The 288,358-nt window shown below is 45.2% G+C and overlaps 4 protein-coding genes and 2 long non-coding RNA genes across 29 annotated transcripts; 3 read left to right on the top strand and 3 right to left on the bottom strand.

The window, feature by feature from the left end:
• Positions 1 to 6,478: 6,478 nt before the first annotated feature.
• Positions 6,479 to 16,843, bottom strand: LOC118973237 (uncharacterized). The gene is made up of 4 exons (XR_005062470.2): positions 16,571 to 16,843; positions 15,156 to 15,284; positions 14,955 to 15,055; positions 6,479 to 7,775 (listed from the first exon to the last, which is right to left on the bottom strand). It is a non-coding gene; the product is annotated as an uncharacterized lncRNA (long non-coding RNA).
• A 14,408-nt stretch (positions 16,844 to 31,251) lies between these two features.
• LOC140845835 (uncharacterized) lies at positions 31,252 to 40,003 on the top strand. 2 transcript variants are annotated; one of them, XR_012124739.1, is made up of 4 exons: positions 31,252 to 31,370; positions 33,286 to 33,440; positions 36,616 to 36,762; positions 39,768 to 40,003. It is a non-coding gene; the product is annotated as an uncharacterized lncRNA (long non-coding RNA). The 2 variants fall into 2 exon arrangements; XR_012124738.1 differs by lacking the exon at positions 31,252 to 31,370 and having other exon boundaries at positions 33,120 to 33,440.
• Positions 40,004 to 68,987: 28,984 nt separating this feature from the next.
• EZR (ezrin) lies at positions 68,988 to 117,699 on the top strand. The gene is made up of 14 exons (XM_037023657.2): positions 68,988 to 69,120; positions 69,983 to 70,065; positions 93,084 to 93,167; positions 98,017 to 98,112; positions 99,006 to 99,280; positions 99,908 to 99,991; positions 100,886 to 101,032; positions 108,077 to 108,173; positions 112,899 to 113,062; positions 113,483 to 113,613; positions 114,203 to 114,363; positions 114,756 to 114,848; positions 116,299 to 116,550; positions 116,720 to 117,699. Exons 2-14 carry the CDS (start codon positions 70,054 to 70,056, stop codon positions 116,882 to 116,884), a joined length of 1,761 nt encoding a protein of 586 aa, XP_036879552.1. The 5' UTR covers positions 68,988 to 69,120; positions 69,983 to 70,053; the 3' UTR covers positions 116,885 to 117,699.
• Positions 117,700 to 118,363: 664 nt separating this feature from the next.
• On the bottom strand, positions 118,364 to 194,753 carry SYTL3 (synaptotagmin like 3). 18 transcript variants are annotated; one of them, XM_073219845.1, is made up of 19 exons: positions 194,525 to 194,753; positions 193,028 to 193,174; positions 187,411 to 187,502; positions 186,596 to 186,649; positions 178,470 to 180,671; positions 176,491 to 176,742; positions 160,215 to 160,279; positions 148,061 to 148,112; positions 146,981 to 147,053; positions 145,556 to 145,634; positions 142,578 to 142,702; positions 137,796 to 137,930; positions 127,632 to 127,810; positions 125,796 to 125,898; positions 124,117 to 124,287; positions 121,883 to 121,988; positions 120,780 to 120,885; positions 119,651 to 119,871; positions 118,364 to 118,733 (listed from the first exon to the last, which is right to left on the bottom strand). In XM_073219845.1, the coding sequence occupies exons 5-19, from the start codon at positions 178,577 to 178,579 to the stop codon at positions 118,624 to 118,626; spliced, it is 1,887 nt and encodes a 628-aa protein (XP_073075946.1). In that variant the 5' UTR covers positions 178,580 to 180,671; positions 186,596 to 186,649; positions 187,411 to 187,502; positions 193,028 to 193,174; positions 194,525 to 194,753; the 3' UTR covers positions 118,364 to 118,623. The 18 variants fall into 18 exon arrangements, with proteins under 18 accessions (XP_073075946.1, XP_073075948.1, XP_073075945.1 ...); XM_073219847.1 differs by having other exon boundaries at positions 186,596 to 186,646; XM_073219844.1 differs by lacking the exons at positions 193,028 to 193,174; positions 194,525 to 194,753 and adding an exon at positions 188,522 to 188,692 and having other exon boundaries at positions 178,470 to 178,881; positions 180,407 to 180,671.
• Positions 194,754 to 194,919: 166 nt separating this feature from the next.
• On the top strand, positions 194,920 to 201,603 carry DYNLT1 (dynein light chain Tctex-type 1). Its single transcript, XM_017652959.3, has 5 exons — positions 194,920 to 195,025; positions 197,689 to 197,730; positions 200,324 to 200,447; positions 200,840 to 200,917; positions 201,192 to 201,603. The coding sequence occupies exons 1-5, from the start codon at positions 194,999 to 195,001 to the stop codon at positions 201,260 to 201,262; spliced, it is 342 nt and encodes a 113-aa protein (XP_017508448.1). The 5' UTR covers positions 194,920 to 194,998; the 3' UTR covers positions 201,263 to 201,603.
• A 692-nt stretch (positions 201,604 to 202,295) lies between these two features.
• TMEM181 (transmembrane protein 181) lies at positions 202,296 to 274,510 on the bottom strand. Of its 6 annotated transcripts, XM_037023691.2 has the most exons (18): positions 259,643 to 259,787; positions 255,820 to 255,908; positions 248,648 to 248,751; positions 239,872 to 239,927; positions 238,038 to 238,128; positions 236,826 to 236,947; positions 234,121 to 234,231; positions 217,496 to 217,576; positions 215,717 to 215,816; positions 215,012 to 215,142; positions 214,699 to 214,790; positions 213,640 to 213,697; positions 210,882 to 210,984; positions 210,215 to 210,266; positions 208,079 to 208,161; positions 206,862 to 206,951; positions 205,902 to 205,968; positions 202,296 to 205,490 (listed from the first exon to the last, which is right to left on the bottom strand). In XM_037023691.2, the coding sequence occupies exons 3-18, from the start codon at positions 248,739 to 248,741 to the stop codon at positions 205,412 to 205,414; spliced, it is 1,410 nt and encodes a 469-aa protein (XP_036879586.1). In that variant the 5' UTR covers positions 248,742 to 248,751; positions 255,820 to 255,908; positions 259,643 to 259,787; the 3' UTR covers positions 202,296 to 205,411. The 6 variants fall into 6 exon arrangements, with proteins under 6 accessions (XP_036879586.1, XP_036879561.1, XP_036879565.1 ...); XM_037023666.2 differs by lacking the exons at positions 255,820 to 255,908; positions 259,643 to 259,787 and adding an exon at positions 274,350 to 274,510 and having other exon boundaries at positions 248,648 to 248,814; XM_037023670.2 differs by lacking the exons at positions 255,820 to 255,908; positions 259,643 to 259,787 and adding an exon at positions 274,350 to 274,509.
• Positions 274,511 to 288,358: the final 13,848 nt, after the last annotated feature.

Genomic DNA, 288,358 nt, shown 5'->3' with positions numbered 1-288,358 from the left:
AAAAACATATTTTCAAATATACTAATCATATGGGTGTGAAGAAAGCAATACCAACAATAGAATGGAGAGGGAGAGAAGTGGTAAAACATTAATAGCAAAATTAGGTAAAGGGCTTATTTTCTGTTATTCTTTCAGCTTTCCTACAGACCTGAAATTGTTCAACATAAAAGCTTTAAAGTAAGCTAACTGAATCAAAACTATTTAGTGAAAACCAAATATAACTTAAATACCCATGGATCAAAGAATAAACCACAATGGAACTTTAAAAATATCTTGAACTAAACTAAACTGAAAACAACATATCAAAGTGTGTACACTCTACCTACCACTTATAGGAACATTTGTGGCTTTAAACTCTTATAATAGAAAAAGATCTAAAACCAATTATTTAAGCTTATACCTTAAAAAATTAGAAAAAGAGCAAATTAAACTCAAAGTAAAAGGATAAAATAAGATCAGAGTCAAAATTAATGAGAGAGAAAACGAACAACGAAAGACAAAGTTGGTGCTCTGAAGAGAAAAAAATAAAAATAATCTTTAGACTGGTCAAGAAAAAAGAAGGGAAGAAGGGACATCACTAAAAAGATAATCAAGAATATTAATGAACTTAAAATTATAAAAAGGAAAAGTTATGAAAAGTTTTTCAACAAGTTTAGTAAGTTAGATGGAATGAAGAAATTCCTTGAAAGGCACAACTTAACAAAATTCAAGAAGAAATTTAAAAATCTGAACAGACGTTTTTCAAGTGAAGAATTTGACATTCCAGGAATAATAAGGTCAATGAGACTGAAATGAAGTGAGAAGAGTAAAAGAAAGGAGGTCAAAGTGGTAATGGGACCAAATCATGTTCAGTCTTGCGGGTTATTTGAAGGACTCCACTGGTTTTCCTTTGGTGAAATGCAGAGAAATATTGCAAGATTTTGAGAATAATAATAATCTAATATCAGTTTATTTCAATGGCATGTCAGTATTACCAACTCCTTAATAAAGATTATTCATAGGACAAAATTCCCACCAGGTGTCAAGGCTGAAAAGAGCAAGAACATTTTGTAGAAGTTGAGAGTTTCCATCAATGTGCCCTTTTCCTGCCATATAAGCCTACTTGGGGGCTTAAACAGGAAACAGAGACCAGGCATCTTCAACAACTGTGTTACTGCTGTATGATCCCAGGTGCCCTACCCCCTACCACTGCTGCCTATCCATTAGAAAACAATGACCCAGGGTTGTCACTCCTCACACAAGTTGAAATTTTGAAGAAAGAGATAGAAATGGAGACTAGCAATTGCTAGTATAAGTCACTTTAAAGGCAGTGCACTGAAGAGAGGGACCCTGGTTTTCTGGGTATCTAGAGCCTTGCTTGGCCCTGCCTTTCCAAAGTATAGTTGTTCAGATTCCCTGAAATCCCCTGGCCTCCTTCCAACAAATTCTCTTTTCATTCAAAAAATTAGAGAGTTGGTTTCTGATACTTGAAACCCAGACTACTTTAGCAATTCCAAGCAGATTACTCCAAGACTTAAAAACATGAAATGCAATGAATGCAGAAATTACTGGGGGAGAGTGACGTCTTGGTTGGTTGTAATAATGGTTTAAACAGTCATTTAATGATCCTGTACCTCCTGCCATTATCTTCTCAAACAAAAATAGTTTTCTAATCCCCTTTGGAGAATTGAACGAGTACTCTAGACCTGGTTCAAATGTGTTCTCCCATACTGGTCATACTTTCATTGTTTGTGTGTTAACACAATCTGGTTATATTTGTAAAGGAAGTGTTTCTTAGTAACAATAGTCTGGCTTCTATGGTTTCACATAAATAAGAACAAAAAGATATAGCCCTTGTTATGTTGTTTAGCTGGTCACAAAACCTTAATGCTATGTGCCTCTCTCCACTTCTGGTAAAAGGAAGCGTTTACACACTATTAAAATGCTTGGCTATATTTCCTGGATAAGACACATGAATTAGAACACTCCATCCAAAATATATTAATTTCAGCACATTGAATTTTTGTAAAATATGGCTAAATGATCACTTTATGTATACCCACCTACTAAATAAAGTTGTACTACTAGATCAATCCTTCTGCCTAATTCAGCCACCTCAAGTTCTGAAATATTTTTTAAAATAAAGCAAATATCATTTGTTTTAACAGGATATTTTAAGATTTGACACATTGAGAAAAATACAACCGCTCTTATTTTCCAAGATAACCATGGTGGGCCACTCCTCAGTAAAGGGATTTCTAGAACTTTCCAAACTTCCCCATATTGAGCATTATCTGGTTGCTTGTTAGTCACACAGCTCCCCAAGTGATTCTGACTTAGTGGGTCTGGGGTGGAGCCCAGAGACTTTAACAACTACCTGAGTAGTTGTTAGCAGAAAAACTCGAATTGATCATAGTTGTTTTATTTCTCTGTTGCTGCTGAAGCTACTGAGGTTGACAATTGTGATTCTCTAGCAATTGGATATTGTATCCTTTAAGTATCAGTCACGTTGGTTGATAGGGTTGGTCAAATCTTCTGTAACATGTTGCTTACCTATTTTATCAGTTACCAAGGAAGGAGTGTTAGAAATCTCCAATTATAACTGTGGATTGTTCTAGCTCTCTCTTTAGTCTGTCAGGTTTTGCTTCATGCATTTTGAAAGTTTATCATTAGGTATATATACATTTACGATTGTTAGATCTCTTTTGATTAATTGATGCTTTATTATCATAAAATTTCTGACTTTTTATTTGGTAATACTTTTTGCCTTGAAGTCATCTTCGTGTGATATTAATAAAATACCAGATTTCTTACACTTACTGATAGCATAGTATAACTTTTCCATCCTTTTTCTTTCAACCTGTCTCTGTGTTTAAAGTATGTCTCAAGTACAGCATATAGCTGAGTCTTCCTTTTATCCAATCTATCTGTAGGTTTTAATCCTTTTATATTTAATGTAGTTTATTGTGTTGATGAGTGTACATCTATGTATTTATTGATGTGACTGGATTTAAGCCTAATCATCTTCCTAGTTGTTTCTGGTTGTGCCGTCTAGTTTTTTTGTACCTTGGTTCTTCCTTTCCAGCCTTCTTTTGGGTTAATAAAGTATCTTTTTAATATTCCATTTTAATTTCTTTCTTACCTTTTAAGTATACCTCTTAGTGGTTATTCTGAGATTACAATATGTATACTTATTACAATCCACTTAGAGTTAATATTGCCAACTCACATAAATCTAGAAACTTATAAAAGTAAAATTCCATTCCCTATGTCTGTTCTTGAGCTATTATTTTCATATATATATTTGACATCTGTGTATGTAAACCCCACCATACAATGTTACTACTTTTGCTTTACCAGAGGTTACCAGAGCATAGCCCATGAACCAGCACTCACTTTTGTAAATAAAGTTTATATATTATCTATGGCTGCTTTATTGCTACAATAGCAGAGTTGAAACTATGTGACCTACAAGCCTAAAATATTTATTATATGGCCCTTGAAGGAAAAGTTTGCTAACCACTGCGATCAAAAGTCTGTTGTTTCTCAATGATTAAAGGAAGAAAAAAAGTGTTTTATCCTGACCTACATATTTGCTATTTCCAGAGCTTTTTGTTCCAGTAGATCTGAGTTTCCTTCTGATATCTTTCCCTTCAGCCTGATGAACATGCTGTAGGATTTCTCAAAGTGTAGATCTGCTGGTGATAAATCCTCTCATCTTTTACTTATCTGAATAAATGCCTTTTTTTCCCGACTTTCATTTTTCAAGAATGTTTTTACTGGAGATGGGATTCTGAGTTAACAAATTTTTTCTTTCATTTAAGTCCCTTATCTTTTGGCCTCTGTTGTTTCTCACAAATCAACACATATTTGCATTATTTCCCTATGTGTAATACTTCTTTTTTCTCTGGCTGATTTAAAGTTTTCTCTTTATCTCTGGTTTTCAACAGTTTGATTATGATAGGCCTCATGGTTCAATTTCATTCCTGTTTCAGGTTCCCTGAGCTTCCTGGATCTATAGAAATTTTTATCGTCAAATTAGGAACATTGGGGCCATTTCTTTTAATAATTTTCCTGCTATTTTCACTCCTCTTCCACTGGCATTCTAATTACTTGTATTTTAGACTGCTTGAAACTGCCCTACAGGTCACTAAGTGTCTGCTTGATTTTCTTAAATCTTTTCTCTCTTTATTTTTTAGATTTGATCATTTCTATTGATCTACTTTCAGATTTACTAATCCCCTCTTCTGTATTCTCCATCAAGTAGTTAAATTCTCACTTTACATATTGTAACTTTTAGTTCTAAGATTTTCACTTGGCTCTTTTTTTATAGTCCCATTTCTCTGCTGAGATTCCTTTTATGACCACTCATTTGGACCATATCTTCCTTTAAGTCTTTGGATATTTTATATTAGTTGCTCAAAAGCTTTGTCTGAAACACCTAATGTCAACATTCAAGTCAACATCTATATCAATTTGTTTTTATTGACTATTTTTTTCTTAATCATGGATCACATTTTTCTGTTTCTTCACATGTCTATAAATTTTTTATTGTATGGGGAACATTGTAAATGATACGTTATAGGGAGTCTGGATTATGTCATCTTCCTTTATAAGATGTTGAGTTTTTGTTTTGATAGGCATGTATCTTTTTGATCATGATAGGCTAATATTATTCCTTGTTAGGGAGGAATCTAATTTCATTTTGAACTTAGCACTGAAGTGTCACCCTTACTCTTTGGCATAGTCCTTATTCCCTACGCCTAGACTTTCTAGGTCTCACCTGAGTGGTCAAGGTATTTAGTGAATTTCAGACCAGAATTCAAACATCTCCCATAAGGCACAGCTCTAGTATTACTATTCTGCTCTCAGCTCCACAACAGACAATCTCTTAGGCCCTTTGAAATCTTAACATTGGACAAACACAGCCTAGTCCTTGATTAAGGATTCACACAGTGAATCCCCATACAAACTTCTGTCCCCAGTACCCTGCACAGCCTCCTTTTCTGTTTTCTTCTTCTGTAAACTTCAGCTGCTTCAGCAGCCGAGAACCCCAGTCTCTGTCTCCTCATCTCAATAAGGTCACTGCTCAGCTTGGGTTCCACCTGCTTGCACAGCAGCAGGCTGAAAGCAAGAGTCATCATTTGTCTTTGTCTGTTTCCCATATCTCAGATTGCACACAGTCCTACACAGCCTATTGGTCAATGACTCAAAACAGTTGACTCATATATTGTCCATTTTTATAGTTGTTCTCAGCAGAAGGACAAGTTTACTGCAAGCTTCTCTATAATGACCAGAATCAGAAGTCCGTCAGATGCAATGATTATTATGGTTCTAAAACAGTGGTCCTACCATGGCTGCACAGTAAAATACCCTACGGATTTTTTTTCAATACTGGCGCCCCAGAGGATATTGTACAAGTTCTCTAGTTTCCCTGAAGTGCAGCCAAGGCTGAGAAACAGCCTGAAGCACATCACAGTGTTTCTCCTCTGACTTTTCCCTTTCATAAATTTTAGGCTTCTTGTTCTTCCTTGATGCAAATTAATCCCCTCAGTTACTCTGGCTTTCTTGAATCAGCCTATGAAGAGGGTACTCATAGCTTTTTTTATGGCACAAGGACAGCTAGAGCACTATTTCCTGTAATGGTACTCGCTTGGTCAGCTGCTTCTGGGACCTGTGCTTCCCAGTCCACATAGACTTGATTAATAATTTACAGTCATCATGAGTGTTTCTCTGTTTTTGAAGGTCATTTGATTAAACTATACCATAACCACATGTTTTAACACAACATGAACATGTGATTACTGGTTGCTTTGGGGATTCTTTAGGTCTAAAACTGCTCCAACAGAACCAAGAAAGCACCTTGAAGTTACGTATTAGAAACCCTGTAACTATCCTTAGAACAAAACCGGGTTCGAGCAGTAAGCCAGGCCAGTTCCTATGAATACTAGTCATTAGCTGTGGGAGGAGAGTAGCACCCGGAGGATGACAAAAGTGTCAGGAATGAGAGCATCTTAGGAAACATCCCTAAAGTAGAGGTCACCACATTTTTTTTTAAATCTCACATCCCTGTTGGTGGGTTTTCTAAAATAATGTTTCATTTTACTTGCTAATGTTACCAAAAAATGGTTTAGCCTCACTAAAAATATTCATATAATATATAATACTGATACTTTAGAAAGACAATGTGATTTAAAGTTTTGCATAATTTTTTGAAATATTGATTTAATTCTTTATGATAGAGCAATTTGAAAGTCTGATTTTAGGTTCATTTTATTTCCTTACTGACATTTGATGGTGCCTTTAGCTGAAAAAGGTGTCTTACAAAGATGAGTAGAGCCAAATTGAAGAAAGATAGCATTAACTGTGTTGATTCAATACAGTACTCATTTATCAATCCCATTCACCAATTACACAAAAGTTTTTGGTGAAATTCAGGTAGTAAATTTAAATCCTCTCTGACACCCATCAGTCATTCTAACAAACTAATCAAAGGATATTCTGTTTTAATAATTTTAATAAATGGTTTGAAAGTCTAAAAATTTCATTTGGAACATTTTAAGCAGGTTAGAAATTTCTGTTTCTGTTAGAAGCAGGAAAATATGAAAATTTAAAAAAGTTACACACATCATTTTCAGAACAAAATCACATAATGATAGAAAAAGTTACAAACATCTGTTTTTAAAATGCTCTAAAGTTTCTTTTAAAAAGCAATTACTGACATACTCACTGTTAAAATATCTCCTTTAACCATGAAGAATCAGATTATGCATTTTTTGTTTTGTTTTCAAAAATAACCATAAAGAATTGTATCTCTGGAAACAATTTCCATGTCAGAAAACATTAGCAAATTTGGGTCACTGTCTTTTTACATAAGAAGATTGTGTAAACTCATCTTTAATTTCCAAAACCCTTTTTAATGGGTTTTCTAAGAGAACTAGTAAGCATCTATCTATATAGTACAAAAGATTTTCATAGACATTTCCTATCTCTTTAAAAAGTTTTGCAGATTACCCTCATGAAGATATTTTTCTGCTTTATTGAGGTGTAATTGACAACAATAAACAGCACGTAATTAAGGTGTACAATATGAGCTGAGACATATGTATATGCCCACGTGATCATCACCATAATCAAAATAATGAACACGTCTATCACCTTCCAAACTTTTCTCCTGCCCCTTTGTAATCCACGTGCACCAGCCCCAGGCAACCACTGGTCTGTTTTTTTGTTCACTGTAGATATATCTGCATTGTCTAAAATCTTACAGAAATTGAGCCACACAGTATATATTTTTTGTCTTACATTGGCTTCTTTTACCCAGTGTAATTATTTCAGGATTCATCCATGTTGTATGTGCCATAGCTGCTGTTTTCTGGGTGAGGTGGCCCCATTACATGGCTACCCCTCCATTCATTTATCCGGTCACCAGCTGATGAACCATGGCCTCCTGGTCCTGTCCTTAGCTGAGATGTGAGCTTCTGCTTCCTGATAAATAAATCCGCCAAGATGGGAATGATAACTTATTTCCTGTAACTCATGGGGACACCTGTATCCCGGACGCGGGGTGGGAGACGGCCGGTACTTTTAGCCGACATCAAGGTCGGCATGATATTCCACAGGGTCTCACTCCAGCGAGAACAGGACCGAGCAGCCTGGAGGTTCCCTCAGGAGAAGAGCGCTGCCCGGGAAGAGATGCGCCATCTGTGCTTGTCTCTGATCTCCAAGCTCAGGTGTAAATTTCTCTGTTCCTCTGTGAAGGTGAGCTATTATTTTTTCTAAAACGTCTTTATATGCTTAAGGGAAAAAGCGAGAGAGAGAGAGAGAGAGTGTGTGTGTCTCACAAAAATATAAGTTCTTGCTTTATGAGATTCTTACCAAGAAATGGCTGGCAAAGTTCACATGAAAACACCCTTCCTTGATTTTGTACGGCCCATCTTGCAGTAGCCACCAGGCCCCAAATAATAAGCCCAGGATCAGTTCATAATTCAAATGGGAAAGTTGATACAGCTGTTTAATGGTCTACCACAATAAAAGAGCAATTCTAACACTCTAGAGCTATTTTTAGCATTGATCCTTACCCAAGTAGTCATAGCCAGCCACTCCCGCAATATTAGAAGAGGAGTCTCTCCATTTGTTTTTACCTCTGATTTAAGATTAATCTACTTATGGGATGTCTGGCGGGCAGGCTGAGGGAAGCTCTCCTTTCCCTGGACAATAACAGAGCCTCTAAGTCAGGGGCACTCTCACTACCCAGACCTTCTTGCCATGCTCTGCCCTGGGGGAAGGGGAGAGAGAACAAAGGGGAAATGGGGAGGGGGAGGAGGAGCTTCAAATGATCTTCAGTGCACCCCTTATCATCTTCTACCCCTGTTCCTTTCTTTGGACTACAAATTTAATTGAAAAAGAATTTAAGGCCAAGTGTATGTTTCAGAGCTCCTACCATTTTCCTACATGAAAGTGATTGGAAACAGCTGGTCAGACATAACGGCGGAGCCCACCCATTGTCAACATCCATTTGGACAAGAGCAGCCTTCTCCCTGGGTAGACTGTACCTCTGAAACATCTCAGGAGAGGTTCTCAATCTCATACCATCTTCAAGTTTCTGTAAAACAGCCAGGGGGTGGACTGGATGACCTAGCAAATCCCCTTCCTGCTCTAACATTCTACAATGTGACAGGGAAGAGACTTGGAAAAATGAGAAACAATTCTGCAAGGACATTCTTTTTAATCATGTTTCTCAACAACTGTTCCATTTTTATCACCATTCGTCATTACACTTTCACCACTGCTTTGTACATGCATGGTGTGGCCATCTGATGTCCTACTGCCCGCTTTCTGAGGGTCATGGGCTCTCTTGCTTATCTGTCTCTGGAATGCAGTACAACACCTGGCAGCAAGCAGGAACTCAGTCAAAGGTTATTGAATGAGTGAGTGAAGAAATTCGCTGGATGGATAGATGGAAGGAAGGAAGGTAAGAAGGAAGGAAGGAAGGAGGGAGGGAAGGAAGGAAGGAAGGAAAGAAGAAAGAAAGAAAGAAGGAAGGAAGGGAGAGAGAGAGAGAGAGAGAAAGAACGAAAGAGAGAACGAAAGAGAACGAAAGGAAGGAAGGAAGGAAGGAAGGAAGGAAGGAAGGAAGGAAGGAAGGAAGGAAGGAAGGAAGGAAGGAAAGAAAGAAAGAGAGAGAAAGAGAGAGAGAAAGAACGAAAGAAAAAAAAAGAGAAAGAAAGAGAGAACGAAAGGAAGGAAGGAAGGAAGGAAAGAAGAAAAAAAGAAGGAAGGAAGGGAGAGAGAGAGAGAGAAAGAACGAAAGAAAGAACGAAAGAGAACGAAAGAGAACGAAAGGAAGGAAGGAAGGAAGGAAGGAAGGAAGGAAGGAAAGAAAGAAAGAAAGAGAGAGAGAGAGAGAGAAAGAACGAAAGAGAACGAAAGAGAGAACGAAAGGAAGGAAGGAAGGAAGGAAAGAAGGAAGGAAGGAAGGAAGGAAAGAAAGAAAGAAAGAAAAGAAGGAAAGAAAGAAAGAAAGAAAGAAAGAAAGAAAGAAAGAAAGAAAGAAAGAAAGAAAGAAGAAAGAAAGAAAGAAAGAAAGAAAGAAAGAAAGAAAGAAAGAAAGAAAGAAAGAAAGAAAGAAAGAAGAAAGAAAAAAAGAAAGAAAGAAAGAAAAAAAGAAAGAAAGAAAGAAAGAAAGAAAGAAAGAAAGAAGAAAGAAGAAAGAAAGAACGAGCAGGAGGTGGAATGAGTCAGGAAGAAACAGGAAACAAGGACTTGTAGAATCAAACAAAAATTACAGAGAGTTGGCAGAGGGACTGAAGTGCAAGTTCTCCATCGCAGTTACTCAGGGGACTGCCGGGTGGGGCCCCTCTAAGCCTCTTGGTTTCTTATGCAGCGGTCTACTACTGGCTGGTTTGAGGGATTCTCTATGCTTCCACCTTTCAGCTGTCAGATAAATTATTCTCCAGGACCTAAGCTCTACAAGGGCAGGTATCTTTGCTGTTTTGAGTAGTTTCTACATATTGTCCATATATTTAATATGAAAACAATGTATTTCAAGTGTCTAGAACTGCCTGACACATAACAGATACCCATTGACTATTTACTGAATAAATGAATCAATTCAGAATGAGAAGATTCTCTCTGAGTCTGAAGGAAGAACCATTACTACGTGAACAACCCAATCACTTTTGTGGTGCAAAGTGGATGCAAGTTTTTTAAAACACAAGGCTTTAGTGTTACTTAGGTGAATTAGTGACTGCAAAAGGGTGCACAAAGTAAAACAGTGGAGCGGTGAGACCAGCTGCCTGGGCAGCAGGCCCAGCTCTGCCCATTAGGAGCCGTGTGCTCACGGACCTCTGGGTGCATAATGTGAACTACAGCATAAAGTTAATAACAGCACCTTCCTCTGAGGGTTTTTATGAGGATTAAGTCAATAGGCAAAAAGCACTTAGAGAGGAGCCTGATACATCCTACTAAGTAACACACACACACGCTGTGTTTATTCCTGTTTTTCTGGATCCCTTGACTTTGCTGAAATTGTATGCAATTGTTAGTTAAGAGTGCAGAATTCCTTTAGCAATATGAACCAGGCAGGCTAACGCCCTGAGTAATCACCCAAATGGCTTTACTCCTGCAGAGCCCCAAAGGGTCAGAACCCCAATGACTTGCAAGTGTTTGCAGTTACTACCCTTTCTGCAGAAGTCGGCACTGTGGAGCTGAATGCATCCATCAAGTTATAATCTTGGCACTGTTTTAATTTAAGTTAAAATATGGCCAAGGATTCCCAAAGAAATTCTCACGGAACAGGTAAATGTGGGTCAAATATTTACTCTGCATGAGGTAAGATGTTCTCCCAGCCCCAATATACACCATCACTGCCCCAGGCAGCGGCTCCCGTATGTTCTGGGATTGAGTCCCTATTGCAGGAACCAAAATTGTGTGTGTGTTGTTAAATTCCATTGTTGTTTTCTGGCTGTTTCTCAGGTAATAATCCCATGCAGACAGGGACCATGTCCTCCAGAATGATCTGTTCTCCTCCTCGCCCTCTGCAGTCACTAAGTGGGGAGGTCCTTATCCCAGCCAGACTCGTCCCACCCAACATTCCTACACAGGAAACAGTGCTTATCATCAGGATTGCCCTAACGGAATCGGAGGGACAGAACACAGCATCGTAACAGGCCCCCAGGCAGTGAGTGGTGGGGTGGGGACGCCCAGGTACTAATTCCAGAGCAGGGGGCCTTGGTCTGGTTTAGCCCCAATGGCCATCAGCAGTCCCCAGACCTACGGTAGTCCACTTCTGCAAGAATACTCAGCTTATTCTAAAAGAAATCAGCTTTATATGCCTCTACTTTATAAAGCTTATATAAGGCCATAAAAACAAAAGATGTGCACCCCAGCATAAACTGGGAACTCTCTAAAAAACTTCATTGTTTAAATACCTTTTGACAGGCCCATAAAATGATGATATAGATTGATATTTATTGAAAAGAAAAAGTGTTCACTACATGGTAAATTTTGTTAAAATTGTGAAAATGTGGCTATTGTGCAATACTACTTTATAAAGATGAAATAAAACTCTTTCCCTCTCTCTCTCTCTCTATATATATATGTATATATATATATATATGTATGTATGTATGTATATATTTACCTTGGTTTAAATAGTAATTATATGTATGTAGTACTTTATTAATTATTTCAGTGGCGGCTTATTCACAGTACAGTTTTGCAATGAATATGTAACACTTCCAAATAAAGAAAAAAATTGTTAAAAATAATCAAAACCACAAAACTTCCAAAGATAGAAAGCTGGGATAAAGGAATCAGTTTCTGATAGAGGAATTTGAAGACAGAAAACCTGTGCTTTATGAGGGGATTGTCTTCTCGGACTCCCTGCTATCATATTGCACCTCCCTCCCTTCCCCATTCACACAGTCAGGGCCCAGGTGGCGTCGTGGTGAGACACATGGCTGCCATGTCCCGGCCTAGAGTCCTAGGGGTCGCCTTGGAGGTCACACTGGCCTCTGTGTGCAGCAGCCCCCTGATGCTCAGACTCCTAAGAGGTAACACCCTATAAAAAATACACATAAAAGAGAGAAAAGTGATTCATTGGGAGGACACTCAATACGGACACTGAGAAGGAAGGAACAGCCTGTGCCCAAAAGCAAGTGAGAATGCCTGGAAAAGCCATTGCACTTGGTGTGCGAGGCTGGCCTGGATGTGTTATAGGCGTTATGGAAGGAAGAACTCTGAGGGCATGTGCCAGCTTTAATTAATAGCCAACCGTTCCATATTGGAGATGGTTTTTCCTCCATTAGTGGAATTTTCCTTTAACTCGCTGACCATATTTTATGTCCAATAAGTTATAAATTGAGCTGAAAAAGCAAGACCGCAATGGGGTGATCAAGAAAGGAAGGCCAAATGGAAGGGCCGAGGGCACAGTTTAGTATACCATTACATCCCTGGTATGATCAATTACCAAAGTGCAGTAACAAACATAAGACACAGAGGTAACCTTTGACATTCAGAATTCAAGAAAAGTAGGGCCTTCTTGGCCCTTATTTAACTGCTTCATCTGAGGAGCACAAACCCGACCATTAGGAGGCAACACCCTTGACTTCCTTTCCAAAGAATCTTTCCAGGGCCCTAAATTCAAACAGCTGGAATTACCATCCAAGAACCGTCCACGCAGCCTTTGAAAATGCAAGATCTGCCTCCTGATGTGAAATGTGCATTTTGTCTCAAGATGGACACAGTGTTCCGGGCCTCATTTATTCTCCATATAAACAGCCTTTTTTGAGGATAAGGTGTTTAGCATTTTCTACTGACAGGTTACAGCAAATTCATTTCTGTCATGAAAGGTTCCAAGTGTGCAGAGGAGGCTGAGAAGCATAAAATCCTTATTTAAAAAACTTTGGCTTCCAAAGTTCTAAATTCCAAATAACAAGGTGGTGTGAAAACCTCTCTAAATTCCACTTTAAACATCCTAAGTTCATGAGAAAAGACTCAGTCATGGCTAAATGTTCAAACAGATAACTGTATGAAAATAAACTTAAGAATTTTTTAAAGTTAATTCTCAAAATAAGTCTCTAAATTAGAAGACAAAATATCTGAATAAAATAACATTAATCATTAAAAAAAAAAAGACTCAGTCAAGGGAAGAGGAAGAGTTAAGATAAATGACAGCAACAAAAACTCAGTGGCTCAATGAGCAGAGGGGAGAAAGCCAGCACGTGTTTGCACAGAGAACCAACGCGTGCACCATTTCCTAAATTCTGCTGCCACTGGAGAAAGTGACATGGAACCCAGTTCCTAGAATATATAACAACTACAGGTAGTTTAAGAGGAGAAAATCTGCATGGTGAAACCCTAACTCTCAGGCATCCATGTCTTCATAGCTCTCGAGATTCCAAACTGGGTCCCAAATAAAAGATATTAAGCACACACATGCTGGCATACAGAGATACCCAGCATATATCTCTATTTCCTAAACCAGTTAAATACGTCCTGGCTTTGAGCCACCAATCTGGCAGAAAATCTGGCCTGAGCTGGGCTTTAGGAATTCCACTCCCTGGGTTCTCGCAGGAACTCCCGGGCCTGAGTATCCAGAGAACCAGAGTAAGGGCCTGTGGCTGTGGGGATCCGGCCTGTGACCCACGGGGTCCTCAGCAAGGTGGGTTGCACACTCCTTCCTGGCATGAAGAGCCAAGCCAAGGCTTCTGGGTTGGGCTGGCTACTGCCCAGGAGCCCACAACTCAGGTGAGTCACGCAAGATATTGTGGATCTGCAGGGCACAGTTCTGCCCCCTGATGGAAAACCCCAAAGGCCTAAACTCAAGCTCTCCACCCCTGTCCAGGTTGTACCATTCCTCTCTGTCCCAGCCACAGCCTCCTTCCCTCCACTGCTGTCGGGGGAGTACAGGGGCAATTTCAGCCTCATAACCACCTTCCCCCAACTAGAGGGCTAACAAGACTCTAACCCAGATACTACAAACCAGATGCCTGAAGGTAAAACTCTGAGTTCTTTTGTCCCCACTCTGTTTGTATATTTTTGTGTCTAGCTAATACTTAAAACATCTAGAATTTTCATGTAAAAACCCAGCTTCTTACCTTCCACTAAATCAAGTGCTCTGGCAATAGCAGGCCCACATTCGCACATGTCAAAACTGGTTGGAGCTGACTAATGGCTTTTGATGGGACGTGTGTTTCCTGCCTTGCCACAGTCTCCACTACTCCCTATTGTTGCACAAAGGCCACTTCACAAACTTACATTCCCATTCTGTGAGAATCGGAGTGTGCAATCTTTGATCTAGGCCTTAGGACAGAAGTGTTTGGTTGCCTTTCTGGGACTAGGAAAAGGAACATTTACTTATTCCTATCTAGGAGCAGGAGAAGGAATTCTTTCAAATTTCCCAAAGAAGAAGGCAAAACATAATGTTTGAATAGCTTATCCTAACACTCACATACAAATATAAGTCCTTTGATGGCAAAGCACAGGAGAGGCTGAACATCAGCAACCACAACCTTTCCAGTCACACCTGACATGCAACTCATTCATCCACGTGTTAAAGAAAAAAATCACTTGATACTTGTTCAAATATTAAGGCAGGCTTTAGTCGGGACAATAGGTAGGGGAACCATGGCAGGAGGGGGTTGCAGTAGGGTGGAGACTGGGTTCCACTCCAGATACAATAAGGAAAAGGGAATTTATAGTCAAGGAGCAGAATGGGGGTAGGTCAGTCGGAAATTACTAAGAGGAAACATCAGGGGTGGGGGGCTGCCTGCTAAACGGACCTAACAGGAGTCTGGCTAAAGGCAGGCCCAGGAGACCAGCCACCAATCACCTGCTGGCTGGGAGAATGAGGAATTTGGTCAGATATCCAGGGTGATCAGATATACCCAAAGACCAGGCCTAGTTGAAAGAGTGCTCAGAGAAGCCTGACTACAGTGTGGTCAGGGTAAGAATCTTTGTCACACACTTACCCTCCACATAGACGGCTCTCTCCCCGGAAGGCCAGGACTGTCACTGACTGGCAACATCTATAAAATGCCAACCTTTTCTCCTGCAGTTCAAGGAGCTATGACTGAAAAGAAGGGAGAATGTGAAAATTCCCAAAACAGGAGGGAGCAGGCTTTGCAAAAGGCAACCCTGGGAGCAGAAGTGACCAGAAGGGTTCATCTCACCATGGGAAGGAGAGGGCCAGCCTCCAGCTGACAGGGGCAGGGGCCCAGCACTACCACTTCCACAGTGGGCACACAGCCCACACAGGTGTTACATCATAGCTGAAGGTAAGAGGTTGTATCACACATCACCTGAAAATATTAGAATGCATACAGTTAAAAGGTTTCAGGTAACCATCCAATATCCATCTCATTACTTTCACCAGAACAGCACAGTCCTAGGTTAGGGAGTGAGTTTTCCAATGTATCTGGATTTAAAGGAAGACTTGAAATGGAAACAGCCTCCCTCCCTGGGTACCCAGGCCACCAGATGTATACCCAGCAAGGGAGCTCCCCCAAGTGCCTACACACAGTGAGCACTGTGCCTGACCATACCCAGCGTTGTTCCTGTTATTGGGCAGTGTGGAAGAAGCGTGTCACTCACTGTAGTAACCGGCGCTCTGCGCTGCTTCTCAGACTTCATGTGTCCACTGAAGACCTTTTCTATAAATGCGCCATGTAAGCAGCATTTGTGCCTTTGAAACATCTTTCACATTTACAAATCTAATCTCCCAGAACCTCGAGCTGAAGTGTGTTAGTCTTTAGAAGGCAGACATCCTTGACAAAATGCACCCACATAGATTGACAGCCACCCACCTGCTAGAGCCCCACCGAGGCTAGCAGCTTCCTGGTACAACTGCCCCCCTTCTAAACTGCAGGCTGCAGTTTGGGCACAAGCATTCTACAGACCACGATGCATAACAAAGCCAGGGGAAGGAGAAACAGGACTTTTTTTTTTACCACCCCTCCGTACCCCACCGGGTCACCTGAATTTATTAGGGTAGAGGTATGCTCAGGTTTTTCCTGAGGGGTTAATTATGCAAGAAACGCCATAATCAGAAGTCCCAATAGTGCTAAATGACCAGAGAAGAACCTTTCTTTCTAAAGTCCTTGTAGCCCCTTCTCCACAGAGCTAGGAAGATTCAGGAGACAAAGAGGTAAAGAAAAACCTAAGGCAAAAACAAGAAGGTGGAAAACCTTATGGGAATGTTCTGGAATCTAAACTAAGTCCTGATTGACCAAATACTTTGAATGTAAATCCTAAAATCAATCTTTGCTTTTTTCATTGAAAAGTCTACAGCCAAAGATTTTACAGAACAAGAGTAAAAAAGAATTGAAAATGTAAATTCAAAATACTGCACACCTAACTGAAGCAATCAAAACCTGGGAGAAGGGAAGGTAACTCAAATAGGCTTTCCTCACTCTTTTCTTCAACGTTTGCTGATGTCTGCTTAAAACCTAGCCAGAGAAAGGATTAAGCACAAAGGAGGGAGCGTTGCTCTGGGATCAGCTGTCTTGAGAAGGGGCCGGGGGCGGGAGTGTGGGGCTCAGGCCAGGGGTACCGCTGCCCCGCCTGGTTACCACCTCTCAGGACCCACCCTTTTCTATCGGCGAAGCCGCTGCCCAGTCCAACGTCCTTAGGAAGGTCAATTATGGTGGGGTTGTTGCAAAAGCCCCCAGCTTTCCCGGGTTCTGTTGCTGCTGAGTCTTTTTAGATGTTAATTTATGATTCACTCAAAGGCTTTCAAAAGAAAGAGGCTTTTAGGTAATGAAAGAAATGGATTTTAAAGCCCTGGCAAGCTGATTCAGATCAGTCTCTGGAAAGGTACAAAAGCCAGCTATGCGGCAGAACTGGTTTGGCCTGGACCTGAAACCACGCACAAGAGAAATGTTTGCAATATCGGGAGGCGTCACTTCCAGGAGGACCTTGGTAAGGGGCCCATTTCCCAGCACGGCTCATTTATCGCGGGGGATTTCTTCCCTGTACACATATCAGTATCATAGGAGACTGGAAAGAATAGCCAAATGAAAACACCTACACTTAAACATTTAAGATGCCTATCAAAGCGGTGAAAGCTGCCTATGATTGAATTCAACATACTAAGTTTCAGTGAAGAACTTTTTCACCAGTCTTGCCCGAGACTCAGGATTTTGGGTGACTTATATTTTACTGTGGAATTTTCTTTCCATTTGCAAGATTTAAGTGTTCAACAAGTCTTTGCTGGTGGAAGGACTAACAGAAGCACTGATGAGTCACACTAGCATCTGCACACGAAACTGCTGGGCTGGAGCAGGAGAAAGAGGTCTGCCCCAGAGAGAGGGTGGGGGCACCACTATGTCTCCGCCGGTCACCCCACCCATCAGGTGCTACAAAGAGAGGGAGGGGCCTGAGTGGCTTTTCTTTCTTCCTTTTTTGTGTTTAATGAAATATTTCAAACATAAAGGCACACAAACTAATACTTTCAGTCATCGCGACCCAGTTTAACAAATAAAGCATTTCCAAAATGCTTCCCAGAATAACCCAATCCTAACCTAACTTCCTCTCTTCCTTTAAGAAGCAAATTCTATCTTGAATGGAGGGTCCTCACTTCCAGGGACTTCTTATGCTAAATCTGTACATATTACTAAACACTATGTAGGGATTATTTTGTGCATTTTAAAGCTTCCCATGAATGTGATATACTTCAGGGCTGTCCAAAGGTGTGGTGTCCTGGGCAAATATTTTTTGCAGAGTCTCTATCTAAACAATTTGAGTTGCTGAAAATAGTATGTCAGCACCACGCTGGCAGCCCAGTCTTACTCTCTACCACAGAGGAGAACCCGCACCAGCTGGCAGGAGCAATGCGCTGACAGATTGTTTCCTGCTGTCAAGGCCTGGCACATGAAGCTCTCAGGGCTTCTGGTCAAGCCAATCTGTCCTGCAGGAGACCCAGGGGTCAGGTCCATGGGGTTCTTTATCCAAGCTCAGAGCACCCTGTCCGGAGAGCAGCCGGCCCAGTTGGTCCCAGGCACCGAAGGAGGATGTAAGATGCTCCGAAGTGCGGGGACTCCCAGACAGGGAGACCTAGACAGGGGCACCCAGACAGGGGGCCTCCCAGACAGAGGACCCACACAGGGGCCCTGCCCGCCCACGTCCAGGACTGGTACTGGTGTACTGAGTGTGTACTTCTGTCATTCATGTTTTTGACTCAGCCTGGTGAGATCCATCCATGTTGACTACCGTTAACTCTAGCTTGTTATTTCCATTGCTATTTAGTATTCCATTATGTGAATAGACTATTCACCCATTCTCATGATGGACATTTCATTTGTTTCCAGTGTCTCACTATGAAAGGATGATACTTCAGATACTCATGTACATGTCTCCTTGTCACATGCAAGGGTTTGTCTAGGGTACATACCCAAAAGAATTACTGGATCTTATTATATGTGTATTTTCAATTTTGTTAGGTATTTTCAAATTATTCTACCAAGTAGCTACCAAATTACACTCTTAATGGTGTAAATTGCTTCTTTTCCACACCAATAGTTGGTATCATCAGATTTTGAATTTTCGCCAGTCCGAAGGGCATGAGATATGTCAGTGTGGTGTTCGTGTTCATTTTCCTGATTACTAAGAACTTTTCTGTTAATTTACATTTTGTTTTCTCCTTCAGTGAATCGCCTGTCTTTTCTAGTGGGTTGTCTTTTCTATTAAGATTAGTTCTTCATATAGTTTGTGTATTAACTTTCTCTAAGCTGCTATTAATATTTGTGGGTAAAATACATTTCTTGACCTTCTTCTGACCTGAAATAAGTATTTTAAAAGGCATTTGTTACATTTAACCCAGCATCTCTAGGTCTTTTGCACTGGGGTTGTTTTCACTCTGTTGTTTGTCTGTTCTGGTGCTGGAAGGAGATGCCCAGCCTGGGTATAGCATGATGTGTCTTCAGAGAAGGGCACAGGGCACTAGTTTTTGCTGGTGAAGCTCTAGCAGACCAAGCATGGCTCTAAGGGTCAACACTGTGGCAGCACTTGCCCAGTATCTAGAGTGAAGTTGATGGGAGCAAGAGTAGCCACTCTGAAGGCGCCGATGCTGTGATGCTGTTCTCAGCAGTCGTTCCTAGAAACCCAGCAGAGGTCCTGCTGTTCCGGGCCTTCCAGTGATTTTGCAAGAAGCTAATTTCCTTTGTCAAAGTTAATTTCTCCTTAAAATAGGAAGAGTAGTTTCTGTTAGCTACCGAACTCTCCAACACAGACATTAAGAGTCTAAGACAAACGTAGGAGAGTTTAACCATATGTGTAACTGAAGAAATGCAAATTAAAACAAGGTATGTTTTAAAAATTTTAATATAGTTTACCTATTACATAGGCAAATATTCAAAATATAATGCTTGGTAATAGTAAAGATTTGAGGAAGCAGAGATTCATGGCTGCTGCTAATATAAAATTAGTACAACCCTTCTGGATAACAAAGCGTTAAAAATGTGTGAGACCTTTGACCAGTGATTCTACTTCTGAGAGTTTATCCTAAAGGAATAACTGAGGATGTGCATAAAGATTTAATTGCAAGAATGTTCAATGAATTATTGTCTGTAATTTTTTAAAAAGGAAATTACCTCATGTTGAACAATTGAGGGCTGGTCAAATAAATTATAGCACATACATAATATAAAACACTAACCAGCCTTTTAATAATCTGCAGTAGAGGAGCGCTAATAACAAGGGAAACTGTTACCAACATATTAAATGACACTTACAAACAATGTGCACAGGAGGATTCCATTTTTGATAAAATTTAAAGTTGATTTAAAAATTTCAAAATATTAACAAACAATATGAATGAATCTTTTAGACATTATTTTGAGCAAAAGAAGCCAGATACACAAAACTGGATGCTGAAAGAAGCCAAAATGGTGCTTACCTTTTCGGGGGCAGGGTAGGGGGAAAGGGCAGATTCAGTGAGAATGGATATTGACTGCGAAGGAACATGGAAAAACTTCCAGGATCCAGGAAATGGTTTACATGTTGAGCTGGGATGCAGTCGTGTAGGTGCTCACAAGCGTAAAATTTATTTAGCTGTGCACTTAAGATGAGTGTTCTTCATATACTTTATTGTCTGTCTGTTAAACCTCAATAAAAAAGTAAAATCTTTCTGCCAGTGTATGCCCTCCCTTGCCCCTCAACACCACCACCATCACACTGGAGCAGACGGGCAGCCACGTGTTGTCTGGAAGCGGTGTAACAAAGCAGTGATCTGAGTGGCAGCAGAGCTAACACCAGGGGCTCCAGCTTCTTCCAGTCCACATTCCTTCCTGAGCTGGGTCCAGGGCTGTACCAGCCGCCCTGCCCTTAGAGTCCAGGGAGAGCTTTCCTTAGAACAGCAATGGCCATCTTCAAACTGGGGCTGGACTTGGTCTCTGTCCCTATGCATGTAGGTGACCCCATCTTAAATCATCCCAGAGCAATAAAAAGGCAGGGAGCACGATAGGAGAGGTGGGGGATGAGGGTGAGGGGTGGGGAGCCCTTGCACTGAGAGGATCTAGTTCAAGGAATTCCTCTGCAGGGACAGCAGTTAAGTACCTTCCACTGTAAAGGTGATAAAGGACGGAAGGAGCATAAAAGACTTACAAGAAGTAAATGAAACTATGACAAGGTTATGGATGATTTTTATTTTTTTCTTATCTGTATTTTCTAACTTTTTTACAACAAATGTGTATTGCAGTAAGGAAAAAGAGGGTGTTTTGTTTGTGCTTACAGTACTTCAACTACACACCATAATAGGAAGTGCACAATTCTCATCAGTTCCAACAGGCCCTGCTCAATTTTGTTCTTAGGTCAATCCACCCTGGCCTTAGGTGACCATGGGTCAACCACCTGGTCTATGATCATCTTGGATAATTTATCACCTTAAGGATTGTGCAAGAAACAGGATTTTGTTGTAAGTCTCTTTTCTGGATAAGACATAATCAAGAAAAAATGTGCCCCGGTGCACATGCGAGCACAGTGTGCTGGATTCTCTCTTCCAATACATACAAGGTGGGTCCTGGGCACGGAGCTGCAGAGGGGTGGGTCACCTGAGACCACCATGGCCTCAACTTCCCCTGCTCCTCCTCCCTTTCAGTACTTGCTCCCAGGAAAAGACTGTGGATTCTTTCCCTCTAAGTTGAAAAGCACTTAAGATCAGAGCCCTCAGGAGGCTCAGAGTCTAAGGAAATATTCTCTCATTGTAGATTTCCACAAAAACAACTGCTGCACAGGTGTTCTGATAGGATAGGAAGCCAGTGTAAACAGGTGTTCTAATGACAAGGTAGGAAGCCTGTGTAAGGCCTTCCTTTAACACCATTGGGCAAAGCTCCCACCTGCTCAGCCACTCTAGGATCCTGATTGAGCCCATTTCCCACCCCAGCCACTGCTCTCATTTCCCTCTTTCTGCTTGGAATGGCTCATGGTTATTGCCACAATTGAAAATCATGTCAACATTTATTCGAACCCATTATACACTGAGTTGGGTGACCAAGTGCTACTGAAAAGGAAGTTTGAGGTGGCCTGGGATGCTCAAGGGCCTCTCTGGGGGAGGTGGACTTACTAAATCCTGGAAAGATGCAAGTAGTCAGGACAGGCAGAGTCAGTTTGCAGGGGCTCAGAGGCAGGACAATGATGAAACCCATCTGGCTGGAGCAGAGAATCTAGGTGGAGCTCCTTCTCCCCAGAGGCTTGATAGAAGTTCAAGACACGTTTATTGATAGGATGGATGGGATGGTAGGATACAGAAGAATGAACTCATTAATTTGGATTTTATCTTATTAGTGATAATGAGCCAAATAAATGCTCTGAGCAGCACTGTGATAAGTTGAAAGTGTATTTGAGAATGCTGGATCTGTGCAGGACAGATAAGGAAGGAGAAGTGGTGACGAGGAAGAGGCTGTAGGCTACTCCCCAGGAGAGAAAGGACTAGGGAGGCAGCCACCGAATCAGACATTGCGAAATTATCAGTCATTGGAAGTTAGTGCCTGATTGAACATGAAAGGTTCAAAGGAGGAAAGAATCAAAGAAAGTGCCGAGTATAATCCTGGGAAGCTGGATTCACCCCCCTGCCCACTTCCCATTCTTTCATTCATTGCACTTCAACTGAGCCCTTACTAGGTGGCAGGCCCTGTGCAAAGAGCTGGAGATGAAGAAGATGGGCAAGAGAGAAGATATCTGCTCAAGAAGCTCATAGCCTGGTACAAGAGAAGATAGAATGAACAGCTATATAATGATGTGGACATGCAGGCACTTTGCTTAGAATATTGCAGAGCACGGAGAAGGGTGTTTAATCCCTTACCACCGTCAACATCTCCCCCACGCTGGCTCACTCTGTCATGGCTTTAAATGGAGACAAAGAAGAAAGTTCCCAGGGGCTGAGGGTGGACTCTCTGGGGGCTGTGGGAAGGAGAAGATTGTGCATGAGAAGGAACCCCAAGAAGCCTGTTTCCCTTTCCTGAGCCTAAGGTGTGGTGGGTGGATCCCAGCAGTACAGGGTCACTGCACATGTGGTTAGATCCCTGCTTAGCTTCTCACCACCCTTCCTCCCACTATTCTTCAGATAACACTGAGAATCCTGGATGTTAGAGTTGGAAAAGAAAATTTACTATATGCAACTTTATTTTGTAGATGAAGAAACTCCCCTGGCAATGTTCCTTGTTCTTCACGTTTCCACTTGCTCTTATCAGCAAAACCTAACTCTGTTGGGTCATTAGAAAGCTAAGTGAAAACATAATAATGTGTTAATGAAGTTACAGAATAGTGTTAAGAGCTGGTAATAACTTAATGTGCTTTTCCTTCTGGGGTCATTTACATTTTACAGTAGAAAGTTCTTAAACACCCTTAACAAGAATTCCGGGTGAAGGAATGCATGCCCCCAGGTGGATAGTACCAGATAAAAGCAGAAAGCAAGTGAGCCATCTTCAGAGGGGAGTGAGAGCTTCTCCAATTTCATCCTCCAAAGCCAGGCTGCTGCCTCCTGGGCTTTCTCTGAACCTGGCTGGCCCTAAACATTCAAATTCTTCTCACATGAACCACACTGATGGGTGTATGAAATAATTAGGAGAAAAGGACAGGGAAGGCAAGAGGACAACAAAGAAACACAAGATGGGGTGATGTCCTCCACTTCTCCTTCCTAATACTGGGCTGGCTTACAGTACTTCACAAATGACATATGGTACATAATGTCAGCTGTGTATCACAGGTTTAGATCCAAAACCCGAGGAAGGATGATTTGAGTTCAGAAACCCTAGGAAGTGTCAAAAGATGGGCCCCCTGTTCCCAGCGCTGACACAGATGAACTGCGACCCACCTCCCCAGGACAAGTTCACTGTGTTCTCCGGTCCTCTGACCTGACTTCGTCTCCAGACAGTGTACAGTGTGTGCACTGCACAGAGGCCCAGCCAAGAAGACAGCAAGGCTGAAATCAGCTCATGCTCAGCTCACCAAGTCCTGAGTCATGGCCAGGTCTACAACAACAAGAAAAAAAGCACCTTTTTTTAATGGTCTGACCAGAGAAGTGTCTGTTTCTAATTTGAACAGAGATATAGATAGGTAGATAGACAAACAGATAGATAGATTAGGGGCACCTATCCACCTCTTGTCTCCCTGGTAGATAAAAGACTGCTGGATGTTTTGGAAATAAATATGGTACCCTCATTCCTTTCAATTTTGTCAGACCATGAGAGACAAAACATAGTACTGAATTTAAAAGAACATAGTAGAGAGGAATCTTTCTCATCCTTCCAAATCCCTTGAAGAGTATCCACTATACCACTTATATTCAACATTGTATTGGAGGCATCAGATAATGCAATGTTAAGAAAAAGAAATAAAAGTATAAAGATTGGAGAGAAGTAAAACTGTATTTATTGGTAAATGACATGATTATAAATATAGAAAAAATAAGCTAACCAACCAAGTATTAGAGTAAATAAAAAGTCACTGGCTTTAAAGACAATATACAAAAATCAAATCATATTTCCCTATATTAAGGACAAAAATTTTGAAAATGAAAAAAATTCTAATATTATTTATGATAGCATCACAAATATAAACACCCAGCAATAAATCTAAAAACAAAAAGTGCCCAATCTCTATGCTAATAATTGCAAAACATTTCTGAGAGAAATTAAGAAGACATAAATAAATCATATGCCAACACAGAGAAGGAAGGGTAGAAAGATCTTTATGGTGGTAATATTTACACATTTCACTTTAAGTGATGAAATATTAGTTCTAATTAGACTGTAAAATGTTAAGTATATACATTATAATCTTTAGTGCAAGCATTAAAAACATATACAAAGAGATCTGATGAAAAACTCAACCAAAAATTAAAAAGGACTGCTAAAAAAATATTCAAATACAAAACAAGGCAGAAAAGGAGAAAATAGAGGAATGAAAAACAGAGGGAATGAATGGAAAAGAAATGTAAAATTTAAAAAAAATCACCTAAATCCAGATATATCAATGACTATATTGAATGTAAATGATCTACATGAGGGGGTCACCAAATGTTTTCTATAAAATGCCAGAGAAAAAAACACTTTGGGTTTCTCAGCCATATGGTCTCCATTGCAACTACTCAACTTGACTTTCATGGGAGAAAAGCAGCCATAGAAAAGATAGAAACAAATGAGCATGGCTGTGTATCAACAAGACTTTATTTATAAAAACAGGCAGCGAGCCAGATTTAGTCCTTGGGCATAATTTGCTGGCCTCTAGTCCAAACACACCAATGAAAAGATAAGAGATCTTTGGAGTAGATTTAAAAAAAAAATTCAAGACCAAACTATATGCTGTCTACCAAACACACACACACACACACACACACATCATCCTAAATATTACAATATAGGTAGGTTAAAAATAAAAGGATAAAAACCAGTGTACCATGCAAACACTAACCAAGAGAAGGCTGGAGCAGCTAGATTAATATCAAAGTAGACCTTAGAGCAAGAAAAATTACCAGGGATAAAGAAGACATTCATGTTGAAAGACAGTTCCCCAAAGGTTCTCACATTTCTGAACATCTTGTGAGTGGAGGCAATGACAGTCTTGGACGTGGAGTATCTTTTCAAGGACGTTTGTATAGTCCACAGCACTAGAAATAGAAACAGGGCTTCCCTTCCAAGCAAGGGGCTGGTTTGTTTCTTCTCTGGTATAATAATGAAAACATCTCTCTTTGGAGCAAAGGTCAAGAAAGCTTCCTGCCCACGATGAAAGATTCGGGTTCCCTAGCCTCACAGATCCTCTGCTATGATGCAACTCACTGCATGAACAGGTGCATCATCCAGGAGAAATGGGCTCAAGGAACCAGTGCAGATGCTGACAGTATGGCTACTGCTCTAATAAAGTCCTATGTGATTGGCCTATGAGGATCTGTCTCTTCTGCCAGCATCCATGACACTGTGGCAGCCTAACTTGTAACTTCCCAGTAGGGTAAAACCTGGGGCGCTTCACTGTCCTTGCAAATGATAAAAGGGTCATCAAGATTACACAGCCATTCTAGACGTGTATGCACCTGACAACAGAGCTTCAAAATACCGGCAGTAAACCCTGACAAAAAAATGGACAAATCCACAGTTACAGGTGGGGGGTTTAACACTCCTCTCTCATAATCAGCAATAATCAGCAAGGACATGGAACTACAAAACACCATCAACCAACTAAGCTGATAGATATTTGTAGAATATTTCACTTAATACATTCTTTCTGAGGAACATTCGCCAAAACAGACTATATCAAAACAAACCTTGATAAATTCAAAAGAACTGAAATCATACAAAATATGTTCTATGGCCACAGTGGATATCAGAAGTCAGTAAGAGAAAGAAAACTGGAAAATCTTCAAACTTAAAAATTAATCAACACAACTTCTGACTTCAACTCTCCTGGGAGGCCAGTCTTACAGGGGCTCCTCCCACACTTTCACGGGTTTTATCTCCAGGGGCCCCATCACGGTTTCAGGCAAGAGAAGAAGAAAAATAATCACTTTGAAAAACATCAGAGAGATCTCCATAACAAAGGCCTACCCTCTAAAGGAAACTACCAGAGTCTAATCTCATTTGGAGAAGTGGCAATTAGCCAACTCCAACCCCTTAAATTAAAAATTTACTAATTAAAAAATGACTAAGAACTCCTTCTGAAAGTCATAGCCCAAGGACTCAGGCCCAGGAAAAAACTGAAATTTAATTATATGAATAGAGACCATCTCCTTTCCCTCACAGCTTCAGCACCACATCAACAGGGCCCCAGCATGTACTAACAGATTGCAAATGAGAAAGCTAGCCGCAAAACACAGACCCTGTTTAAGGAGTTCCTAGGACAACCCAGAGATAGGAGAGAAGCATAACAAACAAGAAAATTAGAAGAAGCCACTGGCACCTACAGCTACTGCAAACATTAAACACTGGCTAACTCTAACAAAAACTTGACACTAACAGCCTAATCACCCCAGTTCCTATTACCTGATACATCATGTCTGGGTTTCAAAAAAATTACAAAGCATGTGAAAGGCAAGAAAAAACACAGTCTGAAGAGACAAAGCTGGCATCAGAACCTGACTCAGAGTTTGGAATGACCAGATAGGGAATTTAAAGTAACTATGATTAATAAGTTGGGGCTTCAAAGAAAAAGTAGACATGGTAAAAAACACATAATATAGCAAACTGATTTTTCACAAAGGTGCAAAGTCAATTCAATGGAAAAAAAGGCACTCTTTTTAACAAAGGACTTGTATCCAGAATACAGAAAGTACTCTCAAAACTCAACACTAAGAATACAACCTGATTTTTTTTTCAATGGGCATAAGGCTTGAACAGATCTTTAATCAGTGAGAAAAATGTATGGCAAATAAGCCCATAAAATGATACTCAACATCATTAGTCCTTAGGGAAAATGCACACTAAAACTACAAAGAGATACCACTATCGCCTATTAGAACCACTAAAATAAAAACAATGATAATAACTAGTGCTGGTAAGGATACAGAGAGCAACAGGAATTCTAGCACTCTGCTGACAGGAACACAAAATGGTCCTCTCTGGGAAACAGTTTTGAGATTTGTGTAAGGTTAAACATACCCTTACCCAGCAACCCTCTCCTAGGTATTTAGACTGGAGAATTCAAATGAATGTTCCCACACAAACCTGCACACAAATATTTATAGCAGTGCACTTGTAATTGTCAAAAAGTGGAGACCACCAAATTTCCTTCAAAAAGTAGATGAAGGTGGTACATCTATGCAATGGAATTCTAAGTGACAAAAAGGAATGGGCTATTGAAAGAAGCAACAACGTGGATGAATTGCACAGGCTTTCTTTCATTAAGCTGAGTGAAAGAAGCCAGACCCCAAAGGCTACCAGTGTATCATTCCATTTCTATAACACTCTGGAAAACAAAACTATGGCTACAAAGAATAGGTTAGTGGTTCCTAGAGGTTACAGGCGGGGAAAGGACTTGACCTAAAAGGCAGCGCAGGTAGATATGGAGGTGACAGAACTGTTTCAGTGGTGTCTACACTGTTTATAATGTGTCACATCTCATAGAACTATAAACTTTTGAACAACTCTGTTATCATATGTTCATTTTAAAAACAAAACAAAACACCATAATAAACTAATTAGGCAAGGCACAGACAGGGAGAATATATTCATGATACATACCCTAGCAAAAGACTCAGAGAAGATACAAAATGCTCCTAGAAATTGCAGGGAAAAGACAGGTGAGCCCCTTAAAAAACAGAAGACTTGGGACAATCAGTTCACAAAAAGTTACCCAATGACTAATAAGTTTTTTAAAGGGCTCAACATCATTGATTAGGAAAATACAAGTGAAAACCACAAGAAAATACTGCTACATACTTGCCAAAAATTAAAAAGTCTGTGTTTCCATCTGTAAGATACACATAACAAGACCTGCCAGCTTATGCCAACGGTTGGTGAGGATGTGAAGTAACTTTCATAAATTGATTCAACCTTTTTGGGAAACTGCTAGGCAGTGTCTATTAAACCTAAACATTCACCTAATCTATGACCCAAAAAAATCTAACATACCCAATAAAAGTGACTGCCTTTATTCAACAGAAGATCGTATGAATGTTTACAGCAGGTGCATTCGTAATAGCCAAAAACTGAAAACAACCAAAATGCCCATAAATGGTAGAATGGATAAATTAACTGTAGTATATTCATACAATAGAATACTAGTCAGCAATAAACAAACAACTGATGTATGCAATACCATGGATGAATCTTGCAGAACGAGATTGGGTGAAAGAAACCAGGCAGGAAAAACAAAACAAAGCAAAATAAACGAACAAGCACACTGCTTGACTGCAGTTACATGAAGTTCAAGAACAAGCAAAATTAATATACAGTGTTAAAAAACTAAATCCATCCCAGTAAATTTGAAGATCTGGTTGGCTTTATTAAGCGATTCATGAATCTGGCAGCATCCCTTCTAGCAAGTATAGACGCTCTGGAGGGCTACAGAAAAGGAGAGATTTTTAAAGGCAGGACAAGGAAGTTATAAAGAGAAAAAAGAATTATTGCAGGTGAGGTCACCTTCATCTTTGAACAAAAGGGTCTCATTAGGCGGATTCCTTTGGGGGATGGAGGACAGGACATTAGCTTATCAATGCCAAGAAAATTCCTGACTGACTACATTTCTGAGGAAGGTTGAAACTGCAATTAGGTTTAGGTAGTAAGCCCCAGTGTGGTGACTTGTGACATCCTGTTGGGCCTGTGTATTTCTTTTTAACAATTGTAATGGAAGTCACAATAGCGGTTATCTCTGCGGTGATTATTGACTGGGAAGGAGCAGGTGGAAACCTGAATAGAAATGTCCTCTATCTCCATTTGGCAGCTGATTACATGTGTATAAACATGCAGCATTTCACCCAGCTATTGTCTTAAAAGGAATATTGTGTCCTTTTATTGCGTGTTATACAGGAAAAAAGAAAATGGGAGGCAGCAAGGGAAGTGAGGGAGGGAAATGAAGAAATGAATACGATCACCCAGGGGGCGCTTCTCAAAATACATTAGGGGGCAGGTACTGATGTCCGCATCTTAAAGATGGAAGCACTTTGAGGTTTGCTCGCGTGCTCAGTGTCAGAGCGGGTGTGTGACCCAAGGCTAGAACCCCGATGTGCACGACGTCAAAGCCTTCGTGTTTCCACCTACTAGCTCAAGTCACCTCACCCTAGAAAGGTGACCAGGAGAAATGCCTCCCACCCTGAATTGACCTCTTCTCCCGGGAAAGGCCATCTTATCGCCGTTGGCCTCAGTGGCGCGTGGGCCCTCGTTTCCCACCCACGACTGCAAGCCTTCTCCCACAGGGTGAAGCGTTCACTTCGGACTTCCGCTGGGCCTGGCGGCGGGCACAGGAACACTTGCGGGAGCCGGCCGCCGAGTCGTCCGCCGCGGTCTGCGCTTTGAACAGCCCTGTGATTGCGCCAGCCGCAGGATGCGGTCGGCGCTTCCTTCCGAACAGGAAGCCAGTTGGACGCGTACACCGATGACTTCTTTTGAACTGAGCCTACCCGCGTCGCCCCAACTCACACTGAAACTCCAAGCCCAGCCAGAATTTGGGGGCGGTGGCGCGCGACCTGCCCGCCCACGTTAGCGGAAGCAGGTGCACGAGGGCCTGTCCCACCCCGCCCCGCTCACCTGCGCGCGCAACCGCGCCCGGCCGGCGGCTCTGCGCCGGCCCGAACACATTTATATGGCGCTATTTTGGTCGCGTTCCCTGATTGGCCGATCGCTAGTGACGACACGCCCTCACGCCGCAGGGCCGGAACGAGGTCGGCAGGATGGGCGCCGGGCGAGAGAGCGCGACCCCAGGCCTAGGCTATCGTGTTCTGCCGAGTCCCCATCCCCGACGCTTCCATGGATGCCCTGGGCGGCCTCCATTCCCGCTCAGCAATCTGTCGGTTGGGTTATATTTTAATGAAAGAGTCCGCGTGGCCCAAAGGGGCTGCAAGAACCGAAGTAACTCAGACTTATGAGGATTCGAGCCTGGCATTCACGGCGGACGCAGTGCGAACTTTACCATGCCAGCCCGACCCTGCTGAAGTGCCATTCCTGCCTAGAAACGCTTGTCAGCCCCACTCTGCAGACCTGCCTTTCTGCCATCCGTGCCTCGCATTTTGCTAAGCCTCCGTGCTTCTCCCCGCCGGCCTTTTTGCCTCTCTGCCCTCAGTGCTATCACCGACCCTTCTTTGAAGCCAAAGGCAAAAAATACCCTTTAGACATATTAATAGGATGTGGTTTTCACAGCATTCCCGTATCTGCATCCTGGGTGCCCAAAAAGGCGGCATTACTTCTCTGAGTTACAAGGTTCTTCAATTTCTTTTGGTGATAAGACTGTTTTTTAGTTTCTTTGGTGAAAGTTACCAACCAAATTACCAAGTGTGATTCACCAAACATCCTGATCATACATAAAAAGATAAGCAAGAAAGGCCTTTTGAGCTGTCACTGCGTGTGTGTGTGGGAACTTAGCTGTTATGAGTTTTGTTTCTTCACATTCACAAAAGTAACCTCTGGTTGCAAAGCCTGTAAATGCTTCTGAGATTTCCTGAGCTCAGTCTTGAAGATCATTTGCAGGTGGAATGTAGAAAGAACATAATTTGGTAACTATTAAATGTGAACATAAATAAAAACTGTTCTTTACTAAGTACTCTTAATGTGTCAGGCATCAAAGCTTAAGAGGGTTTTATTTAATCCTTTCAAAATCCACATGACTCAGATACCATCATTATACTCATTTGACAGAAAAAGAAACTAAGGTCCAGAGAGATGAAATAACTTGACTGAGAAGTCATGTGTTAGTATAATAGCAGTGCCAGGATTCATACCCAAGTTTGTGTGACTCTGACATTTCTGACCTTAACTATTAAGCTGTATAGTTTCTTGTCTCCTTGTCTTATCTAATTGGAAATTTAGTCTTAGGCTGGCACAAAAGGAGTTGAAATCAGTCAATAAGTGTTATAAATCTCCCAGGAAGATGTTTGTTCTGCTGTGGTTTAAGAAAAGGATTGCTACTAAAGGAAAATAATGTGCCAGGGGTCTTGGTTTCTACATCCCTTGGAAAACAGACTATATTAAACTGCAGTACAAAGTCTTTGGAAAGATTTTGGATTCTGCTCTGCTTGATATGGAGACTAGACTGTTTACAAAATAGCCTAACTTGGTAAAATTAGGAAATAGGAAGAAGCTTGGTCAAAAGAATGACTTTCAAACATTTTTCTACACTTTCCTCCACAGAGCTACCAGAACTGCCTGATTGATGGAAGTTCCAAATACAATAGGCACAGCAGTGGGGACTGTCTTGATCCAGGCAGGCCTGGGTGTAATCCCAAGCCTACCACTCTCTCTTTCCATTTAATGGTATGTGAGTTTCCAGACTTCTCTGAATCTTGTTTTCCATATCTTTAACCTATTTTGCTGTAACCAAGTAAAATATATGAAGTTCCTGCATTAGTTTATAGTGTATAAATATTCAAAAATGTTAGTTCTCTTTTTTGCCCCTTCCCCTTAATGTCTAAGAAGTAAAGCATTTGGTTGCAGTGATTTTATTTTTATTGTTCCCTTTACAGAGCTGCATTGACCATACTGAATTTCATAGTCAGGTAGTAATTTACATTAAGACCATTTATTATCATCTATAACTTTAAGCGTTCGTATTGAAACTTCAGCAATATCCTTTCCAAATATCAGCTTCAGTTTTAATTGTGTCTATCATTCATTTAACAGATATTGAAACTCTATTAGGTTCTTTAACAGAGCTTTCTGAAAACATTTCAGCAAAATAGTTTGGTTCATAAATAGGCACTAGGGAAACCGATTGTACTTTCATGGCAATAATAATTTGTTCTTTCTTACTGATCTAAAATAAAGTTCTAACTTTGACGGTAATTAATAAAAATGATTTGATCTGGCAAGAAAAAAAAAGGAAAACACACAAAACTAAGACCAGAACCAGGTGTTAACAAAAATTAAAGGCATTTCTTTTAAAATATAATTTAGAGGATGCTGTTACCTTTTAAAAGCATTCATTTTGTTAATTGATCTTGCATAATCAATTAAGAGATTGTTTTCATCGCTGCTACTCAAAGGGAGACTTTTAAGTCCTCTCCTCAAGTAGAAAGTTATAAAATGTGCTACCTGCTTGTGCGTGTTGCACATGTGAGGTATCACTGGATATTATTACAAAAATGCAAACTTTGCAAACCATTACACATCCAAATATGTTTTAAGTGAACTGAGTTTCCAGAAACTGGCAAAGTATTAAGTTTAACTAAATAGTTTGAATTTAAGTGGAGCTGTTTTTTCCTAACGCGAAAGCGCGTGACTTGGGCAACAGGTATTTGACACCCAAATACCTGCTTGGATTATTTGGTTGAGTCAAAAGAGCAGGCAATTCAATAGAAAAGAAATTAGACAAACCCACTTTTTTTAGACCATATAAAACTATACTTTCAGACTTAGCAGTCTTTAACAGAATTTGTATCAGGGATGAGAATTAACATACAATTATATGTAATATGATATGATAAATTAAAATATAACATATAATGTACCAGATCCATTACTGCAAATAACTGATAAGCTATTAGCTACAAAAATAGTAATATGAACTGAGGGCGTAATATAATAGATGCTGGATGAGAATGTGGTCCAATATAGTGGTTTCAATTCATTCTTTTAACTCCTTTCATTGCCAGCTAGAGTGATTTAGGGTGTGATGCACTCAGATTATTTTTGCTCCAATAAAGGGCTGCCTTTGAAAACTTGCCTGTCCCCTGACTCTTTACTATTGCCCCAATCTTCTTTTGACAAAACAGAGGAACCAAACAGTAGCAGACAATGAATGTGCTCTCTATCTCTACTCTTGCTAAAAAGTGAACACGGTCTCCAGGCTGGAACCTGAGCTGATGAGAATCTGTTTTAAATGGCCTCTTTGAAGCATGCACATGTTCATTCATTCATCCACTCATTCAACAAATCCCCATCACTTCCTGTGTCCCAAGCATACAAAAAAATACGAATAAGTGGTACCTGCTATGACTGGCTTGCAGTCTAGAGGGAGTGAGAGATGAGTACACAAATAATACATCTGAGAACTAATGACTCCAATGTAGGAAGTTAAGTTTGTGTGCAAGGATGCAGGAATGGAGAAGGCTATGGAGATTGTAGGCAACACTGAGCACAAGGGCTCAGGTTGTGGGATGCTGGCAGATGAAGACAGTCAGAACACAGCCGTCTGAGAGCCACACCAAAGCATTTGACCACCCTCCTGCAGGTCCTGTGGAGCCGAAAGGAAGTTAAACGGATGTCAGAAGCCTCTTCCTCTGGTCTGCAGACTGGCTTTCCCTGCTGTACTGAAAGAAGAAAAACGTAGAACTCAGATCTGTGACAGTCTCCTGAGTAGCGGTATCGACCTTAACACTTACCACGGTAAGGTATTTTACTGTCTCTGCTTTACCCAGGATTAGAACTTAGGTGAACTTGCGGAGTTTTTAGAGTAATTACTTTGCCAGATATCATCAGGCATTGTTCTCTGGTAATAAACAAATGGTTCCAGCAGCCTGGGGGATAATTACCACATTTAATACATAAAATCTTATAATACCTTTAGACTTGGCTCTTTGTCTAAAAACTGCAATTTTGAGGATTTTTTACTGACATTGCTCACATTACAGGAAAACCCATGACAAGGCTGTCTGCTGGCACCTACTTGGGATCTTGTAACAGCTCATTCAAGGCCCTGGCTAGCAAGCCTGCATTACAGAATGCGGCAGTCACTCAAAGGGCACATTCTAATGACACACTGTTTGTATGACAAAGACTGGGTATTTCTGCTAAAAGAATCTAAGTAGAGCACAAGAAATGCACACCATGGAATCAACACCTAAAGATCAGTTCAGAGGTACATCTGTGTTAGGGAAGGTGCTGGTTACTGATACTACAAGAATGGCTGTGTCCGAAGACCATGTTATTCAAAACCCGTCAGAATGGAACACAGACATGTTCCTAGCCATTCTCTGTGCCTTGCATTGGAGAATCTTGGTTATTCCCTTGATGATAAACTAAGGAATTATACGACATCAGGTAGATCTGGGCAGGATGGTTCATGACAGTAGTATTTTGCAGCAGGAATCCTAAAAATCACTGGAATGCAAGATAAACCCTTCTCTGGCTAAATTCAACAATCCTTAGATACATTCACATAATCCTTGGTCATATAGTCCTTATATCACTTCAGATTGCAGAGGTCAGTAGCTAAAACACTGTAGTGATTGCCCTGGGACTCTTGGCTAAAGGTAGATAGATGACAGATAGGGCAGCTTCACCAGGTACATGAAAAGCCTTTTAGGAAGGAGCTGGTTCACACCACTAGGAATAGGTTGTCCTGACTGGCCAACCTTGAAAAAACCTGATATCTGTCTATTTTCCAGAGGTAACGCAGGCATTCTCCAAAGGCGGGAACTTTCCAAGGGTGAGTTAGTGGTATTTGTTCTAGACCTGAGCACAACTCACTTGCCAGTAGAATAGTACTTTCAGAGTAATTACTCAATTAAGCTATTTTCAAACTAGGTGTTCAGGACTGAAATTTCTGGTAGTAAGTTGGACAATCTAATTTGAAAACACTTTCACTACAAAACAGCCAAAAATACTGGATAAAATACAACTAATTTCTCTTTAAATGCATGTTTTAACTAGCAATACCCAATAGTCTCAGTAACCCAAGGACTTGGGGATTTTAGGAAGACCTATATCATCCATACAAATAAAGTTTGTCAGTGAAAAGAGAAAGACCATGAAACCAGAACTTCTGAAGTCTCCTTAAACTGATCCATGTTTCTGATGTTACTGATCTACAAATATAAGGTATATACAATCCATCATATTCCCCTATTCTAAAAACCAAGGAAGGCCTTCCTTCTTTACTAATTCAGTTCCAAAGCCCTTGGGATCAGTGGCCCACACACAGGGGTGCTGAGGCAGGGCAGTGGCCTGTCAGAGTCAGGAGACTGGTTTCATACAAAGACATTGAGCAAATAAGTATGTTGAGGATAATGGGAGTCAGGTTTCTTACTGTTGAAACAAGGAGTTACAAATATGGAAAAGGGAGAAGCCAGAATGAGCCATGTAATATTGCATCAGAATTGGCAGGATGAATATGTACTCATGGTTTTCAGTGTACACATGAGTGTGTATGTATACATATATTTTCTACTTCTGATTATTGAGAGAGTCTAAAGCAGTGAGACCCCAATAGCAATGAGCACACCTAGCACCAAAATCTTGGTTTCTACAACCCATTCTTCATTAAAATCAACCAGGGCTCCCTGATTCCAGGGCTGAGTTAGGGAAAGTATAAGATGAACCTAGAACATCTTGTTGACCTAGAAAATAAGGATGCACTCAAAGTATGACGGAGATAAGTCAAAAGGACACAGAAGCTAACTTGAATGGGCTTCCACTAGCCAAATGTGGGACAATTCAAGTGTCAAAATATCTAATGGCAGTAAGAGATTACAAACTTGTTGAATAAAATAGGAACCCAAGAGTTCATACTGAAATAGACAGATGACAGATAGATAGATGATAGATAGAAGAGACAGTTTAATCTTATAGTAACATGCCAACCAATAAATGTAGATGGAATGATAGGATCAGAAAATCACCTTTTAGTGACCATCATAATAATAATCAATTTAAACAAGAGACTTCAATGGATGCTAAACTGAGTGAATGAAAGCTTGATGAGGAATGAGATGTTTGTGTCATCTCAAATAAGTCCTTATTAAAAACAAAGAGAAAAGAAGTAAGCTGATGGTGGAAAAACCTGACAGATACCACCTAAATCAAGAGATCAAAGTTAACATCACTGATAAGCAGACATGCCAAGTCCAAGAACCACACTATGCACAGCTAGTCCTGAAATTGGCATTAAGAAATGATGAAAATATGAATTTCTTAGTGGGGTGGACCCCAGATTCATGAGGAATATGTGCTTCACCAAGAAGCAAGAGAGGATGCAGGTCAGGGATGCCAAGGCCATGAGTGTGCACGTCCACCCATCAGAGTTCTTGTAAAGCCCAATGCCAAGCCCAAGATCCCCAAGTGCATCAGCTACAAGTTTAGTTGACTTGTCTACATTGCCTATCCCAAGGTTAGGAAGTGTGCTGGTGTGCTCAGCATCAAGGGTCTCAGGTTCTGCTGGCCAAAGGTCAAGGCCAAGGCTCAAACCAGGCTCCAGCTCCAGCTCCCGTTCTGGCTCGAGCTCAGGCCCCTGAAAGCCCCGAGGTAGCAGCCTCCATGTCCAACGTGAGGAAAGGGCTGGTGTTTCCCTGGCATGCTGTCTGCAGCAGGCCTGTGTCTGCCCATGCTGTTTGTACAACTAAACCTGAGGCAAGAGCTGTCAAAAAAAAAAAAATTAATATCATTGATAATGGGACAAATGAAGTCATGTGTCACCTGATAGGATGCAGTAAGAACATGAATCACTTCTGTGAAATTTCCATCAAAAATGCCTAACTTGAATCTAATTATGAGAAAACATTGAACACACCCAAATTGAGGAACATGCTACGTATCAACCTGACTGTAATCTTCAAAATGTCAGTGTTTTGCAAGACAGGAAAAGACTGAGCAGCTGTTCCAGACTGAAGGAGGTTGGAGAAGCTCGATGTCTAAATGAAATGCCTACACCTGGACTGGATCATGCAGCTGTAAAGAGCAGACACTTGGTGAACCTTGAGTGGGGTCGGTGGTAAGTTCCATGTTGTAGTGTTGCCATGTCGATTTTCTGTCTTGATGGTTCTATTGTGGTTATGCAGAAGACTGTCCTCGTTAGTAGGCCATATGCACTGAAGTCTTTAGGGGTAAGGGAAAAAAAAATCATGCTTGCAATTTACTCCCAAATTGTTCAAGAACTAAAAAGTTTTTTGACTTATTCTTGGAACATTTTTAAATTTTGAAATTATTAATAGAAAACAAAAACCTGAAGACTTCAAGCGTGGAGCTATTAAATTTTTAACCACAATTACTACCATTCGTTCATGAAACATGTAGTCGGCATCCACTAGGTCCAAGGCAATGTGTCCCGTCACCCTTACTGAAACAGTTTCTGCCCGACTGAAAAACAAGATTCTGAAAGGTTGGGCCTGACATCAAAACTTTACTTTTGAAATTAGTGTCTGTTGAAGTCAGTATCTGCAGCACAATGAACACAAACCACTTTCTTTCCCTTGAAACAGCCTTACAGTTAGGAGCCATGTTGAGTCATAAAATGCTTAAATATTGCCAAGGCCCAAATTGGTTACTGCTGTGTCATTTTCAGATTAGAAATTACCCAGGGCCAAATCCAGGTTGTATTTATGCCTTCCCCCATCCCCCGAGAAAAATAATAGAAAATTATGAATTAACTTGGAAGGGGGCCATGCAAGTGAAGGGCCCTGAAACTCAAGCCATTTCCCTCTCAGGAAATCCACATCGACTTTGCACAAATCAGACACATCTATTTGTTCTTGAGAGTTAGGAAGTCCAGTAACTCCCCTTATGGTGATGTGTTTTAAATCTGCCTGAATCAAGATTCTTCTAGGACTTTTTTCTGAAGACAAACCTAAGGCTGTGTTTGGGCTATCCCTTCAGGCACCTTCTTAGTCCGGGCAGAATGCTATACCCACTTTTGGAGGAGAATATGTTCAGTGAGATGCCAGCACGCTAATGGATTTGTTAACCCATTTATTTTGGGGTCATGCTTCCTGTACAGAGACCATATAATAAAGTCATAGAGAACAACTGTGGACTTTACAGTGCCCTGGTGTAGCTACTCTGGACAATGTTACAAGGTCGTGAGGCATAGTAACCACCTACTGCAAAACTTTGCTCACCTATACCAGGTAGGGAGTATCACCTAAACCACGAAATCCACGAAGTATCAGGATGTGTGTGGTACCACGCTATCTGCAACAGACCTTCCCCAACAGGGAACCCCTAGGCCTGCCTTCACCTGACCCTCCCCCATACCACCCCACCTCCTATCACATCTTAGGGCCCCACCACTAGAGCCACGTGGTCCTCAAAGGTCCCTGCTCCCATTCAGCTCCTCCTGCCCACAGGACAAGCTTCCGGCCCCCCAGGGTGCACAGACCCCTCCCAAGCTGCTGTACCTTTCCTGCCCTCCTAGCCCTGCCCACCTCCACCCAGCCAAACCGCTCCACTCCCCTCCCCTAAAGGGCCCTGCGCTGCCATGACCACCTTTGTCTTCATGTCCTTCTCTCACTGCCTGACACCTCCTTTCCCCACTTCTCATGGCAAACTTCTACCCGGCCCCAAAGAAACAGCCTGTCTTAGTCCATTCAGGCTGCTGTAACAAAATTTCATACACTGGGTGGCTTGTAAACAACAGGAATTTATTTCTCACTGCTCTGGAGGCCGGAGGACCAAGGTCAAGGTGCCAGCACTTCGAATTCTGGCCAGGGCTCTCTTCCTGCTTCACAGCAGGCGCCTGCTGCCTGTCCTCACATGGTGAAAGGAGCGAGGGAGCCGATCCCATTCGTTAGGTACTGATCCCATTCAGGAGGCACCGATCCAATTCAGGAGGCACTGACCCCATTCAGGAGGCGCTGATCCCATTCATGAGGCACTGATCCCATTTAGGAGGCGTCGCCCTGTAAGGCCTCATCTCCCAACACCTTTATCTTTGGGGGTTGGGATTTCTGCATATGAATTTGGGGTGACACATTGAGACCACAGCCCAGCCCAGAAGCCAGCTCCTCTGCGCAGTCTTCCTGACCTCTCAGAGGGAGGCTCAGCCGATCCCTCACGTGCTTCTGGGGCACGGAGCACTCCGTCCTTGCTTCTACCTGCTTCACCGGCTTCATCCTTAATGGCCTGGAAAAAGCCAGAGGCAGAGACCAAATCTCGCTGAACTCTGTCTGTAGACCCATATCTGTGCCTGGCATATGGTTGGCAGTCAATTGTTCCAATAAGCTTCAGCTGTTAATACTAGTATCAGTAAGTATGCTATTCACTGAATGCTGGTCCTCTGCTGGGTTATTTGCTAAATGAACCAATTAATGCAGCCTCTAAGATACATGTATGGCCCAAGGAGAAGGTGGGGTCTCTGGAAGGCCTCCTCCCTCTAGTAAATGAGAGTGTGGTGACTTAACTGTCATCTTGGACTGAGACCTTGGACTGAGCTCCACAGTGGGAGGGGCTCACACCTGGTAAACTTTGGTAGCCAGGGGCCACCATGGGAGCCCCCAGTGGTGGGGAGGGGTGCAGGTATGGGGCAGGGAGAGCCACCTATAGGTGATGGGGCTCCTCCAGCCAGTGCCAGGGAGGGGAGGAGAGGAGACATAGCTTAGTGAGGAGGGGTGGCCTTGTGTCCCTTTTCCTCTAAAACTGGGAAACATTGTTGCATGTTGGCTAACTGCTTGAACAAGCAGACAAAGAACTGAAGAACTGGCTTAGCATCAATTCACTAATACTGGCCGTGGGAAACACCTCATCACTGCACAGACAAATCCATGTGAGGAGAACACTAAGTGTGCCCAGTTGGCCCTAAGACTGCTTGCCCTGCCCTGTGAAAGGGAAGGGGAGGAGAGGAAAGCTAAGGATTAGAAAATGCCAGAGACTTTGGAAAATAAATCATTGCTCTTTAGATCCTGCCCATTTCATCAACATTCCCTGCTGCTCCTCCAGAGGTCAGGCCTAGTGGAGCATGGCATTGCCTGATACCTTCTGTTTATCTCCTGGTTTATCTTGCAGAGGGAAGTATTTGGGAAAAGTGAACTCCCCACCCTCTGCTGAAAGTGCCTCATGCCTACAGTCAACACGGCTCTCGCTGTCAGTGGGGGCGGGCCTGTGCGGCTTAGTGGGCCCTTAGCTACCAGCCCAGAAAACCCACCCTAGTGAATCTCCATCCTGACTCTGCTTGCACCTCAGCTAACAACACGTACTGGTGTACTGTGGCCGAAATAGAGACAGTCTGCAAAACAGTGACATTTCAGTGCAAAGACCAACTTGTTCAGAATATTTTGGAATAAATTTTTGCACCAACAAATTAGTCCTGAGCTCCCTGAATCCTTTCCTCTGTCTGGGCCCAGGAGCAGGAGAGTCTCCGTCCTCTTGTGAAGGCTGTCCAGTTCTCTCCCTCCCAGCAGCATGGGCCACCCTGCACCTGAAAGCCACAAATGGGGAGAAGGGAGTTCCTGCCTCAGCCAGGAGCCATCTGTTTTGGGATATTTTGGCCTAGGGCTGAGAGGTAAACAGGAGACACACTGCCGCTCCTATGCTTCAGCTATTAATAATACCCATCATCATAATATCAATACACCTGTTTACTGCCGGCTGATGCTGGGCCAGGCTCTAGACCAGGTATATCACCTCCTGGGGAGTCTTTACTGTCTTCCCCATCCAGTGTCACCAACAGGACCCATCTGAACCCCCCAAGCCCCAGGAAGAATCCTCCGACTCCCCCAGAGTTGCCTTCTCTGGTACGCCCACACGCAAAATGTAATGCCTGGGTCAGCAGCCTGGGCACTGACCGGGAGAATTTGGAATCTCAGACCCTACCCCAAATCCAAATCCACATTTTAACAAGAGCCCGGGTGACACAGGTGCATGCAGGTCCTCTGTAGTCTGTGGCTTCCTAATTTATCAATGGCTCTACCTGGCTCTAGAGCTGTTTGTTAGGTGGCCCCTTTGTCTTGTTGGAGAGATTAGAAGTGGGATGTTGGTTTGCCACAATGACTGGCTACCGTCCAAACTGCATACTGAGGTTAGAGCTGGTAATTGGGGATCCTTGTCCCCAGAGGGATTGCATGGTGAGCCTTGCCGAATGGCAGGCTGCCGGTCCGTGCATCATCCCAAGCAGTGCCATGGCCTCCAGACACAATGCTCCTGAGCCTTTGTTTGGGTCCTCAAGTTGCATAAACAAGTGCACATAAAGGTGCATAAAGAGGTTCAGGAGAGAAATGACCCTTTGTTTTTTTTTTGATGCTAAGAAAACCAGGCCCCATCCCTGGAATTCTCTCCTCAGGCTACCTCTCTGGCCCTACACGGCAGGTGTCCTCCACCAAACCCTCTGTGCTTCTTGGTGGCACAGCCACTGAGTCAAAGAGGGAGCTACCTCCTGCGGGCTCTGGAATTTCAGAGCCTGTTCATGAAAGAGTTGATAGGAATCCTGCGGTCTCTGCCAGGCCACTGCCAGGCCCCTGGCTCATTGTTCTTCTCCGGGGCTGTCACTAGCACTTAAACAGCTCTCACTTTTAAAATCATCTAGTAAACATGGGCACCAGCCCTTTGAAAAGAACTATATATTTACTCTTTCTCACTTCCTGTGGGCAGGGTGGGGCCCGCCTCTGACCTCTCTTCAGCAGTTGCTCTGATTCACTTAGGAAGTGAGGGCCTTTCAGCAGGCAGGGGAGTGATTTGTGTGGTCTTTGGAATGCAGGTATGGGTGTACCTTCAGAGTGTTTGCTGATAAAAGAAAGTTGTGGTAAGGCAAATATGTTACATAAAAGCACATCGTGTGTGTGTGTGTGTGTGTGTGTGTGTGACTGCCCCCACACCCATCCCCTTGAAGGAGAGGGCGGTGTGTGCCCTGGCAGCCTTTGCCAGGGCTGGCACACCAGAGTGCCCTCTCTGTAGTTGACAGTCAGCACCTCTCCAGGGGGAAAGCCCCAGGCTTGCCTTGTGGGGAATGTACCTCCTCTGGTGGAGGCAGTGGAGGAAGAGTACCTGGCCCAGCTCCCTGCAAGGGCCAGTCCCAGGCTTTTAGGGTGCAGGTCTAGAGGGGTGAGCCCCAAGTCACACCCAGAGAGGCTGAGCTCAGCTACAATGTAGGCGCAGCTCAAGGCCAAGGGAGCTCTGGGCAGAGCCAGCCCTTGCAGTCCCTCACATTTGCAAGACCCTTGAGCCTTGGTGCTAGTGAGCCCTCCGTCCCTGAGCAGCCCGGAACAAGGCCAGGGAGTGCGGGGTGGAAGGCACAGCTGGGTGTGCACACCTGGTGTGGTGGCACTTCAAGTCATGTGTTAGGACTGCTGCTTCTTTGTTTCAGAGGTAGTGTCATAAATGTGTTAGGAGAATGCCATTCAGAGCTAGCCGTCTGGGTTCTGAACTCAGCTCTGCCACGTAATAGATAACAGTGTCCCTACGCAAGTTCCTTAACATCTCTGTGCCTCAGATTTTTCCTCTATAAAATAGACAATAATAGTATCTACCTCATAGGATTGTTGTGAGGATTAAAGGAATTAATTTGTAGAAAGAGCTCAGATAGTAGCTAACACTCAATGAATATTAATCATTATTCTTCGGGAACAAAAATCAATGTCCCAGAGAGTGGCAGGGATGAGATAGGGAAAGCATTTTAATATTCTGAAACCCAACAAAATTCATCCAGAGATTTTTCTACACTATCACAAACGAAAGAAAGACCAGTGCACATCACTTCTCGTTCCTGGGGATGCATTTTCAGATTATGTTCAAGGGTGGTAGCAAAGCCCTATCTCTGCTTTAGAAGAAAACATTATCTTAGGGAAAAAATTTAAACCTATGGGCTGGTTCTCAAGCTTATGTACTTTCTATTTTTAGAATTAATTCCCAAAATTAAAAGATCAGCATTCTGAAACTATACCCAAGAGCTTTCTATTGCTATTTCTATGTAAAACATGTTTGTATGGGGGAAGGACAGGTCTCTAAATAAAGTGTATTTACATTTCTGTCTCTTTTTATAATACTTATTATACTAATCACTACTTAAGCATTTTCAGAGCCTGCCTTAAGTTTATTTAAAGTTAGTGTAATTGGAAAATGCACCACCGTTATTAACCTTTGGGTGTCCCTTCATTCAGCTATCCAGCAAGCATTTATTAAGCATCTGCTACATTTATATTACATGGTAGTAAGGCTGTAAGGATACAAGAGCTCTTGGGCTCTTCTTGGAGAGACTATGAGCAGTACATGCCTATACTGTATTAAGATAGAATGACTAGAAGAAGAAGAAATATAGAAGATACTATAATTAGGTAGCTAATCTGATTTATAAATTATAAAATCAAATCCAACAACATTTCAAAATGTAACCATGTTCTCTGTTGAGAAGCTCCAGGCATGTCCACTACTCAACCCAGGAGTTTAGAGGGTCAGTGAGAATGGTAGGCATACAAGCCACAGCCACACATACCCCGTGAGGGGGATCAGCTGAGAAAAAGAATGAACCATGTCTCCTTAGACAAATGATTTCTCAGGCAGCAGTGGAAAACAGGAAAAAGAATTCAAAAACAGAATTGCATTCCCTTTCATAAACACTGTTTACTGTAACATCACGAATTTGTGTAAACTCCATGTACTGCCTGTACCAAGAAAATGCACTGCTTTCATGAAGCAAAAAAAAGCAGTCTGGTTCTTTAGAGAAAAGGAATTGTCATAAACTGTTGACATAAAACCTATTGCCAAGCAACAAAACAGCGACTCATCACACTTTTCTCCCAGCCAAAGATATATACACAGCCTCACCCTCTCACCTGCTCATTTCTCCAGACTCAAAGTGCAGAGTTCTTTTAATAGGAGCTGTGGTTGGGATAACTGGGTTTGAACGTCCCAGTTTAAAACACCAGTAGTATGAAGTCCTACCAGTTGCTAAGAATGTAATCATATAGTCAGAGTCTGTGAAAAAGTCATGACATAATAAAACAAGAGGGCCTTTGGGTTGGGTTCCTTTTAGTTTCTTTTTTCCTATACCATGTCTCAGGAGTGTCATTTTCTTGCCCCTTAGCCAGGGGCACCAGGGCAGTCCTTCTCCTCTGATGTCATGCTTAGTGTGAAAATTGAATCATGCAACATAGCATTTCTTTTCAGACTCCGAATGCATTGGTGAAGCCCCAAGTCCGTTTCAGTGCCCGACTCATTTCACTGACTAATGCTAAGTCAAAATGAGCAACTCATCTCACTTCCAAATGTTGTGTATAACAGAACCATTGGATGCAATGTTTGAAAGAGGGTTGCTAACCAACCTTCTATAGAACAGAGTGTATTCAGTGATATGACTCATAGATAAAGTACCCTCATGGACCTCAAACTGGGTGTGCCATTTGCTGTAGATTGACTCAGTGCTTAACCCTTCCAGGTATGGAGAAATTCCACCCTTCCTCTTTCTCCTTCAAGTCTCAGACTCTTCTGAGTGGTGGCATGGGTGTCGTGGGAGCAGAAACTGCTGCTTGAAGAAGATGGCTGTACAAGGGGGCTACCTGGTCTCACAGGGTGATTAATTTCAGCTAATATAAGTCTCAGAGTGTAATACATGTTTCGGCTGTCAACAGGGGCATGAACTATGGGAAAATACAAATTTCAGCAGTTTGGCAATTAGATACAAAAACAAGAATAACAAGTATCTTTCATGCATAGTGGTGTAAGCAGTTTTATATTCAAGAAGAGTTCAATATTCCACAAGATTAAACATGTTATACCATTCCATTTATTACCTGTTTTGAAACAGACATTTAAAGTGTATTTTTCTTGTCAGCATTCCAACGTCTTGAACCTCTAGTGCTAACTGAAGGCCTAACAGGAAGGAGAAGTCTGAACACCCTACCTGTGTATGCCCCATCTAAATGTTTGTAACTGTTCTCTTGTGTAAATAAACAAGGATACCAATATGGCATCCATATGAATATATTTAGCTTCAGCCATTAAGAACATATTCTCCCGATTTCTTTGTGATTTGATAATTTATCATTTTCTTCCAATTTTCTTTTCACTTCTTAAGATCAGTTGTAATAGGAATCCAATGACTTGTGATAATGGCAAAGGTGAAATATTTAATCCAGGCTCTGAAACTGGTATAGTCTTTATAGTGCTAATGGAAGGCTGATGATTTCTGCAAGAATTAAGAATCTAGAAGTTGATCCAAAAGGCTGGGAAATGAGTTTAGTTTGTTTTTTTAAGACATAATTTTTGAGAGCAGTTTTAGCTCACAGAAAAATTGAGGCAAAGGTAGAGAGATTTCCTGTTTACTCCCCACCGTGACACATGCACAGCCTCCCCATTATAAACCTCCCCCACCAGAGATGGACATTTGTTATCATTGACGAATCTTCATGGACACATAATCACCACCCAAAGTCCACAGTTACATTAGGGTTCACTCTTGATTCTGTACATTCTATGGGTCTGGACAAATGTTCGAGGACGTGAATCCCCCATTACACTATCCTACAGAGTAGTTTCACTGCCCTAAAAGTCCTCTAGCTCTGCTTATTCATCGACTCTCCCCAGCCTGGCAACTGCTGATCTTTTTACTGCTTCCACAGTTTGCCTTTTCCAGAATGTCACATAGTTGGAATCATACAGTAGGAATCCTTTCCAGATCAGCTTCTTTCTCTTAGTAATATGCATTTACATTTCTTCCACATCTGTCCATTGTTTAATTGCTCCTTGCTTTTTGGTGCTGAATAATATTCCACTGTCTGGATGTACCATAGTTTATTTATTCATTCACCTACTGAAGGACATCTTGGTTGCTTCCAAGTTTTGGCAATTATGAATAAAGCTGCTATAAATGGTCATATATAGGGTTTTGTATTGACATGTTTTCAACTCATTTGGGTAAATGCCAAAGAGTGTGATTGCTGAATTATAAGGTAAGAATATATTTAGTTTTGTAGGAAACTGCCAAACTGTCTTCCAAACTGGTTGGACCCTTTTGCGTTTCAGCCTCTGCTGAGTGAGAGTTCTTGTTGCCCCTCACCCTTGCCAGCAATGGTGTATTGATGTTCTGGACTTTGGCTATTCTCATACGTATACAGTTGTATCTCATTACAGTATAATTTGCATTTTCCTGATGACTTACTATGTGGAGCATCTTTTTATATGCTTATTTGCTATATGTTTATGTTGTTTGGTGAGGTCTCTCTTAAAGTGTAAGCCAATATTTTAATCAGGCTGTTTGTTTTCTCATTGTTGAGGTAAAGTAGTTAGGAGATGTAAGTTAGTCTCTTCATCATCTAAACACCCAGATGTTTCAGCTATACCTCTAAACCTCATAGAATATACTCCCCCTTCCAGAATGGTCCTCGCCACCAGATAGGGGCCCAGAGGATAAGCATTAAGGAACCCCAACTTTGTACCATTCCTACTGGATGACCTCTGGCAAGTTACTGTACGTCTTATGGTCAGGTTTCTTTTCCATAAAAATTAAGTCCTAATAGTCCTTATGTCTGGAGGTTTGTACAAATTAACTAAGATAACATTGATAAAGCTCTAGTACAGTGCCTGATGCTAGGGTGCATGCTCAGAAACATTACTTGTTATAAATAAGAAATGAACCATTGTATGGTATTATCAAGTGAAACTGGGTTGTAAGAATAGGAATGTTGGATGATTTGGTTTGTAAATTAGTTTTCTAGGAATGCCTTAACAAAATACTAGAGACAAAGTGGCTTATATAACAGAAATTGATTTCCTCACAATTCTGGAAGCTAGAGGTCCAAGATCAAGGTGTCAGCAGAGTCGGGTCCTTTGGAAGCTTCTCTCCTTGGCCTGCAGACGGCCGCTCTCCCCGGGTCTTACGTGGTCTTCCTTCTCTGTGAATCTGTGTCCAAACTTCCCCTTCTTATAAGAATACCAGATTGTATTAGATCCCACCCTAGTGAGCCCATTTTAACTTAATTACCTCTTTAAAGGTCCTGTCTCCAAACACAGTCACATGCAGAAGAACTGGGGAGTTAGGACTTCAACATATGAATCTGGGGGGAGATGCAATTCATCCCATAACAGTCTGGAAAATCTGCTTTGGGCGGCTCTGTCGGGGAAGTGAGGTAAGCTCTAAAGAGGGCAGGGAAAGGAATTGCTCTGCTCTGCTCTCCCTGCTCTGTGCTCACTCTCCGGGCTGTGGCACATGAAGGCGCTGGCACCGTTGTTCAGTGGAACGAGCAGAAGCTGCCTTGCTAAGCGGAATTCTCTCACTGACCAGTTACCAAAATGCACAGCCCCATGTGCGATGGGTTGAATTGTGTTTCCCCAAAATTCGTATGTTGCAGTATCTCAGAAGGTGATCTTATTTGGAGATAGGGTCCTTATGGAGGCAATCAAGTTTAAAATGAGGTCCTTAGGGTGGGCTCTAATCCAGTATGACTGGTGTCATTAAAGGGGGAAATTCGGATCCAGGGACACACATAGGAAGACCATGTAAGGACAGGCCAAAAGTGAGGCCTGGAGCAGATCTTTCCCTCAGCCCTCAGAAGGAACCAGTCCTGCTGACACCTTGATATAGGACTTCTATCCTCAGAATTGTGAGAAAATAAACTGTTGTTTAAGCAGTCGTGGTACTTTGCTACAGCAGCTCTAGCAAACTGGTACACTTGCTGCACTTACTGGACAGTCATTTCGTCAGTTGTTGTGATGTGTGAGGCCTGAAGATACAGTGATGAGTCAGGTACATTTTCAACCCTTAAGAAGCTTGTAGGCTTTCAGGGGAAACAATGACATCAAAAAATAATTTGGGTTCAGTGTGGCTGGGGTTCCATTTCCTTGTTAGCCAGGAAATACGCTTTCAGCTTTTATTTTAATTTGGCATCAAAACCTTGCCTTTCACTGGGAAGGAGTCATTCTCTGCAGTGGAGCAGGGCCTCCTTCAAGTGTGCTGCCTGCTCTCCTAGCCACCTGACTCCCCATCCAGTCTAGGCACCCCCAATCCTTCCTCCACACAGGGCCAGGGTCTTTGGGAGCAGTTCAGTCCACCCCACCCCCCTCTGGCTCAAAAGAGTGACTTCCCATTTCCCAAAGACAGGTGTAACTCCCTAAGATGGCCTGTGCCCTAGCGTGATCTCCTGCTGCACCGCACTGGCCTGACTCCCCCGTAAGAAGCTTGGCCTGCCTTCTTTCTGCCTGAATCCCTCTTCCCTCCTCTCCTGACCTGGTCCATCTACCTCCCTTCAGATCCTGTTAGTTCATCTCTTTTACAGAGCTTTCTTTGAGCATCGAACTCAGGGAAAATCCCCCTAGCACCATGTACATCTATTTCCTTGCCATGAGATTTTGTATTTGTTTACATTTTTATTTGATTACTCTATGCTGTATGAAGGTGTGTCTTTATCTGTTCGCTGTAATATCCTTAGTGCTCAGGCACTTGGTTGGGGTTCAGTAAATACTGGTTGAATGAACCAATGAGTAAGTGAGTGACTGAGTCTATCCTGGTGCCTAGGATTTCCTTGGGAAGCCAGCTATAGTATTTGAAAAATAGTTAAGTATTAGGGAATATGGGCAAGGTCAGTACAAATTTGAGTATTATCATGGAAATTTTTTGCAAAGCTGTTTACTGTTAAGAAGCTTTTCTTATTTCTCAAAATTAATTTCTTCCCTTTACACTTAAAATAATTTCCTGAATATTTACTTAGTATTCCATTCACTAAAAAAATCTCTCATGCACATTTAGAGAATTTTTAAGTAATTCTAGTCCTCTCTATTTTAAAGTCAGACTCCAAGTCACTTGATTTCATTGCTGGGCCAAGGATTTCCGAGATTTTTCAGATTTAATTTAAATTAATTGAATGCTGCGTGAGTTTGAATGACGGTAGGGCAAAGGTGCATGTGCTCCATAATTGATCTACCAAATGTATTGGTTTGTGCTGGTGGAAAGATTATGAGACTAGAGGCTCAGCCGTGAGGAGTCAGGGATCTACCTCAGGACACATAAATGTAAATAAGCGTTACGGAGCAGCAAGGGGAGTTCTGCCGGAGGTGTGTACCAACTGCCATGGTCGGCACACAGCAGATGCAAATGGAAGGCTTACACAATTAGCCCACGCCCCACATTTTAATAAGTATCATGATCAGAGCAGATTTACTGAATAGGTCAAAACTTAATTACACTGTTTGACCATTAGGAGAACAAATAATTTGATATTCATTCTTTCTCACCTCTTAGAAAAAGTAAGTTAATGCATCCTGATTTTACCAGCTTTCTCGAGAAAATCACTTCCTCTCTGTACATTTCTTTGTTCTTATCCCCCTTCCTCTGCCTACCAGCACTTTCCTCTAGTGTATAGTTATTTTTCCACATTATAGTTTGCCCTTTGGCACTGAGTTCCCTAAGGGAGACAAAATAATATTCCTTAAATCACCTGACTTTTCAGTGTATCCTTGATTTTTGCCTTTCTTAAAAATACAAATAACCAGTTCCCTGTCTAGCTATTTAAGAATTTGGAGTGGATGGAGAAGTCAGAATCCTAAGATACAGGCTCAGTCTTTCAAGTAGGTTTGTAGTACATACAACAAAACTATCTAAACAACATGGAAATTGGGATAGGAAATTAAACTATTTTACCATCTGATAGTTCTTTTAGTTCTAAGCACAACATTACTAGCTGCTTCTCTTCTGATCCCATTGGGTAAAATTGTTCAGGTGAGTCAGAACATTTTCTGCTGATTTATTTTTTAATTTGCCAGGTCCAATTAAGTTCTAAGAATATTAGCAAATAAAACTGCTATAAAGTATCTGCATTCATAATTTCTTGCATTCATAAATTCAAGAAAGTAGAATTTCTTGTTAGGTAATTATTTAACAAAACATGTCCCTTCCTGAGAGCAGAGGGAGATATGAAAGCAACCTGCTGGCGGATGACGCTGCTTTTGCTTAGGAGGTCGCTGCTTCCTTGGACCCCAGCAATGACTCCCCAGCCAATTTTAGAGAGTTATATGATAAGCCAAATGGTCATTCAGCCACTATTTATTGAGTGCCCTCTGTATGCATGGCACTGTCCTAGGCCCTGGGGAAAGGGCAGGGAACACAGCAAACAAAGTATTTGTCTTCATGGCGTTTACATTCTAGCAAGTGAAGCAGACTGTGAACATAAATAACGGTACACTCTAAATGTCCAGTAGAATTAAGCATCATGAAGAATTGAAAGCAGAGAAGAGTGTCAGAGAGGGTGAGAGGTGATATCCTAAATAGGGCAAATGAGAAGGGCTCTCTGAGGAAGTGACGATTAAGTGACATTAAATACGGGAGGAAGAACATCCTTCCTGCACGGGGGATGGAGTGAGTCCAAGATCTGCGGTGCAGAAACTTCTCCTTTTTTAATCAAATCAGGAGCAACACATTCTAAGTTCATTTCAAATGACACCAAGCGTTTCTCAACTTTGGAGTTGCTCAGAGTTTCATTAATTATGAGAGGAGGGCAATATCGGTTTGTCAGTCTGGAAATGTCAAAAATGATTTACTTTCTAGTAATTTATACCTTCCAGCAGTTGGTATGTATGTGTGGAGGAGGGCAGGGAATTGGGAGAAATTCAGACCAAAGAGAGGAATTTTCTGGATGGAACTTCTGAGGAAACTCTTTTAAAAAAGGATAGATTCACCTGGCCTTTTTCATGTGCCTTTGGCCCTTCACCCTTCCCCACTTCCTGTCCCGAAAACAAAAATGATGCTGGAGGCAGAGCTTTTATCTTGCAGCCACCTGGCAATGATCAGGGGGACAAAAGCCACATGCAAAGGATTGCTAAACAGAAGGCTAGAAGCAGTTCAGGACCCTTATGGCCCTGCGGGCTGCCCTCACCACCGGAACAATCTATCCACGGACTTCTCCTGTGCCTGTGTGGAAAAGAAACCAAGAGAAACTCTGGCGGGGCTAAGCCAGGCTATCTGGTGTCTGTTACTCATGGCCACATGACATACCAATTGAAACACTATTACACAGGGATGTATGCTTCCAGATTTGAAGATGGGCTTCATTATTAATAGAAGGTGCAGGAGGATTACCAAAAAACAGCCTGAATCAAAACTCATTTGCTACACGGGCCAGCAAGGAAAAAGTCCTTGAAAGAGAATCCAGTTCTTTCTCTCATTTACACAATAGCTAGGGAATAGTCATTTGTGTTGGGAGCAGGGTGCCCTGGGGCCTGACAACCCTGACATGGACTCTAGAGTTTAGTTTCACCACCTGCAAATGAAAATGACTCAGGCCCAGCACTACCCTTATTTCTCAGGTATCCAAGTGTAGTTCAGTGGCTTAGTGATTCAAGTGTTAGAAAACTGAATGTACAGTTGTAGATACTCCTAGCACTTTCATCAGGTTTAATTCTTAAAGCTGCCTTTGTACAACTTTCCACATACAAAAGAGTTAGGAATTAAAGCCTGTTCTCACATGTGTGTGAGATGGAAGACTTGCTGTAAATGCCAGCATAGCACTTTGAGAAAATTCTGAATAATATTCTAGAAAATTTTTAGAAATTCTGGGTAACATGATTAAGACTCAATGAGTTGTATCCTTTTTAAAAATTTCCTCCTACTGCTCAGTCATTGTCTGCTCAGAGAATTCAAGATAATTGAAATCTGAGCCTGGTTGTAAATTAGGAAGCTTATTTGCTAAGAGAAAAAATAATAATCACAATGAAATCTGAAGTACATCACAGATAATCCTGAACTTTGTACTATTCACACATTTAAATAATATGTGTGAAGTATGTAAGAAAGTTCAAAGTACCATGCAGATTTAGGTTTATTTTTATTGTTGGTATGGCAAATTCAAGGCCTAGAATATTTTTGAAAGGATTGGTTTACCTTCATCCTTCAAATACCCTAACAATGGAAGGAGTGTTGGCAAAATAGGAGTCTATTAAAATTAATAATTTATTTGTCTAAGCTCTTTTCTGTCAACAAAAGCACTCGTAAGCACTCATATGTCCTTTTTTAAGAACCTATAAGCTAAATTATTTACTGTCACAGTTTAGAATTTTTAAAAAGGGTCACAAAAATGTTCACTCTGTCTTGATGTTTCAGTGGTTGTGTAAATAATCCCATTTACTTACAGGTTAAGATCAGTCATAATGATCTATAATTAGCTGAATTTTAAAGGCATTGTAGTATTCTGGATTCTTGGCTGTGAATGACATAAAACCCAACTCAAATAGGTGTAGGCAAGAAGAGGGAATTTCTTAGTTCACTTAACTGAAGGATTCAGGGGCTTGGCCAGACTGGACCCCGGAGCTCAAAGGCATCTGGTCCCCAGCCTCTCTTTCATCTCTTGGTTGTGCTTTCTTCTATTTTTCCCTGACTTTTCAACTAGGCCAAGCTGCATCCTAATAGGTGAAAGTCCATTTCTGAAATTCCCAAGAGTTAAAAAAAAATAAAATAAAACAATTCAGAATTGCGTCCCCCTGGAGAAGTCAAGGATCAGCACTGAAGCCAGTCACTCTGCACGGGGGCACTCCTCTCTCATTGGCCATGTCTGGGCTGCACGCCTAGGCTTAGAGCTAGGCCCCCTGTCAGTTCACCGTCCCACACGGACCGAGAATGAGGAGTGAACAGGTCTCCAGGGCAAGTACTGGTTCTGTTACGAGAAGAAGGGAGAAAGGACGTTGGGTAACTAAGCATTAAGGAATGTACGCGATTGGCTCAAACAGCACTTTGTGTATCCAGCTCCTCTAATTGTCCTGTTTTGTCCTTTTCTTTTTTCTGTTCCCTATTAGATTGTAAAGTTCTTGAAAGAAGGGGACATGATTATTTAATATGGCTACCTCTTTCCTCCTGCTTCTCTGCTTTGGACCATGCCTAGCATTTAGCTGGCCCTCACTGAATAATTTTTGAACAAGTGAATAGCAGTTGATACCAGCCAGAACTGTTAGGCTTATTCTTGCATGTAACCATGAGATGACCGCCTGCTTACTTTCCATTCATACCACTTCCTGGTTCTCTCTGAGACAGATCGGGTATCTTAAGTATGAAATTACCTAACATTTGTAAGTTACAGAATTTCTTTATAGGTTTGCGGACAGTTAACATTCCCCAAATACAGGACAGAATTAAATACACCTACTATGTATGCACTTAATGACAGACCAAAAATAGACAAGGACAAGAAGTCCAACCATAATTATTAGGGAATAACTTTACAAATTATTTAATTTTTTTGAGGTTTTAAAAATTGAGGTAGTAAAAAACACACAACATAAAATTTACCATTTTGACCATTTTTAAGAGTACAATACAGTAACATTAGCTAGCTGCACATGACTGTGCAACAGATCTCTAGAACATCTCACCTTGCAAAACTGAAACTCACACTCATTGGACAACTCCCCTTACCCTTTCTCCCCCCAGCCCCGGCAACGACTGTTCTACTTTCCGTTTCTAAGATTTTAACTACTTTAGATGCCACATATAAGTGGAATCACTAATATGTATTTGTCTTTTCATGGATGGCTTATTTCACTTAGCATATAATGTCCTCAAGTTTCATCCATGTTGTAGCATATGACAGAATTTCCTTCTCTGAATAATGCAATATTCAGGTTGAATGCTATTGCATTGGATGTATATACCATGTTTTCTTTATCCATTCATCCATTGAGATACATTTAGGTTGCTTCTGCCTCTTCGCTATGGTAAACAATGCTGCTGTGAACATCTGTGTACAAATATCTCTTTAAGATCCTGTTTTGAACTCTTTTAGTTGTATATAATGGAGTGGAATTAGAGTCATATAATAATTATGTTTTTAATTTTTTGAGGAACCTCTATGCTTTCTTCCATGTGGTCGCACCATTTTACATTCCCACCAAGAGCCCACAAGGGTTCCATTTTCTCTATATCCTCACCAACACTTGTAATTTTCTGTTTTTTGTTTTGTTTTGTTTTATGATGGGGACCATCCTAACAGGTATGAGGTGACATCCCATTGTAGTTTTGATTTCCATTTCCCTGAAGATTAATGATCTTGAGCATCTTTTCATGTTTGTTAGCCATTTGTATGTCTTCTTTGGATAAATGTCTATTCAAGTCTTATGCCTATTTTTTATTCAGGTTGTTTTTGTTGTTGAGTTATAGGAGTTCTTTATATATGCTGGGTATTTACCCCTTATCAAATATATGGTCTGCAAACATTTTCTTCCACTCCACAAATTGCCTTTTCACTATGTTGATTCTTTGCTGTGCAGAAATTTTTAAGTTTGATGTAGTCCACTTTGTCTATTTTTGCTTTTGTTGTGTATACTTTTGGTGTCATGTCTAAGAAATCATTGTCAAGACCAGTGTAATGAAGCATTTCCCTTATGTTTTCTTCTAAGAGTTTTATAGTTTCAGGTCTTACATTTGAGTGTTTAAGGAGTTAGCTTTTGAGTTAATTTTTGTATGTGGTATAAAGTAGGAGTTTGTTTTCATTCTTTGCGTCTGGATATCCAGTTTTCCCAACATCATTTGTAGGAGAGACTGTCCTTTTCCCATTGAGTAGCCTTGTCACTCTTATGGAAGATCATTTGACCCCATACAGAAGAGTTTATTTTTGGGCTTTCTATTATGTACCATTGGTCTATATGTTGTCTTTGTGTCAGTGCCATAATGCTTGGATTACTGTAGCTCAAAGCCTAAAACACTTACTTACATTATGCAGGTAATAAATTATTTAATCAGTCTAAGCTGTATTTTAGTTTATTTCACACCACGAAGTTATAAATAACAAACATAAAGGTTCCATGCTGAATTTATATTGAAATGGTTTTCCAAAAGGTGTTAGCATGTTCACCTAATATGTCACTGCGGTGTAATGAACTTCATGGGTACCAGGGCCTGCCAACAGTAGTTCCATTTCCTGGCTGCCATCCAAGCTACAGGTGAAGTTTTAGGTACTTTTTAGTGCAGATTAAATGCTCTCCACTCGTCTCTACCTTTGTCATATGGTTTATTGGTGAAATTATTGGGTAGCTTTTGCTAATAGTTATCTAGGCTTCTGAACTTAGAATTCAGCACATTTACAACATTCTGTTAAGATTGTCTGTTCACTAGACAAGGTAATTGCATGCCCTGTACTGCCTTACTTGGGCAAATGCAAATGCAATAAATAAATACAGAACTGGAATGGGAACCAAATGTGGCAGTCAGCATATGAATTAGGACCTAGGTCATGCTAATTAGAACTTGCTTTTCTACCTAAGATTACCTGCTTACTACGTTTTTCTCCCTTCTCTTTATCAAGCTTTAATCTCTCCCCCTGTTAGAAAAAGGACACCAGGTACTCTTCTTATGCCCCCCGAAAACATAAGCTCTTTATTTTGTGACCTCATCACATGTTTTACCTCTCAGCAGTCCCCTCTATCTGTGCTGTGTTCTGGTTATCTATGTGCATCTTATCCTTGCCCCCATTGGCTATGTTGGAAGACGTAAATTTAAGGATAAAACTGCCTGTGTTTTGCAGTATGTCTCTGTGTTGATCACCACACGTGTTGCCTGGTGCAATAATGTCTGACTCTTCAGAGTGTGGTTCCTGGGTGAAATTCCATCATTATCTGCTTTCATAAAAATCCCACTTTGGTATATTGCCTTGAAACAATTTCCCTATAAGCTTCAAGGAGTTGGTGTTTAGTTTCTACAGTGGAAGTCCTGTCTTGTTTAAAGTCTGAGACCATATACCAGGTCAGAGTTTGTTCTTAAGAAAAGAAAATCCCTTGAAACAGGAGCAAACAATTTTGGGTGTTAATAAAATATTAAGGATGAGGAATAAAATATAGAGGATGAGGAATGCCAAGTTCAACCTTGTGGCAGATGTGAACATTGAGCCTTAGACGTATGCTCTTATTTCTAATAGCAATGAATAGATTTTTCACTTCTTATAAAAATGAAAATTGAAACAAAGCAGAGCTGTGACAGTGCTCTGTACACTTTGATGTGCTCTGGAAACATATCTCCAAGGGTGGCAACAGCAGGACATAAATATTAAGAGCTGGCATTTGAATCCTGTTCTTATTTGATAGGGCAGATTTTATCAGCCCCACTTGTGGAACAGAAAATGGTGGTTGTTGAGGTCACCCCAGCTACCCCAAGGTAGAGTTCTAGTTCAGACCCAAGTCTCTGATTCCATCTCCTTGGCTGTGCCCACTGCCCGCCCTCTCCTGAAGGAGAATCTGGTCTTCACGGAAATCAGGAAGCTCCTTAGAACGGGAGGTCACGTTGTGATTACCGTCTTCCACTCCAATCTGAACAATTCTTTCAGAAAGATGCTTGGCTCCTCAGCCCCCATCTCCCAGGCCCTTCCTCATGCATGTGCGTGCACACAGACATGCACGCACACACGCACAGTCCAGAGAACCAGGAACAGGGTGTGGAATCCTTGCTGCTCTGCCTTCGCATTCCCAGCACAGCCAGTCAGGACTTGTGTGGTGGGCTGGGAGCCAGAATCCCCCTGCCATTCGAGCAGGAATGGCAGCTGCCACATGGTCACCTCAGCAATTCCCACGATGCCAGGGGATGGGACAGAGTCTGCAGGGCTTCTTGGCCATTGCTTCTCTCTTCCTCTGGAAAAGCTCATCGGTTCAGGTACTCTGCAGGCCTGCCAATTTAGTATTTATTAGAGGAAGTGGTGACTAACATTTATTTATTGATTATCTTCTCCCTTCAACACAATAATAATAATAAAAATTTCCTGGGCACTCACTGTGTGTGTGAACTGACTCTGATAAATATCACAGTTACTCTAGGTACTGTGGTTATTTTACAGATGAGGAAAGACAGCTGGCTTAAGGGTCTGGCTCAGGTTTAGACAAGAGGGTGAGTGACAAACCCTGTTCTGTTTCACTCCAAAACCGCCCAGCTGCAGGCAAGGAGCATAGGACACCGTGAAGGATATTGGCCTGCATATAGCTAACCTCACACCAGCTGTAACAGGTTGGTTGTGTCCCCAAAAAGATATATTGAAGTCCTAATCCCTCATACCTCAGAATGTGACTTTATCTGGAAATGGGGTTATAGCAGATGCAATCACATAAAGTAAGATGAGGTCAGATTGACGTAGAATGAGCCCTCTGTCTTGTGTGGAGAACAGAGACAGAGAAGGTAGCCAAATGATGACAAGGCAGAGCCTGCAGGAATGTGGCCACAAGCCAAGGAATGCCTGGGGCCACCAGGAGCTGGAAGAGGCCAGGAAGGTTCCCACCCTAAAGTCTCTGGGGGGCAGCTCTGCCGGGGCCTTGCTTTCAGCCTTCTGGCCTCCAGAGCCGTGGAACAGTATAATTCTATTGTTTCAAGCCACCAAGTCTGTGTTACTTTGTTAGAGCAGTGCCAGGAAAATAATAGACTAGGCGAAATGAAGAGTTTTAGTAGAGATAGACAGCAAGTATAATAGGAATGTGTCTGTCACTCAGGGAAACAGACTGGAGAGCCTGGAAAAGGAAAAAGACCACTTCTGCCTTAGCACGTAGTTATAAAGGATAAGTCAGTTTCAGGAAGTGACAGGCGGGTGCACAGGGAATGAGGGGCACGCAGGGCCGTGGGAGTTCAGGCATAGGGCTACGGCCGCCTGGCAGGTCTGGGAGGGAAGAGGCCTGTGTGCATGCAGCGGGGCTGCAGGGGAGATGAGTGGGGACTGGGGCTGGGGGCAGTTGTCAGGCTGTGTTGCTCCCTGTGTTTCCTCGTACCCCGTTACTGAAAGGCCCAAGTTGTCTCCTCTGAGCCCAGGATCCATCTTTCCATGAAGCAGATCTTCCTCTGCTGGACGGGACACTAAGCAGCTGAGATCTACCCACTTCTGCCTGTCTTTATGACAGAGCCACCCTGCTCCCCATTATACTGTCGGTCTAGTAGCCTAGCCAGGTCTCCCCAGCAGGGTCTCGAAGCCTGGGGCCGGACCCTCATTCATTTGCCAGTCCCCTCAGAGAGACCTGAGTCCTTCCTCTGACCTGGCATCTGGCCCTGGACCTTCCATGAGTCCAGTCAGCTCCTGCATGCACATGCGCGCTCCCACGTGGGATCCACCCAGCGGCCCAGCCTGTCTGGCCCCATGCATGGCCTGGTTCCAGATCCCAGGTTTTCCTGGCTGCGCCAGCAGGCCCCGCCCTTACAGCACTGAAGGTTTACAAGCAGGAGCATGACATGATCCAAGCAGTAGCTCTGGCTGCTTTATCCATACTAAGCTGAAAAGTGGATCACGGGGGAGCTGTGTCTGCCAGGACCAGGTGCTTAGTGAATATTCATTGGTTAAATGAACAGATAAAGGGGCAACAATGTGAAAATTATTGTGATTGTCCAGGACAGAGGTACTGAGCGCCTCGATGTGACCTTGTCCTGTTTCAGATACAGAGACAGCAGGACAGGGGAGGGAGATGGGGGCTGGGGCCGCAGCCTCTCTGTTGCAGAGTATAGAGTGAGAGCTTTGCCGTTCAACGGTCCGGCTTCAATCCTGGCTCTGGCACCTTCTGGCCTTAGGTTGTGGGTAAGTGACTCTGCCTTTGAGCCTCGGCCTCCTCCCCCATGGCAAATGGAATATCAACATTCACCCTCAGAGTGACTGGGAGGAATGGATGTGGAACAGGTGATTTCACGTTTGTGGCAATCTGCATCTGGGAAATGGATCCATGGGGGGGGTACGACCCTCACCCCCCAGATCCTAATTCCTTAGGGGAAGAATAAAAAGAATAAGGTATCACCCAGGTTCTTAAAGGTTGGGATGCCTGGAGAAGGTATTGCCTCGTAGGCATGCAGGCTCAGGAAATAAAATAAGTCTCCAATAATCAGGACCAGTTCAATGCATGGGACTGGTACTTACTAAGTGAAGATGTGAGGAAACAAAGACCAGTTACATGAATGACCAGATCTGGGTATAATGTGCAAACAGGAAGTAGAAGCCCAAAGCCAGCCTGACTCCCTCATGCATACTGTGGAGCCAAATCCCGAGTTGTTGAGTCCGCTCTGGCCCTTGGGACTGGCAGAGGGTGAGTGGGGGCCATGTGTCTCTAGCAGGGGGACAGGACTATGGAGGCTGGAAATTGGGCTGGGAAAATAGCACTGGGCGTCAGGCTGGAAAAGAAGATGTGGATACTAGTGGAGTTGTGAAGGATTAGACCAGAGGGCAAGGGGGGAAGAGGAAGGTAGCTGAGGATGATTCAGCCATTTACAATCCGCATGAGTGCCAGGCAGGCAGAGTGCCCTCAGAGGTAATCTGACCTGTGGCCTGCCTGGCAGAGGGCTTGGAATGGAAGCAAGGATTTTTGTACCACTCCCGGAGTGACTGGCTCTAGAGAAGGCTAGGCTGCTCTCCCAGAGATCCACGCGATGGCAAGCCAGGCACAGTCCGGGCTGTGTGCCCAGGTCCCTTAGCAGCCAAAGCACCTTTCCCAGATGACACAGCACACTGCATTCACTTTTTCAGAGGTTTATGTGAAAATGTTCTCAGCCATTAAAACTGAGTAGAAATGAGCCCTTAATCCAACATGAATTCTAATAACTAAATTTAAAATTTGTAAGGAACCTGTCACGTTTGGTGCTCAAACAACAAGCGTGATAGTAAGAGACAAAAGTTAAGGTAAAATATCTAAATGGAGTAGCTCAGCCTATTCTGGGCATGAGCAGCAGAGGCCTTTAGGAGATTAATTTATTTACAGTGGGATCTCATGAAGATCCATGTTGGAAAAGGAGGAATGAGAGGAAAAGTGCCCTATTGAATATTAAGATACGCTTACCGCAAAGCCACACTACAGTGAGACAGCAGAACACACAAGCCTGTGGAGGAGAACAGAATAGGCAGGCACACCGAGGGGCACACGGGGACGACATGGACAACGACGTGGACACCACAGATAATGGGAGAAGGATGGATCGTGAGACGAATGAGCTGGGAAACTGCTCTGCATGGAGGGAAAAAAAACAAACATATCCCTACTGGATTCCATGTTAAGGGTGGACAGCACTTCAGGACAATTAAAGATCTACACGTGGAAGGCAAAACAGAAAATGAAGAAGAATTTTTTGGAAATAGGCGAAGGAAAATACTTACAAAATTGAATGTCAAGAACTCAAAACTATAAGGCAAAAAAATTGATGAATTTGATTAGAAAGAACACCGAGGACAAAATTAATCTAGATGATGGAGAACATATTTGCAATATCTAAAGCTGGGGATTAATAACTAGAAAACACAGGAAAACTCTTGCAAACAGCAAGAAAACCCCAGCAAAAATAAGCAAAGGAAAGGAAACATCTCCAAATAAGGAAATCCGAAAGGCCAACAAGCATAGTAGAGACACTCAAACATGTTAGTGACCACAGGAACACAGATTAAATCATTAATGAGGTATGTCGTAGTTACTGCCATGGTACCAAATAAATGCAGAGGGGTGTGAAGCTGTGGGCCCATGCCCTGCTGGGGAGGTCACAGAACTCAGCCCCTCTGACCAGGGTGACCAGATGTCTCTGTGCCTGAGACAGTCTTGGTTTATGCCTATTATCCTTTTATTGTTAATATTTATAATTGATTATTATTAATAATTATTAATCATGCTCCTTTTCCTTCTCTAAAGTGCCCTTGTTTGCATGATCAATTATATGGCCACCTTCTTAGGACCCAACAATTTCTCTCATGGTTATATGTCCCAGTGAAATTCTCAGGTTCACAGGGTCCTGTGTGCAACATTAGTGGATTTATGAAGCTAAACTGAGTGTCCATCCTGGGAGGGAGGACAGGTGACAGGTGGCGGATACCCACAGAGGGGTTATGCAGGTGTGAAGAGGAAGGGATTAGATGAACCCACAGCAACATGGGTGAATAATAAAAGCAGTGTCAGGTAGAGAAAACAAATGAATCAGATGGAGATACACATATCATTTATAAAAATAAAAATTATGTGTACACAAAACTACACATTTTGCAGAAAACACATATAAACAGATATTCAATAAACACATTTGGATGATGAGAAAATAGAAAATGGGAATAAAAAGGAAAAACTGCAATATCAAGATCTGGACTCAATAATAATAGGTAGAATCTTCTGTAAGAGGTCTCTGACGATAAATGTTCAGTGAGCCACCCATTGCTACATCTTGGTTGCCACTGTTTGCTAAGAACTCTTAGAGCTTTGGGGAGTCACAAAGGTTCATTCCACTATGTTGATGGAATAAAAATGTCTATCGAGGCCTGCCCTGCGTCAGACTCGAGGTAGACATCGGGATATAAGGACAGTGTCTTCCGGGAGCCATAGCCAAGTTCCAGTCTGAAATTAAAACACTGTTACAAATGAAAAATTCTCTTTGATAGAACTAACTATAAACATAAGTATGTGGAGCACTTAAGTATTAAATGTTTTGAGAGTTGGTACAGCATCTATAGAGAATGGAGTCCAGTTCGCTTTTTAGGGGAAATCTTGATTCCTGAGTAGTGTTTTGAAACAGGGAAAGATGCAGTTGCTGAAGATAGGTGTTCCTGATGGGGACAGTGAGAGAAGACAGGAGAGAGTGGGGCTGTTTGGAGGGGCAGAGGGAGGAGAGAGAGGGCAAGGTACCACAGGCAGAACAAAGACCAGACCTCCTCAGACCCTGCAGGGATCAAAGGCAGAGAGGTAAGATTCACTGGCTGAAAGTACCTCAAAATCTTTAATAAAAAGTTTCACTTGTTCCTGAAGGCATTCAGAGAACATAAGCAGGAAATTTATGGCACTGAAATAACCCTTGAGTCATGATCATTCTTTGTCAACTTGCATGGAACAGCCTCGGGGAGGGAGCTGAGAGGCACTTGTAGTTTGAAGGAGCCTAAAACATAATGCTCCTCTCCTGGGCCTGCTGTGAAACCACTGAGAAAAACTTGAAAGCTTTATTGTAACCCCCCTCTATAGACTCCACTCTGGGGCTCAGATAGCTTTTTGATTGTGGGTGGGCTGCTTTGCTTTTTCTTTCGTAAAAATAATTTCAAAATGAAAGTAAGTCTCAGGAAATGTGTGCCAACACCCCAAGTGTGCGGCAGGTGGAGAACCGAGCTCAAGGATGACCAGGAGTCCTCGGAAGAAGGAAGCTGCCCGGAGCAGAGAGGGCTCTGTGCCCAGTACCCACATGGTGTTCTGGGGGGTCCCTGTGGACTCCCGGCACAGGCCCCACTGCAACAGTGATGAGCAGTCAGAGGAGTCGGCCCGTGGCAAGGTGGTGGGGCACTGCTGGTCTGCATGCAAAACACAGCTCTGCTGGCAAGGAAATGTGCAGAAAACCGGAAGGCCCGTGTCCTGTCACGTGAGTGTGCATGAGGAAGGATGCGCAGAGCAAGGGGTTGGGCGGATGGCTTGGGATGGCACCGGGCGGTCGGCACCAAGAGGACCTGCCAGGGAGGAGCAGCACACAGGTGCAGGGACCCCTTCCGAGAACATTCCTTAAGTGTAAGACCTTGATACCAACTGTGACAATTCCTAAAGTAGAAAGTGTGACCATCCAGGCACACGGAGATCAGCCCCTGTCACAGGGTCACCTGCAGTGCAAGGGCATGCCTGCAGTGATGGCACTTTAGAGCTGAGAGGGTATCACACGGCACCAGGTTTAACCCATGTGTATGACAGATAATAAAACCAGTCTGTAGAGAACAAGGCAGCAGATGTCTGTGCCCAGCTCACAGACATGTTTTGTCTGGCTTGCAGAGTGATCAGAAAAAGCTTTAAGGTCATTGCTAATGTTTAAGAATTGGGAAATTGCAGGTAAAATCAGGGTTTCAAGCTTTTCTTGAAAGTAAGGCATGTGGCAGAATAGGGCCCATGTTCTAGCATGGCAACAGCCATCAGCAGAAGCTGAGGGGTTGCTGGCCCTCGGGACCGCCCTTCCTCTCCTGGGACCCCACTCCTATAGTCTGGCTGCTTCCTTCCTGTAATCGAACCACCTGTTCTGCTCACACTTGTGACTGCTGCGTGGTCCGAGGGATGTGCTGACATTCCTGGTGATGGCAGAGCTGGACCCAGCTCCAGATTGTCCAGTTGGCTTTGGACTGTACCACCCGCCTGTCCACGTGTTCCTGAACCAATTTGGTGGGGGTCACTTGAGGACCCAGTCTGAGATGGTGGTTTGGAATTGTGGATTAGCCTAGTGACAATGAGAATTTCATAGAAACTCATGGGAAGTCAGATAAACCTGAAGCCGCCAAATGCCACATTTTATGAAGTGTAAACTTCATGGGGTTCATCTGTCTTGCTCCCTACTATAGTCCCTTGCATGATAAGGTGTAGGAGCTCAATAAATATTTGTCAAATGAAGTTTGTGGTTTCAGCCTAAAGCATTGCTCAAGAGGTTCTAAAGATGAGTTCATTCCAGAGTGAGTCCTTTAGAGACTCAGGAAGATCCAGCTGGTCAGGTAACATTCATCACCTGCTACAGGATTTGTTTGCCCTGTTAGCACACCGCTTTTCTTTCTTTCTTTTTATAAATTTTAAGTGGCAATTCTGCAGTTTTATTTGTCAGATCTCTAGGATCCAGACCTCCGAGTGCTCAATGAGGTCTTGTAGTCACTACAGAGAACATACAGGACTGTGTGTTGGATTCAGCCCAATAAATATTCACCGAGCTTGCATGTTGCACAAGTTCCCGTCTAGGAACTTGAGATCCTGGGACAGAAGACACTGTCCTTACCTTCAAGGAGTTCAGTTGGAGTGGATGGCAGTCCACACAGCTGCTAAGACAGGTGTGTCATGCTGGGCCTTTCTAGCATCTTAACTGCTTTATTCAGTTTGCTTTTGACAAGCAAGCAAGAAGAAAAAAATTCATAATGAATTTTAAATGTTTATTGTTTATATACCTCAACCAAACACCTAATTAATAACATCTAACTTACTTATTAGGAGTTGGTTGTTTCACATGAGTGGATTTTTTTTCATATAAAACATTAAGTCTTGTAGAGAGGAGACACAGAAACGGATGGTGTCCCCTGCGGAGGGCTGCGGTGGGGGGGGGGGGCTCGGCTCCCTCCCTGCCTGCCCTGTTCCCCACCACCCTTCCTGCCCCTGCCCCTCCCTTCCCCCAATCCTTTCTTCTCTTTTCTCTCTCCTTTCTTTCTTTTATTCTTTCTCTCTTCTTTCTTTTCTCTTGTCTCTCTCTCTCTCTCTCTCTTCTTCTCTCTTTCTTTCATCCGACAATAACATGAAAAAATACTACCATGTCAAATTTGGATACTGGGTACAGAGTTGTGTATTGAATTATTTTCTGAAGATTTAAAACACTTTATAATTGTTTTGAATTGAAAGAAAAAAAAGCTTTCTGACAGTATAGAGGAGTCATAAATAAACCCCTTTCCTGAGAAAGTGGTCAATATGAACAGCTGTCAATGCCCTGGGCTCTATTTTGTGCCCTCGGGGCTCCTGTGGAATTGCAGTCAGCTCTCCCCGGGCTGTGTGGACCCAGCCGGCTGGACTTTGAGTTCCTGTCTGTTCTGTTCTAATTCTTCTGCCTCTTTGCTGTCAAGCACTGCTTCTCACAGTTGTTACGGCGTCAGCTTGTACCTTGCACCCTCCCTCCGAATCTGCTGTATCCTGGTAAAAGAGCTAAGCAAACTTATTAAAATCCCAACTAAAATTGGAATTAAGGGAAACCTAGGAAGGCCCTAAGTAGACTTTTTTTACACATTTCTTTTTTTCTCTGTCATCTGGTTTTCAATGGTGTTGCGTACAGCTTGGATCTAGGTAAGTTAAGTGTCCCCATGGTTAGCAATCCGGAGGACAACAGTAAGGCGTATGGAAGGAAAACTAACATGAGTGCACTGGCTTGGGTACGAACTAGCAGTGTTGACTCACTTCATCTACTCAACAAGTATTCACAGAACATCTGCTAGGGACCAGGCACCGTCTCAGCTGCTGAGAGCCCAGCAGTGAACCAGATAGACAGGAGCTTCAGTTCTTGTGGAGGAGACAGAAAACACAGATGCAGACAAGCAAGACTACACAGAGGGCTGAGGGCTGTGAGAGCGACAAGTCAGGAGAAAGGCTGTGAGGGAGACGCGGCACGTCACGAGAGCAGGTAGTAGCGGGGCAAAGACCTAGAAGACAAGGAAAGGCCCGGCTGGCAGACTAGGGGGCGGTGCATTCCAGGCGGAGGGAACATCAAGTATGGGACCCCTGCAGCAGAAACAGGCTGATGCATTCACAGAACAAAAACTCAGGCAGCTGGAGCAGAGCTGGCCCAGGGACTGGTAGGAGGTGCCGCTGGAGAAGCAGGCGTGAGCCAGACTGCGCAGGGCCAAGGAGCGGGTGTGAATTTTATTCCAAACCTGCTGGCAGGGAGGAGACACGATCCAGCATCTTCTGAAATGGGGCTGTTAAATCTGCTGGCTTGCATGTACATGCATGGAGGATGAAGTGGGGTCTAGAGAAGGGGAACTCAGGTTTGGGGCCAAGAACCAGGGCAAATGGTGGTGCTGTTGGCTAAGAAGGAGAAGGCTGGGAGGGGAGCAGTTCTCAAAAATCAAGAATACTGGAGAAAGGAAATGAAGAATTGTAGCTTGGGGGAAAGGTCAGGGCTAGAGATGTTATTTAAGCCTTGGGATTGGACGAGATGACCTAGGAAAAGAGTGTACATAGATAAAGGCCCAGGAATGAGCTCTGAGCTAAGTCTTGGTGAGAGGGTTTGGGGGAGGAACCAGAGAAGAGGAGAGGGGACAACAGAGACAGTAAGAAGAGAATGTTCCCAGGCACTGTTACATTTGGTGGAGGCTGCTGCTTTAGAAAGATAAGATGAGGCAGAGAAGGTTGTCCCCTGGATACAGCAAGACAGAGGTCACTGCAATCTTGACGAGAGAAATGTGGGTGCAGGAGTGGGACAGTGAATTCCATCTCCTCTGTGAAATCTGGGCATCAGAATAGATGGTGACATTCAAGGTCCCATTGAGGTCGTCATACAATGTGCTTTTAAGTTAGAAGAAATTTTTTTTCAGAAAAACTCATAAATGATCAGAATTAAGAGAAATTATAATAGAAGCTATGCTATTTGGAGTTTCATCGGTCAAATTAGTTGTGTGATCATTAGTACTCTTTTACATAAAACCTAGTAAAGCTATTTATGCAAATTTTTTAATAAACCAAGGAAACAATTCAAATAGAACACCTAGTGGCCAGAATTCTCCTTAGTGAACCCATGGTATGTAAGTTATACCATCAAAATGGTGTCAAGAGGCTCCCTCTAGTTTAGTGCCCTGTGAAGACTCATCTAAATGATTTCTAGGCCCAGTGCAGAGTGGCTACCTCTCTAGCCGTCTGAGTTTTTATTCATTCTTTTGCCTTTTCACCCACTGTCCTGAGTTTTCACCAAGGTTATTGAGCCCTAAAAAATAACCCAAGTCCTTGCCTTGCCAAGGGTACCCTATGTTTCCCTATTGCCTATTCTTTTCAAGTGATGGAGACTAGAGATTGTCACACTACTTGTGACCTTTTTCTACAGGGTGAGACCAATCTGGCCCTAGTGTGGAGATGGGCTCCCAGGTGGTCTGATAGGTAGCCTGCAGTGAGGGGATGTGTGTGTTCTGTGTGAGAGTCCTGGTCCTTGTCACTGTGTCTAAAGCCACCGCAAGGGTGGCCCTGCCTCACTTTAGTGGAACCTTGTCTGACGAACTCCAGGCAGTCTACCAAGAGCATTTCAGCAGCTCATGGGTAGACATGATTTTCTAGTTTAGCTGAGAAACTGACAACCTGAAACGAGGAGCCAGGCACTGAAAGCCGATGGCGCCATCGCAGAGAGCAGGGAACGGCATCCGGGGCTCGGAGCTCCAGGCTTCCTCCCTTCCTTGGGCGGCATTGATTATCAAATGTGAACAAAACCATGTCTTACAAAACGGGATGACTTCACAAAAAGGGTGAAGGGAGAGGCAAGGTATGCAGTATTTGTTGGGGTCCTGCCACACACCAAGTCAGTGGTTCTCAAAATTTGGGGTACCACAGACTCACCCAGGAACTTGTTAAAGACATAGATCCCAGGGTTCACCTGACTCTTACTGCCCCGTGATTCCTAGAGGGGGCTGCATGAGTTATTCTCATGCACACCAAAGCTTCAGTTACCACTGTCCCACTAAGCAATCTGTATAGACTGCTTGGAGTTCAGTCTTCTACATGTGTTGGAGGGGAAGGGCTGGGGAGGGGGTAAGGTTTGGTCAGGTGAAAACAAATGATCCATGGAAAATCCTCTTAAGACACTTGTAAGATTTCAGTATAAATGTTTTTTCTGGAAGAGTGGAAATAACCCTGTAAAATAGTACAAAGCTTAAAGTATATAAGCATAGGATGAATGCAAATGCAAAGTATGACTCTATACTATTCTATCTTATGCAAAAAAAGTATAAGTCAAATTTGAGTAAATGCTCCTATTATATGACACATCTGTGACACAAGAACACCATGAAAAACACAATTAAATAAATATTATTATCTTCATTATATGGAAGAAGAGGTGAGAACTGGGTCAGGTTAGGAGACTTTGCCCAAAGTGCCCAAGCTTGTAAATGCTAGAACCAGAACTCAAGACAGCTCTGTTTGCTTCTGAAACCTGTTTGCTTCTGATCTTTTCATTTTTACCAATCTCCATAAGCCAGATCATTTTCCAGCATTCCCCTGAAGGTTAAATTTCAGAAATGCTCCAGAAGGTCTTGGGCCAGTGCTATTTCAACATCCAGTTTAGAAGACAGTAACTATGAACAGGGCCAGATACAAATTAGATTAAAGGCCTATCCTACCTGCAGAGTTGGGGACCACAAATGGCTAACAAGGTTTCAGGCAGTGATCAGGAGGGGACACAGAGCTAGGAGTGATCTGTCCAGTCTGAACCATTATCACTGCAGGTTACTCAAGTATCTCCCATAGTTTACTCCCTACTGCTGTTTCCATCTTCATTTCAATAAAACAGACAGTCTTTCAGAGGGAACATACTTGCCAGAGCACAGGACAAAATCTCAGAAAAGGCCTCCCTCCTTGCCTGGACCTCTGAAATGCCCTGGGCCTGCAGCTGGGAGACAGTTACAGGTCACAGGACAAGAGTATCGCAGAGACAGTCAGTCCTTAGGACAGGTTAGGCATTACCAGGGGGCAGGCACTGTGCTAAGCACTTTGCATATATTATCTCATTTAATCCCTACAAGCTCATGTAGGAGGTGCTACCAGTATCTCCATTCTGCAAAGTAGAAGACTGAATCTTTGCTCAAAGCAACTGGTTACTCTCTGTACCAGGACAGATTTGAGTGCTTACTTTGTGCCAGACATTGGTCTAGGCACTGGACCTGTATTAACTCTAATCCTGGTGACAACCCTATGCAATCAGTTGCCAGAATTATACCATTTTACAAATGGGAAAACTGAAGTACAAAGGGGTGAAATAACCCGCTCAGCTCACACAAGGAGTTAATGTTGAGCTCAGCAGAGGAATTCAGGACAAGCTGTGGTCTCAACCCTTAGCCTACATCACAATCACCTGGAGGGCTTGAAGATCTAGATTGCTGGGCCCCAGTCTGGAGTTTCTCATTCCTTAGGTGCTGGGGCTGTACCTGTGAATTTCCATTTCTGCAATTTCCCAGATGAAGCTGATGCTGCTAGCCTGGGAAGCTCGCTTGGAGAACCACTGCTCTAGCTTAGCTCTCTTTATCACGTGCAACAAATCTTACTTGCCACCAAAGTCCACGTGTTTTTGTGTGTTTTTAAAAATTCCTCTTGAGAACCATTTGCAAAAAATATTAAAAATAATTCCAGAAATTCCCCCTATGGAAATTTTACTGTAGCTTTGTGTTAGTCAAGTCAAACGAGATCACAAATGTATCCTTTAACCAGAGCCTTCGGCGATGGGGCGTCTTCTTTCTTGTCCTCCACCGAATCCGACCGGTTGGCTGGCAGCCACGTGCGCCGGGAGCAGCAACCCAGGCCCTAACTCTCACAACGCCACCTCGGTCTCGGCTACGCGGGCAGAGCCACCCCAAAATGGCCTAGCACCTGCCCTACGGCCTCTGGCTCCTCCAGGCTTATCCACATTTTCTTGATTTCCCTCGGTTCGCGATGGAGCAATCTCACACCTTCCATCTGCAATCAGGACCAGATTCGGCAAAGTTCTCCAAGGGCAAGGGGACAGGAGCGAAGAGGCAAAGGTTTTTTGGACATGGAGAGGCAGCAGCGCGTGGTGGGGGCGTCTGGTCTGGGCGAGCCGGGCCGGGGCGCGGCGTGGGGGGCGGGGAGCCAGGCTGGGGGCGCCCTCGGGTGCGGGCGGCGGTCGCAGCCATCTTACTCGCCGGGCGCACTTCGCAGGTCTGGCGGGCGGGACGGAGAGGGGCGCGGCCCCGGGACCCCGCCCCGCCGGGAAGTCTCGGCAGCGCGGGCCGCGAGCGCAGTGACGGACGCGCCGGCAGCCGGGAGCGCAACGGTCCTCTGCGGCGCGCGGGTGAGCCGGGCTCGCGGCCGGGGTCGGCGGGCGGAGGGGGTCTGCTCGGTCCGTGGCTTCGCGCTGCGCTCTCCGCGGAGGCGGCAGTGACCGGGACAGGACGACAGGTGTGGCGGCGCCGGCCCAGCCGAGGGGCGGTCCACACGCCACCCCCGGCCGGTGGTCCCCGAAGGGATCCGGGCCCGCCCCGCCGCCCGCCGGGCCGGGTCCTGGGGTCTCTGCGCACGCTTCTCGCGTTCTCAGCAAATACACTGCAGGCGAGGCTGAACCTGCCGGCGCGGGCGCCCCGGCTGCGGCGCGACCTTCCCCTGGGGTCCCCCTCCGGCAGTGCCCGCGGCCCCCGGGCTGCGTGGGCGCGCCCCCTGCTCGCGCCCCGCCGGCCTCGCGCGGCCCGTCTGCCCTCGGCCCCTCCCGGGCGGGTGCAGTTTTTAAAGTGTTTCTCAAAGGCTTGACGGTTGCGGTTTCAGCGCTGAGGCAAACGGTTGCTTCACAAAGTGAAACTCGCTGTCTGCTGGGCTGCCGGCTGGCTTCCTGGGAGCCCCGCGAGCTGCCTCGGTGGGGCCCCGCCTCGGCCCCCTCCCAGCCGGGCCTCCCGCCAGGCCCCTTCCCGCCGTCCCGGGCCCGCGCGCGCCTCCGCGCTCCCGGCCTCCAGCCCCAGAGCCCTCCCCGCCGGCCCCCCGACCCCCGCCGGCCCCCACGCCCCTCCCCGCGGGGCCCGCCCGGCCCGCGGTAATTGCAGGCTGGGCGGTGACTCATCCCGGCGCCCGCCCGGCCGGTTCTTAAGCAGCCGCGCGCGGTGCGGGCGCCGTGAGTCCGGGCGCGGCGGAGGCTGTTCGCTGTACGGGCTGTGCTCTGCCCACAGGTCGGGAGGAGTCTCAGCGGCTGGAGAGCTGTATTTCCGGAGGACTGAGGAAAACCGACCAGGAACCGAAAATGCCGAAACCAGTGAGTAGCCCAGTTTCTGGGCTGGGTCGGGTGCTTCCGGCTGCATTTTCCGGCGCAGTTACCTGGGCGCGGTGCTTGGGATTCTTTGTCAGGCGAACCTCAGGGCAGGGGTAGGGAATTGTTTCCCCCCTTTGTTATTTGTTGGTCCTTTTGTGGAACTCTTGAAGAAAGCACAGATCAGGATGCTTTTCGCTCTACCAGCAGCCTTTGGTGAGCCCCCTCCCCCTACCAGGAGTTTCGGTTTTATATAAATAAAAGTTAGAAAATCCTTTTACAGGGCTTCCGTCCGTTTAAAAAGTGTATTCTATTGCAACTTGGAAGTTTCGTAAAAAGAAAAGTTGTCTAAGTCGCAGGAGGGTCAGGTGGCTTCGGACGACATACACCAATTCCGAGTCCGGCCAAAAGAATCGGAACCAAATGCACCCCAAATATTCCTTGGGTGCTTTAAAGGCCACCTGGCAGAGGAACGCTGTCTTTCTGACGGGCAGCTTCGTTCCAGTCCATTTTACCCCAGGCCTGTGAAGCCGTGCTCTGTTAACCCGGGAATTTGCTGGTGGCAGCAGGATTCCTCTCCGAAAGAGGTTTAGTAATGGACTTGAATTGCAGACAAGGCAGCCCTGGGGTTTGATGGGAAGGCGCCTTGGGCTCCCTCTGATCGTGCACTCGGCACACATCACAAACACCAGCAGAATAAAGGGCTGCTGTGCCTGCACCTCTGTTGCCCCCCACCCCCGCCCCCCGAATCTGATTATGTTGCCTTCTTGGTTAGATTGCTTACTAGGCCTGGGGTGTTTCAGATTTGATTTAAATTGTGGGACCAAGGCAGATTTTCAGACTGGTTTTTCTTGAAAACTTCTTTATATTCTGTTTTAACACAGGTGCCCTGGTGACTAAATGTTGAGGAGAGGATTAAAAAAATTTTGAGTTCTGAATCCCAGTTGAGAAAATGTCTGGATTCATTAAAAATTGCAATGAAAGATACATACGGAATTCTAGGTTTTTGAACAAGCTTAGTCTATAGTCCATGCTTATGTGCTTTTTCTGCCGTTAAATTTTAGATTCTCTAAAAGGAGTTCTTTATTAAGGAACCCTTAATTTGTTAGGTTGAATAAGTTACTATGTTAATACACTACAAGATACAGAAGCCAATATAGTCTTTGCCTAAATTACATCATCCAAATGATTCATTCATGAGGCGGAAAATTCTTTTCCTACACAAAATTCTTGTTTTCATTTCAGACTTGGAAGCAGCACATGCCATCCAGGCTTTACAAGGCCTGTGATATAAAATGCTTGTGTGACCCATCTACAAGCCCTTCCTCAGGACAAAACCCCATGCAACCTTATGCAGAGCACTGGACCAGAGGTTACCATAGGGGTGGTTCTCGTTATTTCATTAAAACAAAAGATGCAGAGTTCAGCTATTAAGATACCACTCAGAAAAAAGTCCGTAAACGAGTTCCCAGTTGCTACTTTTCTTACTCATTTCTCTTAACAAACTGCAATTTTTAAAATAATTTTTATGGTGGGGTTTTGGGGGGTTTTTTGGTAATAAAATACACAGTTTTCTTCACCATTTTTAATTATACAGTTCAGCAGCATTAAGTATATTCAGATGGTGGTGACCATCCATCTACAGAACTTTTTCATCTTTCCAAACTGAAACTGTGTACCCATGAAACATTAATGCCCCAGTCCCCTCTCCCCAGCCCCTGGCAGCCACCCTTCTCCTTTCTGTCTTACGAATTTGAAGACACTGGGTCCGTCATGTGAGTGGAATCACACAGTATTTATCCTTTGGTGACTGGCTTATTTTACACAGTGAGATGTCCTCAGGGGTTCACCAATGTTAGAGGATGTGTCAGAATTCCCTTCCTTTATAAGGCTCTCTTTTTATTTCTTAGGGCAGGTATGTTTTAATTTCATTTTTCTTTAAAGGTTTCACTTTTTTAATGATGGATCAGAAAGTTAGAAAATATTCTTTGGACAAAGTGAAGATAATTGTTAAACTGTTAAGGAAGAATCATAGCCATCACTTCGTATGTTAGAATCCCCTTAACCAGAGTAACGTTGTGAGGCTATTTTATTTAATATCTATGGCTGTAATTTTCAAACAGTATTGAGAGGTCACCTTTTAGGTGAGCCACAGCTATTTGCTATAGGAAATTACTACCTGCCCCCTTTTTAGTGGGGGAGGGTCTTGGAGATTTTGCCTTGTAAAATAAATACATTTAAGCCTTTCTTCACATGAGTTGTATTAGGGCCACCCCACAAGTCACTGAGAAGAGCATAAGGGACTGCACACATTTTGATATGGTACCTCTAAGGCTGTTTTTGTTGTTACTGCTGCTTGCTGCCTCAGCAGGAGTTCAGCTGAAGCATCCACTAATAAAGCTCCATAGATGTATCTTTTAAGCAAAGGGTAATTGATTCTCATTACTCAAGGCCAAGCTAAGAATTGTGCTTCCTGTGATTTGAAGTTTAGTAACAGGACTGAGGGGCAAACATTTACTGATGAAGATAGATACATCTGAATAGTTGGTGATTGGGACATCCACCTGATTCCTTGAATTCTGCAGGGAAAAATATTTTGATTGGTATGGCTAAACTGAGTAAGTAGACACCTTTATTTCTAAAGCAGTGTAAATGAAATAATATTTATTTGCTGGTTTTTCTCTTCATGCTGCTTCCCAAATCACCATTTGATAAAAAAAAAAAAACTGAGTGTTCACTCATTCAGCAAGCGTCTGCCCTGCACACGCCAGGTACCAAGCCCAGGGAACTGGCACAGGTGGGTGAGACAGATCTTGTCCTCAGGATGCTTGCAGTCTGGGACCCAAGCGCAGACGTATGCAGATGCTGAAGTAGGGCCTGGAGAACCTTCTGAGAGCCAACAAAGAGGGAAGGAGGCTTATGTAAAGTGCAGCACATTGAAGGGGAAAACCGTCCCATGGGGAAATGGATGGGCTTATTGAGCAACAGTGCTTCCGCTGCTTGCGTTTGAGGCCTGTGGTAGGATTTGATCTGCCTAGGCGCTCCTGGGGAGGGACTGTTGCCTGGCTTTGCTTTCCCCACAGCTGCTTGCAGCCCTACGTTCATGTGTGACTGGTAGACTTCCAAGGAGGAGGATTTGAGGTCCAGAAGGCAGTACACCCTCTGCTTGGCTGGTCTGCTCTGCCTGTGGGTCCCTCTCCTCTGGGGAGAGGCATGGGGGTTTATGCTCAGGGAGCAGTCCTTGTGCTCAAAGGTGCAGCTGAGGGTGACCCTGTGTGTGGGCTCCCTTCCTCCTTTCTCCCTTCCCCATTTGCTTTCTTCATTGTGTTGGAAAGGAGGCCTGGGCCTTGGGAAGGAGGCAGGGGACGTGGGAAAGGAAAACCACTGCAGGCAAGCTTAGAAGCAGACAGGGTGTTCTGCGCACGGCCGTGCTCTCTCGGATCTGATTTCTGAGGTGTTTAGAGCTCAACTGCCTTTAAGGGGCACCAGTGTGTGCTTTAGACCTTCATCTCTAAGTGTTGAAATGGGAGTTTCTAATACAAAAGTAGATTGTCCCTTCAGTAGGAAAGCTCTGAAAGTATGTTCAAAATTCTGCCCTTTGTCAAAATGTTAAGGTAATTTCTGAGATTATGTTGCCTCTTTTTGGGAATATAGAGCCCTTTCCACTAATTTTTTTCCTCTTGGGTATATACCTAGGTGTGGAATAAATAAGTCCATGTTTCTTAACTTCTTGCTGTAGTTTTCTTGTCTATAAAGTGGGGCTGCTGGTGGCATGCAACTCATAAGGTTACACAAAATACCATCCACTAAATATTTTTTATTTTTATTTTTTATTTTTTTTAATTTTTTCTCTCTTCCCCAAAAGGCTTTTTTTTTTTTTTTTTTTGAGAGGGCATCTCTCATATTTATTGATCAAATGGTTGTTAACAACAATAAAATTCAGTATAGGGGGGTCAACGCTCAATGTACAATCATTAATCCATCTCAAGCCTAATTCTCGTCAGTCTCCAATCTTCATCCACTAAATATTTTAACAGGCACAGAATTTACCGAATATACAGATAGATTTTCCATGCCCTCACCAGTTGAGGAGGACACATGGATCTGTTTTCTGTACACCCCTCCTCCTTCACCATGGGCAGATGGTGACTTAGGTAGATAGGATTTTCCCACGTGGCAGAGAAAAGTGCTGGCTAGGATTAGTCATTTGTCATCATTGCACAGTAAGGCACAATAAGTCTATTGTGCATTCATCCACTAGTTGAGTAGACACAGAAATAGCTCCTGTCGTCATGGGTTTACAGTCTGATGAGGGGGACAGACAGTAATTCTAGAGTAACTCGGGTATATAATGATGTGTGTGTAGTGGTGATGGTGGTGGTGGTTGGAGGGAATGCTAATCAGGGAGGTCAGGAGGGCACCCTTGAGGTGTGACTGCTGAGCAATTAGAGAATGAAGTGGGGGGGTGTCACTAGGTGAAGGAGGGAGGCAGGGAACATAACAGACCAGGAGGGGGAAGAGCTTGTGCAGAGGCCCTGTAGTGGGAGGCTGTAGGATGAGTTTAGGGTTCCAGATGAAGACTGGTATAGCTAGAGAGAAGAACAGGCCAGCTTTGCAGGGTCTTGTAGACCATACCCGGGCATTTAGAGGCTTAACTCAGGGGGAGGCACTGAAGGGTTTTGACTGGAAAGAGCGGCCTGATCAGATTTGTCTTCGGAAAGGTCACTGCAATTGCAATGTGGAATCGATAGGAGGCAGAGATATGGTAGACTAGTAAGTAGAGCAGTGCAGTAAGAGGTGGCAGTAGCTTGGATTGTGGTGGTGCAAATGGAGGGCAGTGGATGGATGTGGGAGCTCCCTGGGAGGTGGACCTGCCAGGACTTGGCTGGTGATGGGCTGTATGTGCAGAGGCAGAGGGCGGGTCTGTGCTGATTTCTGGTGTCTGACTTGCATAACTGGGTGGACGGTGGTGCCACTCACAGAGATAAGGAACCTGGAAAAGGACCATGTGTGGGAGGGCAGGTTGCAAGTTTGATTTATATGTGCTGTAAATAAATTTGTGACTGTGACTGATGTCAGGAGTCCTTGCCTTCTTTTGTCCTTATGACCACCGCCTCCAAGATACATAAAAATACCACACTTCGTAAACTGTGGTATTTTTAAATCCACATAAACTAAAAGTAATCCAACAGCATCTGTTTCTGATAGTATACATATACTGTGTACACACTTGAAGTCAGAAGTTATGATTAATTTAGTACAGTGTTCTCAAACTGAACGAAATTGTCCGAAGACTTAAAGACTCCTGGGGCCCCTGCGGTGCTGCTGACTCCCTGCTTGCACTGTCAGGAAGGGCTGGGTACCTGTGCTTTCAGTAAGCTTCCCAGATGGCTCTAGTGCACCTCGGAGTTTGGGAACTGCTGATTTCACTGGAAAACAGCAGTTTTTATATATCCCTTTCCTTGGATTCCACAGTGCAGTGAGGCCCTCCTGATGGGGTCGATCCTGGTGGCTGTGTGTGAGCGCAGGCCGGAGCCTGCGGTGTATTCAGGAGCAGCGAAGGCCAGTACGGTTCCAGAGCACCCGTTCAGGCGGATGCTCTCCCAGGCTTGGGAGTAGGACACGGTCCCCTCCTTCTTAGAGTTCCGGCTGAAACACCATGGGTGCCACCGTCGGTGTTTGGAACTGGAGTGGGGAAAAGGAGACAGCTGGATGGGTATCAAACCCCAGCAAAACCAGACCAGCCAAGATGTCCCCTAGACTCTCTGATTTGCACTTCTCTCTGCAGGAGTCCAGTGGCAGAGCTTAACTTGGCAGGGCCAGTGGGCTCCCAAACTTTGGCTGGCTTTGTTTTTAAAGGGGAAAAGAAGCCAACATTTTCTACTAGACAGCAGGGAGGAAAGGAAAGCTCCTGTTCCTCTTGCCTCTTCTTTTCTCCCTTGTCCTTCTACACTAGTCTTGTTCACTACTCTCCTAAATAGTGATGCTGTGATTGCTAACAATATTTTGAATAATTTTAATATTACATATAGTCTGAGAAAGGAAAACAATATCAGTATTACTGAATTATCCTAATTCTTTCTGAATTTTTTTATCTTAAACTTTGACCATTTATATGAGGCCCAGGATGATTCAGTATGTCTGCTTTCTTACAATATATAGACATCTCAACTCTAATCTGAAGCAGTAAAATTCAGTCTGCTTTCAAAATCCATGAATACAGCTTGAGCTGTCCTTTATATTTTATGTCATTTCAGTAGTGACAAGGGATTCCTTAGCTCCTCCAATCAGCTTTAATTTAAGCACTAAATGTGTGTTTGTCGCTAGTAACAAACATGTAATAGTAATAGATGAGCCCAGAAGGTTGAATTATTTTCCTTCTAACCAACTTACCACCCATACCTATGGACAGAAAGAATAGAGATCTTATTTTAGACTTCTGTAAATAGCTTGTTTAAAGAAAGAAAACACAACATTGTTATAATGTGACTTAGAGACTTTTGACTAAAATGAAATACTCAATATTTTTCCAAATAAAAAAAGCAAAGAACCAAAAAAGAATAGTTTCACAAGTAGTTTACTACTTACCCTGTACTTTAGCAAACCATTTAGCTTCTGTGAATCTCAGTTTTGTCATCTGGGAGTACAGAATGGGAGTGAAGGTTTTAAATGAAAAGAATGTTACCTAAAAGACCCTGAGTTAAAGCTTTTATGTCTATGAAATCCAAACAGTTTGTCTTGAGGTGCTATAAGCTTTATGTATATTTCTTGTATGTATTTATAAGAAATATGTATTTTACAAATAAATTTTATGAATTTACAAATACTATGTATTTTTTCCCCTGTAAATTTGTTTTACAAACTTTTCAGTGTAACCTGTAGCTAAAACCTAGGATTTCAGTTCCCGCGTTGCCATAAACCAGGTAAAGTTTGTCAATGGGCCTTCTAAGGAAAAGAGCGGTGTGAAACATTTGGGTTATTCAGGAAAAGGGAACACTAGAACTTTTATCTTCTTTTCATTGTCTATATGTTTTAGTTATCAGAATTCCCTGGTAGGTCAGATGGGTTCCTTCCTTATTTGTTGAAGCCCCAGTATGTGCCATTATGTGCCAGGTGCTGGGACTATAAAAATAAGTATGATAGATTTTTGCCTTTAATGGACTCTCAGTCTAATAGGAGTCAGATATGGAAACAAAGAACTGTAGTGCAGTATAAGTGTGGCCTTAGAGGTACATAGGGAAGATGCAGTGTGCTGTCTTCCCTGGAGAGCCAGGGAAGGCCTCCCAGCTGGTGAGGTGCTTCAGAGGGTGTGGAGGGATGCATAGGAACTCACCAGTGTACAAGGGCAGAGGTCATTTAAGGCAGCCACAGTGGTCAGTTTTATTTTCCTCTGATTATAATTTGCATTCCATTCTCTAAGCCCCTTTTAACACCTGTAGGTAAATGGGAATAATGTTTCAAAATAAATGGAGAACTGCATTAACAGAATAATTCTCTTTTTTATCTTAGGTTTTGAGAAAACTATCCTTAAAAGCAAAATGAAATGTTTCTGACCGTAACCCAGCTTTTATTGATAAAAGAAACCTCGTTGTTTATTTAAAAATACTGCTTGAAAAATCAAAACTGTAATAGCCAATAGATCAGATTTTGATTACCTTTGTGTTAAGTTTGAAGTGGCTTTCAGTGTCCTAATGTTCTTTTCTATTTTTGGGCTTGAGAGAAGATCAGCTTAAACTGTCTGTATCCCAAAACTGTCATGTAATTGTTACTGTAAATAACTGTTTTTACTTTAGGATGTTCCAGATCTGTGGCCTGTGGCCTGTGACCTGTTTTTATATGGACTACCGCCTGGAATGGTTTTTATATTTTGAAAGGGTTGTTTACAACAACAAGCAGTGGTAGGCCACAGACATCAAATTTGGCCCACAAAGCCTAAAGTATTTATCTAGTCTTTTACAGAAAAAAATTTGCCAGCCTCTGCTTTAGGATAAAAATAATTATTGTTCGGCATGTGTTATACCTTGTATATATTTTATGACTATGCTAATATTATTTGGAAGCAGATCTACCTCAGTAGTTCGAATTTTTAAGAATTTTTCCTCAAAAAACAAAGAATCTGATTTGTTAGCCAGGATCGTGCATCACAGGCTCTTGAGGCTGGACCTGTCTTATGAAGGCTGTCACCGAGGAGCACAATAGGTGCTGAGGTAATAGTTAAAACAAGGCCGGGTTTCTGGCAGGTCTTTGTTTCTGTAGAGAAAGTGGTAGTATCTTGTGTCACACTTGTTAAGCCATTGTATAATGACAGATTTCTGGCATATGCTAAAAGAATGCAATTTGTACGTGATATTTGAGTTGGAAAGAGAGCATTATATAAACCGGTTGCTTTTTCATCACTGACAATTTAAAATTAACTTTGACCTACTATAGTCCGTACATGAATTTCTGAACTATATGGCTAATTCAGTCCCTAATTTAGACCACTCTGTCTAAAGTGCAGCCCCCTCACTGCTCACCGTCCCCCTCTTACCCTGCCTTATTTACTTCATGGAACTTCTTCCTAGGAAGTGTTCTTGTTTGCATTTTTTCCTGGCCACAAAGTGATAGGCAAAGGAGTTTGGGGGAAGTCTGCTTCTGGAACCAACTTAAATTCTTGCTTTATAGGCAGATAAATTGAGGGAAGAAGGGTGACTGAGCAGGTAAACATGCTGCCTGCTTGTGGGGGTGATCTCAGGCCTCCACACCACCCTGTCCCCTCGTCCTGCTCTGAAACAAGAACCAGACCCACCTCAGGGGTTCCGACAGCCCTGGCCAGACAGTGCTGGGAAGCTCCTGGCCCTGTGTCTGGCATTGTTCCCTTCCTTGTCACCACAGAGGACAGCGTACATGTAGAATTCTACTTGTAGGTACCAAATTCTAATCTGTTGAAAAGCTTTCATATCTCATGATGAGCATTCCTTTTACGCCGCCTGACTTAAGCAGTGCAATAATGCAATCTAGTCCACTGCGCTTTGTCCTTCTGCTCCTACGATGAACACTACCCACATCCCTCCATGAAATCAATTCCTTCACTCAACAGAGCACCTACTGTGTGCCAGGCCTCTAGGTCCTGGAGATACAGTGGTGAACAAAAAGGGGGAGATGTCGGGGAGGGCCTGGGGCCCACTCTCAGCGTTCACCTAGGCTTTGCCAAGAGGTAGAGGTACTCAGACTCTTCCCTTGACTTTGTTGGGTGAAGAGTTAAAATCAAGAGGCAGTGACTTAGGAATGGGCAGAGCGTGACACGCTTTTGTCTGCTTTTTGGTTGCGGTAAGTCACTCTTGCGTCTGACAATGAGCCAAGGTGATATTTCTCATAGAGTTTGTTTCCAGATAGGTTTGGTGATAAGTATATCATCGTTTGCTATATCCACTCGGATTTTCCCATCATTTAGGGCATTGAGGTCAAGGAAATATATATATATTTAACAATGTTGTGCCTACTGCACCATTACACATCTATAGGTTTCATGTAAAATATTTCTTAGAAGGATGGCTAACCTTGTTCCCTGTGATTTTGAAGAGAATTGAACCATAGATCACTTCGGAAAAGCTTAAAGCTTAGAACATGAATATTAGATTGGAGCGACCTGTTTACTTACGAAAATAGGCATATTAGTATAGTGTTCTTGTTAGGGTGTTTCACTGCCTTGGTTAAATAATGATGGATGTTGTTTCCTGTTGTTCAAGTATCTGCTTACATAATACATTGCTATTTGGGTGAGACTTTTTAAGTGAGACAGGTGGGGAGATAGCTTGGGGAAAACTTGATGTTTATTAAGAAACAGGCAAAGCAGTTTGGAAATAAGAGTGTGATGACGAGGCTGCAAAGTGCATTTAATGTGATTTGAACAAATCAAGTGTGAAAAGATATTTTTGAGGCAATGGGAAGTTGAATATTGACTGCATTTTAAATATTAAGGAAAAGTTTTTATGTTATATACGTATATTTTTAAGAGTTACGTATATACAATACATAAATTAGGCCTACATACTGAAGTTTTTACAAATGAGAGGATACTAACAGCCTTAAAATATACCAGCAAAAAAAATTTTTAAGTGGTGGAAAGAGCAGATGAATCAAAAATGTGAGAACAGGAATGGTGTCAGAAATGAATGAAACGTATATGGGGACTTACTGTACTCTTCTGTCTACTTTTGTGAATGTTTCAAATTTTCCTTAAGAAAAAGATATTTTTTTAAAAGCATGTATGGGAGTGGAAGGGAGAGATGCTGTCACTTTTCCAAGTCACCAGTGCTTGAGTCTAGTGAAGGGATGACTCCTTCCCCTGGGATCTGGAGTCCTGGGCTGGGAGCCACAGGCCTGTTGATGGCGCCTGCCCGCCCTGCCTGCTGCTGGGTCCAGGCACAGCTCCATGGATCTCTGGATCCCTGGAGTAGAGCCACCTTTTGTAGGGAGACCTTTTGTGTTCTGATGCATATCTGATTGATCCCACCCAGTCCATCTCCTCCTGCACGCACCTTTCAGTAAAGGACAGCTCTGGTCAGAATTGCACTTGAATTGGGAACATACAGAACAGTTTGTTCCCCAGCTGGTCCCACTCTTACTCCGTATTCCCACGATTTTGTGGGGTGGGGAGGGTGGAGAGTTCTGTGACCCGCCTGGAAATAGGTCATTGTCTCAATAGCAGCTTTCTCAGAGCTGAGAATTGGAAGTAGTCATCATCAAGTGGGGCGTGGCTGAGTGGAACTTCATGCAGCCATGTAAGAGATCATTGTGTAGCTTGTGTGCCAGGTGAGGAGGGGCCACCAGAGGTGGGACCCCAAGGAGCTGCAGCAGACCAGGAGCTTTGTAGGATTGTAAAGTGCACACCAGCTCAGCTTGCTCCATCAAGTAATTGTGTAGATAATTATAATCCCATCCCAGATGTAGTATATTTGATTGTGACAAAGTAGAAATTGGAGAGGTTTTTGGTTGTTGTTTTTTTAACCTAGTATAATTTCAGAAACACTGGGTGGTTTAAAAGCATAAGTTTTGTTGAAGTTTGCTTATTCAAGTAAATTTTATAAATTCACTGATTTCGTTTGGATTAAAACAAACTGCTGAGGTCTTACTCTTAAGATTATAAAGATGGCCAAAATATTTTCTTTAACCCTGCAAAATATTGTTGTACATGTGATCTTAACCAGGGGCAAAGATTTATATCAGAAATGGCACAAGACTTAAGTATGGTTTATTTTATGTGTCATCCCCTAAAACATCAGGCCACCTAAGAAATTACGTTGTTTTGACATTTTCGTTCTGTCGTAGGCTTTCCCCCAACTATGCTAGAAAGGAAAAACCTTGAGACTTCTATATTTACACAGAAAATAGTGCATTATAGGTGGGTAGTGAAGTTTAATGTACAGGCCTTTAATTTCCTGAGTTTTATGAGCCTAGAATTAAAAACCATTGTAGCATATAATGGCTGTCTTGGCCCTGTCCCTTACGTTTGTCTTTTATAGGATCCAAAGTTTGTGGGTATAATTAACCTCACTTTTCAGTGAACTGAATTGGTGCTGAAGTATGCATGACGCATCTAGTAAAACTGACATCATGTGGTACAGAATCAAGACTTCACAAGCTCCACAGATAAAGAGAAAGTGACCTTGAGTGAACATTTATTTTGTCTGCCTTGGGGTGTGGAAAGGAGAAGGAAGGACGTCGATCATTTGTGTTTCTGGGAAGGAAGTTTCTTTTGCAGAATGTAACATTCTGTGATTATTTCTTTCTCCTTTCCTGTGTTAAGTTGTATCTAAGCCTTCTAATTTAGTTCCATGTTAAGTTTCCTTGCACCATGTATGTCATTCCTGGTGTAAAAGCTTGTTCCTACTTGCAGACACAAAAAGACATCCTAAAAATGAGCAGCTGAAAGCTATCAGGAATATTAATTTCACACACCATTAGCAGATAAGAAAATGCCTGCTCGTATTTCTCTGCTTCCCCGACTTGGCGCTTGGCTCGGTGACTGAGGATCCTGTCATTGGTCAGACACCTGGAGAGCAGTTTCTTCCCGCCTCAGCTCGCTGCTTCTTGTAGTGCCTTAGCTCATGAGCCGTGATCAGGCCTCAGCACACACTGTTCCCAGCCCAGTTTTGAAAGAGGAAATGACCCTCTTTTTAATGGGGCTGCTTTGAAAGTAGCTTGAAGATCGTTATTTTCTCTGTTTGTACTGAGGACAAAGAGGACTGATTTGAAGGCCTTTTCTAGTGTTAAGCCGCCCTGGCCGGGAGGAAGTAGACCTGGGGACAGGAAGGGACTTACTTTCAGAGGCAAAAAAGCCGCTTAGAAAGACTTGGGATTTGATCATATGTTCTTAAAATTATGTGGTGGATATTAATTGATCTGGGCTGTCCTTCTTACATACATTCTTTTACATAATTATCACCCTTGAATTTGGAATTACACACTTTATAGTTCAGAAGTTTAAAATGATTGACTTACTGAAAGATATACATAGATACCTGAAACAGAGAAGTCACTTGGAAATTCCAAGACCCAGCTTTCACGTTAACACTCTGCCCTGCAGATTGAGAATTCGCTTTGACACTATAAACTCAGCCTACGGATGGTGGAGGAGGGCAGTTCAGAGAAGGAAGTGCGAGCGCAGTACATAGTTGACTTTCACAATTAACTTTGTTAACCTCAAAATTTTTTAAAGTGATCCTGGATCCTCTGTGAAATGAGGTCAGTGCCCACTCATGGTGCCGTGACCCTCAGGGTGAGGGGCAGGGGCCAGGCACACTCATCCCATTCTTCCAAGTTAAAAATTTATACTCCCCTTCCCAGAACTAAATAAATAAGGCCCATGTTTAACCTGAACTGAGAAGCTAGCAGCCACTTGGTGTATCTTAGAGTGAAGTTGGCTCGTTTGACCTTATGACCTTGCATGTCATTAGTAATTAGCACCTGTGCAAAGGCATGTGAGGGGAGGACAGAACTGTTTAATCCAGGAGGATAAAAACCTAGCCAGAGGGTCTCGGCTGTCAAACGTTAATTTAGTTTCTCCACAGATACTAGCTACAGGGCATTTAGAGCCTTCCATTAACAGTCAGCATCAGTCCATCCACATGTAGCCAAACTGGGGAAATGGTCACGGACCATTGCAGGGATGGCGTAGCTGGAACACGCGATGGGCACCGGAGGGCAGCTAGCCTGGCCTCAGTCCATCCTTCACAGTGACTGTCAGTGCTTCATATCCAGGAATAGTGTGTCTGTCTGCCCAGGATCCCTGGGAAAGTCGTGAGCACAGCTGAGAACCGTGGCCAGCACTTTGGCCTCTGCAGGAGTGCTACCAGAGCTGTCACAAGTGGACTCTCGCCAGCCCTAACGTTGATGGTTTTATTATTCCTATTACTAGGCCATAAAAGACTGGTCTCTTATCCTCGTTCTGTGTATTTGAAAACTTTATCAGAATATGGGTTTTATATCTATCCCACCCATCTGTCTCTGATGGTCTGTTGGGCTACAGACAAAATGAGGATGCGAGGCATTTTTACTGGTCTGCCTGACAGCTTTTGTTAAAATTAGTTCCACATACTGTGCACCACATCAGTGAAGTGAGATGACCAGTTTTCTTCAGTGTTTAAAAATTTCCGAAGCCAAATGATCAAGCCAGTTTGTTCACCATCACTCTCCACTGTTTCAGCCTTGAGAAAGAAGACCACACAAAATGGCATGATGGAGCATAACTAAAACGTGAGATGCAGAGGAGCTTGAAAAAGCGGAACGGCAATGTTATAAGTCATTCTCCATTGGTTTGCAGATTTGCCTTAGGCTTGTTTTATTTATACTGTTTGCTTTTACGCTGTTATCTCTACTGTTATTTCCACATTCTCTAAAGGTCCTCTACATCTCAAGAAGGCAGAGTGAAGAGTAGGAACTTCAACATGTATCCCTGGAATTTCTAACTTTGAGTCCAGCCCGCTTTGCACACATGGGACCACGTGACTACTGCTGGTGGCGGGAATGTTTAAGAGGACCACTGCCTCCCAGCTCGGGACTGACTGACAGGCAGGGTTGAGGTCTTTGCTGTGCAGTATTTCATTATTGGTAGTTTGACACTTTCCCATAGCAACATACTGGCTTTAATTTTGGTCTCTCTGTCCTTCAAAGAACGGTATACAACAGGAGAGTTTCTGAACTGCCTTTATTGAATATAAGTTGGGCACTTGTAATTAAATGCTTATTCAAAACCGTAACAATGTAAACAGTGGTCACTGGATTTTCAGTGGCAAGTACTTCTATATAATTTTGTTGTTTGCATACACAGTGTTACTGGGAACAGCATTGACACCTAACTAAGATAGACACTCAGTTTATATCATAGATAGAAAAAAAGTTATCTTTTAGGTAGGAGCCATTACTGTGACACCCTAAAAAGGATGGGTGAAATGGAGCAAGAAGAACTAAAAAAACGAAATCCACATGCCTTTCAGGCTTTCCAACGTTGCCTTCTTTGGCTGAATTCACACGTCTGCAATTCTGCTAAGCTGAGTAAGGTTTGCTAAGTTAATGGTAATGTTTTACAGAGTTGGTTATCTGTTAGCCAACTTTTGTGGAAAATGACCACTCATGTCCTGGCTAGTGATCTGATTTATTGAGTTGGAATATTGCTCATAAACTGATTTTTATCTTCCTCAAAGTTATGGTCAGGACCCAGAGAGACCACTGAAGTAGGGGTCCATCTGCGGGGATACGTGGTTTCACTAAGGAACTGTCTCTGCAGGCATCGGTGTGTAACTGTACTCAGGTCCTTGTGAATGAAAATTTGGTGAAGATATTTTCACATAATCAGTTGTAAATAGTAGCAGTAAATTCATTAATCTTGCCGGAAGGACTTGTGGATTTTTGCAGCCTCCTTCCCCGGGGGAGCAGTGGCTGTCCACAGGTTGCCTCTGAGCTGGTAGGGCTGTAGAGTAACTGGCCACATCCCAGCTACTGAGTCACAGTCTTGGCCTGGGACCCCAAAAATGGTGTCAAGTTCTCCAGATGATTCATTTGCCTATTCAGGTTTGAGAACCACTGGCTTAGAGGGAACACCAGGGTCCCCGCAAATAGCTTATAAGATGGTAAATGATTACTAAAGAACACCAGACATCACAAAACATGCCGGATAGCCATGTTTCCTTGTGCAGCTATGACCAGGCCCCTAGAGGGGTTTATGTTAATCCAAGAAAGTCTAAAATATATAAAGGTATGTTTGGTTAAAACATAAATATTTTGCGGTATTTAAGTTGCTTGCTTTTATAGTGTGCTCAGTACCACTGGAGTTAAATGTAGAACAGAAGACTCAGTCCCTGCTTAAAAATTAGGGAAAGAACATGATTTACTTGGGAGAACCCTGAACGTGAGCGGGGTTCTCACCTCTGCTCTGTGGCGGGGCAGCGCCAGCAATGCCTTTCCCTCCTTGTCCTTTGTAAGAGGAGTAGCTAGAATTCACCGTGGCTGCGATTACAGCCGGCTTCAGGCCAGAGCGATAGCTGAGAGTGTAGGATTCAGAGTGTTTTTCTACTATGTCTCTGTGTTTGGCAACTGGTACCTTCCCCCTGAGAACACAGAATATTTTTCATTTACAGCTTAAATGCCAACAGGAAACTTAAATTGAACTTTACTTTTTAAAAATTCATTTGTCTTTTCATCTTTGTTTCCCCCTAAAGATTTTTGATGCTTACCAATTTCAATATCAAACCGAAAACAGTCGTTTGAATGACATTGTTTTCCAGCTGTTTTATATTTACAGTCATTAAAGCAGAATGGATCTAATTATTAAGTTACTTAACCCAGATGTTTGTCAGCTGATGAATGGATAGACAGAAGTGATGTATCTGTACAGTGGGATATTATTTGACTATGAAAAAGGAATGAAGCACTGATACATGGTTAAACACAGATGAATCTCAAACAAATGATTTTAAGTGATGGAAGGCATTCACAAAAGGCCACATGCTGTATGACTTTATATGAAATATTGAGAATAGGGAAATCCGCTGAGACAGAAGTAGGTGGTGGATGCTGGGGTGGGAAGGAGTAATGGGGAGTGACCTCAATGGGCAGCTGGGGTTCTTTTGGGGTGAGGAAATCTTCTAAAGCTAGATGGTAGTGGTGTTTGCATGACTCTGAATATACTGGAAACCATTGAATTGCACATTTTAAATGGGTGAGTTCTATGTAATGTGAATTATATGTCAACAAAGCTGTTAAAAGAATATGCAGTGACTCAACATGAAAGTAAAAATACAGTAGTCTACAATTATTCAATTAAATGAGCCAAAATAACCCCTGAAAAAGCTTTTATAATTCATTTATTATCTGTTGTGGGAATTTTCCTTTGTCACACTCCAGTTTTCTTCCCCCGTTTGTGGGAGAAAGTTTACCATGTCCACTTCCTATCAGAGCATTTCTAAGTATTTGAAAGGTCTTATCCAAATATTTGAAAACTGTTAGAAGTTGCTGAAGTGGCACCTTCGGAAGAGGGCTGGAATGTTGGAAAACAGTGTTGACATTTTAAGTGATTACGAAAGGTCAGGCTCTCAATGTAATCTTGGTGGTGTGTGGATGGTTCTACTCAGGCTAATTTTTTGAGTAAATGCAGGTATGATAATACAGGGATTTATCGGTAACCGCTGAATCCACTGCCTGAAATTCAAACATTCCAATATTACCATTTGCATTTCCCTTTCTGTTTTAAATGGCGTTCCTAATTCTTGAGTACATAGAAAATCACTGCAAACTTTATTTCCCCTGCCCTGATCTGGCTACTAAAAATTAAACCTGGTTGCTTTGTCTAGGAAGACATAAACCATTGCCTGTCTGTAAACTTTGTGGAGGAATTGTTAATGAACTTTTCCCCCTTGTCTTGGTCTTTAGAACAATTTCAATTTACTCTGTAAAAAGTGTGATTAGAGAAGTAATCTTAGACCAAGTTTATAAGTATTTCAGGAGGAAGTGGTATCCAATACTTCCCAAAGGAAAAATTACATAACTAGATTTATTTACCAAAATGAGGGAAGAGCTGGGAGACAATCTGACAGCCCAAAATTCAGCAATCCTACGTGAGTTAGAAGTGAAATACAATATTTCACTGTCAACTCAATATGTTCTTTACATTTTTCAGACTCTTAGAAGGCATTTTAGATACAATTTTGATAAAGTGGGAGGACTCAGAAATCATGTTTTCCAAAGTGTATTCTGAAAAATATTGGTCTTTTGGGATATTTCATTTAAGAAACCTGTGGGCAGAACAATGTGGGAAGCTTAGACTGGCTGGCACAGCCTTGGGATTTCACATACTCATTAGCACAGCAAAGACACGCAAAAGCCTTTCAGTTGAAGAAAGAAAGAAAGAAAAAAGAAACAAGAGAACCTTCCCTATGTGACTCAAAACACCGGTCACCTTTCTGTCCCTCTCCCTTAATGGTCAGTTAACTTTCTAGAGAACTACACAGCCGCTGACTCGGATGGTGTCAGAAGCCACTGGGATAATTTTTAAGTTGTTCGAATGTTAGAGTTGAAGATCCTGCACAGATAAAATCATTTCCAATCGCTCCATTTTACAAAGTAGGAGAAAGTGACTTTCTTCAGTTGTGGGCCTGCCAGGGCAGGGATTGGCCCGGCGTCTGGTGGGGTGGATCCCGCCTGCCTGCTCTCCTGTCAGGCTTGCCTCTGTGTTCATGATTGCTGAGCTCCTGAGGGAATGAGCATAGGGGACAAGGCCTTATTTTGTTTTAATAAGGTGAATTGTTACTGAGTTTATTTTTATTTAGTTAGTTTGGAAAAAAGAGGTATCAGTTTCATTGGAGCAATAAAACCAGTGCTTCTGTGTGTCCAGGTGGAGAGTTGCATTCCCCCGCCTGGAAATGGGAAAGCGAATGTGAGCTCCCCTTTTGTCTGTGGGAACAACCTCCTGCTCAGCCTGAACAGTGTGGCTGCTGATTGTTTCCCTCCCGCATCTCCCTGCTCCGTCTGGCTCTCCCACCGATGCAGCCCCTCCCTCGGGGGTCCCAGCCTCAGTGGCACGCCGGGCCACTCACCTTGCGCCTTTGGACTTTAGACCTAGCGTTTCAGAGCTGGAAAATACCTCAGGCCATCTAGTGCAAACCCTCTTTTACAGATAAGGGGGCTGAGGCCCCAGGGGGACGTCTCAGTAAGGCCCTCAGCTTCCAACACCATGCATGTCTAGAACCCGGCCTCCCCATTCCATGGCGATTCCCAGGCCACTTGTTCCAGTGATTCCTGAATTCTGCCCCTTCTCAAAATACCCTGAGTGGCTTTAAAAAATTCGGATTCTTAGGCTGAGGCCCAGAAATGCAGGTGTTTTAAAAACTGCTCTTGGAATTCTAATAGAGTCCTGTCTGGAACAATTATGGCATATGTTAGCTGTTTGAGGTCCATCCCTGTTTGCCAAGTTGTAAGCAGTTCAGGGCAGGGAGGTCAAACTACCATCTGGGCGGGCAGTGCTCCCATGGGGGCCCGTGCACCCAGGAGGTATTTGATTGGTGTTTGTGGAATGAGTGAGCCCCAAAGGTGTGCAAGGTGTCACTAGCTGACTTGGGCTGGGAGTACTAGAATAGATGGTCGTTTTGAGCTGAGCTAACCCATAATAAGAACAGCAAAGAGAATTTTTTAAAGAGTAGATTATTAAGCAGACAGGATAAAGACAGTATTACAATTAGGTTTTCATTAACTTCCTTAACTAAAGCAAAGATAGGTTTATGTGTTAATCCTGATGTTAAATAACATCCATTATGTAGTCAAGACGTCTGGTGCAAATAAATACCTATGAAACAATAGTCATTATTCATGAAAAAAACATGTATATTTTGCTTAAATTTAAGAAGTTTCATGGGCCAGTTTTGTTTTTGTTTTAGAAATAAAACCGTGTTCATTCCTATTTCTGTTCTGAGGCACCTGTCTCTTTTAAAATGTAGACCAGTAGCATATACTGATAATCTAGTAATAGATCAGAAACTTACCAGTCCTACCGAAATGAAAACACAGTGCTCCTGCTAAGCCAGGCTGCCTGGGGCAGAAAAGAAGAAAGGTTTTTCTGCTAATATGGGCAGTGTGGAAAATATACACACTCATTAGAACCTCATTCTCCTTGAGGGTTTCAGGCATCTTCAGTACCAAGTTTTCTTGATTTGTGTTGAAGACAAGTCATCTTATTAAAAAATTCTGACATAGTATATCGCTATTGAAAACCTCATTACTTTTAATCCTTAGAGTTTAAAAATCTGTTGCTAACTTAACTCCCATATCTGAGCTTATTTAATGAATTCTCATAAATAGTGTGGTGTGATTACTTCCTGTCCTTTTCCTTATGTATTCTAACATTTTAGAACTCATACGTGGCTTTGTGCCTTAGCCTCACATGAAGCCACATGTGCAGGGGGCACATGAATTATTAAATTATCTACACCATCAGCCACATGGTTTCTTTGTGTGTTTGGGGTGCAGTGGAAGAGGAGATAACATAAGCAAAATTAAATGTTAATCACCATCACCACCCCCAAACAAAAGCAGAATGTTTAAAAGGTTTTTGGTATTTTGGTAAGCCTGAGATAAACACTGTCTTCAGGGGGTAGATTTTAGATGACCGACTGCATGCTCTGTATACTCACCTGTCCCACACGTTGCTATGAGATTTTGCCGCCTTCAGCAAACGCTGCCTTTGAGAAAAAGTGGGTGATCTGGGAGAATTACCAAAACAATAAAAACTGTAAACCATGCACTCTTTTCTCCAGTCTTTGCATGTGGTTGCGTGTGTGTGGTGGTGTGTTTTTGGCCTGTGGACCTCTGGTTTTCTGTGGGACCTCCCTCACATTAGTCATGGAGCACCATACAATCCCACGTTTTTCTCTGGCACCATTGAAGGCACAGGCACCAACTCCCACCTAGGTATGCCAAGTTCACGGAAAACAGTGGCTTGCCATGGAAACTTAACACGAAGATAATGAAAAGGAGAGCTGGGGTTGAGATATGTTTCCTGAATTGCTACAGTCCTTTATTTTAAAGCCTCTGGATAAATTGACAGTATATATACACAAATGGTCCCCTCACCTGAGTAAATACTTCCTTTTAAACTTTGATAAAAGGTTATATTTCACATCATTCAAGATCTATAAAACTGAAAATAACTTTAATCGGCTTTCTAAATATGGAACTGTTTCACATGCTCTTGATTAAGGCAGTACCATGCTGTGGTCCTTAATCTGGGTAGGAGCCTGCCTTTTTCCTCAGAGAGCATTTGAAAATGTGTGTATTGGGCATACTTTTAGATTCCCCCAATGACTGGTGGCACCATGATTGATAGGTGGGCTCAAGATAGGTGAACATTCTCGAATACTTGAGATAGTCTTGGAGAATGAATTCTGCACCCCAAGATTTGTCTTGGAGAATGAATTCTGTGCCTAGAATGCCAGTAGTACCCTTGGTGAGAAACATTAGGTGGGTAATGACTAGTCAGGTAATTACACACCCATTACGCAGAGCAGCTTGGCTACCATCATTAACACAGAGCTCATTTGTATATGGTTTAGATTCTCCCATCCAACGTCCATGTCAAGATTGAAGAGCATGCACTGTTTATGAATATACACATGCTGATTAAATTTAACTTCGTGATTCGGTGGGCAGGGTGGGGGGCAGTGGTGAAAATAAGAAAAACTCTGGTGCATCCCCACGTCAGAACTGGGAATTACTCCTTTTGGCAGGGCTGATGGACCGAACACTGGAGGGAGAACCTATGTGCATCCTCTTACTCGTTCTAGTTTAAACTGCAGCGACAGGAAAACGTATCCCGATCTTAGCCTTGCCGTCTTCGTTTGAAGTTAGACATTAGACTCCACGAGCACCCATGGGTGTTAGAACACAGGAAAGAATTCTGCGCAAAGACTGAAACAACTAAATCTTGGCAAAATGGCTTGTGTTGGAGCTGCTGATGCTCAAGATTAGGTCCTTTTGATGGGAGTAGTAGTGCGTAGAGGTCATGCAGACCATCTCAATGTGCTTGACTTTTAAAAAGTTGGCTTCTGTGTGCTACTCACTTGTCACATCCTTCCTCAATAAAACTCTATTCATTTTACTGATTATTTGCTTCTCAGAGTTGCAGCACCTTTGAGTCAGGTACAAACCTGATTCAGAACTTTAACATCATTTTTCTAAATTCCTGTTAATCAGCAAAATGGTTACTGTCACCTTTTTATATTAATTATTAGCTTTGGTTTCAAAAAGTGACACTTTCTTGCTGTCCTTAAATTGAGGTGATTGAGATTTAGAACTTGATTCTGAAATGTCCTATGCATGGACTCAGGGTTTCTTTATATTTGTCTTAACCAAGGTAGTGGCATTTAGTACAAATTAGCTTGTTCAGTTTCTGAATGGATAAAGAAAAGCATATCTAAGGCCCTGTATTTGTGATCCCTGCCCCTTTAGTTTTCAATGTGATACGTCATTGTGGGCTTATGAGTGTGTAATTTGGAGTTGCATCTATTACTGGAATGTCCAACTTTGGGGCTGCTTTTCCCACCTCTGATATATGTGCTTGGAACCATAATTGAGATACTTGCTTTATTTTATAAAAACAGCCTTTTTTATTTCATTACAGAGCCTTCTCTCTTTTTTTTCACTTGCTGCCTTGATTTAAATTTTCAAGGCCAATTTGTAAATTTTTTAATTGTTGCCAGCAGGAAAGAAAGAAACTTAGGCTTATATTTTCATATAATTGAAGAATTTAAAATATGTCTAATCTTACTTCTTGGTAAACTTCAGTTCTTTAATTTGTAGGCTTGAGATTAGAAGGGAATCTCAGAGAACTATTCAGATATACTGGATCTATATCAGAGTATCTCTCAATTATCACAGCCTTGAGGGTTAGGGGGAAAAATGACTCCTAAAGACTAATTTTGTTCCTCAAGTAAAAACTAACATGTGGTAAGTGCTGAATGTGTATCGTGTCCTGGCCAGATGAATACTTCGACCTCTGTCAGCTAAATATTAGTTAACCTGTGTCCTCGTTATATTTACATCTGTATTAGAATTGAGGATATATGTCTATCCAGCTATCTATATTTTCACTTGAAAAATGGTGAGAAGCAAGCATTTCTTAATATCAAGCATTTCAGTTGCTGCATGGCTATAGTATTTTCCTTTGGGATAGGGATACAGAAGTGAATTTGTGTTTTTCATATGCTAGTAAATCTGGGTTTTTCTCAAGTGATAAATTGAAAGCTACTCTGACATAATTTTTTCCTGGCAGACAACTCTATGGCAACGTTACCCTCCCATTGCCACCACCTCAACACCTTGTGATCTAACCAATCCAATGATACCTTCATTTTCACATTTTACTTTCATCTTTTGTCTAGGTCCCACATTGATAGGGTATGTGCCATTTTGCTTGTCCTGTTTTAAATTTTTGAAACAATTTTCTGTGTTTCTACTGTCTTCATATTATCATATATGATTACTACATAACATTCTATCCTCTTTGGTGTGTCTTAATCACTTGGCCACTTCTCTGTTCACTGTTTTGTATTGAAATAGTGCTGTAGATGGTTTTCAACATTGCAGGAAACATCGTGGTGTACAGGGCCTTCTCCCTCTTCCCTTCACTTGCTTCCATGGTTTGAATTCCCAAGGAGGTGCGCCATCCCACCAGGGGCCCCTATGGCTGTTGCAAGGGTCAGTACAAGATGATGTATGGGAAAATATGTTGATGTTGTAGAAAAACAGCTCAGGCCTCAGTGTTGCTTTATTAAAGCAAAGAGGGCACACATGCTGCTCCTCATCAGCTGTCTGAACATCAGCCTCAGTGTGTGCAAGGGTGCTCTGTGAGGGTGCTCTGTGACTAGCTTGAGAGTGGACGCAGGAGAGGAACATGTGCTCACTGTGTTGCTGAGTAGCTTTGAGTTTATGTGGAAGGCCCAGGAGATGATTAAGAGACAAGAACCCTTAAGTGTAATTTGTCTTGTTTTGTTTTCTAGATCAATGTCCGAGTCACCACCATGGATGCGGAGCTGGAGTTCGCCATCCAGCCAAATACGACAGGAAAACAGCTCTTCGATCAGGTCGGTCCCTGTGAACTTGATAGAAAGTCCCCTTAGAAAAGCTTTCTTTGCCAATCTGAATCATTTCATTTGCCAAGCATATTACCTTGGTTTGCCGCATGCTTCTCTTTGCAGAGACCGTTCTTCCCTCTAGCCAGGGGTTTATACCATGGTAAGCGCTCTGCAGGAACAGGCCCCTGAGAGGAAATAGGGGGTGCTGTGAGGTCTTCTTCAGCACAGTGCCTTATCCGAAAGCTCTGGCTGCTATCTGTCCCCAACTCCTGGGTCGTCACACTCCCCCTGGCTGGCTTTTGCCATGTGGTCGGTGGGCCAGGGTGCCAGGGAGCTCGGACTCTGCCTGAGGGCCAACTGGCACCGAGCAGCCCACAGGTCCCAGGGCCAGCCTCCCTGGGCTTCCTGCAGCCACAGCGTCGGCGAGCTCGCTTGGGTGTCGTCACACATTCTTCCCCGGAGCTGCACAATGCAGCACATCCCCGGACCCATGTGCTTCTCCCGAGACATGAAGGTGCACAGGGAGTTTCAGCAAGAACAGTCAGCCACGTGAAGGCTGTGATGACTCCTCATGGAACATGAAAGTAAAAAGGAAAAAGCTCCTTTTCTGGGCTAGTACACACTGTTCTGGGGCTGAGGATCCGTAGAGCAAAGGATGGGTGAGACTTTACAAGTCCCTTGAACCATAGCCTGCTTTCCTGAGAGGGCCACTAGTAGAAGTGATGTTCTGCACCCTAACACCAAACCCAGAAATTGGGGTGGGTGCTGGTTGAAAACCTAGGAGGTAGAATCATAGCAAACTTGAAGCTAGAGGTGACTCCCTACATGCGTGATCACATCTCCCTGTTAGCCGCCAAAGCGAGCACCCAGTGGGTGAATCCCGGGCACTGGGCCTGCCCTGCACACTGCCTGCCAGCCCGCCCAGAGAGCAGTGCCCGCCGCCAGGGCCTGTGCGATGCCCCCAGGGGGGTGCAGGGCTCTCCCTGTGCAGCACTCTGAGGCCACACCCCATTCTGCCTCACACGATTAGGACAAAGACATTCACTGTTCTGGGTGAGGCTAGACATGCTGTGAAAATCTAAAGGTTTCTCTGGAAGGTGATCTTGAAGTAAGTTGAATGGAGCCAGCAGAGTGCCGTGTGCACAGTAGGTAGAGCGCGGATGGGTGGGAGGCCAGGTGCTCTGCCTGCAGCCTGCACGTCCCTCAGTCACACCCGAGTCCTTGGCTGTAGATGAGCGGTGGGCTGTCTAAAGCAGCACCGACCTGGGAAACTAGTCCAGAGGTTTTGATGGATCAAACATTTAGCTCCCCTTGCCTCTTTTTCCCATATTCCTTCACACAGAGATTGTGGGAAGAGGCTAATAAAAAAGTCTGTAGTCCTTACGCTACAGAATACAAATGCTAGTACTTCTTACAGGAACCTGTGTCTCCTCCTTGGGAGCCCTTTGGAAGGCGGGGTGTGGAGAGGGTGAGAGGCTGGCCTCGTGCCGTGGATATGGCACTCATGTGGCTCAGCTTCTTTGCTCTCGCGTGCGGGGCATTGAGCCGAATAGTCCCAAGACTGTCTCAGCCTCTGGATCCAGGGTATCGTGTTGACGAAACTCCATGTGTTCCTAAATGCGAATAATTGTATCTAGTTTGGTGTTGCTTTCAAGCCAGGTAGGTTTCTAGTATTAGATTGTCTGCCTCCTGGTAGCGTGGAGCTATGGGTTAACGGTTGTACAAAAATGGTCCCTGAACTCAGTCAATAAATGTGGGTTATTTAAAAAATGCTGAGCACATAAGTCTAATCAACATGCCAAGTATTGACAAGCTCTGCATCCAAATTATTCCAAAACTGCTTAGTCTCCCAACAGCCAACCCATTGGAGCACTTTATTACTGGTCCCCACCCCAGAGAAGAGTCCCCTTAGTCAGTACGCTAAAGAGAAAAGCAAGGCTGCGTCTCACCTTAGCCAGCTTTCTCAAGTCTTCTTCCCTGACTAAACCTCAGCCAATCTCCAAGACCCTGAAATGAGATCCCAGTACCAGTCAGTTCAGATAAACACAAGTAAGCAAGCGTAGACACAGCATCCCCCCGCCAGGGATGGGACCTGGATCACAACGCCCTGATTGAGCTAACACGCAACTTCTCTTCAGTTCTGTGTATCCCTCATGAAAAATACCACATGATCTGAAGTCGAGGTTGAAGCAGACATAGAAGATGACTGAGTCTTTATGAGTGAGGAAATCAAGGCTCAGAGAGAAAGCGGAGGTTGCACGGCTGGCTGGCGACAAAGCAGAGGCTGAGCCACCGTGTCTTCCCCATAATCACACTTGGCCTTTGGAGATCCATTCGCTGACCATTCCAAGGAGGCCATGACACGGAGAAGGGGACTTTCTTCTGTGCAGGGGACGGGGCCTCGGCGGATGCCCTGGCACACATCTGGGCTCCTCCTGCACCGGCCACACTGGGCAGGTTTTCTCCTTAACAGACCCCGAAGGGCCTGCGGGCTGTGCAGGACTCCGCACCCTCTCTTTGTCGGGCCATCTGGTGCCCTTCTAGGGCTGGCAAGCTCCTTCCTGGCCAGCCCGCCAGTCAGGCTGGTGCCGCAGTGGAGGAGACTGATAGAGGCTTAGCGGGCGGGTTCATACGCTCCTCTCTGCCCACCTGCACCTACATCCCCTCCACAGTAACCGGCCTGCGGTCCCTGACTAGCTTCTGGGCCAGGGCTCTGACTCGGTGGAGGGCACCACAGGGTGAGGCCATCTCCCCATAAGCCCAGGGGCCTTTTCTGCTCCAGAAAGCCCAAGGTGGGAGGAAAGGCCTTCCTGCAGCACAGCTGTGGGCCTGTGGCTTCCATCAGCAACACCCGTTTTCTAACTGTTCCCCAACTTTCAGTAGACACTTCCCTGCCTTGTCCTTCCCCCAAAGCTGCCATTTAGAACACCGCTGAGGCAGAGACAAAAAGATGGAGCCCGCTGCATTCGGGTTCTACTCCAGGCTGTGCGTCCACGATGAGGCTAAGGGCGCTGGAGGGAATGGTGAGGGGTGTTTTTCTAGGCATGTTGGATTTACCCCTAGGGAGGACTCAAGGGTAGGTTTAGAATGGATGGAGAAAGGAAAGTTGTTTAATTCTACTGAGTTGTTTTGGGGAAGCCATCAGGAGAAAAGTAGGGCTTTGAGGCAGGCGGAGGACGTTGCCCTGGGAAAAGAGGAAGGCCATAGAGGCGTGGCCCATCAGGGCAGCAGGCTCCGGGGGAGGGAGGGTCCCGGGGTACGTCCACGCACGGTTCTGTAGTCTGTGATCTGTCTGTGGAGGAGCTGCCACGCCACTGCAGATGGAGAAGAGGAGGAGTCTGAGCTGCGAGGCCCCACAGGGACGTGGAGAGAAGTCAGGAAAACAGGAAGTCATTCCAAACTGGTTAAGGCCCAGGCTACAGCTGCGGGACAGGAAGTCATTCCAAACTGGTTAAGGACCAGGCTACCGCTGCGGGTGGGTGAAGTGGAAAGACGAGATTGGAGAGGCAGTAACCGCTTATGCATGTGGGACTTTTTTGTGCAACTTTGAAGCAACCCAAAGAGGAAGGAAGGCAGGTTTTATATCCAAATGTTAAAATGGAGGTTTGTGAGGATTAAGAAATTGGCAGGGTTGGGTATAGAGAACTGCCTTCAGATCTGCTGTCTCTACACTCAGCAACCATAAAAACAAGGCATAGGGTTTCATGGACGATGTGGGAGCAGAGCAGTGCGTACAAGTCCAGATGTCTTCCTCCCACCCCATGATGGAGCGTCTGAGGTCCAGTTCCTCCCCGTTGGTGGGTGAGAGGAGGGAGCTGATGAGCAGTCCAGTTCCTGGCATGTAATAAACAGAGACTCCTGGAGCTGTAGTGAGCATCTGAGCCCCAGTGGGTGAGGCAGCAGGCCCAGGGCAGGAGTTTGTTTGGAATTTCAGATTTGATTTTAAGCAAGGGTTAGCTGATTAGTCATTTCTCACGTGTTCAATCCTCTTTCCCGTTAGATATGGTGGAAGCCATGCATTTGAAGAACGGTAGCCTTTTTTAAAAGGCTTAACATTACGTGTCATAGAACTTAAAACTATACAACAAAGCCATAGGACTCAGTGTTGTCGATGTTCAACAAGTTGGTTTTCTGTTTCCAAGGCGAGAGGAACCAGCTTGGGGCTCTCTGATGGACTGTGGGAGATTTTTTTCTAGTACTATGGAGAATTTTTCAATGTGAAATGCTTGCCGTGACCTAGGGGTGAATTCTCCCTTCCTGTCTCAGAATTTCAAATTCCTGGAGATTGAAAGAATGCTGGTCACCCCTTGGTTTGAAGCTCAGCTTTCCCCTGGGGCCTGCCACCCTCTGGCTCCTGCCTTCCCAGGACGGCTGTTGCCCAGTTACTAGCTAAGCCGAGACGGCAGCCAGGGGAGGCCCAAGTGTTCCTTTGCTTCATGTTGGTAATTTCAACCCCTTTTCGAAGTGGGCACACCTGACAGGTGACATTCACACCTGTGACACACTTGGACTGCTGTGCCCTGGGTTATGCCCAATACTGTAACTCACCTGGCTGTCTTTACTCAGGGAAGCATAGTGGAGTACAGAGTAGGAGAGATTTTGTAAGATTCTAAAATTTTATAAGATTGAAAGCCAACCCTGAATCTGCTCAAATTTATATTAAAAAGAAGTCATTCGTGGCTTTGGGGTAATAGCCTGTCTGTTTGAGGCAGAGTAGGAGAGGCGAGGCCAGCATGCCTGCCGCCAGCGCCTTGCCCTCTTGGCGCGCTGTGGACACTGTGACAGTGGCTGCCCGGAGCTGCTGCCCGTGAAGTCTCTTGACGACTTCAGCCTCCCTCTCACCGTCTCTTCCGCACAGGTGGTTAAGACTATTGGCCTTCGGGAAGTGTGGTACTTTGGCCTCCAGTATGTGGATAATAAAGGATTTCCTACCTGGCTGAAACTTGATAAAAAGGTAAGTCAGAGTTGACTGTTTACAGGCTGTTAGAACTGGGTGTTGGTCAGCTCCACCGACATGGGAACTGGGGCTCCTTACTCTGCCTTTTGTTTTTTGTTCTTTTTATTTCTGTAAAAGTTTTTACAGACAAAAGGTTGTAGGTTTCCAGTAAATGAGGTTATTAGTTGGAAATTAGATGCTGCATTTCTCCTCTCTGCCCATTCATTGGAGCTGACGATGGTTAATTGCTTAGCTTTTAGGTGGCCTTAGTTTTTTTTCAGTGAGATCGTTAATCTTATGAACCATGAATCACCCACTGTTTTGTAAGAACTTGTTATTGCTTTGTTTGAACCTGTGATAGATTATCTTCCAACTCTAAAGAATGGATGATTCCATTAACAATTATAAAGAAAAGCAGTAAGCTTCAATGTGTATTCTCCAAACAATCTGAAAAATGTTCCTTTTCCCAAACCCCTAGTGTCTTCCATATTACTGTAATGTGTCAGGAGGGTGTCGGGGATGTGGGAGAGAGGATGGACGTGAGGAATTTTTGAAAGTCCTTGGTCCAGGGATAGGCTGGCCCTGCCCTGTGGTCAGACACCAGGTTCATAGGTCACTGAATTGTTTCTAAACTCAAGGTCTCTGGAATTGGTAGCATTGTGCCAAGGAAATGTGGGCTGGGGCCAGTAGCTTGGTGGGTCAGTAACTGGCTGTCTAGACTTCCAGCTATGTGTGGGAATGTAATAGAACTTTCACTGAACTCTTCTTGTCTTAATGTTAAAAAGAGGAGTTTCAGAATAAACATTGTCTTCTGAACACCGTCTGAAGGACCCTTTAGAGTCAGTAGTTGGACACCTGGGCTTGGCAGGCAGGCCTTCTGAACTTGTGAGAGTCTGGCTTCTGTTGTCCAGGTGTCCGCACAGGAGGTCAGAAAGGAGAATCCTCTCCAGTTCAAGTTCAGGGCCAAGTTCTACCCAGAAGATGTGTCTGAGGAGCTCATCCAGGACATCACACAGAAGCTCTTCTTCCTGCAAGTGAAGGAGGGGATTCTCAGCGATGAGATCTACTGCCCTCCGGAGACAGCAGTGCTCCTCGGCTCCTACGCTGTGCAAGCCAAGTTTGGAGACTACAACAAGGACTTGCACAAGTCTGGGTACCTCAGCTCTGAGCGGCTGATTCCCCAGAGGTGAGCGGGGTGGCCAGGCCTGGGCGAGGGCAGCGGTGGCACCCGTGACAGGCATGGGCTGTGTGTCGGAAGAAACGGTCAGCAAGTACAGGGACTTGGTCATGGCCAAGTGCTCCCTAAGGCTGGGACCCGGCCATGCCCCCACAAGCAGTCTGTGCCCTGGAGTCCCCTGAGGCCCTGGCAATCTGCCGGAATGGGGTCTGTGATCCAGAGACACGGCAGAGAAGGGGACCCTTCCTTCCGGAAGCTGAGGAGTGGCCGGGCAACTTGGGGACACCCTAACATAATCAAACTCCTTAGCTCCCCCTGGTTCATAGTAATTTGGCCCTATTAGATCAGTGTTTATTCATTAATGGTCACATAAATTACCCCTTTTGAAAGAGGAGGCCACTTAAAATAATTTTTACAAATTTTTTCCAGCAACACTTGGTTTGTCTCCATCTAGGTTCTAAACATTCCAGGTTGTTAATTGTCATAAATAGAAACACGGCACTTTGGGAAGTAGAAACAAATGCTCATTGTGGTGGTTTTATTTGAAAGAAAAGTCAGAGTGTGCAGGAGGGTGGGGTCGCTCGCCTCTCCCGGCCTGTGGAGTGATAGCCTATGGCCTCTTCCTTTGCAATGCAGGGTCATGGACCAGCACAAGCTCAGCCGGGACCAGTGGGAGGACCGCATCCAGGTGTGGCACGCCGAGCACCGCGGGATGCTCAAGTGAGTGCGGGCAGGTGCTGCGGCCTGCCCAGCTGGCTTGGCCAGTGGCGCTAGGAGGACCTCAGGGTGATTAGTTCCTCGAGCTTCGGGGCACCAGTCCCAGGGCCTTGGCAGAGCAGGGAAAGGTGACACGTTTTTGTTTTTAAAAAGCCACACGTTCTTGCCTGCAGTGAGAAACAGCCCATAGCCTTGCAGTCCCTGGAGCCCTCTCCTGCCCTGGCTCAGAGCACAGAGAGCTTTGTGCCTGAACCCCTTCCTTTTAGTCAGGCGGGCAGAAGCATTGTTCACAAGCCATCAGAGGTATTTCTTTTCTCTCTCAGAGGTTTCCTGTTCATTATCTATAAGGTAGTTGCCTCAAAAGTGTGTAAATGGATAAAAATTAATCCCAAGTGAGAGACTTGCTCTTAAAGGACAAGTGAGGCCTGAAGGAGGGACGGCCTGTGACATGGGGCTGCTGAGTGAAAGAAATGGCCAGACCCTGTTGTCCTGGGATCCTCGCTCCGGACCTTAGCAGCCACTGTGTGATTTCCCGCCTCAGACACCATGTCCTAGAGTCTCCTGGCTGGCCTGAGCGTTGTGTGTAGGGGGAGGGGCTCAGGCTGCTGGCGAGCAGGTAGTGGGGGCCCTGAGGCTGCATGTAGGCGAGAGAGGCAGGGATGATCCTGTGTGTCCAGGGAAGCCAGCCGGCATCAGCTCAGTTCTTGCAGAATGTGTGGACGGCATCAGGGGTCAGTGGCCAAGACGGCCTGGGCCACTCGGGGCGCAGGTATGGACACCGGCAGAGGGACAGCAACTGCATCACATGCTCTCAGCCCATTCTACGTGCTTGCCTTAGGTTTAAAACACTGTTCGTGCACACTAACAATTACACCAATGTTTGCTCTCCCCAACTAGAGATAATGCCATGCTGGAGTATCTGAAGATTGCCCAGGACCTGGAAATGTATGGAATCAACTACTTTGAGATAAAAAATAAGAAAGGAACAGATCTTTGGCTTGGAGTCGATGCCCTTGGACTAAATATTTATGAGAAAGATGATAAGTGAGTTGAACTTTATAATTATTCTTAGTTGGTGGGCATTGAGCCTGGAAACTGGAGCAAATGGTGGTTATGCCTGTGGGTTATTTTTGAAGTATTTATCTGACTGACCTGACCTACGTGTGAGTCTTCAGGGGTGCTCTGTGTTGGAGGTGTGCTCAGAGATGCCACTGTTCCCCCCCATCACTGTGGCCTGCTTATGAGCACGGGGGGCACGTGCCGCGAGGGTCCCCACCCCCCAGCCTCTGCAGAGCCCCTGAGCAGCCAGACGGGAGCTGCAGCGTGGCTCCCCTCTGCTTTCACGGAGGCCCCACTGCAGCTGCCCGTAGGCACCACACACCTGCCGCCACCCAGGCAGCCTGCAGTGCTGGGCGGCCTGAGGTTGGTGCTCACCCAACTGAGAGCCATTCCAGAGCTGTGGGAGACCGCAGGGGTCTGTAAACAGTGGCTTTTGTACAAACGTCTCGCTGAATCCGTGGACCCTGCGGGAGGTGGCTAATGGCCTCACGTTGCTTGAGACCGTAGAGTGAGGTCCGCGAGTGCAGAAAAGCACAAGGCGAGCCGGCCTCTCTGTTCACGCCTCTCCCCTCCCCTCCCTGTGGGTGCAGCTGCTGTGCAAGGGCCTGTTTCTGCTGCCAGGGATTAAATAGCCAGAACAGTGAAACACCCTTAGTCAGCGAGGGTGGGTTTCCACGGTGCTTCCCTGCTCCTTTGAGTGGTGCTCCGCCCCTCCCAGTCCCTAGGCTTGCTAATGCTCAGGTCCCCACAGACCACCCCCTCCTTTGGCGGTCATGGGATGAGCGCCACCGCTGGTGACAAATGACATCACATTAAGAATCCATCTAGCATCCCAGCCATGTGCCTTCTCGCCAGAAGCCCGAGTGTGTGCACATTCCATGTGGGCAGGGCATGGGCCTGTGTCAGACCTTCCAGACGCTCCCTAGCGCCTGAATGGACAGAGGCATGCCCAGGGCCCTGCGAGGAGACTCACTCTCCGCTAGAAGGCATGGAACCAGTTGGGTGACTCCTGGTACACGGTACAGCATGACAGGCTACTCAGAGACGCAGAGCAGCTCTCCCAAGAACCGAGGTGTCACTGGGGACCCCGGCTTTGCTCCTTCCCCAGTGTGCTAGATCGGGTGGGAAGAGAAATACTCACAGTCTGGGTAGGTAAGGGGACTCGGGAAAGCCATCTGCGGTCCTCCTGGAGGCCCCAAAGTTGGGGGACAGTGGCCAGTCAGCACAGTAAAGAACATGGCAGCCTCAGGGGAACGTGTGGGAAATTGCTTCTGTCTTTGAACTCGTTTCTTGAATGACCAGATTTTGTAACGTAGCCATGGCCAGCGCTGTCCAAACAGGTTTTTCAGGCTGTGGGAAGCCGCTGTGGGCAGGAACTTGCTGGGTCAGCTGTGACCTCCTGCAACCCCCCTGAATGTTCATTTTCTCCAAGTAAAACCTTGAGCTGCATGGCTCAGTCAGCCCTTTTCCTGCTCTCCTTCTCCCATGTCCCCAGTTTAGCAGCAACTGTCAGGCCTCTCAAAGGGGAATGTTGGGGTGAGCCTTACTTTTGCCCCTTCCTCCCGGCTCCTAAGGCAGCTCTCTTCTCAGTTAGGAAGAAACACTTGGCCAGATTGTCAGTCGATCAATAGGCCTGAGTTGTTCTCCTTTTAAACACAAATATTGACAGCTTGGTTCCCAAGATAAACGGGAGATGATGACTCAAGTCTGAGAAATGCTGTGACCACTCCTGGCTGTTGAGTGACTACTCTGAGCAGCAGGACCAGCAGTGGAGAATCGGGGTTCTCAGAGCACGATTCAAGTGAGCAATGGGACCTACTGAGTGTCAGCCGGGTGATGAGAGGCCCCTTGTGCCCTGCAAATCAACACATACATCTTCGTCTTACTAAAGCGCTTGTCCTTTTTAGTGTGAAATGTGCTCTGATGAGGAAATGTCCCTTGAGGTCCCTTTTCATAACACATGGAACCACTAAGTAGCAGAGTGCAGGACTGAGAGCACCTGCCTCCCCTTTCTGTAGACCCTTATGTCAAGAAACAGGGAGGAAAGGAGCAGACCCCTTCCCCGAAAGGCATCACCGGCTTGGGAGCAGAGAAAGCTGAGGTCTGCACCATCATATCCCATCTGGCGTCCCCAGACCAAAAGCAAAGCAACAGAAATGAAAACGGGAGTGGGGGGGGGCGGGACCTGCCCCCAGGTTTTTTCTGTCCCTGGTGCCATCCCGCTGGGCTCGCTCTCTCTGGAGGCCTGCGGGCTGCTGTTGGGGCCGTGTCGGAGTGCTCTGGCCTTGGGGCTCCGGCGCCCAGTCATGAGCCCTGTGAGGGAGGCTGCTGCACACCAGCCAGGCCCCCAAACCAGGGCCCATGTCTTCTCCCTTGGCTTCCTTACCTAGGGTTGTAAATCAGATATTCTGATTCACATTTCCATTTCATTAGCTTTAGAAATGATGTTTCAAGCATATTATAATCAACTAGCCATTAAAATGTAAATAAATTATTTCCAGTTTCTAAATTTATGCTCACAGGCAGAATAAGTTAATTTTGCCTTTTGTGGGGTGGGGGCAGGGGTTGGTGTAACACATCTGTGCTGTGTTGCTAGTGGCAGATCTACGTTAGGAGGGCAACAAGCAAATTCTGTTGATTTCTGTGAGTTTTGTTTTACCAAATATTCCAGGATCACGGGTGCCAGACCAGTCTCTCTCCTTTCTGGTCTTTGGAACCCAACTTGAAGAGGGAACAGACAGGATTTTCCAAATAACCTGGCCTCTCACAGAAGTGTGCTGTTGCAAGGACTCCAGTAAGACCACCTGGAGGACGAGGTTTAAAAGTTGAGCTCAGCTTGGCAGAGAAGAGAGCTTGGCCTGTGAGGTGTTTAGACCCCTGGGAAGGGGTGGCAGAGAAAGGAGCAGGGTGCCTTGAGAAGTCCAGATGCAGGCAGTGGAGAAGGGAAGGGTGGGGGCGGTTCCCTGAGAGGCCTGCCCTGCAGAGAGGTGGGAAACCCCCAGGACAAGGCCCTCTGGATGCGGAGAGGGCAAGACTAGACTAGCAGCTTTCTTTCCACTGTAAAAATGTAGGCCAAAGACTGCTGCCCGGGGCCATGCCTGGCTATTCTTCCCCGTGTGTGCACAGAGTGGTCTCCAGCCCATCCCACCACCCCAGACCTTCCCTAAACTTTTTTAATGAAATTTTTTTTTCAAACAAACTGCAAGATGGAAAGGGGTTTTCAGCACCCGTGCACCTACCACCTTGAGCCACCACTTGCTTCATCACACCTTCCCCTCCACATGACGCTGCCCCCACCCCCCGTGGCCCTCTCTCTCTCAGACTCATTTCAGAGTTAATTGCAGGCATCTGTATGCTTTCCCCAAAATGCGTATTATTTTCTAGAGCTCAGTATGTTGTGGTTTTCTTCTGCTGTGAAATTTAAATACAGTGAAATGCGCAATTCCTAAGTGTTCATTTACTGAGTTGAGACAAACACATGCCTGTAAAATCCATGCTTCTGTCAAAATGTAGAACATTATCATCATGCTCCACTGTGTATTTTGATTTTATATTTTTTAGCCGTTTTTTTCACTTGGGAAATCATTTCAGACTTTTAAGAAACTTGCAAATACCGAGAGAATTCCCATATACACTCACCCAGCTTCCCCAAATACTAACATCTTACATAAGCATAGTCCACATACCGAAATCAGGAAGTTAATGTTGATACGGTACTGTTAACAGTCCGTGGACCTGACTCCCATTTGAATCCGGTGTCCACTAATGTCCTTTTTCCCCCTAGGATCCCACCTGGAATCTCACCTACATTCAGCTGTCACACCTCCCAGTGTCCCACCATCTAGGACAACTCCACCATCTGTCATGACCTTAACACTTCTTCAAAGAGTACTGGCCGTTGACCTTTCCAAAGTCCCTCAGCTTAGATCTGTGTGATGCTTTCTCATGATGCAATTCGAGTTTTGCACTTCTGGCCCAGCCCCAACGGGCGTGCCGTCCTGCCCTCCCGGGCCTCTGGCAAGGTGGCACATGATGTCAGAATGTCTTATTACTGGTGGTGGTATGCTCACTGGTCAGGCTTCTCTGTGAAGTCACTACCCTTCATGGTTGTTAAGGGTATTTCAGGGAGATGCTCTGAAACTATGTAGTTCCCTGTTTCTTGCATATTTTCATCTATGAATTCCGTTGATGAGACTTATATGAAAATTAGTACTGTGGTATTTAAGAAATGGTTTTCTTTTAAAAATGCGTTCCTTTACATGTATTAATTGGAATTCTGTATGGAATCAATATCTATATTTGTTTCGTTATTTATAACAGTATATACCCATGGATATGTATTACTATTTTCTTGCTGCAATTGTTTGAGATTTGCCTTTCGGCTCTCCTTCAAGTTGGTTTCTATGCCATTTTGATGTGACCCTGTTAGTTTTAAAAGACTTCTTTACTTTCTTGCACCTCAAGATGTTCCAAAACTGTCTTGTACTTTCCCTGCTCTAGCCCTGCAAACAGCTATTTCTCTAAAGAACTGTGGTCCCTGTTACTGGAAATTACCCCCCCTTTTTTAAATGTGTGGTCAAACAAGAACAGACTTACAATATAAATCCTTTAGCACTCTTCTCTGTGGGTCCTTCTCTGTTCATGTCCTATATGTGAACTTCTAAAAAAGAGAAAAAGAAAGAGATCCTTGTAGACTTCAATTTTCCAACTTTAGGCAAGTATTAAAGGAGGTCCTTTAACTCAGAAGTGAGTCATAACTTGCATGTTTAGTCGTCTAACACTGCAGTCACGCTTATGAAGGGCTATAAATTGTTATATGAGGTTTCAAAGTCTTAAAAGACAAACTTCCCAGACACACCAGAAAGCAGAGGGCTGGAGGCCATGGAGACAGGATGTCCAAGCCATGAAAGATGCCATTCTAGCCTGAAGGTCCAAGTTTTCCGGAATCAGAAACTGTTTTGACAGACCTCTATACAGCTGGGGGCAGCGAGTAGATCCTTGCCTCTTTGGAGTTTGGGACTTGGAAGTCTGGCCCACAGTGTCAACTGCACGGTGAGAACTGGGCAGCAGCCACTTGGTTCTCTGCCCCTTGGTTGCCAGCACGGCTCCTGGGCTTTAGAGGAGAGTGCGCCCACGTAATGTCACCCTTACAGTTTGTACATGTAAGGACGTGGCTGCCGTCTGTGGCAGGACCAGCTGATATCCTGAGTTCCTTTCTAGTGCTCAGAGACCTGCAAACAAAATTTGCTGTTTAAAAATTTCATAGCCCATATATGAAGATAAATAACATAACGAACTCCCTGCATGTCTGAGTGTTGTGAAGCATGTTGGCCAGATGTGCTTCAATGGCATTAGTGACCCTATAGGACAGAGCTATTAAAACAGATGTATTCCAAAAAGGTTTGACAGTTAAAATCACAGCCTGGCCAGTGCCCTGTCATTCCTCCTCCAGGCGTACTGTGACCGTCGTGACCCAGAAGAGACATCCACTAGGCTGAGATGCCCTCTCCTCACCTTCAGAGGGGCTGTGGCCGAGCTTATGTTGTCATAGCAGGACCTACATTGCCCATCCATTTTTATTTTAAACGTGTTAGTAGGCAACATATTTCTCTCCACCCCTGCTATTTTCTAAATTGAAGGTTTTATGAAAGGCATGTGGGAAAGGACTGTTTTTGATGGCAGTATCTCTGAATGACGGTTTGAGGATCTGTTGTTACTTGCAGAATGGTGTCCATGGTAAAATGAGTTGAAAGAATAGGGTGGGAATCATGAGGTTAAGTAGAGCAGTATGCACTTGAACTTACCCGGGAATTTTAATGAAACAGTTGAGTTGCAGCCTATAATGGACTAGCAGTGATTAAGTACAACAGACAGTCCTGGGGCTTTCGCCAGGGTGTGTGGTTCTAAGTGCTGTCTTAGCTTCTGGGGATGGCGCAGGGTGGAGGCTGCAGCTGGGGGAGCATGCATCACTAAGGTGAGGCCCAGGAGAGCAGAATTCATCCCAAGCCCTCCACTCACCGAGAAGATACAACTGTTGTAAACATATGCACATCCATATCGCAGCAGCTAAATATATTAAGCAAATGTCCTAATGGGTCTGAAGGGAGGAATAGACAGCCACGCAGTAATCACAGGGGACTTCAATAATCCCACCTTCAGCAGTGGATACATCATCAAGACAGAAAATCAACAAGGCAGTGTTGGAGTTGAACCAAGCTCTTTCCCATTTCCACTGGTGAGCAGCTACTCTGCATATAGCATGTATAGGAAACATAAGACGTGATCTTTGCCATCAGAAAGCTTACCTGCCTGGTTTGCAAGGAGCAAAATAATGATGTAGTAATTTAAGTAATGTGAAGAGGTAGTTTGTAGCCTAAGAGACTGCAAGTTGAGAGGGAAGACTGTTGGAGGGAGAGTTGAGCTGGCCTGAGGGTGAGTGTCGGGGGTGTGCAGGGAGAAGGGAGGCCCTCTGGCAAGGCCCAGCCGGTGAGACTCTGCTCTGGCAGGATGGCTTTGAACCAGGAAGCTGGCGCTGGATTAGAAGGCTCTTGGGTGCCAAGTGAAGGACTATGGATTTTTCTCTTACAGAAACTGGGAGAGGGACATGGACATTTTTGAAGAAGGGAATGGAAATCAGACGAGCAGACTGGAAGTTAGGTTCTGGCAACAAGGGACCTGGTTAGGCTGCTGGCAGTGAGCGATCTTCCAAAGGATGAAAGAATGTGCCTGGTTAGGGATCAAAGTTGACCTCAAGGTTACCAGCCAGGTGACTGCACTCAGTGAGCTGCTCAAAGCTGAGAAAGACTAATATAAACGGGAACATGTTGAAGTTTTCTAGAGCTTGACCGTTACAGAGAGCCACCTGACTTAACCTATGCAGGTAGACACTCTGGTAATGGCACATATTTTGCTTCCAGAGCTAGTTTTCCACTCTTCAAAATTGCACTGAAATATTAAGAATAGATTTGCAAATCTCTCTTGACTAGTCAAGCACATCTAACCATGCTACTTTTTAAATTTTAATCTCAGGTTGACTCCAAAGATTGGCTTCCCGTGGAGTGAAATCAGGAACATCTCTTTCAATGACAAAAAGTTTGTCATTAAGCCTATCGACAAGAAGGCGCCTGTAAGTGCACGTGGGCCTTACACAGGGGTTACTGTTTTTCACTCTTACAGCCAAGTGTGTTTTCAGGATAACAGTCAGATTTCTCTATGTGATAAGGAGCTGGTGGTACTCAGAAGTTCCGTGTGGTGGTTGCGGGTGGGAGGGCACATTGCCAGCAGGTTCCATCAAGGGCAGGGGACTTGGTGGGACATCGGACTGACTATTGCTGTGGGAGGTTTTGGTGGAGCCCAGCTGTCCGTCAAAAGCTAGCTGGCCCTGCCACCTGAGTTGGTCACATAGGAATGGTCATCTTTACTTACGAAGAAAAGGGCCGTTCTGAGTCTTTGACCTCTGCCAGATGATAAGCATTTCACAAAGTGTGGCATTTCTGGGTTTGTGAAATGGTCACATTTGCGGGCGAAACCAGCCTGCATCCAGACGGTGTGCCTGGGATGTGGGGGCTTTCCTTGGCCATCTCCCCGGGCCCCACTGGGGCACAGATGACCGCCCCAGGCCTCAAGGACCTTGACTTTCAGAGTCGTCCTTGCAGCCTGCCCCTGTTAAGAAAAGTCAGGCTTCCATCCAGAGCATTATTAGTCCCCAGGGCCCACCTGTACCTCCCCTGCCTCTCAGGCACATGCTCACCTCTGCTTTTCTTTCACCACCCATAAAGTTGGCCTTTATGCAGGTACCTTGAGGTTGGTGCTGAACAAAGATGAGGCCATTGGGACAGGCATCCTGGGAGGACTTAGCTAGGAAAGGGATTTTACATCCTGGAATTTGAAGAATATTCATTGTTAGCTAATAGCAGCAAAGACCAGTATGCTAAATAGAAATTCATTTTATTTCTAAGCAAAAAGAAATTTATTGCTTATTCTAACATGGAAACTTTCAGCTGTTTGCTCAAAATTTAAGACATACATAGTGTCATGTAATGGAAAGGGTAAGGATTTTGTGTTCTAAAAAAAAATTATAAAAATCTGGTTCTTAAAAAATTGCCCCTTGAAGAATTCTCTTATCCTCCTTAAAGCCTGTCATGAATTTTACCAAAATTACAGATTGGGAAGGACTTTGTGCCTCATGTAGTGTTTGTTCCTTAGTTACAGTGTTAGGCTTGGAGAGGCAAACATGGGCTGGGGCCCAGGCCTGGCAGTCCGGAAGCCTTCCTGGGCTTGGGCACCGCTCGGCAGTGGCTGACCCACATGGGGCATTACTGTCCAGCCATGCCTCCCACATACGTGTTTGTCCCGAGTGAGTGAAAACCAGAGGTCTTGACACTGGTTTTCTTTTTTATTGAAAATGTTCCCTGCTGTTTACAGACTCTTGACTCCTACCCCATGGGGAGCTGCACAGTTATTTACAATTAAACTAGCATTTTATACAGACTCTTGTGCTCCATGGTAATGGCCACATGAGCATGCAGCACCGTGGGCCGAGGGTCATAGTGTCCCCGTGCTAACGTGGGCAGCGAGGTTGGTGCAGCTAGGAGAGCAAGAAGACTCAGAAGTCTCTGGGTAGGCTGCTCTCTACTCACCAAGATGCTGCTGATTATTTCAGAACTATTTGCTAAGAAATTTGGTTGACAGAAGCAGGAATTCTGGACTAGATTGTTTTAGAGTTAAGTTGTGGGGTTTAATTGGGAATAAGTTTTAGCTTTCAAGTATTTCCTACTCATAAAATCCCAAGCCAAGGCAATTATAATGCCTCTGGCTGCATACGCTGAGCATACTTTTACTATATACTAATTTTATGTGAAGCCAGTGGTTAAAGCAAAAACAAGAGAGAGAAACATTTGCTGGTTCTAAGTCAGACTCTATTCTAGGATTGTGTGCACAGCATGAACAGAATGACGTTCTCCAACCCTGTGAAGTCTCTTCTAATGGAAGAGATGGAAAAAACAAGTAACGTGTCTGCTGGTGTGAACTGCTCAGGCCCCCTGTTGGGGGAAGGGGTGCCAAGTGAGGAGCTGGTCTGGGGGAACCATCGCTGGTGCTGTGCACGCCTTACCAGGACTGTGCCACTTCTGCAGCACTGTCAGGCCTCAGTCTTTGTACTTAGGGCAGTAAAAAAATCAAAATTCCAAGTTTAAACTACCTAGAAGAAAGAAAAGGAAACCCCAAAGGTCAGTTGGTGGCTCCTTTTCTCACGCTGACTTGTGGAGGGCGCCCGCCCCCGGGCAGTTTCTGCAACAGACTCACAGATAGCCATTGTGTGTCCCCATGACCAGGCATTTCCCGTGTGACAGCCTGTCTCTCCTCCTGCCAGCTTGGATACTGCAGTTTGGGGCCATATTTTGACTCCTGTGATGGGACTAAAATTCGAGAATGTTCAAAAGCTGGCAGGTTGGCCCAGTGAGGGGCTGAGACAGGCTGTCTCCTCCTGCAGAAAAGGGCCTTTTGTCCTGGAGTCTCATGGAAGACACAAAGCTCTTGGGCAGCTAACTGTGTAACAGCCTGTGAACTGCTGAAGAAATGAAGACTTAGATTCCATGATGACCTGCTCTGTGCTGAGCTGCTTTCCCCATGACCTGGCTTGGCTCCCGCGGCCTGCCCAGCCCACCTCTGCTCCTGGGCTGAGGGCCTGGGGTTGCGCTGCAAGGGAGAGCCTCCTAGAAGCTCCTGTTATTCATTCCTTGACAGCTTTAAAGGTTGCTTCTCCACCTCCTGTCTCTCCTGCATTCTTAGGGACTTGGATCCATTCCCCTGAACTATTCTCATGCCTACAGTTTCTGTTTGGAGGATGCCCAGTGTCTGCCAGTTTAGAAGGCTGCTGCAGATCTCGTCAGTGTGTGGTTTCGCATTAGGAGGCATGGTCTGGGGACTTGGATTTAAAGATATTTAAATAAATATTAGCGTTTAGTTTTGTTTTCAACTTAAAGTCAGAAACTGGTCCCCCTCAAAGGTAGTGCAGGGAATTTCCTCCCTGCCCTGCAAAGACGCGGGCGCTGAGGATGCTATCACTGTCTCTCGCCCTTCGGAGGGCCTGTCTTGGTGACAGATGCCATGAGGAGTGTTACCTGCAGTTTCTGTCCCTTGATTTTTTTTTTCAAGCTGACTTTTTTCTAAAGAGGAGTTGGTGCTAATCAGTTTCTTTGCGAATGTTTGGGAGCCACAGTCCAGACCTAGTCATGTAGCATTCCTGTGCAGCCACAATAAGACGGTTTTCTCCTGTGCAGTAAGAGATAGGTGGGTAATGCAAATTCCTTCCTCTCCAAGCAGTGCAGACACCTCCCTGGGAAACCTGATGACTTCGTAAGTGTGTGAAACCCCAAGGAGAATTCCACCCAGGAAGTCTGTGGGCCTGACATTACTCTCCCCCCAGCATTTCTGGTACAGATGAAAAACGAGAAGCTAAAGGTCCTCTGGGGCGTGTCACTAAGCTCACCCAGCTCATCCCTTAGGGCCCAGCAGTTGCTTTGTAACATGTACACTGTTTCTCTGGCTCAGCCACCTTTCCCCTGTTCCCAGTGATTAGAACCTGGATGCTGAGGGCCCCGTGGCTCAGAAGAGAGAGGGAAAAAAAAGAAGTAGCCATTTTTAAATAATTTCTAAGAAGTTTCTAAACCACATTACCGCCCTTCTGTCACCTACGTTAATCACAGTGGTAGTAAGGCACTGGGAAGTAAGACCATTCCTCTGTGCTCCAGACTTTTGCTGTCACTGGTCCTCAAGTTCCCAGAGGCTACGACTGTGTTCCATTTGTAAGGCTTTCCCAGTAGCTTCATAAAGCAGTCAGCAGTTTGGGCGAGCATTCTGTGTACCAGCCTGCTGCAAGCATGCAGGTGCCATTCCAAATCCTCGTGTATGCGTGTGATTCAGTCACCACACAAAGCTCATCAGGTCAAGCTCATCAGGTAGCCAAAGAGGCTCAGTCTGAGGAAGTGACTTGCCCAAGGTCATCTGCTCAGATATGTCATTGCTGCATAAACTGTCAGTCAGTGGAGGTTTGTGGAGCACCAAGAAATAGTGGACACTCATTCGGTCCTGGGAACAAAGTGGCGAATGAACATGGTCCTGCTCTCCAGAGAGCTGATTGTCTAGTGGCAAAACCAGTACATGTCAGTGGAGTAAAGTGCCAGTGACACTGGCTGAATCTCCACCCAGCGCAGCAGAAATGCTGGTTAGCCTGGGAGAGGGCAGAGGTCACAAAATGACACAAGAAGGTGCTGAGACATCACTTGTGGAAGTGCCGGTGTCCTTGGGCACATGGGGTTGGACACTGTTCCAGGTAGGAGGGACTATGAGGACCTGTGAGCAGGGTAGTTGGGGCTCCGGCTCAGAAGGCCATCACGTGTGCCAGGCCACAGCATTCGCACCTGATCCTGGAGCTGGTGGGCTGGCGTTGGGAGTCTGGCGGCGACCTGATGGACCTGCTGGCAGCAGTGTGGGAGTCGGAAGGTTGAGGCGGGGAGACCAGAGGGTCAAATGACAGAAGCTGTGGCAGTCCGGGCAACATGGGGACAGTGGCCGAGGGGCTGGACAGGCACAGGATGTAACCAAAGATCAGGCCCCTACTGGGACTTGGAAGTAATGGGTTTAATACATGTCATATCCTACAGGGCCGAGAACCTTCCAGCATCTTGTCACTTGGGGGTTGGTGACTTTATCTTGAAGTCCCTTTCTGGCCCCCTGTTCTCTGCTACCTTTGTCCCTTTAGAAAAGGTGTCCAGAACTCTGGACATCAGGTTTGGAAGAGAGAGCCAAGTGAAGGTATTCCTGAGTCAGGGTTGCCTGTTCTGTTCTGCAGGACTTCGTGTTCTACGCCCCCCGCCTGCGCATTAACAAGCGGATCCTGCAGCTCTGCATGGGGAACCACGAGCTATACATGCGCCGCAGGAAGCCCGACACCATCGAGGTGCAGCAGATGAAGGCCCAGGCCCGAGAGGAGAAGCATCAGAAGCAGCTGGAGCGGTGAGCAGGGTGGCAGCAGGACTGCGGGCTGGGTGCTGCGGGTCCTTAGACAGCCTTGCTGCAGCGGGCCGGGCCGCCGTCGGGCCTGGGAGGGCCTGCACCATTCCCACCGGCAGAGCCGGGACAGCGCGACCTGGTGCTCAGTGGTCAGAGGCAGAGGGTCTTTGGAAGTTACCATGCAGGGCCCGAGCCTGGGCCCTCAGGGCAGCCTTGCTTGGTGGGCTGGGTGGTAGCAGAGCCTGGGGTGGGGCAGGAGGGGGACCTGGCATCTGTGCTGTCACCTCCTAAGTCCAGGCCATCCAGAGGCAGGCCTGGGGCCTGGACGAGACGCTAGGGACAGATGCAGGGGCTGCTGAGAGCGGTCGGGGTGACAGTGTGGGAATATGCTGGCCTTCCTGAGCCGCCCCTTACCCCTAACAGGCAGCAGCTGGAAACGGAGAAGAAGAGGAGAGAGACTGTGGAGAGAGAAAAGGAGCAGATGATGCGGGAGAAGGAGGAGCTGATGCTTAGGCTTCAGGATTTTGAACAGAAAACCAAGAAGGCAGAGAAAGGTGCGCCTGTGCACTATAGGCATTCACTCCAGGGTCTGTTTTCAGTAGATCTGGATATCCGTCTCCACCGGGAGGGACAGACAGATAGTCAGTACACTCACACACAGCCAGGAAGGAAATCTCCCAAGAACGTGTCTCAGTTCAGTGCAATACCCGAGATAGAGACGCGCAGAGGAGCGGACAGCAGGTACCTGACGAGGAGGCACTTCGGGGCCTTGGTGTAACACCTGTGCCGGCCCTGTGCTAAGTGGTTTGTGTGCGGCATCTGAGCCTTCCCTCAGGCCTGCCAGGTGAGTACTGAGGTCCCCCCATTTTCCTGATGATGATGTCATGGTGTAGCAGGTAGAATATTTGGCCTGAGGTCACACAGCTGGCGAGTGAGGAGCCATGCTACATTGCCCCCCCACCCTCCATAAACCAAAAGCAGGAGTTTGTGTTTCCAAGGAGAGCAGCGCAGCAAGCCCAGCCAGGCCGGAGGAGGGCTGCTTCCCATCTGTGCGGTGGTTCCTGACCACTGCGCCAGCGCCCTGGAAGCCCCACGGGCCGCGCCACGCAGCCTTTGAGCAGCTCTGCGTCTCTGCTCCCTTAGAGCTCTCGGACCAGATTCAGAGAGCCCTGCAGCTGGAGGAGGAGAGGAAGCGAGCCCAGGAGGAGGCCGAGCGCCTGGAGGCCGACCGCATGGCCGCGCTGCGTGCCAAGGAAGAGCTGGAGAGGCAAGCGGTGGATCAGATAAAGAGCCAGGAGCAGCTGGTAGGAGTCCCCTGAGTTTCATGATGCTGAATTATGGAGAGGCTGCCTCTGGAGATCGAAAAAGTGACACCTGCCTTACAATGATTTGTAGCTGGGGCTGTAAGACAATCTGCTCGAGGGTATAGAGTGGCTTGGAGAAGTGGGGCTGTGCTGGCAGTTGGCCAGGGCAGTCCCACCACGACAGTCGGGGTGGGTGGGCAGTCGGGCAACGTCCAGCCTCAGAGACGCGGCAGGCAGTGGAGGCAGGCAATGGTGGACACTGCTGGCTGTAGAGGGAGGGAGGGATGTGGCTGTGTCACCAAGGAGGCCAGGCACAAAATACGTGGCTGATTCCCAAGTGGCGTCAGCTGCTGGAACCTGGACGTGACTCACCCTCCACACCCCTTTACCAGGCTGCCGAGCTCGCAGAGTACACCGCCAAGATTGCCCTCTTGGAAGAGGCACGGCGGCGCAAGGAGGACGAGGTTGAGGAGTGGCAGCACCGGGTAAGTGCCGGGTGGAGCCTCGCAGTGGTGCGCCTGCCCCCCAGGGCCTCCCGGGCTGGAGGGTGGCCCAGGCCAGGCTGGCAGGTCGCATTGAAAGCCTCGGGGACCTTTCGCAATGCTCTGCCGGTGCCAGCTGTACCTCTCAGGCTGGAATCTCCATAGGAATGGGCCTGCCCTGTGCAGTAGCCAGTGCAGTGATGGATTAGCAGGGAGCAAAGAATCACTTGCTCATTTCCACCTACTTGGCTCTGGCCACCCCAAACTGCAGCCCCAGCGGGCAGCCCCCGTGGGGAGCTAGCTTTAAATGTGATCGTGTGGGGGCCCCCACTGGGCCACAGTGCCTGAAACAAGGTCTCCTGCCTCTCCTGACTGCTGGCATGTGCGGTAGAGCACTGTGGAAAGATCCAGACCTGGGAGATCCACAAATGGGCAAGGGTCCAGGCTCCACTCCCATTATCTTTGTGACCAGGGCAAGTGGCCTGACTTCTCTGAGCCTCTGTTTCTTTGCTGCAGACTGGAAGTAATACCCAACTTGTTGTAAGGTTGCTCGGAACACCCAGCAGAGGGGTATAATGAGTTGTAGCCATAATAGAACCATGCTCCAGCACACAGGGAGTCTGTCTCCATCTGTGAGCCCTCATGCCCACCAGGAAGGCACGGTTCCTGGGGAGCTTTGCATACAGCTCAGCGCGTAGACCTCCGCCAGCTTGTGGGGGACTCCCCTGCCCCTCACCTGTGGCCTTTGCCACGCTTCCCCACCTGCCGTCACCTTCTGGGGCACCTGATACCTCTGCTTTGCCATCTTCACGCTGCCTCCAGGTTGCACACAGAATACTTTGGTCCTTGGGTTTTTGGAGAAAGTGTTCATTATATAGTATTAAGTGAGAAAAGCTGGTTACAGAAGAGGCACAAACTGAGCCAATCTCCAGGGCTGGGTGTGGGTGGGATTGAGTGTGTGTACCCATGAGAAGTTGGCGGAAGGATTGGGCTGATGGGTAAGAAAGTGCTTGAGCAGCAGGCAACCAGGGGCCTGATAAATACAGGCCACAGATGGAGGGAGAGGAAAACCGCACACCAAAATATGAAAGTGGCTGGAGGATCTTCGTTTCTTCTTTAATAATTTTCTTTTTTTCAAAAATGTATATAATGAACATAGCTAGAATTAGAGACAGAAAAAAGAAGTTAAGGTTCTTAAAACCATGTGAAGCCCCTGGCATCAGTTTCCCTCCGTGTGGTGAGGGCCCCAGACCCTGCCCAGGTCCCTTCCAGGCAGCCGCAGCCCTCCACCTCCTGCTGTGTCCAGCCAGGCAGGAGAAGGGAGAGGAGGGCGGGGAGGGTGCAGACCCTTAGCCTCTAGCTGCAGAACCAGGGGATTGATTCTTCAGAAAATGGTCCAAACACGAGCGTGCGTGTGAGCATTTCTCACGTGCCTGTGGGTTTGCTTTCAAAGGCCAAAGAGGCCCAGGATGACTTGGTGAAGACCAAGGAGGAGCTGCACCTGGTGATGGCCGCCCCACCACCCCCGCCGCCCCCCGTGTATGAGCCGGTGAGCTACCACGTCCAGGAGAACCTGCAGGAGGAGGGCCCCGAGTACACGGGCTACAGCGCCGAGCTCTCCAGCGAGGGCATCCTGGACGACCGCAACGAGGAGAAGCGCATCACCGAGGCCGAGAAGAATGAGCGTGTGCAGCGGCAGCTGATGGTGAGCCGCCGAGCCGCCCCGAGCCCCGCCCAGGCCGCCGTGGCTTCCCCGCGTGCCCCTTCAGGCGGGCGCCGCTCTCCTGGGGGAGGGCTGGGCCGCGTCTTGCAGCCTCTGGCACTGTGACGTGGGCAGGGAGCTTGTGCCTGACTAATGCTTCTCCACGTTGTAGACCCTGAGCAGTGAGCTGTCCCAGGCCAGAGACGAGAACAAGAGGACCCACAACGACATCATCCACAATGAGAACATGCGGCAAGGCCGGGACAAGTACAAGACGCTGCGGCAGATCCGGCAGGGCAACACCAAGCAGCGCATCGATGAGTTCGAGGCCATGTGAGGGCCAGGCCGGGACCCTGGGTGGCGGGCCTCCTGCCGGGCTCGCGGAGGGGCGCCACCCCAGACTCGCGTGGTACCGGTAGTTCTCTAACCTAGGCACCCCCCCCCGCACCCCCACCATATTCCAGTTCCTTTAAAAAGACGGTAGTTATCTCAGTGGGAACATCCTGGGGTTGGGACCAGTGGAAACTTCCCTGGTTTATTTTTCCCAATTGTATCATAGTGCCAAACAGGCCTCATTTTTATTATTATTATTATTATTATTATTGAATCACTTCCTGTTTTCTACTTGGAGCAGGACTGATTGAATTAAGGAAAGATACCTTTAAGGTCTGAATAACAAACTCCATGCTGACATGTGCGATATAATCAAAACCACATTGTGGCTTATGTTCTGTGCCATACTTTTTTCTGTATTTGAAATTAGCTCAAATTGATTTGATCTTGATTTCTATGAAGGATCCATCTTTGTATATTTATGTTTTTTGAGCGGTGAAAATTTTATTGTGAAAACTGAGTCTAAAGCACTCTTACACACGTGCACACACAGTGATTCCTTTCTCTGGGCCTCCCGTTCAGGATACACGGTACAGGAGGATTCTCCACTCTTGGATAAACTGTTCTCATTTGGGTTTTTTTGCTTAACAGTGGCCTGCTTGGTGGGACTTACACACCTAATGAATGATCAGCTGTAGAGTGTAGTATTTATATATAAATGATAACATGGGTTTGTAACATTAGTTTAAAAAAGGGAAAGTTTCATTCTGTATATTTTGTTACCTTTTACAGAATAATAAACGAATTATGTGTTAAAAACCTGGTAAGCATGGCACTTGATCTGATGAGACATGGAGCAGTAGTGAAGCTGATTAACTGCTTTAATCACATCTGTAAAAATGGCTTGAGTTCTAGCGCTCTTTGTGCTCATGGCTGACTATGCACATTGCAGTTTTCCATCAGAGTTTCTTGTTCGAGGACACACTTGCCCTTCTGATGAATCAGACACCAGCCTTGGAGGGAGTCCTCCAACCTGGTTATCAGCTGTGTTTCCACAAGAACTGTTCTGATCTATTTTCACTGTACCACTTCCTTGAAAAGCCGGTAAAATGTCAGCTCTCACACATCACCAGTTCTGCTTAGCTGCCCTTCCCATGCTCTGTTTGTCTCCTCGGTTAAGACGTCATGTGCGGATGAACCCTGCACCTGCGACTTAGGAACTAAAGCTGAGATGCAGCAGTGGGTGCATGCATGCATGTGTGGGGTGCAGTGGGCGGCCTTCCCGGACTCGGCCACCTGTGTAGTCCTGGCAGTGAGGCATGGTGAGGCCGGGGCTCTCGGCACTTCCCCACCTGAGCAGGCAGCCCCACTGCACTCCGTGGGGTGGCTGGCTGTGGGCAGAATGGGAGCAGTTGAATACCCACCCGGCTCTTTACAGGCCAAGACTGTGGTTCTCACAATCTGATGAGCCCTGGGAGACAGGTAGCTGTTGAACATTTAATGAAACCCGGCCATTTTCCACATCTCAAAGCAGAAAACCAACCTGACATTTATATAACCGCTAATTCCTCTGTTTAGCAAATACACAATGGAGATGGAAGGATGCTGTAGCTACGTGACAGCCCCAGGCAGAGTGTTCACACTCCAGGGGGCCTTTTCCAGCCATGTGTCCACACCCAGCTCTTCAGCTAAACCTCAGGCACACAGCCCTTGAAACACCCACTGTAGACTGGAACCTTCACTTCATTGCAGGACGAGAGTCATGTCTGTCCATAAATTGGGGCTGGAAAGAACTTTCTGCCACTGAAGCTTTGACTGTGAGCACGAGTCGGCACCACCACCTGACTCTTCCTCTGTGATAAAAGCAGAACGATAAATCAGTGATAGGTGAGGGGACACCACCTTACCACCCGTTTTCTCAGCTTTATGAAAATGAGGACCAATTTTTAAGTATTTTTTAACCTCAAGACCATATTAAAATATAAACCACTGGTGACAAGAGGGACCCCACCCCCAAACACGTCCAGAGCAGGACGTACTCAGGTGTCCTCCCAGGTTCTGAGAGGCCTGAAAAGCCCAAGGCCGTGAATGGGGCGAGGACGGCTTCAGGGGGCCAATTCTCCCCCAACGGGAGTCGACAGTCTTAACACTTTCTGGTGTCTGTGGACAGGTGGGGGTGTCAGACTGCACTACATTTGTTCACTGGAAGGAGTTCCTTAGAGGAAGGGGGTGTGCTTTGCATGGTATTCCTTTTAAGACAGGTTGTAATTTATTACCAAAAGTTGCTTATCTTCAGCGGCCCTCGGCTGGGGCTGGAGTGAGCAAGTCCTCCCCAGCAAAGGGCACATCCCCTCCCACAGGACGCCGGCAGCACCCCTGTGGAGCAGCGCTGAAAGGGGTCCCACTCTTAATGAAATACTTTCTGAATTGTTGTTTGTTTGGGTTAAGAAGATATTTTCCTTTGAGAAAATAATCCTTTTATGATTGACACCAAAAACAAAAGCAAATACTGTACCCAGCCCATGAGGAGGCCTGTAATCTCTGTTGCTTTAGCAGATCTAAATCTGATTTAAATGGTTGAAATACTTTGCTGTATTATCTCTCAGTTGTAGACTAAGAACTAGATTTGGTAATCTCCATTTATGGCAGGGTTAGGCAGTTTCAAAGCCAGTTAAACCACCTGCCGTTGTGGAAGTATTATTTTCTTTAAATGGTATCCATGTGAGAGAGTCACTAAGGCTAAGCCATGCCACTTGGGCCCAGTAAATACCTGAAACAGACTTACTGGAACTGAGCCTGACTCCTCCCAGGAGGCGGTCATTCATACCAAAGACGGCCTGGTCCCACACGGTTAACTCGAGGCTTGACCGCCTCAGCTGGGACGGGGTCACCCCGTTGAACACAAAGGAGTGCTTCCACTGGGGACAAGCTTGCTTCTTCAGGACCGGGGACCTCAGCCACAGTTTTTGTCGGTCTGGCAGAGTGAGACAGCTGCAGGAGGGACAGAGATACAAATCCCGCAATGCCTGCCTGCACGTGGCCACCTTTCCCTGTTGATCCTTGCTTATCAGAGACTAAGTGCTAAGAAAGGGCTAAATCCTTCGCAGAATAAAAATTCTGAGCCAAGAATGCGTATGGAATCCCAGTATTGGCTGCATGACCTCTAGATGGGATCTTCTGAATTTAAGAGCTGAGCTCTGCACCAGGCATAAAGGGTGCTCTTTGGGGCTCCAAGCCACGGGGCTCTTAATGTGCCTCCTTGCATTCCCATCACCTAGGCAGCATCTGACTTATCAGCCCTGCCACCCGAGGATCAGGGCTGCACACACGTGACCTCATTTTAACCCTGTTCTTCCCAGGAAGATACATTGAGAAGGGCCGTGCAACTTGCCCAAGGCCATACAGAAAAGTGGCAGTGTTTGGACATAGTAAAGCCCTCATTTTTTCATTATGTCACTAACTGGGGATGTAGCGATTCTGTATAATTAACGGTGTTTGCTCTGCTTCGGAGATGCCAACACACGTGTGGTGAATAAGCGTGTGATACACAGCATCCTCCATCTTACTACTCACGAGAGACATAATGTTAAGGGCCTAGATTCTCAACACTGCTTTTTCCATGTCCTGTTTGAGTCAGAAAGTGCTGATTTGCTGATATAACACATAAGACTTGGGTTTCAGGTTAAAGTGTTCCAAATCTAGCCTCAGCATGTCCAAATCCCATGAATTCTTCGAAATCAGAGCCTTTTACACATGTGATGTTGAATTTTTATAGAAAAGCTAAAATACAGTGAGTTTAAAATGGCTTACACTGTCTGGTGTTTCCTACACTTCCTAGGACCATGCCATACATGTAATAGATTATCAGCTATTCATACTTGATTAAACCCCATACCTACCCCTTAACAAATGAGTTCAGGGCACCGTCCGACCGCACCGCCAAGTTCCTGGCTCCCAGCACTACCACACAGAGTTGGCCGTTAGGTGATGGCTGGTCTCCGGGCCCTGGAAGCAAAGCAGGCTTTTGCAGTCAGCCCTACTTCTGCACGTAGTGCACAATGCCAGCACCTGAAAACTGAGCTCAGCGAGAGGGTGTCAGAGCCCTCAGACCCCACGAGAGCAGACGGGAGGAGGAGCATGTCCACTGTCAGGAGGCTCTGAGGGCGCCGCTCCGGCGTGCCCCACTGAACAGGCAGCGTGGCGGAGCAGCCCTGGGACACCCGCAGCTGCAGAGTACAGGAGCCCAAGGACAGAGGGGGATACAAGTTTCAGTTCAGTGGTAGCCAGTGGCTTGGGGGCAGTGGGGGGCTCCCAGGACGCCTGTTCTAGGGGGATGGCGAGGCCTGTAGACGTGGGTGACCTGCAGCAGCAGAACGGCCTCTCCCGGTCAAACAGGAATCACCAAAGGACATTCCAGAACTGTGCACTCCCTCTGCATTCTCTGCCCTCACTTTTTCCATATGGCCATGGGATTTAAGCTCGTTCAGTGTCCTTTCTGCAAGGTCCCCAAGGACTTGTCCTTGATCGTTCTCCCGCTGGGCAGCAGCTGCTCATGTGACCCAGGGGCAGGGACCTTCACCTGGAGCCTCGCGGGCCCCAAGTGCCTGGAGTCGTACTCTTGGTTACTAAGGGCCAAACTCCCAGCCATAACAGGTGGTCGCGGGCCAGGTCCCTCTTCAGGAGGGGCCAGAGCAGAGCTGTTCCCAGCAGGGAGACCATCTGAGCCTGCCCCCTGGGAAGAAAGCCTGGGGCTGGGGTCCTGGGGGCCACGTAACAGGCATCGAAGGCTCAGCCTGTTGGTCATTTGTTTCCCTTCCAAGCCGTGGGGTCCAAGAACCCATTTCCCAGGCTGAGCGTCCAGGTCTTGGAAAGAGTCACTGGAGCCCGTGGGATCAGTGGATGGCAGAAAGAAAAGGCTAGAAAACATTGCCCCACCCCTCAGCCTACCTGCAGCTCCAGGCTTGGGGGCAGCAGCACATTGGCGGGGCTGGGGGCCACCTACCTTCCTGAGCCTCCTGGAGCCTCCTGGGCCCTGCGGGGAGGACCAGTTTGGCCCGGACTGCAAGTTCTCCATTATTTGGAGAAGCGCCATCTTCGTGTATCTCTGCCTAGGGCCCAGAGGAAGAAGTCAGAGGCAGGGTTCCTCACTTCTGACCTGGGTTCCTCTGGCGGCCTCCACTGTCCATCAGTGTCCCTGCCCACCACCCCCCGCCCACTCCCCCGCCGCAGAGCCTGGCAGGCCTGGGAGAGCCCAGGCATGAAGCGGCCGTGACCACGGCAGGATGGTCTTCCTTCCACATGTGGGGGCCCTCTGTACCCCCACCCACCCCAGCAGAGACAGATGGCCCAAGGAAGCACGTGGTGCAGCAGCCCTGGCACATTCCATAGGGTAGTCCTAAGAAAACCCAGACACACATGAATTTGAGAAATTAAATAGGGCCAACCCACCACACCCACTGAGTCCATCCAGGTCACTAAAGGACCCAGCCCAGCAATGTTCCCGGGCCCGCACAGGGTTGGCACTCCAGGCTGGGCGAGTTGCCCCCTCCTTGCCCCAGAATCCCCAAGGACACCTCCCTGCCACTCCAGTGGCTCCCCTGGTCATGAGGGATTTTGCCAGAAAGCAAGATCTTGGAGGGCAAAGCTGCGATCCAGCCGGCCCTTCTCCCTGGGGCGGGGCGGGGCATGGGGCAGGGAGTCACTCAGCCCTCACCAGCAGAGGAAGGGCCCCAGGCTGCTTGGCCAGGGCTGCAGGAGGCTGTGGGGGCCATCCGCCCATGCTGTGCCACATCTCCCAGCTGCCCCAGCACAAGGCTGGCCCTTGGATGACAAATGAGATCAGGCCGCCTGCACCGTGAGTTTCCAGAGCCCAGGTCGGCCCCGTGACCCCCTCCTGTCAGGGCCAAGGGGGCTCTGCGAGCAGGGTGATCCTGGTCCAGCACCAGGGTGCCTGCCTATCAGCTGGCATTAGCAGGATGCCTTTTAGCCTGGTGCTTTCTGCTCCTCGCCTTCTTGCCAAAGGACAACTAGCCTTGGTGATGACTTGTTTGTTGTAAGGGGACCTAAAGGAGAAGATGGACAGGGCGCCCTGAGTAGGAGATCCTTGGGGGAGCCTGCACCTGGCAGGGAGAATGGGCAAAGCCTTCCTGGAGGAGTGGCATTTAGGCGGTGTCTTGGGCACACCTTGGGCAGGAGAAGGCACTCTGGCTGGCCTTCCTGAACCAGGCTCTGCGGGGCACTAGGCCCGAGAGGGGTGAGCGCGGAGGCAGGATGGGCTCAAGGCAGCACGGGCAGCGCCGGTGGGACAGGGAGGACGCTCTGGCTGAGGGCCCCCACCTGCCCCAGGGCGGCAGAAAGTGAAAGGTGCTCTGGAGCAGAGGCACCGTGGACCGGCCTCCCTGGCTTCAGAGAGGACACGAGCCACGAGCCGGCACGCAGGCCAAGGCTGACCGTGGGCCCCGGGCTGGTGGGACGGGCACCCCATGGTCATGTCTTAGTGACAGACCCCATGACCTCATCCCCCAGCCTTGGGTCCTGGCGAGAAACGTGCAAAGCAGCCACCCCACTAAGGGTTTCTCCTCTCAGCGGCACAGCCCAGGAGCAGACCGCCCCCAGCCAGCGCCCCCGCCAGCCTCCGGCCCCACCCCAAGGTTGGCTCCATCCCCAGAGCAGGGACAGGGACCCTGCGGCCAGGGCGGCCTTGCCTTCCAAGGGCACCAACGCAGCCACCCGCACCTGAGTGTGTGGAGAGTGCCCGGGTCGGGGGTGTAGAAACAACACGTCCTAGCCTGTACAACAGGCAGAGTCCCACCTAGGGGACAGCCTGACTGACCATACGTCATGGACTTTGGCCTGCAGCAGCATGAGGAGGCCGAGGCCCCCACAGCCAACACCAAGTGACCCTGGATGTGGGGGAAGCACGCAGACCCACGTGGCTGTCTCAAGGGGCTGAGCCCCGAACCTGCCCCAGCCTGGTGTCTGGCTACCCTGAGGACAGGGCTATTCAGGGACCTGAACACACTGGAGCAGGTGACTCCCTCGGCCTCCCCCACCCGGCAGAGCCCGGCTCGAGCCCCTTCTCCCTTGGCTGTGCCCGTCTAAGCCACAGCCTGGCGTGCATGCGGTTGTCCTGGGTCTAGGACTGCCCAGGTAGGCGTGCTCTTCTTGGGTCCCTGTGAACAGTGACTTCAGTTCTCCTGGTGGGAGGGGGGTGTTCAGTCCCATACCAGACATCACCTTGGCCTGCAGTGGAAACCAGTGGAAAGACTGTGTTGCGCTATCTCTGAAGTCCCACGTGGCCAGAGGAATGATCACCTGTCCCAGGAACACCCTCCGGGTGAGTGTACCCAGGTGCCACACAGAGACCTGCAGCTGCCGGGTCACGAGCTGGGCAGGCTCCACCTGGTACTGCAGAGGCAGGACACAGACAGTCAGCCTGGGCTACCGGGCCTCAGCTCCCAGGCCACAGCTCCCAGACCCACAGCTCCCAGGCCTACAGCTGTCAGACCACAGATCCCAGTTCTCAGCTCCCAGGCCCACAGCTCCTAGGCCCCAGCTCCCAGACCCAAACCTCCCAGGCCCACAGGGGCCTCCTTCCCGCAGGTTGCAGCCAGGGTCCTGGGGTGGTCAGAGTGGGCCAGGCAGCTTGGAGCTGGGGGTCTCTGCCTTCTCAAGCATGGAACTGCCCCCTCAGCCCCGGGGCCTGGTACCCAGCCTGGGGAAAGGCTGCGCAGCCGCTGAGCCGTCCCTCAGGAAAATTTCTCTTGCGAGACAAGGATGAAAGTCCTTGTTCAGCCCAAGACTCTGGAAATCAGGCAGAGACCTGTTCCAACTCAGGACCTGAACTTGCATCTGGCCAGCACTGCCCCAGCCAGGGTTGTTCCAAAACACTGAAAATGAATTTTATTTTTTAAAAGTGCAAAGCATGAGCTTTTGGTGCTGGCGTTTGCCTGGATCAACAGCACCTGTGGCAGGCGTGCCAGCCTGTGTGGCGCTCCACAGCCCACACGCAGTTCCTTCAGCATCAGCCCTAAGTTCTAAGTACTCTGTGAGCCTCAGTTTCCCTGTTGGTAAGTGAGGATTCTCACACCTGGCTCACAGGGAGTATAAAGCGCTTGGCCAGAGCAGGGGCACAGCAAACAATGGCTATTATTATTTAACAAGTGGCACTTTTGTGCCAGCTGCTCAGATGGCCCTTGGCTGGGAGCTCACAAATGTCCCTCTTCTCCAAGGAAGGCAAACAAGGGCTTGACGCCTGGGATCCCTGTGCTCCCCGGCCTTGACCGGGCACATGTGCACATGTCCAGAGAGTTCTTCCAGCTCAGGGCCTCCCACACCTCACTGTCTTCATGTGCCAGCCTCACCTCCCACTCGCCACCCTGAATCCCAGCAGTCCCTCCTTATCTCTGCCCTAAATGACAAGTCCTAGTTCACCAAAGAAAGTGAAAACCCAAAGAATTCCTCTATAAAATTTTTTCATAAAATGACTTTTTTTCCCCATAAAATATGAAGATACCTGGGTTTGCCAGATATTACAATAAAGGAGCCCATGTACAAAGGTGGCAACACAGTAGTTGAACTTAGCTGGAGAATGCCTCTCTGATTGTCATAAAAATACAACAGGACAAAGCACATCAAAAACTGAGAGGCAGCGAGGTTCCCTTCCACCACTTCCTCAGAAATCATTAATCAAAAGCCACTCTCAAGTTCAGCAAATGCTGTACTTTTCCTGTACAAACGCTGACATTTTTTTTCTACCAGCTTGCCACTGATTGACAGAGTCCCAAGGAAATGTCTCGTTGTCTGCAACTTATTTAACTGACTCAAGAGTTTGGGAGAGCCGTGCGCTGGACCCTGGCCCGTGTGCCTGGCCTGGGCCGGGAGACTAAGCACAGGAGTGTGTGTCCAGCAAGTACCTTCAAGGTCTCCTGAAAGGTCGGGTCCAGGGTGTTCCTGTGGACTCTGGTCTTGCGTTTTCCCTGGGAGGATCTGTCCGGCAGCAGGTAGGTCTTCACGTACCTAGAGGCCAAAGGCAGACAGGACCAGCTGAAAGCCGGGGCACCCAAAGGGCACAGGAAGCACAGACCCACACATCAGCATTTTCTTTGCTCTGCTCCCTGCTGAATTTGGGATTGAGAGAAAGGGCTTAGTGGCCACCCTGACAGTGACAAGGACAGTGCTGGGCACACAGCTTTTGGTTTGCATAGTCTTTGGCTGTAATTCTCTGGAATGTTCCTGGGGGTGTGAAGCTCGCTGGCTTTCCTCGTGCCCTGTTCCTAGAATCTACGTCGCTCATCACCTGCCATTTGATGGTTTGGCAGCCTCTTGGGGCTCCCTGGGGGGCAGGTTCTCTAAGACCATGTGCCAGCTTGTCTCCATCCACCTATAACTTCACTCTACCCACCAAAATAAACAAATAAATAAAAGTGGAAATGGGAAGTGCATGCCTCACACTTTGCTCTCCCCTGCCTCACACTGTCTTGACCACTGAGGACCGGCATTCACGGCTGCTCTCCGCTGAGTCTGGGAGCGCAGCTGGCAGAGGCTCTCTCCATCCGCACCCTGCCCACCCCCCAGAATCCTGCTCTAGGCTGACCCCTCCCCTCAGGTCCCAACACGGTCCCTTTGGGCTCCTCAGGCAGCTTTACTGATGGCAGGAAATTTCTGTGTACAGTTTAAGGGAAGGACCACATCTTGCCTTTTTTCCTATATGGAAAACTTCTGGCCCACTGTTTTGATGACCAGCTGGGAAAAGGAATGGATTGTTGGTCTAACCAAACTCTCCTCTGCTCTGGAACCCGCAGGAGCTCCTCTGCGCCAGACAAACCAAGCGGGCTGCTGCAGCCCTTACGGTTCCCCTGTGCAGGGCCTCTCCCGTCCTTGCAGTCTGAGATTCTATCAGACCCTGACCTATACCTTAGGCTCCAGGGAAACTGCAAGAGTCATTGTTTTAAATATTCCCCTGACTTTCCCCACATGAGGCTTTTCTCATAGTTGTGTTGGAACTGCTTTCTCTACACGACTCCCGTAAGTAGAAGTCATAACCCTGTCCATTCTGCAGGTGCATCTTGAAGCCCATCAGATGCATTCATTCAGTCCTTGACCGCCTATGCATCTGGTCCTCTTCTGTAGCCCTCAACAGGACTCTAGCGATGTGGTTGAGAGCATGGCTGTGTGAAGTCTGACTCCACCGTTTATGTGCTTTGACCTTGGGTAAATTACTCGACTTCTCCATACCTCGGTTTCCCCACTGCAACACGGGGATAATAACGGTACCTGCTTCAGAGGACTGTTGTGGTGGTTCCCTGAATTAGCCTATATTATACCTTCATAACAGAATCTAGAACATAATAAACATTCAACAGACACTATTCTAAGCAAGTGAGGTGGGGGTGCACACAGAAGTAGGCCTTACAATCCACCTGGGGATTTTAAAATCCACGTGAGGTTATAGCCAAATCCTAAGCTACACATATGCAAGACAAGATTTCATGAGGTCTGTGTGAGGATAGCTACTGGGGGTGAGCTCCTGGGGGTGCTGAGCTGAACAAAAAATCTGGGCACTGAATTGTGCTGGGCAAAACTGGAGTTCAGGTGTCACTGGCTTAGAACTCTGGAATCTATTGAAGGCTTGCAACTTCCAGGGGAAGGCTGGGTGGTAAATTATACATTACTCTTGGACTTCTACTTTCCCACAAAAACTTTAGAATCAATATCTCTATCATCTCATGTCACGACTTAGAGGAACTTACGGGTTGCACTTTTTCTTCTTTTCTTCTCCGTAGGCAAGGTTCTTACAGGCCCTGATGCATACTTCTAAAGAATGGATTTTGAAGCTATAACGAATGGCAAATTCTATTTCTCCAGTGACATTAGTATTGTCAAAATTGCCCATCTCCGTACAAGTGCTGTTAATGCTAATTAAACTTCCCTGAAATCAAGAATGACAGATATAATAAATTACTTTACAGTTAATCAACTTTCTTACAGTTCTGGTTTTAAGACATCAAATATATTAAAATTTATACAGAGCATGCATCCTAACTAACATTCACTGAAAATGCATCATCTTATATTTTGCCATAATAACTTGCCACATATTCTGTCCAAGGGGATGGGGAAAATCCTCAGAAGAACCCATCTTACCCAGGTACAATCTTTGCCTAGCAGTAAAAGTTACACAACCTCATTCTTTAACACAAGTGAGTTGGATGACATGGATTATCTCTTGTGCAATTCTGCAAAGATAAGTCTCAGGACAGATGATGTCCATGGTGGGAACAGCCATGTGCAAAGCAGCGGGGGCCAAACACTCATGACTGAGAATCAGATGAGCTGGATTCAAATGCTGGTCCAGCTCCTCATTTGATTTGTCAAAGTCTACATGGAAAAACACAATGTCTCATCGGGTTATGGTGAGGAGTAAATGGAATAAAGTATCTAAGGTATGCAGTCAAAAACAACACGGAATTTGTTATTTACATCATTATGGGCACCTAAATGAAAAATAAAACTGCCATCACGTGAGGCAACTGGATCACATGATAAGTAGCAGGGAGTGTCTACCCCCCAAAAAACAAACAAACTGCCTTTTCACTATTAAATTTGCTAAATATTTGCTGTCACCTGCATACAACCAATCTGAGTGCTGACTCCACAGAAATCAGGAAGCCCAAGTGGTTTCCACTTCTCCTTCCCAACTAGGTCCTCCACATGGTCAAACATCCTGAGTAGGGACAAACAAAGAAGGAAGCCTGGGGCTTTCTTTCTCATGGGAGGGAGGTCAAAACCTAACAAACCAGCAGCTTGCCAGAGGGACCCGGGCCTGAGCTGACCAATGCCACGAACACCACCAACTCCACCCAGCCACCGGCTCTGGGCAATGTCATCTGCTCCAGCGGTTAGACCGGCAACAATTCTTCAGAGGGAGCGGTGGGACGGTGTGAATCAGTGAGTACAGACAAGTGCAGATAGAAGGTAATGGGGGGTGCTTGGTGGAAGGTGTGCGCTGCCAGAGAGGCAAAAGGGGGACCATCAGATGGCATTCCCCAGGGGGCTTCGCTTGAGGCTGTCAGCCTAAACTGTACTCCAACTTTCCTGCCAGGCGCAGGGAGAAAACTGAATTAAACTGTTTCAAGGCATCAGGGAGCTACCAGGACAGCCAGGACCAAGGGTCCAAACCTAAAGAGAAGAGAGCTCAGTGTGGTGATCTCTGCACGTGTGTCCCCTGGGCATCTATCTGCACACGGCAAGCAGCACGCGCTGGAGGTGTCAGAAGCCGAGCTGCACACCCCAGCCGCAAGGCTCGGGGGCCAGCTGGAGTCCCCAGCCATCTGACCGGGTGGGGAAACGACGCCAGTGGCAAGCCTGCGGGGGCCTGCCAAGTTCCCAGGGCTTGGGGACGCCCTGGGGGTAACACTCAAGGTAGCTGCTGACCCGGAAGGTGTCACCGAGAGGCGAGAAACTCGGACAAGCTTTCAGCAGTTTCATCCGACTAGACACAGAAACTTGGAGATCAGGCCCGCCCAGAAGAGGGGCTTGGCTACCTCCACACTTCCAGCTGGGGCCCCTCCGGGCTTTCCTGGGGCAGAGGAACGGACGTGTCCCCACGGCTTAGGATGCGCGGCCAGCAGACGGTCCAGCCAGGGAGGATGCAGTCACCTGTCCCGCTTGACCGGAGCCGCGGTGAGCAGGGCCTCTGCGGGTTTCTGTCCCCCGGCACCAGCCAAGGGCCTCATGTGAACCCCCAATAAATAGGCATGACAAGAATAAAGCGAGCCCTTGAAGTGCCTTGATTTAAAGAGTCCTGTGTAAACGCTATGGCGGAGGCTGAGCTGTGCCACCATGTGACCACAGGGGCAGCGCAGCTGGAGTGGGAGGCCTTGGGGGGGGCCCTGACCTGGGGTGAGGACGTCAGCCACATCACCTACCACAGATTCCAGAGCAAGAATATTTTAAAGTAAAACAACACGTAGGCACATCACAGTAAAGTTGCTGAAAATCAGACAAAGAGAGAAGTGTTAAAGGCAGAGGGAAAAATGATGACCTTCAACGGAGGAAATAGTAATTGCAGGAGAAGATGGGACCCAGTGGCCCTGGGTACAGGGCTTCTCCACCTGGGAGGGGAGAGGGGAGCAGGCTGGGTATAGGCCCGGGGTTAATTCTGACATCTGAGGGATTAGGGAATTCCAAGCAGATTCTATTTTATTTTTGTAAAGTAGGGAGGGAGATTTATTGAGAATGTGGGAGGGGGGCAGGGCATAGGGCCTGGAAAGAGGTTTGAAAAGGAGTGAAGTGGTGGTTTTGAGAGCAGGAAACTGAGTTAGCCGGCAACACGGCAGGCTCGGGACTGGCACTGCTGGGGCACGCTTGGGTGTTGGTGACGCAGCAGGCACACCTAATCCCCATCCCCTCACCCTGGCACCAGGCTGCCCTCTGTGTGCACAGCCGTCCAGGTGCAGGTACGGAGGAGGTTCTACCTGGCTCCTCCAGCTCGGTGCCCAGGAAGCACTGCAATTACTCACCCTTCATTTTATAGGGAGACAAGGCAGAGGGCAGGGCAGGTTGGGACCCAACCAGAAACTGCACAGTGAATCAGCAGCAGAGCTCCAGTGGACCTGGGCTCCTAACTCCTTGGGCCATCAGGTGATGGAAGTGTCTCTGAGTAATTCAGCTGCTATGCCTGCTTAGCGGGACCAAGCATAGCCTCAGATAATGAACAGATAGCAGAGCACGCCCTCTGCTCAACTGCATTCCTTCTGTTAATTTATGCCTCTACGGCCGGCCGTTGCCCAGGGAGGGCTTTCTGGTTCTATTTCCCTGTAACCGGAACAGAATCTTTGAGCCAGTTGAAACTTTGAGCAGCAAAGGGAGTCAGTCAAGAGGGCCTGGCCCACAAGAGCAGTAAGAACTCAGCCTAACTTTTCTTAGAACCATTGGTGCTATCTGGGTTTGAAAGAAAAGTAAATCCGAGCAGAAGCAAAAGAGGACTATGGAGGCAGGCAGGCAGCACCGGATGACCTTCTCTGAAGGTCATGAGTTATCTATTGTGGCTGCAAGACAGACCTGACGCCCTTTTATTTAACAAAAGGGAGGAGTCAACTGAAACAAGAGCTATACTCAAAAAACAAGTCAGTCCTGCTCTCCAGAGCCTGCCGAGCACATCACTGCGGAGCGGTCGGCAGCCAGGCAGCCTTCCCGCTTGGGGCTCCGACACTTGGTGGCTGTGTGATCTCGAGCAGTTTCCTTACTGTCTGTAGCTTCAGGTTCCTCATCTGTAGAATGGGGCCTATCTCATGGGATTAGTATAGACTCAGTCAGTTACTGCGTGAAAAAGGACTGAGAACTGTACCTATGTGTAGTCAGCACAAGTTTATTAACCTTTTGAAAATGCCACACAATGTGGCTGCCCTATGTAAGTTGAGCAAATCATTTCCTTTGCTTTGCTTTCTCCTTTGTAAAAAAAATTGTGACATATATATTAAAAAGTACATATAATAGATAGGTACAGTTCAATAATAATTTTAAAATGAATGTCCCTGTACCCACCACTTGGCTAAAGTAACATAATCAGGGCCTCAGAAGTACGTCTGGCTTCCTTATCCAACTCCCATTCCTGTCCCTAAGAAAATGCTGTTTCACGATTTTCTGTTAATTAGCCTTATTTTTCGTTATGATTGTATTGTGTATGTATATATCCCCCAAACATATATTGGTTAGTTTTGCCTGACTTGGGAATTTATGTAATTAGAAATAATACTGTGTACTCAACACCCAAAATGCAAATAACCCGATTAAAAAATAGGTGGGGGATCCGAACAGACACTTCTCCAAAAAAGAAATTCAGATGGTCAACAGGCATTTGAACCATTGAAAAGATGCTCCACATCACTACTCATCAGGGAAATGCAAATTAAAACCACAATGAGATATCACCTCATGCCAGTTAGGATGGCCAACACCCAAAAAGGAACAACAAATGCTGGTGAGGATGTGGAGAAAGGAGAACCCTCCTACACTGTGGGTGGGAATATAAACTAGTTCAAGCCATTGTGGAAAGCAGCATGGAGGTTCCTCAAACAACTAAATATAGACATACCATTTGACCCAGGAATCCCACTCCTAGGAATTAACCCAAAGAAAACAAGATCCCAGATTCAAAAATACATACGAACCCCTATGTTTATCGCAGCACTATTTACAGTAGCCAAGATATGGAAGCAACCTAAGTGTCCATCAGTAGATGAATGAATAAAGAAGATGTGGTACATATACACAATGGAATGTTATTCAGCCATAATAAAGAAACATATCCTACCATTTGTAACAACACGGATGGAGCTGGAGGGTATTATGCTCAGTGAAATAAGTCAGGTGGAGAAAGACAAGTACCAAATGATTCACTCATTTGTGGAGTACAACAATGAAGCAAAAGTGAAGGAACAAAACAGCAGCAGACTCACAGACTCCAAGGAGGGAATAGTGGCTACTGTGGAGGGCTGGTGGGGAGGAAGGGAGAAGGGGATTAAGGAACATTATGATTAGCACACGTAATGTGGGGGGGTCACGGGGAAGGCAGTACAGCACAGAGAAGACAAGTAGTGACTATAGCATCTTACTATGCTGATGGACAGTGACTACAATGGGGTGGAGGCGGGGCTTGATAATATGGGTGAATGTAGTAACCACAAAGTTACTCATGTGAAACCTTTGTAAGATTGTATATCAATGATACCTTAATGAAAAAAAAACAATACTGTGTACATTATCTCTAACTTTCACTCTATTGATACTGTGTTTTTAAATTCACCTCTGTGGTTGGAGTGGTTCATTCATTGTCACTCCCAGGCAGTATTTGAATCATTGAACAGGCCATAATATACTCACTCTTTTTCCACTGTTTTCAAATAAAAGGACACTAATATAAGGAGATAGCTAAATATAGTACACTTTAAAAAATCAGGGCAACTAGAAAAGAGCAGAAATAAAGACAAGGGAGGCTTCCCCAACCCCTGGTGAGCTCTGTGTGATGGGTGGGGCGAATGTTCTGAGCCAGCGCCTACTTAGAAGTGGCCCACATGACACAACAATGTCCCACGTCTCAAATTTATTTTTAAAGGAAACAACTGGGAAGTTGGGTTTTTACTTCTTCTATGATTGAAACTCTGCCCTCTCTCAAACTTAAGCCGACCTCCTGTCTACCCACCCTTAAGGGGTGCCACTGTGTATGTCACGCGGCCACTTCTGCCAATCACGGCTTCACTGAGAAAATGTAAACTGCATGAAAACATTGACATAAATACATTCCTTTTTAGATACTTTTTAAAACAGAAGTGCAAACAAAATTGAAAATCAGACAGGAACTCTTGATTTTTTTCCTACCAGGGAAATCCTAAAACGTTAACCATATATTTCTTCATCCCATCAAGTTCTAACTCCAATGATTAGCTTTTTCCTTTTCTTTCTTTTTTTTAACAAACTGGGTTTTTTCTTCTCCCAAAACATTATATGTTTATGGAGAAAATATATAAAACACAGATGAGCCAAAAAGAGAAATTTAAGAAAAAAAGCACAATCCTACCATTCTGGGATCAACATTTTCATATAATTATATGCAACTATGAAACTACTTTGTAACCCTATATTTTGTTTATTGGTACATATTTTCCATATTAATATTTTTCAGCCACATTATTTTTAATAGCTGCAAGGTATTCCTCTGAATAAATATACCATAATTTAACCACTGCCCTAGTTTGGACATTTAGGTTGTTTCCAATTTTTTGAAATGAAAACAATTATAAATAATGCTCCCTGGACATCTAAGAGCACATGGTTTTGGCAACATTCACCATAATTTTTTAAGACTATTTCCTGTAACTGAAACTGCTGGATTGGAGAGAACAAGCATTTTAAAGGCCTTCAATATGTACTGCTCACGGACCTCTGGGTCACCCAGTAGTTTATAAGAAGCCTACTTGCTCCACATTCTTGCCAACATCAAGCTGTATTTCATTGTAAAATTTGCTAACATGGCTCCCAAATAGGCTTTTAAGTTTGCACTGATTTAACTGCTTGGGAGGGGTGAGTGTTTCCCCTATTTACTGCCCACTTGTATTTCTCCTTTTGTAATAAGTCGAGGTTGAATAAGCTTTTTTCCGGCCCCAACTTCCTGCTTCTCAGAGAATGTCAAAGTCTCTCAGAAAAGCAGGCAACCTCTTGGGCAAGAAGCCATATCAGTGTTTGCTTTGCGGGAGCTTAGTTTCCTCAAACAAACACTGCTTCTATCTAAGGGGAACAGTAGGATTAAACGTGTACCTCAAAGGCATGATGATGAATTTTAAGGACACAAATCAGAGGAGACTTCAGAAGAGAGGGGAAATACAGACCCTTGGTCAGCGTGCACTGGGCTTTGGGGAGCTATCCTACGAAGCGCCTAAGATGCACACACTCCAGGCAATGTCACCAGCATCATTTCCCCAGCTCTTACAGGCTTTCTAGGTGTGGATCAGCCCCGGGGCAGTGAAGCTAAGCCAGGGACAGGAGTCGGGAAAACCACCAGGCTAAGAGTTTGGCAAATCCTGTGAGATGGAACAGAAGCCTGAGCTTGGACTCACGGGGCCCCTGGGGGTTGGATCAGAGTTCTGATGCTGCAATTACCACATGACCTTGGCCAGCTGCTTAGCCTCTGTGAGCCTCACTTTTCCTATGCGTGAAATGGGACAACAGCACCCTCCCGACAAGATGACCGTGAGAATGGCTGGGAGGTGAGGCGCCCGCTCAGGAGTCGGCACACAGTAGGCTCTGATGTAAGGATTCATCCAGTCGGTCCACAAGCATTTACTGAGAGCGCTTGGAGTGTCAGGAGCAGTTCTGGGCACTCAGGAATGACGAAAGACAACAAACAACAGATAAACCAGTTATATCGCTGCAGAAGGCGACAAGGACGTGGACAGCAGAGCTGGCCAGGGTGACACAGGGCAGACAGGGCAGGGCGGGCCTCCCCGGGAAGGTGACCATGGAGCAGACTGGAAGGAAGGGACTGAAGGGGCTTGGGGCCACCGGGAGAGGGGCAGCTGCAGAGACCCCACAGCAGGTGTGTTGTCCCATTTCAGAGACCCAGAGGGCCCTGTCACTGAGCCTGGGAAAGGTGGGGACAGGTTGTGTAGGGCCTTCTGGGCCACTGCAGGGCAGCCCTCAGCCTGTGTCCCTGCCCCTGTGCTGGTTTTGGGCAAAGACATCCCTCCAGCCCTTGATGGAACTTAAGAATCCAGTCTTGGGGACCCCTGGGCAGTTCTGGGAAAGTTGACCCTCGGTCTCCCTGGGAAGTTTAGCCTCTGCCTCCCAGATCAGCCTTAAAAAGGCTCAAGTTGACTAGAGCCCTGGTGTCCTTTGGTCACCTGGGGCAGGGGCAATCCTTCCAGTGAGTCTTGGAAAAGCCTCTGAGGCCACCCCTACGCTCTCCCTGTCATCACATCACAGGGTTCAGCCTGGGAGAGAATATTCTGGAGCCTCGCCTGCCTGCCTCTCCTCAGGGAAGTGTTTCCTCAGGTCTTTCACCTTCCAGAGCTGTTCTCAAGTACAAATAACACCTAGTCATGAAGAAAGGTGCTAAGCCACCCTCAAACCCAAGCTTTCTGAGACATCCTGGCAAGGCCATCAATGCTGTCATCCTTAGTGTTTTGATGGGAGGCGCACCCGTCCAGGAGAGGCCAAGCCTCAGCACTCGGAAATCTTACAAACCGCTGTGGGCCTCGGGGCAGGTGGCTGCATTTAGCAGGGACTTGAGAGGGGCCCAGAGGGGACTCATGTGAACCAATTTGTGTTTGAGAGATGAATCCTAGCCCTGACCAATGTGGGTGCACAGACCTGTTTGGGAACTGGATGAAAACATGAACCTTCTTCCCAGGAAAATGCACAGAGGCACGTGACTCCACAATCTGGATACTGTCCCGGAGAACTAACAGCCAGTGCCACTTACTGCCCAATTTAGTGTCCACAGCAGTGCTGTCCAGAGAAATATAATGGGAGCCAAATATGTAATTTGAAATTCTCCAGGAGCCACAGCTTTTAAAAAGGCAGAATTGATTTTAATAGTGTATTTTATTAATGTAATATATCCAAAATACTATCATTTCAACAAATGTCAAAATAAAAATTAAGATGATTTACATTTTTGTGTACCTAAGTCTTCAAATTCAGTGTGTATTTTAGTTTAGTTTATTTAGATAGAATTGCCATTACATTAGTTTTAGGTCAGTGTGCTTTTTATACTCAAAGGATATCTCAATTCTGATCAGTCATATTTCAAGCGCACAGTCACCACAGTGATGACTGGCTACCGTATTGGACAGCACAGACCCAGGCTGTTAGAGAACCCTTAACAAACGGCATACTTTCCTCAAGTCTGAAATTGTTAGGGTTCGACCCACAGTCCCTAAACTTCACTGTGCATACGAATCTCCTGGGGCCCTTGTTAAACTGCAGATGGTGACCCCGCAGGCCTGGGTGGGGCCGGAGACTCTGGTTTCTGACAAGCTCCCAGGTGACGCCAGTGTCACGGGGTCCAGATTTGAGTAGTGAGGGTGTGGAGGAGCGGTGTCTCTGAGGGAGGCAGGACCACCCACAGGAGCCACAGAAGGGATGGGTGGGCCACTGGCATCTAGTGGACGGAATCAGCGATGCTGGCTATTCCTCAGTGCACAGGCCTGGCCTGCTTCCGCCATGACGGTGTAATGTTCCAGGGCACACTGATGCAGATGGGGGAAAGTTCATCACTTCTGAAGTGAACACCGTTTTCCATAGAAATATGGCCACCCCAAGGCACAGAGAGGCTGAAGGACATGCTCTGTCTGGGTCATGGGTCACACCTTTTACTACAAGAGCTGGAAATGAACAAATTGGTTTCCAGAAACTGGGTTCTGGAACATCTAAGTACATGTGGGATTTGTGCGTTCTTTGATTCTCAAAGCAATCGAAATGCAAAGAGCTGTGATACCCATTTCCTGAAGTTTAAAGAGTTTTTATGATTGCCTAAGATGGTTTAATAAGGTAAAGAACTGTGGCTGCCACTGAGGCCTCATGCGCCCTCACTCAAGGCTCTGTTATACCATGCATCATAATTTAAGGCATAAAGTAGCATTCATTTAATGTTTTTGAATAAACAAATGGGTGAATTAAAGGCCTGCCTATAAACAAAGACTACATGTAAAACACATAAAGCAGTCCTGAAAAAGAACAAAGTTGGAGGGCTAAAACTACTCAACTTCAAGGCTTCCTAAAAGAGTACAGAGTGGTCCTGGCATTAGGGTAGACGGAGATCCGTGGAGCAGAATGGAGAACCCACAAACAGCTCAGATCAAATAATCACACTCACACAGTTACTTGATCTCCAACAAAGATACCAAAGTCAATGGGGAAACAAAAGTGTTGTTTTGACAGAGGACGCAGGAATAACCATGTTTCCGTGTAGAAGAAAACAAACCTCTACCTTACACCCTTCACAAAGACAAAGCACAGACCTACACATAAAAACTAAACTCTTATAAAGCTTCTAGAAGAAAACAGGAGAATATCTTCATGACTTGTGGCTAGACACCACACAGAGATAACCATAAATAAAATATCTGATAAACCAGACTTCATTAAAATGAAAACTTCTCATCCAAAACACCATTATTTTCATTATTAATTACTTTTTATATATGAAAATGTTCACAGTAAGATGTAAAAGAAAAAAACCACCATCAAAGTAGAGCCAGATGATTCCCCAGTTCCCAGCTAAAGTAAAATTTACCTCCAAGTTCTAGTGTCATGTTCCAGTTCATCCCACAAGACAACACCTTGCTCCCGCCCCTGCCTACAGTCCAGTATGACATCACACAACCACCACACATCAGGTATTAGATGGGACTCACGTGTCTCAAGCCTCCTGAGAATAAAGTGGTGGATGTTGGGCTGGATAAGGGATCCTCTCGCTTCGAAACAGGGTTAGTAGGGTGTTTGGGGCTCTCTCGATTGACAGGTTTCATAATATCTGGTGTGCTGGCCTTCTGGAAGAGGAAAGACACAGTAATATAGTCTGCATCCCAGTGTGATTTTTGTTTAAATGTGGTTGAGTTCAGTTAGCATGGCTTGCATCTCTTACCTGATGGCACTAACATGCATACTCCTGGGTGCTGAGTGAGTGTACAATCCTGATTGGATAAATGCATGCACACCCCACAACCCCCACAGAGCCCCAAGGCTCACGTCATCAAGCTTAGAGTATTCATGAACAGTGATGGGTGGGTTACTTATAGATTAGTAAGAGTCTTAAAGAAAGTTGACTCTTTCTCACATTGAAGAGCCTCACATTTTTGGTCTTAATAGTGATCCTGGCATTTAATCACATGAAATATAATATTTATCCTGTCAGTGTTCTGGCTCTATTATGTTCATAAAAAAGGAAATATCAAAATATGTCTCTAAACCTTATAACAGTATTTTGTTAATTATTGGTAGTTCTACAGTGTATAACAGCTTTGTTTTCCAATGTGATAGCCACTAGCCACATGTGGCTGCTTAAATTTAAATTACAACTAATTAAAATTAAATTAAATTAAAATTCAGCTCCTCAGTTGTACTAGACACATTTCAAGTGCACATGTGGCAATGGTTGGAAAACTCTACCAGACAGCACGGTACAGAGCCATAAACCAACATGCAAAGGGCGAAGACCTCCTCTTGGGTAAAAATAAGAGTGTCTCTAGATTTTCAGTTTTGATGCTGGGTTGGAAGCAGAGCTCAGAAATATAACTGTTGCCCCATAGTCACAATTCTCAGGGATATAAAACAGAACAAAGTAAAGAAATGATTCCCTCCAAGAGACGGTTTATGCTCTGACTCTCCAGAATGTCAGCTCCCTTCCATTAGACATTTGTTAGGCAACACTACACTTGATGGACCTCCCTGAGCCCAGGGGGCAGGAAGAGAAAGGGAAGTGGCAGACATCCAGTGCCCATCTTCCAAGGCTGACTAGCCAGGAGGAGTAGACGTGCCAGTGCAATGGAGGCTGGCGCTAAGCCCACGGCAAAGAGGGGAGGCAGACAGGCTCAGGACGCTGAAGGCTGGAGAGGGTAAGACCCAAAGGCAAGGCATTCAGGTGAGGGGCGGTCACGATGGTCAAGCACGGAACACGTTCCCAGGCCTGCTAGAGAGCGGTGCGACTGCAGAGGCTCGAGAGACCAGGCAGAGACCTGGACACAAGATCACACGCCTCTGGACCTGTGCCCAGAGGACAGGTAGCTTGAGACACTACCGGGTGTGCAAAGGGCGTCTGCAGGAGAGGAGACAGAGGGCTGGCAGAGCCAGAGACCCAAGGGGAAGACTTCAGAAATGAGGGGTGTTCAAAGGAGGAAAGAGTATGAGAAAAGCCTCACCTAAAACTAAAGAAATAACATTTTAATAAATTTCCTACAAAATTTGCAAAAGTAAGAAGTAGACAGTTTAGAGCTGGCAAGAGTTACTCCTGGAAAATGGGCTACTCCACGTCCAGTGGTTGTGTAAACTGAGTAAGCCTCGGAGGAGGGCGACATGGCAGCATGAATTAAAAGCCCTAAAAAGTAGCTGTTTAAAATGACAGTATGTATTTATTGACATGGGAGGAATTAAAACACACGTTAGAGTTCCTTTAGAAAGCAAACTACAGAAGTGGGTGTGTGGCACAGTGCCGTATTTGTGCACTGGGTGCACATGCACCCCATGGGTTAACAATATGTGTGTTTTCCATTAGTGGGTAGCCATAAATTTTATGACACAGAAAAGCACTAAAAAGTCACCTTCTAACTAAAGAAAAGAATGGAAGTCGGGTCCAGTGTCAGACGGGACAAAGTGAAGGAAGAGGCTGACAGTTGTGAACCAGCCACCACAGTCATGAGTCAGGGACCCCGGAACAGCGTCACACTGCTGAGGGGGGATTGCAGACTGTGAGGGAGTCAGGAACAGACAGGGGGCAGGGCAGAGGGGATGAGAACGGTGACAACAAGAGCCGAGGGTGTTTTCACGGATTTGGGCTGTGACCAAGAAACAGCAGAGCAGCTTGACAGAGACTTCCTCGAAAGAGGTTGTTTTTCATATTTGAAGGTGAGGAGAAGTGGTCACAGAGGGAAAAGCTGCAAGGTGACGGTACCAGGTCCGAGAGGAGAGCAGAGGAAGGAGCCCCGCAGGCTCCACGCTGTGAAGGAACATTCATTTTGTGGACAGGAGGGAAGTATGGCTGACAATCCAGAGGAAGGTAGCAAAGGGCCCTCCTACCTCAGGCCTCCAGAATATAAATGTTTTGAAATTACTAGGAAAGCCAATATTATTCGGCAGAACATGCCTATTTTGGTTGCCTAGGGAATCCAACCTGGAGTCTGTGTTCAGCTCTTCCCCAGTAAATTCTGAAGGGCTTGGATGACTGTCAAACTCAATTCCCTAACAGGGCATCGAGATCCAATTAGCAGCTTATAATTGTCATTGACAGGGGCATTTTTCTCCCAGTGCCTTTTAAGGTATTTCAACATTTTCAATAATTGGGCCAGGTCATGGAGAAAAAAATGATTGCCCTGAATGAGATCTACTCTGCAAAGAGTTATTGAGTTTAATATATGCTGAAAGAGCAATAAACATTAGGTTTGATTTGATTAAATTGTAGATTCTCTGGAACCACGCAATATGTGCATTTGGGATTTTTGCTGGTCTTAAAAGGAAGAGCAGCCATTGCCACCTCTGAGATTATATCTGAGATCTGCCTTTTAACATAAACACTCAGGTATCAGGAAAAAACCCAGGCCAGTGTGACACACTCTGAGCAATGTTAAATCCCAGTCAAAAAGTAGACCACCTTCCCTGGGACAGTCGGAAGGATCAACTGCCCATGCATCTGAAGACCAAGTGTTTTAAGAATTGAAACCCAAGGCAGCTGCTGCCCCAGCCTCCGCAGAGTGGACAGTGGGTAGGGAAACAGAAGGTATGCAGGGAGCCCCAGGCCCTGGGGTGAGCTGCTCCCTTAGGTTTCGGGTGTATGTGGGAAAATGTCACAGCAAAAAGGAGCATAGAATGAAATAAGGTTTTTTTTTCCATTTCTGACTTTGTCCCCTTCCTCAGAGAGAGACCCTCCTAACAGCTTTTTATGTTTTCTTCCAGGTTAACAGGTACATGTCTTTATGGGCAATATAGGTCAACCACACATCAATAAGATGTATGATATAATCTCATTCAACCACATACAAAATCTCAAAAGAGAGATAAGAAGTCACTTCTTGAAGAATCCTGGCCCAGATGCTTAAGTGAAGGTCTTTAGAGGAGCATTTTCAGAACACATAGCTCAAAACTAAATGGTCAGAGAAGTGATGTCAGCCATCCTGAGCTGGTGGTTTCCATGAACAACGCAGAGTCACCATGTAGCTTTAAGAAAGGTATCCACTACTTTTGTGCCTCATTGTAGCCACCTGCGAAGTGGGCACTGACATCCCCTACATCCAAAGGGCACCACATGGTGTGCTGGATGTTACACGATGCTCCGAAGGGCTCCAGTGCATAAGCAAGCATGATTTTTGTGCACTCACCAGCTAAGGCTTGTGTACCTGCAGTCTGACAAATGTCCTATTTAAAGATGTACTCTTTATATTTCAACCCAATAATTACTTAGCATTTATAGATCATACCATGACTGCTGAGGACTTTTGAAGCATTTGGCTAAGTTGCTCCTTAAAACAGCCATGCCCTCAAGTAAAGTGGAGAACGAGAGCACCTGTAAAAAGTTACAAGCATGTCCTGCCATGAGCATGGCAGTAAGAGGGCACAGTGACAAGATGCCTATACCATGGGGCTCTCCAGCCAAGAGCTGCCCTGCTCCTGGCTTCCACCCTTGAGCTCCCTTGTCCCACCAGACACCTTTAAACGCCAGCAGGCTTGTTCCATGTGCACACACAGCAGGGGACAGTGAATGGCACATTGGGTCAGCGTCGGTACACCAACAGCTGCAGAGAAGGGGCACCTGTCCCATCTAGCCGGCCAGAGCAGTCACACTGACCATGTGAACACCTAGGTGGTGGCCCCACCACAGCCAAGTCAGTTCAGCTGGACCAAACCCAGGTTTTCTGATTCTAAAGGCAGCTTTCTCTCATCCCCCATGCTCAGGCCTGTTAATCCTGGGGAAGCCAGCATGACTATTTCCTTAAAAGCCTTTATCAAGTGAGCTCTCCTGTGGCTGAGATGCCTGGAGAGAGTCTCCCTCGTGGCTGCGCATGATCACACAGCACTCATGTTGTCAGGAGTTCAATCAGAGAGCAGGACAGGTTTTGACCAGAGGGTGTTGGAAGTAGGAAGCAGGAAGGCCTCTGGACTCCAGCAGACCCCAGGAATACCTGGGTGCCTCTCAGTCCTGCAGGTCAGTCCTCTGCCTCTGGTGGGCCTTGAGGCTGGAGGGTGCTCCCGTGGACACATGGAAGCCCCAGGGGCTTGGAATGAGGCTGAGGCCTTGCCTTGCTCTGAACTGTTTTCCAAAGCAACCTTGAATTTTGACCTTTTGGTCAGGCCTCCCCATAAAAAGAGGCTTATAATTATGTTTCCAGACTGCTTTATGTTCTATTACATAAAAGGAAAAATAAAGCTATAGAGAAAATGGCCGAGAAACAGATTTCATGGCGGGGTGGCCTGGTGGCCTTGGGGAGTACCCTGGAGGTGACGTTGATGGCAGTGTCAGACTGGCTCCTCCATTCCGTCCGGCCAGCACACTGCCTGGGGCCCGTGGCCAGGAGCTGCTTGTCAGAGGTCATGTCATTCTGGGACTTGGAGAGCTCTAGAAAACAAACACCGGGGTGACGGGTGGGAGCGCACAGCTTTGCCCAGACTGCAGCCCTCCTCCGGGACTCCCTCAACCCCACCCCAGGAGCCTCCAGGTCCCGAAAGGCCAAGTTCAGAGAGGGCCAGGGGGCAGCCCATCCAGCGAGCTCTGGGCCCAGGGGCACAGCTGCACCGTTGTCCCCAGCCACCTGGCGCTGCGCTCAGGGCACACTGCGCCAAGCACCAAGCCAAAGAGCGGGGTTCCTAAAGTGACTGTGCCCACACTCCTCCAAGAGCCGAGAGCCACTGTCGGGGCGGGAGTTAAAGGGAGACCTTCCTCCCAGGGGGCTCTGCGGGCCACATGCTGTGAGCCTGCAGTTGTCCAAACACAAAGAAGGCAGCCGACCAAAGAGGCTGGCTTATTAGAGGCCCCTTACAACTAAAAATCACTTCTTGTGACTCTCTGAAGAGAGGTGGAAGCAACATTCAGGGTGTCCTTGTAGTATTTTAGTAAACAAACCCTGAAAAGGTGACTTGAAATTTTCTGGATTTTGCAATCGAATGGTGGCCTGGAATAAAGGACACCGCACACAGAAGGGAGAGAGCCGCCTCGGTGACGACTCTGCCCTCCAAAAGGTCCTCCTTTTTCCACGAGATCTTTGTCTCTCGCTAACATGGACCTTGAAGCTATCTTTAGACCTTCAATGGAGATAGTGTCCATTGACTCATTAGTGATCTAATGTGAAAGAGATATAATAGAGGTCACATATGTCATCTCCCATTTTCTAGTAGCCACATTAACAAAAGGAAAAAGGAAAAGAGAAAGTTTATTTTAATACTATATATTTCATTTAATGTAGTATTTCCAAAATATTGTTAAAATATATAATCATATTAAAAGTATTAATGGAATTCAAAAATTTCATTTTTTAAAATTCTAAGTGTCCAGAATCTGGTGTGTATTTCACTCTTACCTGAGGCCAGCTCTATTTCAGAGCCATCTGTGACTAGCATATGCGACAGCGCAGCCCCAGAGCCCCCTGAACCCCAGTCTTCTGATCCACCCTTTGAGACGTTATTGTGTGAATCCTTATTCTGTGCTATTTCTTAGGCGTCTCCCACGTGCATGTTGCGGGTAAGCCTGCAGAGCGTATCTTCTCTAGAGGAGCCCCCGCACATGCCCCCAAAGTCCCAGGGCATTTGCCTTTCCCATGAAGATGCCTAAAGCCTCTCCCCTCCAAGAGCAGCGCTGTCCACCCTGCTCTCAAGCCTACCATCGGGAAACCATGGGGCATCTTCCCCTCACCAGCAGCTAAAAAGGTCCTAGCCCACACCAGGCCCCCAAAGTTGATGATGCACATAACTCCTCATATAACCAAATCCCGCGAGGGGTGCAGGAGGGCCAGGAAAGGGAGCCCCCGGGAGGTGTTGTGCCCAAGCCACCTGTTAGCACTCACCCCAGAGCCTGCGCCTCCATCTGTTCATTTATGTTCACAGACCTGGGCATTGTCCATGGAAAGGGAAAGGAGCAGAAAGAAGCACAGAGAGGCCCTGAAGCAGGAATCGATGTTCTTATATCCCCCCCCTTCTAAGGGGGGCTACTGTGCTGGAATCTCCTAGAACAGCTGTGCTGATGAAAAGGGCTGGAGTAACTAGTTCCTTCCAGCTGGTTTGGCTTCATCGGGTAATGTCAGCTGCCAGAGGCTGTGACTCTGGGGCAGCTCCTGAAACTCTTTAGGCCAAGGCCCCCTCCCACCGTCCACACAGACCCCAGGCACCATGAGTGAGGCTCTGCACCCACTCCCGTGGAGAACAGGCAGTGGGCAGAGAGCTGACTGCTCGGGATGCAGGCAGCTGTGGGCGTTGGCAGCCACGACCCAGGCTGAGGTATGGAGGCTGAGTGCCATCAGAGGGCCTGGCAGAGCGACAGGGGATTTAAACCTCTGAGCTCGATTAGCAACAAGTGGCGTGATACTCAGCTGCACCCCATCTTCTGAAGCAGAGGGGTGCAGGCTCTCACATGAGGGTCACTTTTCTGCTTATCTGAAAAGCAGCGCCCTGATTTGGGCCGCCCTCCGGGGCAGCTTAGCACTGTGGAATGGAGACCACTAGTGAAAACCTGACGGTAAGACTCTCAGGGCCAAGGTACCACGAGGAGACCATCCACGTGCAGCTGCAGAACAAGGCGTGATGAGCAGAAACGAACCAAAGCCCAGTGAAAGAGAACGGATGCCCCAGGCCCCGGATCCACTGAGGACCTCTGAATGCTTGGCCTGCACAGGGCACCTCAGGAGGCCTGAGGTGGGGGCTATTCCCTAGGACTGGCATTTTAGAATCAACAGGAAAAAATATCTGAGCAGAAAGAACATTGAAAGAGACATAATTCTAAATAGTGGTAGTTCTGGGATTCTCATGTCTGCAAATTGCATGATTCCTGCTAACAGAAGAAGTAACTTGGCCGAGGAGGGAGGGCCAGTAATCCCATGCAAAGGACAGACATTGGCCCTGCCTGGCCTGAAGGGTTCCCGTTTTCAAGTCTTTGGAATCGCATCACTCCATTTCCCTTTGGTCGTTGGGAGGGGACAGATGGGCACCAGCCATGAGGTCTGCGTGAGCTTGCTGCCCCGAGGTGCTGAGCTGTGGCCGGTCTGGCAGGAGTTGGGGGAGACAGAGGCAGTCCAGCAGACCGATGGGCTCTCCTCTCCCCCATTAACCAGAGGCCTGCTCGGCAGGTGAAGAGGTGAAGGGCCGGGGCTGTGGCTGTGGCTTTTCCCAGAAGCCAGAGACAGAAGTCACCAGCTGGGCCTCTGCCAGGGGGCTTGGCTGGCCCAGGGGGAGGGGGAAGGACACAGGCGAGGCATCCACTTACTTTTCATATGGGTCGTAACAGACAGAAACAAATTTTCCACGGACTTATTAAATCCTTTAAACTGACCAAGTTCCTGTAACTAAAACAGACAGAAGGAGAGAGCATGAGAGTGGGCGTGATGGCCACCCCCAAACTCAGTGGGTGCGTGCGGGTGTGTGCACAGGCGTGCCTAGGAGGAGATGGTACTGTGCCCTCAAGCGGTAGAGGTCCTCTTCACTTCTCTCCCCTGAACTTTGAAACCAAAGTTAAAGCAAAGGGCATCATCAGACAGTTGTTAACAAAATGAGAAATACCAGAAATGATGTCTGGCATTAATTGGCTCAAAGAAGCACCCAAGTAAATTCCTGCTTCTTTCACCTCCTTCTCCTATGACCCCACCCCAAGTCCACACAGAAAGGATCCATGGGCAGAATTCATGTGACACAGGGGCTGCAGGGGTCCCAGGCCCAGGTGACTAGCCTGGAGCCAAGGAGTGAGTTCCACCTCTCAGAGCAGAAGAGTTTGGAAGGGAAATAACAGAAGAGAGATCACTTCCCTCTGCAAGTCCCGTCCACCCGCCCACCATCCATCCCGCAAACAGGACTTGAGCACATCTGTGCTGGAACAACTTTGGAGAATTTAAAATCTCCAGGAGAAAGTCAAGCAGGAGTCTGAAGGTCACACTGGGGTCTCAGATGAAATTGGGAGAAGAATGTAAATATGTTTTCTCTCTCCCAGCAGATGGTTATATCCTCCTAGGTACAGATAGAGTATGTCCCTTAATTTACAGAACAATAATGAAAAGGTCAAGACCAATTGTTCCCACGGCCCTTTATAAGTGCTAGCACAGACTTTATTTTGTTCGTTTCTCACACTAGCCCTGAGAGACAAGTATACTCATCTCCCCCTTCCAGGTGGGATCCCAGGCACCTGCCCCAAGATCACACAGCTGATTTCTTAGGACAGAAATGATCCTGGCCTTCTCTACGTCAATGCCAACGAACACTCAAAGGTACACATGCATGTTTCTGCACGCACTCCAACAGCAGTGAATCACATACCTGTGAACCCACCTGTACTCCCCTTTCCAGCCCCTGAGTCCCCCGACACAATGCAGCCTATGCAGACACCCCCCACTCAAGGGATTAGGGCCCAGTTAGGGAAGACAGCCAACAAAATGACAAGAGGAAAGAGATAGGGTGTGGGAGCCGGCAGAAGGCGAGTCTGTTGTTAATGCAGATGACCCTGTGGGAAGTCTGGGGGAAGCAGGCACGATCTAGGGCTCAGCACTTCCCAACCCCCTCTCTCGGCCTCCCTTCCTGGCCCACCAGCCACAGGTGGATGCCCTCCCTGTGGGCTCCTCGGCCCAGCCTCTTGGACGTCCTTTCTTCTTCTATTCCCGTCCCACCTCCCATCCACAGGGGGCACACAGGACAGCCACATTACCCGGCCAGGACTGCCACTGCACCGGCTTTCACTGAGAGGAGGTGGAGTCGGAGGAACCACAGAAATTTTGCTGCTGAGGAAAAATATAGGAATAAGAAACAGGTTGTGAACTGTGTAAGTATTAGTTTTATAAACATGAGACTTGTCATTATCCTATAATTCAAGTTCTCTCTCTCTTTTTTTTAACTTTTTCACTCCCAGCACTCTGGGATCTGCTCCTCCAGGCAGGGCATTGTTTGCTAGCATCCAAGCATGGGAACCAGCATCACACTGTCTGATGCCTGGTGTGGCACTCTGCCCACATGTTCTAGCATAACTGGGGCGCTCAGGACCCAGCCTTGCCACCTGGCTGCTCTGGAACCCAGACCCCACATGCATGTTCCATGTGGATTTGTGTGTCCTCCCAGTAGAAACCACACCATCAGCAGAAGTGCCAAAATGTCCTGGGTATAAAAATCCACCATGAGAGAAACTAGAAGTTTGTATTAAAGGAAAGAGGAAAAAAATGGGGGAATAAAAAAATGAAGAAGTCCTGAGATTGGAAAATCTCATCACAGGCCAAAAATTAGCTGCTTAGTGGGAGCTTTCAGTAATACTTCAATAAGATCAGTTTGCTCAGGTGTGTGAATTACAGCCAGCTTCAAGACTGCTAGATGTCTAGTTAACATCTCTCAGGCCGTCACTCAATCCCACTGACGTTCATTCCATTCATGTCCGCAAGATGTCAGGCTCTGGGCAGGATACTGGAGATGGGAATGGTCCGGTAGAGCAAATGGTTGGCTTGGAATTTCATTTGATATGCCATCAAAAATAATATTTTGTTTCTTTACAACATTTAAGGAGAAATTTAGAACCAAAGTGAAACACTGAGAAAAGCCTATGCTAGCTCCTAGAAAGCTTTTTCTAAGAATCTGGAAACATCTGTTTGAATCTTCCTCAGGCATATTATCATTAAAAAAAAAAAAGGTTACATTCCAAGGCAGTGACATGAAAGCCAAGAGATCTAAAAGTTCTTTCAGCATGTCCTTTGTGCCCTGCCCCCGGAGGGCCTGGGACAGCCTGTCCTTTCACAACACTCACCTCAGTTTCTGATAAGATTGCAAAAGCTTTGCTCCAACTGTCTCATGTTTTCCTGGAAGAGATATCAAGAAAGGTCATTTATTAGCAAGAATACAACTTAGATGATACAACTGTAGGAAGGAGTAAATTAAAGTTACTATTTTTCTGCTATCACTTCTGGCAATAAAAAAGTAAGACATCACTTAGTGGGTAATATAAACACACTAAATAAAATTAGATTGCAGTGATGGTTGCACAACTCTATAAATTTACTAAAAATCATCATGTTATCCACTTAAAACAGGTGAATTTTATGTTTCATAAATTATATTCCACTAAAGCTATTGTTAAAAACACACACATACATGTGAAATAAGAGACCAAAATTGCTGGGAATGATGGCTTCTATTGAAAGTCGTGGTTGGATTAGATCTTCTAAATCTGGAAAATCTGAAAAATAGTTCAAGCTTCCAAGCTTCCATTTGTCCTTTGGAAACATTTCATAACGGAATGACTATATTCCTTTAAATGTTCCTTGTTATGAAGATTAACTCAATCTCTTAAAAAAATGTAATCTACTTATTTCTAGTTATAGAGGATAATAGTTTCCTAAATAATACTGCATCTGATATAATACTCTTTTTGTTTCAAGGAAAGGGGATTTTATGGCATATTAAGACCCTAAAAATAGAAGTCTCCAAGTTCACAGTTCTGTGAACACAATGTTTCCTGGCCCAACACACAGGAAGAGGTCAGCCTGCCCAGCTGGGAGGCTGGGAGGCAAACCCTCCTGCCTAGGGCAGCTACCAGAGGCTCCACGCTGCCCAACCAGCTAGAACACCCGACCTGCTGCCCTAAGGGTCTGTGGCTCCAGTCCTGTGTGTTTCGAAGGGTTTCGCCCATTCCACAGAAGGAATTCAGATTATCTCCGTATTTAGATTATTCAGATTATCTCCCTAAAACACAGGAAGAGCGACGACAGAAACAAGCACAGGGAAGCCTCTGGGAGGGGCAAGCAGCTCTGGAGTCCAGGCCCAGGCCCTCAAGCCAGGAGGCAGCTGACCGCCCAGCTGGTCCTGCCTGCGCAGCCCGGGTTCAGGGGTCTTCACCTGGGGCTGGCCTCGGGGAGTACGTGAGCTCCGACATCGGGACTCGGACTTTGAGTCTACCAGCTAGTGTGCAAACATTTTTCAGGAATTTGTGATGGTGCCCACCAGATTCTAGGTGCCCTCCCCTGCCCCATGAAGAAATACCTCCCGAAGGCAGAACAAAAAGGCCTCCCAGCGCCACACCAGCAGAACTAGCTAGGGACGATCCTGCCGCTGCAGGAGACGGGGGGAACAAACAGCCAGAGGCAAAGAGAGAGCCGCCCTAACTGCACCCTGGCCGTGGCGAAAGCCGTGGAAAACAAAGGAAAGAAAAAGAAAAATTAGTGACACTGTTTGACCACCATGTCACGGGTGGAAACACACACCCGAGGCGCAGGGAGTTCCGCGCCCCCCGAGGGCTGGCTGCAGGCCCTCCCGCCACCCACCTCCCTCGGCCCGCATCGCAGCCACCCGCAGGTACCGTCCCGCAGGGCGATGCTATCGCTCAGCTGCCTGAAGCCCTCAGGGAGGCCCGCCTGCCTTCCCCTGGAGCCCACGCCCCACGTGTGCCCCTGCACCCACCTGCCCCGCGGGCCCCCTTCTCCCGCAGTTTTTCCACGCTCTGCAGGCCGGGCCCTTTCTGCTCCGCAACACCCAATAGCTTGTTGCCCTACTTAACCCTGAGCGTTGTCCACTCACTCACACTCACCCCAGCTCCCCTCCTGGGGCTAACTACCTGGCATTTGTACCCCGATCCGCAGCTCCATCCCAGCCTTCAGCGTAGACCCGTCACCTTTCTGAACACCTTACCTGCCCCTTTTGAGTGGAAGGCCTGGCCCACCAGCAGCTCTCGGCCGCCCCCTGCTGGCCGCCCTAGGGGAGCAAACGCTTTTTGCAAAGTCCAAATGGTCAGTATTCTAGGTTCTGGACCTTCTCTGTCCCGAGTGAACAGTAGAGTGGGTGGGTGTGTCTGCGCTCCGATAAAACTTGAAGGACATGGAAATATGAATTTCACATTTTTTAATGTGTCACAAATATTATTCTTTTGACTTTTTGGACCATCTGAAATTGTAAAATCCATTCTTAACTCACAGGACATATAAAAACAGGCAGAGGAACAGATTTGCCCCATGGGTCCCCGCTTGCCCCACGTCCTGGCTACCCCGAGTGTGGGCAGTGGCTCTGAACTGCAGCACCAGCCGAGCTTGTCAGCTGTGCAGTCTCAGGCCACCCAGTTCTGCCAAACAGCAAGCTGCTCCCTCAAGTTTGAGAAACACGGCCCTGTGGCTCTGTCCAGCCAGCTCTTTATGTCCATTTTCTTCTTCTCTTCTATTCCTCAGTTGTTTCTTACCAGAGGCTCCCTTAAAAAGCACTAAATATGTACTTTTTATTAACATTTTTAAAAATTTCATGCTCTGCTACCCCAACACTTCTTTCTGGGGTGACGTGGTTCTCGTGGAAGAAGACGCAGGGCAGACACCCAGGCCCAGCCCAGTGCAACTCGGCCAACCGGCCAGTCCTGTTGTCACAGGTGCTTGCGGGGCCTCCTGTCCAGACCCGTGGGATCTGTGCAGATTAGGTTCTTCCAAGATGTGATTGTTAACTGCCCCTCCTACACTGTACTGCCCGCAGCAGCCCTCTGTCAGAAAGTCACATACACCCACCCAGCCATGTGGGATGCAGCTGTGGAGCTAACAGACAGAGCCATCAAGAAGGGTGGCCTGGCCCACAGCCACCTATCTGCTCATGCCCAAGGCACAGGGGCAGTATCCTATCTAGGAAACCACACCCCAGAGTTTCTGGTGTGACCAAAAGCGAAGTACAGATAGTATCACCCACCCAGAGCCTCCCGGGAACTATGCAAATGTGCCCCTTCCTCATGACGTTTTTACCCATCTTTAGGAGTTAGACATAATATATAGATTTTGCTAGAACAATGCATTTTGCTGCATCTTCCAGAGAAATCATCACAATAAACACATAAGTCTAGGATATGAACTCTACCCACTTTGGTGTGGTTCCCTTGCACAGTGCCCAACCTGCACAGCTGTACGTGATGGTCTGAGGGTCGGCCCACACTGGAGCTTCAGGACCCTCCAAATGCTAACGAAAGGTGAATAAAACCACCTTTTTGGTAGAAGGGAGATGCTGGACAATGACAGAGTATTTTAGGATGTTTTTCTTCAACAGGAAAGAAAAGGTTCCTAGAACATAGATCTTTAAACCAATCTTTGGCTCACATACGCAAAATGGAAACTCACAAATTTTGACTTGAAAATCTCTCAGCATGTAAAGAAGCATGATATTCTATATAAATGGTTTTAGAGCAGCATTCCAGTGTTATTTTTAAGTCTATTTTAAGTCCTTAGAGAAGTTTTGGGCTTAGAGATGCACCAGGGCTAATCAACTATCCCAGGATGAAAGAAGATAAAGGACACAGTTATGAATCAGCAATTAATGTCTTCCAGGAGAACAAACATTAATAACAGTAGATTTATAATCCTGTTGGCAGAAAGTACCTCTTATCCAGGGCCTTTCTGCCACTAGGCATTACTCTTCTGCCGAGCTGCAACAGAAAAATAATTTGTCCCTTTAATTAAGCTCCCTATATTCTATCAGCAGAAAGTTCCACGTTAACATGGATGGGTTCCATGTTAATAAGCATCAAGAGTTAGGGGGTAACTCTGCCACAAAGATATACCTAAGGTTGATAGTAACTGGCCCAGGTTCACTGAGGACCTGGGAACAACAGAGTACAAATTACTTTTCATCATCCTTTGATCTTTCTCTAAAAGTTGAACATGGATTTTACAAGTTCTCTCCCCTATTTTGGGTATTAATCCCTTATTAGACATGTGATTTGCAAATATTTTTCCCCACTCCGTACATTGCCTTTTTACTCTGTTGATAGTACCCTTTGATGCACAAAAGGTTTTCATTTTGATGAAGTCCAATTTGTCTGTTTTTTTCTTTCACTGCCTGTGCCTTTGGTGTCATAGCTAAGAAATCATTGTCAAAGCCAATGTCATCTTTGCCCTATGTTTTCTTCTATGAGCTTTATAGTTTAAGGTCTTTTTAGGTCTGTGATCCATTTTGAGTTAATTTTGTATATGGTGTTTGGCAGGGGTCCAACTTTATTCTTTTACATGTAGATATCTAGTTTTCCTAGCACCATTTACTGAAAATACTTTCCTTTCCCCACTGATACAGGCACCCTTGCCAAAAATCATTTGACGATATATGCAGGAGTTTTTTCTGGGCTCTCAATTCTATTCCATTGGTCTATTCCAGTGCCATGCTGTTTGGATTACTGTAGCTTTGTAGTAAGTTTTTAAATCAGGAAGTATGAGTCCTCTCACTTTCTTGTTTTTCAAAAAACAAACAAAACCACCCAATTTAATAATGGGCAAAGGACTTGAACAGATGTTTCTCCAAAGAAAATAGGCAAATGGCCAATAAGCACATGAAAAGATGTTAGGGAAATGCAAATCAAAATCACAATGATGCAGCAACTATGGAAAACAGTATGGCAGTTCCCCTAAAATTAAAAGTAGAACTACTGTGTGATCCAGCAATCCCACTTCTAAGTATATATCCAAAAGAAATAAATTCATTATCCTGAAGAAACACCTGGACTCTCATGTTTATTGCAGAACTCACAGTAGCCAAGACATGGAAACAACCTAAGTGTCCACTGATGGATGAATGGCTAGAGAAAATGTGATGTATACACACACACACAAGCACACACACACTGGAGTATTATTTGGCCATAAAAAAGAAGGAAATCCTGCCATTTACAGCACCATGAATGAACCTGGAGGATCATAATGCTAAGTGAATAAATCAGACTGAGAAAGATAAATACTGTATGATCTCACTTACATGTGAAATATAAAAACAATGAACTCATAGAAACAGAGAGTAGAATGGTGGTTACCAGGGGCTGGGGGAAGGAGGAATGGAGCATTGTTGTTTAATGGGAACAGAACTTCAGTTTTGTAGGATGAAAAAGTACTGGAGATGGATGGTGGTGATGGCTGCACGATGTTGTGATTGTGTTATTGTTCCCAAACTGTACTCTTAGAAATGGCTAAAATGGTAAATTTTATATTATGCACATTTTATCACAATAAAAAATATGAACATGGAGTTCTAAAATTCAAAATGATCTCTTCTTTAAGTATATTTATGTCTGGTCTTTTAAAAATGTGCTCATATAAAGAGATAGGTTGACATCCAATTGTCAAATACTCCCTGAAAACTACCCTAATCAAAATTTGGTCTAAACATATGAACACCTGAGTTCTTAATTCAGAAATTCTGTTCAATTATTTCACCTTGGTTTCTCATTCTGTTCACATACATGGAACAAATAATAGTTATCAAAATGTTGCTGCATTTTTATCAGCTGATCATCTGTAGCAAAGGACAGCAAAGGGTCAGGTAAAAAAATTTCAGGCTTTGACAGCCATACATCACTGGGGCTCAGAAAGCAGCAGGAAACTCTAGCATCCTGGTGGGAAATTTGCAATACAACACACAAAAAATCTGGGTTGAACTGATGTAGTCAAAGCACCTTAGAATCTAAGCAATTTGATTTTTGAATTGCTACTATGAGCAAAGCCAAAGACGTCATGAAATCAAAGGCGACTAAACTCAAGAACCTGCTTCTGGAAGGTTATCACCTACAAACACTGGGACAAAATGTTTGAAGGTCAAATCTTACTTCACTGCTTTAATCATAAAAGCCTGACTCAGCAGTCTCTGTTCTAAACAGTTTAAATGGACCCGTCTAAAAATCTGTCAGGACGTGACAAGCAATCCAGCCAGCAGGGAAAATCACTTGTAGGGCACACGCTCTCCTGGGAGGGTCTGTGTTTGTTTTGTCTTTCCTTTCAAGGCGAATATGAGAAGCAAATATACATCAGAGTAAGATGCCACATTTTCTTTAAAATAAGACAAAAACACATGCAAAATTATATACCCAGGAAATAAACAGGAGTTCTTAAAGGCATGCACGCTTTCATGAAAGTCCCTTGGTTTTTAACTAACAAAAAGCTTTACTGAATCATCCTTGTAGCATCTGTCTGTTGAATTGCTCAGGTGGGAGGTCTTCACTGAGACAAGCAGAGAGGTGATAAAGTCACTACATATTTACTGGTCCTACGTCTTTCCATTCCTAAGCCTGAGTGTATCAAGCCCACACAGCCATATGGATGCTGTCCCGACAGCCCTGTGATCAATGGACCAAATCCAAGCTAACCAGTTAGAAGAAGTAAACTGAAAAGTCACATGAAGAACTAAATCGCATTTACTACTAGGAAGGGGGCGATAAAAGTTACTTTCCTGCGTAAATATTAGAAATGGTATCATCCTGGTTAGTATATATATATAGTGGATCATTGAGACCATTATTAGAAGCTATGTTAAAGTACAGCCTTCCTAAATTATTTAATTTCCCCCATTACTAACAATGGAATGAAAGTTACAGTAGATTGTTTATATATAACAGTTAACCAGCCTTAAACTTGAAAAAGTATTAGCGTTGTCATCTTTCTGCTTTTAAGCTCAAATGTCAAGCAATAAAACGTCACAGTTGCAAAAAAAAAAAAAAGGAAAAAAATCAAGTAAAGCAAGTGCATTTTCAGCCCGAAGAGGGCGCTATCCTTATATACTTCCTAGATGCCAAAAGAGAAAGGAAAGAGCAGTTTCCGGTTCCAGTATTCTAAGCTGTTAGTGATCTAGAAGTTCCATCTTAATTGCTTATTAAATTTGCTAGTTTACTACTTTAAACTACATAAAAAAAATTAGAGGAACTTCTTAAAAATACACTCCTGGGTCCCACCTGGTCCCACCAAATAAGGAACTTTGAATCTGAAACAGCTTGCCCCTGATCCTGAAGCAGGGGTCCCAGGAGCCACGGTAGAAACCCTCTGTGCAGAGACTGCCAAGTGCCTGAGGGTGGGGGGCTGGGAGGTGGCAACACCAGGCAGGTGCGCTGCTGCCTAGAGAAAACCTGGGGCCCCTGTAGGTCTGTACATTTCGATCATTCCGAGGCACCAGAGATGAACCACAGCCATGGCATATGAGGAATTATTTTAAGACAAAACTAAAATCAAATCACAACTTAGAGGAAAAAAGGCTAGTCTTTATAATCAGGAAAAAAAATTTTTTTAAAGAAAATACTTGAAATATTTTTTGCACCATCTCCCTGCAAAATAAAAAACTGGAGTTCATTTTTTCTTGTTTTTACATCTTTTTAATGGTTGAATATTAGCAGAACAAACTGCCACAATTAGTATCTGTTATTCTTCATTGGATTATTACCTATACCTTGACTACTTTTAAGGAAGTTTGGGGGGCATTTATCCTAAGTGGCACATATCCAATAGGACCATTAAAATAGAAATAAGTAGAAGAATTTAAAAAGGAAATCAGGTGAGAGAGGAATCATGATTCCTGGAATTCCTGCCACTGGACATTAAATTGAGCTCTTGGTTTCTGGATGCCAAAAAGGAAAGGAACTCAAACTTTTCATTCTTAGATGCCTAGTCTGTGCTAAGCACGGACAGTGGGCGCTACTGTCCGGAGCAGCACCTTAGACCCCAAACAGCTGTACCCTTACCCCAGTCACTCACTTACTCATCTGCTCAGCTCTCACCCTCAAAGAATCAAAATCCGGTCAGGACAAAACTGCCCATCAAGAGCTGCAGGGACTGGGAGGCACACACGTGGTTACCTATGGGATGGAACCCCTGGAGCTCAGGGCTGGGGTACAGGGGCGTGGTGCCCAAAAGCTGTGCAAATCAGTGACCCTGGGTGACAAACCAATGGGAAAGAGACTCAATAGGTAACAAGTGGTACTGGGAACATTGATGATTTGGAGAAAAAATAAAATAGATCAGGCTTCCTAGTGCATTGTGAAGAGTTAAATGCAAATAACCCCACAAAAATCAGAAGAAAATAAATATGGATCTATAACAGATCACAGGATAGGAAGGAGTCTCCAAGCATAAAAGCAAAGAAAAAGATTATACGGGAAAAGATAGATTTGACTACAAACGAGAAAAAAATGTATGTCAAAAAAATATAAAGATGCACATGCATCTACTATGGCTGAAGAGCCCTAAGAGCTTGAGCGCATGAAGAACATCTGCAGAAGTTCAAAAGGTGAAAAATACTCTATCTCATTAGTAATTACATGAATTCAAATTCAAGAAACCATTTTCAACTACCAATGTGGTTTTACTAAACTGGCAAAGTTGTTTTGTTTGTTTTTAAGATAATCCTTCTGGTGAGGAGGGTTCCCCCTTCCTGGAGGCAATGTTCCTATTCCTGCATCTCATCCTTCTGTTTCTAGAAATATTCAGAGATGTGCCAAAGGTTTATCTAAACCTAAATAAAAGTTCAATACCCTTTTATTATTTTAACAATATAAACTCCCAAAAATGTAAAAGCAAAACTGGAAATTCTCTAACTACATAACACTAGTGATTTGGTTAAATAAATCATGTCCCATTCCAATGATGGAATGAGAGGCAATCATCAGAGATTATTTAGTCAATGATGTTTAAGGATATGGGAGAATATTCTCTGTAAGTGTTACATTAAGAAATATCAGTATAAAACTATATATGTTGTTTGATCCCAATTATGTATGCATATTAGCTTCACTCATGAAATTGCCTCTATTTAATCATTTTTTACCTAATGATTTGTTTTATCTATCAATTTGTTTTAATGTAAATGCTTTTTAAAAAATGTATGTAGTTATGCATACGTGTATATGTGTCTACACACATATATGTATACACACCCACAAGCATAGCTATATATATTTACCAAAGAACAGAAATGAGGTACACCAGAATGTTAATAGTTCTCAGAGTGAAGTCACTATATTTTTAACATTAGTTGTTACGCTTTTATTCATTTTTCATTTTTTTAATGAATGTATATTCCTTTTACATTCAGAACAAAATCACAAATTTAATTTGAAGTCCTGGATCAGGGATAGGACTTAATGGGGCCCAGGGTGTGGCATGAGGGCTGCTCGCATGCTGCCAGGGTAGCGTAAATTACACTGCCCAGAGGGTCTTATGGCAAAATGTAGCAGAGCCTTTCAAGTGTTCACACGTTTGGCCAGTCATTCTTCTTCTAAGAATTTGGCCAAAGGAAATAAGCAGAGATGCTGAGATGCCTGTACAGGATGTTTACAACACAGTTATCTGTGATACGAAACTTTGGTTATAGTGATACACACACTGACAAGAGGGAGTAGGGTGAACGAATGGTAGTGCACCCACCTGATGCATTTTACAGTTATTGACGTGTGTTGGAAAAAGTCTTAGTAGCAAAAGGAAATGCTTATGCTAAACTGAAATTTAAAAGCAAGAGAAAAATCTGTATACAGTCTGATCACAAATATGCTTTAAAACTGATAAGTCTATATGTGCAAACACATGTGTACAAGACCACCTAGCAAGAAAACCAAAGTATGTGTGTGGGTGGGGGCGGGTGATTAACAGTAGCTTTGATGAGTGGTGGGATTTTTACTGCCTTCTGTATACTTTTCTGTTTCCCAGATATTCTGCAATGAGTATGCATTATTTCTATAATCAGAAAATATACTTATTTTAAAAGAGAAAAGAAAGCTCCCTCTTCACAGAATGGAGAATGGAGTATGGAGGAAGCAGGCTCGGAGCTCTGTGCTGGAAGTGGGCATGAAGGGCATGGGGGGATTCAAGGCACTAGGAGGCAGAAATGTCAGGATGTGCAGGCCGACTGGATCGGTGGGGTTGGGGAATCCAGTGAGGCTCTCAGGCCTGTGGCCTGGGATAAGGAACACAGGATGTGGTAGCCGGCCTCCTCAGGCTGATTCTTGCTGCAACACACCAGCCTGTGCAGCCCCTCCCACCCTGACAGGGCTGACCCGTGGAGCCCTCGGGTACAGCAGGAATGACAGACATGGTGTGGCTTCTGAAGCTAGGCCAGAACAGCAGTGATGGAGACAGAAAGGAGAAGAGAGCTCACAGGCACTCGGGGGTAGCAGGGCGAGGGGCTTGCCCCTTCCTGCTGGTCCTGAGTCAGCTCCGCAGCAGCCCTAGTGGGCTCGCTTCCTGCTGTTTCCATCTCCATGGAAATCACCCTCGGGGTTCCCCTTCTCCTTTTCAGTTTTCCAGTGACACCTGTCAAACCAATTCCCTAAATTAAACTATCTTAGTTCCGGTCGCCACATGCTTTCTGTTTTCCTAGTGAGGCAGGGCACAGACTCAATTCCGCTCATCAGCTACTGTGTCTGGTTCCCTGGGGGGCGCACAGTAAGGGGGAGACCTGGAATGTCCCTCCCTACAGTCTCCCTGATTGTGGACTAGGAGACAAGACTCTCTTACCACCTACAGACGCAGCCCCCCACCAGAAGAGTACCTCAAAGGACAAAGCACAGCAAGAAAACAGAGACCCGGTGCTGCCTGTCACGATCATGCACTAAGAGGAGGGCGCCGCCCCAAGTAGCCAAAACCCGGCCCTGGGAGGGGGGAAGAATACCTGAGCCACCACAATGCTTTGCGGTGCGTTCCGCGGGCCTCAGCATGCAAGCAGACATGCTGTGTGTCTGGGATGTTAAACTTTCATGGGCAGGTAACATTTAGGAAAAAAGTGCTAACAAGGCTGCCTGGGGACAGGAGAGGGGACAACAATGAAAATGGGGTGAGAAACGCTGGCCTCAATGATATTGTATATGCTCATGCCTTCCTTTGCTTGGGCACCCCCTTTCGCATGACATTCCCTCCAGATTCCTAACAAACTCGACAGAAACATCATTTTTTTCTCGCATAGGAAGAGTCAGGAATATAATGCAGGAGAGAATTTAATGCTGACTGAACATGGACATCGGTTATAGTGCCTTTTAGAGCAGCCGAGTGTCAACATTCAGAATGAATGGCTTCCTTCCCTTGCCAACGTGTGTTTGGTGGAGCAAAATAGCTTATTTCTTTACCTCCAATGGTCACTTTTTTCCAGAAAAATGAAGGTACTTTGAGCTGCCCCATTCTTTCCAGGCCCTTCTGGGGCCCCTTGTGTGCAGTCCCCACTGCCACACATCACAGAGGAGGCTGCCACCCCGGCACCACTATAAATGGGGAGCATGCTGGCTCCACTTTATTTTGATGGCGCATGTGTGTGCCTTTGTCTCATAGTTATTCTCTTATCTCTGTGGCTCACAGCACTTCTGCAACCAAAGCACAATTTGTTCTCTCCGTGGTTTCAAGTCCCAGCTACTGAGTAAAGCACTGCGTCGCTCTGTAAACACTTTACAGGACAGTCACAGTGCACAGACCGAATGTGAGTTCTACTCACATAATCACAATGGGTGCTCACTTGACAACTATCGAGATCTGCTCGAGTCTCATGCTATCCCTCACGGTGGGCTTCAGTTACTCATCCAGTCGTTTTGGTCAGTATCATGAACAAGGGTGTGTGCTTGGTGCTGTATGAAGCTAATGAGATTTAAAAAAAAATTTTTTTTATGGTGTCATTGATATACAATCTTATGAAGGTTTCACATGAGCAACATTGCAATTACTGCATTCACCCATGTTATTCAAGTCACCCCCATGCCCCATAAGATGCTACAGAGTCACTACTTGTCTTCTCTGTGCTATACTGAGGCTAAGGAGATTTGGAAAGTACAGTTTCTGCCTGTGGAGAGGAAGAGAAGCAAGTGCACAAGTACTATTAGAACATAAGGCACTTGCAACAATCACGGAAGAGACGGACACCCCAGAGCTGCTGGCATTTCAGAGACAGAGATGCCACTCCCTGGAGCGAGGAGTCAGAGCAACCTTGTGGAAAAAGGGCAGCTCTCAGCAGGTGGAAACGGGGGTAGAGAGGGAAGCATGAGTGGCATCCAGCGTGAGTCAAGGCACAGAGGCAGAAGACGGTAAATAAATGGCCTAGCAGGGCAGGTGGTTGAGGCCCAGATACCACACTCTCTGAAGCTTTTTATATTCCAAAGTCTTAACACCAAGTATTTTTCAATTGGGAATATATCATTTTACTTTAGTAGAAATGTTAAGAGCATTTACCTTCAGTTGGAAATTTCTTGGCTCGTTCTTCAAAGAACCAGTCTCCAGTTTTTATTTTGACATTTCTAAAAAACAAGCAGAAAGGCAGCCTGAGATAGAGCTGTGGGTAGTGCTGTACCTGGCTCCCAGTTGGTAGGGAGAACGCATCAGGACATACGAGTCAGGCAACGGGTCTCGAAGTGCAAGTATCTGGCCAAATCCTAATTCCATGGATTTCCCATAGAGGTTAAGTGATTTGACTAGTTAGCATCCATCAGAGCTGGGAGTCTCTGCTTAAGTATAGTTCATGCTGAATGGAACATGCATATTACCATATGTATGTGTCCAACATGCATTAAGCACTCAATGTTTTCTCAATAAATACACAAGGAGAAACAAAATTGCCATCAATCATTTTTCATGGTGATGGCGGGGAGCAATGGCATGAAGGATAATCAGCAGAGTTCGATGCTGTCTACCTGCCTAAGAGGGAGAGCACCCTTGGGTGAAGCTAAGGTTAGTCTGTGTTAACCACAATATTTGCCAACAGCCAACAGAGCAGATTCATCAGACAAGGTTTTTGGAAGGGCCTATATATAGGATTAATGTGCTTCAGAGGAGATCCGGGGACCTAGGCTGAGCTGACCTCTTTCTTGACAGACAGGTAAATGGCCTGCCCTTGGCTGGCTGGTCTGACAGCAGCTCCCTAGGGCATCTCCACGTCCCTACATGTTCCTCCATCAGAGGCGGACTCACTGCTTGGATCTGAACTCCCAAAATGTATTTACTGTTCAGTTTCCAAATTTCTCAAGAAACTACCCTCAACCTCAAACCTTGGAAAGGTAGAATTACTAATATCCTTTTAGGCTGTAGAAAGGTAAACACACAGATATTATATATCACTCACACCCTTAAAATAAAATCTGAATCAAAGTTTGTCAATTCCTGGCTTATGTCAGTTTAAGAAAAATTAAAACTTCAAAAAATGGCAAATGCTCTTCTCTAAATTTTTCACTAAAAAAAGTTCTCCATTAGGTTCTTTTAGACTTTATATGAACTCAAATGGATTTTTTTTAAAGTTAATGCTCACAAATGCTGCAAATGTAATTAAATTAACAACTATGTGCCAACCTATGCATTTTTAAAAGAAATATCCTATCTTACTCTATGGAGCTGTAGCAGTGGTTAGAAGACATCAACCAGCTTCCTCCCATTCATCTAGTTGGTAGCTATTGTGACCTCTGGTTAATATGTAAATAATTATTCCCAATGCTTCGTGACTTGAACAAGGAAAACATATAAGGAGCATTTATAAATTTTGATAACAATTTTTATAATCAGCCACTACCATTCAGAGCCAAAAATATATAAAATGCTCAACCGTTCTGTCTTTAGAGAGACAAGGAGAGGTTTGCATCCATGAGATCAGAAATTTGGATTATCCAATCCACTAAATGGACACAAAACCCTTTAAGGAGAACTCGGCATCTCAACCAATGTTCTCCCCGGAGGCACCTGAACTCTTGAGCAGAGGATCAAATACCAAGGAAGGCCTGGAACAATGAACAGAGTGGTGAATCCACGCTCCTTTGAAGGGCCACGCCTCCAGCTGTTCTATTTCTAAGGCTGCCTGTTGGCCTTATAAGCAGGACAAGGCCTCACCATTCGATGAGGAGACTAGGGGAGCAAAATCAAACTCGGGAGCAGGAGGCCTTGTCTGTGGCGGAGGCGGCCCTCTCAGCGAGCCCTCCCTCTCAGGCTCTCTGGCCCTGACCCTTGGGACCAAGGGCATTCACAGGCCAGGCAGGCACCAAGGATGGAGTGACGCCTCAGACTGGAAGAGAGAGCAGAGAATTCAGGGGCGCATCAAACCGTGACCCTTGTACAGTCAGCTCAGCCTGCCAGACACAGGCCACCACTGAGAAGTGAAGGCACACACACAGACACACAACAGGAGAAACACAAACAGCCCAGGGGACCGGGGGGAGCAAGGTGGGAGCACCTGAGGAAACAGTCTCCTCCAGCCATTGCAGAGCCCGGGCCAAAAGTGGGTGCATCAAGAAACTGGCCACCCAGTCCTAGTCATCCGATGTGACCATCTGATCATCTGACTGAGTCCCAGCTGATGACTTGCAAAGGTCCAGCAGGAGTTTATGTGGCACGGACAGATTTAGACACAAACTCGCAGGTCTCTGGGGCTTATCCAAGATTAAAGAACCGAAGGTGGAATACACTGTGGTCCTAAACTGCATGACGACCCAGGCTTTTAGCATTTGAGGCTGTTTCCCTTGGGAGCTAGATTTGAGCAGTATCAGCTGTTGCACAAGCAATTATTCCCTAATAACTTTCATAAGAGCTCCCTGTCCACACCAGCCCAAGTCTTAAAAGGAGGACCATTTATTGCTCTTTTTATCTAAGAGGTGAGCAGACCTTGCAGTGGCAACACCTTCAATGTTTCTGTCCTCCTGAGGGCTGACACAGGATAACCTGACTCACAGCAACCAGAAGATGTGTTATTATTTCTGCCCAGATGATTACTCCAATTTTGGCTATGAAAGCTTCTTGGAACATTTTCTGAGCTCAGCAATAGGTTAATTCTTTTACATTTTTCAGACAGAATCGTGACTTGCTTCTTTAAAAATACATTTCAAAAAGCAAAAGCCTAGGGTGGTGGAGAGAACAGAAGATACAGTTAGGAGACCTGAGTTCTGTGTTTGACCTTTCCACTACGTCCGTACTGTAAGTGTCAAGCACATTGTGCATAGATGGCTCTTAATAAACTTCTGGAGTTTCCAGCATGCATTTTCGTGGCCTTGAACTCTGCTAATGCTGTCATTTCATCAGCAAATGAGAAATAGCTGTTGAAAGGCACTTTGCAAATCCTAGCATACAAATGTTCACTAATACGATGAATGGATGACCCTAAGAGAAAGGCAGTTGGACCTCATTACATTCAGCCAGCAGTGAGCCAAATAGGCTTGCTGGAATGCATTTTTTGATTTTGCACCCAAATTACTCACAGCTGTAGGTGGCTAAGTGGTGGCATCCATGTTTTATGTTCCAAAAAATGTCAGCATGATGTCCTTGGAGTTGCTTAATGTATTTTCCAGAAGGCATTCAATGGACAGGAGGTAGAAAATCAGCCCACACAGTCAGGATTCTCCAAATGCCTAAAGAAGCGTGGTTCTTGGGCAGATCTGTGCTCCCACCCTGTGTGCCCTGAGGGCAAAGAAGCCTCAAGAAAGCCCTGGAGGCTCATTAGACAACACACTGCAAAAACTCCAAATGGGGAAGCCCAATATTGTAAAACACATTAACTAACTGCTTTGTGCTAGCTTATCCAGCCACTTGGCAATTCCCAGCTAAATTGGTCCTATGCATGCCTACAGTTGAAAATTTTTTTACTTCAAATAATCTTGCATCTAAGATGGTCTTTAGTTACAAAGAAAACTAATGTTTTCCACTAGCTCAGCTGATCTGATTTCAACATTCTTACAGGAAAAAAGACCAAACATTGTGATTAAATCCTAGGTAACCAGTAGAGAAGTCAAGAGATTTGAGATTAAGATAAAGAAATGATTTTATCAAGCTGCTACCACCACTTTTTGCACAAACTCCCTTTCTAGACCTCAGAGAGAACAAGTCTCCTCTGTGTCACATTCGGCACTGTATTCACAGTCCCAAGCACAACTGGGGCACATGGCAGGAGCCAGGGAATACATGTGGGCTGGGTAATGAATGAATATTCCTACCTCTGCAAGGAGCCCCCAGAAAATTGAAGGCATAAAGTGGGGTCCACATAGGTAGAACCTTGGTGGCAGTGTGCCCTGAGGCCCACTGTGCAGCATGCTCCCTGAGGGTGAGACAGGGGCCACAAACTCAGGCACCAAGCGGAATCTGCAACTGAGTAAAGTGGCAAGGGTGAGCAATAGGGAGGGGTGGCTGCTCTGGTGACTGGGGAACCCATGGACAGTTTTAAGGCATTGAATGATACACAGATGTTGTACAGGCCACCAAAACAGAGCCTGTGGCTGTCTGCAGCCTGTTGGCCATAAGTTTGTGATTCCAGGTTTGTTAGATCAGATAACTAGCTGATGAAAGTAAGAAAATCCTACCACAGCCAGACAGAGCTGTGCCTGTTAAGGCCTTGACAATCAAAATCAGGTTAGAGGCTGGCCCATTGCTCTGTCTTCCCCACAGATCTGAGGAGGAGCCCCACTACCTAGGGGCCACAAAAGACCAGGAGCACATACCCTCGGCTGGCAGACCTGGCTGTCTGCAGAGACAACCAAGAACCTCCGACAAAATGGCACAGGCGAGAGAAACAGTCCTGAGGCCCCGCGAGGCGGCCTGCTCTCAGTGTGCAAAAGCAGCTGAGACTCGCCACTGTGAAAAGAACAGAAGATGTAAGGAAAACCCAGGCTGACTCCAAGAGATGTGGATGAGTGTGAGGGCAGAGGGGGAACTAACAAGGCGGAGGCTTGGCGAGCCATCCGCCAATAGAACAAGCATAATTGAGGGTCTGGAAAGTTGAATCGGTGATGCTGACCCAGCACAGACACTTTCCCAGACATGAACAGAAAAAGAAGACATTACATGTTGAAGGAGAAGATAATACAAATGGAGGGTAGAAAATGAAGCCAACTTCTGTAATTAGAAGTTATTCCCAAAGAAGCCAGGCAAGTGGCCATCAGACCTGAGTCAAGAAAATGTTACCGAGTCAAAAGACAAAGAAACCCCCCCACTTCACACTCGTTACAAGGGCTCCTTTCTTGTTATTTTCCAACAGAAAATAAGAAGTAGTGACAAAGATGTGGAGAAACTGGAACCACGTGCAGTGGCGGCGGGATTCCAAAACGGCACAGCCCCTACAGGAAGCAGTTACTATTATGATCCAGCAATTTCACTTCTGGGTATATACCCAAAAGAATTGAAAGTAGGGTCTCACAGAGACATCTGTGCACCCATGTTTACAGCAGCGTTATTCACAATAGCCAAAAGGTGGAAGCAACTTAAGTGTCCATGGACACACAAATGAACAAATAAAATGTAATATACACACACTATAGAATATTATAATGCAGCCTTAACAGGGAAGGAAATTCTGCATGGATTACAGCATGGGTGAATCTTGAGGACATTATGCTAAGTGAAATAAGCCAGTCACAAAAAAACAAATACTGTATGATCCCACTTACATGAGGTCCAAAGTAGTTACATTCACAGAGACAGAAGAGTAGAAGGGTGGGTACCAGGGGCCAGGGGGCAGGTAAGGAGGACTGGGGGGTTGCTGTCTAATGGATATGGAGTTTCAGTTTTGCAACATGAAAAGGTTCTAGAGACAGATGGTAGTGATGGCACAATAATAGGAATGTACTTAATGCCACTAAATGGTACACTTTAAAATGGCTAAGTGTATTTTTTGTGTATTTTACCACTATTATTTATTTATTTTTTCTAAGCAAGCACCTCCAAGGGATAGGCAGCTCAAAGGAACTTTATTCCATAAAAACCAATATGGAGAAACTCATACCCAGCCATGTATAGAAACTGTTTTTAATTGTAAGAATACAGGAAAAAAATAAAAGTTTCTAGTACATAAATAAAAATAAAGCTAGCCTCAAATGTCTCAAATTTATATTAAATTCCAAAAGATGATGACAATGCATATACTGAACTTTCAGATAAAAAGGCTGGGACCTAAGATTTTAAAACCCAGTAAAGTCTGTACTCATGAGAGGAGGCTATTGAAGGCATCCTCAGATATTCAGTGGCTTAGAACATATGCCACCCAGGTGTTCTGGGGAAAAAAATCCTTCAAGAGGCACTTCAATTGATTGACAAATCAATCAAAATAAAGCAAAGTAATAATTTCAGACAGGACAAAAGCTAGTCTAGGCTTTGGGGACTCAGTTCAAAGTATCAGTTTCACTGCCTTTGGCAGGTTTTCACAACTGCAAAAGGGAGAAGGAATAACTGGTTTCTTATCTGTTGACTTTATTACTATAGTTACAAAAGTACTGTTCATATGGGTAGCAAGGTACACACCAGAATTAGGCTGACTTCTTTCTTTCCTTTTAAATAAAGAAGCAGTTTTGTTAATTTCTTTTAAAAAATCATTAAGTGTAAGTTTGAATCTGAGACAAAATCTAATCTCATCATGACCAAAGCATCCCAAAGCTAGAAAAGATTTCAGAGTGTAACAGACTGATATCAGCTTTAACATGAGGCAAAAATCCTCGGGCAACTTCTTTCAACATAAAGGAAAGCTTATTAATGCTGATTCTTAAGTATCCGCACTAATGAAACAGTGTAAGAGTTGAATCACCTAAAATCATTAAATCTAATATGACTCCTATGGGACACTGAAACATACTTTGGCCTGATCTATGGACAGGGGTTATGTTATTGTGGAAATTCTTGTGAAAACATGACCTAAAGGAAATGCAAGCCTGCTGAGCATCCCTACATGGGCCAGTATCCTTAACTCTAGTCTACAGGCTGGCCTGAAGTGCTCTTGGAGGCAGCCCTTCACTTCACTTCCATGCAAAGTACGCCTAGGAAGCCAGCCTACTGGTACTGACCTTCCCTGCAGAGCAAAAGGCTTCAGCTGTACTAAGCGAGGTGACAGCTTCAAGTAGGAACAAAAGACACAATGATACAGGAAGTTTACTAATCTCAAAAGAGTTTTAAAGTCAAGACCTGCCATGACTAAGCAAGTGCGGATCACAGAAGAAATTTCAAATTCAACAGAAGGAATGAAATGCTTTCAGTTATCATGTAAGCAGTCCCTTTAAGTAAGGGCAAAATAAACTTTCCAAAAATAAACTTCTTCAAAGTGAATTTTCACTTTTCTACTTTATGGTTTGGGGACATAAGGCTTCAAAGAACATTAAATAATCATTATTCCCATTTGGCTAATGGATGAAAAGAATATCATAAGCCTATATATAATTATCACTGATCACATTCTTACAGAAAGCAGTGGACATATAACATGTGAAATAGCCAGCTATTTAGCAAAGAACTAAAACAGATGTCATTTCCAATTTAGAACTAAGAAGTAAAAATTGTATTTCAAAGAACAAGAGGCTTTTCCCATGTGAAATTAGTCTCAGAAGCAAATCTCTTGCAAATCTGTAAATGAATGGCTCTGTAAACTATTTTACTCAATATATTTAATTTGTCTACATATACTTTTTCATATGAAACATACGAACATAGTTTCTACCAGCAATGTTAAAAACTATATTGGAAAAAAAAAAGAAATCAAGTTTTGACAGATAGTACGGAAATGTCACTTTAGCCTCGGCACCAGGCTAAAATCCTTTTTTGGCCAACTCTGCTATATCATAACTGGCATTCAATTTCTTTTCAATATTTCATGAAATTAGACCTTCCACTCACTTGAAGAAGAGAAGTGTTTTCAATAATGGCTGCAAATTATCCCATTCTCATACATTAGTTATTTGCCTTTGTAGATATAAGTGGTGAGCCGATATCTTCTCAAAACATGGGATTATGAAAATTTTGGAAATACCAGTCTGAGATGTAAAAGCTTACATTTCCCAAACTCTGGGAAGTTTTACTTCAAGCAGGAAACATAACTGTTACAGAACTTCTTTTGAAATGTCACTTGATTTTCAAAAAAATTATTTCAAGCAATGCAGAAAACGTATCGTTCTGTAATGACACCTCTGCGTTAAGTCCTAATCTAAAATGTATTTGAACAACAAAAACTTCCCCTTCAGTAAATTTCAAAATCTTGACTGGAGTATTAGTGCTTTGCAGCGATCCCTGAAATCCCAGCCCGAGAACGAACGTGATCATAAATGCCAATGTCTGTCTGAGTTTAGAACCGAACATACTTAGGTTTCTCCCCATTAGCATCAGTCAAAGTACATCCAGGAAAGGTGAGCCATCCAAGAAAGTGCCCTAAAATCAACTAGACCACCTGCCACAATTTGAAACCCCGAGTCTAAAAATCTTTCTTCCTATTATTTCATAAATTGCAAAACATTCCTAAGGAAGCTGAGAAATCATACCCACAAATAACAGGCTGCAGAGTAAATGATTTCTTATATTCCTAGCCGATGACAAAGCAAGTGGAAAAGATCATGGTTTGAAGGAAAAACATGTTGAGACAGTGTAATTCCTCAACAGTCTACTTCAGGGAAATGGGCAGCTTTCTTTAGACATCTGGAATTTGATGTTACTGCATAGACCATAATTTTAAAGGGCAAAAATCAATGCAAACCTAGGTCACCACGTTCAATCCTCCCTCTCTTTAAGGAGGCTAAAACAAACAAGCAAATATAATGATCAGTCTCTTCCTTGATATTGCAACATAGTTGCTGCCCTGGGCCATTTCAGGGCAGAAACTGTCCACAAATTCAGAGGAGGGGGGATATCAACCAAGGGAGGAGGACACATCTACGATCTCTCTTTTTGCCTTCTGCCAGATCACCTTCTGATGCGTCTTGCTCAGGACAACCCACGGCCCCTCACACTACAGGCAGCTTTCAACCAGCTGTGTTCTTCTAAGTCCTCTCCAACCTGTCCTTGCTTAATGAGCCCTTTCTGTTGCTTCTCTTTTCCTCTATTTTGTTTGTTTGTTTGTTTGTTTGTTTCTCCAAGGCCCTAAGAGCCTGTTAAGCATAAGAAGCTACCATTTTCCATCCTCAGAACTATTTTCCATTTTCTGTCTCTTGCATCCCCTGTAACCAAGGTCTGTCATCCCTGTCTACTGCCCCTCACATTCTCCATCTCTATGGCCACCAGCCGCGTCACCTCCTGCCTGTTCACTGCAAGGACTTGCACGGGGCTCCCTCACCTTCCTCTCCCACCCCTTGGGAGGCCCCGTGCACACACATGGCAGACTCGTGTATGGCTTCCCTCTGGCAAAGTGCATATATTCACACCTCATGTCCTTGGACTACCTGTGTCTATAAGCCTCAGTTTCCTCACCTGGAAAATTGGGATGATAGTAGTAGCTGCCCTGTAAGATTGATTTAAGGTTTAAATAAAACGTTCAGTGTCAAGTAATACTTAACACAGCACCTCAAATATGGTGAGTGATCCCGTGCATTTCCGTGCTGTCCCCTCTAATCCTGCCCTCTTCCAGAAATGCTCCAACCAGGGGTGTCTGGAGACCCACCTTGAGCAAGCTCTGTCTTCCCCCCACCTCCTCTGGCTCCCGAGACCCTTAGTGGCTCTGCCCTCAGTGACTCTCTAAGTGAACACCTGTCTTGAAGGCAGAACCCTCAGGTGAGTCCTGGACGTGACACCAGCCCAAGGCCCGCACATTTCACAGGCCTTGTGTGCTGACCGCAGCGATCGGAAAGCTGGCTCAGCTTTCTAAAAATTGCTATCCTACAGCTTCTCCTTTCCTGGTTTTAAGCACCTATATCCCTCCTCCTGTGCCCACAGGGGACCTTCTTGAGGAAAGACTTTCAAGCTGAGGGAGACGTAGGGAGAGGAAAAGGACTGGCAACAGACACCCATCCCAGGCCCCGATTCAGTTATGATTGTCACCCATTCTAAAGTTTTTCCAAGCTTTATCTTTGCCATGGCCCTATGGTAGGATGGCAGCCTGGAGTGGACAAAACCGGAGGGAGAACATGGCCTGTGAAGAAAGGAAGCAAAGAGGAAGGAAGGGGAATGGCTGTGTTGGTATAAATTATTCAGCTGCCCCCATACAACATCCTGTCAATTCACTCAAAGAATTGCAGTTACCTTAGGTTTGAAAAACATCCTTATTTCAAAATAAGGAAGCTGGGGTTGTAGAAACCAGACTCCATGTACTTAGAGGGTAAACCCAGGCACAATACCCTCTCAGATGGAGATTTCAACACAGCTGGCTTCCTGGGAGATTGCTTCAGCCTGTACTCCTGTTTAAAGTTTTAGGTTTTGGTTAACTATTAGAAGAAAAGATGCTGAAGATTTCATACCTTAGCAGGCAGTGTTTATCATCAGACTTCAAATATACATGGTTGATGGAAATGGGGAAGATAGTCTTAAGCCTTTCCTAGCGATCGTTTGGAATGGTTTACCTGCTCTCTCAGGAGCCCAGACATGAAGAGCATACCAGGCCAGCTCACAGTAATTCTCTGTCTTTCCCCCTCAGGATAAGAAAAGGCTGAAGGGTTTAGGCTGCAACCAGCCAAAGAAACGAGAGCTGCATGGAGGTGACGCTGCCGTAAGTCACGTCTGGGCATGGTCATACAGACGGGGAGGGATGCTGTTCAGGAGCAAAGAAATCTGATAGAACAATGTCACCTTTATTTGATTAAGTGATTGAAATGCATTAAGCCTTGCAAAGGGACAGGATAGTTAAGGAGTTGGCATGTCACGGTGCCTAATAAACACAATCCCCCTGGTCGAAGAGGAGAGAAAACCCAGCCACTGTACCCACACTATTTAAGAGCCTCTCACAGTCTGCGTCCTGGAGAACTCAGACGTCTGTACCAATATTCAGAAGCCATTTTCAAACCTCAGGCTCTGATTACTCTCCTCAATTCACAGCAGACAAACCTCTCTGCCATCTCCTAAGTTCCGTGATGTCCTTGCACACACTCTCCACCCACAAGCAGACACTCTCCCTTGTGTTTTCCAGACATCGGTGATCAGCCCATTCTCGCTTTGATGGGGGAGTCTGGAAGTCTGAGCCAAATAGGCTCGTTATCATTTTCAAAACGGGTACTTCAGAGGTACCAATTCCATGTTGACCTTTTTTTTAAATCTCACAACACAAAAAGATTAAAATAAAAGTAGATTCAGTCTATCAATAATAGAAAGCATACCCATTTCTTTATTCTTTATCCACTATAGGTCAGCTTGCTTCTTTCAAAAAGGCCTTATGTAAAGCTGCACAGGAAAATGGTAGGCTGAGAAGACCCTGAACTTACCTCCTCCCACAGACACAGCAAACCTACAGCTACAAATAGGACAGTTTCCTCTGAAAACCAGTCTAACTGCCCTTCCACAACAGAGGATCAAAGGACCACCTCAAGATGGGCAGGTTAGGCAGAGACATGGTCTTGCCCAAACCCCATTCCTGGCATGGCAGTCCATAGTAGGGAGGGAGGGGCTCACAAGTCTGGAGTTTTCTCCTGGAGGAGTGAGGGATCTGTGCCCCACATCAGGCACCCCTGCACAGAGAGAGCCCCCAAAACGTCTGGCTTAGAGAAGGGGGCCTCTGTCCCAGGGACCCAAAGGGCAGTAGGGAACTGAGATACTCCTTTTGAAGGATTTGCACTCACCCTGGGACCCAGGGCAAAAGCAGCAGTTTGAAAAGCACCTCAGCTCTCTGTGAGGGAGATACATTTGCTAATCTTAAACCCCTCCTGGAGGGGCAGCAGATAGCTGGGACTCTCTCTAAAGACAGAAGCCCTGGCAAGCACCACTTCTGCACTCTTCTCGACCCCGCAGGTGCAGGCAGGTGTACACGGAAGCTGCCTCGCTGGGCCCTGCCAGGGCAAGGATTTGTGGCACTCTCCCACGGCCTTGCAGAAGTCGGCAGGGGCATGCAGCTGCAGCACACTCCCGCTGCCCTGCTGGGGCCTGAGGTGGAAGATCCTGGCACCCGCCCACTGCCTGCTGGAGCCAGGGGCTGTGCCCTGCCACCACACTCCCCAGCTGCATTGCTGAAGCTGGCAGGCATGCAGTCCACATAGGGGAGGCCCCTTGATTGCCTGGCCCTGGCGGGGCTCGTGTTCCTAGGCTCCATGAGATTGTAACAGCTGGAAAGACAGCTGTTGGCAGGCTACCACACCTGGACACTGTACAGACAATAGACTGACACACAACCCCAGTCTTCCTGCGAAAAAGACCAATTTAGTTGCCCAGGAGCTTTGCCTAAGGGGCAGGCTTCAGGTTTGCTGCACATCTAGAGACTGTGAAAGAGCTCTCAGTTCTCAGGGAACATACGCAAGGAGACACATCCTTACACTCTCCCCTGGCCTCACTATAGCTCACTCGTACCTCCCACAAAGGGGCTTATATATCGTTGTGGAGCCCCAAGTTTTGCAACTGTCCCCCAGGGCACACCTTTAGATCTCCTGGTCTAGAGGCCAACAGGGTTTACAATTTGAGCCCCACAGGACTGTATATATTTGTATTCTTTAAAAGCTTCTCTTGAGGGTCTGGCTTCCAATCAGCCTGAACCTAGGTGCTAACTGAGATCCCTTCCTTTGGAACAATGACAGGTCTTGTCACACCCTCAACAACAGGAACCTTTCAAATAAATCACGTTGCTTAGACAATCAAAAAGGTTTGCAAGGCAACCAGGAGCTAGGGCAAGGTTGAATGATAAGGCTCATCTTGTACACAAGGCCCCCTCCTTCTGACTGAGAGAGGTAGCAGTCTTGCCTAATACATAGAAATAAACAGAGACAGTCAAGCAAAATGAAGATACAGAAGAGTATTTTCCAAATGAAAGAAGAAAATAAAACCTCAGAAAAGACCTTAATGAGACAGAGATAAGTAACATACCTGACAAAGAATTCAAAGTAATGGTTATAAAGATGTTCAACAAACTTGGGAGAAAAATGGGTGAACACAGGAAGAAGGTCAACAAAGAGAAAATATAAGAAAGTATCAAACAAAAGTCACAGAGCTGAAGAATATAGTAACTGAACTGAAAAATGTATTAAAGGGGTTCAGCAGCAGACTAGATGAAGCAGGAGAAAGGATCAGTGATCTAGAAGACAGGGCAGTAGAACTCACCTAAACAGAGCAGAAAAAAGAAAAAAGAATTTTAAAAAGTGAAGACAGTTTAGGGTCCTATGGGACAATATCAAGCAGAATAATATTGGCATTATAGGAGTCCCAGAAGGAGGAAAGAGAAAAAGAAGTCAAAAACTTATTTGAAGAAATATTACTGGAAACCTGAAGAAGAGAAACAGACATTCAGGTCTAGGAAGCCCAGAGGATTCTAAACAAGATGATTCCAAAGAGATGTACACCAAGAAACATTATAATTAAAATGTCAGAAATTAAAAATGAAGAGAGAGTCTTAAAAGCAGCAAGAGAAAAATAACTTGTTACATACAAAGAACTTCCATAAGACTATCAGACTTTTCAGAAGAAATTTTTCTGGTCAGAAAGGAATGGCATGATATATTCAAAGGGCTGAAAGGGGAAAAATTCCAACCAAGAATACTGGCAAGGTTGTCATTCAGAACTGAAGGAGAGAGAGTTTCTCAGACACGCAAAAGCTAAAGGAGTTCATCATCATCAAACTAGCCTTACAAGAAATGCCAAAGGTACTTCTTTAAGCTGAAAAGAAAAATCACTTATTAGTAACAAGAAAACATATGAAAGTAAAAATTTCAATAGTAAAGTTAAATACATAGTAAAGGTTGTAGTTTAATCACTTATAAATCTAAGAAGGCTAAAAGATAAAAGTAGTAAAATTAACTATAACTGCAATAATTAGTTAATGGATACACAAAAAGATGTAAAATGAGACATCAAAAGCATAAAACATGGTGGGGAGTAAAAATGTAGAGTTTTAGAATGTATTCAGACTTAAGTTGCCATTAACTTAAAATAGATTGTTATAGATGCAGAAAAAGCATTTGACAAAATTCAACATCCATTCATGATAAAAACTCTCAACTCTCTCAAATGGTATAGTACCTCAACATAATAAAGGCCACATACGACAAGCCCACAAATATAAATTCAACAGTAAAAAGCTGAAAACTTTCCCTCTGGATCAGGAACAAGAAAAGTGTACCCATCATTCTTATTCAACATAGTACTGGAAGTTCCAGCCAGAGCAATTAGGCAGGAGAAAGAAATAAAAGGCAACTAAAATGGAAAGGAAGAAGTAAAACTAGCTATTTGCAGATGACATGAATTTATATATCCAAAATCCTAAGGACTCCACCATAAAAACTGTTAGAATAAACAAATTCAGTAAAGTTGCAGGGTACAAAATCAATGACATAAAAATCAGCTAAATTTTTATATACCCACAATGAGCTGTCACAAAGAAAAATTAAGAAAACAATCCCATTTATAATTGCATCAAAAAGAATAGCAATAAATTTAACCAAATTGGTGACAGACCTGTACACTAAACATTATAAGACACTGATGAAAAAAATTAAAGAACACATGGTATATGGAAAGATATCCCATGCTCGATATTGGAAGAATTAATATTGTTAAAATATGCTTATGACCCAAAGCAATATACAGATTCAATGCAATCCCCATCAAAATTCCAATGCCATTTTTCACAAAAATGGAACAAACAATCCTAAAATTTGTATAGAGCCACAGAAGACCTGAATAGCCAAAGCAATCTTGAGAAAGAAGAACAAATTTAGAGGCATCACACTCCTTGATTTCAAGCTATTTAACAAAGCTACAGCAATCAAAACAGTATGGTACTGGCATAAAAGGAGATAGCTCAATGAACAGAATAGAGGGCCCAGAAATAAATGCACATATATATGGTTCAATTAATTTACCCCAAAGAAAGTAAGAATATACAATGGGGGGAAAAAAACAATATCTTCAATAAGTGGTCTTGGGAAAATTTGACAGTTACTTGTAAAAGAATGAAACTAGACCACTATCTTATACTATGCACAAAAATTAACTCAAAATGGAGACTTGAATGTAAGACCTGAAACCATAAAACTCCTAAAAGAAAACATATGCAGTAAGCTCCTTGACATCAGTTTTGGTGATGAATTTTTAGATCTGACTCCAAAAGCAAAGACAACAAAAACAAAAATCAACAAGTAAAAGAAAATCAAACTATAAAGCTCCTGCATAGCAAAGGACACCAGCAACAAAGTGAAGGGGCAACCTACTGAATGGGAGGAAATATTTGCAAATCATGTATCAGATAGGGGATTAATATACAAAAATATATAATGAACTTACACAACTTAACAGAAAAAAAAAACAATCATATTAAACAATTGGCAAGGGACCCAAATATACACTTTTCCAACAAAGATATGAAGATGTCCAACAGGCACAAGAAAAGAGGCTCAATGTTGCTAATCATCAGGGAAATGCAAATAAAACTACAATGAGATATCACCTCACACTGTTAGAATGGCTATAATAAAAAAGACAAGAAGTAACAAGTGTTGGTTAGAAGGTGAAGAAAAGGGGACCCTCATGCCCTGTAGATGGGAATGTAAATTGGTGCAGCCACTATGGAAAACAGTATGGAGAGTCCTCAAAAAACTAAAAATTGAGCTACCATATAATCCAGCAATTCCACTTCTGGATATTTCTCCAAAGAAAACAAAAACATTAGTTCAAAAAGATATACGCACCTGTATGTCCATTGCAGCATTATTTACAATAGCCAAGATATGGAAACAACCTAAGTGCCCATCAACAGAAGAATGAAGAAGGGATGGTATATATATATATATATATATAAGGGAATACTACTCAGCCTTAACAAAGAATAGAATTTTGCCATTTGCAACAATATGGATGGACTCTGAGGGCATTTATGCTACGTGAAATAAGTCAGACAAAGACAAATACTATATGATTTCACTTAGGCATGGACTACAAAAACAAAACCAAACAAACAAAAAGCAGAACGCATATATACAGAGAACAGAACGGTGGTTGTCAGAATGAAGGAGCTTTGAGGAGAGGGCAAAATGGGTAAATGGAGTCAAGAGGTAGAAACTTCTAGTTATAAAATAATTAAGTTCTCAGATGCAATGTATAGCATGGCAACTACAGTCAATGATATTGTAGTGTACACCTAACTGTCACCAAGTGACTAAATTCTAAGAGTTTGTATGGAGATGGGTGGCCATTAGACCTATTGCGGTAGTTGCTTCACAACATATACAAATATTGAATCATTATATTGTATACCTGAAATCAATATAATATTATATGTCACTTACACCTGGATAAAATATTTTTAAAAAATAAAGCTGCCCAGGATCACTTTAATATTTCCTATGTTAAATTCACTCCATTTTTCCTGAAAGAGATAAACTAAGCTCTGAGAAAACTTAAGTCACCTAGTTAAGAAATCCAAATGAACCTTAACTCTTGGCCTGTCCTTAGCCATTACAAACAAACTTCTGTAAATTTTTTTTTTAAGTTTTCACATAATATAATTTACTTTTAAACTACAATAGCTTCCCATTCTAGAAAGGTAGCCCTGTATTCAGCACTCCAGAAACATTTACCAGCGGAATTTGAGGAGCAGTGGCTCTGGTTACCAGAGCTCGTGTCAGACCCGCTCGAGGCCTGAGTCTGCGGGAGGCACTGGCCGCTGCGGGGCCCTCACCTGTCCTCGAAGCACACGGTGCACTTCCAGGAGTGGGTCCTTCTCAGGGACACTCGGCACTCGGAGCACACGCGGTGGCTGCAGCCTTGGCACACGGCGCCCCTGTTGAGCAGGAGCCCCAGCGCCCGCTGGCAGCGGGCACAGGACTTCTCTCTGTACTCCCGGCTCACGCCCTTCGCGCCTCTCCACCTCAGATGCTGCAGACTCGTCTTCAGCTTCCTGTGGCCCAGAGAGTCATGTGGTAAGATGTGCCTGAATGGAAGGACGGATGCCAGACATATGCCTACATGGCAAGGGCCCCAACAGCACTGCCCAAGGCAAGAGAGGAGGGGCTTTGGCACCGGACACCCCAGGTTCCAACGTGGCTGTGTGAACGGGGCTCTCACTCACCCTCTTGGAGCAGAGGCTCAGAGGCCTCTTGACTGTGACACGGAGAGATGAACCTTACCTCCCAGGTCTGTGACCAGGATTAAATGGCAAAGCATAGACAGTGTGCCCGGCACAGAGGAGTTAGCTGTTAATTTTGTTCTAGGTTCACACCTTTGGGCTCCAAGGGCATTAAAATGGTAACCAAGAACAGTGAGAGAAAAGGAAAAATACAGAAAATGGCACCATTCCAAAGGGCAAGGCCTGGGAAGACCTGTGAACATATAGCATACATGCCTGCTATTGTCATTAAGGTCCCCAAACAATTATTTCACCGATGCTGTGCTTTGGCTACTGTTTTTTTTATGGGTGGTCAGTGCATATCCACCCCTATTTCCCCTAAACAACAGCCCTACTGCAAAGGGACATTACATAGGACCCCACAAAGGTGTCATTAACCAGAACACCCTTATGAAATGTCCTTATTATCTACTTTCAGAAGAGAGAACCTAATCCCAAGAAACAAGCTCAGTTCCAACTTTCAGGATTTGCCCTAGAACAGGTACACTTTGGAATAAAACTTCCTTTCCATAGTATCCAGGTTACTTTGTTGATATTTGAACTGATGTTTCTCAATCACTGAACATTCTTTCATCATCAGAGAAAATTTCACTTTGTTTGGTGTACATGCTGTTTAGTGGATGCAAGAATAAGTACAATTTAGAGGGCTTTGAGATCACAGGGGAGGACAGAAAAAGAACAGTGTACCTTCCAGGTAACCAGAAAAGGCCTCTCATTCCTCCAGCATGTGATTGTCCAAAGCTTTATTTTATGTGTGTATTTTTCCTGGCAGGCTCGGAAGAGCTCTGCCATTCAAAATAAACAAAACGAAAAGGCCTGTCCCCTCTGCTTATTTGCCAGACCTCACATCATCCATAAACACCGATATGCAAAGCATCATATTTGAAGCTGGATCTTGACAGCCAGCAATGGCCACGGTTTTGACAGAGTCTAGCACGGCCTTAGTAAGTGCTCACTAGTCCCACACAGCCTGGGCAGCTGAGAGACAGGCCAGGAAAGAAGTGGCCAGTTGATAAACCAGTTGGGCAAACAGGCTGGGCAGGTTCGTATTTCATGCTCCCCTTCCCTCAAAGCCAGCGGGAAGCAAAAGCAGGCAAAGGAAAAGACGGGAATGGATTCCAGCACATTCGCTGCTTCTAAGCTGCTTTTTCTGCTTTTCTTTGCGCCTGTCAGTTGCCACCTAAATAATCTAGGAAAACCCTCACCAAAGGTCTTTCCTTCGAGGGATACTTTGGGAGCCCGAAAAGCTTCCTATGAATTATTCCTGCAAAGCAGGCAAATGGACAAGTGGACAGGCAGCAAAGTGACCACCAAAAGGTGTTATTTTAAATAAAAAACAAAAGCAGCTTCCCTTTGCCCTTACCATCTTCAAAGCTTAGGCAGCAGGGGTAACGCGCCACCTACACCCGTCGTTTGGACTCTTGTCACACAAGATGCTGAGTAGTGAGCAAGCCACAGCACCCCAGTAGTCCAAGCCCCAAGCAGGAAAGGCCAAAACCCGAAGGATTCCACCCATGGCAGCGACCACATACCGTATCCTTTCCTCCTCGACGTTTTGCACCATCTGGTCTCGGTACAGGACCTGGAGAATCACCTCGCGTTCTAATTCCTGGAGGGAACTCAGATGGACCTCTTGGGCCATTTCCGCTCACGTTGCTAGGACCCCAGCTGATGTTTCACTCCATGACGGAGCACTGCTGTCCTGGGGATGAGCTGAGAGAGTCCAGGAGCAGCCCCACGCTCTTGAGCTCGCTTCCTCTCCTACGGCACTGGCAACTGCTTTGCTTGTGGCGCTCTCTCTCTCTCTCTTTTTTTTTTTTTCCTTTATAACTGTGGCACACTCCTCTGGAGAAGAAAGCCCCGAGAGGCTGTCCCTCTGTCTGAATCACGGCTCCCAAAGCTTCATGCCAGCTGGGGAGCCTTTTCAGTGGGTCCTGCTGCGGTCTAAGACAAAAACATATCTTTTTTCCTGACATTTTGCCAGAGATTGTTATAAATTATGCATGGCTCAGAGCAGATAATTTCTGTAAAGCAGAAGTAATCTCCAATCTGAAGGAAATTACAAATAGTAGTAAGAAGAATATCAATAATTTACAGAAGCTAACCTTCTCCATCCAAATGTTTTCAGGTCAGCAGTAGTGATCATTAAAGCCAGCCTGCTCGATTCCCATAGAACAGACAACAAAAAGGGGCATCATTTTTTCCTGGTTTGTGCCTCTGTGGCCTTAGTTCAGAAAAGACCAATATTCCACACAGGCAGATCTTTGTAGTTTCTGCCGTGGGTATAATGTAAGAGCTTAACTTTTATTACATTGGCCTTCTCATGTTTCTAAAGCCTCAAACTTCCAATTTGAATTTTTCTAATATAAATCCTGTATTGTCAGTGATTAGAGGTAAAAAGGTCTATATTTAATTTACATATCCTAAATGAATATACATTAGAATAACGATGTCCTCAACCGCTAGCTATTATTTTTGCAACTAACTTCAAAACTCAGAAACTTTTTAATTAACTAGGGATGTATGAAGGGACATCACCACAACTTCAGTCTATCAATTATTTATGGTATTTGATTGTTTTCACTGACAGCCCTATGCAAGTCTTTTTCTGTTTAATGCTAGTTGAAAAATTCTGCACACATCCTTGCTACTTCTGTTCCCATCAGTGATGCTGGGCACACGTCACCTTCAAACTGTTCCTCCCCCAGCCAAGAAGATGGTACTGAATTGATAAAACACTGGGTAGACCATATCAATAAAATGCAGAAAATGTAGATCAAATCAAAATACTTTACATGATGCCATTTGGTTATCAAATCTACATGAATTCCTTGGTAACAGGTTTCCTTTTAATTCTTTAGAAGTTAAACTCCCTTTCTCGGGCTTCAGCACATCCACATTGTATTAATTTATGATCCACAGCAAATCAGTAAATGAGAGGTTAATAGAGCCCCAAGGGATCATTCTCTTTAAGCAGAGACTCTTGACTTTTTTTTCTTAATCTCTGGTAGTCTGGTAAAGCCTCTTTTTGAAATCCATAAAACAAAATACATTGGGTTACAAAGGAAATCGATTGCACTGAAATATTTTTTAAAGTATAGTAATACATGTGTTCACTGATGCATTGATGTATATGTTCACTGATGTAGCAGTGATCTAATGGCCACCATAATTTCAAGAAGTGACAATTATAAACAATGTTTTGAGGTACCTGTAACATGCAATAGGGCGTGAAACATCTGTGACTTCTACTGGGGACAGTCACAAATCCTGCTAGTTCTACTGTGATTGGATGCCTATATTCATAATTGAAGGAAATGCTAAATTTTCGATAGAGATGAATGAAAACAAAGATGTGATTTTTTTCACATCCAAGTTCATGGACCTGTATGCTAAAGACCCACGGCTCAGGGGATTCTATATGTGCCAGTTTCTCTACTGTAAAACAAAGTTAAAATACACTGGTTACCCAAACTGCCGAGGCTGCATAAGGAGTAGAAAAACCCAGTGCTGAAAAGGAAAAGGGGCACTCTCAGCCCCTAGTTTCCAGGGAAGTGTTCACAGGCTTCCGATCTAGACAGCGAGAAAATGACAAAGTGACAAGGACTTGGTTCTCTAGCCTTGGGGCTGGTAACTCACTGCGTCACCAGGCAAAGTCTCTACCCTCCTCGGTCCCCAGTTTCTGGATGAACAGATGGAACTAGCAGGTCTCAGGTCTCTCAGGCTCTGGGTCCCTGGAAAAGATCCACAATATGAAAACAGCATGTAATCACATGCCAAGTGATAAGGTACAGATTAGCCATTATGTAACCAGCTTTATGAGCCTATTTTTCTAAACATGCCGCTTGGCTCTCCTTGCTTTCTTCTTACTTTTAATCTATGAACCATACTCCTGGGTCAAGAACTATCTAGATTGTCTGATTCTAGGTATTTTAAATGAAGATTTTGGCACTTGGCTCAAAACACACAATCTGTGCCCTGAGCTTTCTTTTCACGTGGCTTTTGTGCGCCACTGTCTGGCTCTGGTCTTCAGCTCCTCTGTCAAGCAGGACCAGCGCGATACTGGGCTGGAAATGACACCACCCAGTGCACTCACCGGGAGAATCCTGGAACACTCAAATGCTTGCTCATTCATGTGGCTATGTCTTATGGAAATACCAGATTCAATTACGGAATTTGGAAATAACCAGGTTCAATTTAACAAACAGTACCACATCCATGCCTGGGGCCCTGGAGTGGGAAGTGCCCTGCATGGATAAGTGAGTGCTCATCCTCCCCCTAGTGGCCGTTGAAGAAAAGTGGGATTGAATTCATTTCCTGGGTTCATCCAGCCATTCATTCAGTAAATATTTATTGAGCACCTTCCAAGCTCCAGGCACTGTTCAGATGCTTAGGATATATGACTTGATTGACTGGTAATTTGCACCCTATCCAACCTCTAATAAGAATAGGATGCTGCTTACAATAAAAACACACAGAGGACAATCAAAGTCAGAGACACAAGCAGCCAGACTGAAAAGGGGAGATCATTCTACCAGGAATTGCAGGGAAGTGTCATTGTACCCGAACATTAGATGCATTTCCGCCTTTCGTGGTAGCCAAGGCAAAACCAAACAGAACAAAACAACACAAGAAGTCAAGGTGATGCATAGCACTCTGATACACCAAAAAAAAAAAAGGAGGACATTCTTAAGGTATGAAGGACATGGACAGAGAAGACAATCAATCCATTGAGCAGCACTTCAACAGAAGGTACAAAACTGTGCCTGATGTGTCATTATAATACTGATCTCAAATTAAAGGTAAGGATATAGCACCAAATTATAATTCATTGAAAGCATTTCAAATAAAGACCCAAACATCGTGCTTTCTGGTATTCAAGTTAATACAGAGCTAAAGCTTAGAGCATCAGAAGTATAGGTGTTCAATATGCATCCCACTGTGTTTTTAATCTTGACTTGCAGAGACTTTGATTCTAGACTCTATAAACTGTCAGTCATTCAAACACTTTGTTAATATTTACCATGAGTAACACCTTCTATTGTTCGATGGAAGTGCACTTTTTCTGTAACCTGGGGGAATCTGCTGACATGTCTACTCTAAACAAGCGTTCACTTTTCAAAATGATGCAACTGCTACTGCGTAGAACATTACCCAGAGTAAGAAGCCAGCTCTGTGCATAGAGCATCTCCCCAAGATCATTCATCCCAAGATTTAACAGAAACCTAGGAAGATGTCTCCTCTGGTTTTCAATGTCCTCTTAGTGTCCCGCCTGGCTGGGTGGCTGAGAAATTCCTTTTAACACACTTGAACCACCATTTCTTCATCTCAGGGGACTTGTTCAAGATTTTCAATGGGAGTAGCACCACACTTCCATCTTTAGAAATTTGTAGGGTATTTTTAGTTGTCACAGTGACAAAGAATTGTCTTGCATTCCCATACGAATGCTGACTATCTTACCAGATGAGTCGATTAGGGAAAAAAATCACAATTATCTGATAATAGAATTTAACTCTCATATAAACAAAATGTATATTTTTGCAGGGTTCTAATGTACTATGAATATTCTAGAATGTAACTGTTGTATAAATTAAAGGAAGACTGTACTTTGTTTCATTTGGAACTTTAACAAAAATTGTTCATCACTTCAGAAAGTAGCAAACCTTTGGGTTTGTAGGAAAACGGAGTGGGAGAAATAGAGAACTGGTTGCTGCTTTAAATTGGGTGGCTTTTGTTTCAGAGCTTCCACTTGTGAATTTGCTTATGCAATTTCAGGTTATAATTGAGAGCTCAGAGTTCCTCTTTCAATATTATAAATTATTTCAGCTGCATCTTTTCAATCCTTTTGAGTGGAATCTGGAGCTAGCTGCACTTTATCCTGGTTAGGCTGGCATCTGAATTCTTACAAGTTTGGTATCAACTGCCAAGGTGGAGATTCTGCTCTGTAATCCATCTTCCAAGTCACTCAAATCTTAGCTGATAATCTATTTATCCAAGACAAGGTGCCCCCATACCTATGGCAACAATTTACTTATTTTTAATTTTTTAAAAGTTCTTTGTTTTGGTTTGTTTTTTTTGGTGAACTTCCTTCTAGTCCACAGAGGCTTCTAGGGTGACAGAGTTAATTAGTAAGCAACACAGGCCCACCGTAAACACCAAGAAAGTCAAATACAATGTAACAGTGGGAAAGTTGGCATCTCTGCCTTCACACTGTCTCTGTCTCCTCTACTGTGTAATCTTTGGGTTAGAAAGCTTCTGCTCAGCCCTGTCGCCCTGCAGGTAGGCTGATTAATCATCAAAGGAATTTTGTTCATGACTTAAGATGAATGCAACCAACACCTTACCCGAAACTCACCTCCCCTGAGGAAATAAAGAAGTGTGTACAAAAATGACAGCTGGATTGTCAAGGACTGAGAGGAACTCAGGACCAGACCCATGTTAACAAAACAACTGGAATCAACTAACTGAGGACGAAAGGGTAAAAACCCTCCTCAGACCCTGGCTGACGTGCAGATGTCAGAGTGGATTATCACTTCCTGACCTAACCTCCTCCTGCCCCCCGACCTAATATGAAAGAATTTTGAAATCAACGCTAAGTTAAGATGGTTCTTTAGGGCATTAGTCCACCACCTTCTAGGCCTGCTGGCTTTCCAAATAGAGTTGCTTTCCTTGCACCCCCACTTTGTCTCTCTCGACTTACTGGCATGTCGTGCGGTGAGTGGCCTGAGCCTGGACTCAGTAACAGTAATGCCATCCACCTCACAACACTGGCAAGATAAGGCACACCTTTCCAGTTTCCATTTCTGGTCCCCAGTATTAGCTGGAAATTAGAAGCCACACTTGGAATATTTTCATATTCTTCAAAACATGGGTAAAAAAGATGTATTTCTCTCTTGGATGCTTTTTTGATTTTTGTGATGTCTTGGGGTACAAAATGGAGGTAGTAAAAGAATCACAGATGTATGAAGACCAGTTTGCATGTTCCTGGCACCATGCTAGGTATTACTGCCTAGGATGGCAGTGAGGTGAAGGCCTGGCATTTTTAACCCTAAGTGGGTTGCAGGGACAGCCGATGGAGCCCAGGGCCGGCTGCACCCACCGGTGCATGTGCAGACTGCTCTGGGCGCCAACGGGAGCAGCAGTGACCTGACGGAACAGACAGTGAAGAGAGGGGGACTGACACAGAGGGCAGGGCAATCTGCTTCGCAGGGCGACGCCCACCGAGGCTGCGAGAGGAGGAGCGGGTGTGAGGCCCTGGGAGAAGGAGAGGAGGTCCCCAGGTGAGGGCCCGTGTATTCAGCAACAGTGAGGTGGGACTGTCACTCTTCCTCCTGCAGCAGAGCCCACATTCCGGGCTGCCTCCTTACTGAGGCTCAGGTGGGCAGGGCACCTGACCCTCTGCGCTCCAGCCTCCTCCCACCGCCCCAGCCCAGTGCCCAGCCAGTGCCCCAGCGCGCCCACACTGAGCTCGCTGGGGACTGTTCCCTGAACACGCCATGCCCTCTTCCAAGCATTCCTGCTCCTCCGTCCGCCTACCAAACTCCAGTGGGCTTGGAGGAAACAGCCAGGAAGGCACCGTTTGGAGCGGGTGAGGACCCCGCTCTGCCCCTGACTCACTCATGAGACTCTGGGCAAGGCACTTAAGCCCTATGGGACTGAATTTCTTTCTCTGTGGAGAGAATGACAGCACCTCCATCATAGACTTGTGAGGATTAAATGTGCTGCTATGTATAGAGTACATAGAACTTAAAACCAATATAATATTGTATGTCAACTCTACTTCAATAAAAAAGTAATAAAAAATTAAAAGGCATCCAATCTTAGCTTCTTTCACTGAGTTTAAGTGAGAAAAATAAATAAATAAAGGTCGTAGGTCATAGCAGTAAGCATATAACAAGCAGTTGAAAAATGTTAGCTGTAATTATTATTAGTAGTAATAGTATCATCATCATTATTATAATCTTTCAAGGTCCAGATTCATTGCTACCTAACTCAGGAACTTTTTTATTATTTACATTCAAAATTAATTGCTCCTTCGCTGGAACCCCTTTTGCTTTGTGTATTTCTCTGCCATGACCCCGACTTCATTCTGTCTTGTATTCAAGTGTCCTTTCTAGTGGGTTTCAGAGATCCCTCATCACCCAGCAAGCAGGTTCCTGATGTTTGGCTTGAGTTGAGAAACCCAGTGAATATTGTGACATGTGGGTTTGCTTGTAAAGCAGGAAGCATGAGTTCGAGTAGAGTGGGAAGTGCGATAGTCAGGTGAGCGAGTGAGCACTCAATTCAGAAAGCTTCAGTCTCCAGAAATCTGAAAAGCATAGGCAACTCAGAGCCCTACAGGATCAAGAAGCATACTAAAAAGTATTTTACTTTAATGATCTCATGCAGACATTCACAGTCTCCTAGCTGGAATAATCTCCCAGATCCCTTTTTCTATGATGCTGTTTACTCAGTCACTATCTCACCCACACCAGATTCTGAAGTCGTGTTTATTTCATCTCTGGCCAAGAAGCCAGGCCCTGTCCTCACCCACATGGAGCTGAGCTCAGCCTCATAGCTCCTTTGTCTATTGCTTGTTCCTAATTTTGTGATGCCTTTGTTTGTAATTTGACTGCCTTTGTTTTACAGCACTCCACCTACCAGTCTAACTGTATTTAATAATTTAAAAATAAATAAAAACCGACACCCAGCACCACTTTCAAGGGAAGATCTTCCCACAGCCACTTAGAGGAGCCCTCCACACCAGCCTGTTCCCATCTCAACGTCAGTCTGGGCACGGGACAATTTGGGATTAAACCCCTATGCCAGGGCGTAGGCCCAAGCTCCAGGGCCAGGCACTCAGTCTCTGTGAGGCTCACCAGGCCGACCCCTGCCTCCTGTGGTTATTTTTGGAACTAAATTAATCATCCAGGTAGCAATGGCTGTGACCAAGCAAGCAAGACTCAGAAGTATTCCTCCCCGCTCTCTCTTTTCCCCCTCAGAAAGCACCGAAGCAGGAAAACAAGCCATTTCTCTGGGATCCATGGGCTCGCTCCTAAATCCAGCACAGTACTTCAGCCCACACAGTCCCATGTTGTCTGTGTCCAGTTCGCTGTATGGCAGTGGACCTCTGGCAACCAGACAAACACAGTCTGCCTGTAGTGTTTAGTGCTGGTTCACCAACACTGATTTTATTGGCCTTTCCTGTGCCCAGTATGTGCCAGGTATCGTGGACATAAAATGAGTAAAGGCCAATCTGTGCATTCACGAAGCTCACATTCCAGCCAGACAGTGGACATGAGAACAAAGAAGTTACAACGTGAGAGGACAAGTGTAACGCGAGGATCTACAGAGAGGGCGGTGTGCACTGAGCGGTGTGCACCTTTACAAAGCAAAGGAGAAATCAAACACTCTATACCACCTTTAAACAAGGAGAAATCAAACACTCTTATAGTCACTGGGCAGGCTGAGCAGAAAGGGCCGAGGGCGCTTCCCCCCATGGCAGAAACATGCAGGACAGAGGTGCCAGAGGAAGGAAACATCTAACCATGTGCTGGGCCTAGGGTGGTGCTGGGGAGGCTAGAAAAGAAATGTGGAATTGGTAGAGAGAAAATGGAAAGGAAAGGCCCTTTCTCGGCAGGTAGTGGCCCCCTGTCCCCTTCATCCAGGCATCTCTCACCTCTGGACGGCTGGTCATCAGGTCACAGGAAGTCGCGCTTCCCGCCTCACTCTGCTGGAGAGGAAAATGACACTGGGGTGGGTATGTGGCACATGGTAGCGGTGTGCATGTGTGGAAACATGACTGTCAACCCCACCCAGACTTTCATGCGACTACAGAAGGTTCTCACAGCCTGGAAGCCACAGCGCTGCGACGGACCCCACGCAGGTCCGCTCAGCGGCCCCGCGGCTCCACCGCCTTACCACAGCTGCTTCCTGGGGACGCTGCTCCCTTTCCGAAGGCAGCCCAGGCCACACACACCCCCCTCCGCGCTTGCCGCCTAGTACGCGGGGTACGGGGAGAGGCTTAGCCTGCCCTCTTCCCCTGAAAGCGGCATCCCTCCTTTGCTTGTGTGCATGCCTTATGGACGCCTGTGGCAGCCATGAGGGGCCCCAGGCCCCCCAAGGAACAGTTCTCATTTCTGACCTTCCAGCCTAACTGGACTCACACTCACAGCCTCGACAGATTCATTTTCCAAAGGTGAGGTGATACACTTGTGCATCCATCGGAAAGCCTGACACCGAAACAGAGCTGTACGTTATCAATGCTTGTCTCTCGCTCACCTATCAGAGGTGGATTTCCAGGGAAGCTAGTGCAGCACCTGCTTTGGCATCTCTCGCTTGCATGGAGCCCTCCGAGGCTCTCTACCAAGTTTTGTACTCGTTTTCTTAAAGTAGTTTCCACAAACTGTCTAAGCTTCAGGTCCCTTAAGACTCTGTCCTTCATATATGAAGTTGCACATATGTGGGCTTAAATCTAGAAAACTCGAAGCCTACCTGAGACAGGAGGGAAGGGAAGCATTCTCGCCCTGAGACGTGACTGCAGGTCGCTGCTGGTTCTGTTTGTTCTTTCTTATTCAGGTAGGTATCTTGCCACCAAAAAAAAAAAAAGAATGCTGTTTTAGAATCAAACTTAAATACTGAAATAGAAACCCATGATTTTCATGCCTAAACATGACCTCTTCTTATGCAAGGGTAGAGAAATGAGAATTAATATTATCACACTGTTATAGGTACTCCTCACAACTGTTAACACTCTTTGTTGTACCAAAAGCTACTGTTTATTCAGCACTTACAGTCTGACAAGCAGTCTGCACACATTATCTCCACCTTCATTCCTCACTATGGGGTAAATATGCCCATTTTGCAGATTAGAAGTGTAAGGCTTGAAGCAATTGAGTAATTTACCTAAAATCACACTCTAATCTGGGTCTGTTTAACTCCAAAGCCTTATGCTCTGTGTAGGCAGAACACTTTAAGAAGTTAGAGTTTCCTACTGCCTTGCCTGAATAATCTTTTTCTACACCAATTCTAACTTCTTAGTATAGCCTTAATATCTAATGTGCATTTTCTTCTCATAATCTCTACTCTTGCCAAGAAATTTATTTGGGAGTTAAGAAGCTTAGTTGAAAGACATTTAAATTGGTCTCCAGCTAATTTAATTTTTTTTTTTTCATTTTAAAATTATATTTGTGTTTCACCTTCAAACTAGAGATTATGGGTGAGCAAAACAATCTGAATCTATGAAGTACATGCAAAGCAAAACAGTAACAAATGGTATGTATAAGAATTTACAAAGCAAAGGAGAAATCAAACACTCTATACCACCTTTAAAAAACAATCAGTCCGTCTGACTTTTGGGTAGTGTGGTTTGGATTGATTCGGCTTGCTTTGGTTTTTTAACTACCTCCAAAGTACTTCCTCCACTCCATTTAAATCATTATCACTGTACATCAAAAAGGTATGTTATTCAGTAAAATTACAAGTCATTCTTTGTCTTTGTTTTGCACCTCTTCAACTGTCATTTAAGAAAAGTTACAGTAACTTTGATCTCTACCCACACCCTCAAACAACCCACCCAAACGGGAGGACTGGACTCTCAGCCTACCTTTGCTGCAAGAGAAGAGAGCAGGGAGCCTGTTCTGGAGAGAAGGAAGTCAGTTTTTCTTTGTGTTAGAACAGACGTATTTCTCTTTCCTTCCTGTCAGGCCAGAGCTAAAGCAGGGTGCCCTCCCTCCAAGCACGCCCTGAGTGCCTCTGCGGCTGCCCCCACATCGCCGAGGACCCCGGGAGCAAAGCCAGCCCAAACCACACCCACAGGCTCTTTCAGGCCAATGGTTTACATTTTTAGCTGGAGGAAAGACCAAGATAACACTACTGAAAATGTTCCACCCTACCCAGGAAACCCCAAGAGAAACTAGAGGCCTCAACTAGTCAAAAGCTCACGCACCTGCTAGAGGTTTCACACTGACCTCAAGAGTAAATGACTACATTTCGAAGAACAGCTGCTAACTCAAGAATTGGTTTAGAACAAGCCTGGCATGGCCTTTTAGTGGAGGGTGAATTCCACTGACGACAGCACACATATGGACCATGGTACAAATTGTAAGCACAGTTTGACACATTTTTCAAAAGTGAACACACACCTATCAAGACATGGAACTTAAACAGCATCCAGGAGCCACCCTCCCAGCTATGACCTTTCACCCTAAGATAACTTTAACTGGCACCTCTAACACCATTGATTAGTTTTCTTGTTTTTGCACTTTATGTAAATAGAATCATGATATTAACTGTTTTGAACCTGGCTTCTTGTATTCAGCATGTTTATGAGATTCATCCATGCTGTTTTTATGTATTGTGTGTATAGTTCATTTATTTTGACTGCAGTATGTCTTGCCAATGGGTTTCAGCCCCAGGTAAGTTCACTATGGATTCAATGTGACCAAAGAGATGACAGCAAAACATTCTTGGGGCGAACGGGTTATAACCAACTTTATTTACAGTGGCAGGTCAGTCACTAAAATCCCGTTCACTCGGAGCGAGTCTGCAGGCAGCAAGCTGGTCTCTGCCTCTGGGCCTCTCGGACCGCACAGCCGTCCTCTGGGCCTCTGTCCTGAGTGCTGCCACCACTCCAGCCTCTGCTCTGCTCTCCTGCAGCCTTGCAGCCATGCCAGTATGACCTAGAGTAGTGGGTGGAGCTCTTTATACAGAGTCAATAGCAATGCATTGCCCACATGTGTGTAGTGAGCTAGCCAACCAGGGCCATGTGAGAATCCTGGCCACAGGAACTTTCATTTTATCCACAGTGCTTCTGTTGGTTATGTGCCAAGGAGTGGAATTCTTCGCCATAGGTTAGGCATATGTTCAACATTAGTAGATGCCACCAAATAGCTTTCCAAAGTGATTGTACGAATTGACACTCCTACCAGCATCTGATGCCAGCTGCTCCACATCCTCCCCAGTTAGGTATTATCTTCCTTTCTTATTTTATCCATTCTAGTGGGTGTGTGCTGGTATCACATTACAGTTTTAATTTATTTTCATTTCCCTGAGGCTTAGTGTAGCTGAGTATTCTGAACATCATTTTATATGTTTACTGGACATTTGGGTATCTACTTTGATGGAGGGCCTGTTCAAGTCTTTTGCCTATTTTTCTATGGGGTTATTTATCTTTCTGTTACTGATTTTTAGATGTTCTTTATATTAATTCAGGATCTGTGTCCTTTGTCAGGCATTTATATTATAGATATCTTCTCTCATTCTGAGGACATGCTTTTTCATTCCTTTATGGGCTCATTTGAGGGCCTAATACTCCCTTTTGAAGGTGAACTAGTGTGAACTCTGAGAAGATGCGATTCAGCCAAGCCAGCAGATGACCAAGAATTAGATGCACTGTGTGGCCCTGGGAATCACTAGCTCCCTGGAAACTCCGGGGCCGGTTTCCCCAGCTGTAAATGAGGTTCACTTTGATTCTCTCTTTGGCTTTTCAGTTCTTAATCTCCTTTTTCTGTGGCCTGGGGATGACAACCTGAGATGGTGAATTCCTGCAGGTGAGAAGCAGAGGTGCATGGGAGGGTGAGAGCGTGCTGTGAAGGATCAGAACAAGATGGGAGAGTGAATTAAGAGGGCAAGCTTTGGGGCAAGAAGATCGAGTGACCTTGAGCAAACCACCTGGCCTCTCTGAGCCCATCTCCTTGTGAGGGTCACAAAGCTTCCCTCTTAGTTTTGCAGTTCATTCAATTCATTCACAAATATTTATTGTACACCTACTATGCCAGGCACTGCCACAGTAACCACAGGTGAGGGCCCCTGGCCTAAGAAGATCTATAATAAATAATAAGTGGTATTTATTTAATAGTAATATCATCATTTTGTAGCATAAGATAGTAGGTGAATCCATTTAGGAATATTTGGAAGAAAATGTTTTTGGAATGAAGGTACAATAGAGTGACAATTTCCAAAGCAGGTGTATTACTTTGCTAGGGCTGATGAAACAAATTACCATTGTGTGCGGCTGAAACAACAGAAATTAATTTTCTGACAATGATAGTCTAGAAATTCAAGATCAAGGTGTTGGCACATTGTTTTTTTCCTGCTTGGCCTGTAGATGGCTGTCTTGTCTCTGTGTCTTCACATGCTCTCTGCTGTGTCCTAATCTCTTTTTATGAGGATTCGGATTAGATTAGGAGCCACCCTACTGAAGGCATTTTAACTTAATTACCTACTTAAAGACACCATGTCCTAATATACCCTAATTCCAAACAGAATGTCACATTCTGAGGTAATGAGGGTGAGGACTTCAGCAGATGAATTTCGGGAGGGACACAATTCAGCCCATAACAGTAGGATATACTAAGTATTAGGACTTATATTAATAGTCATTCCTTAAAAAGCTAAAACTTTGGCATATATCTGCAAAGAAGTAAAAAGCTAACCTTTTCAAACAATATGGCTTCTCTCTCACTTACCAACTTTACATTTCCCTGTATGGCCCCAGAAGATGACTGGTTAGCCAGAGACGGGTAAGATTCCTCAAGGGAGGAACAACCAAAGACAGGCACAGTCGCAGGGGGACCATCAGGTGAGAAATTGGGTATCAACAGAGGTGAGGCTCAGAACCTCATCCCCCTGCTTTGAGAGAAATCTTCTGCATCCGTGGATGTTTTGCTGCCCTTGTCTAGCTTGGATTAATACTTAGTCCATAGGCACACACCTGATCATCTACATTTGCCCTCTTACAGCACTAAACTATGTTTTCTACCTTTATCTTGCATCTACCTACCACTTCAGCATTTTATTAAAAATAAAAATAATAATAATAATAAAGGGAGAAATGTGGGATCAACATATAAATCAAGTATAAAAATCAAACGAATATTCATATTTGACCTGATTGTTTATAGTTCATAATGCGTGATCAAAACCGAAAGTTTCTGTGATGAATGCCCTTGTACTGTTCACCATGTAAGAATTTATTCACTATGTAAGAATTCATTCACCATGTAAGAACTTGTTCGTTATGCTTCAGAAGATTGGAGACAGACGAGAATTAGGCTTGAGATGGATTAATGATTGTACATTGAGCATTGACCCCCCTATACTGAATTTTATTATTGTTAACAACCATTTGATCAATAAATATGAGAGATGCCCTCTCAAAAAAAAAAAAAAAGCTAAAACTTCAACTTCATTAATGTGTAATAAATGGATTCATAGTTTAATATGTCATAGTTGAAATGAACATACCTTTGGGATATATGCTCAGAATTGTTCCTGTTAGAGGGACATAATTAAAGAAGTTTGGAGACCACTAACCTAAGGCCTCAGGCTACAGCAGACAGCAGGGAATAGTTAGCAAAGACAGAATGCACTTGAGTGTTGACACTGAGCAGGTATCATCAGATCCCATCTGAAACTAAAGTGAGGTGGCACAGGGCCTCCCCAGCACCTCCCCAGGCAGCCCTCTGGAAACCATGCCCTTTCTGTCCCCTCTCTGTCCATGAGGAGTCAGGCTGCTCCATGAGCCGGGTCCCAGCGTGGGGAAGACACGGGGCACAGCCATGTAGTGCGAGTGGCAAATACATCTTTGCTGTTGTCAACGACCAAGACCCTAGAGAAGAGTCATCTGGTTCTGCAACTAACCCATGCTGTCTGATGTTGTGTTATTATTTTCATATAAACAGAACTGATAAATTATTTAATAACTACTATACAGCATGGAAATCAATCAGCCAGTAAGAAGAAATGCCAGCTGGAGGCCCCTGCTGTGCCGTGAGTTGCCTCTCAGTGGCTGGATCTTAGGGCTGGGGTTCCAGGGAAGGGGCCGGGGTAGCCAGGACCGGGAGGAAGAGGGGCTCAGAGCAACATCATTACCAGATGGTATTTCAGCCCCACTGTGCCCATGCTTCCCAGCTGACAGCAGACCTAAGTACAGATAGCTCTCAGCTAATTTTGTTAGCTTGTATCTCAGCATAGGACTCTCACTTTACGTATGTGCTGGCCACAAGTTTCTCTTCTTTCCCATTACAACATTACACTCCTCAGGCTTGAGTGTTTCAGCTTGTCATCTGTCATCACCGTCATCACACTATCATTACTATGATTGACTTACCATGACTCCACAGCGGATCTCAGTAACACACTCCTAGGCACAGGCAAAGGAAGAAAACCTCCAACACCCACAGGATTGGACTGAGATGGAGGAGGGCTTCAGACCATCAACAACACTGTGAGACCAGACTGTGGTTGTCAGAGTTATCTGTTGAGGTGACATGATTATGATTATAGGTGCACACTTGCTAAATAAAGGCAGCAGCAGCACCTATCACTATTTCTATAGAGTCTGTATTTAAGAGATTTCACTCAAAGAAGAAAGCATACAACATCTGCCAACCTATGGCTAACCCCCACAGTGGAAAAAACCCAAGATTCACTCCACTGACTTACTGCACAGAAACTGAACATTATTCTAAAATATGGCTGGATATCAGAGATTTATGAGCAGCTATGAGTCAGTGTGTTCATACGCCAGTACTTCTGATGGACATTCATTCTTGGCAGATTAGGGGTGCTAGAAATGGCAGCTAGTGAACTGTCAAATGCCATAGTGACTTTAAATTCCTTAGCCTTACAGAGTGTAAACCAATTGGGCAGAATACCATACCCTATCATTGAGGTCTGCCAAGCACTTCAATATCACTGATCACAGAGAATTCAAATCCTCCTATTTATTGATAATTAGTTTTTAAAAACTCTCCATGGAGACCATAGCTTAGTCAACTTTGCAGCTTCAGCTCTAGCTCATGGGCTGATGCAAGAGTGCTCAATGCATTGTGTTGAATAGGTGAACAAACAGATCTGAAAATAAACCAATTTATCCATTTCTAGGGCAGACTCCACATGCCATATGCCACGATCATTTAGCGAATGTTCTTTGATAGCTGAAATTGGAGTGTGGTACCCAAATGCATATAAGTTAAAGTCATATACAATTTTTTAAAATTCACATTTACATGTTTTCTGTTGATTTATACACATGCCAGTGATTTTCAGTTATAATGTAACTTAAAGTCTCTGCCTTCCCAACGCACTATCCCAGAAGCCATTCAGGACACTCATTTGAATTAGAAAGTTCCTAAAAAGCTGTGGAGCAATTTATAAAAGATGTTCCAAACCCCGCAGTCTTCCATTGCAGATGTTCACTCAGAACCTGTTCGCTCTTGTTTTGCCCATAATCCTAACACACTTAGCTAGTGGTCAACTCTTCCCGGGGGATGGAAAGTGGGTTTTAGCAACCGGGTTTTGGAGAGGTAAGAAGTGACAACTTGACTTCCATGGCGTGGTAAAACCAGAAAAAGCAACCCCCAAAGTCAGAGGTCTTAGCCTTAGAGTACATGCAAACAGGTGCACATACCCCAGTCTTCCTTGGAAATCACTGTCCCGAAGGCTTGTGCAATTACTAATTTTCATAAAGACCCCTGTATACAAATCACATCACTCAGGTTAAGACAGACAGGAATTATGCAGCATTTTACAAAACAGTTCATCCAAAATGTTTTTTTTAATGTTGCTTAAAGAAAAAAAAATCTCATTTATATGGAAAACTTACCTCCCCAAAGAAGGGTCTCTGTCGGGGCTAAAATTCCCTAATTCTGAATCCCCAGGGGGAGTGTAATCAATATCCCCCACCTCCCATCCTGTTCAGAAATCACTGTACGATTTGTTACGAGGAATCCGAGCCCATTTTAACGTTCCAATTAATCCACGCAGTACAAACTTGAGGGAGGGACCAGGACGACTCTCCCCCTCCGGGACCGGGTTTTGCGGATTGTTTTAGCTACTGCAGTCCCGGGAGCTGCAGGGCTCCTCCGGCGGGTTCCCGCGGAGACCATCTCCCTGACCCCGGAGGAGGAACTAAGCCCGAGCGCCGCCCGCCGCCGCGCAGGTCCCGAGGCCGAGGCCCACGCCGAGCCGGGCGGGGGCGGGGCCCTGGAGAGGGCGGGGCCGGAGCGGAGGCGGGGCCTGAGTGCGCTTGCGCAGTGCGCTCTACTCCGGGCGGCCCAGGCAACGCGCCGGAGGGAAGATGGAAGACTTTCAGGCTGCAGAGGAGGTAACCGCCGGGTCGGCGACGGGAGGGCTGCACCGCGAGAGCCCCCGGAGCGGGTGCGCGGCCGCAGCCCAGGGTGTATGTAGGCAGTCGGGCTGCGTCCGAGCGAGGTCGGCGGCCGTAACCGGCGCAGGCTGGCGGCGCCCCCCCGGCCCGGCCTCCTTGGGGCGTTGTCACCCTACCCGGGGGGCGGCGCATGGAAGGGCCCCCAGCGCGGCGGCGCGCATTCATCTTTCCTCCGGGAGGGACCCCGCAGCCCGGGACGTCTTCCCCCTGCGGCCAGGCTGGGGGCACCGCGCCGCGCCTCCCGGTACCCGCTCAATGCCGGCCTGACCCCTGGCCCCGGATCCCGCCGCCCCGCACCCTGGAGAAGGTGCAGCACGTCTAGGAGTGGCGAAGACTGCCTCGTCTGCTGATATTTTAACTCTAGTCTCCAGAGTGACAGATACGCGTTTCACGCACTTATGGTGACATCTCAAGTCCCTTCAGGCTGCCTGCAAAATGCAGAAGTGCACAATAGGAGGACCTGCCTTTGTCTTCCGGCCCACACCTTGATCTACAGGGCGGTGCTCACGCGCAGTGGCCAGCGTCACTTAAATTTCATTTCAGTTTGAGATGTCAGTAAATAGCTCGTATTTGTTGGAAAAAGTTAATCTCATTGCTTCAGTGAAGCAGTAGGTAAAGCACACAATTCTTTGCCAAGCAGAAGACATGTATTCGGATAGTGTGCTGTTAAGATGGCTTGCCTTCAAGTTATCAAGCATTCAGGGAATATAGCTGATGGATGCTGCTATTACAGAAGAATAGTTCCGATTTATTTCTTGCTAAATACTTTTTGTTAAAATTCAAGTAAAAAGTATTATTCAGCCATGGAAACCACCTCCCGGTGGTTATAAATAAAATTTATGAATTTTACAAGGATATTTCAACAGTTTTGAAATTTAGTTTAAGCAAGTTTTTTGAGGGAAAAAAAACTAAGGCTTAACTACTGATCCTAGAGTTTCAGTTTTTATCTAATTTCCTAACTAGCATAAGTTTTCTGTGACAATGTCACCCTCAGTGTTTAAAGGCTGGTAGCAATCAAGTGAATAATATAGAGAAGATGTGGTTCAGGAGCACCTAGCACCTGAAAAGCTTTTCCCTGTTAACTTTTTACTAATACAATATTGGAAAAGCTTATATTATAGGAATATTGAGTAAAACTTTAAAAAAGGAAATGGCAATGTAAGAGAAAACTCTTAATACTGCCATTCTGATTCTGACTCTAACCAGTGAGGTGGCTAAGTGACTTCATTATTCCAGATTGCAACTGCATGTCTGTGAAATGAAGGGTCTGAACTTAATCGTCTGTTCTACACCAGGGAAAGCCAGGGAGGGTGAGATCATGACTATCTTCCTTCTAGTAGGCAGGCCTTAGGTATTTACTAATCCATGCCAGTGCTGACAGCCTCTGAACGAAGCCATTTCTGCATAGCCTCTAATCGTGTAGCTAGCTGGACCTTTATAACTCTCAACTTATTTTCATCTTTTCTGTAGAAGTTGAAACTGCCCAGTGGGTTCTGTACAACTGCTCTACTTTCCACTAAGTCCACCGAAATGCCCCACAATTTCTTACACATTTTAACCACCTGGAAAGTCATACAGGGATTTTCCTGTATGGTTTAGGATAATTGGAAGTCCCTAGGTAGGATCCTTCAAACTCCAAGAAATAATTTAATCTCTAAGATACTAAAAATTTTCATTAACTTGGTGTGCTGGCTTTGTCTCCAAGTATGACTTCTGAGTACAGCAAGTGAGAGGGTTTCAGGCAGGCAGCTTTTGGTCCTCCAGGAAAGCAGGAGTACTGCTGAGAAAGGGCCAGAGGGCCCAGCACCCTGGCACATAGGAAAACACTGCCAAAGCGGGGCTCTCAGCCTTTATTCCAGTAAGGTGCATACTGAGGGCCCAGGGCTGCCCTCTGGAAGCTATGTTGAGTGCTAAGTACTGTTCCCAGACCTCAGAATCTTGTACCCATTCCAGTGTACCGTATGTGAAAAGAAAGCCATTTGGGAACTCTGGCACTAAATGATGCTGGCAGACCACCCCCAGCTCATCCTGACACTGGTGAAGACCAGGTGTGCTGGCCACTGGTTGTGTGGCCTTGAAGTAGGTCAGCATTGAGAAAGAAAAATAATTATCAGGAGATAGCTGAATCATTGTAAATTTTACCACTAATGGTGGTACTCAAAAAAGAGAAAAAACCCAAAACACATTGTTTCAAGCTGCCTGATCAGTTTACTTCAGGGAAAGTATCAGTTAATTCACACAAAAGGCAGGGAACTCACATTTGTTAATGGTCCTTGTGGCCAGTAGAAATGGAGAGCTGAAGTCTAAAGTGAAGACAGTCTTTTGGATCATAGCTGTTTAAAACAAAAACAAACCACAAAACCTTTAAATTATGTATATGTATTCTAGTTTCCTGCCTGCCATTTACCAGCTCTGTGATCCTCAGAGAGCCACTTAATGTTTCTGAGTGTCTGATATTTTCCTGGGAGAAATGAGCAGTCTGGTTAGAGTATTTCTAAGGTCTTCATTCTAAATAATTTGTGCATTACCTAAATTTGCACTGATCAGTGCAGCAGAAATGTATGTTTTCAATCAAACTTAACTAATTTTCTTCCTTATAGACTGCTTTTGTTGTTGATGAAGTGAGCAACATTGTGAAAGAGGTAAGAGGAGAAATGCTTGCTTTATAAATGTTTAATGCTTATATGAGTGAAAATAGTGTTTTAAATACTGTCTTGGAATTGTTTCAGCTGAACTGTGTTAGCATTTCAAATAACAGTTTTTACTTAAGAGAAAAGAATTACTCCCATATTATGTAATCAGATAGGAAATTTTGCATACTAGATTATTGTTACTAAGGCTTGATTCTATAACCTTTTAGCATAAATGACTCACGGTATACAAATGTTTCCAGTGTTTAATGAAGAAAGAATGAATATATAAAATACTGAACAACTTCTAGTTACCCAAGACCTGGTAATCTATTTGAGACTTACTTGTTTCTTTATTTCTCTTACATTCCTAAGTTACCCACTTTATCATTATTGACCCATGATACCTCCCTTGGATGATGAGAATGGGAGACAAAGTATTTGTCCTCCATTTATTCAGAAAGTACGTATCGATCGGGCATACAGGGGACTGATGCTCCAGGAGTTTACAGCACAGGGGAAGGCAGACATTTCTCAGATAACCACACTGGAAAATGTAAACTTGGATTCCTTGTGTGATAACTGCTGTGAGAAGTGGTGCTGTGAGAGACTGACCTGCCTAGTGAGTTCTGAGCTAGAATCTGGAGAATGAGGAGTAGCAAACTCAGTAAAAACAGGAGCAGACCTGCCAGGCAGTGGACAATATGTGCAAAGGCCCTGCGGTAGGAGCGTGATGGTGTGTTTGAGGGGGCAGACAAGGCTGTAGTAGTGCAGGGAGGTGGGAGAGCCTGGAGAGGAATGAGGCAGAAAGGTTCTCCTAGTCAGCTTCCCCTCCTGTGTGAACAGAGCACAGTCATGCCTTTGGCCAAAAGAAAGTCAACAGATGATCTAAATTTAATAGGACCGTTTGAGGTTATATAGGCAATTTGGAGTTGATTCTAATGCAAATTACCAAGTAATGCCAGAGTGATAAAAGAAGGATACCTATTTTTGTGATCAAAAAGCAAAATGATTTTGTTCTACCATACACATCATTCAACATCAGGCATGATTTTCTAGTTGCTTTGCAGGATCTGTAATAGTTTGCTTTTCATTGCTTTTCTAAATTCAGTGTTTTTATGGAACATGGAGTGGGGAGGTGCAGGAAAGTGGCTGAATTACACTAGCACTGTGAGCAGTGGAGCTGTTTGGTTGAAGTCTTCTTTGGCCTCACTTGTTTTCTGTATTGTCTTTGACTGGTTACCAGGCAGCGAGTTGAATGGAGACTGTCCCAGACTCCATGGAAGCATGAAGTATTGTGGTGTTAACTTTCACATGATCACTGACCTCTAACAGCCTTTTTGTCTCTGGCAGTAGGTTAATTCTGCCCTTGAGTTATTTTAACTATTGGGTAGTAGTAAGTTTGGATGAGCCCAGAACTGTGTGAGAGGGTTTGTTCTTCCTAAAAAATAGAGAATTCTGAAGTGTGTATGGAGGGCATGTGTTCCCAGACTTAGAGGTTTAGCTTGAGTGAAGCCCCCACTTCTTTGACCAGTGGTCTCTTTAAACCAGGAGCTCCTTATCCCTCCAGCCCCATTTTATGACCTGAGCTTGGCAGGGAGGGCAGGATGCCAGATGATGTGTGTTTAGCATGATTGCCTGCTGAGAGTCAGGATAAATAGTAATCCTATATGTAGAAGTCATGGTGTGACTGTAGGTAGCTCTTTGTTCTTCAAAAGGAAGGTAACCAGGCTCACACCCAGGTAGTAGACCCCAGTGTCTCCCGTGTGCACACCTCGGTCGGTCCTGGGACTGTTTTTCCCTGCAAGTCTGAGGACAGAATTTGGTCATCGTTGACTGTTTTTATTTTAGGTCCAAAATGGCATAAAAATTCAGTTTTCTGATTTCTAGCAGAGCAGGTTAGAGAAGGGATAGAGAATAAAGCTGTGCAGAAGCAAGCACATTGGCATTAGCATAAAGGCCCCCAGAATCATAAAGTAGGAATATCCTAACTATAAACTGGAGCAAGAATAGGGGCAGGAAGCCATGCGTATTCCCGTGTGCATCCTTACCAGAGTCCAGCACAGAAGGCAAGGAGTTCCATAATACAGAACAAAGTTCATCATAAACGTAAAGTAAGTTTTGGAATGTATGGGGCTAGCCTTTCATTATCCAAAAAATGTACCTATGTGGTAACATTGCCAGAAAATGCTGGATGAAGGAAAGTACTTTGGAAAACACAATTATTTGGATAGGTTTGAATATTGTCAGCTGTAAAACCAGTAAACATTCCTACCACTATACTTAAGGAATAGGCAAAGAGACATATTTTCTAGTCTCAGGAGGAAAGAAATGTGGGTTATGTCCAGTAGTAATTGCAGCAGTGAACACTAGATTCAATCAAAATGTAAAAATCTGACAGACCATAGCTAATATGGAAATATAAAACTTAAATGAAATATAACACTGTTAAGCAAAAGGTACACTTAAAAAGGAGTTTTCATGGTTACAAAGAGCTTACGTTTTATGTGTATTGTATTTCAGCAGTTCTTCTGGTGATAAACTTCAGTGCTAGCTGCAGAGTTTCTGGGTGTCATAACAGTGACCTCTGTGCTTTGTCTTCTAGGCGATAGAAAGTGCAATTGGGGGCAACGCCTACCAACATAGCAAAGTGAATCAGTGGACCACAAATGTAGTGGAACAAACTTTAAGCCAACTCACGAAACTGGGAAAACCATTTAAATACATTGGTAATGGCTTTTTGCTTCTCACATAATATGGGTGGTGGTTCTGATCAGAGAGGGCGTATCTGGTGTCAGAAGAGAGTAAGGGTGGCAATGTGGCACCCCCCTGCAAAGAGAGTTGCTGGTAGGTAGGCCTAGGTCACTTGTGAGGTGCACATGACCACCCACTTCGCCTGTCTGGCTGCTGGAACAGTCGCAGGACCCCGCGGCGTGATCAGCAGCCTCTGGAGTGAGTGCGGTGGAGGAAAGGGAGGTGTGTCAGTGTCGCAGGGCCAGGCAGTCTGCCCGGGTAACTTTCATCACGAACATCAGCCACAGTCTGCACAAACAGGCCCGAAGTGAAAGGAAAGCTGTGTTGCCAAGGAGATTTCTCTGATAAAAGTTTGTTTTAATTCAAGTGACCTGTGTAATCATGCAGAAGAATGGCGCGGGCTTACACACAGCCAGTTCTTGCTTCTGGGACAGCTCGACTGACGGTATGGTTCTCATGCACTACCCGAGGGCTCTGGGCACCCCCGGCTTGGCAGTGCCCTGGCCGGGCCGGGACCTTGGTCACTCACAGCACTGCTGTGGATGTTTCGTGTCTCTGAATTCATGTTTATTAGAGTCACTTTCTGAAACATCTTACAGAAAGAGATTTGCCTTTTTATTTGTGGACCATTAAGAGGTCAGAACTTGAGTGTTTTGGTCTTACTGTAAGAAATCAGAATTTCAGGTGCCCATTTTCTCGAATTGCCTCCCTGCCCACAGGGAGCTGCACCGTGCGGTGGGAGAACAAGACCATGTACTGCATTGTCAGCACCTTCGGACTGTCCATCTGACGTCCATCCGCCTGGGACCGTCGTCCTCCTGCTGGACTGCTCATCCATCTTCTAACCACCAGCTGTGCATTCAGGGAACACTTTTCTCTTCAGTGTGTTTTTTGCGGCAGGCTACAAGTAGGAAAAAACGAGACGGCTGCACTGTTGTATGAACTGCGCCCCCTAAGTCAGAGGTGCGCACCTCCACTTGTCTTAACTCGGAATAGCTCTTTTCAAAGGTGCTCAAAACTGAAATTCACGAGTGTGAAACTTTCTCTACTCTCTGAAATGATTCAAATACGCTGATTTTCCATACTTTGACTTTGTACTTTGATTAGAGTAATAAATTATTCCGACCTAAAGTTTGTGTTTTTCTCCACAGTCTCATATCACAAATGAATTCTTCATATTTGGTTAGTAGATTCTCAGAATCTGTTAAACTGAAAACCAGCCAACAGAAAGAAAGGCTGCAGGCCTGCTGCGGTCCTCTCCGGTACAGGGCCTTGCCGAGTCTGCCCCGTGACCAGGACCCTGACAGCTGTGCTCTTTTCTGGGTCGATCCTCACCCTGGTATCAGTCTTCATTCTCAAGTTCCCCCTGTACAGGGTGGCAAGCGGGCAAGCTGACGTCTGGTCTTTTAACCAGAGCACTGTAACACACTTGGCCCAAATCTGCAGCACTACCACTTCCACACTCATGTTCTTTTTCAGTAGTTATCACCAAAAATAAGTTTGGTATGTAGGGCTTACAACATGCCTTCACATTCATTCATTTTGGGTCCACAACAATTAGACCATTATTTAAAAACCAGAAAACATGTCTGGAGATCATCTGAAGGAAAGCCACATCCAGGGAAGTGGGGAGGTGGGCCTCAAACCCCAATCTGTGACCTCATCTTCAGTTGCTCATCCACAGGCCACATTAACATCATAATAAAGATGCACTGCTGTGTCAGCTTGCTGAAAAGAAAAAAGGCCCTGCTCTTGTCCCTAAAGCACTCGCGTCTGAATGGTCAATTTAACACATGCAAAGAGCAAACAACATACACAAGGACTGAATATTAAATATTTATTAATGTTTACCAGCAGAGTAGTCTGAGAAAGCCATTCCCAAAGTGTAAGCTTCATGTGAATATTCACTTTTATTGGTTTCAAAGCTCATTCTGTGACCAGGTGTGACTGCTTACTGACACAGTTCCAAGATCTAATACATAGTTCTCTTTCCTTTGGAGCTTAAAGTTTAGAGTTATTTTATTTTACAAACATTTATAGTCTTTTTGTAAAAAGGCAGTTTCCAACAGCAGAAAATCCTGCATTTAGTGTATGGATTATAGTTACCAGAATACCTAAAACACTTCAAATCAAGATAACCAGGGTAACAAGATGTCACAGACTAAAGCAACTTCTCTTGGGCCTGGGGAAAGATCTGTATCTTTTTTTTCAAAAGTCTATAATTTCTAAGGCAACTGGTTTTTAAAACCCTCAAAATATATAAGTATACTTCAGTGCTTTAAGTCTAGTTTTGATGTCCCTTTTAATTATCCTTTCTATAAGCTGCTCTTTTTCCCTGTGAAAAGGACTCCAGGATACAAGTTACCACATTATGACCCATTTAACATAACTACTTTCAGTAAATAGTTCACAAAATCCTTAGTTTGGTGATACCCTTCTTGCAACCTGCCCAGTTAATAGGCTGCATTTACACACAGTATCTAAGCTCTTAACTGCAACCTGATTATGTACAGGAACAATCTTACAAACCTTTAATATATTTTATATGTCCCCTTCTCTAGCCTTTCAAATGGAGCTTAAGAGAGAGAAAACTGCATCACTTCACTGCTGTAATGATTTAATGATAAATCAAGCAGACCTCCTACCCACAAGGATAATGAAGCTCTCCCTGGGGAGGCTGAAATGGTTTACTATGGTCATCTTCCAGGTCCCCTAGATGGGACCAGTATAAAAAATTATCCCAAAGATGACTTTATTCAAGCTGTTACCATGGAAGAAATAAAGTTAGCTCTTTGAATTTTAAGTTTGCAAAACTGATAACAAGAAAAAAAATTTTTCTTACTACTGTCTAAAGTTTCTGGCAGACTTTAGTGCTTCAACCTAATACTTACGAACACATAGGAAATAACATGCTAACTGCTATACACCGTAAGCAAATTTTTACATAGATTATGTAGTATGTTCATATATATGATACACCAGAGAAGAGAAATGGGGAAAACGGTTGTCATGCCTTTTCAGTAAGTACTTCCTTTTGTAATTTGTTTCAAACTTAAGTTACAAAAAGTAAATAGTCCTATGTTTTTCATTTCACTGACATCATCAAGGATCAAGATATGAAGATGTCATCAGTTTATAATTTATACTATAGGACAATGACAAGTTTTAAAAAGTTCTAATGTGAGGCTAAATGCCTCAAATATTTTATATTTACTGATAAATAACATTCCAAATTATGGACAATTATTTTATAATGATTAAAACTTATAAACTATCACAAACTAGAATACCTTAACACAAGTAGGTTTGTCAATTTACATAAAATTATAGTTAGTCTTAATAGAAGTATATTTGGTGACAAAAATTCTTTCAATACCTCTGAGTACACAATCAAAAAAAGTAATCACACCATTGAAAATGTATAAAAACCATGTAAATTAGAGTCATCTTTGCAATACGGTTGTTTTAAACATATTTACAAGGTTTTAAAAACAAATATAAATGGAATCCATATTAAAGGTACATTATCATTAGTTTAAATTAAAAAGAAAGATATGAAATCATAATGAACAGTCTCTCATGAATCTCTATAAAATCCCAGTTCTACCTAACGTGGAATGTAATATTTAGCTATGAATGGTAATTTGAGAGTTAATGCATAGATGAAGAAAACGTAAGTACTGTCTGCAGAGCCCAACAATCACATCCTCTCCCTGTGTTTGCCAGGAAGTGCGATCATCACTATGGTAACAGCCAAGAGTCACTACCATGCATATGCCAGGAAAAACCAGGGAGGTATCCACTGGCCTTCTGTCCTTAGTCTCAGACAAAGAGAACCTGGGAGCTCTCCAGGGTCGTCTAGGATTCCACAGACTCAGCAGCTCCAGACTTTTCCTTTCCACCTTAGACACTGAGGGCAGGTAATGATCGCCAAAGGTTACCTTCTCCCTGAGAGGTTCTTCCATAAGCCATCTAAAATGTTTTAGTCTCTCATCTAGTTTCCAAGTGTGAAACTGAAAAGCTTTCTGACAATAAAGAATCTCTAGTGTTGTATCAATAAATTGTTAAGCTTTTATTTATAAAAAAAAAAAAAAAGCTCTGTGAGGTGTCATCTTTAACAGAAGCCACTGCTTACTGCAGCTGCCATGGATACTCTCTTCCCCACCCCAACCACAGGGACATCTGTTCACACTCTAGTCTGTAGTGCCATGTGTACACACAGGCCCTTGGAAAACAACGGCAGCGACCCCTCCCCACTGGCACTTCTCAGTTACGTCACCCTCTCCTCGTGTGCCGCCTCAGCCTCCCTCCGAACTCCACCACAGCTAGTGGCTAGCACTGCTGCAGGGGTAGTGAGGGGCCAGCTCCTGCCCACCCACCGCTTCCCTAATGGGCATTTCACAACAACCAGGAGGGGTCACTTAGAGAATTGGCTATCTAGAGTTAGGCTACTCAGTGGGAAGGACTGCCACAAAATCAGGCTTCCCTTGGAGCTAAAAGGCCCACACCACGGTGGGCAGGGAGGAAGAAGAAAGCAGAGGAGGGTCCACATGCTGTGGGCCTTGCTCAGAAGGGCTGTCCGTGAATTTGGAATAAGTAAACTACTTTTTAAAATTCACAATTCTACTAAAAACCGGAGTAATTTCCTCCTCACCACGAAAACAAGCTACTTCTCATCTGGAATCTTGAAAGGGGATTTTGTCTGTTTGAACTTTTTATCACCATCTCTCTTCCCAAATAACTGTAGCCACTCTAACAATAAATTTGGCCCATTGTTTAAATTTGTCCTCAGTTTTGGTTTTCCTTTCAAAAATATGTAAACAAATAAGGACGAGGAATTCTCTGCTTATAAGACAAGTCCGAACATCGAGGCCAGGGAGGACCAGGCAGTGGCCGCTGCAGAACGCCAGGCTCCCGGGTCCTGCCAGCCCACCAGAGCTCAGTCACTCTCAGGGCCCTCCTTGTACTGGGCTCGAATGGCCTGGCCGTTCTGCAGGGGCATTTCTTCATAGTCACTCCTGTTATAAAAGAGACCTTTGATACCATTCAGCTTCTGACAGCCCTTCATTTCTTCTTCTCTTCCATGCTGACACATCATTTTAACAGGAACGCACTTCATAGCTTCACGCTCCCAATTTCTATAGCCACCTGATACCGCCCACTCCATCCCCACCCACCACAGGGCCCATCACCACAAAGAACTGTCCTTCCGGGGGCCACCACTCACTACTGGTGCTCAACAAAAAGGAACACCCTTCAAGCTAGACCTGAGTAACATGCAAACAAAACCACAGAATCACATAACACCTCCAGGTAAAAGAAATATAATACCTTGAAAATAATTTAGGATGATTAACAACCTGTTCAGAAACTGCAGAACCAGGCTAAATGCTCAGCATGGACAGCCTTGAAAAGGGACAGTCTCTTACCCATAGATCACATCATCATCAGAGTCATTCAGCATGGAGAACGCCGGGTTGTCTTTCAGCTGGGACTCTGCAAACCAACAGGAGCACGTTATGCTAGCAGCCTGGAGGCAGGATGCTGTCCTAGTAGGACAGCAGGCAGAAAGAGCTGGGTTCAAACCCCAGCTTCCACCATTTATTATCTATGTGCCCTGAACAAATCATTGTCTATGGGAGTGTGTTTTCCTAGCTACAAGCCAGGGGCAGCCTCGGGTCTTGGCAGGCTGCTGGGAAGACTGAGGGGCAGCAGCGAGAGGACAGAGCAGGCCCTGGGAGGAGCCCTCAGGAGAGAGCTGCCTTCCAAACAGGGAACAAGGTGCAAACACCGGAGACCAAGGCCCGCCTGCCCTGCTCCCTCCTGCCGCTGGGCCTGCAGCAAGCGGGCCACTTAAGTTTCTTCCTCTGTAAATGTGAGTAACTGTACTTTCATTATAAAGGTGCTGTGAAGCTCAAATGAGACACTTTTCACGAGGCTGCTTTGAGGATTCATACAGTGTAAGTCCAGTGAGGGTCCTGAAATGCTAACATGCAGGCCCAGGTTCCCAGTTCTCACCCTCTTCACTCCCTGCTGGAGAGGGCTGTTTGGGAGCTGTGTTTGGTGGTGGGAGGAAGGTGCATTTTGACTTTCTTCTGAATGGTCATGGCACTATATTAATGAACAGATTTAATTTCATAAGGGTGATGGGCATAATGCCTGTGCTAGGGCCCACTGACAATAAAACCTTCCATCTTGTGCTATAAGGACACACATGCTGTTTTCTAATGAAAACTCAAAGCTCACTATCTAAACTTACCTTGTCTTCCTCTGCTAAAGAGAAGGCGCTGTGAATTATGGCACCCAGCACTACTGGGAAGCCCAGAAAGTGGGTCCTGGACTTCAGTTGAAGCTATCAGGCCAGCAACCCGGGCCCCAGGGTGGCTTACCATACAGGGCGTTCTTCGATGGAGAATACACGAAGGCCAAAGTGTAGAGGTAAAAGTTCAACAAGCCATAGAAAGATAAGAATTCAGCAGGTGATACTGGTCAAGGGAATAAGCAGTCCCAGCACACTACGTACTTGGCTGTGTCAGTCAGCATCTTCACCCCTTCCCACCACTAGTCCTTTCTACCACTGACCACCAACTAGTACCTCGGGCTCCGTGACCCAGCTGTTAAGGCGCTGGAGGTGAGCCCCCAGCCGGAAGCTACAGCCACGTTCAGAGGCCGCCTGTAGGAGGTGCACCCGCTCTCCTATCCACGGAGACCTCTGGAGGCGGGAGGACCTGACGTGACCAAGTCACACGGAGGGCCACAGGCACCTGGGTGAATCAAGCAGGACATGAAGAACTGGAAATGGCTGTCAAACCCGTCATTCTTAACTGGTTTACAGACCCCCTTTGAGAATCTTTTTTTCCTGGATTACAGACCCCTTTGAGAGTATGATGAAAGCTTAGTGTGAAATTCAGTCACACAATTTTGAAAAACTGTGCACTAATTGTAAGGATGTAAGAGGCACCAAGGAAAGAACCCAAAATGTAAAAGATTAACCCCAAAGCATTCCGACGGATGCTGCCGCTGATAGAGGAGTGGAAAACACACACTGACCCTCTCATGCACTGAGAGGAGCTTGCTGCCCCGCCGGGCCTGGTCCACGGCCTCAGACATGGGGCACTAGGAGGAGGTCCACTGTCCTTCGAGCCCTTCCCAGAGACACAGGCTTCAACTGCCCCAGTTAGCACAACCCTGTGGACGATGCTGAACACAAGTAACCAGCTAACGAGGACACGTCGGGTGATGGTGAGAGCACCACCTGGAGAGAGGGCCCTCTAATCAGGCTGCAGCACCCTCCTCAGCACCGAAATGGGCAGCCCCAGACTGACACCAGGCTGGGGCTCAGGACGGAGACTGGATTCCTTTAGTGCCCACCCCACGGGGCATGGGTGGAGTAGGGAGCAGTGGCTGCAGACGCTTGAATCCCTTGGCGCCTGGCCTCAGGACGCTGCTTCATCCACCGATGGGGACACTCACACTGGGTGCAGGCAGGCCAGGCCGCCGGGTGCCGTGGTGCCGGGACCTGCCCCTTCTTCACACGCACAGACCTGAACGCTAACCCCTCCACACGGAGCATCCCTGAAGCCTGCAACTCCCATTAAAAGGATATAATTCTGGTAGTGAGTTGACAGTTCAGCCACGAAATTGTCTTGTAACACCTGTGCTCCGAACCTCAAATAAAGGATGACAATGCTGGGAGAAAGGGGAGAAAGTGTAAAAGTACTTGAAGAAAAGGCACGTGCTCTGTAACTGGTTACAGCCACCCTGCTAATACCTGCAGTCTATTTTCCATGATTTCTGCATGGAGACCATACATGTATGCACACACAACCCTGCCATGGGGCTTTTTGTCTCAGATCCCGGAGGGCCAGCTTCTGGGACAGAATCAGCTGCCTGACATGGACCAGGTGGGCCTCGAATCAGGAGCTCTGATACAGCCCCTCGGCGTGTCCTCCTTCCCTTCTCCCATGGCCTAAGATCATGTTTTCAGGACCAACTCCCACACTAGATCACCAACCACCCTGAGGGAAGCCCACTTCTAGTCCCACTGCCCCTCCTGAGGCACGGGGACTTACGGTGAGGGGGAATATGCCTCTGTTCAGACACCTGCCTGTGACACCCGTGGTAAGAGAGGGTCTGCTAACACGGAGCCCTCGGCCCCCAGCTGGCCCTCGCTGCCAGCTCCTCTCCCCAGGGTCCATCTCCATGTGCAGCCAGTGATTGCCCATAAAAATATAATCAGACCCCTTCCCCTCATGGCTCAAATCCCTCCGAAGGGCTCCCATCATAAAACAAAGCCCAGACTCCTCCACAGTGGCCTGCAGGCCAGCCTGACCTCTCCGGAAGCCACCCTCCCTCACATCCTCACATCCTCACCTCCAATGACAATGCTGTCCCTCCTACTCCCCAAGCCACATGCCCTCCCTGCTGTTTGCCTGACCAGCCCTGTATATTTTTAGGGCTCCTTCTTCAGCCCCAAGGCCAAATGGCACCTCCTCAGAGAGATGGTCCCTGCCCACCCCAAATAAGGAGGCCATGTCCCACCTCCCATTGTCATATGTCTGTTTTAGTTTCACTGAAGGGCTGATGCCATTTATTTACTTATTTATCACCATCTTCCTCCACTGGAATATAAAAGCCATGACACGGAGGGAGCCCCCTCCCTGTTTACCAGGTGGGCTGGCAGTGACTATCTGTTAGGTAAGGACCGAACCCCAGTGAAACACATGCAGAAAGATGACAGAAGCCTACAGCCCCTAAGGCAGGCCACACAGAGGCGCTACAAGGGGACAATAGCTCCCGACTGCGGACTGGGGAGCAGGGGCAGGGGGAACGCGGGAGGGCCCTGAGGAGGTGTGCATTAGAAGTGGGGCGTGCGCACCAGCACTGGAAGGAGGGGCTCAGCAACACACCATTTTCAGGTGCATTAGAAACATTTCAAAGTCCCTGCTGAGTCCACAGACGATGAGCAGTGCCGGGCACTCCTGCAGAGGTGGAGAACAAAGCTGGACACTGGCCTGGAAAACCAGCCTCTCAGAATCCCTGTATGACTCACACCAAGGAAAAGGGCTGACAGCCATTTATTTGCCATCCAAACAACCAAGAAAGAAATGCAAACAACTCAAGTTCTTTTCTCTGTGGGTTTTGATTTCAGGTGAAAGAGACAAACTATGAACAACCAAACAACGATCTGGAATTCATTCAGAGAAACAACTTCCTGGGCGCGCTCAGCAACATCCCCACCAGGCACCTTGGCAGCCCTGGGCCCTAGCCTGCGCCCGCAGAGGCCTTCAGGCCCAGCCTCCCTCGCTGCGCAGCCCTCCTGCCCCATGGGGTCACAAGCATGTGTGGGTCAGCATATCTGTGGTCTGAATTTCAACAAAAGCAACTCCTGCTGAGAGTCCTGCCCTTGGAGCATCAAAAGGATCCCAGGTGCCAAGGGCACTGCAAGGCACTCCAGTCATGTTTGACTGTGGCTGCCACACCTACATAGCAAATGTCAGAGCAGGTAATGAGCCAGCACTGGGATGTGTGCTTTAGTTCATGCTCTTCGTTCCCCTGGCTATTTACACCAAAACATGTGACCTCGGCCACCGTGCACACTGGGAAGAGGCACTCTAACCTAATGAATGGATATGGCTAAAAGTACCCCCATATTAACTCTGCAAGAGGGGAAAAAAGATGTTCATGATAGTAAAATAAAAATTCACAGCATTGCTTCTTTCAAGAAATAAAGTCTTCTTACCTAATCACGAGCACTACAAAAGTCAATGCAGTCAAAAATTTTAACCTGAGATCTGAAAAAGAAATAAATATTCCCATTAAATCACCTTGAGGGTAAATTCCACTCCCATTTCAGAGATCTTAAAAATAAAGTAAAAAATAAAGCAAAACTTCCTGAATCAAACCCCTCTTCCCTCTGGACTTGACACATGTTCATACCTGAAGCTGCTTCTCCTTTGCAGAGCCCAGGACAGTTCCTAGCAAGGCCATGGCCATTACCACTTGGTTGTGACAGACTGGGTTAACTTTGGACCCCATGAGATCAGGTGACGTGTCCTGACACAAACTAGAAAACCCCCTTGGCTGGCTCCTCTGCAAGGTGTGATTCTGAAAGGATCCAGGCAGGTTCCACGCCACAGGGGCACCCAGGGCCCCAGCTGGCCTCCCAGCACAGGCCCCCCTCCAGTGCTGGCCCAAGGCACTGTCCAAATGGCCCGGAGCAACCCACTCAGCCCTGCATGGCTCCTCCAGGCCCAGGGTGCTGGTCCCCAGCCTGAGGGAATGGAGCGAGCCCCGGTCTTCCCTGCCCAGGCCAGGCCACTTGCTTGGCGGGCTCCAGCCACTCCTCCCGCCATGTGAAGTCCACTCCTGCCCCACCCTGCCCCGGGTGTCTGTGAAGGGGAGCTCACCTACGTAAGGCATGTGGCGGAGCTCGGAGCAGGCCCGCACTATCAGGAACAGGAGGTACAAGATGTACACAGCTGCCACCACCATGAAGAAAACCTTTATCCCCTAGAACGGAACAGGGTGGAAGGCTAAGGACGAGCAGGCCTCAGAGCTGCGTGTCCTTCCAGCACCAGCCTCAGCAGGAACAGCAGCCTTCCAAACAGGACACAGAACCCCGAAGGCCGCTCCCCTGCCCAGAACAAGAGCTCTCCCAGCACTCCCTCTCTGCCTCCCCGGGCCCAACCTCCCGCGCTCTCCATGGCACAGGCAGCTCCCCCGGGACACCGACCCCAGCCCCTGCCTATCAGATAAGCAGGAACACAGACTCCTCTGGTGATGGTAAGGCCCCGAGCCCAGGCCTGGCCGGGGCAGGAGCCCAGGAATGGCAGGGCTGTCCCGTGTCCTCCCCCTCCAGCTGGAAGGGCCCGGCCCACCCTGCTCATGAATGGTGGCATGTGTCAAAGAGGACCCGGGACTGGACCCCGAGAAAGCCTCAGGGAGGTCTCGGCCTTTCTGGACCTTGTTGTCCTTATCTGGGAACTGAGGGGACTGACCTAGACCCTCTAGAAGGCACTGTACAATTCCCAAGTTTAATCACAGGAAAAACAAGCGGACTTTCCTCTGAGGTGAGAAGCCAGGACACGGAAGGCATGTGACAGCCAGGCTCCACAGGGGGACAGGCGTGCCTGCCCCACCCCTCCCAGCCCTTCTCTCTCTTGCACAGCCAGGATGCCCCTGTGGCCAAAGGACGGAGCACTGACCGCTGGCCACGGAGCCGGGAGCCAGCTCTTGCCTCGTTGGGACCTGTGCTTTCCTCAGGGTAGAATAAAAGGTCTTCACTACCTCCGCCAGGGTCCCTAGCCTGCCTCAGCTTCCTGCAAGTCTCTGACTTCAGTGTTGCCTTTAGGAACAGACAGAAGCCGTGGGGGCTGAGACGCTTCCTGTCCCACACGGCTGGCTTCCCACCACCTGACTGAGAAGGGACAGGCGGCCACAGCCAGGGTGACGGCTGCCTGGCCCGAGCCCCCAGAGCTGGCCCTGCCCAAGTGCCGCCAGCTCCTTGTCTCAAGCCGGTTCTCCACAGCGCTGAGGGAGGGGCCCATCGTTACCCCCATTTTGCAGATGAAAATGAAAGGACGTGGGCGGGAGCAGACCGGCACTAGCTCAGGCCTGCAGAGCCTGGGGCACTAGCCGGTGCCTCTGAACTCCTGCGGCAAGACCCCCCCACCTGCAGCCTCTGTTTCCTCGAGTGAAAAATGAGGGGATGGTACCGGACAAAAGCTCCCATAACAGCAGAGTGGATGAATTTCTATTATTTTATCCAAACTGGGTAATTATACTCCCCCGCCAGCCTCCCATGTGATCTGTCACCAGCTCTTCCCTGAGAAGGTGAGAGCATTTCCTCCCTCTCCCTCCCTTCAGGGCCCAACCCCAGAAGCCTCCTGAGGAGGCCCTGTGTGCACACAAGGCCTCGAGTGCCCCAGGGCGTCCAGACGTCCTCTGGAGCTCAGCGCGACCCGCTCCTCCTGATGCGGCTCTCTTGCTCCGCACCTCTTGGCAAGGGGGTCCCCGCCCCAACCGGAACGCCCCTCGCCCTCCTCCACAGCCTAAAGCGCAACACCCCCCACCCCCCAGAAATAATTAGGGCATCAGAAGACTAGTGGGAAAGGACAAAACACAAAAACAGATGCCGCCTCCCCCTGCTTGGGCCCGCAGCCCACAGGACATGCTGGCGCCCTCAGCCCTCTGGGCTTTTCCTCTCCGCCCCGAGGTCACATGATCCATGACGGCCAAGGCCAGGAGTGCTGCTCACAGGGCACACATCCACAACTCCTCACAGAAGCAATGGGAGGCTGCGGCACTCCCCTGCCGGCAGGATTTCCGCTAAGAACCAGGCACTGCCACTGTCTCCTGTGGCACACACAGTCTCAACGCAAGGGAAACATCTTCCCAACAAATCATCACTCACGAGAGTCCCCTCTTTCTCAGAGGCCATTCCCACAAAGAACCAGATTTTACTACTTCACCAGGAACTCCGCAAAGTGACACACAGAAATGCTGGATGTCATCCAAGGACAGGACTCAACTTTGTGCCTTCGGGACTGCCCGGCACTGAGAACATGGCCCCAGGGCGGCCCCTCTGCTCCTGGGCATGCAGCCCACCCATGCAGTGCCCAGGAGCGAGCTGCGCAGGGAGGGACCTGATAAACCTGGTGAGTCAAGAGAAAGCCACGCTCAGGGCTCACTGCCATATGTGGGCCTCTGGACCCTTGTCAAAAAGTGCAGAATGTTAGGATGGTAATAGCAGAGCATCACCCAGGCACCAGGCCCTGTGCTACAAGGCTGACAGGTCCCTGAAGCCAGCCCTGTCCCTATCATTCATTCATTCACTGGACACTTAACTGCTATAGAGAATCAAACAAACAAAAATGTTTTCACTGTCATTCTATGATGTTCCTAAAATGTGATACACCCTCTGTGCCCTGGCACTTCACCCATAAACTAAGGACTGGGAGCAGCAACATAGCTTTGAAAAGTTTATTTTTCACACTACTCAAATAATTTCCCTAAATTTTCCTCCCATAAACTTTCTACTAGTCCTTCCCAAATAGCCAGTTACTAAGCTTATCAACAGCACAATTTAGGTTACACAATTCAGTATATTTTTTAAAACAGCATTAAAAAAAAAAAAGAACTTCAGGCATCATTAATAACACTTACCTGAAAATTTCCTGTGTCAACTCGATATTGGTACATTGGATCGTGTAATTCATTAACCCTAAAAATGGGATGTTAGTAAAAAATTACAAATTAATAACTAGTTTCCTTTTTATTTTATACTTTCATTTGGATTCTTTTCAAGTTATTGATATAACCTACTTGCTAACCAACAATAAAAGATTTTTAAGAAGTAATCCTAAATTTATGAGAAATCCCAAATCTCACATTGAAAACCCACACAATACTACTAACTTAACTGTCCTGGTCATCAGTATTGTGAAGTTGCTGTATCTTCACTATGAAAATCCCTTTCCTATTTTTCTTGTAATTTTAAGAGCTGTTTCCAGGCACCTTTTCAGTGGCACACATGGGCACTGGAAATAGATGAATTCACAAAGAAAGCTATAAAAGTAAACTGCAAATTTCCACCAAACTCACTCTAAATGAAACTAGGTGGCTGAGAGATGGGCAGGCAGGGAGAGGGAAGTGGAGATGTAACCTAAGTCCTATCACTGCTGTGCCAGGAAACCAGGCGTGCAGGTGCCAGAATCACATCCCTGAAATGGAACTCAGTTCTGCAGAGAATCTTAGTTGAGTGAATCAGGCTGCTACTACATCAGGCTTCAGCAGTGGCACCACTTTACAGAAGGACAAAAACACTAATAAAGATGAGCCTAGGGAGCAGGTGTAAGGATGGGAAATTTATAGCTAGAAGCTGAAGGAGAAACTCAAAACAGCTGGTGGGCAGCAGTGAGCTAGGAGCCAGCCTGAGCATCGTTCCTACAAAGGCAGTCTTCACCTCTCTGAAGAAAAAAATCTAAGTGATACAGTCTTTTTCATTTTCCATCTTAGACTAGAAGAATTGTGTATGTATATCTATACATGCCATTAAAAAAGAAAAAATGAATCCTCAGTACAAGTCACACTACCAAGTCCTAAAACACTGGGTGACAGATTCCTTTCTGGATGGTTCACAAAACTACAGTTAAGACTGGAACTGTCGACCTTTGTCAAAAACTTCCCATCATAAAAAGTTTCACACACAATAAAATTACTCACGTCTGCCATATTCCTAGTGTAACAGAAGCCAACCACAGCAGTCCAACAATTAAGAATTTAGGCAAATAGAAAGTCAAACACTTCCTTTCTCCCTAAAACACAAAAAGTAAGAAACAGAGAAATTAGGAATTCCAGCAAACCATTAACCCCTAATAGACCACACAGATACTTAAATCATTTCTACACATCATATACTCTCCTGCTGACTATGACGCTGAAGCAGTTCTCAAGGACACGTTCACCTTAAGGATTGTCAGCAGCGTTTGGAACTGCAGGACCAAGTCTGATCCCCGCGGCGGTGCAGAGGGCTCACCTGAACCCGTATCCCGTGGTACACACACAGCCAGAAGAGCAGCAAGGCGCACAGGAACACAGATTGAAAGAGGTCGTCCAGCATGCCTGGGAACCAGCTGTTCACCAGAAAGGAGAGGGGGAAGAATGGGTCTGGAAAGACAAAGCAGAAGGGCCTGATGGGAGGCAGGCTGGCCAGTACCCAGCACAGGGCAGCCCATCCCCTCGGCAGGGAAGAGAGCTCATGATTGCTGTCTCCTTGCTCAGAGCCAAAGGCAAGGCAGTGAACTAAAGGCTATTTTGTTTTTCAGAAAACCTAAAAGCCCATGAACAGATTGCTCCAGTGATCGTTACAGAGTGCTGTCTGCTCCCACCGCCCGCTCCTCCCGGCAGGCCCGGGAATCCCAATGCCGCGGCTCTGGAAGCAAACGCTTTCTGGAGCGGTGGAGAGGAACAGACGGCAGTGTTTGCCACCTGCAGCCAAGTTCCAAGTTGGCTGCGTGGGCAACCCTTCCAGGTTTTAGCTACCAAAGCATCACTTACTCACATGTGAGAGCTGCCAGCCATCTGCCGCATCCCAATGCAGCCCACTCACGCTGCACGGGGCATGCCCACCTGTTCCTTCAGGGCCCCCAGCCTCTTCTGAAGACTGGGGCGAGGCCCCCTCCAGGGTGTCTTCCAGGTCTGAGTCTTAAAGGGTAAGCTCCAGAGTAAAAATGGCACCTACCGTTGTAAAGTAGCAGCAGAGGCAACAGGATGGACATCCATTTCTGCTCGATCCCCCAGTCCCGCATGGAAAACTTCCGGAGGGAATGTGCGAACAGGCACTGCAAACCACACCAGGGCCTCAGTTACTGTCTCTGCTGGCACCCTGCTTGGTATCATGTTAAGTCTTTCCAAGTCAATAGTCTAGGTGTCAGCCACTGCCTCTGAGTTAACCCCTTGTTGAGCTGACAGAGACCACGAGCGCCAACTGAGATGAGATGGTGAATTAGAGCAAAGGGTCAGATGGTCACAAGCTGCACTGACAGGGGCAGGAGGGGGCCAGGAATGTAAGGGCAAAAATCCCTGTACAAAAGGGAAGAGCACCCTCCTTCCCACTCCTCCTGGGTAGGCTGCCTGTCAGGCTGGCTCCCACAGAGCAGCCTAGAGCACAACCACCCTCCCTGGGGCACAGGCCATACGCTCTCAGCAGTGCAACATGCACAGGCGGCACTGCTTCCAAGGAGGGCACCAGAGCTCCCAGAAGAAAAGCCGAGGGAATGAGGCTTATAACCAGTCATGGTCAGAGGATGTGTTTATTTTCAAACACCCCTTGAAGTTTCTTTTAACTTCTTTCATACCTTACACAATTTGTGGTTTTTAGGCCTAGAGTTTTTGTCTTTTGTTTTTCTGTAACTGAATATAAGCCAGTAAGTTTCTGGGCAATTTGGACTTCCTGGACTAATGGTCCATTTCTCTCAGTCTGATAGGCTTAGGCCCATTTCTCTTGTTTAAGAACATAGGGCCCTGGGTGCCAGCTCTTTGGGTCCCAGAGTGCAGCACTCCAGGCACCTGAAACAGCAAGGGTTTCTAGCTGACCAAATATAAAAGGCAGTTCTCCCCTTGGCTTCAGCAAGTTCCCTGGAGGAAGCCCTGATATGGCCTGAGACCTCCATCGCCAGCTCTCTGCATATGCTAGAGGCTGTGTCCCCACCCTCCGTCCGCACCCAGGTGCCAGGCCACCACCATTGGCACTTCTCCCACGTCTCCCACAAGCTTGTGTCCTTCTGCATATGGTTAATCTGTGAAGCACCAAGTGCCCTTGGGTGGCAGGCAGAGTGGCCACCGCTGCAAATGTTTAGATGTGTCTCTTACATGTCACACCCTCTGCATCAGCATGGGGTAAGCTAATGGACAGGACATCATCCTTCAGATGCTATGAGTCACTAAGTCAGGCACACCTCCTCTTCCTCCAATCTATAAATTCCCATCTTCACTGGGTCTCTTGGGGACTGTGCTTTAAGACTGAGCATTTCCTACAAAGTCACAGTGTGCTTGTGGGCACTGTGCCTGCATCCTGAATAAGCCAAACGCCTGCACTTCCAAACGCACTCACCTGTGGCCTTCCTCCTGAAAAAGATCAAAGACTGATACAATTTTCCAAATCTAAAAACCCTAGAACATGCTGTAGGAACACTCGAAGAAGGTATCCCAACAAGGCAGAATTCCTTCCACATAGGTTACATGGAATTTGACACTGATGGGAATTTACTTTAAAGTCAGTGATTTGTAATTTCTCTTAGACCATACAGGAGTCCTGACTAGAAGATAGCATGTCATTCTTTGTGCACAGAAACATCCTAGCAGACAGGTGGAATAGGAAGATCAGGTTGGCCCACTGGATGGAGTGTCTCTGAGTTCAGATAAATCTCCCATGCAGCTCACACTTCGATAGTCATAATTCATAAACTAACCTTGTCCTTGTTAGGATTCTGACACAGTCTGGCAGGGGGATGGTACTCACAGTGACAATGAAGGTAAGCACCACAAAGACAAATCGGAACCAAATTTCCAACTGGGAAAATGCAGGGTCATAAGTCTTCCACTAAAACGGAAAGCAGGAAAACAATTTGAAAAAAAAAAAAATCACCTAAACCAAAGTACAACCAATTATTAATAATAGTTATCTCTAAAATTGAGACTACAGGTAATTTAAAATGTTTCTTACACTTTCTTACATGTTCTACAATTTTAACATTTAGTGTATTTCATTTTTATATTAAAGAACACACACTTTGAACATCTTAATTACCAAGAGTTGAAAACAGTTTTAAATGATGTTCCCTAATAATGAACCTGGCAGATATTCTATAATTGCAATAAGAACATTTGACTTTTAAATCTAATTATCAAAACTCAACACTGTCAATCTCTTTACTAGAAAAAGCCATGTTTTCCATTAAAAGTAACAGATTTTTTTAAAGATGCAAAAATGCGAGTAGGTAGACTGTGTTAAAAAAAGATTAAGTGAATCATAGAAATATGGATGAGACTAAAAACGTACAATGGATTACAGTTGCCAGTTCTCATGCTGAGTAGGTTCACTTACATCAAGTGTATAACTGACAGAGTCAAGGACATGGGCACCCTGTGCTGATGGCAGGCAGAAGGCAGCCTGTCCAACCTCAGTCCCAAGCTGGATTCATCACCAGAGCCCAGAATACTGCGCTACACTAGCCATGTGCCTCATCAGCTGAGCGCGCTGAGTTAAAATCATCTGAGCAATTAAAAAAATCCGCTTCAGAACAGATAGTTACAGACACTAGATTCACCTTACCTGCCTGAAACATTGAAGACAGACAGACACACACACAGTAAGACACTAGACACAAGGTCATGAAGTATAATAACCTCTGGCTGATGGAAAGGAGGTGCACTGCCCGGTTGCCCCCACCCATGGGGAAGCCCAGGAGGAGCCTCTTGGTCTCCTGCATTGTGACACACGTCTGGGAGTCCCAGGACACAATCCAGCCATGTCACAGGGCAGGGTACCAGAAGAGCTGAACAGAGAGCACGTTCCAACACCTGCCAAAGGTGGTCCCTCCCGTCTTCACCTGAACACTGACCAGAGAGTATGACTAAACCGCCCCAGGCCAGGAAAAGAGGGCCGGCCACAGTGCCCGTTCCCACAGGCAGAAAAATACATGACCCCAGAGGCACTGGGTAGCATTCTCCATTTCACCCCTCAGGAGTGGGGAAAAACTAGCTTTAGACTTAATGCTGCTTGGGTCCCACCTAGCAAAGTTTTAAAAGCAAGGCCTAAAAAGATCAAACTGTTTCCAAGCAACTTTACAACATCCCAGAACAAAGTTCAAAAAAACATTTATAGGATTTCAAAACCTAACAATCAGTAATGTTTGGCATTGAATAAAAAATAACAGACATACAAAAAAGCAAGAAAATATGGACTACCCCATATGAAAGCCATACCCCACAGGGTTCACTTGAATTGGAGCTGGAGGCGAAAAGAACAGTAACAAAATGTCAGGCTTGTTTTTTCAGAGCCAATAGGAGTCAGGGAGCTGTGGGAAGCTGTTACTTCACCTGAAATCAGCTTAAACAAGACTGAAGACCTACACAGAGATAGCCCCCAAGAGCCTCAAGTCACCTTTCCTTCATCACCTTACAAAGTCTCTGCCCTGGGCATGCTTAGCCACCGTTTTTTGAACATTCAGTGTATGCAGTAACATGTTAACATGCTACACAGGGGCCAGGCTCACAGGAGAAAGTCCTGTCTCAACTTTGTTAGTTTCACGAACCCAGGTTAAATATGCATAAACCTTGTGTATATGCATTCTGTACTCCACCCGAGTTCTGAGAGACAGATTTGAGCTAGCCTCCCATCTCCTTGCTCGGCCACCTTGCAGTAAAAGCCTTTTCCTTTTGCAGAAGCCAGTGTCCTGTGTTTGGCTTACGGTACACATCAGGCAGTGGACCCTTATCCAATAAAACCTTAAGGAGGAAAAAACGAACCAATCAAAACTGACCCAGAAATCACAGTTGACAGAATTATCACATAAGGATATCAAGAAGCTAGAGGAAAGCCTGATTATGTGAAGTAGAGATCTGGAAAGTACCAGCAGCACAGCACACATTAGTAGACATAAAGACACAGCAACAGAAACACTCTAAAGTGGAACAAAGAGAAAAAAAATAAACAGAGCGTCAGCAAGCTATGAGGTAACTCCAAGTAGCCTAACAGATGTACATTTGGAGTCCTTGCATTTCTTGTGGGGGGGCAGGAGTGGGGACAGAGGAGGAGGACAGGAAACATATTGAAGAAATAATGGCCAATATTTTTCCAAATTTGATGAAAACTATAAACTCATAAATCCAAGAGGCTCAATGAACCTTAAGTTCAAGAAATATGGAGAAAAGTACACCAAGGAACACCATAATCAAACTGCTTAAATAGGAGAGAAAACTCTTAAGAAGTGGGGGTAGAGGAGGCAAGAAGGGAGGAGTAGCATTATAGATGACAGAGGATAGATTTTGTTAGAAAAATGCAAGCCACAAGACATTTTCAAAGTATTGTAAATTAAAACCACAGTGCAATACCCCTACACACCTATTAAAATGGCCAAAATTAAAAACACTGACCATACCGAGTGCTGACAAGGATGTGAAGCGACTAGTAGTCGCTGAGCAACTGATTTAACTTCATTAAACCTCAGATTTCTCGTTGATAAAATGGGGATACTGTTACTTACTTTTTAACTATCATACTATTTATTTAAATAAGATGACACTTATAAAAAGCTTAGCACAGTGCCTGGCAAACCGCAAAAGTTCAGCAAATAAAGCTGCTATTATAAATCTGAAACATAATACAACTATTATGATTATTGCTATAGTATTTAAATTTTATAACTGTATCATTTGCTATTACAAATGAATAGTAATGGTGAGAGCCTCCATGGGAGAGTGTTGATTTGAACACAGTATTCAAATAGACAAAACCAGAATACATATCTTAGTTGAAAAAAAGATTCTAAGGCCTAATCAAGAAAAGAAAAAAAGAAGTCATTAGAAAAAATTCACAAAATATGTTTAAAGTAACAGTGAATTAAGTATGTATTTTTTTACCCTCAAGGGACTATAACTCTCAAGAAAGAAAATAACCATGGACTCCCCTGGGGGAGGGGATTCTGTCTTAAGATTCTGTCACAGCAGTATGAAACAACACACTCACTTAAAAATCACCACTAGGAAACAATGTTTTATTCAGTAAACTAGAGCTAAACCTAAAACATGTCTTTTACTTCTACAATGTGAGTTAATGGGAGGGAGGAGGAGAAAGATAAAGCTGAGTTCTGGCTTTCAGAATTGGGCTGCAAGTGCTGAGCTGACAACTGATGCACACAGGCACTCAAGACCTCATCCCGTGCAGCCCAGGCCTCCCCACCTCCTCTTGCAGCTGCCGGCCTGTCCTGACCCAGCGGAGCTGTCTGCACACATGACTGCTCTCTGCGACACTGCCTTTGTTAGAGTAGCTAAGAATCACCGTTGTGTTCCTGAGGCTCAGTCTGGCATTCACTTCTGTCAAGGGCTTGAAAACTGTCTTTTCCCTTGAGTAAGCCCGAGAAGGATGTGCAAAGCTTGTAGAACAGGGCCTCAGCCCCTCCATGATAGACAGCAGCCCTTGGGCGCTGTGGCTCCAGTGATGCCAGGGCTGGAGGAGCAATGGCCACAAGGATGCTGTCAAACAGCTGGGCGGTCAGGCGGAGCCAACATGGAGGCGTGAGTAGGACAGTGGGACGCTCCTCCCAAAAACATATATATTTTTGAAAATACAACAAATACAACTAATCCTAAAAGAGAGACCAGAAGACACAGGACAACAGCCAGACTACATCCACACGTGCAAGAGCCCAGCGCTTGGTGAAAGGGGTAAGATACAAGCCCTGGCCCGGCGGGACACGAGCACACCTCCCCCCAGCTTCCGGCGGGAGGGAGAGGGAGCCCAGGACTGCTAAACACCCAGCCCCAGCCACCCGCACCAGAGCGCAGACACAGTGCATGCGTGGAGGGCTAGAAACTAGGGAAATAGGGCAGCAAGACCTCTGAGCGGGTTCGGAAGCTGATGCCCCTGTGACAAAGAAAAGCGAGTGCTTTTTGAAAGTCTTAAAGGGACAGGAACATAACAGTTGGATGGAAACAACAAAGGTCACAGCCCAGTGGCTGGAAATTACAGGGAAAACCGGGTGCACTAACCCCCTGGGCAACAGCTCTGAGACCCCTCACGAAGGTAAATAGTCAAACAACCCCCCCACCCCCACTCCGCTTCCATTACCCCTCTGGGTGCTGCGAAAGCAGAGAAGCAGCCTAAGGCAGGCTCCGCCCTCAGAAAGGGAGTTTTCTCCATATCGGCCGGGCAAGACACAAAGACCCAGTCTACACGCAATTACCCAACACAAGCCACTAGGGGTCGCAGTTGTCCCAGTAAAGAAAGGCCAGTAGCAAGTGAAAAGTTTGGCCCTCCCAGCTGATACTCAATAGCACCTGTCAACATGAAAAGGCAAAAAAATATGATCCAGACAAGACTAACCCAGACAGCCTCGGCATCTGCTTCCCCTGAGAAGGAATCTGGGGAGATAATTTAACCAGTCTTCCTGAAAAATAATTCAAAACAAAACTCATAACCATGCTGACGGACTTGCAGAGAAATATGCAAGAACTAAGGAAGGAGAATACAGAAATAAAACAAGCTCTGGAAGGACTTCAAAACAGAATGGACGAGATGCAAGAGACCATTAATGGACTAGAAAACAGAGAACAGGAACGCAGAGAAGCTGATGCAGAGAGAGATAAAAGGATCTCCAGGAATGAAAGAATTCTAAGAGAGCTGAGTGACCAATCGAAACGGAACAATATTCACATTATAGGGGTACCAGAAGAAGAACAGAGAGAAAAAGGGATAGAAAGTGTCTTTGAAGAAATAATTGCTGAAAACTTCCCCAAACTAGGGGAAGAAATGGCCTCTCAGACCACAGAGGTACACAGAACTCCCATGACAAGGGATCCAAGGAGGGCAACACCAAGACACATAATAATTAAAATGGCAAAGATCAAAGACAAGGACAAAGTATTAAAGGCAGCTAGAGAGAAAAAAAAGGTTACCTACAAAGGAAAACCCATCAGGCTATCATAAGACTTCTCAACAGAAACCCTACAGGCCAGAAGAGAATGGCATGATATACTTAATGCAATGAAACAGAAGGGGCTCGAACCAAGACTACTGTATCCAGCACGAATATCATTTAAATATGAAGGAGGGATTAAATAATTCCCAGACAAGCAAAAGTTGAGGGAATTTGCCTCCCACAAACCACCTCTACAGGGCATCCTACAGGGACTGCTCTAGATGGGAGCACTCCTAAAAAGAGCACAGAACAGAACACCCAACATATGAAGAAGGGAGGAGGAGGAATAAGAAGGGAGAGAAATAAAGAATCATCAGACCATGTTTATAATAGCTCAATAAGCGGGTTAAGTTAGACAGTAAGATAGTAAAGAAGCTAACCTTGAACCTTTGGTAACCACAAACTTAAAGCCAGCAATGGTAATAAGTACATACCTTTCAATAATCACCCTAAATGTAAATGGACTGAATGCACCAATCAAAAGACACAGAGTAATAGAATGGATAAAAAAGCAAGATCCATCCATATGCTGCTTACAAGAGACTCACCTCAAACCCAAAGACATGCACAGACTTAAAGTCAAGGGATGGAAAAAGATATTTCATGCAAACAACAGAGAGAAGAAAGCAGGTGTTGCAATTCTGGTATCAGACAAAACAGACTTCAAAATAAAGAAAGTAACAAAAGACAAAGAAGGACATTACATAATGATAAAGGGCTCAGTCCAACAAGAGGATATAACCATTATAAATATATATGCACCCAATACAGGAGCACCAGCATATGTGAAACAAATACTAACAGAATTAAAGGAGGAAATAGAATGCAATGCATTCATTCTAGGAGACTTCAACACACCACTCACTCCAAAGGACAGATCCACCAGACAGAAAATCAGTAAGGACACAGAGGCACTGAACAACACACTAGAACAGATGGACCTAATAGACATCTACAGAACTCTACATCCAAAAGCAACAGGATACACATTCTTCTCAAGTGCATATGGAACATTCTCCAGAATAGACCACATACTAGGCCACAAAAAGAGCCTCAGTAAATTCCAAAAGATTGAAATCCTACCAACTAACTTTTCAGATCACAAAGGCATAAAACTAGAAATAAACTGTACAAAGAAAGCAAAAAGGCTCACACATGGAGGCTTAACAACACGCTCCTAAATAATCAATGGATCAATGACAAATCAAAATGGAGATCCAGCAATATATGGAAACAAATGACAACAACAACACTAAGCCCAAACTACTGTAGGACACAGCAAAAGCAGTTTTAAGAGGAAAGTATATAGCAATCCAGGCATATTTAAAAAAGGAAGAACAATCCCAAATAAATGGTCTAATGTCACAATTATCGAAATTGGAAAAAGAAGAACAAATGAGGCCTAAGGTCAGCAGAAGGAGGGACATAATAAAGATCAGAGAAGAAATAAATAAAATTGAGAAGAATAAAACAATAGCAAAAATCAATGAAACCAAGAGCTGGTTCTTCAAGAAAATAAACAAAATAGATAAGCCTCTAGCCAGACTTATTAAGAGGAAAAGAGTCAACACAAATCGACAGTATCAGAAACGAGAAAGGAAAAATCACAACGGACCCCACAGAAATACAAAGAATTATTAGTGAGTACTATGAAAACCTATATGCTAACAAGCTTGGAAACCTAGGAGAAATGGACAACTTCCTAGAAAAATACAACCTTCCAAGACTGACCCAGAAAGAAACAGAAAATCTAAACAGACCAATTACCAGCAACGAAATTGAAGCAGTAATCAAAAAACTACCAAAGAAGAAAACCCCCGGGCCAGATGGATTCACCTCAGAATTTTATCAGACATACAGGGAAGACATAATACCCATTCTCCTTAAAGTTTTCCAAAAAATAGAAGAGGAGGGGATACTCCCAAACTCATTCTGTGAAGCTAACATCACCCTAATGCCAAAACCAGGCAAAGACCCCAACAAAAAAGAAAACTACAGACCAATATCCCTGATGAACGTAGATGCAAAAATACTCAACAAAATATTAGCAAACCGAATTCAAAAGTACATCAAAAGGATCATACACCATGACCAACTGGGATTCATCCCAGGGATGCAAGGATGGTACAACATTCGAAAGTCTATCAACATCATCTACCACATCAACAAAAAGAAAGACAAAAATCACATGATCATCTCCATAGATGCTGAAAAAGCATTTTACAAAGTTCAACATCCATTCATGATAAAAACTCTCAGCAAAATGGGAATAGAGGGCAAGTACCTCAACATAATAAAGGCCATCTATGATAAACCCACAGCCAACATTATATTGAACAGCGAGAAGCTGAAAGCTTTTCCTCTGAGATTGGGAACTAGACAGGGATGCCCACTCTCCCCACTGTTATTTAACATAGTACTGGAGGTCCTAGCCACAGCAATTAGACAAAACAAAGAAATACAAGGAATCCAGATTGGTAAAGAAGAAGTTAAATTGTCACTATTTGCAGATGACATGATACTATACATAAAAAACCCTTAAGACTCCACTGAAAAACTACTAGAACTGATATAGGAATACAGCAAAGTTGCAGGATACAAAATCAACACACAGAAATCTGTGGCTTTACTATACACTAACAATGAACCAACAGAAAGAGAAATCAGGAAAACAACTCCATTCACCATTGCATCAAAACAAATAAAATACCTAGGAATAAACCTAACCAAAGAAGTGAAAGACTTATACTCTGAAAACTACAAGTCACTCTTAAGAGAAATTAAAGGGGACACTAACAGATGGAAACTCATCCCATGCTCGCGGCTAGGAAGAATTAATATCGTCAAAATGGCCATCCTGCCCAAAGCAAAATAGATTTGATGCAATCCCTATGAAACTACCAGCAACATTCTTCAATGAACTGGAACAAATAATTCAAAAATTCATATGGAAACACTAAAGACTCCAAATAGCCAAAGAAATCCTGAGAAAGAAGAATAAAGTAGGGGGGACCTCACTCCCCAACTTCAAGCTCTACTATAAAGCCATAATAATCAAGACAATTTGGTACTGGCACAAGAACAGAGCCACAGACCAATGGAACAGACTAGAGAATCCAGACATTAACCCAGACATATATGGTCAATTAATATTTGATAAAGGAGCCATGGACATACAATGGCGAAATGACAGTCTCTTCAACAGATGGTGCTAGCAAAACTGGACAGTTACATGTAGGAGAATGAAACTGGACCATTGCCTAACCCCATATACAAAAGTAAACTCAAAATGGATCAAAGACCTGAATGTAAGTCATGAAACCATTAAACTCTTGGAAAAAAACATAGGCAAAAACCTCTTAGACATAAACATGAGTGACCTCTTCTTGAACATATCTCCCCGGGCAAGGAAAACAACAGCAAAAATGAACAAGTGGGACTATATTAAGCTGAAAAGCTTCTGTACAGCAAAAGACACCATCAACAGAACAAAAAGGAACCCTACAGTATGGGAGAATATATTTGAAAATGACAGATCTGATAAAGGCTTGACATCCAGAATATATAAAGAGCTCACACGCCTCAACAAACAAAAAACAAAGAACCCAATTAAAAAATGGGCAGAGGAACTGAACAGTTCTCTAAAAAAGAAATACAGATGGCCAACAGACACATGAAAAGATGCTCCACATCGCTAATTATCAGAGAAATGCAAATTAAAACTACAATGAAGTATCACCTCACACCAGTAAGGATGGCTGCCATCCAAAAGACAAACAACAACAAATGTTGGCGAGGCTGTGGAGAAAGGGGAACCCTCCTACACTGCTGGTGGGAATGTAAATTAGTTCAACCATTGTGGAAAGCAGTATGGAGGTACATCAAAATGCTCAAAACAGACTTACCATTTGACCCAGGAATTCCACTCCTAGGAATTTACCCTAAGAACGCAGCAATCAAGTTTGAGAAAGACAGATGTACCCCTATGTTTATCGCAGCACTATTTACAATAGCCAAGAATTGGAAGCAACCTAAATGTCCATCGATAGATGAATGGATAAAGAAGATGTGGTACATATACACAATGGAATACTACTCAGCCATAAGAAAAGGGCAAATCCTACCATTTGCAGCAACATGGAAGGAGCTGGAGGGTATTATGCTCAGCGAAATAAGCCAAGCGCAGAAAGAGAAATACCAAATGATTTCACTCATCTGTGGAGTATAAGAACAAAGGAAAAACTGAAGGAACAAAACAGCAGCAGAATCACAGAACTCAAGAATGGACTAACAGGTACCAAAGGGAAAGGGACTGGGGAGGATGGGTTGGTAGGGAGGGATAAGGGTGGGGGAGAAGAAGGGGGGTATTAAGATTAGCATGCATGGGGGGGGGTGGGAGAAAGGGGAGGCTGTACAACACAGAGAAGACGAGTAGTGATTCTATAACACTTTGCTATGCTGATGGACAGTGACTGTAAAGGGGTTTATAGGGGGGACCTGGTATAGGGGAGAGCCTAGTAAACATAATATTCATCATGTAAGTGTAGATTAATGATAACAAAAAAAAAAAAAAACTAAAGCAGTTCCTGTGTGGTGACCTCCAATGAGTTCTACACAATGGTATAAAGGGCATATAAAAGTGTAGGCAAAGGGTTTTGTTTGTGTTTATACAGAGGATCAAAGCCTAATTTGGCTACCCTGAAAATGAACTAAGATACGATATGAAAAAGAACTTCCAACATCAGCACTCTCTGGAAGACTCATGCCAGAAGATGATCATCAAAAAACCCCAACAAAGATCCACGCGCTGCTACAGGTGTAGATGCACTCATCCCATCGGTTCCTGGACTTGCCATGGGAATGAAGAAGGAGATATCTAAGCTGGCCTGTGCATACAGTAAAACAACAAATTTGACTGGATCTATACTGTTGGAACTCAACCAAGAATTAGGAGAAGTGCAAATTGTAGCGCTCCAAAATCTTACAACTACAGACTATTTACTGTTAAAAGAACATATGGGATGTTGTTTTAATTTGTCTGATTTCTCTCAGACTGTTCAAGTTCAGTTGGACAATATCCACCATATCATAGATAAGTTTTCACAAATGCCTAAGGTGCCTAACTGGTTTTCTTGGTTTCACTGGAGATGGCTGGTAATTATAGGTATGCTTTGGTTATGTAACTGTACTCCTATTATGTTAATGTGTGTGCACAATTTAATTAGTAGTTTAAAACCTATACATGCTGAAGTCACTCTACAAGAAGATATGTCAAAGAAATAATCAATCTTCCCATGTTTTCTTCCGCCTGCTACTTCTATAGCTTTTCTTCTTCCTTCCTAATTACAACCCCTAAATAGAATTCGTGCCTCATATTGAATTTACTGTGTATCACAATTCTTCCAAGTGGTAAAGATACCTCAAGACAAATGCTGGGCACAGAAGCCATAGGGCATAAATATGCAAAGAAGTAAAAAACTAACCTTTTCAAACAATAAGGCTTCTCTCTCACTTACCAACTTTACATTTCCCTGTATGGCCCTGGAAGATGACTGGTTAGCCAGAGACGGGTAAGATTCCTCAAGGGAGGAACAACCTAAGACAGGCACAGTTGCAGGGGGCCATCAGGTAAGAAATTGGGGATCAACAGAGGTGAGGCTTAGAACCTCTACCCCCTGTTCTGAGAGAAATCTGCTGCATCCATGGATGTTTTATTGCCCTTGTCTAGCTTGGATTAACACAAAGTCTACAGGCACACACCTGATCATCTACATTTGCTCTCTTACAACACTAAACTATGTTTTCTACCTTTATCTTGCATCTACCTACCACTTCAGCATTTTATTAAAAATAATAATAAAGAGAGAAATGTGGTATCCACATATAAATCAAGTATAAAAATCAAATGAATATTCATATTTGAACTGACTGTTTATAGTTCATAATGCATGATCAAAACCAAAAGTTTCTGTGATGACTGCCCTGGTACTGTTCACCATGTAACTTATTCACTATGTAAGAATTTGTTCTCCATGTAAGAACTTGTTCATTATGCTTCAGAAGATTGGAGACTGACGAAAATTAGGCTTGGGGTAGATTAATGATTATCCATTGAGCACTGAGTCCCCTATACAGAATTTTATTGTTGTTAACAACCATTTGATCAATAAATAGGAGAGAGGCCCTCACAAAAAAAAAAAAAAAAAAAAAAAAAAAAAGTACACACTTCCAATTGTAAAATAAATAAGTAACCGGGATGTAATGTATAGCATAAGGAATATAGTCAAAATATTGTAACAACTTGGTATGGTGATAGCTGGTACCTAGAATTATCATATATATAAATATTGAATCACTGTGTTGTACACCTGAAACTAATGTAATACTGAGTGCCAACTACCCTTCAATAAAAAATAATTATCTAAAAAAAAAAAAACAAAAAAAAAAACTGCTGGCCGGTGCCTGATTGCACCTACATCTATGGGACTGAGTTCTTATTTATGCATTTATTTTTAAGTGCCAGAAAGCAAACTTGAAATTAAAAAGTAGAAGTAAATAGCTCTTGTTGTTGAAATTAAAATGTAAAAGGAAAACAGATTAAAATTCCAAAAAACATTCAGGCTTTAAACGTTTATTGTGAAATTTTAAGAGCTACCAACCCATTCACTAGCTCTTACATCAAGGTCCTTTGGCTTTCACAAAGCCGCCTCTGTCCTTTCAGAGACAGGCCCCTGCCATACCAGGAATTGACATTTGGGACACCCTGGGCCATTTCTTTCTGGTTAAAATCAACAGGGTTTGATGCAGTTCTTCATTCATTCACTCAACATTTGTTAGGCACCTACTCTGGCTATCTGCAAGCAAACATGACATCAAATCCTGTGCAAGCATGAACTGAACTTAAAATAAAATCAGAAAAAATGTCTCCATGAGCGGACTAATTTTTTGGCAGACAACAAATGTTCTATGACACCCTCAGAGTCCTCTGAATAAGAAAGCCACGGGAACACACAGGGTGGGGTGTCAGTGTGCAGGGTGCTCAGTCAGCACTGCTTGCAGCACCCCGGGCAGGAACAAGCAACCCCAGGGAACTGGGTCCCCAGCTAGGTTCCCAAGACAGGAAAACCAACGTGAAAGCTACTGTACAGAAATATCTGCAGGGGGAAGAGCCTGACCTCTGTGCCTGCATTTGCTCTATGAGAAACATCGGTCAGGGATGATCTGAGAAGCTGCTCGGCACTTTCCCGCCTGCCAGCCTTCTCCATTCGCTGGGGGGCCAGAGGACGCCCCCAGGTGGAACACAGAAGGATGAGGGACATGGGCTGTTCTTTAAGCTCAGCCCCCAGGGAAAGGTTGTGGCTGAGGAAGAAACAGGAAGAAATGAAATGTGAATAGCCTGGCTACAGAGTGTCGCTCAAGAATCGACCTGAGGAGCCCTTAGAAAGAAAGATGCCCAGGTCAGCCCTGAGCACACAGGGAGCTGATGTGATGTGTATAGAGAAGGTGCTCGCAATGCTCAGGAGAAAATGACAGAAAAAAGCAACCTGCACAGTGTCTAGAGTCTACACTGCACTGCATATGCACAACAGAGACAGCAACGGAGCAAGTGACTGAGTGCATGCCCTGGGTGTACAAGCTCAGTGAACCGCCACCAACCCAGCGCACTGGTAAACAGCATTCTGATCAAGAAACTACAGGACAGCACCCCAGAAGCCCCTCCCTGTGTGCCCCCTTCAAGTTCCTAACCTGCCCAAGAGTAACTAATCCTGACTTGACAGCACAAACCCATTTTGCCCATTTTTGTAATGTAAATGGAATCATACACTATGTTCTATTTTTTATTTGGCTTATTTCATTTGATATTATGCTTCTGAAGCCACCCTTAATGTTGCACGCACATAGCTGTAATTGCCCGTTCTCAGTGCACATAATATGCCACTGAAGGAATACGACCCAATTTGTGCATTCACTCTACTGCTGATGGGTAGTCCACAGTTTGCAGCTTATTAAGAATTGTGCTGCTATGATATGAACATTTAAATGCATGTCTTTTAGTCAATACATGTGCATGTCTATTGCATCAATTTACACGTTCACTAAAAGGGTGCAAGAACTCTGGTTGCCCCACATCCTTGCCAACTTTGCCTTTTTTTTTCTTTTTCATTTTAGCCATTCTGGCAGTTGTGTAACAGTATTACCAAAATATTTCATAAATATATTTTATTCATTATACTTTGTTTGCTTCTAAAAAGAAATGAAGGCAGCTTATAATAAGTCAGATTAGTTAGAAACATTTTAAAGGTTTTTAAAAATGAGAATTGTAAAGAGGGTAATTACACCAGAATTCTTTATCGGAATGTTAGTAGTACCAGAATGTTAGTAATTACTACGATTCAGCATAAAACTTATTTCTGAAATTCCAGCAGCTCATACCAAGAGACATGTGTTAAGTTATCTAGCTTTGATTGTCTAATAAAAGGAGTTATAATGATGGTCAAAAGGAATTTTGTTTGTAGGTTTAGATCAGAGTTCACAACATAATAGATACTGCCTTCAACGGCAATTTTATAAAAGACACAGAAATGCTTTGCGTAAGGTTCTAATTTCTTAAGGCATCTCTACACAAGCTGTAGATATATCTATATTATGATTCACTGAGGTAGCTCTTCAATAAATGAAATTCTCAGAGAAAATGGCTTCTTGGACTTCCCTTTAAAAATATAAGTTGTCTTGGAAAAAATAATTTTCTGATTATAAAGGTAATAAATGTTGATTATGAAAAGTAGAAAATAAAAAGAAATTGAACATTAAGCCCACCACTCAGAGACAGCCTTTTAGACAGGTTTCCTGATATTACATTTTAGTTACATACTTTCTCCTTTTTTTTTTAAATCAATATGTGGTTTGTGCTACCTATCCTATTTTGTGAATAGTTTAAGAGCTAAAGAACTAATTTATTTATTTAATCAGAACTCTACTAATGAAATAGATTGCTCCTAACTTCCTGCTATGGAGACCACGCTTGAACATAAATATTTGTGTACATTTCTAATTATGTCGTTATAATAAATATCTAGAAGTAAAATTATTAGGTCAAAAATAATATGCCCATGGGGGATTTGGTACACTGCCAAACTGTCCCCACAGCCTAACTCGATTTACACCCTCGTTAACCTGCATGAAAGGACTTGTGCTATTGCATTTCACCAACCTCAGATGTTGTCTCAGATTTCTACCATTTGCTAGTTTGATAGGTTTAAAAAAAGATATTCCTTCTTGCATTCTCTAATTCTTTGGTTTATAATTGAGATAAACATCATTTCCTAAGTCTGTTGGCTACCTGAATTTCTGAATTTGTGAAGTGCTATGGTGTTCTTCAGTTCAACTAGTAAGTATTTATTACAAACCTAATAGCCAGGACTGTGCTGGGTACTGCAACATAGGAATATACCAAAAACATAGGAAAATCATCGGTGACATTCCCTCGAAAGTTGCCAGGGCCTTACGCATTAGCTCTCTGGATGCTGAAGAACGCTACTGAAAATGCAGCTCCGGCTACCAGCAGAATTCGAGGGGAGCTGTTCATATGGTGGCTTCCTCGTTGAGCTCTATGGTGAGGTCACATCACCTGCCTTCTACTAGCAATGGTGGAATGACATGTACCAAGTTTGTCTGAAATATGTATCCAATTATTTAGGAGTAAGTTTAAGAGGAAATGTAAACAGATACAAGAGATGGAAGGAGAGAACCATAACCAAAACCAAATCAAACAGGGGCCCAAACCCAGGTCACAGGGTCAGGGTGAGCCAAAGCCTGCGGGGAAACTTCTGGGAACTTTGATTCAAGGCTTTTAGGGAATGATGTTCCAATAAAGATGAGAGAAAGAGAGGTCCTTTGTTCGAGAAACGTGGTGCTCTTTCCTTTCTGCATTCTTGATTCTGAACGATTCTGCAATAGCAAGTCTAAAGCACAGATGGCTAGCACAGGGCAGGACACTGTGCCTAAGCTTAAGGCATCTGTCCCAGACCCTACCAGCATTCAACCTATGCATCATGAATGTGAGGACACTGGCAGGACGCTGATCAGAGTTTCTGAGGACAAATCTTTAGGAAATCACTCACAAAAGAACAGAATCCAGATTCAGACTCAAAAGATCAGGACAGGATGGAGCAAGAAGCCAAAACCACTTTGAAGAAATTCAAGAGCTAAGTGAAAATCTGAGCATTGTTTACAAATTGTTAGAAACCAACCACAGAAGCAGAGAATGAAAAGAACCCAGACTTAACAGCAGTCATGGAGGAAAAAGTCCAAGTGGTCTTTACCAGTTGGCAGAACACAGCCGAGACGTGACGAGGCTGCCAGAGGACCGGCTGTCTGGCTCCAATAACACCTGGAGGGCCGCTAACTCCTTCCACACGGGAGCCCCCGCCCTGCTAGCTAGGCTGCCTTGGGAGGGCCGGGAACCAAGCCTGGAGCCCACGGGGTACGCAAGTCACAGCCAGGGTATGTGAAGGAAAGGATAAACCTTGAAGGGGATGAGACAGCCATCTTCAACTCTCTGTACAGCTATCAGGTAGATAAAGAATGAAATTCATTTTGGGTAGTCTAGAGACAAAACATGGGGAAAAAAGTGGTCCTAATGTAACAATAGGTGCCACGTGTTGAGGGAGAAAGGGTGCCTACATGCCAAAGCTCTCCGCAAACTGTACCAGTAAGTCCAGATAAAACCTGTATGCGAATGTTCATAGCATCATTACTTAGAAAAACTAAAAAAATGGAAACAACCCAAATGCCCGTTAACTAATGAACTGATACACAAAATGTAGGATACCCATCAATGAAACTGAATTTTTAGCAAAAGAATGAAGTACCGAGGCCCCCAACAGCAAAGGTTTGAAAACACTATGCTTAGTCAAAGAAGTCATCTGCCCAAGACCATATATTTGTGTCATTCCATATATATGAAATGTCTCTATTAGACAAATCCACAGACAGAAAGATCAACCTCCTTGTTGATTTCAGATGGACACACCAGGGGCGTCTAACAGTTAGAGTCACACAACTCGGCAGGCTGTCTAAGAGCAGCACCAGCACCTCCTCTGGGGTTCTGGCAGGGTCTAGACATCACTCATAGGGGCTGGAGAAGGGGGTTCTGCCCACCTAGGAGGGTACACTGGGTAACCTCTTAATTTTCTCCAGCTGGAAGGCTATTCTGCTCTCTGCTGCAAATCTCAGAACACCATGGAGATGTTCCTCCAACTACATGCTGTTCCTTTAAGCTGTTCTTGGTTCCACGTACTTAAAAAATGGTGATTTTCCTCTAATTGTCTTCCACTGTCTAAAATAACAAGATTTCAATTCTGTGATTTATTTCAATCATTCAACAGAAGAATAGGAGCTAAATAAATGAGCCATAGAAATATCTGAGGTCAGCTGGTATACTTACTGTGAAGTTCATTTCCTTAATGGGTCGTTCCAGGTGTTCAAATCCCACGATCACCGTGTACTGAGTGTAATTCAAGTAGCCAAGGTGGGCCACAATAATTTCTGCACACTTCTGCAAATACACATAGTATGTGTCTTTAAAGCAAGATTCACTGTCCCACCAATGGACCCACGAAGCAACACATTTCAACAACAGATGATCAGAACTGACCATCTCCAGAAAACATACCAGAAGCCCAGAAAATTCAGATGCCAACCAGAAAAAGTTCTTGGAAAAAAAAGAGCCAGACAGGTATTTTTGGAAATAAGTAACAAACGATTTACAGTCATTATAATCTTTCTACTTTGGATGATTCAAAATAACTATCTTATGCAGTTGACATGTTAATAATGCAACACAAACCGGTCATTTCCACAAATACATATGTGCACAGGGACATGTAAGCTAAAGCACAACAAATCAGACCCCTCAGCCTAACTTTCCTCCCCGGCCCTCTTCTGCTATTCCTTGAAGTGAGACCACGAGGGGATGATGTTTTCCTTTCCCCGTCAGCCCCACAGAGGCCCTGCAATCTCTGACAGGAGGCAGGCCCACAGTCAAAGCAAAGGCTGTGTGAAAAACAGCCAGTGTGATCAGAGATGTGCACACTCATTTGTCTGCCAAAAGCCCTTTTTTCTGTCCCTCAGAATTAAGGGTCAGGTCCCTCAGGTCTCCTCTAGTTCAAGGTGGTCAGGGGCCTGAAAGCCTCACCACTGCAGATGTGGACATGGACTCGGTGGCCAAGTAGGCTGCTTAGGGTAGACAAGTTGTCTTCTTTACATCAAAAGAAAGGTAGCATCAATGGGTGGACAATGTCTCATAAAATTCTGCCTTTTTTAAAGTCAGGGAAAAAAGCTCCTTGCAGGGTTTGGGTGAGCCTTGAGCAGAGAGCAAACAACAGAAAAGAGGTGACACAATTAAACTTTAGTAGGGGAACCAGTGGGAGAGGGGAGACACCACTGCACGCATGGAGAGCCCCCCGTCAAGAGACACAGGATGGCAGGCGCTCTGAGAAGCAACAGTGAAGACCGTGGCCTTACCAGCAGCCTGGGTCTATTCAAAGAACAGGCTCCAGGCAGGGCGACCAACTTGTCCCAGTTGGCCTGAGATTTCCACGGTTTAAAACAGAAAGTCCCACATCCTGGGAAACCCCTGTGTCTGGCCAAACCAGGAAAATGAGTCATGCCAGCCTTAGGATAAGGTCATTGACCACCTGCTCAGTCTGAGAAACAGCAATACCAGGTACTGACACTCTGGCCAAGGCTGGCTTCCAGGCCCAGTCTGCCTGGGAATGGGGAGAAGGCTACTGCTTGTAGAGTGGTCCTTCTAGACCCCCACACCTATCATCCCTCCTGATCATTCAGCAGGCACGGTGGGGTCACCCAGCTGCCTCCGGTGCACTGACAGCACCAGCTCTCACACCCATTATTCAGCCTGCTCCCCACTGCCGGGGCGGGCATAACTCCTTGCACAGAAGGGGAAACGCATGTTAGGAACAGCTCTGCTCACACAGGTGCTACATGGAGGCAGCAGAACAGAGCCCAGTCCCTCGGGGTACCCGCCCGAGGGCACAGTGGGGGGCAGACACAGCTCTGCTGGGAGGCAGCCATGCTGTTGGCACTCCTCGGCAATAACCCGTCCTTGTTGGGCTGCAGTTCTGCCCCTTCCCAGTAGCCTCTAGTGGTTGTCAGAAGAGAATGACTGAGAACAGTGGCCAGCCATTGAACAGGAAGGCATCCCAATCTGAATTCTTCCTTGCCAGGATAAACAGGCCTGCATTTCACTGTCCCTAACTAGACTGTGTGTGGGGGTCCCAAGGGCAAAGCATTGGAATAAAAGAGCCTGGGCAAAAATCCTGGAACTTCATTCTCCACCTGTGTCACCCTGGGGAAGTGCTCTAGACTCTCTCAGCCTTGGTTTCTTCTTGGTAAAAAGATTATAATGAAGCTCCTGCTCCATGGGCCTGACTGGATGAGATGATGTATGCAAAGTCCTGGCATGCAGTCCGTCAGGGAGACTGCCTTCCTCTAGGCAAACGCATGCTCTTGGAGATGGCTCCTCTGGTAGCCCATTTAGTAATGATGGGGCCTCCTCCCTACAGCAGGGACCTCTTGCAGTTCTCCAGATCCTGCCAGAATAACAGTGCCAACAAAGCTGAGAACGAATGGGCTCCTTCCTCTCTTGAAGCCACCAGGCCCCCATCCACAGCCACACACTGCATCTGGAAGCAGAAGCTCAAAAAAGCAGGCCACTCTTTCTAAACCCTGGGTCTCAGCTTCCTGACACAGATCGGGGTGTTCATCACCCGCTGGCAATAACCCAAAGCCCTGGCAATTCAGAATGACCATGGAACAGTGGCCAAGCTCGTGTGTGACAGGCAACCCATAAACAGTCATAGGCACACGCTGGGCACACAAACAGGAAAAACAGGTATCAGGAATGCTGAGGGTGTGTGCATACGTGTGTTAGAGCATGTGCACATATTATGTGCATGCATGTGTGTGCGCATGTACGTGTGTAAATCTGTTTAGAATTTATAAAGGTAGCAGTGTATACAGGTAAACAAATTTTCCATGGTATAATTGGTATGACTTAATTTTTTACTTAAGAAAGCAGATATGCAATCATGTAACATGAATAATCACAGATCATTCAAAGGCACTCACCCCTGCACACGTGAGGGTCCTTGTCCGATTGTGGACTTTGTTATGAATGAACGTGGTGGTTCCATCTTGAGCCACACCATCGACCTTAACAGTCATGAGAAACTTTATCTGAATAGACATTTCTGTGAAAGAAAGAAATTCAGTGTCAGAGATCACATCAGGCCTGTCACACCTGCCCAGGTGCCTGCCTGGGTCTGTGATGGCCCAGGGGGGTCTTCTGACCATGTCAGCCTCAACGTATTTGACAAGCTCATAGCTGACAGCAAATTAAAGCCTACCCATTAGGTTCTACCTCCAACCTGCTACCTGGGGGCCTGTGTAAAATCTACATTTCAGATCTGATTATACACTGCTTGTTAAAAAAATTAGAGAACAAAAGATATAAAGATCGCATTAATAAAAATAAAAACACAAATTTTTTTTTTAAAGATGGCATTAAATACTTAAAATCCTACTACCTAGAGAGAACCATAATTAACGTTTGTGTCCATCTTTCCAGACCATTTTCTAGACATACAACTACATCGTGATATCAAATTTATGCTTTCTAAGATGTTACAAAATAGGAGTTAATTTTTTTGTAGTAAGCATTTTTTTCACTTAATTTACTGTGGTCATGAGGTTACCTTTTCAAGTTCTTTCTCAACCAAAGCACTTCGTCTGAATCAGAGCACAGAAGATTATGTGGGTGGCCATCTTCTCAGTTCTCCCAGGGGTGCACTTAACTAGGGCCACTCTTGGCAAACGGCACTAGTTCACGGTAACTGGGTGCTGGGGCAGCACCAGTAGTTTGAGGCCAGACCATTCTTTCAGGGGGCTTTCCTGTGCACTGCAGGATGTCTAGTGGCCCTGGCCTCCACCCCCACCTCCCTATGTGACACCCAAAATGTCACCGTGTCTCTAGACATCACCAAGTGTCCCTGGGGAACAGAACCACTGCCTTACGGCATCTGGACTTAACTGTCTCCCAGTGCCCCCGCTGTGCAGCCACTGAGGCCACTGACCTGCCCGAGCGCTACACCGCCCCCTCTGAGGTCACTGAAGGACATCTACCAGCCTTTCAAGTTGTTGCTACTATAAAGAACTATGGTGATCCCTGTAATCCATCTTTAAGCATTTGTTCAAAGACTTTAAAACTCTTTCAGCAAAATGGTGAATGTACCAACTATGGTGTATTGTACAAAAAAAACTCCAAAATGTCAGGCTTCATACCTTTTGATTGCTCAAACTCAACAACACATGTCAGCCATAGTTGCTGATTATACGTAGACAATGGATTTGAAAGTATTTGAATTGGCTTTAGCTGAAGAAAAAGAAAAAAAAGTTAAGTAATCCATGTGACCTTTTCATGGAGTTTACCAATAACCCACCTTAACATACAAAATTTACATTTAGCAGAAAAGGTTTCAGGGTTAGCTCTGAAACAGAAAATGTGTCATTTTTCTTTTGATAGTCTAAGTGAAATTCTGCCTTCCAGGAAAAGAAAGGACTAACTTTCTGCTGCAGTGCACTTCTGTCTCCCATGAAAACCTCTAAGCAGGCCGTATTCACACCTGCAGCCTTCAGGCAACGTATGTACTTAAATACCAAGAGAAGGCCGTCTTGGTAAAAAAAAATTAAAAGCACACATACTGAGACATAACAAGATAATAAAGAACACCAAAGTCTTTTCATATTCATGAGAATCATTCCTTTAGTAGCAATATAGCAGAGGTCATTTGCAGTTTCAGAAAAGCCTTCAGACCCCTGGAGAGAAAAATCAGAGGGGCCATGTTGCCAATGATACGTCTACTGCGTCTGCTGAAAAACACAGTGAGACACAGAGGAAGCTGTTTAGGGGCCCCATTCATGGCCCCACAGAAAAGCATTATGTGAATGCAGAGCCTGGACATGATGTGTGGTTTTCTGATTTAATACTCAATGAAAAGTCCCCGTGGCTAGACTTGCCCAAAAGCCATCAAGGGCAGGAAACCTATCAGAGGATGATCTATAATCTCTCAGAAGTTGAGGAAGATCCTTTGGGAGCAAGGAAAGTTCTGTGCAGGCTGCTATTTTCAGTGTCAAGAAAAGACTTCCATCCTGAGAGACAGAAATTTTAAAAGAACCAACTATGACCAAGGAACCCCACGGCGCTACCTCTTCAAATCTAATCCTCTGTCCAAATTAAAGAAAATGAATTCAAACAAATGTGACAATGGACTAAACAGAGGGCTCTTGCAAGCTAGCAGTATACAAAGAGGAGAATTAAAAAGCTAAGTTTTAGGACATTTTTCTCCTTTTGCCCTTTTGAAATTTCTAAGGGTAGAAACCTACCAGGGAGCTGGGAGAACAGAGACAATGGGGTACTTGGGGTCAGATGACCACATTTAAACATGCTACGGTGCCATGAGAATGCAGGAAAACTACATCCAGTTTATAGATAAAAATATTATGTCTGATACCCAGAAAAGTAAAAAGCTGTAGTTGTTTGGGCTATCCCAAGTTAGCATTCAGTAAGGAATGCCAAAATGCTCTAATTAAAAGGACCTTTGTTTTTCTCTAAAGATGGTGAAGTATCAAGGCTGATTAAAAAAAGAAAACGGATTTTTTATTTAAATTGAGTTCATGCAAGGCATACCAAACAATCATTAGAACGGACTGTCACTGTTACAAACCTGACATAGAGACCACGTCTTAACTTGGGCAAACATAGTAAGAAAGGTTCAGATACCTAAGTGAGCACTGTTAGAACTTATAATCTAGTAAGACTTGTAGACATAAGGAATCGGGATGAGTTAACCAACCTTTGGAAATGAATTGCTGTTCCCTAAGAGGTAACGCTACCATCCCTTCTCAGTACTAAGGTATTTATTACAGCAGAAAAGGTCATTTTAGCAAACAAGAGCCCAAAGACGAGCAGCTGACAGTAGACTAAGAAATGTGTGTTGCCTGAGAAACAAGGGGCAGGGTAAGGGTGGTTTTCCTTAAAGACTCTACGCAGGACCACTTCTTAGTAACCCAGAAGTATATAGGGTCCCCACGAGCTACCACTTAGATGCAGGCTTACCTTTTTGCTATTATTTAGTGAAAAATTAGCTGCAGAAGTCTGGATCACTTTGGGTCCTAAAGTATAACAGAAAAAGGACAAAAAAAGCAGGTTACATCTATACTGATAATTAATTATTTTTTTTCAAATGCCAAGAATCAGACTTACATATTATACAGAGATGGTCTTAACTTTGTGGTCTGTCTTTAGAGGTTATAGATATACATAAAACATATAACCATACAGACACACAATACCCATCCTGCTGCGCTTCCTGACTTGCCTGTGCAGGTGAATGCAATGGATGAGATTTCTCAACTGGGCCATGGGGTGCCCAGGTGCTTGGCTAAATGTTATTCCGGGTGTGTCTACAGGGTGTTTCTGGATAAGACTAACATTGAATCAGTAGACTGAGTAAAGCAGATTGCCCTCCCTGCTGTGGGCAGACCTCATCTAAATAGTCATAGCCTGAGTGGAATAAAAGACTAAGCTGAGAATTTGCGCTCGCTGCCTGGGCATGCTCTCTGTCTTCAGGCGGGCCCATCAGTTTTCAGTTGTCTTCAGACACAAACTGGAACTTATTCTATCAGCTCTCCTGGGTCTCCAACTTGCCAACTGCAGATCTGGAACTTCTCAGCCTCCATGATCATGTGAGCCAATTCCTTATAATAAATCTCTCTCTCTCCTCCCTCCTCCTCACCCCTCACCCTGTTCCCTTTCTATACATATATCTCCTACTGATTCAGCTTCTCTGGAGAACCCAGACTAATGCAGAATTTGGTACTGAGAGTGGTTCTAGAGGAACAGAATGTTAAGGGTGAGTCTTCCATAACAGCTCTGAGGTTTCTCGAATTGGTTCTCTAATCTGATTGGATTTTAAAATTCTAATGACTGCATGTCCAGTACAAAAGAGAGCACTGGCAGTCCATGAAAATATGCAAAATACCTCCTAATAACCATTTACAAGAAGCCAGCTAGTGCGTTTATGACACGTTAGAACATCTCTGAAAAACTAACAAATATAATGAGGTTACCTAGTTGGCCCCCCAGAGACTGCTGCATGCAAGGCAATGCTGGTTTTCTTCAAGACCCAACCCCATCCCTCTCTGCTTCTAGAACTATAACCAGACTCAAGTCCAGACAGGCCCCTAGAGGTGAGAGACCAAGTGGGCCCTGAGAGAGGATGCACTACACTCCAGAAGAGCTGACTTCTCTGACTCAGCAGGCCAGAACTCCGGGGACATGTGGGATTGGATCCTAAGGATGTGGGTCACAGTGGCGGCAACATGCAGTGGACCAGGCTGACTTTACGGACATGGGCTCCCTGGGCAGAAGCTATGCACTGAATGTCGTAGCTCAGGGAGTCAGGAAGGTCTCCAACAGTTTGGTTGGTTGGCGAGACATGGACCAAAAGGTGAGCCCCAGTAATCAAACGAGAAACGTGGCACCGCCTTAGTTTCCTATAGAGGAAGGGAGTCAGAGGTTTAGGGAGACCGGAACAGAGGGGGGATTTGTCATTTAAGACTTACTGGGAGATCCCCGAAGACATCCCTTTCACCACTACTGTGAAAAACACATTTGTGAGGGGCGCCCAGCATCCCTAAAGAGCTCTGTGTATGTCCTTCTCTTAAAGTGGGAACTGATAACTGAATTGGGAAAACAAAATGCAGTGGGAGTAATTGGATCCCAGGGGAGGCAGGAGCCAGTTACGGCACTCAACAGCCACAGGCGAGGAGGGTGTGGGTATCTTTCATGGACGGCAGAGGCAAAGCAGCACCCAGACTGGTTCACACAGGCCAGCTGATAATGGTGTTCCTACGAATACATAGGAAGCCTACTAAATTCTTTCCTGATCTGTGTAAGCAGAAAAGCTCTAAGGCAAGAGAAGAAAAGTCCAACATTAACCATAAAATGTATACTGTTACTGTTTTCCAAAGGAACCTATGGCCTTTTACCAGGATAACTGTGTACCAAGTAAAAGGAAATAATCTGACATTTCAGACTGGACACTGGCTCTGAACCAACACTAATTCCAAGAGACCCAAAAATGTCACTTTGGCCTCAGAGTAGGGACTTCTGGCAGCCTATCATTGCAGTTTTAGCTCAGGTGCCTGAGCTAATGGGCCCAGTGGGTTCCCAGTGCCTCCTTTGGTTAATTCCCCAGTTCCAGAATGCATACTTGAAAAAGACAATTCAGCAATTGGCAGAATCCCCACAATGGTTCCCTAACTTGTGGAGTGAAGGCTATTATGGCGAGAAAAGCCAAAGAGAAACCACTAGAATTGACTCTACCTAGAACATAGTAAACCAAAAACAGTATCAGATTTTTTGGGGGACTGTTGACATGAATGCCATCATCAAGGACTTGAAAAACTTGTGGGCTCAGCCTGTGCAGAAGGCAGATGGATCTAGGAGAGTGACAGTAGATTGTCTTAAGTCTAACCAGGTGGGGATTCCAACTGCAGCTGCTGGACCAGATAGGGATTCACTGTTTGAGCAAATTCACACGTCCTCTGCTATGTGTTATGCAGCTACAGATTTGGCAAATAATTTTTTCTCCATCCCTGACAAAAGGCTCCACAGAAGCCATCTGCTTTCAGCTGGCAAGACCAGCAATACAACACCTTCACTGCCTCGAAGGTATAGCAACTCAGCAGCCTCTCCAGAAACCGTGATCACCCTTCCTTCCACAAGCAGTCATACAGTCCATTACGTTGAAGACATTATGCTGACTGGACTTAGTGAGGAAGAAGTAGCTAGCAACTACTCACAACTTACTGGTAAGACATTTGCATGTCAGAGAATGGGAAATAAATCCAATAAAAACTCAGGGGCCTCCCACCTCAGTGCAGTTTCCAGGGGTCCAGTGGTGTGCTGGTAGAGCTATCCCTTCCAAGATGAAAGAGAAGTTGCTGCATCTGGCCCCTCCGACAACCAGAGCAGAGGCACAACACCTTGTGAACTGCTGTGGACTTTGGAAGCAACATGTTCCCCATGCGGGTGTGATACTCTGGCTTATTTACCTAGTGACCTGAAAAGCTATTAGTTTTGATTGGGGCCCAGAACAAGAGAAGGTTCTGCAGCAGATCAAGGCTGCTGTGCATGCAGCCCGGCTGCTGGGCCGGGTGATGCAGCAGATCCAGCAACCCTTGAGATGTTGGGGGCAGATAAGGATGCTGTGCGGAGCCTTCAGCAGGGCCCTAGATGTAAATACCAGGGCAGGCCCTTAGGACTTTGGAGTGAAGCCCTCCATCCTCCACTGAAAACTACTCTCCTTTTGAGCAACAGCTTGTGGCCTGCCACTGGGCCTTAGTAGACTGACAGCTTACCCAGGGGTCCCCAAGTGACCACGTGACCTGGGCTGCCCATCACGGACTGGGTGTTACCTGATCCACCACTCCTTGAAACTAGGTGTGCGTGGCAGCAGCCATCATCAGGTGGGAGTGGTGCACGAGGGCCCTGACCCGGGCAGGCCTGAAGGCCCAAATAATTCATGAGGCGGTGGCCCAGGTGCCCAGGGTCCCCACTCCTGCTTCGGCGCCTCCTGCAGCCGGAGCCCCACGTGGCGTTCCCACCATCAGCCGACAGGAGAGAAGATGTGGCCTGGTTTACAGATGATCCTGAGGAGGCGCAGGTACCTCCCAAGGGACAGCTACACACACAGCCCCTCCCTGGGGGGGTCCCTGAAGGACGCAGCCAAAGGAACTCCTTCCAGCGGGCAGAAATTCAGGCAGGGCATCTGGATGTTCACTTTGCCTGGACTGAGAAACCGCCTGACTGCTGAGGGACACTGCCGTCCACCCTGGAGGCTGGGAGGAGGACATCTAAGGAGGTCACTTAGGGCATCTCGGTATCACCACCCTGGGATTATAGTCAGTGGAAAACCACACAAGCAATCCCAGCAGGCCTACCAGTGACCTGATGCTTCAGGAATGAAGGTCTGGGTCATCCCAGCAGGGTGCGAACCACAACCGACTGAGGTGCTTGCTGAGAGTAAAGGGCACATGGACTGGGCAGTGGAATAAAGTAGTCAGAAATATGTTATGGCCACAGGACAACTTACAGAAATGAGGACTTTAACTGTCACAAGTACTTCCTTCTGATTTTGTCATAAATATGCTTGTGTGTATGTGTGTATACACATATATAACAAGCAAGTATCTTTTTATTCCCTCTTATTCCCTTATCAAATAACATCAGATGTATTACTGACTTGATATTATAGTATTTAATATTGCTAACTTTATGCCACATTAAGCCACAGGATACGAAAGAGAAGTGTAAACATTACTCAAGGATTTTACCTCCTCTTCTGGGAAGGGATAGTGAGTTTTTGGTTGTGCACAGGTTAGCAATACCATGTCAAGTGGAATTATGACCCTTTATTGTCTGTATGTGGAGATTTAAGGAGATGTATATGGATGCCAAGGTGACAAGGGGTGGACTGGTGATGATTAATTTTATATATCAACTGGACTGGGCCACAGGTTGCAAGATATTTGGCTGAACATTATTCTAAGTGTGCCGGAGGGTGTTTCTGGATGAGCTGAACATTTGAATGGGCAGATGAGTAAAGCAGATCACCATCCCCAATATGCATGGGCCTCATCCAATGCACTGAAGGAAAAGGCTGAGTAAGAGGGAATTTGCTCCCTTTGCCTGACTGTCTTCAAGCTGGGACCCTCGTCTTCACCTGCCTTCAGACTTGGACTCAGACCAGAACTTACACTACCAGCAATCCTGCCTCTCAGGCCCTGGGACTCAGACTGGAACTATATCACCCCATTGCTTCCTAGTCTCCAGCTTGCTGAGTGCAGATCTGGGGACCCCTTCGCCTCCATAATCATCTGAGCCAATTCCTTACAATAAATCTTCATGCCTCATCTGCATATATCCTATTAATTCCGTTTCATACATATACTGTTTCTCCAGAGAACTCTAAAACTAGTATTCTATGGGAAGAATGAAAGGGATATAGAAATCCTGACACCATTTTTCTTACAGCTGCCTTGGTGTATCACTTTTCATTTCTGCCAGAGTAGAGAAGGTTGAATATAATCATCGATGTTTGCGTTAGTGGCTTATGGAAACAAGAGTTGGCTGAGGCTCCATGAGACGAGAGAGATCATGAGAATATTAATGCCTCCTCTACCAATCTTAAAAGACAGCTGTGAAAATCAAGCGGGATAAGTGCTATGTCTTCTGCTGTGTTAATGGAGTTGATGTTCCTTGGTGACTTTATGGCAAAGAAATGAGGAGGCTGCTATGGTGCTATGGTCACCATCATCCTCTTTAGCAGCAGCAGGCAGGTGTCATCTAAACAACCACCCACTCCACCAGCTTCGTTCACCAACCCAGGTTTCCCTTTAGGCTCAGAAACTAGCCTTTTGAGGCACAACTGCCTCTGGACCAGGGTAAGCCTAACTGTCATTCACATGTTAATGTTAAGTACTTTAATTAAATTAATGCCTACCAGAAACCACCCTCAATTGAAAATATATTTAAGGGGGGAAGAAGAAACAGCCTGTGAGGGTCCCTTCCCTTGGACTGAAAAGACCGGGCTCTGGAGCCTTATGAAAACCAGCCAGATCAGAAATGAGAAAGGAAAAATCACTACAGACACCACAGAAATACAAAGAATTATGAGAGAATACTATGAAAAATTATATACTAACAAACTGGATAACCTAGAAGAAATGGACAACTTTCTAGAAACCTTCCAAGGCTGACCCAGAAAGAAACAGAAAATCTGAACAGACCAATTACCAGCAACGAGACTGAATTGGTAATCAAAAAGCTACCTAAGAATAAAATGCCTGGACCAGATGGCTTCACCACTGAATTTTATCAAACATTTAGTGAAGACCTAATACCCATCCTCCTTAAAGTTTTCCAAAATGTAGAAGAGGAGGCAATACTCCCAAACTCATTCTATGAGGCCAGCATCACTCTAATACCAAAACCAGGCAAAAACACCACAAAAAAAGAAAATTACAGACCAATATCCCTGATGAACATAGATGCAAAAATACTAAACAAAATATTAGCAAACCAAATTCAAAAATACATCAAAGAGATCATCCGTCATGATCAAGTAGGATTTATTCCAGGGATGCAAGGATGGTACAACATTTGAAAATCCATCAACATCATCCACCACATCAACAAAAAGAAGGACAAAAACCACATGATCATCTCCATAGATGCTGAAAAAGCATTTGACAAAATTCAACATCCATTCATGATAAAAACTCTCCACAGAATGGGTATAGAGGGCAAGTACTTCAACATAATAAAGGCCATATATGACAAACCCATAGCCAACATCATACTTAACAGCAAGAATCCGAAAGCTTCTCCTTTAAGATTGGGAACAAGACAAGGATGTCCACTCTCCCCACTTTTATTCAACATATTTCTGGAGGTCCTAGCCACGGCAATCAGACAACACAAAGAAATAAAAGGCATCCAGATTGGTAAAGAAGAAGTTAAACTGTCACTGTTTGCAGATGACATGATATTGTACATAAAAAACCCTAAAGAATCCACTCCAAAACTACTAGATATAATATCTGAATTCAGCAAAGTTGCAGGATACAAAATATACAGAAATCTGTTGCATTCCTATACACTAACGAATAAAGCTGCTTTCCTATTCATTAACAAATAAGAATAAAGCTGGGGGGGTTATACTCCCCAACACCAAGCTCTACTACAAAGCCACAGTAATCAAGACAATTTGGTATTGTCACAAGAAAAGACCCATAGACCAATGGAACAGACTAGAGAGCCCAGATATAAACCCAAACATATATGGTCAATTAATATATGATAAAGGAGCCATGGATATACAATGAGGAAATGACAGCCTCTTCAACAGCTGGTGTTGGCAAAACTGGACAGCTACATGCAAGACAATGAAACTGGATTACTGTCTAACCCCATACACAAAAGTAAACTCCAAATGGATCAAAGACCTGAATGTAAGTCATGAAACCATAAAACTCTCAGAAGAAAACATAGCCAAAAATCTCCTGAATATAAACATGAGCAACTTTTTCCTAAATGCACCTCCTCAGGCAAAGGAAACAAAAGCAAAAATGAACACATGAGACTACATCAAGCTAAAAAGCTTCTGTACAGCAAAGGATACCATCAGCAGAATAAAAAGGCATCCTACAGTATAGAGGAATATATTTGTAAATGACCTATCTGACAAGGAGTTAACATCCAAAATATATAAAGAACTCACACACCTCAAGACTCAAAAGCAAATAAATAACATGATCAAAAAATGGGTGGTATATATGAACAGACAATTCTCCAAAGAAGAAATTCAGATAGCCAACAGGTACATGAAAAGATGTTCCACATCACTAATTATCAGGGAAATGCAAATTAAAATGACAATGAGATATCTCCTCACAACAGTAAGGAAGGCCAGCATCGAAAAGACTAGGAACAATAAATGCTAACGAGGATGTGGAGAAAGGGGAACCCTCCTACACCACTGGTGGGAATGTAAACTAGTTCAGCCATTGTGGAAAGCATTATGGAGGTTCCCCAAAAAACTAAAAACAGAACTACCATTCGGCCCGGGAATCCACTCCTAGGAATTTACCCAAAGAATACAACTTCTCAGAATCAGAAAAACATGTGCACCCCTATGTTTATTGCATCACTAATTGCAATAGCCAAGATATGGAAGCAACCTAAGTGTCCATCAGTAGATGAATGGATAAAGAAGATGTGGTACATACACAATGGAATACTATTCAGCCATAAGAAACAAACAGATCCTACCATTTGCAACAACATGGATGGAGCTAGAGGTTATTATGCTTAGTGAAATAAGTCAGGCAGAGAAAGACAAGTACCAAATGATTTCCCTCATTTGTGGAGTATAACAACAAAGCAAAAGTGAAGGAAAACAGCAGGAGACTCACAGACTCCAAGAAGGGACTAGTGGTTACCAAAGGGGGTGTGTGTGGGAGGTGGGTGGGGAGGGAGGGAGAAGGGGATTGAGGGGTACTATGGTTAGTACACATGGTGTGGGGAGGACCACGGGGAAGACAGTGTAGCACAGAAAAGACAAGTAGTGCCTCTGTGGCATCTTACTACACTGATGGACAGTGACTGTAATGGGGTATGGGGGGTACTCAATAATATGGGTAAATGTAGTAACCACACTGTTTTTCATGTGAAACCTTCATAGGAACGTGTATGAATAATACCTTAATAAAAAAAAATTGTATCAAAAAAAAAAAAAAAGAAGAGAAAACCAGCCGACTTCTCTGCTTCTGCTGCCCATCTGAAAGGGGGTTAGGATAGATGATTTCAAAGGCATTTTCGAAATTAAAATCTGTATGGCAAGCTAAGTGCTGTGGAACCACAGGGCACCTGGGGCCCCAAAGACAAGGCGAAGGCAGATCTGCAGGCTCCCTCCTGCCAAGCGCTCAGGACTCCCCCCTCCCAGCTCCCCTGCAGTCATCCTGGCCGGAGCTCACACCCGTCTCACTCCCTCCCCAGAATCTGCTGTACTGGAGCTGTCCACACAGCCTGTCTTCCCCACCAGCCCACGGGCTCTGCATCCCTGGAGCCAGGTGAGACCCTGAGGCACAAAAGACTCTCCAGAAATGACCATCCAATGTACCTACCTGGTCAAGGCCACCTGGTGCCACCAAGCTGAACTCGGGCCCTGGCGGCAGGACCCAGGTTATCCCTGGGCCCAGAGGGTTCAGAGAGGCAGCGCTGCGCCAAGGAAACTGTAAAGGATGCACAAGAAAAACCACCTTACCTCGGATCCCGACGAAGACGGTCAGGCCAAAACAGACGAAGAAGATGACGAACACGAGGACAAAGTGGCGCTTGGAGAGAGTGTACAGCCGCATGGGCGCCAGCCTGCAGAGCAGAAGCCAGTGAGGGGCAGGCACGTGGCTGCGTCCGCAGGGGTCCCGCTGCAACCTGGCAACACCCACAGGCCGTGTGGGACCACTCACTCCGCACCTGCAAGCCCTCACCTCAGAATGGCCTGCTCTGAAGCCAGGGGACCCTGCCTGAAAAAATTACCACGGTGACCACTGCAGGGGGCAAGTAACATCCCAGTCTGTTCTGGGTCAAGGCTCTGCGGAGAGGGTCCCTGCCATCCTGGTCTGCATTGGGCCAGCCAAACTGCCCCTTGGCAGAATGTACTGGGGCACGCTGCACACACCACGTCAGTGGTGGGCGAGCCCCCTGCTCTCCCCATCAGCCGCCAGAGCAGAGCTCACCCACGCAGGCAACGTTAACTCTTAGCCGCCCCAGTGTGGCCACGCTGGGCAGTGCAAGTGCTGCCAGCACCACGTTGTCCCATCTGGTCCTCACTAGCCCAACTTTCCCTGTCCAGGGTCCCCTACAACCTAAGACCCCTCATTTGTGTCACCCCATCATGGTGATGCTCAGCCTGACTGCTGTGTGCTCTGGTCTTGACACAGCTAAGCAAGTTGCCACAGTTTCCTGAGATGTACAACAATATGGAAAGCAGACCAGAGGGTCCACCCTAATGCTCTCCCTACTGGGCTCCCCCATTCACCCCTCCTTCATCCTTTGGTCAGGAGAAAATGGCAGTGGGGCAGGCATCATTTTTCTTTTAGAACTCTGTATACCAGTTCTTTCAGAACTCCCTATCCCTGTGTGTGTGTATACCAGCAAACAAAAGAAAACCCTGTAAAGGACCAGCAACCAACAAGTATGTGCAGCCTGGCAGGCCATGCAGTCTCACCTCCAGTCCTCGGTGAGGCCTCCCTGGGCAGCCCCAGGCATGATGTATGCACAGGTGCGTGGCTAGGCTCCAGCTCACCCCTGCCACACAGAGGTGGCAGGCCAGGCTGGGCCCCCAGGCGGCAGCCCCGACCCTATAACCTAAAGAGGGGATCCATAAACCCAAGGAGTGGGGAGGAAGCAGGGTTTTTGTTGTGTCTGGTTTTTGCATTCTTTTATTTCCCTAGCATTTCCTGGCCTGGGGAGGTGAGACAGCCAGAAGGCATTTCGCACACCTCTCCACTGACAGGCAGCAATACACACATCCCGTCAAGGAGGAGAAACAGGCTTGGAACCAGAAAAAGAGGGAAAAGTTATCTGCTTCTGTGGTCTGAAGCTCCCAAGGCTATGTGCACACACACCCTTTCCCCTACATAGATGAAGAGTCCAGTTCGTGAGCAGGAAATCAGCGGACGGTATCTCAGGGCAAAGGGACAGCCCGGCCCGTAAGCCAACCTGACGTGGCTTTGCCAAGACTGAGTCAGCTCCTGCCAACAGGACCCACCACGCCTCCCGGCTAGCAAACTTCCGATCAGTGTCACTGTGTTTCCCTGAATGACAGGACCAGTGAAGAAATAAGGGGTGGCAGTCTCTGTTTTTAACTCTGGGACTCAGATTCAAAGGCTGAGCCACGACACTGCTGTGAGTGACAAGCGAGAGCCAGCGAAGCAAGTGGCCTGATTCCAACTCAGGATTGAACACAAAGACTAAGAGGCCTGAGAGCCTTAAAATATGAGCTAGAAATTACCTCAGCAAGGAAGTCCAACGTCTTCGATTTGCACGTGGGGAAACTGAGGTCTAGAGACAGCCGGACATTGACCAAGATGTCACAGCTCTGTCCCTTGGCAGTAGCTGCTGTGTGCGCCCCAGGAAGGAGGCTCTGGGAGGCAGGAGGAGCGGGGGACCCACCTCCATGAATGGCCTTCTGGGGAAAGCCCGGGGCATGGGGGGCTGTTGTAAGAACAAGGTCGCCTTTGTCACTTCTCTGCTATCCCCGGGCGTCAAGGATATTAAGCAATGTTTAATTCATTTCTAACACTCTACAGAAGGGGAGATTTCTATGCAGCTCCACAGGGCATTTTCATGAAAAAAATATCACACACAGCGAAAAGGACTAGATGCCAGGGAAACGCCTGTGAGGTCTGTAGTCATCACACCACCCCAAGGCTGACCAGTCAATTTTGATACACGTGCCATGGTTCTGAGACACTGACATGAGGGGAAGCTGGGTGAAGGGTATGCAGAAACACTGTTATCTCTGCTACCCTTTTGAAAATCTATGAACTCTATAAAATCTATAAAAAGTCACAACCCCATTCTGCTGCTCTCCAAGCAACCTGGCCCACCCGGGTGACAACGGCTCTGGGGAGCACGCAGGGCTCCCCAGCAGGGGCAAAGGCACAGAAGAGATTACTTGGAAGCAGAGGAAAACAGAATTATATTTAAATTTCTGATATTTAAAGCACATAATCAATAAAACACAATTATCACTAACTTACTATAAAAGCAGTTATTTAAAAGGTGAGTGACAGCAAAAGATTAGTAAGATCAAATTTCTGCAGCTTACAACCCACCCAGGATATTTTTCCATTTTCTCGTCGAAGGCTCAATAAAATTGTATAATTTCTTTTTCCTTCAAACTTCAGTTTTTTAGTAATTTTCCTGGTTCAGCAATCAAGCCTCATCCAGCTGGATGGAAAACAGACACAGAAAGCAAACAACCCGTCTGTGTTCAAGCAAATGTCACGGCCTGACCTCCCCCACGACGGAGGCCTGCTGGGGACAGAGTAGGCAACAAGCCTGATCCCCGCTCTGTCCTCAGCTTCCCGACAGGCAGTAAACCTTGCCAGGCACCCTCACTCTGGGAAGTGTGCGGTCCGGAGACCCCCTCCAGCCACACGGTGTCAGGGCTGGGGAGTCAGGGGGCAGCACAAACAGCAGGCTTGGGGCACATGACAATGCCTTCCTGTCCACGGATCTTCCTGCACTCAGCTTCTCCTTTAAAAGCCTTGAAACAGTCACCAAAAAACTACAGGCTTCTGAAACCTCAGGAATGCCGCCCTATTGCAGGGAATCACAGTTCTATCCTGCTGTCCAGCCAAAACACCAAAACACTGAGGCACCAAGGTAAAGAGGGCAGTTGCAGGGAGGAGCGAAGGACACGGCTGAGAGACCCGCCTAGGACGCACACTCCCCAGCCTGTCTCCCAGCCGCCTCCCAGTCTGCTTCCCGCTGGACCCAGGCACCCAGTGATTTCTCTGCCCACTTCCCATTTCACCTTCCAGTCAAAATGCTGCTGTGTCTCTGGTAATCAAGAAGAGAGCTCTGTGGTCAGGCCACCAACAGGAGGAAAATCTCTGTAAACACTCAAAAGGCAAGACTGTGATGCAGAAAACACACACTGCCTGCCACGGAGAGGCCTCTGGGCCAGAGGTCAGCAAGTTTAAAATGGAATGTATTAAAAAACAAAATAACATAAATGAAAACCTGCTTCCACTACCCATTTCCTGCCTCTACCCTTTCTCCATACTTTGCAGTCACCTCTAACGCCCGTCTCTCATTCAACCCGCACATCCAGCCAGCCAGGAAGAGGTCACACCTTCCTAACTTCTCATTCCCAGCACACCAGTCTTGCAGTCCAGGCCCTTGACACCGCTCACCACGATTACTGCAATGGCCTCCCAGACACATCTTCCTCTGATGAAGAAGTGCCACCCCGCCCCCCGCTCCTGTCATCACAACTACCATCTGAGGTAGGTGCTATTGGTTTCCCCATGTCAGAAATGAGAGTGCTCAGGCTTACAGAGGGACGTAACTTGCCTTAGCTCATAGAGCTACTAAGTGGCAGAAGCAGCATTCAAACGCAAGCATCAGACTCCAGGGCTTATATTCTCTAACATCTCCTGACATGGGCAGCCCATTCATACACTACTCTCCTGATGTGAAATGCTCTCTCTTCTCCCCACCAAACATCTAAATCTGACCCAGCATGGCTCTCCTGTATATCCCACTCTCTCCATGAAGCTTTCTGTATTTCATATCTCATGGCTGCCCATGTTTGTAAACCATTACAATAGATGTGGCCTGCACTACATAGCTCAGTGCCTTAGGACAAAGTTATCATGATAAGACACATTGTAGGCATTCAGAAATCATCTCAACTCAGCTTTCATTCAGTTATCTCAAAGATGTTCATGTAGTTCCCTCAAATTGGTGGTAAGATGCCAGGGCACCAGGAAAGGGCTCTCCATTTCCCTGTATACCTAGCCAAGCTGAAGAAATCTTCTAGATTTCTACCTAGATAGCCAGGGCAGGAAGACTTCCTACAAACCCTGCCAGCTCATGAAGGGTGTCTCTCCTCTTCCTTTTCTTAATGGACACAGATGTCAGTCTTCACCCTAGGTCCGTTGTCTTTTCACACTCAGGCATCTAATATACAAACTCTATGAACAATTCTGGCCTCACTGCAGCCCCCAATCCCTTGGAGAAGCCTTCAGACACAATGGAACAAAGTATCCCCTTAGCACCAGCGTGGACTCTTTAGGTCCCTTCTAAATTAATTTTGGTTTCATGGATGATTCAAAATATCACAGACATATTTCCTAGAGAAACTAAAAAGAAACTAAAAGCCAGTCCCTAAAATCGCAGCCATAATCCCGATCGCTGTAGCCCTTCCTTCCCTTCATTATGCACATTCATAACCACCTTCCAAGGGGCTGCCTCCAAGTAAGGCGAAGCCTGTGCAGACGTCAATCCCCAAGAGAACACAGCTGGAAAGGCGCTCTGCTCTGCAGGGCTCTCTCAGCCGACTCTCACTATCTTCCCGGGACACATTCGCATAATGCTGCTCTTAGCCCCCTTCCCTTCTTACTTCTCACTCCCTTGGATCTCATAGTTCAGACTCGGAAGACAATGCACCGGCAAACCATTCCACGTTCCTATCTCAGCTCAGCTGAGCTCCAGATTTCCAAGAAACGCCTGCTTGAGTCTTCACTTGGACATCTAATAGGCATCTGGACTAAAATCTGAGCCCAGATGTGCCACAGACCTGTCCTGCTGTGCCCCCACCTCAGGACCTGGCAACTACAGCCTTCTAGGTGCTAAGGCCAAAAACTACAGAGTCACCTCCGACATCTGTCTTTTCCTCACTCCCCACACCTGACGCATCAACAAAGCTTCCAAAATGTACTGAGCCTCGGCCCTTCTCACCTGGGAGGCACCTCTGCCATCTGTCACTAGATTGCAGTGGCCTCCCCTGGCATTAGCACCCCCTACCTTGTTCTCTACCCAGCCACTCCAGTGAAAGCCAGATATGTGTGTCCTCAGTTCAAAACCCTCCGGTGGCTTCCCTATCCTCATAGTGACAGCCAACCATAGATGGCATGCCAGCTATATGGTTCTGGTGTTTGGACACAACTTTGCCACCATCACCCCACTTCACTCTAAAGCAGGAACAGGTGCCCCAGAACATGAAGGGCCTCTCTTCAGGGCAGGGCAGACACCCCACCTGCTCTCCATCCAGGGCCATTTTCTGATGCCCTCCCACCTTTAGCCCCAGCCAGCAAGACCAGCCTCCTGGAACAGATGCTGAAAATGGCACACCCTTGCCTCCCAGCCTCCTCCCACTAGGGCGCAGAACCTGAGGGAGCTCAGCCAGGGGCCATTAGAAAGGTTTCCCTGCCTGATGAAGAGATGGCTGAGAGGAGAAACCTCCTGTCTTCGTATGTAAGCGCTGCCAAGTGGACAGTGCCAACAGGCCCAGGACAAAGAGCCGGGAGATGGCAGCCACCCAGGTCACCAGAGACATGAAGATGGCAGACAGACCCTGGACATGCCCAGCTCAACTTCTGCACAGCCCTGTTGTTTCAGCCACTTTTCATGAGCTGTGCTATTAAGAACCAAAGTCTCCCATCAATCGTATATGCAGAAAATAAACCAAATTAAAAATGAAACTCAAGATACTAAGTCACACGGGCATGGACACCTCCTAGTTCAAGGCCTCTGGAAGGTCCTTCAGAAGGCGAGACCATCCCCATCATCCTTGTTACCCAGGCTCTGCTCTTCCTACTTCCATTGATGATCAGTCCCTGGGTCCTTCTCTCCCTCCACCCCGACGCACCCATCCTTCCAGGCTGCTGAGGTCCTGCCTCCTAGGAGGCCGCCCCACCACTCTGACAAAGCAACTGTCCCAGAGCCTGCAAGACAGGAGGCACACGCCTATTTGGATTTCATCCTGGGTGACAAATTATTCATACATTTCCACACCTCCCCCACCTGGAGCCCCTCTCCGGCCTCTCTGTGCCCAATGCTGTGCCTTACAAATGGCAGGCATTCAGTATCTACTGATTCCTTCCAGTTCTACACACTCTTCCCTGGTTTTACTCTGGTCACCTCCATGTTCTAGTATTTCCCCTGCTATGACAAGTTATCGATCCCTGAATTACAAAACTTAAATAACTTTTTTCTCCCAATTTTGATGTTTTTGTGACTTTGGGCTCTAAGGCCCTCTATGTCTGTGATCTAGCCAGGGCGGCTCCGAGCAAATGCCTTCCTGTGCCAAGCAGTCCTCCAGGCCATGCGTCCTCAGCCAGATGTCCCCTCCTCCCTGCCCAGCCAGCCAGAAAGTCAGTTACCCCAGTGGGGCTGCTGATGGCTACAGAACCGCTGGGGCCCACATTACATGCCCACTAAGCACTTCTCCCTCCCACACAGACTTGTAAGAGTTAATAAAACAGCCCTAGAAAGAGAAATCATGGCAGGTATTCAGTGAACCTTCTCTGGGCCTGAAGCACAATGACTACAAAATGGACAGAACCTGGGTGAGCACACAAGAAGGTGCTGTCCTGGGGCACTGCAGATGGAGACAGGAGGAAACTCGAGCACCAGCAAGCCCTGCCTTTTACAGAATCCAGTGCCAACCAACACCCAGGAGGCTGGAGGGGTTTTGTGAAGACATACACTATATACAGTAGGTAGACAAGGCTGGAACTATTTCAGTATAACAAATGTTGCTACTTGTTCAACTCATACCCAAATTTTACACTTAGAACTAAAAACTGAGAACCTGGGAGTGGAAAGACACTTTCGATCTCTCAGTCCATTCTCACATTCTAGTTAAGATATTATTTTTCCCAAAATCTGTACCAACAAAGTCTCTTCTGCCCTCCATACCTGGGCAGAAGACCGTGAGCAAGCTACAAAACTCTCAGGGCTCAGTGTCCACGTCTGCAGCCGGAGACATGCAGAGTCCCAAAGGGTTGCTGAGGACACAAATGAAGTAATGAAGGGCTTAGCAAAGGAGAGAAAGCATACAGGAAGAACTCAATCATGTTAGCTACAGTTGTAATAGTTGTGCTTTTCCCCTCCCCCTACTTTTTCTTTTAATAAAAATCTCAGTTTTCATCCTACCAATATCCCTGAAGACCCACTGTATAAAATCTCCCCTCATCCATATCAGAACCCAACTGAAGGAAAGGGCCAGAAGAGCCGGCATTCTGGTACCAAGTCAGGTACTTCCCTACTACCAGTCCATTTTACATATGGGAAAATAGAGGCTGGGGGTAAGTATACACCCTCTGAGGTCCCAGTCAGCAAGAGGTGGAGGTGGCATTTGAACCCACAAGGTCAGGGGCCGAAAAAAGGACCACCACTCCCTCACTCTTTGGCCCCCTCACCAAAATCTTTCCTTTTCAAATCTTCCATCTAGTGGGTTTTGAGAAGAAATTCCGAGGGTAAGAACAGGAACTCTGAAATTTCAATCAATCAACTGGAATATATTAGAAAAAATTTACCTGTAGCTATGCAGAAAAGCCATTATGCAAACATTCAAGGCCCAAAACCTCAAAATGTGTTTTAATGAACACTGGTCTCAGCTCCTCAAGGAGCCGTGACTTCATGTGTATCCTTGTCAGGCTGCGAGGCCAGCAACTCACACCCAGGAACGTGCACGTCAGGCCATCACATACCCTTCCCAGGGCCAACAGAGCAACAAAGCAGGCCGCATGCGGGTCAGCACAGGCAGTGTGCTGGTGAGGGGCGGTGCTGCCTGGTAGTGGTTAAGAACTAGGAATCTGGAGGCCAACTGTGTGGGTTGGAAGGCCCCTCCCCTACCAACCACAGGGACCACTCACCTCTAGGGACCTCTGGCTCCTGAACCATAAATTTCACCCCCTAGGGTTGCTGTGCCAATTAAATGAGTTATTGCCTGCACGCCATTGCTGAGTGCTCTGTCATTGCCAGCTGTTACTGACAGACAGTAGAACATATGTCAAAAGTGTGGCTCTGTAGCCAACTATCCAGGTTTCAGTCTCTGTTCTGTGACTTCACTAGCTGCAACCTTGAGGAACTCCCTCAACTTCTCTGTACTTCAGTCTCCTCATTTTGTGAAATGGGGATGACAAGAAACTTCGTGAAGGCAGCTGTGAGGATTACATGAAATGATGTATATAAAGTGTTCTGGTACAGAGCAAACACTGTTATCTTTTATTAGCTCTTGAGATAGTTTCAGAAAAAAAAATTATTCTAAGAGATGCAATCCTAAATAACCCTAGAGTTGCAGGAATGGGATACTGACCTAGGCCTGGTGTCCCTTCCAGCAGTGAGTCACTCAGAAGAGCTGGGACACAAACCACTGCAGGGCTCCACTGTGCTAATGTGTGCCACCCCTTCACTGCTGGCAGAAGAGGAGTCTAACTAATACAATTCTACACTTAAATGCAGCCAGGATGAAAAAGGCATGTAAAGTGCACTCTTCAAGGTTGAAAATACCAAGCAAGACACACGCACACCACCACCCTTATTTAAATTTGCAGAGAATGCTACAGTAAGAGCACAGCAACAAATGAACGCGAGAAACTTCAACTCTTTCGTGTAGCCCTGCAGCTCAGACAGGAAGTCACGTTAACAAGTGTTTGAGACATGCCCTAGTGTCCCTCCTCCTGAACTCCAGGAATCTCTCACTTTGTTGTCCTTATCAGAAAAGGAACGGAATTCGCAGGAAACCTGAGTAAAGCTTTAGGAACTTGGAGCTCTGTACTCCAACTGGTTTTGATGGCAATTTCTCCTGCCCTTTGAAAAAGAGTAGGCTGGGCAGCAGGTGAGCAGGGAGGCCACAGTGCCAGGATCTGCAGGGCAACAGATCTCGTGCTGGGCTCCTCTGGCCTGCTCTGCTCTCTTCCATTCTCCAAAGCTCTTCTTTCCCCAACTTTTCTCCTTGTTTCTGTCACTTCTCACCTTTCTGACATGGGGGTATGTCACATCTGCCAACAAGAACACTCTGACCCTACTTGGCATCTAAGTCCTATACATGCTTCAAATCTTCAGGCTTGTTTTCTTCTAGAATTTTAATGTGCTGCTGAATACTTTTTCTGACTTCCAGGTCCATGCCATTCTGAATGCTGGACGACAGTGGGTGGCTGGCTGACATCCAGATAACTGCATCCCACTGCCCAGGGCTTGTTCCACAGAGCCTGCAGCACTGCTTCCTGGAGAGCATCTGTGCTGCCCACAACTCCACAGCTGGAGAAATGCAAATATACCACTAAAATCCTTCGTTCAAACTGTGGTTTTGCAACTCCTCCTTTACCTATGAGCTCGGCTTGGTCCAGTTCCCTGTCCTGGAGCAGACAACACAGGATTCCTGCCGGAGACCCAGACTGCAGTCCTGGCTAACGCTCACACTTCAAACTCTCTATGTCCTGGTAAGAGGGAAAACACCAGCACACACCACCTGGGGCTGCTGTGCTGTGCGGACCCCTGCTGACTCTGTATGTGAGGGAACCTCCTAAAACATGCTCGTTGTCACTGCTACAGGGTCACCACTTTGCACAACTCCAGAAGGTACCTCCATGCGGAAATCCAAGGGTACTGTTCACATATACAGTAAATGAATGATGCCCCCCAGAGCTGTACAGAGGCAGTACTCCTAACCACCTCGGCATGGGGATTAATTAAAAGAAAGACCCTTAACATCCACCTCGGACTCACAATTTATGCTAGTCTGGTTTCTTATGCTGTGCTAAAGTGATCAACCAAAACCAGAACTTCTGAAGAAACAGGAGGAAAAACTTCCCTTCCGTCATGTTTGCATTCAGACACCACCACCCGGAACTTACGTCTCTATGTCCACAGCCAGGGAATTCAGCAGAGGTCTAATGTAAATCCCTTCCACCTCTAAAACCCCAAACACACAGAGAAGCTCACACAGCCCTGTCTCAAGGCTGCCTGCAATTGTGGAAGTCGCTCTCCAAGCTCCTGCCCCAGACGGGGCTCCACACCGCAGACCCCAGGCGTTCCTTTTCCCTGACTTTGCAACTCAAGGGCTAAACTTGATTCTTTCTTCTTTTGCAGATGCCCGCTGGGGGAACACCCAGGTGACTCTACTGCGTCAAAAGCAAGCTTTAGGGATGGCGTCCATGGGGCGGTGGACACGCTTTTCCTCATTAAAACCCTTCACTTCACAGAGTAATAAGGCCCAAAGTCAGCAGATTGTAAAACTCATAAAACGCAGTATCCCAGAGATCTAAAGAGGCTGTGGCAGGCTCCCAACGTGCCAACATAATCAAAACGCAGGGCTAGATCCCCAAAAGCTGAGTGGGGCGCTCTGGCTGCTTTTAATAGAGGTGATGAAGAGGGCCACCGCCTTCCCAGAGAGGAGGCCGGGCCGGGGCTGCCCCAGGGAGGACGGCGAGAGGGGTCCGGGAGGGGCAGACCCCTCAGCCAAGCCGCCAGAGCTGCCCTGGGGAGGGACGGGGATGCCCCGGTTCTCACGGTGAGCAGGGCCAGAGCTGACCTCCTGGGTGCGCTCCGGAAACGGCCGTCCGGGAAGCCCGACCTGCCTCCACTGCTCACTCCCGCCCGCGGGCAGGCCGGTGGGACCCCTGCGCCGAGTCAGCGCACCGAGCCTCCGGGTACCCCGAGCCCCGAGGGGGCGGAGGGCCTACCTCCAGGCCCCGCGCCCCGGGGACCCCCGCCGCCCCCGCCGCCCGGCACTCACGGTTCCATCGCGGCGCCCGGCGCGTGCCCCGAGCCTGCCCGGCGTCCACAGCACCGCGGCAGCCACAGCCGCAAGCCGAGCGACAGCGGCCGCGGAGCTGCCGGGCCCGCGAACTCGTCAGAGCGCGACGCGCCGCCGCCGCCGTCACGTGCGCGGAAGCGGCCTGCGCGGCGGGGGAGGGGCGTGCGGGCGGGGGCGGCGGGCTGGCCCGGAGACTGGGGGCGCGCGCGGGGAGCTTCCTGCCGGGTTAGGGCGACCCCGCGGCGCTCCAACGCTCCCGCGCCCCTGTAGCACAGAGGCCGGCCCTGGGGGGCTGAAAGGGCTCAGCCAAGGAGTCATAATACAACAATGATTGAACCCTTACTCCTTGTCCCTAGCCAAGGCGACGGCGCATTCATTCATTCACCTCCTGGCTCCAGGGCGTCTTAATCCTGCCGCAAAACAGGCCCTGGGAGTCTATAAACACCCTGCACTTGTCTGAAAGATACTGGGTGTTTGCATTTTTCTGGATCTGTAATTGTCTGTATTCGCAAAAAGTCTTGTGACAGGTGAGCTTCCCCAGCTCTTTCTGGTAGCTTCTGCAAACCTTTTCTAGACCAGAGCCACCAAAGCAGGCAGATTTTGCATCCCCAGTACAAGCTCTGTCTGCCCGGAAAGATGCAGGTGAGGAACCCACATCCCACATCCCATAGAGGTGAAAGTGTAACTGACGGGAGGTCCTGGTCCTGCTAAGGTGCTGCGACAGGAGTTAAGTGTCGGGCTAGTTGTTTCTACACAGTGGAGATCAGCTGACCAAAAGCATTTTCTTGATTTAGGATCCTACCTTTCTGTACTCAAGAGCAGATGAGAGCTGCAGTTTGGATATTTCCAAGATTCTCTCTGGAGCATATGTCAATTGTCAATATGTCCCCTGTCCCCATGTTAAAGTCAATGTGAATGAGGAAAATGAAAGACTCAAGCTCCCTTCCTAAAGTATCCTCATGCATGCCCCTAGCTGTCAACAAGCGCGCGGCATTGGCCATAAGATAACACGAATACAGTAAGGTTCCTGCCCTCTCAAAGTAAGTTACCAAAAGGAAGTGTGACAAGCACAGATTGCTCCAGCAGCCATGAGGAAGGGCAGCTAACTCACCTGGGAGGGGGTTCGGGGTAGGGAGAGAGAACGTAGGATGTTTGGGCTGATCTGGAGAGTGAGGGGACTTAGGAAGTTGGAGGGAGGGGGAATACGGAGTAATTATGACAAGAAATTCCATCAGCACTCAATCCTAAACTGCTACTCTTACAGGAATGATAATAAACGATTATCGAATTCTTTGCATAGACGCTTGGAGGGAAAGGGCTCTTCATGGCACAAGACCAGAGGCCATAACCGCCAGGGCTGCAGGGAGGTACAGGGAACTGGAGAGGGGGCACGCACTCAGAGGGTTAGCACTCTAAAAGAGTTGGACTTCAAATAGGACTTTCATGTCATACCTCCCGATTCTAAAATGTTAGAAACTAATTCACAACGACACTTACAGCTCTGAGAGGACTAAACACGTTTCCAGAGGCAGCCAGTTCTCCCCTCTGATCTGTAGTAGCTCGTCTGGTGCAGAAACGCCTGCTGCCAGGCCTCTGCTGAGACATCTTCCAGGTCCCTAGCTGTTTTCATGTGACTCTGGGTTTTAACAAGAGTTGACATCTCTCAGGCCCAAGCTGCCTCCTGGTAACTTCTCCCTATGGTCCTCCCTTGATCTATTGTCCAGCATCTTTAGATCTGTCTTTTTATCATTTGTCTGTTTTACCAACATGCTGAGCACCCCTCTCAGCTCTGTAGATACAATGTAAAAACACAGACAAGTCCTCATCCTCTGGGGACTCACCTTCTACTGATGGGCATAGCCCCCAAATAGTAACCAAATAATGACATAGTTAGAACTGCAATGGAAAAGGACATGGAAGGGCTCTCCTAGCCCTAATTACCAATACATCACTAGCAGTGACAGTGTATATGGCAAAGGGCTCTGAGAAAGCTTGTCTAAATCAGTCAGCCATTCCTCACGTGAGACTCCAGGTCCCCTCCAGGCTCCTACCTCTGAGCATGCTTGTTTTGGCAAGCTTCCTCTTTAAGCTCAGGAATGCATTTCAGAGGAGGTCTGTATCAGCCTGAGAATAAGTTCTTACTTTGTTAGCTTCAGCCCATTTGGCCTATTATGCCATTGTCTTGACGCTTCCTGGGCTCCCTGCTCGGGGTCACGCTATCCAGTGAGCATTAACCAGCAGTTACTGAGCCCCTGCAAAGCCTAAGGCCTTAGCCCCGGATTTCTCTTAATGGGATGCATTATCAGTGGCCTTTATCCTTACCTTATAGACAGGAAACTGAGGCCTTAGAGTGGTTAAGTGACTGTCTCAGGATAAGGCTACTGATAAGAACCCAGGACGACTGACCCCAAGCCCGTGCTCTTCTAAAGCTCTTGTCCCAAGCTTTGAAGAATATGATGGGGTCGTGGTGACCAGCAGAGGCTGAGTAAAACAGGCCACCAGTTGCAGTCTTTCTAATATCAAAGGCACATTTATCAATTATGTGCTTATTTTAAAGCCTTCCAAAATCCATATATACCAGTAATGCCATTTAATTGGCAATTTTGACCCATGGGTGACTGTGTAAGTGTTTGAAACCCCACCTTGTTTCAAAAAGAATCAAGATGTCAGAAATTAGATTGATCTCATACCACCTACTCTTAAAAAAACCCTACTCATACCTAATGTTCATTTTCTAAGGGCCAACAAATCATCCTTTTATATAATTTCCTTCTGGAACAGGACCAAAGTCAAGTCCACAGGCTGTCATTTGCTGACTCCCACTCACCACTATTTTTCAAAGTTGACAGCAACATTTGCAGAGGCCCGTCTGCAAACGCTGGTGATAGCCTAGGAAATCAGATCTCATTGCAAAGGGCTCAGGACGACTTCCCAGTGGAACACCTAACGCTTGCCTGGCAAGTTGTAGATACACTCATGTGAGCTCCTCACCTATCTTATCAATAATCAGTAACGGCTAACACTGATTACACATGCTCTAGTTGGGCACTGAGTTACATAGGAATGAAACAGAACAGTTTATTCCAATTTCCCTACCGCATTGTGTCACCTTGGACTGCCATAACACAATACCACAGACTGAGTGGCTTACACACAAAAAATCTATTTTCTCACAGTTCTAGAGGCCAGAAGTCTAAAATGAAGATGCTGTTCAATTCAGTTTCCGGCGAGAGCCCTCTCCCTGGCTCACAGACAGCGGCCTCTCTCTGCGTGCGCACACAGCCCTTCTGTGGCACAGGGATGAAAGAAAAGAGCTTGAGCTCCCGGGTGTCTCATCTCACAAGTCATTCATCGTAGCAGATGACCTCATTAAACTTTAATTATTTCCTTACTTCAAATACAGCCCCCTGAGTGTTAGGGCTTCAACATATGGATGGGGAGTGGGGACAACACAAACATTCAGTCTATAACACCCCTAAGTGGAAGATTTCTTAAAAAAGAAAATTGACGTACATATTCAGGGCAGAGAATATAAAAGAATTCAGTACCAGTAAGGCTAATTGGCTATTCTCTGTTCCAAGGCAGGAAAATCCCACAGTCCTGACTCCCCCTTAAGCAGGATGATAGTTGGTGACAGTCGATGTTAGCAACATGTCTTGGCTTGGGCTTTGACAGCTCTTGGATACCCATCTTCAGCTGACTCATCCCCTCCCCAGTAAGCAGAGCATGAACTGAGCTACTTCCACCAGGGACTCAGTTCTCTCACCATGCTGCCCTCCCCCAAACCCCCTCCTATCATTCGAATGAAGACTTGGACCTTTCTGGTCACCTTGTTGTACCAAATATGGAAACTTACTTTGCATTGTCTTCTTTACTTGTTAGCTGATCATTAGAAGCCAGGGTCCAAATGCTTTATCTTGCTTATCAAGTTTAGTAATGCTAGGAACACAGACATTCCATTCAGCAGTTGCTAACAGTATAAGGCTGTTGTTTTTGTTTTCTTATCATTGTACCTGTTCCCATTATTTATTATTGCATAACAAGCTACCCCCACATGCAGTAGCTGTATTAGTTATCTGTTGCTACATAACAAATTCATCCAGAACCTGGTGGTTTGAAACAATATTTACAATCTTGCAGTTTTTGAGGGTCAGGCATCTGGACACAGCTACCTGGGTCCCTTGGCTCAGGCTCTCTCACAGGCTGCAGGATGGGTGTCAGCCTGGGCTGAAGTTACAGAGAGGGGAATGGTCTGCCTCCAAGCTCAGGCACGTGGTTGTTGGCAGAATCTGGTGCCTCGTGGCCTGTTGAGGGGAGACCACTCTCAGTTCCTTGCCTTGGGCTCTCCACAGGGCAGCTTCTGACATGGAGCTTTGCTTCATCCAAGTGAGTACGTGAGAGGAACCAGAGAAAATGACAGCAAGATAGAAACCACTTTCCATCGCTTCCAAAAGCAATAGCCTATCTCTTTTTCTGTGTTATTTCTTTAGAAGCAAATTGTAGGTCCACTCAACACTTGAGGGGTTGGGATCATGCAAGGGCATGAATACCAGGAGATGGGGGTCGCTGGGAGCCATCTTGGGCACCTACCATGGTGGCTTGAAAGAATAGTTTACTGTCTAGTGGTTCTGTGTGTTGACTGAGCCCAGCTGGGTGGTTCTTGCTGGGGACTCCCTGTGAATGCAGGGATATGACCTGTGGGGCTGCAGCCATCTGCAGGCTCAACTGTGCTTGACATCCGAAACAGCATTCTCACTCACATCTGGTACCTGAGTGGCAATGGCTGGGAGGCTGGGGGCTGGCTGGGCATCTTTCTCTGTGTGACTTCTCCACGCAGCTAGCTTGTGGTTCCTCACAGGTCTCAGGAAGACAGACTTCAAACATGCTCTAAGACACTTGAGCAGAAGCTGCAGGGCTTCTTATAACTGAATTCACGTGTCACTCAGCATCATACTTCTCATTCTGTTGGTGAGAACACAGAGCCAGCCCAGCTCCAAGGGCAAGGGACAACACAAGAGCATGGCCCTGGGAGGGGTGGTTCTTTGGAGGCTGGCTACACGTTTGCTTCCTCTGTGTTCTTCTCCAAAAGCAAAATAACTATACACACAGCTCCTAGACTCACTTTAAAGTTTACAGCCGTGCTAAGGAGTTTACATAAATGATCTCGTTCTATCCTCTCAGCACCATTAAAAGGCCCTCTTTTTTTGTTGTGCCTGTTGGTTTCTGGTACTTGCAGTAGTGAAGCCCAGTGAGTAGAAGCTGGTGCACCTGCCCTGGCTCTCCCACCCCTGTGCCCACCCCCAGCCCTCCCACGCTCTCCCATGGCACAGCCCTTACTCACAGGCCCCTATGCTTCTCCACTATTAGGAACTAATGCCCAGCACACTGTGCCCTTCACCTCTTTGCCTTTGGTAGTTTAGGGGTTTTTAAGTATCTGTCCCAATGTATTTGACTGAAACATGCCTTTTATTTTATTCTTGGCATGTGAACAGGGCACTGCCACCACCATCCCCTATGCCCTTGCCATGCTGGCCTTCATTTGTCCTCATCTTTCCAGGGCCTGGGACCTGGCCTGGTACAGAAAGACACCCGACGCGTCTGTAGCGAATGAATGACAGTGGGATTGGTTAGGTGACTGGTAATATACTGTGTTTTCTAAGAGTTTAGAGACTGGGGAATACCTCCCCATGGAAGGGAAGGGAAGGGGGCTGAGGAGCAGCCAGTGTCTCATCTGGAGGCAGGGAGCTGAGCGTGCGCCTGCCTTCTGGCTAGAGAGGTGTGATCCGGGCTCTCCTGAGGCTTCTCTGGTTTGAACCCAGGAAGTCCCACATCCTGGGACCCCGAGTCCCAGGCAAACCAGGACAGTTGGTCACCCTATATCTGGCCTGTATATTTCCTATGAATTACTGGCAAAATTGTCTTGATGTGTGCGTAACATCTTAGCTTGGCTCCCTGGAAAACCGAACCTGAGACCAAAGTTTCCTTGTTCCCTTGATGGGGAGCAGGGATGGTCTCTGGGAAACAAGAGACCAAAGAGGATGAAGTGCGGCTGGGACTCAGGAGAGGAAGTTCCAGGGAGCACAAGCTGCCCACATCTTCCCGACCAACAACCCACAGAGCTGGGTGCTCGGGTCTTGCAGGACAGCTCCAGAGATGGACAGAAACAACCATGTCTGCAAACAGACTGGGGGCTCTGTCCTGCCGTCTGCCTCTCACGGCTCAGAGTCTGACCTGCACATGCGGGTTGTGTCCTGGCCCCTGCCAGCAGCCTGGGGAACTATGGGTACCAGTCCAGCAGGGGTGGGATGAACGAGCCTCCCCGTCAGCCAGTAGCGGGGCCTCCTGGGTCTCTGGGGCAGAGGCAGCAGAGCCCGGGAACTATAAGAACCTTCATGAGGCTAACACAGGTGACGAAACAAGGCAGAGGCACATGGGGGTGGGATGGGTGGATGTGGGCAGGGCACAGAGGGTATAGGGGCCTGTCAACCGGACCCAGTACAGAAAAATGGAGAAGTTTTAAAATTATTGCAAAGATGGGAAATGAGTGGCCCGGGAAGACCTAGCAGGATTTCCAGGCTTCGTTGAGGCCCCAGAACTGAGGTCCGTCATCTCACATTAAGGACGACTTCCATTGGTGCCTGCCTGGTGGCGACTTCCTCCTGCACCCAAGCAGCACAGAGCACAGAGGAGACTGGGGGCACCCAGGCAGCTGAGACAAAGAACAGAGGAACAAATCAGTTTAGGATAACAGGTCTCATGTTTGTTGAATTTAGAATCATTTGGAGAGCTATCCTAAGCCCCAGTGTCCAAGATGAACCTCAAACCAATTAAATCAGTAGTGCTTTGGGATCCGTCATTTTCAAAGCTCTCTAAAGGATTCCAGTGTGCAGCCAATGTGATAACCAGTGCTTTGGGGCATGGTAAGAGAGCTTAACAAGATGGACCTGTGGAATCTGTGCTGAGCCCATTCCAGCTCCTTCCTGAGGCCCAGTGGCATTTTTGCCCTTCGCTTCTGTCAATGATCCCTGTATCTTTATAATAAATTCCTTCTTTTTGGCTGAAATTAACACTTGCAACCAATGTTCTTAAATGCTGTCACACCATATCTCTACAGTGACAATCAATACCCTAACATTGCTTTCAACAAAAACTACAGCAAAGTCACCATTCCTACTGCAACCTGAAGGAACAGTGTTTGATTTTGCATTCCATCCTACAGGAAGCTGAGATGCACAGCCGTCAGAAGATGCCAGGGGTGTAGTTCCTGGGCCATTCATCACTGGGCAGCGGACGTGCTTGCCCTTTCCAAATTGACTTTCAAATAATCTTTGTTGGCCTGAATCCAAAAGTGAGGTCTCTCTTCACTCAAAAGCAGGGGGTTACGCATCGGAAGTGCCAGACAGATAAACCGAGGTAAGTGGTAATCATCTTACCATAGAAAAAGAAGCCTGTCTTCAGGCCCTCACAAGGCGTGGTGGTTGGACATCAACGTGACTTTGTTAGAGCGCTGCCCCGTGAGCAAATACAGCAAAAGGAACTTAAAGTGTGTTAAAAGGAACTGAAGGAACACAGCTGTCCTCAGGTCATGGCATTCTTCCTGAGTTAGTTTGGCTTCCTCATTCGCTAGGAGACAGAGCAGGCTGGCCGGTGCCCCCCGCCCGCCCGTGGTCCCCCATTCCATAGGCAGCACATGCCAGGGTCTGGCCGGCTCACCCAGGGCCAGCCTCTCAGCTTCAGAGCTCGCCTCCAGCAGGGGTCCAGCCCTCCACCCAAGCCACTTTCTATACAGCAAACCAAGCTGCACAAATATGATCCACATTTTGCCATAAATGGCCAAGAGCTCAGTCAGGGCTGCAGCTGAACGATGACCGGCCCCGGAGAGCAGAGGGTTGAGTGCTTTTACCTGCTCTTCTTGCCAGGAAATGAATCTCTTTATATTTCCCTCTCCATTCAGAGCAATAAGTAGCTTTAGAGAGAAAAGAATTAAACAACTCTGCTGCACGACCCATAGCTCTGCCTACACTGAGGTACACATAAAACTCATCACGATTGGGTGAACCACCACAAAGAGCCCCAATAAGTGCAGAGCCCCTCTGTTGTTTGAAATCCAAGTGCAATACAGATACTACAGGCCAGTTCAAAGCATTGTGGATATCCCTTAATCACAGAGTTGTGCAACCTGGAAACACCAAATGACAAATGAAACAAAGCACCATGAAATGGGTCTGGTGGGAGCTGCAGGTCCCGGAAGGCTACCACTCCCCTGGGGAGGTATGGTTCAAGTCTGAGGCTAAGTGTACTTTCATCATGCCTCAGTGATGGGGACAGAGTAGACAGCTGCTCAGCAGAGAAGCCCCAGCTAAGAAAGAAGCAAGTAACAGCCATGGTGCACATACGCATACAGAAGGGGGATAAAGCCTCACTCCACCCTGCAGGCTGCCCTCTCTCAGGCCTCCTGGGCTTGAACTCAAAGCACCTGATGGACACATGCATTCTGAAAAAAAAAGCAGCAGTTATGCGGTATTTTTAAAGTGGGGGCTTAGCTCTGCAGCTAAGAAGGTGCCCGTATGTGTTTAGAATCCTTCACCAAGGAGCAGAGCATTAGAGCAGTGACATGGCACAGGGGGACATCTCCCATGGTGGGCCAAGGAGGGGCCGGAGTTGGTGCTGCTGTGTGAGCAATTGGAATCAACCAAGGTGACTGCTGACAGTGGCCACTGAGCTTGTGTGGTGGACAGGGAGTCTTGACTAGACTTCCAATACCCCTGTCCCTACGAGAAGTCCACCCCACTGAGAGGATGCACTGGGCTCTCAGCCTGGTGCTCGCTGACATCCCACTCACCCCTCAGGGTTCTGCATCCTGGCGGAGGTCCAACCCAGGTCAATTAAATCAGAATCCTTGAGGGTAGGACATGGGCATCTGCATTTTTAAAAGCTCCTCACAAGTGATTCTGATGTATGCGCAGCACTGAGAAACCCTGACCTAACTAATCCTCCCAGCTCTGATGTCATTCATGCCCCTATCTGTCTTCTCATGGATCTACACCAGACAATTCAATAAACTGGCATTCTGCCTCTGTACATCAGCCCAGTGTCTGATTAATCTGAAGCCTGCACTGAACACAGGTTCTTCTCTTGCTGTGCTGGCTAAATTAGACCAGCAAGACTGAGGGCCAGTCCCCAGGCCCTGAAGAATTCACCAAGGTGATTAAACATTGCTTCCAAAAGCCTCTTGAGTGAGGGCACCCCTAAGCATCACTCCACTGGCCAAGAAAACTCAAGCCCTCATTTTACTGAAGTAAAGCAACACAGGAAACAAAGTATAGATCAACAAAATAGCCAGCCTCAAAGTCTCTGAGAGCTGAGCTCTAAAGGAGCATGTGTCCACATTTCATTAGCCCTTCGCCATTTATGTCATGGACACAGTTGATTGCCTACCCAGCATCTATTCCCCACATCGTTTTCCTAACAGCACCCCACTCTGGTACCGCTATCTACCCCTCCTCACTAGAAGACCTAGGCGTCCTGGGAAACTGACTCCACCCTCTGCTCCTGGGGCGCTCTGATTTGCCTAAGTGTAATTCCATCCGCCTGGGGTTAAGTGCTTAAGAAAGACCAAATGCCCTGATACCATCAATGAGACACAGGAGTTCTTTTTCTTCTAATTTTTTAATTGTTGTGTAGTTGACACATGATATTACATATATATATATATATATGTGTGTGTGTGTGTATATATATATATATATACACACACACACATACATATACATTACGAAGCTATCACCACAATAAATCTAGCTTCCACCTGTCACCATACAAATTGTTACAATATTATTAACTATATTCCCTATGCCGTACTTTGCATCTCTATGTCTTATCTATTTTATTACTGGAAATTTATATCCTTTATGCCCCGTCACCTCTTTTGCCCACCCCTTCACCCTCTCCCCTCTGGCAACCACCAGGCTGTTCTCTGTGTTTATGAATCTGTTTCTGTTTTTTTGGTTCATTTGTTTTGTTTTTTAGGTTCCACATATAAGTGAAATCATACATTATTCATTTAGCATAATGCCCCCTAAGCCCATCCATGTCTTCACAAAAAGATTTCATTCTTTAACTGAGTAATACTCGTGTTGTGTGTGTGTGTGTGTGTGTGTGTGTGTGTGTGTGTGTGTGTGTATCTCACACTTTATCCATTCATCTATGAATGGACCCTTAGGTTGCTTCCACATCTTGGCTATTGTACAGTGAACATAGGGATGCATATATCATTTTGAATTAGGGTTTTCATTTTCTTAGGGTAATATCCAGAAATAGAATTGCTGGATCATATGGTAGTCTTGGTTTTAATTTTTTAGGACCCTCCATACATTTTCCATAGTGGCTACACCATTTTGCATTCTTTTAAGCTTTTTAATGAAGCATCATACATATGCAGAAAAGTTACACACATCACATGTATAGCTTGCTAAACATTCACAAACTGAAAATACCTGTGTAACCAACATACAAATCAGGAAGGAAAATTTTACCAGCAGCCAGAAAAATCTCTCCTACCCCCTTCTATTCACTGTCCCCTTAAGAGTAAACACTATCCTGACTTCCAACAGTGTAGAGTCATTTTGCCTGTTTCAATTTTCTGTATAAGTGAAATTAAACAGTATGTACTCTTTGTGTCTGGCTTCTTTTGATCAGATTATATATGTATGAGACTTATCTTTATTGTGTGTACTTATATGTTGTTTATTTTTATTGCTGAATATTATTCTGTTGTGGAATAAGCCAAATTTATACGTTCCCTTGTTGATGAGTATCTGGTTAATTTCCAGTTTAAGAATATTAAAAATTGTGCTACTATGAATATTTTAGTCCCTGTCTGCTCATGGACATATATATGCATTTCTGTAGGATATATACCTAACAGGAATTGATGGGACAAAGGGAATATGTATGTTAAATTTTAGGAGATAACTGCCAAAAAGTTTTCCACAGTGATTGTACCAGTTTACTTTCTGATCTGCAGTGTATGAAAGTTCCATGTCCTTAAGAACACATGTCTGTCTTCTTCATTATCACCATTTTAGTGGGGTATAGGGGAGATGCAAGCAGTTCTCCTATGGGCCTCAAGTTATTCCTTCTTTTAGAGAGTATAGAAAGCCAGCCAGTTCTCCTGATGAATGTAAATGGGAAACAAGAGCCCACATGATTATTAGTGGCCAATTGCTACCAAGTAAAAAGAAAGGATATGATGACATCATTAAGCTGCTGGATCAACAGCTTGACATTATGTTATTGTTCCGGCAGGTTTCTTTGCTTTTTCTGTTATCTGTATCAGAAAGCATCTCCAGTGTTACCTTCATAAAACACTTGAGCCTCACAACATGCTTGCTTCATTTTTTTGCTATTGAAACTGATCCTCAGTGAAATACAATGATTTGCCCAAGGCCCAGGAGTGAGCAAAGGGTAGAGTGGAGATTAGGACCCAGAATTTCACAAGCCAAGCCCACCACTTTTCCACCACCCCAGGCCAACACCCCCTTTCCTAGCAGGCAGTACAACTGTCATGTCTCAGTTTGTGAAAATGACTGTGAGTCCTTTGATCACATAACTGCCACTTTTTTTTCAGTGATGCTAAATTCTGTAGCTAATATGCAAATAGCCATGCCAACAAAGGGAGGGGCCAGCTATCTTTTGTAAACAGAGCATCAGCAGCTGCTTCCCCCTGTGCCTCACTAGGAGGGAACTGTCAGCCACATGAGGAGGTCCTCTCCTCCAAGGAAAAAAGATTTGCGTCTTTTAGTCATAGATCACCAATGAGGAAATGAAGATGGTGAGAACACAGGAACGAAAGTTATAGTAGCAAGTTCATCTTCTAGCCAAACAGATGCAGGAGCTGTAACTATCAGCTTCCCAACTTGGAAACCCAAGAGTATTTCACCTAGTTTTGCAAAAGTACTACCCATTGGTACAAAAATTCAATGGAGCAGAAGACAGTTCAAGTGACCTAAAACATCTCCCTATAAAACAGTCTTTGTGACTCAGCCTAAATGCTCTGCCGACACACAGTAACGCATTCTGCAGACTACTTGTTCCCACGGTGGCGGCAGAACTCATCACTGTCCCCTTCCAACCATGATGAATTCATGGTCTTCAAGATCCAACCCATTAATGAAGTTGCTTCTAGAGCAAAGATTCAAATGCTTGCTGCCGGACAGGCAGCCAAACTGCTCATGTCCTTTCTCCCACTTAAAACTCTCCAATGGCTTCACCCTGGAATTCTAATGAAATCCATATACCTTAGTCTAGCCTTCAAGGCTCCATATGACCATTATGCTCCAGACTTGCTGGTCTTCTGTCTGCTCCTTGAACATACAGTAGTCTCTCCTTATTGGCAGTTTCATTTTTCAGGGTTTCAGTTACCTGTCGTCAACTGTAATCCAGAAGCAGATGATCCTCCCTCTGACATATGGTCAGAAGGTCAGAAGTAGCCAAATACTACCTCACGGTACCCCATCACTCACTGCCTACGTCATTCCCTCACTTCATCTCATCACACGGGCATTTTATCATCCTACATCATCACAAGAAGGGTGAGTACCTTCTTGAGTGACAAAATATGATATTCTGAGAGAAAACACATTCACATAACATTTATTATACTGTTATAATTCTATTTTTAGTTATTGTTATTAATCTCTTATGCCTAGTTTATAAATCAAACCTTAGCACAAGTATATATGAATAGGAAAAAACATAGTATATATAGGGTTCGGTACTACCTATGGTGAGGTATCCTCTGGGGACCTTGGAACACATCCCCTGCAGATACTGGGGACTACCGTACCACGTTTTTATGGCCTCAGGAACTTTGCACTTGTCCTTTCTCTTCTGAAACTTTTCTCCCCATATCTTTGTCTAGTGAGCAACTCATTTGTCAGTTCTCAGTCAAAAGTCAGCTTCTCAAAGAGCCTTCCCTGGCCACTTTTTCCGAAGTAGCACCCCCATCACTCTTTGTCATGTCACCTGGTTTGTTACCTTCCCCGCATTCACTGCAATATGAAATCATTTGTTTATTACCTATAAACCCCATGACATCAGGAACCCTGTGCCCCCTAGAATGATAGCAGGAACATAGGAAGTGCTCAATAACTACTGATTGAATAAAGGGGGGTACAGTTGTGGATTAATCAGTGACGTGGCTTTGTTCTCTTCTCTGCTGCTTGAATTAAGACCATTGAGCTATTCACTAGTTCCTTTGCCAAATAAATGGTCCCAAGAAAAATAATATATGGAAAAAAACAGCTGGGGGAAAAATAATGGGAAAGGAGATTGGACTATACGATTTTAATAAGGTTTGAAACTGTGGTTTGTTGTTTTGTTCGACCATACTGCCAGGTCTCCCAGGAGGATGCATTAGACAGATTGTGGGACTCCTTCAAAAGCTATGCCTACAATCTTGGGACTAGATTGCTTTTTAAATGGCTCTTTCACTCAGTAATTTTGTGAGCAATATATTAGTCAGCAATATTGCTGACTAATTGTTGATTAGTCTGTGGGAAGCCATGGGGCTTTTGCAAAGAACTGATCAGTGTGATACATGTTCTTCTGAACACATACGATTATGAGCACAGAGTAGGTTGTACAAAAATGACTACCACCATTTCAACGACAGCTGGGTCACCACACACCTGCATCCCTAACACAGAGTGAGTAAACCAGTGCTCGCCATCAGAATCCTCACCTTCCACAGACCTTCTCACTCAAGCTTCTCTTTTTACACATGAGGAAGCTTGAAGTGCAGGGTTAGCAGGTAACCTTCTCAGGGTCACCGAGTTTATCAGTGACAAAATTAATCTCGGCTTCCTCCTGACTCCTGGTGGGATCCTTTCATTACTCCACATCAGGTGACTCCAGCCATTGGCAATCGACACACTTCCCATCAGAGCAGCCAAGCCCAGGGAGGAGGGGACGGGTGCCCTGAGGCAGGGTCTCCAGGTCCCCACAGCTCTCACTTCGGCCACAGGAGAAGGACAGAGATGAAGACAGAAAAGCCCAGACCAAGAGCTCCTTGGGGTACTGACGCATGGCTTCCCGTAACATCTCCATGGAGGGGCCCCCCAGCCCTGAGGGCCATTTGCCTCCAACTCTCAGCAGCAACCCAGCTTCAGAGATTTCCACAGAAGCCCAGGGGCCGTAGCATCTCAGAGGAGGGGCCAGCACCCTGCCCGCCTGACGCTCGAGGAGTGATCGTCTCCCCAACCAAGGCTCGGCAAGGCCTGAGCGGGCCCGCGGGGCGGCAGGAGGGCGTGAGCGGGGGGCTGGCAGCAAAAGAGGGGGAAACGGAGGGGCAAAGCAGCGACGACGCAGGCCCGTGGGTCCCTTTCCGGGATTGGAGGACCTCACTCAGCTCAGGTTTCTGGGGAATGGAAAATAGCTCTTCAACCCAGCTCCCCGGATTTGCCCTCGACCCTCGGAAGGTTAACCGGTAACTAACACCCAAGAAACATCCCCTCCACCCCTGCCGCCCCTCGCCCGGGCTCGACACCCGCTGGTACGAGCGGGCGACCCCGCGGCGAGACCCCGCCAAGCCCGGGGGCGCAGCCGGGTCCCGGGCGGCGGCGGCGGCGGGGTGCGGCCCAAGCCCGGGATCTGCGCCTCTCCCGGCGGCCCGCGCCTCCCCTACCTGTAGTAGCGGTCATCTTTGAAAGGCGTGAGGTCCTCCTTCAGCTCCCGGTACGCCTCCTGCAGCCGCTGGCACAGGTGCTTGAGCTCGGTGCAGAGCGGAGGCTCCAACGCAGGGTACTCGGCGTCCATGCCCGCGCCGCGCCCGCCCGCCCGCGCCGAGCACGGCGCCCCCTCCTCCCGCCGCTCCGCCCTTTGTGTTGCTTGGCGCGCCCCCCCACCCTCTCCTCCAGCCGCGGGGATCAGGGGCCGCCGGCGCGCCAGGCGGGGCCGAGGAGGGGGCGGAGCAGGTGGCGGGCGAGGAGGAGGAAGGGGGTCGGGCGCGCTCTAGGCGCCGCGGAGAGACACGGGGCGCGCCCCGGAGGTGGGGTGGAGTCCCGGCCCCTCCGCGCTCTGGGGGCCATCAGCCTTCGCCCTGGAGAGGGAAAAGCAGCGGGGGAGCCCAACCCAAGGTCATCCGCCGCCTAGGACAGAAATAAAACGAGCCACCATCACTACTACTCGTACTAGGAAAGGGGAAGAAACTGGGAGTGACAAAAGGAAAACGGGGTCTGGGACAGACTGAGAGCCCTTTCTTGCCGGGAAGGTCAAGGCTGGAGCAGCTCCCTAGTTCAGCACCACGGAAAGCTCCCGGGCCGATTTCCGCAACTCCCCCCACCCCCTCCCACCTACTTGCTTCCAATAGCCTAATGCAAAAACATCTGAAACCAAGTCCATTACGTCTGTGTCATAATAATTATTTTTTAGCAATAGAGGAACCAGCGTCTTAATGATACCTCCTTCCATAGGTTCTATAACCACGCGGGGTGGTGGAGCGGGTGGACATGTAGTCGGTGCAAGGGAGTTTCTCATCCTGTACCTGCTCTGCGGAGTAGTGAGTAAAATAAAAACTTGCAAATCAACATGTTTCCATGGGACTACTTACCGAAGATGGTGATGGTGTCATCTCCTCCTGTGAATTTTTCCAGTAATTTGGACAATTGTTTCTGATGATTGCAGTGTGGTTTCACCTGAATCCAGGACAGGGGGGCTCAGGTTACACTATTGAATCTAAATTATAGAATAAGAGTACCAGTAATCTGTATTTGTCAAAGCTCCCCAGGTGAATCTAATAATTACGTTTAGATATTCTCAGAATTCCCATGTTTTATCTATGCTCTAATATCACCCAGCCTATCTTGCTCTTTATGGTTATATTCATGTTTATTTCCTCCCTCCCCTTACATTTTGGAACAACTTTTTTTTTCTGCTAGCCAAGCTGTCCTGTGAAGTCTTGCAAATATTCCCATAACTTCTGATCACCCTGTACTCTGCAGTTATATTTTAGCCTTAAACATTCATTAATGTGAGCACTTATATTCGATCATCTCAAGAGGACAAAGAATGGAGCTCAAACTGGCTATACCCAAAATACAGTGCAGAGAGAGGAAGAAGTCTTTCAGAAAACACATATGCCAACTTGCTTTCTGAAATGAGAGAGACTGTGAGCCCAACATCAGCTATATTTCAAATATTTTATGATTTGCTACAGAGAGCTTATCAGGTACATGTACATTATCTTTAGGGGAAATATTATTCAGTCAATCTCAAAGATATACAGAACACTTACTCCTCTGGGAGGCCTTCCTTCCTTCTCCAGCCTAAGCTTTTTTTTCCCTTTGACCTACAACAGCCCCAAGTAGATAATGCAAGTCTTCTGGCTCCAGCATGCAGGTTACTAAATCTATTTTGTTACCTCTTTAACCACAAAGAGCTAAAAATGCTAGATAAGGTATCACATGTACATCTACACATACATATATGACTGCAAATATTTTGCGCAGCTGAGCCATATAGTATAATTATTTTTCCTTTTCTGTACATTTCCTCTAGAATTAATGTCATTTTTATTGCTTAGTTTCTATGTATTGGTCATTAATTCAACCTCAGATTACCCACCAATTGCCTAATTCCCCTCTTAAGAAATTCATACACATGATGCATTCTACCATTTTCATGTTTGTAGAATCTCTTCATGGCCTTCTGACCACCTGTGGAATGGATGCCCTATGCCTGGTGCATGGCTGTCATCTAACAATCTCTCCACCATCGCCCCGGGGTTTCTGTCCTGTTCTGTGTGGATCCCATGTCTTTCTCTTTATTGGTGGAACATCTTACTGGAGGCTTCTGAGAAAAGGGTGCATGTAATACAAATTTTTTGAGGTCTTCAATGTAGGAAAATGCCATTATTTTACCCTTACTTTATTGCTAGTATGGCAAGGAATAGAACCCTGGGCTGCGGATAATTTTATCTCTAAATTTTGAAGACATATCTCCATTGTCTCAGATTCTAGTAGATTCTAGTGTTGCTGTTGTGAAATCCAAAGCCATTATCAATTCTGATCCTTTTTATACAGATCAATTTTTTTTTCTCTCTGAAGCATGTAGGTGTTTCATTTTTTCCACCAAGTGATGACATTTCAAAATCATACAGAACTGTTCTTATCCATTGAACATGAATTTTGGAGTAGGTTTTTTTTTCATGGCAATCAAACTACTTCAATATGGGGGATTTTTCTTTATTTTTTTCCTTGATAATGTCTTTCCTTCTGTTATTTCTTCCTGGAACTCTTATTAATTGGAAGTTGCTCATCCTGAACTGGTCCTCTAATTTCTTTACTAGTTTTCATTTCTTTGTCTATTTACTTTACTTTTATTCATTATCTTCTAGTCTTCCTGTTAAGATTTTTCTTTCTACTATTGTGTTTTTAGTTTCCCACAGCTTTGATTAGTTCACAGAATGTTCCTTCTTACAGAAATCCTGTTCTTGTTTCATAGATGCAACTATTCTGATTCTGTAGAGAAGGACCAACTGCCAAACACACAAGTAAGGCTATCCTGAATGTTCCAGCTCCTGCCCTGCTCTCCCCTGAAGGCAGCCACATGAGTAACACTAGTAACCCTGTACAGAGCAGAAGAAATGCCCACCTAATCTCGGCATATTGACAGAATCATGAAATTGTTGATGTTTAAGCTATCCGATTTTGAGACAGTACGTTTTGCCACAACAGAAAACTAACACAACTATTCTGATTCTGTAGAGGACTTTTCATTTCTTACTAGAAGGTGAAGGACTGCTTGCCAGCATTCTGGTAACAGAATGGCGGAAGAAGGATGGAAAGGTCCTTATATGTACTTCATATTCACCTCATCCCCCTTGTTTTGGCTATCTATTGCTGTGTTGCAAAACATCATGTTTTAAAACAATCATATATTTACTCATTCACAGTTTGAGCTAGGCTTAGCAAACCCAGCTTGTTTATTCCATATGATATAAACTGGGGTGGCTCAGCTAGAGCTGAAGGATCCAGTTCCATGATGGCTTGCTCACATGGCTGACAATTTGATGCTGGGAGCTCAGCTGGGCTGTTGGGTCTTTCTTTTGAAACTGCTCTTTCCAAACAGCCTCTGTTTAGTGTAGGCCTCTCCATGCAGCTGTGTGGGCTTCCTCACAGAATGGCAGTACATTGTCAGGACACAATGGAAGCTGACAGCTCTTCCTAATACCAGTGCTTAGAAGTCCCAGGACATCACTTTCTCTGTATCCTATAAGTCAAAGCAGTATAGGTCCAGCCCAGATTCAGTGGAGTTAATACTACTCCATTGGGAGTAGCATCAAAACCATATAGGGAAGAGCAGAATTGTTTGGGGCTATCTTTGAAAGTTATCTTCTAATTTCAGCACGATTTTCCAGCCCATGATCATGGCCAGTATGTCCCAGACCAGATACCTTCTATTTTAAAATCTCTAGGGAGTCAATCTCCAGTTTCCTGCCAGTGTTAGGGAAGGGAAATTGTCTAGTTGTACAGAGTAGAAAAAAATTTGGAAATGTAATGACATCTTAGACTTTCAGTCTACCCTCCTGCTTTTTAAAAAGGGATCATTATCTTACAGCAATGCTCTTACATAACTGTGAGAAAGCAAGCAAGCATGTGTGCTGGGTTGTGGCTAAGAGGACAGGTTCTAACCAGAAAGATGAGTGACGCTGCCACTTCTTTAGCACTGTGAGCTATGCCGAATACTCAATATCTCTAAATTTTGGTTCTTTTCATATGTAAAGTGAGAATGGCAATACTGGCTGCACCATGGGTTTGTGGGGAAGATTATGTAGAGCACTTAATAGACTGCCTGGTCCATAGTGAGTGCTCATTAATAATTAACTTCTGCAGGGGCATTTACATATTTCTTCTCCCATGGTTACTGATATCCATTCTTTCTCATTAGAGAAACTTACATTACACAGAGAAGCTTAGGCAAGTGAATGAAAATCATTCATACATCCACCCATGAGAATCACTGTTAACATTATGAAGTATTTTCCTTACAATATGTGTAATACATTATATTATAGTCCGAGTCCCTTTAGTGATTGGTTGAGATCTCTCCATATCTTATAGACTAATTGGAAAGGTACAAACTCAAGCCATCCTAACAGGTTTACTAGAGAAACTCTCCCTGCCAACATTAATAACCAGCACCTCACTGCAATGTGATAGCAGAAACAAACTTCTCTACAGCCAGGACACAGGTAGGTTTAGAATTGGTCATTTCCATTCAAAGAATTCATTAATCCTGCAATCTCCTTATAATTTATGCAGATGTCACCAACCTGGTCAACTCTTGCTTACCACTGTGTTTATTCAACTTCTTGTTTAAGAATAAGACAGAACAAAAGCTCACCTTGGAGCTGGGGCAGCGTGTGTGGAAGTGGCCTCCTCATTCTGTGCCCAGTCCCTGTGCACCTTTCCTTAGAAGCCACACCCAGAGCTTTCTGTTGTCTCCTAAACTCTATTTTCCCTCAGTCTTAATGTTTAATACACTTGGAAAAATATTCATATAAACTACTTGGAATCCAGCTTATTCACTCATGAATGGAAGTGATACGTCATTATACAAAGCCTTCTTAAATATCACTTTTAATGTTGCATAGTGTTCTAGCTCAGGAGTATACTGCAATGCACTGAATCATTTCCCCTATTATTGGCCACTTTGTTCTTTTGGTTCTTTCCCCATTTATTATAAATAATGCTACAATGAATATCTTCATGCACAAATATTTGAGTTTCAGATTATATCCTTAGGATCATAAGTGAAATTACTGGGTCAAAAGAGTGTAAACATTAAGGAAAAAACATTTTTAACATGAAAAACTTCAAACATATAAAGAGGAGAGTTAATGAATCCTCTGTGACTATCAACTAGCTCCAAGTTGCAATTTGCATTTTAAAGAGGATGCCTGTTAAATCAAAATAATGAATCTGTAATGGTGGAATTTAGGGCAACAGCTACTGATTTAATATTTTTTTGTAGCAGAGGGACCTTCCTATCAGAGGGGCCTCTCAAATCAGACAAAGCAGATAACCAGTTGCTCTACCCAAAAGGCTGCCTCTTCATTCTTGAAAATAGTGTCAGCCACAAAGCAGGTGTTCAACAAATACTGCTGACTGACTGAATAACTTAACACTCCTTGAACTTTACCTAGAAACAGACATACAGCCAGGGATAAGGGAGATGAAAGGAATTAAGCAAATAGTAACAAAAATTAGTCTGTGGGCTACAAAGTCAAATGGGTAAGTGCTCACTCATTATATTATTCATATCTAACATATAATGTGATTACAGTGAACCCAAGTCCACTTCAGGTAGTCAAGTGAGCATAGAGGCATGTAAGTTGTACAAGGCCATATGCTTTCTTTCCACCCGGATAGCACTCAAGCATTGTGTTCAAGATGGCAATCAAGCTATAGGTCTGAGCCACTACAGGAGACTAACAAATTCACATAATCCTATCAGTCAAATGCTGTCTTGAGGATTCTTGGGAAGTTCCTGGGTTCCTTTCCTGATTTAGTTCAATCTGGTGAAAATATCCTATTATACTTGCAGGGCAGACTTCTAGACTTAATTAAACCCTTGGGGTCTGTATACACATGTATTTCCTGCTAGTCTGTGAACTCAACTCCTGCAAGGCAGGAACTGATTTTTACTCCATTTTAAAATTTCTGTGCTTAATATTGTCTGGGACATAATGGGAAGTTAATGTGTATTAAGTTTAAAATAACATGAAAGTGCCCACTTCTGCCCCAATGTTCAATTAAAAATTAAGATCATGTTTTGAAAAATATTTAAGACCAGCAACTTTTATACATTGTCTAAGTGAGATACATTGTCCATTCAAATGAAAATTAATTGAATATATAGTTTGTAAATCTTTATCATTTTATGCATCTTTAAATGTGTTGGTAGCAAAGAAGACACGCTACTGACAATTAATCCTTTGCTTCCCTGTCTTTTTGAAATATGTAATCCTCAGAGACCTCAGAGAGATATTCATTTACATTCCAGAGATCTTCCCTACTGACTGGTTTATTTGTTGATTAGATTTTAAAGGGCATTTTTCCTTCTGAGAACATAAGGGACTTTGCAAAGAATCACCAAATCAAAAATACTCTTCAGATTATTTTCATCCTCCAAGAGGGATAAAATAAAGGAAAGTCATAAGAAAATCTAATTAGAAGATAAGGGCGCTGAATATGGCTGGTATAACGTATTGTGGCTGAATTACAGCCACACACACAATCCTTCCTCATCCCTTCCCAGAAGCCATGCAATGTGTTCCTTCTTCTTCTGGCTCTGGACTCCCTGGATACACTATTAATGGTAATTTTACTATCAACAATTATACTTGATCCATTTTATTGAGCACCTACTGTGTGCTAGACACTGTGATAAGCACTTTCATTATACTTAGTACTCTCAACAGTTTTATAAGGTGGTATATTAGTCAGGCTCTCCAGAGAAACAGAAATAATAGGAACCAATAGATAGATAAATATATAGATATTACAGGGAATGGGCTCACTTGATTACGGCAGCTGAGAAGTCCCACTGTCTGCCTTCTGCACACTGGAGACCCAGGATAGCCAGTGGTATTGCTTAGTCCAAGTCTGAAGGCCTAAGAACCAGAAAAACTGATGGTGTAAGTCCCAGTCTTTGAGCCAGAGAAGAAAAGGTTTTCCAGCTCAAACAGTGTGGCAGGAAAAAAGGGGCAAATAACCACTTCCTCTGGCTTTTGTTCTATTCAGGCCCTCCACAGATTGGATGATGCCCACCCACACTGGGGAGGGCAGTCTACTTTATTGAGACCACCAATTCAAATGCCGATGTCACCCAGAGACACCCTCACAGACACACCTAGAAATAATGTTTCCCCATGGCCAGTTTGACATATAAAGTAACCATCACAGATGGCTACTACTATTATCACCATTTTGAAATAACTGAAGCTTAGAGGGCTTGAATATCTGCTTATAATTCCATCTGATTCCAATGCTACTGTGTCTGAGTTCAGAGAATTGACTTTTACTCAATACCCAGTACAGCCTCTATGAGGTACCCCGTTAAAAACCAATTGTGTATGGACACTGAGGTATTCCATTAAGAAACAGTTCTGTTTTCCTGATTTCATGTAGCATTACAAGACCCACTGAAGACTTTCCCTGTGTTTAAGGACAAGTGAGGCTAAGATTTCTAGAGTCCTATTACAGTTGTAATAGTAATATTTATGCATATGTATTCATGAATGGTAGTATTCATGTCTTCCAGCTTGCCAATCTCATGGCAGTGCCTCCTATTGACCAAAACCGGCAGGAAGGAAGCCAGGGATCCAGGGAGCCATGGTGGTGTAGTCCATAGGTGTCAGCCTGTTGGGACACAGAACTAGATGGAGGAGGAGGAACAGGGATCTGGGGAAGGAGGCAACAAGAGAATAACCAGCACACCCCGCTCATGGCATCTTCCTCTGGTGTCAGCAAGTCTATGAGATTCGCTGCTTGATGGTAGAGAGTAGACACGACTTAAGAGAAAAAAAATCCAGCCCCAGGCATAGCTTTGGGTCCAAGGGAAGGTGTCATCTGAGCCAGGGCAGCACTGAAGGCCAAGGTGAGCTATTGCCCAATTTCACAGATTTGTGCTAGAGCGTTTGAAGAAAAGTCTCAGAAGCTATCAAATGCAAGGCTAGAAGATCAGCTCTGTGAAGGACAAGGAGGCTGAGGCCCACCACAGCAAGGTGGCTGAATAAGGCAGTGCAGCGGGCAGCACAGACCCAGTCCTCCTGACTCTTGATGCGGGGTCATTGCTCATCTTCTTCTAAAAAGGACTCGACGCAGATCTGGTCCCATAAGCCTTCACATTCTTCTCCACCATCACCAACCACTTCTGGAAATTTCACAGAAAGCCACGTTTTCCTAAAGTTTCCCTCACATTTAATTTTAACACATTTCAGCCACAAGCAACATAAAAATGACACTGTGTCTTATAATTAATTAACAGTGATGCTTTGTGATAAATTAACCAGGTTAGGGAAATTTTGCCTAACCATGTTTTATAGAAGGACTAACTCTTTGGTTCATAGACGGAATCACCGAGACTGGCACCGAGACACTGGCAGGCAAGGAGGTGATAAGGGAATCGCCATTGCCCACTCAGCTCTCCAGGGGAGCTCTGTGGCTGCCTTGCGGCAGGAAAGGGCCGGCTTCTGATACAAGTGCATAGTGCTGAGATGTTTTGTCACTGAAAGCAGACAAAGATGAAGAAAATAGCCTTTGTATAGCTATGATTTAATTGATCATTTGTAAGTAACAATTTTGAAAGATACAGAGCAATAAAGATGTTCTTCCACCAATTTAATTTAAATGCCATTGAGTTAATTTGTCCTTACACAGCTGAGACTCAGAGATTGATTCATGCCACCATCAGCTAAGACGTCACTCAGCAAGGCCAGACGCTCTGATTTCACCATGTTCGTTAAGTGAGATTCTGGGCTCAGAGATGAACCACATAAAACACATGAAGCGCCCTGGCTTCATGGTTTACTGATCATTTCTCATCAGCCATTGCCAACTGTCTACTGCTCTCTCTCATGTTGAAACACCCTAGACACTCATCAGAATCCACAGGCGGCTGCACCAATGACATTGGGGTTTGTTGCTTGATCTTCATTGGGGCAGAATCAGGCGCTTTAATTTCATCTTAATATTAATAAACATTAAATACCCATTTGTCCAAGACAATATGAGAAACAAGATATTTGAAATAGAGTAAGAGTCACTCCCTGACCACTAGGATTCATAGTCTGGTGGCTATGAATCTGATTCATGTAAACAGATCCAAGCCAGGTGATTGTCTGTAGGACGTTAAGTCCAGCATACAAAGGAGTAGATGCGGGTGTTGAGAAATGAAGAATGGTGAGTTCACTGAATAGATAAGGGGAGGAGAAATTCGAAGGGAGGGGGAGCAGTATGTGTAACAAAGCTCATGTGAGGGTGCTGTGGTTAGGAATTAGTAATAACCCACCACAGGGGGCTGCCAGGTTTGCTTGGGGGTGGCAACTGATGACTGATCAAGTAGGCAGAGGACAGAGCACGGGGCACTTCTGGGTTCCTATAAGGAGTTTGGACCTTACCCCAAATGCAGTAGGAGCCAGGTAAGGGCTTTGGGCAGGAGAGTGACTGGATTAAATGAGTTTAGAAAGAAGCTTCAGGGAGCAGGAGAATAGAGGTAAGGAGCCGAGTTAGGAGGCTGTTAGAAGCGATGACAGCTAGAGCCAGTGCACAGTGGCAGAGGGAGGGAGGGAATGCAGGAAGACAATTAGAAGGTGTAATTTACAAGCTTGGAATCTGGGTGGGAAAGGAGCAGAAAAGTCTTGGGTGATTCAATTCCCTGGCTTGGGTGGCTGATGGCGCAGGGCTAGGTGTTGGGGATGATGGGGACTTGAGCTTTGGACACCACAGGCTAGCACATGGGTACCAAACGAGACAAGGACCAAATCAAAAAGGAAATTACAGGCCACCTCACTTAAGAAATGCCAGGCACATTTTCATTTAATTTACCTTTCTCCTTCCCTCTAGGAAATTGCTATTTCAAGAGACTTTACTCATACATTAATGCCCTAAGCCATTTCTTTGCTTAATTGGTTAATCATTTTCAAATATTGGGGAAAAATTTCCCTTATTTTTTGTGCTGTTCTTGACACAATGGCAATAGGCATGACACACTTTTTAATTTAAACTGCATTATTAACATCGTCTCCATCACTTCCTTAAATCTAGAGCCTAGACTTGAAACAATCAACAAAGCTAAATCAACCCAGGATTTATGGCTTTTGTTGATTTCCATGGTGTAAATATTCCCACCAGAGTCAATTTCAAGCAACCAACATAATGAATATTCTAGAAGTATAGATAGATCACTGCTTCACCTACAGTGCCAGGCCATGCTGCCTGAGAGTAGATCTCAGTAAGAAATTAGTAACACAGTTCCACCACCACGATTCAGCCCATGAGGCTGCCTACCTCTGGTGTGGCTGATGTTTGTATAAAACAGGAGGCATAAGTTACTTAAAAGTTGATGGCACTCATCAGTAAAACCATTTGGCTTGGTATTTTCTTCATAGGAATATTTTCTAATAATGATTATATTTCTAAGTTTTCACATCTAATGGCATACAATTGTTGATAGCGTTCTTACTCTTAGCTTTAAAAACAATCTCTAAATGAAGTTATGTCCCATTTTCATTCCTAATATCATCTATTTGTGCTTTCTCTTTTTTCTTCATATATCATCCCAGATATGTCAAATTCATGAATCTTTCCCAAAAATGAACTTCTGATTATCATCGGCTCTCCTGAGTGTATTTTTGGCTTTTATGTTGATTAAATTCTTTTTATATTTGTTTCCTTCTCCTTTTAAAAAAATTATTCTGCTGCTACTTTTCCAATGCCTGAAGATGTGTAGTTCACTCATTTTCAGTTTTTTCTTTTATGTGAAAACAAGCATTTATGGCTATATATTTATCACCAAGTGCTATTTTCATGGCATTTCACAAGTTTTGATTATCCTATTATACATTTCTTCTTTGACTTATGGGTTATTAGACTGCCTTTCAAACTTTCAGTTATTTAGATATTTCTACTTGTCCTGTTATTATTTATACCTTAATTGCAATGTGTTCCACGAACAGTCTATATGGTACAGATTCTTTGAACTTTGTTGATACTTTATGGCTTCATATATGATCAATTTTTATAAATGTTTCATGTGTGTTTCAAAAGATTTTATATTCTCTAGTTGTTGGGTGCCAAGTTTTATTTATGTCTATGAAATTAGTTTTGATTGTTAGATCTATCTATAATTGAAAGAAGTATGTTCTAAGATCCCACCAGTATGTGAATTTGTCAATAAATTCCTATAACTCTATCAATTTTTGATTTATATATTTTGAGGCTATTTAAAAACTTTTATGGAAATGTTCATATATACTCAGAAACAGCTTCTCATAAAATGAATTCCCTCACCCATGTATCCATCATCTCTCACCCAGCTTCAATTATTAACCTATTGCCATTCTTGTTTCACCTATTCCTCCTACCATTTTTGTTATTGGGAGATTTTAAAGGAAATCCGGATATAATACTTTACTCCAATACTTTAGTATGTGTCCCTAATAGGTAAGGGCTTAAAACATATATAAAGAAAATATGTTGAGGTCACTACGTGAAGTGCCTGCAACTGAGGAATTGCTCAGTCTAATGAGTTGAACATCCATGGTTTTGTGGACTTTTGGGAAGTTGACCCCTCCCTGGTTCAGCCTTTTCTGGCAGAACAGAGTCAAGGTGTGTGAAGCAGCTGCTAGGATCCCCTGTATCCAGGGGTGCTCAGAAAGCGCCTGTGATAACAACTACCTAAGCCCTGGAATCTTTAGGCATGGCCTTGGGAAGTCAAGCTTGCTCAACAGCTAGCAGCCCTGTAGGGTAAATACCCTGACCAGGCCCAGTCTTGATACTGTCCTTGTTCTTTTCCTGCCATGCTGAGCACTTGGCAGAGACTAAGCACAGCCCTGTGGCCAAGTTGGGAAGTGGGAGTAACAAGGGAAGAGTTGATGCCAATACTACCTTTGGTCAAATCCATGCATATAGCCAAACTTTCTAATTCATACCAGAATTTGCTGAATGAGACATTGCTTGTGACAAGTGGTATCTCAGATGGGTGTTAGAGAAGCCTTATTTGTTATAGAGATTTTCTACATACTGAGGCCTTTTCATGGAGTCCACAGTGTAGACAGGACATGAACTGTATGTATTCATCCTAATTAATGCCTGAGCACAATGGGGAATGTGCTCTGACCGAATGTAATGAAAGACTGGATCTAGATTGGGGCGAGGGAAGGCTTTCCTGTGGACATGGTCTTGAAGGGGCTCTGAAGGATGAGTTGAGTTCAAAGGTGAAGCAGGCTGAGAAATGAGATGAGCTTGGGCAAGGACCAGTGAGATGAGGCCCTTGCCAAGAGGGACTGCATTCTGGAACATGGGGCAGGTGGGTGAGCATTGACAGCGGAGGCTGGGACAGCAGGCAGGAGCAGATAATGGCCTCCACCTAGGTGATGATTAGTATGACAACACACTGTTCTGAGCACTCATATAGGCAGCTCACTCAGTCCTCAGAAGTGCCCAATTCAATGGGCACTTGGTGCCCTCCCTCTGTGGAGGGCAGACAGACACAGAGCTGCTGCAAGTCACCTGTTAGTGAGCAACATGCCCACACAGCCTGGATCTGGGGTGTTGCTTGATTGCCATTAAAGAGTTTAAAGTTGAGGAATGATATGCAAACATGCTTGCTGGTTTTCTTGATTAAAAAAGAAAATCACCCTTGTTGCTGGGTAGAGTGGACTCGGGGAAGAGGGAGCAGGAAGACCCACTGGGGGGCTCCTGAAGAAGTCTAGGTGAGAGATGATGAGGGCTGGTACCAGGGTCCAGGTAGCAGGGGTGGAGAGTGGGAGGGCTTGAGAGCTCTGGCGGGAGAAGTGGATGGCTTGGTGGTGAGCTGCTGTGGAAAAGGCAGGGGAGGGAGCGCCAAGGCGGCTCCTCATTGTCTGGTACAGCTCTGAGCATTTCCCCTGGGTTCCAGAACACTCTGCGGTGAGTAGAGGGGTATGCTGACCTGGGAGAGAAGGGATTCAGCAGTCTACAGACAGAGCACAAGCTGGGAGCACATGCTCCTCGAGGCAGGGCTGTGTCTCCTATTCACCATGGGATTACCAGTGATTGGCATGCAGTAGGCACTCCATACACATTTGCAGAATTAAAGGAAGAGCAATAAAATCTCTGTGTCCTGAACCATCAGCTGAGTAACTTCGGGCAAAGCACCCAGCCCACCTAGATTAAACAGTCCCCCCACTGCCGTCCAGTCTGAGCCTGGACTAGCTCTGTGTTCCAAGAAAGACACAGCCAGTATTATGCTGGAGGTGGTTCATGATGCTCATGACAGCCTGTGCTTATATTTTCAGTAACCTTGAGAGCTGATTGTTAGTCACTATTACACATTAAAATGCTACTTACTGCCATCTCTTTCCAGCTCCCCATGAAGTGACATTATGAAGGTTGCTTGAAATTGGCTCTGGTGGTAATATCTACACCATGGAAATCAGCAAAAGCCATAAATCCAGGGTTGATTTAGCTTTGTTTATTGTTTCAAGTCTAGGCTCTAGACTTAAGAAAGTGATGGAGACGATGTTAATAATACCATATAAATTAAAAAGTGTGTCATGCCCATCCACAGCCATTATATGGAGAACAGCACAAAACAAATCAGGGAAATTTTTTCCCAGTATTTGAAAACAATCAACCAATTTAGCAAAGAAATGCTCACGGCATTAACGTATGAGGAAAGCTCTGATGCATCTTTGTTGTTTGGCTTTTGTTTACTTCAAAACATTGGCTGTAAGAAGTCAGAATAAAGAGTATTGTATATTTTATTATTCATAACTGTGCTACACATCCTTTATGTCATTACAATTTATAATGCTCATGTATGTATACTTATACACTCAGGGTTTTGTCTGCCTAGAGAGCTGGCTGTTAAGCCAGCACACCACTGCATGTAACCCTTACCTGAAAGAATGGTTCTCAGGGAGACAGT

Source organism: Manis javanica, chromosome 13 (genome assembly GCF_040802235.1).
Source record: "Manis javanica isolate MJ-LG chromosome 13, MJ_LKY, whole genome shotgun sequence".
In the NCBI taxonomy this organism is placed as follows: Eukaryota; Metazoa; Chordata; class Mammalia; order Pholidota; family Manidae; genus Manis; species Manis javanica.
The sequence above is the reverse complement of the archived record's forward strand: the minus strand, read 5'-3'. Positions and strand labels throughout refer to the sequence as shown.

Excerpts from the sequence above, each read along its gene's own strand:
- TMEM181 (XM_037023666.2), bottom strand. The coding sequence starts at position 274,480 with ATGGACGCCGAGTACCCTGCGTTGGAGCCTCCGCTCTGCACCGAGCTC. Across the intron at positions 214,791-215,011 it reads ACCACGGGATACGGGTTCAG|GGAGAAAGGAAGTGTTTGAC; the intron begins GTGAGCCCTCTG and ends TTTGTGTTTTAG. Across the intron at positions 205,969-206,861 it reads ATCGAAGAACGCCCTGTATG|AGTCCCAGCTGAAAGACAAC; the intron begins GTAAGCCACCCT and ends GTTGGTTTGCAG.
- EZR (XM_037023657.2), top strand. Across the intron at positions 98,113-99,005 it reads GGCTGAAACTTGATAAAAAG|GTGTCCGCACAGGAGGTCAG; the intron begins GTAAGTCAGAGT and ends TCTGTTGTCCAG. Across the intron at positions 101,033-108,076 it reads ATTTATGAGAAAGATGATAA|GTTGACTCCAAAGATTGGCT; the intron begins GTGAGTTGAACT and ends TTTTAATCTCAG.
- SYTL3 (XM_073219845.1), bottom strand. The coding sequence starts at position 178,579 with ATGGCCCAAGAGGTCCATCTGAGTTCCCTCCAGGAATTAGAACGCGAG. Across the intron at positions 145,635-146,980 it reads GCAGTGGCAGTCCTGGCCGG|TTACAGGAACTTGGTCAGTT; the intron begins GTAATGTGGCTG and ends TGTCTGTTTTAG. Across the intron at positions 125,899-127,631 it reads AAGAAGAAAAAGTGCAACCC|GTACGTGAAGACCTACCTGC; the intron begins GTAAGTTCCTCT and ends TTTGGCCTCTAG.
- DYNLT1 (XM_017652959.3), top strand. The coding sequence starts at position 194,999 with ATGGAAGACTTTCAGGCTGCAGAGGAG. Across the intron at positions 197,731-200,323 it reads TGAGCAACATTGTGAAAGAG|GCGATAGAAAGTGCAATTGG; the intron begins GTAAGAGGAGAA and ends TTTGTCTTCTAG. Across the intron at positions 200,918-201,191 it reads CTGGGACAGCTCGACTGACG|GGAGCTGCACCGTGCGGTGG; the intron begins GTATGGTTCTCA and ends CCCTGCCCACAG.